This window comes from Miniopterus natalensis, chromosome 1, assembly GCF_054644295.1.
Source record: "Miniopterus natalensis isolate mMinNat1 chromosome 1, mMinNat1.hap1, whole genome shotgun sequence".
Classification (NCBI taxonomy): domain Eukaryota; kingdom Metazoa; phylum Chordata; class Mammalia; order Chiroptera; family Miniopteridae; genus Miniopterus; species Miniopterus natalensis.
The window spans coordinates 9924250-10210590 of NC_142081.1; the positions used below are offsets into that span (position 1 = coordinate 9924250).

A 286341-nucleotide genomic window follows, 5' to 3' on the forward strand; every position below is an offset into this window, starting at 1 on the left:
CCTTAGTTTCATCTCTAAAATGAGTATAACACAATCTCCTCCAAGGGCAGTTACATGGATTCAAGATGTTTAAAAGCCCCTAGCACAACCCAGCATGGTGCACAGCGGGTGTTCAATAAATGGTAGTTATGGTGACCTGGGCTCTGGAAGTAGACCAAGCTGGAGTCTGCCAACAGTGCACATGGAGTTGGCACCCCAGCATGGTGGGAAGGGAACATTTGGGGACACTCCCCCCAGGCAGTCCCATGGTACAGGGAGCTTTCCCTGCAGCCCTCTCCTGTGTGTCGTCTCCTTGGTTGGGTCAGTGAATAAGCCAAGATGGGCATTACTGCAGAAGCACCAGCCTCCGAGCTAGAAGCCAAAAAATGGCCAAAGCAGTGCCATCTCCCAGGGCCTGTAGTTGAGCACATCTCTCCCCTTCTCACCTGCTGCTTCCAGGAGTGGTCCTGCTTGGGACCGACACTGAGAGCTTTGCTCAAGACACTGTGATCTTGAGCTCAACCAGCTAAAACAAAAATTTGAGTGAAGCAAATGTGTCCCTAACTGAGAAGCTTGGGTAGTTATTTGACTCAAGAGTGAAGTTTCATTTGTTTATGGTTGACTTTGGACTCCCTGCCTCTGGGCTGTGTCCAGCACACTGTTTATAATTTGCATTAAGTTTGCAACAGCAGGACATCTTTCTAAAGCTTTGTTGCAAACCGGATGCACAGAAAAGAGCAGATCTTTTATTTGCTGAGGAGGCAGCCTGCTGCCAGTCATCCCCAATTCTGTGGCATAGTTCTTTTTGCCATGTTAGTCCTTCCTTTTACCTTAGAAATTGTAGCTCACCCTCCTGCTTCTGGGCCCTGTTCTCAATCCCTGTCTCCTTCCCCTGTCCCTCCCCGGGCGCTGAAAACTCCTGAGCAAATGGAAGAAGTTTACTTTCGCCACAAAGAATTTCCCAGGAATGGTGGCACCTTCCCCTGGGCTGCGCCAGGGCCTGTGGCTGGAGGGGGCCATCTGGGTGACAGTAACAGCACTGCTTCGTGAGGTCTGCTCTCAGCCTATGCCATTCGGTGGTCAAGCGTCACATCCAGGCACAGACCCAAAACTGGATTTGCATTTTGCATTTTGTGTGTCTTTAACTTCAGTTGCTGTGCGGTGAGAGCTGCCAGCTCAGACTGGGGTGGGCGCGATTCTGAAATCTCAGAGCCAGCCCCGTGGATTAACAGCGAACCCAGGCATGTGTTTGGCTATTTATAAGACAAAGAAGAACTAATCCCCAGTGTAAAACCAGGCGATACCAGAAGCGGGGCTAAGCTGCCGGGAGAGGTGTGGGGTGGAGAAACTAAGGTGCGCTGGTGGCCGGGGAGTGGAGCGCACGGGGCCCTGGGCTGGGCCGCGGTCACGGTCCCTCCCCGTGAAGGGGAGACCGCACTGCGCTCAGCATCCATCCACCGCCCGGATGGGCACCGCCTTGCTGTGATGGGCATTTCTTCCTTCCTCAAACATGGAAGTTAACATCTGACATCTGCTGGGCCTTTTCCCAAACTCCATCTCAGAATAAAACCCTCATTGTTGGATGCAGGGTCTTGACAGTAAATGGCAAAAGTATCCCATTAATCTGCGACACCGCAGGGAATGGCCCAACCCAGAGGGGGTGAAGGTGGGGTGAGCTCCTAGGTGAAGGGGCCTCAAAACACAAAGCCGGCTTGATATACAAGGGCGGGCGAATGTAGGCTTACAGTTGTAATACAAATAAATAATAATACAACAATGAACTGTTTTGCGTTCTCACAGCTGTAGATCTACTTTGCCCACCCTGTGTTCAGTCCTGTCCTCTTGACCTAGAGTACAAACTGCTTTAGCTGCCAGAACGCACTTTGGAAAGACCTGTATTTCCATTTTTCTTTGACTTCACTGAATTAAATTCCTTAAGCAGCCCCTAAGTGTGCAGGATGGTGCTGAGTTCCCTCCCTCCCCGCCCCTCCTGAGGAAACACAAGAGGAAAATGGCCCTGTCCTGCTGGGACCCGCTGGGGAGACTCCCCAGGGAGCCGCAGAGGGGAGCTCAGCGCTAGGAGCCGGCAGAGCCGGCATCCGCCCCGCGGCCTGGTCACTGGCCGCCTGCAGGTGGAGACGGCGTCGCTCTCAAGCCGGGCGGCTGCAGTGGCACCCGTCCGGTGCAGCGGAGGTCCAGCAGGCTCTGAGCGTGCCCCATGGTACAGCCCAGCCGGGGTGCGGGTCGGAGCTCTGAGTTCTCGCTGCCACCAGGGTGGCGGTCCCACTCATCGGTGTCCAGGTGGAGTCCTTATCTGAGAGTCCAGACTTGTGGTTTTGGCCATTCCAGGTCCCTCCTCACGGTGTTCCCGTTACTCCCCATGACCTCAGCATTGACATAGCACTTGACATAACTGTCATGGCTGACAGTGACTCGATACTGGCTTGTCCAAGGTGTCCAAAAAGTCCACTCTGCTCTTGCTCCGTACAGCAGCCCAAACAGCAGGGGAGGGCCCACCTTCTAGCGGCCTTTCCCTCTCCCTTCTCTGCCCTGTCCAAGGCCCAGGAAAGGACTCGATCCCCGGTCCCCACAGCCTCCCCACCGGGAGTGAAGCCCCACTAGAGGGGCCCCAGGCTCAGGCCCATCCTCATCCTCAGAGGGCCCCTCCCTCACTGGAGTTCGTTGCTCACATCAAAGACCAAAATCTAAGAGCTGTGCTGGAGGTGGGGGGGGGGCATCTACCTTTCATTGTAGAAACGAAGCCCACCCCTAGTTAAAACAGTGCTTTAGGTGAAGGGCTTAGCAGCTTTTTGGGCTGGAGGCCGAGGAGCACCCTGAGACTCCCACCCCCACGGGAGAAGCTGACTGTGATGAGGCTGATAGTCGTTTCCCCTCCTAACCCACTTCCCCTTCCATGCGGAAAGCCCAAGGGCCTTGAGTGAAAAGCTCAGGAAGCAGCAAAGGAGAGGCCGCCAGCCCTGCAGGAAACCCTGCGAAGAGCTGGAGGACTTCAGCCGCCCAGTGACTCCCTCCCTCCAACAGCTGGTGACTCTGGGGGCGCTGCAGGGCCTCTCCCTGCCCAAGGGCCACATCCTCTCCACAGCATCTGCACCCTCTTCCTGCCCCGCCTGGCCCCCCATCAGGAAGCCTCCTCCCTCCTCCCCCTCTCCCTACAGGCTGCACAAACCAGCCCTGCTCACTTAGGCAGAAGTGGGTTCATCTCAGGGGTTCACAACCTCCGGGAGGAAGGGGGCCAGGCTGGGAGCTGGGCAGCCAGCGACAGAGGCTGGAAACCCTCCTGGAGGCTGTTCCGGCGGGAAGACAGAGCTCTGCCGCCACTCCTGGGCATGGCACCCACAGGCACCTGCACCAACCTCACCCCCTGCCAGACAATCTCGACCGAAGCGGGACAGAGCTGCCTGGACCCTGAGTGGCGTCTGCCCAGCTGGGCTGAGGTCATCACCCTCATTGTGGCCATAAGGGAGTCTGGACCCTGGGGGCCTGGCATTTTCAGCTTCTCCAGCGGGAGGAAGGTCCTGCCTTCTCAGGTGGGGGATTCTCCAAATACAGGAAAGGAGATAAAGATCCAGGTGGCCACAAAGCGGGACAAAGGGCCATGCTGCCTCCCATGAGCAAGGGCATCTAATTCTACTTTTTCTGCTCCCTGCCTTCCGTGATCAGCACCACCTCTGAGTCTGATAACCGTCACCCAGGTGGTCATGGCTGAGTCTGCCATTTGACACACGTTTGTTGAGGTCCCAGACCAAGTGCAAGGGTCCCATTCCCTTGGGAAAGCTCCTTGGAGGAGAGTTCTGCAGCAGTTAGGACTGTTTCCTTCTGGCCAAAAGGGTTAGCTTGCCTGGACTGCAGCAACGCCGAGGCTGCAACACCAGGCCATCTTCAAGAAGGGGTCCTTTCACATCTTATAAAAACCCTGGGTGGGGCGAGGGCCGGTGTCATAGCTGTCATGCTCCTTCAGCAGCAGGCACGTTCAAACCACCCAGTCCGCTGTAGTTCACCAAACACTAAGAGAACTTCCTAGAATAGACCTTGCTGTCAGCATTGTTCTGCTGACACAGACTATTCCGGGCCGTGTTTTGCAACAGGAGGCACAAAAGTAGATTTGACTGCCTTGCTGTGGGGAGAGGCCTGGGCCGTGACCCAAGGTCAGGAGGGAGAGTCCCCTGGGATGCAGCAGTGAAGGCTTAGTTCTCTCAACCCCACTGTCCCACTGTGTCCCTGGTTGCCACATGACCCTGGGCAAGTCACTTGGTCTCAGCTTCCACATTTGTAAAACAAAGCTGAACACCTCAGGAGTCCTTGGGTGGGTGGAAAATAATAGAAACGCAGCCACTTCAAAATGGAGTTGGGGCTGCCATCCCAGAGGAACTGCCGTGCACATCTCAGACCTCGGGCCTTTGGAATGTTTGAACTGGGCAAAATAACCTTTGAACTGGCCAAAAGCAACATCACATTCCCAACCACCGTGCAGAGTTAACAAGGGGAGCAGACATTCTGACGATCGGACTGAAAATCACAGGCATTCGTTAGAATTAGCATCACCACGTACAGCTAAGTAACTTTGCTTACTTGCACCTTCCCTGACTTAACACCAATAGAAGTTCCTTCCTTCCATTTATGTAATTATTCCCTTTCTCAGAAAGACTTTGCTTCCCTCCTCTAATAGGAACAGGGTTTGGGTTTCTGCCTGAATCAGTGCTTCCCAAATGGCAGTTCATTTAGATCTCAAGTCAATGCCCACTGCCTCTTACTTTGGCCTTTTATTTTTAAGTTAACATTGGTAAATTACAGGAATCCACACCGGTCAGCTAGGAAGGGTGTTTGTTATGAGAGAACACAGCCTGGGGCGTCTCCTGCAACCTGAGGATGGGAAGGCAGCTGGGCCCCGGGAAGGTGGGGAAGCTGATCTTTTCTTCAACTAATGTTTATTGATTTACCACCATAGGGGTCGGGTCATGTCCAAGGCCCTGAGACACAGTGATGAAAGAACCCACAGGATCTCTGCTCTACGGGAGTTTCCGGCAGACCAATAAGCAAATATGTGTGACAGTGCTGAAGGCGGTGCATACTATGCAGACACGGAGGCAGGCTGAGGTGGTTGAGTGCGGCTGGAGGAGGGCTGCACTCGGAGGAAACGACATTTAAGAACATTCCTGCCCGGCCGATGTGGCTCAGTGGTTGAGTATTGACTCGTGAACCTGGAGGTCATGGTTCCATTCCCAGTCAGGGCACGTGCCCCGGTTTTGGGCTCAATCCCCAGTAGGGGGTGTGCAGGAGGCAGCCAATTGATGTCTCTCTCTCATCGATGTTTCTCTATCTCTCTCCCTCTCTCTCTAAAATCAATAAAAAAAATTTTTGTTTGTTTTAAAAAAAATGAACATTCCTAGTTGTCAGGAATGAGGCAGCACGGGAATGACTGGGGGCAAGAGTTCCAGGCAGAAAGAACAGCGGGTGAGAGCCTCCGGTGGGCCTGACCAGCAGAGCGCCAGAGCCCACGACCCGAGTCTGAGAGGGAGCGCACCTTGGAACGGATTCGTCACCCATCTCTGGGCCTGTGTGTCTGCTTCAGTCCTGTTCTTCCTTCCTCAGGCTGCCTTCCTCTGCTCCACAGGCCACAAAAGTTGACTCCTAGGGTCTAGTTGGGTGGGGGTGGGGGGGGTGGGGTGGGGGGGGGGGGTTGCACCTCAGACAATTTGCAGGAAAAGGCTAGTCACAAGCACATCTCTGGTCCAATTGCCTGTAGCCAAAACCATGGTAGCTGCTGGGCGCCGGTGATTCCCAGGGGTTCCAGGGCAAGAACAGGGCGGGCACCCCTAAATTATCTACCCCAGAAGTAGTCTGAAAGGTCGTAAGGAATTGATTTAACTCAGTTCTCAAACCTGAGTGTGTATCAGGATCACCTGGGGGGCTTGTTAAAACCACACATGGTTGGACCCCTGCTCAGTTTCTGGCTGGGGAGGTCTGGGCTGGCGCGGCCTGGGAGCTTGCACTTCTAACAAGTTCGGGTGATGCTTTCGATGCGTTGCTGCCCGAAGCGGGGCCCACACTCCGGGCCCCACACCCCGGGCCCCACACCCCGGGCCCCACACCCCGGGCCCCGCCCGTGCCTGCTGCCTGCAGGCTGCAGAGTCAGGCCCGGGGAGCGGGCCCGGCGCGTGCAACCGGCGTGGCCACCTCCGCGCACCACCCGGGGTTGAGCATCATCAGAAAGGTCCTTGTTCCCAACCTTGGGCGGGGGAGATAAAAGATGAGCAGCCAAGAGACGTTTGCTCAAGGCCCCAAATGGTTAGTGCTCAATCAGGGCGCTTTCCTGGACTAAACCAACCCCCCTTTGCTTCCACCAAGGAAAATGGGCATTTCCTCCGGGCACTGTCGCTTCTCCCTGCAGGAGGAGACCGGGCCCGTCGCCTTGCGCGGCTCGCTCCTCAGGGAGAAAGTTTGGGGAGTCACCTTCGGGGACCCTGACTCCCGGCCCCGGCTGGGACCGACCACCCCGGCCAGCCGCCCGCCGAGGCCTTGCGGATCCACCAATGAACGCCGCGGAGCTCCATGACCTCACCGGCCGGCTCTCTCATTGGCTGCCGCGGCCGCGCCGAGCCCGCCCCTTCCTTTGGAGCGCGAGAGCGGCTCAGGCCCCGCCCCCCGGGCTGGAGGACGCTCGAGCTCCTAGCGCGGTCTGCGAGCTCCGCGGGCTTCTCTTCGAACTGCAGGTCCCTGGGAAGGAGGTCCCGCTCGCCGACCACCGCGCAGTGCTCCTCCCAGCCCACCAAAGCACTGGAGCTGCGCTGGCCCTAACCCCTGTGCTCCTGGGGGCTGCCCCGTGTCCCCCAAAGTACCTAACTTATAGGCTGACCTCCCACGTATTCTAACCATGTACTTGAATGACTGCTGTCTGGCTTCTCAGCGGAGGGATTTCTCAAGCCTGACCTTTCTGTAGAATGCTAGAGATCGTCTCCCCCACTTAATTAACGTGGGAATTAACTGACGCCCAGACAGGGGGGGTATGACTTTCGCAAGGTCACACAGCAGCAGCAGGTTAGTTACAGAGATGAAAATCAGAGCCAGGCCTCCTAATTCCAATTTCAGTGCCCAGTACCTCCTCCCCACCCCCAACCTGCTGCCTGAGAGCTGAGAAGGGAGCTGCAGTCCAGGAACCTTGGCTTGTGGGAGAACCCACATATCCATAAGGGAACCTGGGTCTCCTCACATTCTAGCAGCTGCCAAAGTCTCACTTTGGCAAGGTAGTATCGTGGAGGGGAGCCCAGCAGCCTCTTAGAGCAGTGATCTCATTTTACAAATGAGGAAATCGAAGGGTAGCTGATCATAAGCCAATTGCTGATGGGTAGAGGCAGGACTTGACCCAGGCCTCCTGCTCTTCTCATCCAGCAGTGGCCTCCAAATGCCGAAGGAAGGGAATGCCCACAGCTCCACAGGGAAAGGTCCTGCACGGTTATCATATTGTAAGCATCTGACTTAGAGTAAGAACAAATCAGAAGTGTTTATATGCTTCTCTGGCTGCCCAGCCAGTCAGATGATCTTTCCTTCATTCTTATTTACATGTATAAGTGGATATTTTATCATAAGTCACTCTTTGCCTTTCTGGAGGAAAGTAGGACAGGTGATATATAAGGTAACAGGAAAGTGTCCCCAGAACTCTGAGTGTGAAAGAAATTCCTATCACACACACTTAAACCAAAAACCAACTTGACTGTTGGGGGTCCAAAGCCTATAAAAGGCCAGCATGCATGGAAATGAGAAGTAAAAATTCACAGAGCTGGGCAGGGGGACACAGATTAAGAATGTGTGGACAGTCTCAGCCCTGGAAAGGTGGTCTCAAGAGTGGGACCAAGACAGCCCATGGAGCTTTTCCAGGTGAGGACCTCCTTGAGACTTTCCTCTCCCTAGTTCCAAGTCCATTTTCACCAAACAACCTCCTAACAACATTTCAGCTTTGTATGCATCCTGACACTGGGAACAGGGACTCTGGGTATGGGATGCTGGAGGAATGGCTTCCATCATACATGAAAGTTGGCATGGAGTGTAAACAGTGGTCTCTGAAGGGTTTCATTAGTGGGAGTAGGTGGAGCACCCTGGAGCACCCATGTGTTTCTGGATTGGCAAAGCTGAAGGCCATCCTAGAAACAGACTCAAGGGGCCAGCCAGCCTCCTCCATCTGACTATCCCTCTCAAATGGTAATAGATGGTAAATTAGAAACACCAGCCTCAGTGCCTGCACCGAAGTAGCTCAGCAAGGTCCCCACTGGTTTGTCTTTACAGTGGGAACTATGACTCCAGGCAGTAGCAGGTGACACTTGGGAAGAAAGTCAGGAGATCTTCACGGGGAGAGGGGCACAGAGTCATCTTAAGTCATCCTCCGAAACACTGCTCAAAACACAGGCACTGATGCAGCTTTTATGAACAGCCTTGTTTGAAAAGGCAAACTTGGGCACTGGAGATAGAAACCTGGAAGATGATCATTCAAGTGTGGTAGAGTCACACAGGGAGTATTACACACCAGAGAAAAGGAAGGAACCACAGACAGCTACGTGCAACAAGGACAAATGCCGGATCGTAATGAGCAAAAAAGCAAGTTACAGAACAGGGTGCCATCTTTAGAAAGCGTGATATCAAACAATATCATGTGTAGGGGTACATATTACACTCATATTACAAGGGGTGGCATAAAGTGAGTTTGATGGGTGACAAAACTACCTTTTAAAAAGCAAGGGTATAATAAGCACAGAAATCAAGCTGGTGGTTATCTCTGGGGTAGTCAGTCGGTTCCCTGTGTTCATTTTACTAATTTACTTCATAGGCGCCTCTTGATTACAGGTTTTGTATGTATCAAATGTTTCATAATTAAAAACCATCCAAAAGCACTGCAGCTATTATTACTAAAGCCCCAGGCCTGCAAGCTGGGGCCTGGTTTCCACGTTCCCCATAAGCATTGTTGCAGCGCCTGCCCACAGGGCCAGCTGCTCAAGACTCAGGCAGCCAGATGACAGGGCTGCTGCTTAGCATGGCGAGGCCAAAGGTTAGACGTGACTGTTGTGTTAGTACACTGAGGTCCCTGTCCTTTCCTGCTTTGGGGTTTTTGTCTCCCCCTTAAACCTGACCCATCTACTTCTGTGAGCTGATTCCCACTTCTCTGTGGGCCTGTCTGCTGGGATGCTCAGGCCTGGGGTTCACCCGTCCAACCGGGCCCCACCACCTTCCTTCTACTTATTCACCCATTCGACAAATATTTATTGAGCACCTACTACATGCCAGGTACTGTTCTCAGTGCTAGGATGCAGCAGTGAGCAAAACCACACAAAAATCCCTGCCCTCATGGAGCTTCCATTCTAGTGAGGGGAGATAGAAAAGAAATACTAAAGTAACAAATATAAGTTGGGTGGTACCAAGAAGAAAGCTATAGCAGAGTAAGAGGTGAAGGAGTGAAGGGTTTGTATAGGTTGGGGGGGCGGGGGGGGAGGCTCTCTGAGCAGGTGACCTTGAGCAGAGACCTAATGGAAGGGAAGGAGGACTTGGTGGATATCTGGGGAAGAGCCTTCCAGGCTGAGGGAGGCACAAGGGCAAAGGCCTGGCCTTCCTCTCACGGTGTCTGCTTCCCCTGAGCCCCGCCCCCCCCCAGGCCAGGGCTCTCCCTCAAGCCTCCTCCCCCCCTGCTCACCTCCTTCAACTATCCAGGGAACCTAGGCTTTCAGGGAAAGAGGAATGGGAGGTTTCCAGACCACAGAGGCACCCCCATTTGCACTGACCTTTGCTCTGAGGCTCCACTGTCCCCCACAAGCCAGCTTTTCTCAAGGAATTAGCCTGGAGCCATCTTTCACTTCGCTTCTTTCCTCGAGGCTGGATTCAGCTACAGACTGAGATTTTTCACATCCTTGTCAAACCTGTAATACCAATGCCTGGAAAAAAGATGTTAGCTTAATTACTATTATTAGCATAAATGACTTCCTACTTCTGAATTTCCCCTGGTGCCACCTGCAGGTAAGCTCACCTGGAAAACAATTTGGGGACCTGCTCCTCATGCAGTCACTTGTCTCTGTGGTGGCTGTGGCAGCTGCCACAGCAGCCTGGGCAATGGGTGAGGTGTGGGAATGAGCCCAGAGACTGAAAGTCCCGCTCTCTGGCTCCACACAGTGAAGGCTCAGAAAGTTCTTTCGCTCTGCTGGGTCAGGCTGACAATGTTTGTCAGCCTTTGCTCTCGATCCCTATACCCCAGCAAACTTAGCGCTCAAGCACATGGTATGAAGAGTGCTCGGGTGGGTGTTGGTCACTTCCATGGTGGCCTCCACTGAAGGCAGAAGCCTCAAATGTAGTCATAGTTGTATATTTATTATTGTGCTAATCCTAAAGGAAAACATCTGAAGCATGATTCTAGACCTTGGAGATCTCTGGCTTCATTCATTCATTCATTCATTCATTCATTCATTCATTCATTCTCTCATTCAAGCTCCTACACTGTGGGCGGAAGGGGTACAGAGACACAGGATGACAGCTCACATTTATTGCGCTCTGAAGGTATACCAACACCATTTTATTGCTTTCCCTGTATTTCCTCATTTAATTCTTAACCAGCTCCTGAAAAACGAACAAACCTGAGTTGGAGCGGTGACACCGGCTCCCAGCAGTGGGGCAGACGTTACGGCTGAGGCGCTGCAGGCATGGGAGGCGTGGAGAGGTTAAATGCCACTGCCGGGGCGGCGCAAGCTGAGCCAGGGTGCAAGCTCCACTCTGCCCTCGGGAAGTCACAGGCCTTGTCCTCGAGCTTACCAGCTAGCTGGGCAGAGAGACGGACACCGATAGTTTAGACCGCAGTGTGGCAACTGAGGCAGTATAAACAGTCATTATTATGGCAAAGTTTGCTCTGAGAAAGTCCTATCACAGGGGAGATACCACTGCTGTGGGATCACACATGGTCTGTCAGGTGTTGAGCAAGGCTTCTTGGTGACCTTTAGGCTGGGTCTCCAAGAACGAGCAGGTATTTCCCTCCTGGACCAGAGGGGAGAGAACATTCCAGGCAAACATCTGGAGAGACAGACCTCTGTGCTAGAGTTGAGAGGACAAGATAGGGGCCTGGGGGGAGGAGAAATTTCTCCGGTGGAGATTCCTTCTCCTTCCCTCCCTGTCCCCTGTTGGTGGAACCAAGGGACCAGGGCACCGAAGCATCCCCTGTCGAAGCTTTAGCATTCTCTGTCCCTTTCCTTGGGCTGTCCGCAGTGTCTGCAGTCCATTAGGTCAACCTTTATCACCTCGTTGGTCTTTGCAGGTGCCTGAAGGTTATGTTGGTCACATCAGAAGGCATCTCCTGACCTTCCCTCCTCGAATCTCTGTATCTGAATTTTAGCTTCTTCATTGGGAAACCTGGGGCCACAACATCTGTGCTTCCAAGAACAGTCCCAGGGCTGCTGAGGGGATGAGAGATGACCCTGCAAGTGAGGGCTCTTGGAGGGCTGGAGGGAGGTACCTAGAAGGGACCGTGCTGATGATGACTTGGGTGAGGGCCACTCGTGGTGTTCCAGACTGTCAGCTCCATCCTCAAGTGGATCTACGCTCCACCAACGCAGGCTTAGCCCCCGCACCTAAAACAGTGCCTAGCACATAGTAGGTAATCACAGCATAGTTACCGAATAGCTGAAGGAGGGCACAGCCCCGACAGCTCTGCATCTACAGGGCCAAGGGGAGGAAACCCCCTGGTGACTGCACTCTTCTCAGCGGGCAAGGGTGCTGGCTCAGGGCCCCTCAACAGGCACTTATGGAGCCCCTCCCTGGGCAGGTGCTGTGTCTGCCTGGGATGGGTGACTCTCAGCCCACCTCCAGCTGGGTGGCCGTGGAGGCTGCCAGGGGCAGCAGGGGGCCTCCTGAGGGGCACATGCCAACCGGGCCCAGAGGGAGCTGCTGGAAACCTGAGAGGGCAGGACGAGCTCAGGCAGGCCTGCCCCTCACATCCACCCCACACCGCGTGCCCAGCAGAGCCACCTGCCGGGCCTCCTCCGTGACCTTCCCCGTCGCTGCCCTTTCCAGGCCCTGTTCCTGAGGGTCCCCTCCATGCCCACTTGCCCTCTCTCCTCTCTCCCCTCCTCTGTCCCAGTTCCCCCCTCCCTCGCCTGGACCCCGTGGTGCCCTGACCCCTAGTCCCCGACCCCAGACCTTTCTTACCCCCTCGCCCCCTCTCCTCCCCTCCCCCTCCCCACCCCACCCCTCCCCTCCCCACCCCTCCCCACCCCTCCCCTCCGCCACCCCTCCCCTTCCCCCCACCTCTCCCCTCCCCATCTCCCTCTCCCCCCCTCCCCTCCCCTTCCACCTTGGTGTGGACCCCCGCCCCCTCCCCATCTCTCCCCTCCCCATCTCTCCCCTCCCCTCTCCTCCCCCCTTCTCCTCACCCCTCCCCTTCCCCCACCTCTCCCCTCCTCATCTCCCTCTCCTCTCCCCCCTCCCCTCCCACCTCGGTGTGGACCCCCACCCCCTCCCCATCTCCCCCCTCCCCATCTCCCCCCTCCCCATCTCCCCCCTCCCCATCTCCCCCCTCCCCATCTCCCCCCTCCTCATCTCTCCCCTCCCCTCCCTTCCCCTCCCCACCCCTCCCCTCCCCTCCCCACCCCTCCCCTCCCCTCCCCCTTCTCCCCTCCCCTCCCCCTTCCCCCACCTCTCCCCTTCCCCCACCTCTCCCCTTCCCCCACCTCTCCCCTTCCCCCCACCTCTCCCCTCCCCTCCCCCTTCTCCCCACCCTCCCCTCCCCACCCCTCCCCTCCCCTCCCCCTTCTCCCCTCCCCTCCCCCCTTCTCCCCACCCTCCCCTTCCCCCACCTCTCCCCTTCCCCCCACCTCTCCCCTCCCCATCTCCCTCTCCCCTCCCGCCTCCCCTCCCACCTCGGTGTGGACCCCCGCCCCTTCTCCTCCCCTCCCCCTCCCCCTCCCTTCCCCCTCCCCTCCCCATTTCCCTCTCCCCTCCCCCCTCCCACCTCCGTGTGGACCCCCGCCCCCTCCAGGCCCCACGAACGGGCGCTGCCCCCTGGACCCCCGCGCCGGCCCCTCCCGCCCCGGCCCAGCCCCGCCCGCGGCGCGACCCCCGCCTCGCTGCGGCTCCGGCCCTGGCCGGCAGGGGCCGCTCCCTCGCGCCGCCCGGGGCCCGCCGCCGCCTCCCCGCCCCTCGCCCGGCCGGCGCTCCCGTTACGCCGCGGAGCCGGGAGCCGGGAGCCGGAGCCCGAGCCCCGCGGCGGCGGCGGGAGGCGGCGAGGGGGCGCCCGGGCGGCGGCGGCGGGGCCTGCGGGGCCTGCGGGCGGCGGGCGGCCCGGCCAGGCCGCGATGGCCTCCAGGAAGGCGGGCTCGCGGCTGGAGACGGAGATCGAGCGCTGCCGCTCCGAGGGCCAGTGGGAGCGGATCCCCGAGCTGGTCAAGCAGCTGTCCGCCAAGCTCATCGCCAACGGTAGGCGCCGGGCGCCGCGGGGCTGCGGGGCGCCGCGGCCTCGGCCGGTGGGCCGGGGGGGCGCGGGGCGCGGGGCGCGGGGCGCGGGGCGCGGGCAGGGGCGCGGCGGGGCTGTCCCGGGGCCAGGGCCTTGGGAGCCCGGGCCCTGGGAGTCACGCGTGGGGCGTCCGGCGGGCGCGGGCTCGTGCCTGGCGCCCCGGGGGCGCGCTGCTGTGCAGCCTGGCGGGGGGTCGCGGGGGGCCGGGGCTGCCTGAGAAGTTGGCGGTGGTGGGGGGAGTGTACCCGGGATTCCGGGCGTGTGTGCGGTGCACTCGGGGCGCCAGGATGTATTTATAGCGCCTCTGAACGGAGACCCCTGGGAAACACGGTTTGTAAACATATGGCGTTCGAGGGGCTCCAGGTGGAAGCTCGGGCTGGGGCTGGGGGGGGGAGCAGGCTGAGACGACCGTCCTGGGGTTCAGAGGGCAGCATGTCCAGCTGTGGGCCTAGGCAGGAAGGTAGGGGAAACAGAGTCGGGGGGTCAGGAGGGGAATACTGCAGGGAGGGGTGGGGCTGTGGCTGAAGAATGTTGGGAAGTGGGGCTGGGTGGGTGCGGGGCTTGGGGTCAGGGGTCAGGGGTCAGGGGTCAGCGGGAGTCACTGAGTAGGCACCTGGGGCCTGGAGTTAGTCCATGACCCCATTGACTGAATTGGTGCTTGCACCCAATCGAATCTAAATTGCACCCAAAAAGCCCATTTCAGAGCAGAGGTCCACGCGGCCTTATTTGTTTTGGAAGCAAGTATTGCTGGTATCTGCTTGTCTTTTAGTACCCGCCAAAACCAGGGGCACGGGGGGACTGGTGAGAGGGCAGAGGTGGTGCCTCATTTCCCCTCTGGCTTTCCCAGGCTGGGCGAGCACCTGTTGGCTGAACAAACGAGTGAAAGAATGAATGAAGGGGGGACACTTCTCTAAGGAAGGACACCCGCACTATTTTCAACCTTCTCGCCTCAGGCTACCCAGAAATAGAGGGGGATGTTACATGTCCTCTCCAAGAATGGTTTCTCTGTGCCTTTTATGGTGTTCTTGCCTCGAAATAAGGACTTGGTTTTGCATGTTGTCAACGGTGGTATCATGCTTTGGGCAGGTTCTTCCTGGGCAAATGCAGGTGTCATGGTCGTGCCAGGGGCATGGAGGAGGCACAGACCTATCTGGGCTCAGCATGGTGGAAATGCCAACTTCCCCGAGAACTTAATTCGTCTCAGTTAAGTTAGCAGTTGAGGAAAGGGCCTTCAGTCCCACGGGCGCCATGCAGCTTGACCGGATCCTCCCTGCAAGGCTCACGGGCTTGTCCTTCCTTCTGCTTCTCCTTACCTGCAGCACTTTCTTGTTTCTTCTTGGGACTGGACAGTCCTCCTTGGAGCTGGGTTTCCCAGCTATGTGGGCATATAATACCTTCAGACAGGCCGACGTCAGGATGAAATGGGTTCACTTGTGAGCCCCCTGGGTTTTTCCTTCAGAGCCGCTTGTTTCCTGCTTTACTGACCCATTCAGCCACATCTGCATGCCCACCTGTGCCGGGCACAGACAGTGGTGAACGGCACTGCCAAGCTCCTACCCTCATGCGCTTACCCCCCTCAGAGGGGACAGACAAGGAACAAATATGCAAATTCATCAGATAGTAAGTGATTTAAAGAAAACGGATGGGTGAATGCACCTGAGAATGATGGGCGGGGGGGGGGGGGGGGGGGGACAGCTTAGAGCACAGTGGCCTCTGGAGTGAGGGTAGAGGGGCTTCGGGTGCCCTGCGCCCATCTTACCTTCACGCCCCTAGACTCGTCTCCCTTCCAGGGCCTTGTCCCTGTGGCCTGAGCCGCAGTCAGAAATGGGTCTTGGCGGGGAGCGAGTTGTGTGGGGCCCTGTGATCCGTGGGCCTGTGTGCAAGGTTGGTTTTGGGAAACTCATGAGAGATTCCTGCCCCAGAACCCACATGGTAAGCAGCAGCCATTGATGACAAAAGGTCACCCAGGCTTGAAAAGGTCAAAGAGATTGCTCAGAAAGATTTAAAAAAAAAAGATCAAAGGAAAAGATAAACTAAAAACAGAATTGTTGTGGCTCTCCTTTGGGGTTCAGAGACATGTTTGAAGGAGGGTCCTTCCCTTCCTTTGGCTGATAGGAGCTCCCTTGAACCGGAGGTGGAACTTCCTCCTGGCTTTGGGGGCATCAGCTCCCTCTTAGACCCTCTTGGATAAACTAGACCTCAAGTTCTCGGCAGATTTGGCAAAATTCTTAAGCGAAAGCATTTGCTGCTTAGAGTAAGGAAAGCAAGTTACTGCGTGTGTATCATGCTAAGACAGTTACCGTGGCAGCAGCCACTCTGAGCCTCAGTTTCCCCACCTTAGAATGGGGATTAAAAGCCTAACTTTGCAGGGATTGTTATGAAGATCAAGGGAGCTAATGACTCCCAGGGCTAGCCACAGAGCCTGGCCCCTTAGTAGGCAGGCCATTCATTCATTCATTCATTTCACAAATACTGAGTATTTGCTATGTGCTAGCCACTCTTTTAGGCACTGGGGATGCATCAGTGAACAAAATAGACTAAAATCACAAACATCCCTGCCCTTAGGAAGCCCACATTCTAGTGGAGCTGGAGGAGGGGGCAGGTAAATAAAATAATTAAGTTACATTTACAGGATGTTAGCCTGGCCTATGTGGCTCAGTGATTGAGGTTGGACCTATGAACCAGGAGGTTATAGTTCGATTTCCAGTCAAGGTACATGCCCAGTTGTAGGCTCGATCCCCAGAAGGGGGCGTACAGGAGGCGGCCGATCAATGACTCATCATTGATGTTTCTCTCTCCCTCTCCCATCCTCTCTCTGAAATCAATGAAAACATATTTTTTTTTAAAAAAGAAATTTACAGGATATGGGATGGTGGGAAATACTATCAGGATAAAAAGGGGAAGAGGGAAAGTGCTTTGGGAATGGGGAGGTGGGGGCACATGGACAGTGAGTTTAAAAAGGGTGGCTGGGAAGGCTTCCTTGGGAAGGCAGCATCTGAGGTGAGAGAGAAGCATGCTCCAGGGAGGGGACTTCAAGGGCAGAGGCCTGGTGAGGGCAGAGGGGTGGTGGGGCCAGATCACATGGGGCCTCTTAGGTCATGGTTAAGGCTTTGGCTTTTCTATGCGTGAAATGGGAGCCATGGGAGGGTTCCGAGCTGAAGAATCCCTCACTCTCAGTGCTCCTGCTTGCAGCGGCCCCTGCCCAGCAGCTTAGCTTCTATGGGAAGGGAGCGTGGCGGTCCCTCTCCACTAAGGGCTAAATAGTGGGCACTTTGAGAGCATGGGGCTCCAGCCTGACTCCTTTGAGATAAATTGGTTCAGTTTTGCCTAAAGGTGGCTAAGGAAGAAAGAGGCAAATGCCAAACTGAAAAGAGAGTCCAGAAGTCCGTTTTCTGCCTCATACCCCACCATAGTCACCACTTTCATCTCTCCATCTCAAAACACTAAAGCTTGTGGCAGGGATGTGCCATGGCCCAGTGAGTCCCAGCAAGAGAGTGATCACACAAGTGAAGGGTGGGAGAAAATGCCACTCAAGTCTGGGCTCTTGCTCCCTGAGGTGTGCTCTGGGGATTGGCAGAGTGGGCATCCTCTGAGAGCATGTGAGGAATGCAGACTCTCAGGCCCCACCCCAGACATACAGGGTCAGACTCCATGCCTTAACAAGGCGTCCAGGGAATTCCTGGGCACAGGGTGGTCTGAGGTTCCCTGGCCTGGAGCTGAGGTGGCACCCCGAGAGGGTCAAGGATAAAGATGGAGAACCACACACCAGCTTCTTGCTGGCTCACAGGTACATCCTGGCTCCAGAGGGCAGTCCCCAGCTGTCCCCTCTTCCCAGAATGTCACCCTGCAGCCTCCCAGTGGCTAGGTTCACTGCTGTGTGATGAAGTTCTGTGACTGGCACATGCTCCTCAATTCACACTCTACCTGTAGCTGGCAGGTGACCTTGAGCCAGGACCTCCCAGAGCCCGCATTTCCCCATTGGTAAGATAGGGTAAGATAGCATTAATCATACCCACCCCATTGAAGTGGCTGTGAGGAGGAAATGGGATGACACACATAAACTTGGTGCATGTAAAATGCTGCTCTTCACTCTCCAGCTGACTTAGTAGAACCCTGGGCAAGGCAGGCCACAGCCTGGATTTCATGTGGTTGGGAAAAAAAGAGAGTCAGAGACCTCGAAACGACACACCTGAGCTTGTGCCTGGTCAAGACTCCTGCATATGTCAGTGACAGAAATGCATTTTGGAGGCCTGTGTCAGCCCCAAAGGACAGCCACTCCCTTTCCAAGAGAGTGTCTACTTCTCCTCCCGTCCCCAGTTGTTAATCTTCTTAGGCACAAGCTCAGCTATTGAGCTCACTTAGAACAGTTGGGCCCCAGATGTAGTTTCTCCTTTCAGGGATCATCACCCTTCTGATTAGGTGTGATTTTGAGAAATTTTAATTACCTGTTGGTGATGTAGGTAGGGAAATGGTGCCTGACACAAAGACTATTTCTGGGGCAAAGTTTGGTTACAAAATGTATTCAGACCATCGAGTGGGAGTGAAGTTCTTGCATTATCAATAGCTGGTATTCCCGATGGTATTATTGCCATCAGCCCCCTGGCTTCCCGTTCTGGAGGTGGGCTGGGCTCACTCAGGCCTCTGGAGCCTTCCCAAAGAAGGGGCAGTTAATGGTGGATCAGTCCCAGGGTGTCCTTTGGAAACAAGGCTGAGGTTTAACTGAGGGTCTGCTGTGGGGTGAGAAGGTGGCACTGTTGTTTAGAGTGACTTCTTTAGACATTTCTGGGGTACAGCAGTCTCCAGGGAGTCACACTGCCCTCAGATAGTAGGGAAGGACACCAGGACCTCGGTGACCCATCCTGGCCTTCCTATGCTGCTTTCAGGTCTCTGTCCTGTTGTCCTCTGAAGGACATGCTCTTGTGGCAGACCATATGTCCTAATTTTTGGATTCGAAACATTCACTAATACGACAGTAACACACGGATGGCCCTCAGGCATTGGAGCTCATGGTCACTGCAGTCAGGACAGAAGTACCGTGACCTTGTGGCTACACACAGTGGGGCTGAGACTGCTCAGCGTTTCACCTGGCCTCCTGTTTGGAGGAATTTTAGGCTCTGGATGGGGAGGGAGGATTTCTGACATTCATTCCCTTGATCAGCCAGCCTTTCCAGCACATCCTTTCCAGCATGTCCTCTCTTCACCTTGGCGGGTAGGGCCTCCTGGATCCTCTCTCACCTTGTGTATTGTATTTCCACCTGCGCTCATGCTGTTCGGCTCTGGAGGCCTCTCTGCAGGTCCGAAGCTACCCTTCTGTCAAGGTCTGGTTCAGATCCCTCCCAGCTGTCCTTCCTTCACAGAAAAGGTTGTTTGCCTCAAAGAAGACATCCACACATTGTTAGAACCAGATGGACCAGACAGGTCACATTGCATAGCAGTTTTCAAACTGTGCTGTGGAGGAACCCCTCTGGGAGCATGCTCTTGGGTCCTGGTGGCTGGGGGGACCGGCCACACTCACTGGAACAGTGACACTTTTCCATAAAGTTTCCTTTGAAGGAATGGCTGATGTGCTTAAAAAACACATTGAAAACCCACTGGTCTAGTCCAACCTCCCCATTTTACAGATGAGAAAACAGGCCCAGAGAGGGAGGTGTCTTCCTTAAAGCCACCAGCCGGCAAGTGGTGGAAGCAAACAGAGTGGGTCAGAGCTCTGGCTGCAGCGTTCGCTTGTTTCAGCTTGAAGTGTGGTTCTATGGTTTCCTAACCAGGAGAGTAATTTCACCTTGAGAAACCCCGTTTGTACAGTGGTGACACACATGTAAAATCCCTTTTCTGAAACCCTTGGGGCCACATATGTTTCAGAACGCAGAAATTTTCAGCACTGGCCAGGTGGCTTAGTTAGTTGAGCATCGCCCCACACACCGAAAGGTCCCTGGTTTGATTCCCGATCAAGGCACATGCCCTGGTTGTGGGCTCGATCCCTGGTAGGGGGCATGCAGGAGGCAGCTGATTGATGTTTTGCTTTCACATCGATGTTTCTTTCTCACTCTCCCTCTCCTTCCCTCTCATTCTAAAATTAATTATATATATATGGAATGTAGAAATTTTCAGAATATGGTACATAATCTGGACATTATGTGACACTCCCAGTGGGGTGGGGCAGCCCTTCATAATAAAACACATCAGTATTTCTGCATCAAAACATATGAACAGTCATTGCCAAAGGGATAAATAGCCTATAAGTAGCATCACGTTGGTTCAGTTGAGGTTTTGCTTCCCAGTCAGTTAACTGCAACAAAAACTAGCTTTTGTTTTTTATAGAATTCTGGATTTCAGAAATTATGCGTAAGGATTGTGAACCTGCAATAATAGTGCCAAACTTGTAGGGTGGTTGTAAGCACCAAATGAAAAGCAAAAACAACCCAAACCACCTGAACGTGCTTAGCTGCTGCCGCCTGCACAGAGCAAGCCCCGGTGGACACCAGCTGCGTCTCCTGCGGCGGGCGTTGCCTCCCATTTCCCAGTTCAGGGCTGTTTCCCCTCCCCGGGCATGTGCCTCTCTCCTCACTCGGGGTCAGCCTCTGCAGGCCCGGTTCGTGGCTCTCTTTGATGAACCCTTAGGCGCACGGCCGTTCTTGGCGTGCTGTGTCGAACTGGCCCACAGACTCCCCGGGAGGCGCCGGAGCCGCTGGAACAGGCCTCAGGAAGTCGGGCAGAGGGCCCTGCAAGTGGGGTGAGAGCCAAAGTGCAAGTGATGACTCTGCCCGAGAAGTGGTGTCCCGCGGGGACTGGTGTTTACCTTTGGGGCTGCTGGCCTAAGTGAGTTTCGATCAGCCAGAGGCGCCCCGGTTGTCGGTCCAGCATTCTCCACCTCCAGCCTCCCTCGCTCCCGGTGGGGCTGGAGGTCGTTCAAGGCCCAGCCCGCCACGTGCCATGTGCTTTCTGCTTCACTGGAGGTGGGCCCTGGCCCCAATGGGTCAACCCCCTTGCCAGGGATTGGTTGAGGCATGAGCATGTGACGTAGTTTAGCCAATGAGGCATCAGGGACATTTGCTGTGGGAGGGGCCTCTAGGAAAGATTTTTCTCATGCTCAGGAGTGCCACCTACATGCTTGAGAGGGAAGGAGCCCGGCGGGGCGGGCTCAGCGGTTGAGCGTCCACCTAGGATCCAGGTGATGGGGGCTCGATTCCCGGTCAGGGCACATGCCGGGTTTGCGGGCTCATCCCCAGTCGGGGGTGTGCGGGAGGCAGCTGATCAATGACTCTCATCATTGATGTTTCTCTCTCTCTCCCTCACCCTTCCTTTCTCTGAGATCAATAAAGAAATATTTAAAAAAAAAATGCACATGGCAAGAAAATTCAAACAAAACAAAACAAAAAAAAAAAAGAGGGAAGGAGAATGGCCCCTCTTTTTCCCCTGGAAACTTCGTGGTTTTGAGGCCCGGAGCTGCAGGCATCTTGAAGGCACCCGGCCTGGGGTGAGCGAGGCTGCCCCGCAGAGAGTGGAAGCACAGAGACAAGAGGAGCGTGCCCCCCACTACACGGCTGACCTTCCCTGGATCCCTGGGAGAGAGTAAATTTTTCCTGCTGAAGCCACATCGGTCAGGTCTTCGGCCGTCCCTGGCTGCTGAAGTCACTCTAAGCAGCACCCTCTTTACATACCCGGAGCACCCGCGGCTTCGCCCTGGGCACGCCCTCAGGGACGGCCTTTGCTCTGATTGACCCTGACCGCGTGGGTGGCTGCCTGCCCCTCTGGGTGACGTCAGGCTTGGCAGCCGCTGCAGGGCTGCAGGCCTGCAGGCCTCTGGCTGGTGTGAAAGCCAGTGTTTCCCATCTGAGAAGCCAGAAAGAGGGAAGAGGTTTTTCTGAGACGTCTCAACACCATCCCCATCAGCCACCAGGACAGGAATGAGCAGTGCTTGGCAGATGGCTTAGCCTGGTGCCCCATGAAATAGAAAGAGAAGCCACAGCCACAGGAAGCCTAACGGAGTGGCCACAGCCCCTGCGCCCTCTGGGTGTGTCGGTCCCCGATTGTCAAGTGCGGCATTGGTGGAGGTGCCAGAACTAAACAGGGCAGATAGTTTTGGTCCTTGCAGAGGTCTGCCAGACCTGGAGTCGGAATCCCCAGGCATTTCTCCTCCGAGTGCCCTTGTGCACATCACTTGATCCCCCGAAACCTTAGTTTTCCTGACTTCACAGTGTTAAAATAGTTCAGTCAGAAGAAGAATGAATAAGCATTTCTTGAGCTCCTGCTGTGAGCTGGATTCTGGGCATGAACTTTTACATGGATCCCAGTCACTCATCACAGCAACCGCATGAGGAACGGGGTGGGCTGAGGCTTGGAGATGGTCACTGAGCTGGATTCTCGTCCCCTTCTGCCCCTAGTGCCATCATGCTTTCTATTTCACTGATGTTTTTCTAAACTTGCTAGATCCCAGAATCACCAAGCTGGCTTGTTGAAACCCAGATTGCCCCACTTCTAGATGCAGCAGGTCTGGGGCGGGTGATGCGATGCTGCTGGTCCGTGGACATGCTGTGAGTAGCGCTGGCCTTAGGGAGCCTGGACATTATGGATTCACAGACCTCTCCTCCTGAGTGGTGATTCCCTGGGTCCCAAAGGGGGGCTGGAAAACTGCATTTTTAAATTGAGCCTCGGGTGATTTGTGTGATCAGGCAGGTCTGGGAGCCCCTGCCCTGAACCTCAATCCTTAGCATTTAATGAGCATCTCCTGTGAGAGGGGCCCTGCACCCAAAGAAATAGAATGAACAGGCCACCTGCCATGGGAAGCTTACAGCCCAGGGCAGTCATTCCACCTTTGGGCAGCTGAGTCGCCTGGGGGCTGCTCAGCAACTCAGATTCCCAGGCTAGGCCTGAGCTTCTGCTTAAGGAGGTCTTGGTGGGGTTGAGTTCAGGGAGCAGGATTGTTAACTAGCAACCAGCTCATTATGGTGCCAGGAGTCCCAGGACCATGGGACCATGGGACTCCTGGCACCACCTCTTTGGCCATGATTGTCCGAGGGGTGGGACAGTGTGTCACCCTCAGCTCGAGGGGAACAATGGCAGCATCGCTTACAAGGCTGCAAGGTGCTCCTGGGTTACAGGGGGGCTGAGGGCAGGGTGGGCTTGTGTGGCAATGGGTAAGGCCTGGCAGAGAGCCAGGAGGAGGAACTTGGGCAGAGTGTGGCTTTAGGGTGAGTGACATCCTAGTTGGCCTGAGACTTACCTGGTTTTAACACTGAAAGAAAGTCCTGCATCCCAGGGATGCCCTCAGTCCTGGACAGCAGGACGGTAGCTCACCCTGTTAGGCAGATGCAGGTATTTTAGCAGAGGGGAGAGAAACCCTGATGCGGGAGAAGGCAGTGGACTTGGCCATGTTGGACCCGGTTTGATCCCTGGTCTGCCACTGACTGCTGTCTGGCCTTGGGTGAGTTACTTGTCCTATCTGAGCCCCACTCTATCTCAAAGGCTGTTTTGAGGAGTGAGTGAGATAATGCAGTTTCCAGCACCGGCGTTATCAGAAGTGGCCCTGAATCAGGAGTATTGTGTGTGGACGGCGGGACCAGATACCCAGCTCTTTACAGGGAGAGAGGAAGCGGGCACGATAACAATAAGAAGGGCAGCAATGGTGTATTGGGGTGGGGGTGGGGTTCCTGTCACTGAACTGTGACTGAGGCCTGAAGCTGATGACATGGTATTAGCTGGGTCACAGAACCAGTAAATGCACAACTAGGGCTTCAACCCAGGCCTGACAGACTCCCCTGGCAGCCTCTTCCAGCCATTCATTCAGCTCCTTAGAGAGCCGGCGATAGGGTGTGGGGGTGCGGTGGTGTGTAGTGAGGATACACAGTGACTGAGACCACTGGGCTGTCAGCCCCATGAGGGAGGGATGTTTTCACTCTTCTGTTCATTGTTAAATCTCAAGCACCAGTAACATGTTTGGCACACAGTGGGTACTCAAGTAATTGTTAAATGAACAGCTTGGCCTCTGCCCTTGAGGAGTTGAGTTGGATTCATTCCCTCATCAAACACCTACAAGCACCTACTGTGTGCCAGCCCCATCCTGAGGACTGGGAAGGTACAGATCACTAAGGCCATCCTTGTGCTCAAGTCTAGTACATAGAGACTTGGCATACATGTGGTCAGGGCTGGAGTGGCAGAAGGACAGGGCTATGGAGGCCCATGGGAGGGAGTGCCCATCCAGGGCATGGTCCCACATCTAAGAGTCTAGGTATTGTCCTGAGGGTGATTGTCCATGGCCCTGCCTGCTGGGGCTCTGGGTGAATACTGGCTGATGGATTGCTCTTTGGGCTGATTGACTGCCTGTGACCTTCTTATCCTGTCTCTTGCGCAACTGTAGGGTGGACACTTGCCGAGTGGCCCTTCCCAGGGCGGGGTTCCGGGTCCCCTCCACTGCCTTTCCTTGTCTCTCTTCTCTCCTCAAATATAGCTGGCTCGGCCCTGGCTCACTAGAGGACCTGCTGTCTCTGGCCTTTGCAGGGTCCACGCCTAACAAGAAGCAGTGTTTTCTTGCATGTTAGCCAACTTTGTAGGAGTGCCCAGCCAGTGAGGGGATGCTGGCAGGGGTGCCAAGCCCATGGACCTGCAGTAAATGCCACTTTTCTTTCCCTGGCCCCCCAGTTCAAGGATAGTCAGCTCTCCACTGAGTCTTGGGCCTGGAGGCCTGGGAAAGTAGGTCTCCCAGAGCCTTTTGCCCTGCCCCACTCCCCACGGTAGCCTTCTCCCTGCCCCTGCCCCACCACACACAGCAATTGTGTCCAGTCTCCCTTCTGCCTGGGCTCTCACTTGGAGAAATTCTTCAGGCCCAGCTCAGACCTCATTTTGCTTCTGACATCCTTCTGAGTGCACCTGGTGGGGTCTTTGCACAGGCCTTGGTGGTACCTATCTCCCTCAGACCATTCCTCTGGAGGACAGGGACTGGATTAGGGCTTTGAATTTTCAATAAATGCTTGTTGCCAGTTGGGTGTGCATTTAACTTGTCTGTGTGGAGCTGGCTTCCGGAAGGAGCCGTTTCCAAGCCTCCTGGGTTGGCCTGATAACATGCCCCCTGCCCTGTTAGAGTCACTTCCTGCCTTCTGAGGTTTGGGGACAGGCCAAACCAACTGCAAGCTAATGACTTTCCAGTTACATTTTCTTTTCTTAAGCTAGGTTTCTCCAGGGGAAGTGTGAGTGTGTGTGTGTGTGTGTATGTGTCTGTCGCCAGCGCAGAATTACTGTCTTCTGTCCCATATTTCACTCTCCCGTCCCAGCCTTCCAGCGTCTGCATTATGTATGGACATGGGGAGGAGGCTTTGGCATGAAGCCTGGACTCCAACTACCAAGACTTTCTCAAAATATCATTTCTGCCAACTTGTTTTGAACTCTTTCATCTTTGACTTTTGCCATCTTTGCCTTTCAGTCAAGAAAAAAAAAAAAGAATTCCAAGTGGCCAGGCCAGGCCCTCTGAACTGGGCCACAATTTAAACAAAGATGGTGGAGGGGGAACAATGGGGCCCGAGGCAGAAATGCCGAGGCCTGGGCTTTGGTCAGCAATGAAGCCACCACCATGTGCCAGGAAACCCAGGGAGGGCCTGAGTCTACAAAGGCTAAGGTATTTGGTTGGGTCCTGTCCACGAAGGGGAGACATACCTATTGATTCGTTCCAGAAAGCTGTATGGAACACCTGCCATGTGCTGAGCAGTCGAGGTAGAGCATGAACGTGCGAGCGAGAGGATGGGGGTCAGAGAGCCAGGGTGATCAGTCACAAGGATTTGGCTTTCACTTTCGGTGAGATGGGAGCCACTGGGGGGTTTTAAGGGGAGGGGTCACATGCATGATATGACTTACATTTTAAAACAGGTATGGGGACAACTAATCAATATTTTCTAGTTGTGGTATGTGCCCTTCCCTTCTCTATCCTGCTGCTTGTCGGAGCCAGGACCCCAGTTAAATCCAGTTCTGCCTCCCAGCTGTACGCTGCCCGAGGGAAGCCCTCGGCCTCGCTGGCCACTCGCACGTGGCGACCAATGACCTCAAAGGCACTGCCACTCTTCCAGTCTCTCTGGATACCCACTTTCCAGAATGTCCATTTCAGATGGTCTTCTCTTCGTAGGCCTCTTACATCCTGTGGATGCACCCTCTCCCTCCTCACTCGTGACCCCGCCGCATTCTTTATCGAGGAAATAGAAACAATTAGGAAATGCGCTCGTTTCCGACCAGAGTCGACCGCTTTCCTCCGCTCACTGCCTGGAGGTTTCAGTTCCTTTTGAAGGGCAACAGCCTCTTCTTCACCTTTGCCCAGAATCCCCCCGTTCTCGCCTTGTCAGGACTTCACTGCTGCAGCATCTCTTCTCTCTCCCGGGTCAGGCCTCTGCCTCTGGCTCTCTCCTGGACCTCTCCCTGCAGGATACCAGAGCCCCTGGACTTTCCTGTTAAAACCTTCATTAACCTCACATTGCTCTCTCACCACCCCCCATCTCTCTGGTCGTTTTCAGCAAGGCCCCTTCAGAGACTCGTCATGTCCACAGCCTGTGCTTGTTGGGCTTGTATCCCTCGCACATCCCTGAGACTTCAGATGCCAAGTCCGCCCTCTGATGTTCCTTCAATGTTGCCAAATCTAATGGTTGCTTTTTCCCTTCGCTTCCTTGATATTCCAGTTGCTTTTAACCCATTTGACTCTCCCTCTTTCTGGAAACTTCTTAATCTCTGTTCTGTAATAGACACTGTCCTGGTTGTCTCTTCCTTGGACTTCCCACTCAGTCTCCTCCAGCTTTGATCTGGACGGATCTCCATCCACCGACTTGATTTCTGTACTTGGATATTGAATGTCGTTTAACTTGGTCAAAACAGAATTCCTGGTTCGTTCCTCCTTACCCCGGTAAACGGCAAAATGGCCCCACTGGCCCCCCCATCGTGCACCCTGAAATCTAGACTTCCCTTTCATTCCTCTCCTTTCCCCATCCCTAGTGCATCAGTTTCCTGTTGCCTCTTCACAAATGTATTGGTTTAAGACGATGCAAATTTGTCTTCTTATAGTTCTGAAGGTCAAAGTTGGAAATAGGTCTCACTGGGCTAAAATCAGGTGTGAGCAGGGCTGTGTTCCTCCTGGAGGCCCTGGGAGGACTCTGTCCCGCCCTTTCAGCCCCCACGGGCTGCCCACATTCCTTGGCTCGTGGCCCCTCCTCCGTCTGTAAAGCAGGCAGCGTAGCTTCCTCCAGTCTCCCTCCGTGACTGCTCCTGTGTCCTTTGCCTCGTCTCCTCTCTGACTCTGCCCTCCTACTTCCCTCTTCTAAGGACCCAGTGTGCCCACCCAGATAATCCCCCACCTCAAGATCCTTAACTTAATTATATCTGTAAAGTCCCTTTTGCCATGTAAGGTGACATATTCACAGGTTCTAGCCACTGGGACTTAGATTATCTTTGTGTGTGTGTGTGGGGGGGGTGTCTAATTCTGTGACTGTACCTTCAATCCAGTCCATTAGTAAGTCTTGTTTATTTTACCTCCAAACTGTCCCCACTCAGCCCTTTTCTCCCTTCATACACCATTTCTCACCTCTCACCCCTCTAAGTTCTGTCACCTCTCACCACCACTGCAGTAACCTAACCGCGGCTGCTGTTGCCTCCGTCTGGCTCCAACTCTGAGTTCATTCTCCACACAACAGACAGGGAGCTTTTCAAAACCCAAATCAGATCATTTCATCTCCAAGCTTATCAGCCCCCCCCCCCCCCCGAAAGACTTGCAGTTGCACTTAGAACGATGGCACACTCACCACGGTCTAGGGGAATGTCCCCGTCTGCCCCCACCCACCTCTGACTGCCCCACCCCTCCGGCTCCCTCTGCTCCTTCTTGCTGTTCCTGGAACACACCAGCTGTGTTCCCACCCCAGGGCCCTCCCTGCGCTGAGACAATGCTCTTCCCTCAGCCATTTGCACGGCCAACTCCATCTCGACATCCGTGTCTCCTTGGAGACTCTCCCTGATCGGCCCACCCCATGTCCAGTAGCCACTCAGTCATTCCCTGTCATGTGTTAGTTCCCTGCACATCTCTGACCACTGTCTGCCCTTTTCCTGGTTTGTCTCTTTGTCTCACCTGTCTAGGAATATAAGCTCCATGAGGACAGAGACCTCCTCTGTCTCAGTCACTGCTCCAAGTCCCCGGAGCTCGCAGGTACAAATGAATGCTGGCTGATGCGTGAATGTGCGAAGTGCAGTGAGGAACGCAGTTCGCTCAGGCCAGGAGAGCTGGGCACAGCTCCTCCAAGGTGACCCTGAACTGCATCTCAAAGATGCCTGGGATTCTGGCAGGAGAGGGAGGGCGGTGTAGCACCCCCAGGCAGGCACCCTCGGGTGAGACAGATCGCCCTGGCCTGGGAAGGACGCTGAGGGCCTGGGGGGGTGCGCGTGCGAGGCTGGTGGCCCAGCGACAGCGGGAGATGGGCTGTCAGTAGTAACCACAGACTTAAAACTCCTTCACTTGGTGGACTAGGTCCTGTGCACGACTCCGTGGGTGACCAGCCCAGCTGCTCCGGGGTCAGAGCACACTGCGACACGGCCACCTCTTTCTTTTTAAATCACCTGGTGGTTCTGTGTAGGTGACGAATGTCTGAGGTAGTAATGCTCAAACGCTATAAAAGGTATGCAGTGAAAAGTAACTGCCTCCTGCACTATCTCGGTGTCCTTTCCTCCCTCCCACAGAAACGACCACTCTTAGGACTTTCCTGGGGTCCTTCTAGAAATATGCTGTACACCTGTGCACTTATAAGAAAGTTTGCTGTTGGTTTTGTTTTTTACCCACAATAATGATAAACCGTACGCCCTAGTTTGTGTCTCCTCTTTGAAGTTGTTGTCTACTGCTGTGTAACAAACCGTCCCAAAACTTAGTGCCTCAAAACAGCCACGTGTTGTTATTTTTCACGATTCCGGGCTTGCCAGGGGTTGCTTGTCCGCGGCCAGCTATGGGCCGGCTCAGTAACACTGCCGCCCTTGGCTGGGCTTCTCGCCTGCCCTTTCAGCCCCCCTGCCCCAGGCCAGCCCGAGCGTGTGCTCGTGGCGGCTGCAGACAAGCAAGGGGCAAGCAGAAGCGGGTGAGCCCTTTGCCAAGCACTGTGTGCGTCAGATTTGCCCCGTCCGGTGATCAGAGCAAGTGATGTGGCCGTGCCCAGGATCCATGCGAGGGGCCACAAAGCATGTGGATGCAGGGAAGCCTGAAGACCTGGGGCCATGGGTCCAATCCGGCCACCACGGACTCGTATTTAGATCTGTTCCTTTATTTCATGGACACACTATGTCCCATCGCATGGGGGGCACTGTGTCCATTTAACAGGTCCTGTTATTTCTGTCCTCTGCTGGTACCAGGAGGGCCACGTGTAGTCAACATCCCTATCTGTCCATCTTTGTGCTTCGAAGAGCATGTACCTGTGGGATAAGCTGCTAAAACTGGAATTTCTGGGTAAGATGGTACCGGTACAGTAATCGTTTTGTAAACGTCACTAAGTTGCTCTGTAGAGCAACTAATCTCATACTAATTTATGCTCCTGCCTCCACCACCCGACAGTGTCTGTTTCTGCCAACACTCTCTGATGGGCAGGGGGATAACCAGCACTGCAAATGTTAAGTTACCTGTGACTTACAAGAAGCCAAAAAATGAGGGGATGAAATTCACCGAGGTCACACTGAGACTAAGAAATGGAGAACCTGGCTGTCTTTGCCGGGTAACAAAGGGGACACTGGAGAACCAGTTCCTACTTGAATAGGGTTTTGTCTTTTCCTCTTGGATCGGAGCCCCAGCAGGAATAGTTTGAATAGCCCTAAATGCTTCTCTATTGACATATAAACCGAGTCGTGGAGATTTTTTTGTATTGGTATCAAGTACTCCCTGGAATAAAGTAGAAACCCTAAGTTTTTTCTCCATCATCTGATCAAATCTGTGTGTCAGCTGCTTATCACACCAGGGCGAGGGCTGTGAGGAAGGGGCAGTCACCTCAAGTGGCAATAGACCACAACCCCTCCTTCCCTGGGGTGATCAGGGAGGCTGAGGCCGCCTGGGCACTGAACTGTGCCAGCTACCAGGTGCACGGGATTGGGGATTGTCTGTTGGGAGGTGAACCAGGGGACCAGAGGCCTCCCCTGGGGGCTGAGTCCCATGTTGTTCTCAGGCGTGGTCTCTGTTCAATTTCAGGCTTTACCTCGCTGTAATTCACTGGGGAGCTGGTTTCTGCAGCCTCAGTTAACACCCCAAAATATTCCTGGGAAGGGTGAAACCAGCACTGGGCGCCCCTGAGCCCCTCCTCACTCTGGTCACCCGAGAATCCTAGCAGGTGGAGCAGGAGAGGGTCTTAGAAACTGCCTGTCTGGCCCCACAGCAGAAAGGTTAAGCTGCTTGGCGAAAGCCACATGGCTGGTTGGGAGGGAAACTGGGCTCCCTCCCCTGATAGTTTGTGCCTGGCAGGTGGAGGAGACAGTGCACGAAGGCTGCCCAGGTTCAAATCCCAGCTCCAGCACAGACTGGCTCTGACCTGGGCATGTTGCTGCACCTCTCGTGCCTGGTTCCCTGCCTGTGAGATGGAGATGATGGTATCAACATCCTGGCGTTTGGATGACTGGCAGGATGAGGAAACTGCTGGGCACACTGCGTGGCATTTAGTAAGAGCTCAGTATGGCCTGGCTCGTCATGAATGTAGCACAGCATTCATGTCCCCCTAGGAGGCCTCTTGAGCACAGGGATCGTGTCTGATAGGGCTTTCTCAGCCCACTAGGTCCGACATAATCATTCTAGGAAATAGTAAGTCCTAGATGAATGAAAATAACAGTAATAGAAACTGACCTTTATTCAGCACCTGCTTCGTACTATATGCATTACAGATACTACCTCCAATCTTCAGGTAGCTGGGTGAGGAAACTAAGGCTCAGAAGGGTTAAGTAACTTGCCCAGTGCCACACAGCTAGTAAGCAAAGGAGCTGGGATTCAAGCCTAGGGCTGCTTGAGGCCGGAGCTCTTTCCCCCACATTGTACTACTAGGCTTCTCCATCCCGGAAGGTACATCCTGGCCCCGCTTTGCAGCCCTGCAGCTCTGCCTGCAGCTGTGGGATGCCCAGCTGTGCCCTCCTCTGCCTGGGGAGTGTGAGCAGGAGGAAGAGGAAGATACTGAGATCGAAGGCTTTCATGAGGCCCAGTTCTGCTATAAGTGTCCCGTTGGCCCTGTTGCAGCCAGAACTCTCAAGGCAATCTTAGGGCTGACCCAGTTCTCAGGGATCACTTTCCTCCTTTGCCTGATGTCCAGTGTCTTGAAAATTGTTTTTATTTAAAAATATATTCTGTTATACCTGGCCGGTGTGGCTCAGTGGTTTGGCATCAACCCATGAACCTGGAGGTCATGGTTCAATTCCTGGTCAGGGCACACACTGGGGGTTTGGGCTTCATCTCCAGCAGGGGGCGTGCAGGAGGCAGCCGACCAATGATACTCCCATCATTGATGTTTCTCTCTCTCTCCCTCTTCCTTCCTCTCTCTGAAATCAATCAATAAAAACACATTTTAAAAAATTATTTTAAAAAAATATATATTCTGTTATGTTTTTGTGGTTGTTTCCAGTGGGGGATTAAATTTGATCTGTGGCTGGAAGCAAAAGCCTATTTTTAACATTACGATCCTCTTTTATTTTGTATTTAACTCTTTAATCCATCTGAAATTAATTTTCTTATACGTCCTGAGGTGCCTTTCCCCCTTGTGTCTCACTGTCCTAGCATGTAGCCGGCACACTATTGGGCAATGACAGCTGGTTAGGCGACACCCCTTTCTTTTGTTGCTGGTGGATTCTGCATGGGACGCGTGAGGTCCTTGACCGCTGCAGCCAGTGCCTGTCCAGGCTAACAAGCCTCCTCCAGCGTTAGGACTGAGCCTCGCAGCCTCTGTTGTTGCTCTTGCATGCACCCCTCAAAGTGTTTAAGATTTCCGCCCTCCTGGTTGGGAGACTGAGTGGCAGGGAAGTCACCTTTTTCAGGGGGAACAAAGAAAACACAATTTGCTTGAGAGATTAATTGGAGCCTAGAAATTAAAAAACAACAAAAACCCAACAACTTCAAAAATGGTTTTGTAGCTGCCATGTTGAATTTCAAGTTGGACTGTAAGCTCTTTGCTCGGAGCCTGCAGCTCCTTCCGGAGGAGCTGGTCCTCGCCCACCTGGCAGGGAACTCCCATGACCATCTCTCTTCCTCTCTGTGCCCTTTGTGTTTCAACTCTAACAAACCACTTTGGGTCCCCCAACAACTAGGCTGTGCCATGCCTTTGCATATTCTGTTCCTTCTGCCTGGAATGCCTTTCCCCACATTTCCACCTTTAAACACACCCCTGTCCCATTCTCTGAGGAGGCCTTGTCTCCTTTGCCTGCACCCATCCAGGACCACACGCATCTTCATTAGATCCTGCATGGTGTTCAATGGCTCGGAAGGCCCGGAACCTCCATGAGGAAAGGGACTGTGTCTCCTGATTCTGATGAAAGCCCCTTCCTCTCAGCTGAAGCCTTCCCAGGGTCCTGCGGTTGTTCTGCTAGAGCTGGGCTCTCTCCACACTTCAGCAGCAAGACTCTGGTGCATTCCTGCAGGGCAAGGAGATGAATTAACTAAAAGTATGGAAGTCCCACATAACACAGTGGTAGTGGTTTTTACACTCCTCTTTAACTGTGCAGCCCTTCATTGAAATAAACATGTTTGCAAGCCTGGGATGTAAAACCAATGAAACAGGAGAGGTGAAGAGTGAGAGGTTCTACCAAAGCCCTCAGATGGGTTGTGTGGAGTCTGTTTAGAAACGAATGAACGTGAGGATGGGTGTCAGTAGGTGCGTTCAAATAGTGGTTCTCAACTCACAGCATGTCTTGTGTTTGGAGGATGTAATTAGGACATTCTAGCAGCTCACATCCATGTAGAAGGCCATAGAACACGGAAGGGCTAGGAGATTGCACTACCGATGAGAAAGACTCACGGGCTCGGTGCGTGCTTTGTAAAGACCATACTGAATGAATCACTAGACAACTTTGTGTTTTCCCACTGAACTAGAGCTCTCTCCGTGTTAATATGTATCCATCTTTCTAGATTCAGTAACTATGTGACAAAGGTCAGAGTAATAGTGACTTGAGCAAGAACAAGGTAGAAGTTAATGCTTCTCTCTCATGTAATAATCGACCATAAGCAGCACTCCAGGGCTTGGTGGCAGCTCTGGGTGTTGGAGACCAAGGCTCCTGACGTCGCGCTGCTCTGCCGTCCTCGGCAGCTGGCGTCCGTCTCGGGGTCCAGGCGGGATGCACCATTGTCCATCAGCACAGCCACGTTCCAGCTGGGGTAGGGCGAGGAGGACCTGGAGGCCAAGTCCATTCCCTGTAAGTGCACCGCCTAGAAGCCGCACACATAAAACACCCCTCACGTGCCATCGGCCGTAACTTAGTCATAGGCAGCCGCTGGCTCCCAGGGGGCCTGGGCTTTTCCTGGGGAGCTGTGTGCGCTGATAAAACTTGGGGCTCCTAATACTAAAGGAAGAATGAATATTTAGGAACAACCGGCAGATTCTGACCCAGGCAGGGCCAGGCCACACCCTGGGCAATGTAGCCCAAATGCCTCCGCCTGCCATCAGCTTAATTCACCATTTACTGAGCATGAGCCTGTGCCAGACCTCGTGGGCTGCCAATAAACACAGGCTCTTCTGCAGACCTCTCCGTACATTGTAGAGTGGCAGACAGATGCAGAAACCCCTGGTTTGGGGTGACTGAGTTTCCTGGAGCAAGCTCAGGGTGGCTTGGGTGGGGCACATGGGGGAAGATCAGTGCTGGAAAGACTAGTGGGTATTTAGCAGTAATGGCCAGGGGCGGTCGCCGTGTTCCAGAGCATTCCCAGTGCTCGAGGAGTGAACTGGGCTGGCAAATCAGAAAACTTGGCCAGGACCTGCTTTCCGCATCCTGTGGGGTGGGGCTGAGCAGGGAGGTGGGGGGCATCCATTAAGTCCCCACCTTCTGCTCCCAGCTGACTCCCTTCTGTCTTCTCACTCATCACGCCCTGTTCTCCACCCTTGGTTTCTGTACTTTCCTTGATTCGCACCTTTCTTATGCTGTGCTCTTCCCTCAGCCTGGTTTGCCCTTCCCTCCTGTTTGCCAGCCCAGATCCTGCACATCCTTTAAAGCCCAGGCGAGAGGTGGGGTCACTCCAGAGCACAGCGTTTCCCCCTAGAATTCATTAGCTCTGGTCCACGTTCTCGCTATGGCCGTGGTACTGTTCCCATTTTATAAAGGGGGCACTGATGCGTTAAGAGGTCCCAGGTAGCAGAGGTCCTGATCGATTGTCCTTTCTGCTCGCTGTCCTGGGGATTCTGCTCCGGGCAGCCACGTTCAGAGGCAAGGTCACAGGGGTCTGCAGAGGGTGGCGAGGTGAGGGGCGGGGAACAGTGCGGGACAATGGGGGGAAGTGGGGAATAATGCGGAATAATGAAAATAATGGGGAGAGAGAAATCCTGAGCTCAGGGGGACAGAGGGGCTTTCTTAGAATTGCCCCCAAATGCTGAGGTTAAATCAGAGTGTCAGAGTCACAGAGTGCCAAACTGGAATTTAGAGCTAGGACTCTGACCCATTGTATTTTGTTTTATTTTTTGGAATTTTAAACTACACAGAAAAGAAATTCAGTGTGCACTGTAGCCTTACTAGTCAGAAGTTACCACTGTTGAGGTCCCAGTTTTCTAGGAAGAGTTACAGTTTTTCTAGCAGTAATATAGAATGATTCTCCTCAATAAAAGTAATTCAAACTACAACGGTGAGAAATTAAAAATGATCCTGAATCCTATCACTCGGAAACTCCTGTCTTTGCTCTAGTGATAATCATCCTAGGGATAGGGACAGATGTAAAGATAAACTGACATACTTTTATCAGCAGTGGTCACGCTCCTGTCTAGCACGACAGCCACCAGCCACGTGTAGCTCTTGACCACCTGAACCGTGGCAGGTTCGAAGGGAGCTGTGCTGTGAGCCTACAGTACACAGTGGGCTTGGAAAACTTCACATGAGAAAAGAATGCAAATACCTCAGTAACTTAAAAATATTGATTACTTGTTAAACTGATAATATTTTGGATATATTGAGTTAAATAAAACATGTTATTAAAATGAATTTCAACTGTTTATTGTTTAATATAGCTACTAAAATTTTTAAAGTAACATGCGGTTTGAATATATTTCTATTGAACAGTAGTATTCTATTTAAAAAAATAAGGTGTTAGTAAGTATTCATGGGGAAAAAGAGAATCTGAAGGAATCGTCAAGCTCCAACTAAACATTTCACCACGTGACACCATTTCTTAAACGAGTCCAGTAACGTTTTTAAAATATTGGTGTCGCATAGTGGTTTTTTTTCTTTAAACACGTATTGCAGTGTTTTGAAAGTTGAGCACATGCCCTCCGAAGCGCCTCCCAGTTTTTGATATATTACTGTTTCGATCGTATTGCTTTCCAACAGTCAGATTCTGCCTGTAACATGCTTCTGACAAGCCTGTAGGACCGTGCACGTAAATCCCTGGCACTCCCCGGCGGGCCTGCGCGTCCTTCACGCCCGAGCCCTAGATTTCTCCATTAGCTGGAGTCAGTTCTTCCGGGAGGATGCTGCTTATCACTTTTGTCCCTGACTGGCATTGCACCGGGTCCCGTCCCCTGGGTGACACTTGTGTCCCTGTGCCCTCTGTCTATAGACGTGGCTTCATTGTCTTTTGTGGGGACACTGCTGTGGGCCCTGCCTGATATCCTCGGCGACTTGCTTTTCCTTCTTAGACAACTGGAGAACTCGTGAGTTCAGTAACTGAACTCTGCCCATTTTGGTGACGCTTAGCTTCTCCCAGGACCCTAGGTCTCACCTCTGACAGATTATTTTTGGCTACTCAGTACATAGACGGAAGCACTGCTGAGAACAGTGTTCAGCAGCTTTGGGTCACTGAGGGCTTGGAAAGGCTGTGGGTCCGGCTCTTGGCCTTTTGTGGACCTGCCCCCAGAGTCTCAGTTAATCTTAGATTGCACAATAGTAGACGTACCTGTTGTTTTTCTAGGACCAGAATGTTCAAGATAAAGCTAAAGTCCATTTGGTCACTAACCCCAGCTGAAGTTCTTTTTCCTGCACCCCAGTGGTAACTGCTAGCATGGGTTTGAGGTACATCCCTCCAGACTTTTTAAAGCAGCTTTTATATTTAATACAATTATGTTCTGTCCCATCACAGGAGAAATAGGCTGTGTTCAGGCTGGTTTGCAGATTGTTTGGGTTTTTTCAGAGCAGTTTGGATGTGTGGATTCCGAAGAGCCGCTGCTGGAGTGAGCTTTTTGTACTATTGACAAGCCAGCACAGACAAGAACCAAGTTATAGCTACAAGCATCGCACTCTTAGGGTGGAAGCCTTGTACAGACGTCCCTGTCATCAGTGTCCCTAGTTTTGACTTTCAGGCAAAAGCAGACTGCCTGCGTGCAGGTCACTTTGACCTAAGCTCGCTTTAAGAATCTGACTGTAGAAGACATTCTGCCAGCTCGTATCCATGCAGAAGGCCCTGGAACACGGAGGCTGGGAGATTCCACCGCATCGCTCGTGGGAAAGACGCAGTACTGGGTTTTGTGTGTGTTTTGTAAAGATCATATTGAATACATCACAAGACAGCTTTGTGTTTTTCTACTGAATTAGAGCTCTCTCCGTGTTAATGTACCGTCTTTCTAGATTAGTAATTAGGTGACATGGGATGACAGTGCTTGAGCCACCCCCCGTTTGAGTGCAGGCGACTGGAACATTCTTTACTAATGAACAGACTGCACCATACGATGGCACCCACCTGGACCCCATCCAAGGTTATGAAGCTCCAGAGGGGCCTTGCTGGGGCGTGGAACAAGGGGGGTGTTCCCCCAGGGTTATTCCTCACCCCCACTTAGCCTCTCCCTCTGTCTTCTGTAGATGACATGGCAGAACTTCTCCTCGGGGAGTCGAAGCTGGAGCAGTACCTGAAGGAGCACCCCCTGCGGCAGGGAGCCAGTCCCCGCGGGCCCAGGCCCCAGCTCACCGAGGTCCGCAAGCACCTCACCGCCGCCCTGGACCGAGGGAACCTCAAGGTACCATGTGCCCCTGGGATGAGGGGCACGGTGGGGAGGCGCTGGCGCCAGCCCCTCTGAGCTGTGTGGCTGGGGACAGTGCCCATGGACACCCGGGTGGCGTTCGGAGCGCATCTCACTGCCATGATTCATCTTCTCGGGATCAGGCCAGCTCCCTGTGTGTCAACTCCCAGGCTGGCTGACCACCCCGTGGCAGCTTCTGGCTCAATAAAGTCTCTCCAATGAGAGCTTCAGTGACATATTATTTTGGAAAATGGAACTAATCTTCCCCAGGTACTGGGAGTAAGCTGTCACATGTGACCCAGAGCTCAGCCTGACCCCCTTTCCCATAATAGGAAACAGGGAGGTTAGTCACAGTGCCACTTACTACACAGTTTCCTGCCTAAAGTATGTGTTCATGAATGTCTCAGGCCTCTGTGGCCCAGAGCTGTGTGGGGTTTCCTACTGGTGACATGGGACCCGGTACGTTGGTGTGGGAGAGACCAGGCTGGGAATGTCCCTGTGCCGAGCGACGACCCTAATCCCCATGGCACAGGAAACCTTGCGCCCCGCCCTCCTACTCATCTGCCCATTCTCTGTTCTCTATTTATACTCAGCTTTCCGTCTCCCTCTCCAGCCTTTCCTTTCTTGCTTCCTTTGGATCCCCTTTCACCTCAGCTTCCCTTGCCCTGCCCCCTCCCACCGCCCCCTCCAGCTCTGCCCGTTGTCTCTGCTCCCTTTGGAGAAGTGCCTGGAAGCGACCGCCCTGTGCCCCGGCTGGTTCCCTGTGCCGTCCACCCCGTCGCAGCTGTAGATAGCAGAGCGTGCGTCTGTGAGCTGAAAAACCTAGCCTTGTATAGCTCCGCTTCCAAGGAGAAGGCCTGGCAGGGTGATAAATCTGTTTCCTTATATAGATGGCTGGGTGGCCTCTTCTTTTTCTGCTCTGAGTGGGGGTGGGGGAAGCCAGGAGTCTGAGACCCGTCAGAGCTGCCCTCTGGCCTCTCCTGCCTGGACGGGAAGGTGGACAGGCCCGAGGGTCAGTAACCTTAACAAGATGGACTGGCTCAGCGAGAAAAGTTTGCCCCTGGAAAGAGAGCAAGTCCTGATTTTTGCACCCATTTAGAAAGCCTCTGCCCTTGGTTATTGGGGTTCCACGCCCAGTGCAGTGGGCAGGCCTCCCGGAATGCCCTGAAAGCTTCCCTTTTTTGACACAGGTGCTTATGTGTTTTGTTCATGAGGCATTCCTTTGATTTTTGCCCCAGTCCAGCCCAGCTGCCTGAGAGGAGCCTCAGGGTTTCTGTTTTGTTTTGCAACAGCTTTATGGAAATTTAATTCACACACCCTATAATCTACCCATTTAAAGTGTACAATTCAGTGATTTTTAGAATATTCACAGGGTTGTGTACCCTTTACCTGAATTTTGGAATATTTTTTCATCACCCCCCAAATAAACCCCTAACCATTAACAGGCTCCTCCCATTCCCCCTCCCAGCCCTGAGCAAACACTGATCTACACTCTGCCTCTCTACCTTCGTGTTCAGACCATTTCATATCCATTCAGCAGCCTTTCGGGACTGGCATTCTCACTTGGCATCATGATTTGAGGCCCCTCCGTGTTGTAGCTGCGTCATTGCTTCCTTCTCAATGTGGCTGAGTAACGTTCCACTGTGTGGCTCCACCACATGTCGCTTACCTGTCTCCTGTTGATAGATGTTTGGGTCGTTCCCACTTTGGGGCTGCCATGAGCATCTTGCTGTGAACCTGTGTGTGCGGTTTCTCTGTGGAGAGTCTGGGCTCTGCGGCAGCAGATGGCTGGGCCCCCAGGCAGCATCCCCCATAATATGGTAAGAAAATGTGTTTTCTCTCCTTTCCCTTCTAGTCAGAATTGCTCCAGGAATCCAATCTGATCATGGCCAAGCTGAACTATGTGGAAGGAGATTATAAGGAAGCTCTCAACATTTATGCGAGAGTGGGCCTCGATGACTTGCCCCTGACAGCCGTCCCTCCCTACAGGCTGCGGCTGCTGGCCGAAGCCTACGCTACCAAAGGTGAGACCTGGGAGGGTATCCCCCGGGGTCACGCTGTTTGGAGCCAGCAGAGCCTCCCTGGAGCCTGCATCTTGACCCCTGTGCCCTTGGCTGGTCATCAACTCTGACAACTCCTAGCAGGGTCCCTGGGGTGGGCCCCATGGCTGGCATTGGGTAATTTGCTGCCCAGCAACATGTGGTTTCCTTAGAGCCTCAGGTCTTCAATGATCCCTGGAGGAAATGAAGGAAAAACATTTCAGTAAAGTTACCTGATAATTAATAAGCAACGTAAGCAGGGACTTGTCTTTTTCTTGGTAATTAAGATGCTGCAGAACATTTATAGGGATTCTTATTATATGGCCATTTGGCCGTGTGGCTGACCACACTTTTATTCATTAATGCCACCTCTGTGTTAATTAAGAGCTGAGTGGTTGTTACCTGTGGCTGTCATTGTAACAGTCATTCATCCAGTGTTTAACTGTGTGCCCTCGGGCTTGGGGGACAGAAGGAAGGGTGTCACCCTGGTTGCCTTGAAGGAGTTTGTCATCTGACTTGAGAGAATGCAGTCCCATGGAAAGAGAAATGGTAGGGAGGCAGGGCATACATATCGTTTGACTTTTCCACATGGCCCCTTCCTCACCTGTGGAATGGGTGTAATCACATCCACTTCGTAGACCTGTGAAGCTACCTCAGATAATGTAAGTAAAGCACTTAGCACAGAACCTGGCACATACTAAATGTTACTAAATGATGTTTTAAAGTATCAGCCCCAAACAAGATAGCAAATGGTAAGCTGCACATGGGTAGCAGCTTTTCAGAGGCAGGAGAGGTCACTGTAGGCCAGCAGGGCCAGGAAGGCTTCCTGGAGGAGGAGAGGCACTCTGGACTTCTAAAGGCCATAGTAAGAAGTGGGCCATCTGAAACAGCTCCTCTCCTTCCTGCCACCCACTGTCTAAGCCGCGCATTGTGACTGACTGTGGCTGGCCCAGAGGCCAGGGCCCTGGGTGGGGTGACCCTCGAGCAGCAGTGAGCCAGCCCCTTGTGTGCTGCCAGCTGTCTGACTTGGTGTCCTGTGCAGTGCTGAACAAAGACCCAGCTCGAGGCACACTTAAGAGTTTTGTGATGGGGGCAACATATTCACCATGTTCCCCGGGTTACCTCAAATACTGCCAGGTTCATCCTAATTAATCTTCTGAATGTCCCTGTGGGCTAGGAAAAGACGCTGTCACTCTTGACAGGGCATGCTGGCAGTTTAATGGGCACGGTCCTTTCAGCCTGTCTCGGGGTCCTGAGAGCACCTGGCCTGGGTTTGCATCTGTCTGAGGCACGGGGTATGCGGGGGTCTGTGCCACACAGCTGCCCTCTTCTCTCCGATGCTCACTGAGCCACCTCGTGGGCCTTGAGTTTATGGGAGCTGTGTGTGTGTGTGTGTATGTGTGATTTCAGGCCAGGGATGATATTCTTCAGTGGGCACAAAGCTTCCTCTGGCAGTTTTTAGCCACCTGATTGACATAGGGCCTGGTACATTGTAGCCAGGAGTTGGTTTGCTAGTTAGGGTTGGGGGATGGCTCTAGGGCTGCTTAGCAGCAATAGCTCAGATCTTAGTATTGGCTCTGAGACAGCCTGGCGCTAGCAGACTGTCTATAGGTGGCACTGCCAGCTTAGTCTTGTGGCTGCCATGCAAAGGGAGCAAGGAGGACAGTAGACTTGGTCCCTGAGTCTGGCCCTGGGTGATATATGGTTAGAAGTGGGTCCCTAGCCATGGGGCGGAGGCACCTGGCTCTTGGGAAACATTGGCTGGCTCATAGGAGACCTGGCCTTGGCTAGTTTCTAACATCTGTGGGCACATGCAGAGTCACACGTGTACAGGGAAAGGGAAGGGTCACTTTTGCTTAGAGGGGGCGGCCTGCAGCTGCGGAGGCCCCTGGCCCCGAGAGCCTGGGTTGGCCGGGTGAGAGGCTGCGAGCAGTGATGGTTATGAGCACTCGTGCTGAGCCATCTGCCTGGGCCCAACTCCCACCACTGTTGTGTACTGGCTTTGTGACCTTGTACAGGTTTTTAATGTCTCTGTGCCTCAGTTTCCCCATCTATCAGGCTCTTACTGGGTTGTTGTGAAGATTACATGAGATAGTGTATGTTAAATGCTTAAAACAGTACCTGGCACACAGTGACCATGATGTAAATGTTAGCTTGAAAGATAAGCGTTTGGTGGGGGAACCACTGGAAGTAACGTAGAATAACAGGAAACTGCCCCTCTGGTTCACAGAAATGCCCGGAGACAGGCCAGTTCCCCGAGGAGTTCGAGAGGCTCTTGGCCGAGCTCTGTGTCAGAATATTTTTGGTTTTCCTTTCTTCATCACGTCTTGAGAATTTCTGAGGAGTGATTGTGATCGAGGACTCCATGAGTATAAGTTTATCTTAAATCAGACATCGTGAGCCACTGGCCTGCAGGCGCCTGGGCCAGGGTTGTCTTAGTTCAGTGTTTCCAACACTTGAATTAGTTGCTAACATTTCCAAATTGGAACAATTAATGATTTGGCTTTCCGTCTTGGGAAGGCAGGGAAGCGCTGTCCCCTCACTCCCCCAGGGCAAGCCAGGCTGGAGCTGAGCGCAGCTGCCCCTTGGATGGCACGCGCCCAGCCCACGCCCCTCCCCGGGCCACCTGCACCTGCCGTAGGCAGTGGAAGTGACCTGCGCACGTTCACGGGTTGCCTAAACTTTCCTGTGGTCTCCTGAGGTCTGACTTGACCGGGGCTTTCAGCCAGAGCCTGGGAATGTCAGTGAACTCCCACATCTGTTCTTCCAGCCATGGCTGGAAGCTCTTTCCCCGGCCAGGTAATGTTAGCGGAGTTTATTGGGAATCAGAAACCAACCTCCTTCAGTTACAGGGAACCTCCTATGGGCCAGTGCCATGTTAGGCCTTACTGCCTCTTTTATTGTTCCAATCCCTAATTTATAGACAAAGGAAATGAAACTGGGTAAGGTTACTAGGAATGATGTCAGAGCCTGCTCTGTGCCAGGTGCTGTGCCCTTCATTGGGGCATCTCAGCCAATTTTCACAGCCACCCTGTGAGGTAGGCACTATTCTTCTTTCCATTCTACAGATGAGAACACTGAGTACAGGGAGGTTAGATAAGCTCCGAGGGTGCTATATCCAGAAAGTGGTAGAGGCAGGACCCGACTTCAAAGGCTGGTTCCAGGGCCTATGTTCTCCTACTGAGTGGCAGGCGGGGACTCAGTCTGAAGTGTCCATCTCCAGAGCCCTTGTTCTGATCACTTTGCTCTGTTGGCCTATGGATCAGAGCTCGCTGGGGCCAGGTAAGGTTTCCTCAGGGAGGAAACATTCAGGTCACTAGAGAACATTCTACTTTGGCACCTACCCCCCTCTCCTCAGCCCCAGCCCCCGTCCCTCCACCTAACTCCTTGCCCTCGCCCAGGTTTCTTCCTGGAAGTTCTGTCCCTCAAGCTCCCATGCCCTGTCTTCTCTGAAGCCCTTTGGGACTCACCCATTCAGTCAGTCATGTTCAGTACCGTCGTAGCACAGTGGGTTAGAATGACCTGAAAACTGTCTTAGAATTAGTTGTACCGTTACCAGACGCCCTGCCCATGGGGGAGCTCCCTAAACGCAGAGAGCTCTGCTTTGTTTGTTTGCCCTCCTCGGAGCTTAGCACATCACTGGTGCTCAATTATCGAGTGAAATTTATAAGACTTCCCTTGCTTGGATTTCGACCAAGTTGCTCATCACGTAATTCAGGTGATTCTGGGTATCTCTGCTTCTAGCCCGTCATGGTCAGATGTGGGGTTTTTGTTGTTGTTTTTGCCCGTAGATAACATACTGAGCATATTTTGATGATTCCGAGTCATTTCTGCTAATTATGGGAATACCTGTAAGAACATGCTGACATCCCACCATAACAGCACCTGACGTGGATGTCTTTCCCGAAGGTGGTACACTTCAGTTTAATTCCATTGTCAGATAGCTCCTAAGTGGATCTCAATTCCCCCGACCCCATCGCCCCCCAACTCCTTCCTCATATCTCTTAAACCTAAGTAGAGAAACAGAGAACAGGAATAGAAGAAGCGGAGAAACTCTAGCTTCTGGTAGCACTGGCTCAATCAAGTGAGTAGAGATCTGTGCTCTGGGATGCAGATTGAGATAGCAGAAGGGACCTCCAGGACACCGAGTGGCCACACATGTTCTTTTCCACAGTGGGGATGCCTGGCTTGGGACCAGGGGACACATGGCCACTCTGTTTTGGAACTTAGATCTACTGGACATGGGGTATGTTTCTGCAGCTAGGACAGTGGGAGCTGGAAGTGGCTCACCTTCCTAGAGATGGCCTTTATAAATGCCTTGGTAGACATGCCCTGCTGTAATAAAGAGCCCAGAATGCACCGGCTCCGGTCTGAGGGAAGGCCTGCACCAGCCCTGTGGCAGTCCAGCTGGGCGCGGCTGGTGGGCGCTGTGTTCCCTGAGGTGACCGTCCCTCCCCCATCTGCGAGGGCGCGGGCCACAGCTGGGCGACTGAAGCTGGGCTGCTGGAACGTTGCAGCTCAGGGAAAGGACGAGAGAGGCGTCCAGGGTGAGAGGAAGTGGACACTCGGGTGTGCTGACAGCCCGTGGGTGAGGCAGGACCACAGCCACCAGGAAGCCCCGTTAACACTTTGGCGTATTCCTCTCTACCTGTCGCATGTGTGCACTTCAAAACAAAAACGAGATGATACCGCATACCCTGCCTTGCCCCCTGCTTTTCCCACTTCGCTGCAGGTCATGCACACTTTCCGTGACAAAAGACACATGCGAGCCTCATTTCAGCCGCTGTGCGGTGTTTTGTTGTATGGATCAGCCATAATATACTGACCTCAAAAGCCTCTATTTTTGGACGTGTAGGTTGTTTTCAGCTTTTCACTGGTTCACGTAAGGCTGTGACAAACGCCCTCTGAGCCCCGTCTTTGTGCTTGTTCCTAATGGCTTCCTAGGAGGCCTTCCAGAGGGACAGTTTCTGGGTCAAAAGGGAGGTATTTCCAGACCGCCCTGCAGCCCGGCCGTTCCTGTGCTTTCCCGCCGTGGCGTGTGGGACGCCGCCTCTCATTCTGGCCAACACTGAATAGAATCCCTTTGATCTGAAAGGGAACATTTATTCCTCAGTTTTTTTGTTGCGTATAGGCTATTTGGAAAATAAAGAAAAACAGAAAGCAGGAAATAAAACCAGTCACCACACTGCCATTCGAGTTAGTAGTTAACCACTTTTAAAGATATATATATAGATATAAACACAACATGTCCATATATTTTTATATGAACATCTATATATCTTTATATATATTTAAATATATAAAATTTTAAATATGTAAGATAAATATTTTTTATGCATAGTTGAGATTATTCTACATGTACTATTTTATATTCTACTTTTTCACTCTCTCTATATATGTATGCACAATTATTTTTCCATGTCATTAAATACTTTTGAAAATACTCTTGAATGACTGCACCATGGGGTGCCTTATGGATATTTTGAACCAGTTGCCCGTGGAGCATCCATGGTGTTCAGTTTTTCATATTACAATATGTTCTATAGCTTTTTTAAAAACAGCTTTATTGAGATATCACTCACATCCTATAAAATATAACCTTTTACAGTGTACAGTTCAGTGATTTTTAGTATATTCAGAGCTGTGCAGCCATCACCATAATCAATTTTAGAGCACCTTCCTCACCCCAGAAAGAAGCCTGTACTCATTAACAGTCACTTCTCATTAACTGATTAATTCCCCCCAGCCCTAGGCAACCACTAATCTACTTTCTGTCTCTCTAGATTTGCCTGTTCTAGACATGCTATATAAATGGAATCATATAATATGTGATAATTTCTGTCTGGCTCCTATCACTTAGCATAATGTTCTCAGGCTTCTCACATGTTGCAGCTTGTATCATTCCTTTATATGGCTGAATAATATTCCACTGTATAGATAAACCACATTCTGTATATTTTATTAACGCACACATGCATCAGTTGATGGGCATGGGGTTGTTTCCACTTTTGAGCTATTATCAGTGATGCTGCTATGAACATTTGTGTACAAAATTTGAAGTTGATATATGTTTTCATTTCTCTTGATTATATACTTAGGAGTGGAATTATTGGGTCATGTGATAACTCTGTGTTTAACTTTTTGAGGAACTGCAAATTGTTTTCCAAAGCGGCTGCAGTACTCTGAAAGTTACAGCTTCTCTACGCCCTTGTCAACACTTTATTATTTGTTCTTTTTACTACAGTCCTAGCGTATGTGAAGTGGTATCTCATTGTGGTTTTTATTTAATGATGTTAAATAACTAATGATGTTGAATAGTTTTTCTGTATCTTCCTTGGAGAAATGTCTATTCAGATCTTGGGCCCATTTTTTTAATTGGGTAATTTGTCTTTCTGTTATTGAGTTGTTATAGTTCTTTATAGAATCTGGATACAAGTTCCTCTACAGATATGCTTTTCAAAATATTTTCTCTCATTCTGTGGGCTGTCTTTTTATTTTCCTGATGGTGTCCTTTGAAACACAAAAATTATAAATTTTGATTAAGTTCAGTTTATCTACTTTTTTCTTTTATTGCTTTTTTGCTTTTGGTGTTGTATCTAAGAAACCATTGCCTAATCAAGGTCATAAAGATTTACTCCTGTTTTCTTTGAGTTTTATAGTTTTAACTCTTACATTTAGGTCTATGGTCTACTTTAAGTTAATTGTTGTATTTAGTGTGAGGTAGGAGTCCAACTTCATTCTTTTGCATGTGGATATTTAGTAATTCCTGTGCCATTTGTTGAAAGGACTTTTTTCCCCATTGAATTGTCTTGACATCTTTGTTGACATCAATTGAACATGAATGTGAGGATTTATTTCTGGACTCTCAGTTCTATTCTATTGGTTTATATGTCTATCCTTATGCTAATACACACTGTCTTTATTACTGTAGCTTTGTAGTAAAATTTGAGATTGGGAAGTGTGAGTCCTACAACTTTGTTCTTTTTAAAAAGATTATTTTGGATTTTGTGGGTCCCTTACATTTCCATATAAATTTTAGTATCAAATAGTCAGTTACTGTAAAAATTAAGCTTGCTGGGAATTTGATAAGGATTATGATAAATCTGTAGATCAATTTGAATTATATTGCCATCTAAACAATATTAGGTCTTCCAATCCATGAACATGGGATGTCTTCTTTCATGTCTTTAAATGTTTTGTAGTTTTCCGTGTACAAGTCTTACATTCCTTTTGTTAAAATCACTCCTGAGTATTTATTCTTTTGGATGCTATCAGAGTGAAATCATTTTCTTAATTTCATTTTTAAATTGTTCATTGCTAGTATATAGAAATACAACTGATTTTTGTGCATTGGTCTTTTTTTTAAAATAATCCTCACCTGAGTCACCTGAGGATATTTTTTCTGTTACTTTTCAGAGAGAATGGAAGGAGGAGAGAGAGAGAGAGAGAGAGAGAGAAACATTGATGTGAGAAAGACAAATTGACTGGTTGCCTCCTGAATTCACCCCAACTAGGGCCGGGGATTCAGCCTGCAACCGAGGTACGTGCCCTTGGCTGGAATCGAATCCCGGACCCTTCAGTCTGTGGGCTGACGCTCTAACCACTGAGCCAAACCGGCCAGGGTGTATATTTATCCTATAACTTTGCTGGACTCATTTATTATAGCTCCAATAATTTTTTGTAGGTTCTTAACGGTTTTGTATATATAAGATCATGTCGTCTGTAAATAGGATAGTTTTCCTTCTTCCTTTCCAAGTCTGGATGCGTTTTATTTCTTTTTGTTGCCTAATTGCATTGGCTAGAACCTCCAGCACAGTGTTGAATAGAGGTGACCGGAGCAGAGGTCTTTGTCTTAGGGTGAAAACTTTCAGTCTTTCAAGAGTAAGTACGAAGAAGGTTGAAGAAATTCTTCTATGTTTCTAGGCTTTTTGTTGAGTGTTAGATTTTGTTAAATGCTTTTCCTATTCATAATCATGTAATTTTGTGCTTTATTTTTCTAATATGGTTTATTACATTAACTGATTTTCATACGTTAAACAAGCTTTGCATTCCTGGGATAGATCCCACTTGGTCATGGTACATAATCTTTTTTATATGTTGCCGGGCTTGGTGCACTAATATTTTGTTGAAGGTTTTTACATCTATATTCATAATGGATATTGGTGTATTTTTCTTGTGATGTCTTTGTCTAGTTTGGGTATCGAGGTAATACTGGTATCATAGAGTGAATTGTGAAATGCTCTCTCCTCTTCTACGTTTTGGAAGAGTTTGTGAAGGATTGGTGCTAATTCTTCTTTAAACATTTGGTAGGATTCACCAGTAGGCCATCTGAGCCTGGGATTTTCTTTGTAGGAAGTTTTTTTATTGCTAATTCAATCTCCTGTTACTCCGTTCCTTTAATAGAGTTTACTAGCCTTTACTCTTCTCCAGTTTCTTCTGCACAGCATCTTTTCATTGGCCCCCTGAGCCTCCCAGCCATGGCAAACAGTCCTGGTCAGAAAGGATTTAGGGTGGGTGACTTTGAGGAGGAGTCTCTGTTTTCTTCTACAGCAATACCTCGAGTAACAGCTTATCCCATGGTATAAATTAAGCTCAGTATAGTCAAGGGAAGCAGCATTTCCTCTATTTGCAATTGATCGACAAAGTCAGCCTGCTGGATGAATCCTGTTTTTTCTGCAAGAAACTGCCAGCCACGGCCAGGTTTTAAGCAAGAGAACTAAATTAAGTTTATAAGTGAGAAAGATCTTCCTGGCACAGAGTGGAGAATGGATGAGAAGGAATTAAAGATTATGGGGAAGGAGACTGATTGGGGGATGAGCTGGCTTTGGGCCCTTCCCCTCTGTTCTGCATTTCAGGGGGTCTGACTTGTACAGGCTGTTTCTGAGGTGCCCAAATCAGTTCATTTCTGCCTAGGTTTGGCCAACAGGACACACTGGCAGGAACTCAGAGGGCAAGAGGCGAGGGAATCCAGGCTATCTCTCTTTCTTTGCCTCAGGCAGCACCTTGGGTCTCTTCAGTAGCTCCCCTTCGGCCAGACAAACCCTCCCTCTGTGGTTTCGGCTTCTGCTAGGGAGCTTCTGCTGGGCTCCACTTCCCATTCAGCTTCCGGCTCCTGCAACTCCACCGCCTCCCTTTGTCTTTCCAACCCTAGGGATGCTAGTGGCCTCCTGCTGCCGCAGAATTCTAGGATGTGATACGTCCTGATTGCCTTCCCATCTGTTTCATCCCCCATGTAGACAATTCCACACATTGTCTCCTCTGTTTGAAATAGATTGATCGCTTTGTCCTAGCTGGACCCTGACAAATCCTGCAAAAGCCTGGATTGCAGTAGGTCATGGAGACAGTATGTGCATTGGAGAGTTGGTGTGGGAAGGTGGTTGAGGCAGGGAAGGAGATGACTGTGAGACTTTTAGCTTAGCTCACTGGGCAGGTAGTGATGTGGTTAAACCAGGTGAGGAGTACAGGAGATGCTGGGCTGGAGCTGAACGTGATGTTACCTCTGTGACCACAAGAGGGCGTATCCAGGGAGACATTGTAATTCTGCGGCTGCTGCTCAGCAGAAGGGTTTCTAGGCTATTGATGTTTTGGCTTCAGGATTCAGGAATTGACTGTGTAGATTTGGTTACAACCCAGGAGTGGCTGAAGCTCCCTCAGAGGACCACAGAGAGTGAGGAAGGCAAGAACTGAGGCCCCAGCATGTAACAGGGGACCTCTCCCTGTGGACAGAGAGCCTGGGCTGATGAAGGGGAGGAGGGATGCAGATAACACAGAGCTTTCCGCTGGAGATCACAGGGCCTAAAACACATGAGCATGTGAACATGCGTGGCAGGTTTATATTCTTAAATAGGTTGAAGTTAAAATGTGAAGGCAGTAAGTAGACAGTGGATTGAGTGCCCGAACCAGTCAGTCTGAGGTTTAACGTACCAGGGAAAATCCAGACTGAGGTAATCAAGAGTGGACCCCTCCCCACCCAAATATTATCTTTTCCATAATTGTTGAAGCTCAGGTCCCTGATGAGTCCTCCTGCTAACCATACAAGTCTCAGCACAGCCGAGCATTTTTCCAGATTTTGGAGGCTGTGTCCTGTTCTGTGCCACCCACACTCTGCTCCAGGCTGCCTGCCAGCCTGCCCGCCCACCTACCTGCCCTCACTGCTACCAGCCCATTCCACCTCTGTTTGTCTTCTCCCTCCAACTGGGAGTCTTCTTCTCTTCCCTATGAGGAGGCTACCCTTGGTGACATCTTGGTGACAAGCTCTCCAGCTCTGTTGTCCACTTCAGTCTCTCCTTCCTCTGATCCACCTCTGTTTATAGTCAGTACCATCCAATTTGGCACTCAGCTTTTGTTGAATTATTTCACATCTGCCACTTGCCTCTCTTAAACTAGATCATATAATTGATTCATTAAACCAGCAAATACGTGAGTGCCTGCTCTGGGCTGTGTCTCATCCAAGCTGCTTGCTTTGTGTCCCTGCATTTGCATCAGGGACAGTGCCTGCCCCACAGGGTGCTTGTGTAGTGTTTTCAGTGTATTCTGAAATCCTCTCTATTTTAGATGAAAATAGATTTTGTTTTGGGCCTAATATAAAACAAATGATCTTGTCTCTAATTCCTCTCTACCTACACTCAGCTTCAGGTTGGACCATCCCGATTTGCAGACTTTCAGCTTGTTTGGCCCTGAAGAGCCCATCTCCGGTGGCTCATTTTCTTTGAAAGCCAGTGACTCCTTGGGCCTCTTTAATGTAGTTTTGTCCCCTGCATTTGTGTGCTAGCTGCTGTTTTTCTCACTCTTAGGATTTCAGTCCTTACTTCTAGTATTTCCTTGGGGCCTAGACTCATACAAAGCTGGCCTGGTTATAAAAAAAAATCACCTAATTAGTCCAGACTCCTGTTTAATATTTAAAAACCAGGACTCTGGATTCTGAGTACAGTGCTTATCTGCTACCACCCATAACTTAGCTTCCATCATTTTCAAATCATGTCTGGTGTTCATTTTCTTCCCCCAAATGTTCCTGATGGTTTGGGAATGAAAACGTCTCCACATTTGGAAAGCGCGGCGCTCTCCGGGGGTGGGAGCAGAGCACAGACTGTTCTGTGCAGCAGGAGGGTGTCAGAGCTGGCTCTCCGCTGTCCCCCAGTGGGCTGGGGCTGGTGCGGGGAGCTGGGCTGGGCTGGGCTCGCTGGGCCGCCAGGGCCTTGACCTGAACTGGGGGGACAGGGCCCACTGCAGCCTCCTGGACGGGGGGAACTCGGGTTTGTTGAGCTCCTACTATGTGCCAGGTTCTGGAATAACAGTAGTAAATTATTAATAATTACAGTGTTTTAAAAATTCCTTGCAAACACCCTCTAAGCACTTGCCCCTTAACACCCTTCACCCTCACAGCACCCCCGAGAGGGAAACAGGCAGACGCCCGGGTTCAGAGGAGCGGAGGGCGGCCCGGCTGCAGCCCCGGGGCTTTCTCTCCTTGCTGTCAGGCGCCTGCTCGGCAGACTGAGGCTGGCGTCCTTTGGAGCTCCCAGGACGACCGAGGCCGCGCCACCCGGGAGCCGCGAGGCGCCTCGCTTGTCCGGTGGCCCCCAGAGCCAGCGTGCCTGTCGCCGGAGGCCTTGGGAGGCGTCTTCTCCCTGACGGCGCTCGGGCTTCTTATCTACACAGCAGGGTTCGTTGGTTTTCCGGGCGCGCTGAAAACCGGGGCTCCGCAGAAGGCCGCTGAGCAAGTCCTGTGCTCAGAGCTCGGTCTCGGCCACACCGGGGACGCGCCGCGCTCCGGGGTCACCCCGTGTGCCGGCCACGGCCGCCAGGGGGCGCGCGCGCCGCGGCCTCGCCCCTGCTCGCGCACGCGCGGATCTGGCCGCCGCCTCCAGCCCCGGGCGCCCGTCCCCTGGGGCGGTTCACCTGCTGCACCCAGAGGTGCGCGGGGTCAGGGGTCGGAGAGGAGGGCGGGCCGCCGGCCTCCGTCACTAACCTGGGCTCAGGGAGCCTCCCGGGGAGCCCGCCGTGTCTAGAAAGCGGGGCCTGGGGCCGGCGTTTGCTCGCAGCCCGGCTGCCCCTCGCTCTGGGCGTTTGCTCGGAGCCGTCTGTCTGTCCCCGGGCCCGGCTGCCCCTCGCTGCTGGGCGTTTGCTCGGAGCCGTCTGTCTGTCCCCGGGCCCGGCTGCCCCTCGCTCTGGGCGCTTGCTCGCAGCCATCTGTCTGTCTGTCCCCGGGCCCGGCTGCCCCTCGCTGCTGGGCGTTTGCTCACAGCCGTCTGTCTGTCTGTCCGCAGGCCCGGCTGCTCCTGGCTGCTGGGCACTTGCTCTGCGCCGTCTGTCTGTCCCCGAGCCCGGCTGCCCCTCGCTCTGGGCCCGTCTGTCTGTCTGTCCCCGGGCCGGCTGCCCCTCGCTCTGGGCCCGTCTGTCTGTCTGTCCCCGGGCCGGCTGCCCCTCGCTCTGGGCCCGTCTGTCTGTCTGTCCCCGGGCCGGCTGCCCCTCGCTCTGGGCCCGTCTGTCTGTCTGTCCCCGGGCCGGCTGCCCCTCGCTCTGGGCGCCTGCTCGCTGCGGGACGAGGCAGAGACCCGCAGGCTTGGGCGCCGACCACTTGCAAGCAGGAGGGTCCCCGGGTGTGTGTTTCTGGTAGCAGAGGGTTAGCAGGGAGGAGTTCACCTGCCTCCTTTTTTTTCATAGACCAAAAATTAGTGGTAATAAGGGCGGTAGAAGCCCAAGGAGGGTTTTCCTGGAGGATTTGTTGGTAGATGAGTGTGCAGGTCTCGAAGGGACAGAATCCAGCCCTGACCTTTATGAGTTGGACATGTGCTAATGACCATGACCTGCCAGGGACCCTGGACCGCAGGACAGATAAGTAGCCACCGGCTAGGCTTCCTCCCGGGCAGAAGCGTCGTCCAGTCTGTCCGGCCGTGCCCCAGCCCAGCGGACTTGCTGTCAGCTCCTTGGCTCAGGGCTCAGCGCTGGCCTGCCAGTAACCCCTGTATGACCTGGGGCGCCCCGTGAGCCCCCTCGGAGCTTGAGTTTCCTCCCTCTGCTGAGCGAGAGGAAAAGGGAAGCTAGAGGAGCCAGTTTTTTGCCTCAAGCTGCTTTTCGCTCTTTTTGAAGACTTGAGTTTCCTTCAGGTGCAGTGAAAAAAAGTAGTTTTATTGAAAAGTCCATGATGGAGGGAATGGGTGGTAGAGGTGGGGCCAGGGGAGTCCTTTTGCCTGTGGGCAAAACCCAGAAAAGGGAGCAGGAGTGAGAATGAGCGGAGTTGTGAAGCCCACTGCCTGGGGTGCCGCTGGGTGTCTCCCCCTGGTGACTTCCCCGGGCCTCTGCCCTCTGGGCTGAACAGTTCTGCGAATGGTGGGAGGCAGATGCTGTGTCGCATGTGGCCACTCATCTCAGGTTGCTGGTCCAAGCTTCCTGTTTATATTTAGATGGTTAAGAAGAGGAAGAGCCCTGTTACTGCCATTGACCCATATTCATGCTCCATGTCAGTGGACTGCTCATCGGTTCTCTTTCTGGAGGCAGGCAGAGCTCAGAGAGTCCCAGGAAGGTCTGCGGGCTGTAGGCCTCGCGACGGTCCACTGAGGTGCTTGTGCTTGGTTCTTCTGTGACACCATGTCTGTCTCAGCGATGCACTTTTTACATTGTTTGGAAAATGTCTTTCCCTTCCACCCACCAGAGATGGAGCTTCTCGGGGGAAAGACCACGTCTTGCTCTGGGACGCTCAGCCCTCGCCTTTTCTCCGGCAGCTCTTGTTCCCTGCCGTAGTTTGGTCACCCAGGGGCTACCCGCTGCACTGCCGGGATCCCCTTGGGTAATAAGTCCACTTTTTTTTAGGAAAGAAACTAGAACCAAGACCAAAGTGTACATGGGGTTATGTATTATCAAGGCTGAGGGTCTGAGCTGCAGTGTTAACTGGGCTTAGTTCAGAGTGGGGGGAATGTGGATGATGGTAATTTTCTTCTCCGTGCTCTTTTGTGTTTCTCAGATCCCCCTCAGAGAAACTGAGGATTGTCATTGCCCTCAGGGAATGTCCTTGATAATACAAGTAGTTACTGCTTGTCAAGTACACATTTACATGGCAAGGCACCAAGATGCAGAGCAGCTTGCTGAGAGCGACAGAGCTAGAAAATGGAGAAGCCAGGGTTTGAATCCAGGTCTGTCTAGAGAATAGATGTGATTTTTAGCACAAAGATTAAAAATAGTAAAACATAGGATTACCATATAAGCTACCAATTCTATTCTAGGTATGTATCCAAGAGAACTGAAAATATACGTCCACACAAAAATGAGGACGTGAATATTCATAGCAACAGTCTCCATAATATTCAAAAACTTTAAACAACCCAAATGTTTACCAACTGATGAATGGATAAATAAAATGTTTTATATTCATGCAGTAGAATATTATCCAGCAATAAAAAGCAATGGGGTTGCCCGGCCAGGCGTGGCTCAGCAGTTGAGGGTTGACCTAGGATCCAGGTGATCGGGGTTCGATTCCCGGTAAGGGCACATGCCCGGGTTGCGGGCTTGATCAGTGACTTTCTCATCATTGATGTTTCTATCTCTCTCTCTCCCTCTCCTTTCCTCTCTCTGAAATCAATAAAGATATATTTAAAAAAAAAAAAAAAGCAATGGGGTGTTTGAAGCTAGATAGAGGTGGAGGTTTACAGTATTTGTGAATGTAATAAATGCCACTGAATTGTTCACTTTAAAGTGGCTACATTTATGTTATGTGAATTTCACCTCAACTTTCGAAAAAGGAATGAAGTTCTGGTACTTGCTGCAATAGGTAGGAACCTTGAAAATGTGCTGAGTGAAGGAAGCCAGATACAGACAGTCACATACTGTATGATTCCATTTATCTGAAATAACAGGAATAGGCAAATCCATGGAGAAAGTGGATTAGTGGTTGCCAGGGTGTGGGAGGAGGGCCTGGGAGTAACTGCTGATGGCTATGGTATTTCTCTTCGGGATGATGCAGATTTTCTGGAATTAGCTAGTGGTGATGGTTCCACAACTATGTGAATATACTAGAACCACTGAATCGTGCACTTTAAAGGGTGAATTTTATGGCATATGGAAAATATATCAATGTATCTGTTACTAAAATGTATATAAACATAATGAAACATGAATAAAATGCTCCCACTTAGAGACCCTCCAGCCTGCTGTCACCCAAAGATAACAGTGATGCAAAAGACCATCATGATGGTGACTGTTTTTGAGAGCTCTCTGTGCCAGGTACTGTTCTAAGCACATGGCATTTTACATATAAAGTCAGCTGCAGATTAGGAGCCAGAAAATCTGGCTCCAGAGCCCACACTCTTAGCCACTACCTAGCACAGCTTTGCATGTAGAGACAGACAGACAAATGAGAGGTATAGGAGGGTGTAACGTAAGGGCTCCGAGCAGGAACTCGGGAGTCAGTGTCTGGCTGGAGTCCTCGCTCTGCCACTTACCAGTTGTGTAATCTCGGTGAGTCACCCAGCAGCTCAGAGGCCTGTGGCCTCATCTCGAACGCAGGATGACAGTAAATCCTTCCTCGCTCCTGTGATAAGGTTAGAAGAATCATGCCAGCTCTCAGAGCAGCGTCTGGCATGTCGCACAAGCTATGTGTTGTCACTGTTCCGTGGTCACTAAATAGAGACTTGACGAGCATACGTTCAAATTGCAAACTCACGTTTAGTGAGCGTTTGAGGTTGATTGAGCATCTCATTTGCTCACAGAACTGTGGAAGGGACGCTGAAAGATCATGCGCTGTAGCAGGTGAATGTCTAATTCGGGGCCTGGCATGCTCTTCTTTTATGAGCGGCGTGTGCGTGTGTGTGTGTGTGTGTACACATGCACAAGACGGCGATTTCTAAAAGCACCCAGAAGGGATCAGCTGCGGCTCGCAGCCCAGAGACCGCCAGAGCTGGTAGAAGCTCTGGACTGACAGGACTTCACCGGAGACCTGGGGCAGCTGCCGCGTCCCCACACCCCCGGTCGGCTCCCACCGGCTGTCTTCTCTCCACACCGTGTGCAGGGGCTTGTCCCCTCGTTGAGGTGGGTACATCTGACACCTGTGGGAGTGCGGCCGCTCCAGAGGTGAGAACGCGGGACCAGCAACCTGGCCCCGCCTTTGCCAGGACTGCGCTCTGAGGATATTGAATCTCTTTTCCTGAGTTTCTTTTCAGCCCTGGAAATTGAGATCCCTGGAAATCGTCCTGATGCCTTTGAAGTTCATACCACAGGGCTGGGTTATCAGAGACATGGTATTACAATAAAGTTTTTCTGGCACTTCCAGTTAGAGACTGTCCCGTGGGTCATGTTACAGCAAAGCGACAGGGTGTACCTGTCCTGAGCTAGGCTTCCAGAGATGCGGTTAAGAGACATGAGGAAACAGTGCCGAATGTCTTAGTCCATAGTTCACATAATTATGTTTTATAGTCTTTTATTGTGTTACATAACTTCACAGATTAATTCCATGTTCATTTAATGCGATTAAAACACCCAAATATTTGTTTTGACTGTTAATCTTCTAAAGTTACACAGCTAAGATGGCATCCCTTTAGCTCAACCCTTCATAACACACGCGGAGTGGGTGCCCGCGATTCAGGGCAGTGCCTGGGGTGATGCAGCTCCTGGTGGGAGGAGAAACCACTGCCCTGGGGCTCTGAACTTTGATTCCTGTGCCTTTACAATTTGAAACTCATTTTTATTGTCATGCTGTTATCAGGCACTGAATATGCTGTCAGCGGCTCAGTGGATACAAGATGTTGTAAGCAGGGTTTTGTAGTCAGATAGGCCAGGGGTCAAGACTTGGCTCTATCATTTTACTAGTGGTGGAGCCCTGAGTTGAGTGTTATCTAGAAGGCGCTGTTAACACCCTCCTTGCAGGGTGGCTGTGGGGATTACGAGTGGTGCATGTCAAACCCCAGGCATAGTGCTGGGTGCTGAGGACCTTGACGAATGAAGCTTCCATATTATTGGAACTGTTTGGTCCTGCATACCCAGGTCAGGCTCCCAGCTGAGGGATCCTGAGAGAATTTGGGGTGTTAACCCCTGAGTGACCACTGGATATTTTGGCAAGGAGATTATAGCTCTCCACTTCCTCAGCCAAAGCTCTGGGTGGATAGCCCTTGGGGAAATGAAATGGAGCTCCTTGTCATGGGATGAAACCTCGATGTGGAAGGAAACAGTGTGGAGTCCTGTTTGCTGCACTATGTTCTGTAAGTCACGCCTAAATAGGACACTTGAGGCTGAGCACACTTGAACTTTTAAACTCTCCAGGGTCCTCAGCCTGCTCTTCAGCTGCCTGCTGCCCCTCCCAGCTGTCGCACACCTCCTGCCTGCGGGCGTCTGCACAACACCTTTGCTTTTGACGCTCTGCCCTGCATCCGACTCAGCAGTCCCCGTTTCCTCTCAGAATGCCGCCCAGGGTAGGATACATTTGCCCCAGATTCTGGCCCCTGCTCAGACCTTAGGCAAGTCACTTAACTTCCTGAGAGTCTTTTTCTGCAACTTGGTAAGGAGCCAGTGTCCGAGAAACAGGCCCAAACAGGCTAATGCCCACAGAAGAGCTTCAGAAGCAGTCAGGTGTGATCTGAATGATTTTTTCTTACCATTAATTTATTTAAAATGTGTTACCCTTCCCAGAAAGCACCTTTCAGAAGTCAGTCTGCCTGTGGGAATCCCCTCCTGTGGCAGGGAGATCAGTTTGGGGCCCAGTGGCTACTCAGCCGCCTTCTTCACCCGTGCTTTGAAGCCAGCCTCTAGGATTGGTCAGAGTGCTTTATTTCTACTTTTTCTGCACACAGCTTTGATTCTGGAATGAAGATCTTTTTTTAAAAAAAAAATTGATTTTAGAGGCAGAGAGAGAATTATCAGTTTATTGTTCCACAAATTTATTCATTCATTGGTTGATTGCTACATGTGCCCTGGCCAGAGATCGAACCTGCAACCTTGGTGTATCAGGACGATGCTCTAACCAACTGAGCTTCCCAGCCAAGGCTGGTCATGCAGATCTTATTGAGATGTTCATTACGTGTTGCTGTTACACCAATTATTTATCTAGTCTGGCTTTTGCATTTTTGTCATTCATTTCTCTGGAAAAAAGGTAACTGAAAACATTATTGATAATAGCTCTCCAAACTGACAAGGTGTCATCTGACATTTTAATAAGGGCCAATTTGGGCCATGACCTCAGGACTCCGCTTCTCAGACAGTGTTGATCTGATCCCAGACACTTGAAATGTTATAGTCCAGTCCAGAGGGTATGTAAGCAGCTTTCGACAGAGAACTAAATATTCTGGAACTGAGCTGCATGGCCACGCATTCCCTGTGGTGAATCAAGACTCCACTATTGCTCTGACGTGCCCAGTGGCACATGGGATGAATGTCGTAGCATTTGGGAGAAAGAAAGAAATAATGTTCACCATAAAGAGCCTCCTACCCAAAGATGGACTCCTTGCTGGGGACTCACTTGCTGGCTGAGACCTTGAGTGTCCACATATCTGCGTAATTAGAACACAAACCCACAGAAAATACCAGCCTCTTGTCACAGTGGAGGGTTAAGTTTTATAGCTGGTTTAATATTCTTAGTGACCATGAATGGCCATAGACTACAGCCCTAGATGACTGGGTCTTAATATTTTGGAACTCAAAATACAGATGGTAGTCTAACTGTATTGAATTGGATTTGGCTTTTTTTTTTATTTATTCTGTGGGCATGGCAGGTCCCAGAGGGCCTTGGTCATCCTGGTGAGTTGTAGTGGTCTGAGTCCAGCTGCAGTGGTACAAAGTGCCAAAGAATGGACCTGTTTTCTTCCTGGCCCTTTGACACACTGGGTAATTTGTTTTCTTTGTATTAAATCTCTGATACCAACTTGCACATCCTTTGGTTGCTTCTCATACAGCAGAAGGCAGATTCTGAAACAATTTGTCTCTTTTTGTTGTTTTCTGGTGGTTTCTATTTTGCACAAAGGAGAAGTTAGAGCACACATTGGAGCTTCAGTTGCGTTTGAGTTGTTCTGGAGTTGTGCTACCAAATGGTGCACTTGTTTGGCTTACCTCGCGTTCTTCAAAGAAAATTTCAGGAGGTTGGAACAAAGTTCACACTGGAGAGGCTGCTGAATGATTTTTTTTTTTTTTTTTTGCAACGGCGCAAACGACTTTGGCTCCAAATGAAAAGGGAATTAAGCACCTAGGACTGGAGGGACATTAAAACAGTTAGTACAACTGTATTCCTTGTGTTCAAAAAGTTTAGTAGAGACATGGAAGCTAAATATAGACTAAGATCAAATTTCTAGAGGTGAAAACTACAGTGTGTGAGACGAAAAATACACTGGACATAATTAAAGGAAGATTTGACATCGAAGAAAAGACTAGTGAACTTGAAGATATAGCAGTAGAAACTATCCAAAATGAAACAGAAAGAAAAAATTAAAAAGAAGGTGTAAAGAGCATGAGTGAGCTGTGGGATAACTTCAGGTGGCCTAATATGTGTGTAATTGGAGTTCCCTCAGGAAGGAGGAGAGTTAACAAAAAAAATTTGAAGAAACAGTGACTGACCATTTTTCAAATTTTATGAAAATTATAAACCCTTAGATCCAGAAAGTTCAGTGAAGCCCAAGCACGAGAAACATGGAGAAAACTAAGCCAAAGCACTTTATAATCCAAATTGCTCACACCCAGTGATAAAAGAAAATTGTAAAAGCAGCCAGAAAAAAGGGCACATTACAGGCAGATGAATAAACATGAGGGTGACGGCAGATTTATTGTCAGAAACCATGCAAGTGAGAACACAGTGGATCAGATCTTTAGAGTGGGTGGGGAGGGCGAGGCAGAAGAAGCAAACTGCCAACCAATGAAAATATTTCTCAAAAATGAACGCCAAATAAAACCTTCTTTAGACACACGGTGACTGAAGGAGATCCCCAATGGCTGAACTGCACTGTAAGAAATGTTAAAGGAATTCCTTTAGGAAGAAGGAAAACGATGCCAGAAGGAAATATGAACCTACACAGAGGAATGAAGAGCCCTGGAAGTCATGACTATAATGGTGACTTGAGTTTTTCCTCATTATTTAAATGTCTTTAAAAGATAATTGACTATTTCAACAACAATAATAACCATGTAGGGTGGGATTTATAGCCTCTGTAACAATAAAATGTATATAATAACAGAATAAAGACTGGGAAAAGGGAAATGGAAATATGTGGTTATAAAGGTGTTATACTATATATGAAATTATTCAATAGCATTTGAAGTAGACTGTGTTAAGTGAAACCCTAAAAGCAACCACTGGCAGTTAATTAGGCTCAAGACTTCAATAAATGATAGAAAATGTAGACAGATGGTAAGTAAGTATAGAGGAACCTTGGAACAACACAATTTGTAAATAAAGTGTATTTGTTTAGCTGTTTCTTACAAACATATTCTTACCATACAACCGACCAATTGTGCTTGTTGGTATTTTACTTAACTGAGTTGAAAACTATGTTCACACAAAGACCTGCACATGGATATTTTATAGGAGCTTCATTCATAATTGGCCAGACTTGGAAGCAATGAAGATGCCTTTGAATAGATTAGTGGGTAAATGGATTATTTAGTAACAAAAAGAAATGAGCTAGCAGGGCATTAAAGAGCACGGTGGGACCTTAAATCAGTGTTCTAAGTGAAAGAAGCCAGCCTGGAAAAGGTTACATACTGCATGATTGCAGCTATATGACATTCTGGAAAAGGCAAAACTAGAGACAGTAGAAAAATTAGTGTCACCAGGGGTCTGGGAGGAGGGGATGTGGGGATGAATAGGTGAAGCATGGGGCATTTTTAGGGCCCTATTGTGTACAGCACAGTAATGGTGGACACTTGACATTATTAAAACATTTGTCATAGAACTGCACAACACAAAGAGTGAACCCAAACGTAAACTATGGACTTGAGTTGATAAAATAAAAACAACAAAAATATATTGAAACATTGAAAAAAATGTGTAGTTTGTTACATGCCAATCTTACCCCAGTAAACCTGTTAAAACATATCAAAATCTTTGGCTGAGTTGCACCTTCTGTGACAAAGTGGCAACCTCTGAGCCAGCAGGTGCACTGTCCTGAGTTTTTGGCTCCTTGTGAACAGAAGTGGCTCCTCCTTCCCGGGCAGTGCAACCACCTCCCGTGGCTTTCTGCAGCCCCGAGGACTGTCGCTGTTTAAGAGCAACTTGGATGAGCCATTCTCAAAATGATGCACCTGAGGCTTTGGGTCATTTCCTGATGTCTTTAGTGAAGTCCATCCTGCAAATCAGCCACTAACTTGATGGGTGTTTCTTGGGAGGCCGAAGGCCTGGATTCTGATTCCGGTGGTCCCAAGAACTGCCCTTCAGGTTTGGGGTGAGTCACTGACTTTACCGTGCAGACCTCAGCTCCTTCATCTGTTCGATGACTGGGTGGGTCTTCCAGGGACTCTCCCTGGCCCCTTCCAGTTGCAGCCCTCGTTTCTGTCAGTAGTAATCTTCTCACACTTTTTTGTGGAGCGGGATGTGTGGGACGTGTGTTCACGTGTATCCCAGGGCACTCGGCACAGCAGAAGCCCTGTTGCATGTAGCGGCCCTGAAGACCCTCCGTACAGAGACCCTCTGCCTCCGGCTGTGGGTGGAACCCTGAGTCCGTCTTGCGCCAGGCTGGTTGCCCAGGGCTGTGCAGAGGCTGGTGCTGGATTCAGACTGCAGCTGCTTACCTCAGCATTGTTATTTTTTCAGCCTTTCATACATCCCAGCCCTGAAATATCTCTTAGCTGAGAGTTTATTCTCCATCTGCAAAGAAATGTCCACAAAGCGAAGTTCTGGATGTTTTCTCAGCCCGGAACTGAGAGGTGGTCCATGGTGTGATTTTTGCCCCAAACTCTGAGGCTGGGAGTTGAAAGATTTTCCTAGTAACTGAGCCTTCTGAGAACATCTAAAATCTTTTTATGTTCGATTGGTTAAGTGTGCATTTTGAGATAGAAAATATTCTTTCGCTGGTATTGTTCTGTGAGCCTAACTTTACCTACCTTTAAAATCCTTTAAGGACATCGGGACATGATTGAGAAGCTCTGTTCTGTCTGGATGGGGTGACAGGGGTCAAGTTCTCAAGCTGGGCATCAAAATCAAATGGTGCTTTGTGCATAGTTAGGGCCCTCTCTCCTCTATAACTTACAGGTGCTCTTTTTGATGATCCGTTTGTCCTTAGAGAGAGGACAGAGGATCTGCTTCTCTGACAGTTCGTGATCTCCGGCGACCACTGTCTGGCCCTCTAGAGCAATATTTTAAAAATTAAGCCCCATGAAAAGCAACTCACCCAGTTTTTGTGTTTGATTTTTAATTTTAGGACTTTGTTTAGAGAAGTTGCCTATTTCCTCTTCGACCAATAATCTCCACATGGACCGGGAACAGGATGTGATCACCTGTTATGAGAAAGCAGGGGACATTGCGCTCCTGTACCTCCAAGAGATAGAAAGGGTAAGTGAGGACCATGTGTTTGTCCCAGTGGATAATTCCTTTTTTAATGTCAAATCAAATTGTGGAGAACTGTGGTCAACCTCTGGGAAACCTTCAGCTTGACCGCCTCTGGGCACAAAGCTTTTCTCACCCTCTCTAATGCCAAGGGGAATCTGGTGGTGACTGTGGTGCCTTGGGAAGTAGGCGGGTCAGTGGGAGGCATCTGAACATCCTCTGAGCAGAAGTGACAGTGTACATCTGCTTAAGCCCTAGCACCCCGAAGCTGGCTAATTATTTCCATTCTCCTTCGCAGAGTGGGCTGATCTTCATTTGTACTCGCGTGGACTACATGCCAGCACAGTGTACATCTGGGTTTGGGAGGCTTTACCTCAGTGTTTATGCCAAAGGTCTGCTGGGGACTCTCAGCCGACCTGCTTGGAGCAGGTTGTGTACCCCTGGGACCATCGGGGATGGTTTCTCCCAGCAGTCACTGGTGTGCCTGGGTGTGGGGAATGGAAACCAGCGGCTGGCAGGAGGGCCACCTGACCAGAGAATTAGCGAGCAAGAGACCCCGAGCCCACACCCTCGGGCAGAGGAAGTTGGGGGCAGGATGGGGCCAGGAAGGCGTGCGCCACTTACCTGTTTAGAAGGCCCACTATCTTTTGGCTCTACTCTTTCCTAAGTTCCTTCACGTCTCAGCCTCAATTTCCCCCTCTGTAAAGGGAGCATAATAATAGTTCCTATTTCATGGCGTTCTTGTGGGGATTATAAGTCATGTAAATAAGGCACTTAGCCCAGGGTTCTTGGTAAATGTCACTTATTTTGCTCATAGCAACAGCTCCGAGCCATCTCTGCCCCCAGCCGAGTTTTCTGGAATTCTGACCAAGGCTTGACACTGATATTTCCCCCTTCAGACACAGAGATGATTCCTGTGAGAGATTTTGAAGTTATTAGAAATCCGGTGACTTTGAAAATGACCACAGTCTTGTGTCCCATCAATTTTATAGGTCCTCTGCCTCCGTGAGGATTAGAATAGGGAGGGATACCAAAGCCTGGTCAGTTTTTGTTCTTTTATGAATGTACAGACTGGCGGTCATTTTTTTCATAGGTCTTTTGTATGTTGCTGTGTGTTTTGAGCATCAGAACTGCCTTGTAAGAGGCGGAGAGAGCAGGGTGAGAGGCAGAGAGAGAGGCGGTGGAGACAATGATGGGAGTGGTGTCTGGCCTGGCCTGCGCCAAAATGCATCGTAAACATGGTTTGGCAGGTCTGGGGATTCAGGCAGATATTTGGTCATCTTGCCAAAATGTTCTACCTGAAGGCTGCTGTGAGAAAGGACTTTTTTTGATATTCAGAATTTACAGTTTGATCTTTAGAGAAACAATCATGCAGCTTGCTTTCAAAGTCACATGGTTTTCACTGCCTGCCTCCTTGCCAGCCGGTGCTCGCGGTGGGGAAGCTGCTTCCCCAGCGGAGCCGACCTTGTGTCCCCACCGCCTTGCTCCCCAGCGGTGCCCAGCCTGTCGCCGCCTGGGAGGAAGGCGGTTCATCTGTTACACGTGTCTTTCCCGACATGGGAATTGGCAAACCTGGATGCACTTCCTGTCCCGCTCGCTCACAGCCACCTGTTCACCACTGGTTCTTTAGCCAGACTGTCAAGGAGGCTCCCAGGATATAAAACACAAAGTTTTGGTGGTTTTGGGGAAATAGTGATCATCGTATGTTAGATTTTGAGAAGAAAATGGATGCCCAGAAAGGGAGAGCCCAAGGGCACAGAGGAATTTAGGGCCAAAGCTAGAATTAGAGCTTAGCTTTTTCTTTACCTAGTTCAGCGCTCACTCACTTCACTGTCCCGGCTACTGTAGTTTCCCACACCCTTATATATAGAAAGTGCTCAGTAAGTATTTGACCAGGCCAGCACTAGCTCTTGTTGGCACGGGGAAGGAGCCTCAGCCTAGGGTTCAGTCTTAGGGTATACAGACAACTTTCACGTTTCTGGTTCGATTTTCCAGTCTGAGGTTTCCTTCGTGGGAAACCACTTTGAGCTTCCGCAGATCCAGCAAGTCAAGATATTAGCAATGAGAGAGACTGAATGAGCCAAACATCTGTTTTGACTGTAGTAGGTGCTCAAGAAATGGTCTGTTGATTGAAGAGAAGTCTTGGGGGAAAATGACCTTCCTTAAGTGACTATTGGGCTTGATGAAAGTTCAAGGGTTTTTATGAGACAAGATAATGCAGAGGATACCTGCTTGGACTTAAAAAAATTTTTTTGGAACTTACATGACTTTTGAGAATTATGCTAAACTGAAAACAGAAATTTTAAGGAAATAGAATCTGAAAGAAGTACAAGACTGGGGCAGATGTGGGCAAATAGTGCTTTGATTTTCTGGGTAGGCAGCTCTCTTAAGTAGAAAATCCCACATGCTCTGTTCCTGTATTTGTTCTGCCAGCCGAGGCAGTCAGTCATTCAGTGGTCCCCCCTCATTTCCCAGCTACTCTATAGTGAAGAAACTTCTATTTGCCCGGACCTTTGGGCATTTTATTTATTAGTTTTGGCTCTTAACTTCATGCACTAGCAAGAATGAAACTGGGGGAGAACTTTGAGGACAGTTTGGAATATTGTGGCCAGAGTTTTTTCATCATCTGGGACCACCGAATCATATTTCTGAGGCAGCCCCATTCTCTGAGTTTCCCTAATAGTGGATATGTTCAGGTGTTATGCTTGTTTACTTCCTGAAGGGCGGCGACTTTTGAGAGAGGGGCTGAACTTGGCTTCCCCTAGGGCCAACTTAAGCTGTGAGAGGCAGTAGAGCACAGTGGCCAAGCGATTATTGGTATTGGGATCCTGGCCTTGCCACCTCTTAGCTGTGGAACTTTAGGCAAGTTACTCAACCTCTCTGTGCGGCCTCGGGATCCTCATTAGTAAAGCAGCAATAATAATTGCTAGACTGTGAGGGTGAAACGGGATGACTCATGTTCTTCCCAGTAAGAACATGGTCAGCCCACAGTGAGTGTTGGTTTCATTGTCATTCTCTGTTCCCATGTCACCTGCCAGTGGGATCTTTCCTAACCTTAGGAGATTTCAGATATTTAGGTAAAAATCTGGAATATTATAAATCCACTGTTCTATTTTAAATGTTAAAGAACTTTTAGGGGAATGTTAACAGAGTAATTTTTCCAGGAGAGTTTTGCTTTCTTTCTCCTGTGTGGGAGAGAATGGGACAGCATTCTGCCTGGAGTCCCTATGTGACATCTGGGCTCTGGACTTCTGTTCACCCCTGACTGTTTGACGTTGGTCCAGCTATTGATTTCAGCTTTCTGTTTTCACGGTGGGTCTAACTGCCTGATTGGTCTGGGGCTGGAGAACCAGTGAGTCACCGCGTCTTCAGCCAGGACTCGAGGAGCTTCCCAGGCGTTGTTCTTCCCCCTGGTCCAGGCGTGGAGGCAGCGCTGGGGAAAATGTGGACACATGAAAGCTGTGGGCATTAAATATTTGCTCAGTGTTGTCCTTGTCATATTAGGGTTACAGAGACATCGACTAAAATTCTCTCTGATGATTTGTTCTCTGAAGGGGAATAAAAGATACCTCTAAAACTGTGCATATAATTTAATCAAACAAATCAAATTAGAGCAGATAGAATTAGAAAGGGCACAGGATGGCCTTGACTCGTTTGTGTTCAGGTGGTGGCATTGCGCCAACAGTAAATAACGTTATCTGCCCCGCAAGGAGCCTCTCGTGGCGCAGCGATAGGAATAAAGATGACTTCATCCTTGACTGTCATAGCACGAGCCCTGCTTTTGGCAGATGAATCACGCTGTCCCTGTCCTTTGCAAGCCTCAGCCAGCCAGCTGGTGCTGCTTTCCCGAGCAGAGGCTGTGCCAGGGTGGAACTCTACCTTCTGCTGACAGTTCATTCCTTTGCACCCTCTTTTAGAAAAGAAGTTAATGCTAAATTATGGGACATCCACAGACTTGTCATGGGCTAGAGTTCTGAAAGAAACAAAGAGACCCCAATGTTGTAGGGTCCAGCCCAGATTCCCTGTGTTGGCCGGGGCGTTGCTCGGTGGTCCGGCCGCATGGCCACGCCTGAGTTTATTGCGCCCTCCCAACAGGAAGAACTTGCAGTGACATAGCTGAGGTGTTGGATTCAGAACTGGATTAGAGTAAAGTTACTGTGTGCCTTGAACTCCAACCAGATGTCCTGGGACAAGTACTCAGTGCTGCGGTGAGAAAGGCAGGGTGTGGCGCTGGAGGTCCATGTGGCTGTGCTGTTGGCTTGAAGATGTGAGGCCATGAGGAAAGGACAGAGCCTTCCTCCCCTTCCCCTCTCCAGCCCAGCGGGTCACAGTTCCGAGCTCGGTGCAGAGCGTATGAAGGGACTCTGCTTAAAGTAACGCCCGGAGCCCGGCTGTTGCCCGCAGTGTGCTCGGGCCTTGAGCCTGCCGCCTGAGTAGCTGGACCGGGAGGCTACAACATACTTAAAACTGACTTACAAAAGTCTAGACACTTCTCATTTTCATTTTTGTATATGCTCAGCCGTCTTTGCCCTCGTAATTTTATAGCCTTAAAGTGTTTTCGATCTGTGTTTTCACTCAACATTAAGTCAGAGCCTTGAAGTGTTTTCGGGGCTGTGTCATAGTTCATCAGCGGTGGCCTCTGCAGTGTCATTAACTTACTGTGGGGGATAACCCGCTGTCAGTGATGCCGTGACGCCCACCTCCTTCAGGCACTGTTTTCCTTTGCTCCCCGTTGTTTCTTACGGGCAGCCTCCCAGAAATGGGGAGCCTTTTAACATTCTCACTACAACTGACCCTACACGTCCCGCTGGCCTCCTCTGCCTCTGGCAGTACAGGAGGGTGGTGGGTTTTTGACTGGCTTGCTGTTGTCTAGAAGTTATTTTGCTGATTTGCTAGGCGAAAATGGTACCTTGCAGTGTTAGTTTTTGCATTTCTTTGACTATCAGACAGGTTGAATTATTTTCACCTATTTACTAGTTTTCTTTTTTTCTTACAACATTATAAGATATAATTTATATACCATACAGTTCACCCATTTACAGTGTACATTTCCTTGTGCAATTGTCACCAAAAGCAATATAGGATTATTAGCCACAACATTGAGCTCCTCTATAAAAACAGTTGATTTTTTTCACTTTTCTAAGAATACAGGCATATGGCAGAAGAATGGTTTTTGTTGTTGTTTCTTCCTTGCTGATATATTCCGTCTTCTCTCTCTCATGTCCTATCTCCAGACTTTGTAAAACAATGTAAAAAATAAAAGTGGTGGAAAATACCCTTATTTTGTTCCTAGTTGAAGGTAACTCTTTAATATATCTCCATTAAGGATTATAATGTTTATATTCTCATTGTTTCTCATTTGCAACTCGTAACAGTCACGTGAGGTATATTGTCATTCCCATTATACAGATGAGGACAGTGAAGCTCCGAGAGATCAAAGAAGTTCTCCAAAGTTCACAAGTGGTGAAGAGTGTCAGAGCCAGATCTTGAACCTGGGTCTTTGGACCTAAAATATTTGGCCCCTGCCCCTTGCTATCTTGCTTCCTCAGCCCTGGGTGTACGCTGAGGCCAGAGCAGGCTGCACTTGCTAAGGATGCTTGTCGGCGTCCTCTCACGGGGACGTGTTTATCCGAGGAACAAGTGGTGTTTTCAGCTCCTGCCCAGGCCCACGTGGTGGAGGAAGGGATTAAATCCAGGATGATTGGACTTCAAGTTAAACCCTGAGTTAAGCTATTCCTTCTGCCTCCCCACTTGCATCTTTCCTATTCTTCCCATTTATAACCTAAAGCTTCATCCTGGCAGCCTGACCTCTTATCCATTGGACTTTGTTCTGCAAACAAACATGGCCTGATAAGACAAAAGAGGAGGAGCTAGGCTTGGGAGTCCGGTGGGCCTGAGTTTCAGCACCAGCTCTAACAGTTGCTAGCCATGTGATTTGGGCAACTCACTCAGTGGAGCAAAGTAGGAGCTTCCCTTTCAGTAAAGACAGGATCATAGTGTGTCTCTCAGTGGGTTTTTGTAGAAGAATAAATGAGCTAGCCTATGTTCCTACATAATGCCTCAAGCATAGTAGGTTACTTTCTTGTTGTTGTTTTTTCTGCACTTCTGATTGGCCTCACAAATTCATTCATTCATTTACTGCATAGTTCATTCATTTACTGCATATTTCATTCATTTACTACATATATCGAAGGCCTGCCGTGCACCAGACTTTGCAGTAGACATGAGACATATTAGTAAATGAAATAGATGTGGCCCCTGACTTTGTGGAAGTTGCACCATCGTGAAGGTCAACAGCCAGTAGTCAAGTTGAAAGTCACATAAATAAATGCACTGAAGGAATAGACTAGAACATTCTATTGGGAGGGAAGAGTAGAGGCAGGCCAACTTGATGTTTTGGGGTCAGTGAAGGCCCTTCTGAGAGGGTGACAAACAGGTTGATACCTGAGAGATAAGAGAACATGAGTAACATGATCCAGATTGTGTTATAAAGAATTATTCAGGCTGCTTGTGGAGCATGAAAGGGAAGTAAAGAGCAAGAGCGGACGAGGAGAGTCCATTTAGGAGGCTGTGGTAGAAATCTAACAGGAAGTGACAGTGGCATAGAGGAAGGAATGGTTCTGGAAATGGATAGATACAGACGTATCTGAAAAACAGTATGGAGGCACATGGTGACAGATTAGATGAAAGAGTGTCAGGTGTCAAGGCTCACTCCCAGTGTCTGATTTGGGCATCTGGGTGGATGACCTTATTTATTAAGATGGGGTGATGGTAGAGACTTGCTTTGGGTTCAACCTGGACTGCTAAGAGTGTAATAATTCTCAGAGCTTTCCTGGGGGGTGGGAGTTCGGTGGCTGTTATCTGAGGAATGCATTCTAGGGGCTGGGAGAGAAATGCCCAGAAAGGGGCTCTTGAGGATGAACCCTATCCCTGAAGTACTGAGATTAATACCATAATAAAATGTGTGACAATAACAGCAAAAAGGGTAGGGGTGGAAATTGACATATATTGTCATAAGATATTTATATATGAACTGATATAATATTATTTGAAGATAGACTCTGATAAGCTAAAGAACTGTATTGTAAACCCTAGGATAACCACTAAAAAAAGAGAAAAAAAGAGATAATTAACCATTTGATAGTGGAAATGAATTGGAATCATCAATCAAAAAAAAGGGGGGAGGGTGCAGAATGAGAGAGAAAAAAGGGACAAAGAACATATGGGATAATAAAAAACAACTAGCAAGATGGTCCCAGTCATGTCAGTAATTACCTTAAATGTAAATGATCTAAACACCCCAATTAAAGGGCAGAGATTTTCAGATTGGACAAAAAGGCAAGACTTAACTATATGTTATCTACAAGAAAACCATTTAAATATTAATATATAGGTAGACAAAAACTAAAAGTATATACTGTACAAACTAATCAAAACAAAGTTAGATTCTTAATAAACCCATTTTTGCTGATTAAAAATAAAAGCAAAGTTAGAATGGTATATTATATCAGAATGTAGAATCAGTAACAGGGAATATTACAGGAGATAAAGGGAGATATTAAATAATAGGAGTTAATTCATCAGCAGGACATTATAATCCTAAAAGTGTGTGTACCTAGTAATAGAACTTCAAGATATATAAAACAAAATGTAGAGAAGAATTTATAACATTAAACGTTTATATTAGATAGGAAGAAAATCTCATTTAGTCCATAGGACCATGCTAAGACCATGTTCTATTGCCATCTTCACTTTGCCACTGAGAACACTGACGTCGAGAGAGGCTGAGACTTGCCCAAAGTGGTGGAGCTGGATTGGAACCCAGAGTGGCAGCCCGTCTCCAGCACGTTACTTTATACTACAGACCTGAATTGTAGACTGAGAGTTCATTCTGTGTTCTAAGAAGAACTGACACAGAATGGTGGACAGCAAGACAACTCCCGGTGGATCTTCTAGATTTCAGGGAAGAAAGGACTGCACTTTGCAGATCATCTGCAGGGAGAACCGTAAGGCTGGCTTCCCAGTTCTCCAGAGCAACTTTCAGTGTCAGAAGAGGGAGAGAAAGTGTGAAATCCAAAATGTCATACCCAGTCAGAGTTAGAGAAACAGAAGCAAGAGACAGACATTCTCAAACATGTAAGAATGCAGGGCCCATAGCACCCTGATCTCTTTTGGGCAGTATTTTACCAACCAAGTATTGATTCAAAATAAAGAATTTTAGAAACAGTGAATGCATTTAAAACAATTTTGGGGTAGAACAAAAATAGGCTGAAGAGAAGGCAAAGTGGAATGTAATATGAAGTAGGAATATGTTAATTCCTTCATCTTGACTATGAATCAATAGATACTGCATAAAGTTGAAGTATGTAGGTAAAAAATCACCTTTCTCTCATCTGTCTCTTTTTTCCCCTACACACACACACACACACACACACTCACACATAAAGGTGAGATATTTTAAACTTTAGAGAGACCTATTATGAACTAAGTGGAAAACCCCACATTTTTCTGAAGTTGAGTGATTACTTTGGTCACAGTTTAGTTTCTTCTGTCAAATTTAATTAAAATTAATTGTAATGGTTTAAATTTAAAACTAACACATAGAACACAATGCCAGTTTCTGGAAAATGGTTTTTATCTTTCTCTCCTCTTGATACATATGTATACAGAGATATCTGGACTATTGTTCAATCAGTGCTAACTGGTTATTTCTGTGGTAGAATTTTCAGGTGATTTTTAATTTTCTTTTTGTGCTATACTGAGTTGTTTATGCTTTAAAATAATCATGGCATTCTTTGAAATTAAAAACTATTCTCAAAAGTCCATGAAGGATAATTTTTAAAGGTGTCAGAGTTGGAACTCAGAGTGGACATGCCAAGGAAGTAGTTGGATATACGAGTCTGAAATTCAGAGGGAAAGTCTGGATTAGAGATGATAAATTTGGGAGTTGGCAGCATGTAGATGATTTTCGAAGCTCAGAAGAATGAATGAGATCATCCTGAGAGAGATTCAAGGGAGAAAGGACAAGTGCTCAGGACCCCACTGTGTGATCTCCATCACTAGAGGAAGGATGGGGAGGGGCCTGCATTAGAGCCCAAAACACCCACACTCTTAGGAGGTAGAAGGAACCACCTACCTGTTAGCACTTGCAGAAGTCATGAAGCAGCCAGGCAATTTTGATAAGATGCTGGGATGCAGTTCAGATGCAGGGGTTGGCCACCTGGATTTCATTCCAGAACATACTGTTCATTAAGTGTCTTCTACTTTTCTTTGCTCCGGACCTCACAAGTTCCAGAACTAGCAATTGCTTTACCTCCATTGGAGCAAACTTTCAAGAATATCTGGGGTTTGGCTAATGTCTTGGTCTTTGAAGAGCTGCTGACTTTCAGCAAATGTGGCCAGTGTGTTTGGAGAGCACTTGAATGGTTTTTTAATGGGCCATAAGTAGCTCCTGTTTGATGAGTGCTTTATCTGACTTGTGAGTTTAAAGAGAGCAGCCTCTGTAACAGTCGATATGTGAGTGTACATCACTATAACCCACTCAACTTGCAAGCCTTTCTCCTGAGTAGTTGGGAGTCTTTCTTGCAAGGCTAAAAATTTAAGCTTTTAAAATCTTGTTATCACCCAGCCGGGTGTGGCTCAGCGGTTGAGCATCGACCTAAGATCCAGGAGATTGGGCTTTGATTCTTGGTCAGGGCACATGCCCGGGCTGCAGGCTCGATCCTCAGTTGGGGGCGTGCAGGAGGCAGCCAATCAATGGCTCTCTCATTAATGTTTCTCTCTTTCTCTCCCTCTCCCTTCCTCTCTCTGAAATCAATAAAGATATATTTTTTAAAATTAAAAAAAACACACACCTTGTTATCTGTTGACAAGAGGTCAAGTTTGGGAGACAGGAAGCTTAGGTTGTTTTTCTCAGCTCGCCCCTTGAGGACAGCTGACTGCTGCTCCATCCACAGGCCTCACTTCGGTAGCCTGGAGAGCCCCCCCCAGTTAATTTCAGGCCAGTGCCAATCACAGCACTTCTCAGCTCTTTTTGGAGCTCATCAAGCTCATGTAGGGCTGAAGCTGCAGTCTGCCAGTCAGTGACCTCGGCCTTTGGTGGGTGATGACTGTTTCTGCCCGTTGCTGGGACCTGCCTCTGTGTCACTCAGCCTCTCTGTCAACATCCTGGCATTCAGCAGAGCCACTCGGATCCTCATGCTTCTCCTGGCACCCCCGCACACATCAGCGCCCTTCAATCCTAGCCCCCCTGTGCCAGGAGAGCCACACGTGCCCCTGGGTTGCTTGGCTGCTTCCTGTCTCACAGAAGTCATTCTCTGTGCTTTCCTAATCCTGGCACATCTGCCCCAGGGCCTTTGCACTGACATTTGCATAAGGACATTGAGTTTTCAAGTTGTGCACCGCATTTAGCGCTAGGGTTTGCAGGAAGTAGACTTGGATGTGGAACTGATTAGTTTTCCGATTTTCTCCCCTTCTAGGTAATACTTACTAATATTCAAAACAGAAGCCCTAAGCCTGGCCCTGCTCCCCACGATCAAGAACTAGGTTTTTTCCTAGAAACAGGACTTCAGAGAGCCCATGTCCTCTATTTCAAAAATGGGTAAGCCTTCTTCATTTTTTCTAAAGAAGGAGAATAGGAAGCCTTATAATGCTGTCTTTAGTTTAGTTATTTTAACCAGACAATTTAAAATATGAACTATAATTGGAATTTTTTTTTTAAAAAAGAGTGAACATATAGACTCTTTTTTCTCTCCTCCACCTGGCTCTCTGTTTGCCATGAGATTTGAAGGTGGGAGAAGGGAGGGGGGCTTCTCTGTGAGTCTGAGTCAAAAGTATGGAGCACCAAGACCAGAGTGGGATCTGATGGGAGCTGTGCTGTATGCCGCCCTCCCGCCACGGGAAGGGTGCTGCACAGGCCTCCCCGCTGTGTTGGGGGAAAGGTAATGAACTGGGGACCCTGGCTCACAGGATCATCTTCCTCAGAGTGGCTGATCCGTTCAGAGAATCGGATTTGCCACGTCTCAGATGGTTTTTGTGGAAGTGAGTGTGGCTGTGAGTCCACCCAAGAACATTTGCTACTTGAGCTGCCTTTGAAGAGGGTTTATGAAAGAGCTGAGAGCCTGAATGTAAGGGATAGAGCTCTCTAATGCATTTCATGTTTGTTTGCCTTTCTGTGTTGCTCTTACGAGAAATGCCACGATTCTGTTCCAAATCTCTTCAGCTGTCCCTTGTTTTGACATTGTGCTGCAGGATAGATGTGCATGAAGAACAACAGTAGGTATCCGGGTCCTCCGTAGCTCTTGCGAGGCTGTGCATGGAGGCCCCCGAGGCCTGCTCCCTCCCTCTAGGACCGAGTCCCAGCCTTGGATAAATGGACAATGGAGTCGCTCCCTCTTCATTGTCACGAGCGTCAAACCTTGGGGCGCAGCTCGTGGAAGTGGGATTTCATCTTCCTGGTGGCCCAGAACCACATGTGTCCAATTTCCATTTGCTGGGAGCGAATGCTTATTTCCCAGATCCTATTAAACTTTGGACAAGGCCTGCTTTGCGCTAAGGGCCACTGGTCCAGATTGGCATAGTCCACAACAGACACCCCAAGGTTTGGAATGGCTCGGTGGCTTTGGCACAAAGATGTGCTCAACTTTGATCTCATCTGCCATTGATTGAGATCATCTGAGTGATGGTGCATGTTCCCTAAGCTGAGTTTTGCTGTTTTAAAAAGAGGGGGAAGGGAGGGAATGTGGAATTTTTTTCTAGTGCCCTGTTTCTTCTCCCTTCTCACAATAAATGGTGGTCATTCCAGAGGAACCCCCAACCATTGCTCTCCCTGCCTCTAACCTGTGAGCGTGTGTGGTTGATGCCAAGTCCACAGACAGGAGTGAATTCCCTGGGGCTCTCAGGGAGCCACACCAGTCCCTTCTATTGAAAATGCTGTGTGTTCGATTGATGGGGGGGCTGGATAACACACTTTCATCTTTGAAGACTGTTCACTGAGGAGGGAGAAAGAAGCAGGGCTATTGGGCTCTGACCTCCTGCCATGAAATGGTTGCGCACTGAAATCCAACTAAGAAAAATGGGGATGAGATGTTTGTTATTATCACCAGATGATGGATTACATGCCGGGAATTGCTTACTGGCTCATTACTCATTTTACCCAAGTTCAAGGAGATTCCCATTGATGTAGCCAAAGTCAAGGGACTGCTCAGCTTCGAAGCCTTTGCTCCTGTTTTCTTGGCCTCGCCCTCCTCTCTGTGCTGTAAAGACCAGGGGTGGCACTGGGTCAGCTGCTCGGCAGGGTCCTTGTGAGCTGCGGGGCTCCGAAGGCTGGGATTGTGCAGCAGTAACACGGGATTGCTTTTCAGGGAGATGGTGGAGGCCAGTTTCGAGACCACAAAATATGAATGGGAGGAGAGAAACCTGTGGGAGGTTTTGGATGAGCCAAGTGCCATCAGGGTTATTACTCAGGGGCCAAGGGCCACACCTGGGGGTCATTTGTCAGCGGACGCCTACAGGCAGCGTCCCTGGATCGAGTGGAGGCAGATGGAGGCAGCTGCTGTCCCTGAGCCCAATGCCTCACATAGTTCCATCTTCTGATGCGTTTGCTCCTTGCTTGTCTCACTCCTGTTTTGCTTTAAAAACGTGCACCTGGGAGAGCGTAATGGTCGGGGTCTGACAGGCTCAGGGATGGGGAAATGCACTGGACAAGACTTTTGCAATAAGAGACAGTTGGTAAAGCACACCGTTTTCTTAGAAATGCACACAAAGATACCCAGCTCTTTGGGTGTCGTCCCTAGGGACTTAATGAGTTGTAGTAAATACTTCTATTCTTTTATAATTCTCCATCTTTTTCAAGAGTGAGCACCAGACTGGTGACCTTGCATCTCCTTCAGAGAGAACCTGACCCCCGGACTGGTTCCTGGGTCCCTCCCAACCCTTAGACCCCACGGACACTTTTATGTGCCAAGGACTTTCCCTTCGTCGACCTTGCTCCTCAGGGCAGCACCTTGTCCATGTCCTCTGCGCCTGTGGGGTCGGCAGTGTAAGTAGCATCGCCCCTGTTGTGCACACAGTGACCTGCCTTCAGTCCTTTTAGCACCACACCGCCGCAGTCCTCTGTGTGGAGGGGCTTGGTTGGACCCCCAGACAGTGGCCTTGTCCAGCACCCTGCCCCTCTGAGGGAGCACTGGACCCTGGAGTGAGACCTGGCCAGGGGATGGTCCCAGCCTCCGCTGACTCGCTACATTTTCCCTCATGCCTCACCCACAGTGTGCCACAGATCCTGTTTCTTCTCCCCGCTCCAGCCCCTCTGCTCCCCGCTTTTCCTCCCCCTGCCTTTCCTTCCCCTCACCCCCAGCCCCCTTTCTGGTTGCCGTCCAGCCCCACTGTCAATGGGCGCAGTCTGACTGGGAGCATGCTCACGTTTGCTTCACAGCTATGTCTCTTGTCCCTCCGGGTGGCAGCGGCAGGCCTGTTAGGGATGAAAATCCTGCTCAGGCTCTGCGGAGGGTGAAACCAGAGAGCCGCAGCCTCCGAGGACCAGGCTGCTGCCCCTGAGGGCTCTCGAATCGCCTCACCCATGTCAGGCACTGGGCTGAGGGGCAGCCAGGGCCCTGGAGCCAGAGGGCCCTTCTCCCCGCTGGGTATCAGTTTTCTTTATCTGTAAAATGGGTCTAACCCCACCTACCTCGAGAGCCGTGGTGATGCGCAAATGAAGCACCAGTGGAAACACTGGGAAGTGCCAGGCAGCCGGCAGTGGTAAATGGTAACCTCCCGCGATGGCAGCGCCTGGCTGAGCCTGCAGCGGGACGTGGGCTGCGTGAGGCCAGGCTCCGGCTGAAGTGGGCGTTCGTGAAGCAGGCAGCCGCCACTCAATTGACTGCTGAGCCGCACTCCACCAGGGTTTTCAAGGGGCTGCGCTTACGGTTACGGAGACGGCTGGTTTACGCGAGCCCTGCTGAAGGCACCACAGTTAGCTCGGGCAACACCTGATGACAGCATTCCTGAGGAGGAGGTGGGCTGACTGCGCTGACACAGTAGCATTGACTGTTCTTTGGGCAGAAGAAGAGCCTCAGGGTGGAGAAATGAAATAGGAGAAGAGAAATGTCACACACACACACCCCTTGAGTCCTTGCAGCCAGATTTGCAGAGAAGCTTGGGTCTGGGATGCCACTTATGTCCTGCAAGCCTTGGTCTCAGTGTCACTTCCTCCGGAGGCCTGGTCCAAGCACCCATCTAAGCAGGTGCCCTTTGTTACTTGCTCTCCTGGCACCTACCCATTTCCCAGCACTTATTACGGGTTATAACTATATACACTGGCTTACCGGTTTATGATGTCTCCCTCACCAGGCTGGACCCTCCCTGAGGACCTGGGTCATGTTCCTTAAGCTCGCCAGCAGAAGCTGGGCTGGGGAAAGGGAGGAGCGATGAAACAGGAGGAAGCGGTGGCATTGCATGTCGGTCACTTCCAAGAAATGCTGTTTCCTTTTCCATTTCCTCTTCTAAAGTAGAGTTGCTGCTGGAAAGGTGCTGGAAGACTAAATACCAGGTCAAGGAGGAGAGAACTTATTTTTCAGATGTGGAGAAGCCACTGGAGCACAGGCTGGGTCTCAGGAGGGCAAGAGCAGGGTAGTTCTTTCGGCAGGAGTCCAGTGCCAGCAGGGTCACCTTCACCATTTCAGTTGGACGGGGCTCATTTTGCTTGGTTTTTGGCTGGAGGCGACATTCTGAGCTGAGCATTGACTAAGAGGAAGATGGACGATAGGGGACAGGGAGGGACAAGGAGGGAGGCTGTGTAAGGGGACTCCCTCCTTTACTGCCGCAGCTTCAGAAGGAAGCTTATAGAACAGTGTGAGCCTTGCAGCCTGGCCAGCCTGGGCCACCTTGGTGGTGCCACATGTCACTCATGTTACATGTTTGGAAGACTTTTTTTTTAATAGTTTTTTTTTTAATTGATTTCAGAGAGAGAGATAAAAACATCAATGATGAGAGAGAATCATCAATCAGCTGCCTCCTGCATGCCCCCTACTGGGGACTGAACCCACAACCTGGGCATGTGCCCTGACCTAAAACTGAACCACTGAGCCACACTGGCTGGGCTAGAAGACTTTTGAGCAATGTAGCTTAATGTGCTAAGCACTTCACATGAATCATTTCACTACTAAGGAAAATTTTCGTGATAGCTGAAAATCCTGGAGCTCAGATGTGTGAGCGCACATTTGTACTAGTTACTGCCCTTTATAAATGAGGAATGCGATCCAGAGAAATCAATGTCAGTCCGTAGTCATTCAATAAATTTTTATCAAGAACCTCACTAGGTTACTTCTAGTGCCAAACACTGTTCTAAGTGAACAAGTCCGGCCTAGTCACTGCTTTTGTGGAGTTTACACTTTGGTTGGGGAAACAGTCAGTAAACACGGCAATATGACTTACTCAGGGTCACACAGTGGTCGGTGGCAGAGCTGGGACCTGCATGTCCTCGGACACCCAGTCCAGGTTTCTCACCTCTCGGACCATGTTGCCCACCTGAGCAGCACAGCGCGAAGGAGTACATTACACTTAGAAAATAAGGACTTTTAAAAGCCAGTCTAGATGTAATTATTTATGTAACAAAAAGTGTCAGCCCGTTTCCTCTGTTGTGTTTAAATGTATACTAGGTCTGGCTCACCCCTTAATGCCATCAAACTTTAGTATGGAAACAAAGGGATCTTTGTCAATTTTAATTTCGAAACTCCAAGACCACTTTCGGTGATGGATTGTGGGGCCAGGTCATTGTTTTCAGTATACTTCCTAAGGGCTAGTCCTTAGTGAGTGTTGAATCCTGTGCCATCTGGAAGCTTTGTTCAGCAGGACAGGTGCATCCATGTTGATTTGTCCTTGGCTTCAGCAGAACTGGGAGGTGATTCTAGGCTCCCAAAGTGCAGGGGGTGGGGTGGGGTGGGGATGACATCTGTATGCTCCATTGTGTGCGCCCCACCTGAAGTTTAGTTTCCTTTATTAGCAGATATTTGACCCCCTTTACTCACTTCGCCTGGTCTCTACCCCTCCCCAGGGTCATTTTTAATATAAGCAGTGTTGCCTAGTAACATAATTGACATTTTATCTTTATTAGGTTTCCAGGGAAACAGAATTGGAAAGTTAACCTAAGGTCAAATTCTCAAGCAGAGGAGGAAAGGAATTTGTTAACCCTTTGTCCACATTGTATTTTTTCCTTACCTAACTTGTTTACTGTCTCTCATCCCTGGGATGTCAGTCCCTTTGTGGTGGGAATTTTGTCTGTTGTGCTCGGGGAGGAATCTGTCTTGAGCAGTGTCTGGTATATAGCTGTGAGAATGAATGAACTTCTCATTTCCAGCCGAGGCGGCTGTGGCTCACCGGTGCCTAGCAGTTGTGTTTCTTTAAAGTGAGTTAATGCAATGTACATTTATTGAAAGCTGGGTGTATTTATTGAGCACTGTGCTAGGTAGGCCCTGGGAAATGTAAGGATGGACAGAACCACTGGACCGGCTTCATGGAACCTACTGCTTTGATGACCGTATCTTGGTGGGAAAGAGGGAGATACTCACTGGCCGTCTGGGCCTTCCTGCACGTGACGTCCTGTTAAAAGAGGTGAAGTGGGCCAGGCGTCAAATGATTTCCCCGATCTCAGGACGAAATAACATAGCTCAGTTGGTTGAGCCTCATCCCGTGCACCAAAAGGCTGCTGGTTCGATTCCTGGTCAGGGTACACGCCCAGGTTGTGGGCTCGATCCCCAGTAGCAGGCGTGCAAGAGGCAGCAAATCAGTGTCCCTCCCCCTCCCCCTCCTCTCCCTCTCCCTCCCCCTCCTCTCCCTCTCCCTCTCCTTCCTCCTCTCCCCCTCCCCCTCCCCCTCTCCCTCTCCTTCCCCTTCTCTCTCAAATTATTAAAAATATATTTTAAAAAAAAAGAAATAATACATTTTCTGGGAAGGTCATAGGGACCTCTGTTTTCTGCCCTATCTCTGAGTTTGAGGGGTATTTACAGTGATGGTGGCTTTATTATAAGAAACTCCTTCAGCAGGCCCCGGCAGACTCTCATTTCTGGAAGCTCCTAGCGTGGCAACATTTTGGTGCTGTAGGCTTCCTTACGTCAGCCTACCTTGCATGCACGTCTGGACGGGATTCCAGAGCTCCCACAGCAGGGAAGAGAATTATCGTCTTCTGTGGTTTAGTTGTTTGAGAACATTTGCTCCCAGAGCCTCCTAGACCCACATTTTTATAAAATATGTGGCTCTTCGAGTTGAACCCTCACGGGCTGAGTGAAGCTGGACCCAGAGACACAGGAGTGTTTTAGCTGGCCTCTGTAGGCGACCCCTCAAGGGCAGACCATAGAAGTGATGCATGTGTGTTGGGAAAGAGGAATTCACATCCTGTCTGGCCAGAAGGAAGCCAGATTTCACCCTTTCTGACTGTGGGGAGCTTTCTTGGTAATTCGGTGACGTCTGTGCCGCAGAGCAGGTCCTGCTGTATCTGCTGGGAAGGAGTGTGGGAAAGCACCCCGATCTGGCTTGTGGTTAACCTGCCTCTTCCCTCCCCTGGTTTAGGTGTCAAACGCATTAATATTTTACACGAGGGCAGGGTGGGGGTGGAGGCCCCAGCTCTTTTCAAGGGATACTTCCTACCTATTTCTTTTAAAATCATTGTTTTTCTCTCCATTTTTTCCCCCAGAGGTATTTTTAGTTGACTCTTAGAGAGAGATTGAGCTAAAGCCCAGAAAATGACTGAGACATCTTTGGAGAATTTCTGACTTTTTTTAGGAAACACTAGAACCTTCTGTTGAAAATGAGGGGGGCTGTAACTTTTCCTACAAATACCTGCCATTATATTTGTGTGGCAGTGTCTGCCATAGATCTGCACACCAATAAGGAAATCTACGATAAAATTGTATGTTCTCGTAGGAAAATCCTGCATTAAATGATAAGATTTTTAAAAAATAATGAATTATTTCTTCCGATTGTTGTTTGGTTCCCCACCTTCCCCTCTACCCTAGGCGTGAACCCTGCCGCCTTGTTCTCAGGTGGCTTTGGCGGCCACTTCCTAGGCCCGGCACATGCACACGGTACCTTCCTCCGCCGTCCTCACTCTGCTGCCAGGTGCTTGGCTGGCGGCCGTGGTGGCTGGTCTTCCTTTGAATCGGGCGGGTCAGCAGCAGCAGCAGCCATCTCTGCATGTTGGAGACAAGCAGCTAAAATATCAGGAAGAATCCAGTGTTGTGTTTTTTCCAAAAAATACCCAGAAAATCTCATTAGCCAGACTCGGTAAAATCTCTGAATTACAGATTTTATTTTTTTTAAGATGCAGTTTTATTGCTTCTCAAGTACATTTTGAGCTGGTTAAGAAAAAGAAATACTGCCTAAGAAAAAGAAATACTCGATTCTGTGAATGTTTGTTGAGAGTCTGCTGGGGCCAGTCACTAGGGCAGGCTCCGGAGGTTTGAGATGGATATAGATGTCCTTTGAGCTCCATGAAGGACGGGATGGGGGTGGGGAGGAAGCTACTTGCCTGGGTGAATTCATCAAGGTTTTCAGAAGAATTGACACTTGCCCTTGATCTGTGAGGAGGGTTGAGATCCACCATATGACTGGTCAGATTTCCCCGTGTTAGGGAGGACTGGGGAGGGAACAGGGGAGGCAGTCGTGGTTGAATGCTAGGCCTCCCAGACCAGATACACTTTATAAGCTCTTGAGAGTGTTGTCTAGTGGTCAAAGAGCACGGACTCTGGGGCCAGCTGCCTCGGTTGGAATCCTCCCTCTTATATTTACTGTGACCTCGGCAAGTAATGTAGCCTCTCTGTGTTTCAGTTTTCTCACTTGTAAGCGGGGCATAAGAACAGAACCTACTTCACGGTGTTGTTAGTGGATTAGGTGACTTAGTAACGATAGCGTGTGCGGACTGCATCGGGCACATAGTAAGCACTCTGCATGGGCAAGACAAATAAGTCAGCAAAACCCTACGGAGCAGAGGGCTCGTCGGCTCCTTGGACGGAAGGGTAAGAATTGGCAGCTGACATCTGGGAAGGTGGTAACAGTGGCAGCATAGTTTTGGGTTTTCTCATATATCCACATAGAAAAGACACAGAAACCACATAGGAAAACCAAAGCCCATGGACAACATTTGCGGCAAAACTAGATAACAGTATACTCATGAATCCCCAAGGACACGCTGATGGGGACAGATTACCAACAGCCGCAGAGCAGCATGTAACCTGCATGTGTGTGGGTGAGAGCGGAAGGGAGCAGTGGGCATCTGATGGACCGGGGAGCAGGAGACCCTAACAGCCAGCAGGTATTTATCGGAGTGCTCCTCTGGCCAGTTTGAGAGCAGCAGCTGAAATGGGAGAGTTTTGCCAAGGACGGTCTGTGGGGCGGGAGCAGTCTGGCCCTTCTGACCCAGTAGGGCTCTACTGGGACTGGGCCCCACGATGAGGCAGAACTGCTGAGAGTGGAATGAAAATGGACCAAGAAGTGACAAAAGAACGAATAGGTAGAGCTAAAGGTGGGGAAAAGGAAGACAGCTAGGAATTAGCAGAAAGCAAGCGGCTATATGTATTTTTTAGCAGCTTTATTCGGGTATAATTTGTATATAAAAAAATTCACATGTTGTAAATCTGCAGTTTGTTTTTAATAAATTTGTACAGCAGCACAATCATCTGTACAATTCAGCTTTAGAACATTTCCGTCACCCTAAGGAGTTCTTCAAGCCTGTTTGCAATCTGTCCCCACTCCCACCTCCAGCCCCAGGCAACCACTGATCTGTTATTTGTCTCTGTACATTGGCCTTTTCTAGAAATTTTACATAAGTGGAATCATAGAATATGTAGCCCTTTGTTTCTTGCGTCTTCAACTTAGTATAATGTTTTCGAGGCTCACCCACGTGGTGGCATGTATAGGTCCTTCCTTTTTATCATTGAATAGTGATTCCATTGTGTGGTTGTGCTCTGTTTTCTTTGCCCACTCGCCAATCCACGAACATTTGGATTGTTTCTACTTTTGGGCTATTATGAGTAACTCTGCTATGAACATTTGCATACACATTTTTCCTCAGACATACGCTTTCATTTCTTTTGGATAGCTTCATAGGCATGGAGTGGATGGGTCATATGATAAATTCATGTTTAGCTTTTTAAGAAACTGCCAAACTATGTTTTCCAAAGTGGCTGTGCCACTTTACGTTTTCACCAGCGAGTTCCAGTTCCTTCCATTCTCGTCAACACTTGGTGCTGCCAGCTTTTAAATTAGAGCTGGTCTAGTGGGTTCGTGGCTTTGATTTCCATTTCCCTAATGAGTAATGATGTTCAGCAGCTTTTCCTGTGCCTGTTAGCTATTCTTATGTCTTCTGTGGTGCAACATCTGTTCGGATATTTTGCCCTGTTCTCGGTTGGCTTGTCATAATCAAGATGCAAGTCCTTTATCAGATACAGCATTTGCAGATATTTTCTGCCAGTCTGTGGCTTGTAGTTGTGTTTTAATGATGTCATTTAAAGAGGAAAAGTTAATGAAATCCAATTTTTCAGTTTTTCTTCTATGGATTATCTTTTTGGTGTCATACTAAGACGTTTTTAGCCGATCCAAGACCACCAAGATTTTCTCCTGTGTTCTGTTCCACAAGTTTTATTGTTTTAACTTCTCCATATAGGTCTTTCAGAGTTAATATGTGTGTGCGATATGCGATAAGAATCTGAGTTACTCGTTTTTGCACCTAAATATCCAGCTGTCTAAGCACCCTTTGTTGCAGCGTCTTCTCCTTTCCTATTAAATTGCCTTGGCAAATTAGCAAAAAAACTAATTGAATATAAATGTAAAGGTTTATTCCTGGAGTCTCTGTTTTGTTTCACTGATTTGTATTTCTATCCTTAAGCCACTACCATGCTGTCTTGAATATCTAGCTTTATAGCAGGTTTTAAAATATAGTGTAAGTCTTCCAACTTCATTCTTTTTCAAAATTATTTAGGCTGTTTTCAGTCCTTGACATTTTTATATACGTTTTAGAATCATCTTTCAGTTTCTACCAAAGAAGCTGCAGTGTTTTGGTAAGGACTGCAGTGAGTCTCCCGATCAATTTAGGGAGACTTGCCACATTGACAGTAGTGAATCTTCCGATCCAAGGTCCCTCCATTTATTTAGATCTTTAATTTCTCTAAAAAAGTTCAGTAGTTTTTATTGTACAGGTTTTGAATTTTTTTAAATTTATTACTGAGTATTTTATTTATTTTATACTATTATGAATGAAATTGTCTTCTTAATTCTATTTTCAGATTTTCCTTTGCTATTATATAGAAATACTGTTGATTTTTGTATATGGATGTTGTGACCTGCAACCTTGCTGAACTTAGTAATTGGTTCTTGTAATTTTAAAATAGATTACTTAGGATTTTTACATATGGGATTATGTCATCTGTGAATAAAGACAGTTTTACTTTCTCCTTTCTGAACATATCTTTTACTTCTGTTCATTGCCTCATTGCACTTTCTAGAACCTCTGATACAATATTGAATGCAAGTGGTGAGAGCAGACGTCTTTATCGCGTTCCTGCCCGATCCTAGGGAGAAAGCGTTCGGTCTTTCACCATTAAGCATCATGTTAGCTGTAGGTTTTTATAGATGCCTCTTGTCTCTAGTAATATTTGTTCACTTAAAGTCTCCTCGGATATTAATAGAGCCACTCCAGCTACTTGAGGTTACTGTTTACATAGTGTATCTTTTTTATTCTTTTGCTTTCAACCTCTTTGTGCCTTTGAATTAAAGCATCTCACACCTGTTATAGATAGCAAACAGTTGCATCTTACTTTTATCTATCCAGTAAAAAATGTCTGCCTTTTGATTAGAGTGTTTAATCCATTCACGTTTAATATAACTAATTTGATATTGGATTTGCATCTGTCATTTGCTTTCTTTTCTTTTTCATATGTCTGATGTCTTTTTTGATTCTTTGTCCTTCCCTATTACCCTCTTTTGTGTTAAAAAAAATACTTTTTAGTATTGCATTTTAATTACTGTGTTAATTTTTTACCTGTATTTTTTTGGAAAAATTTTATGGTGATTTCTCTATGAATTACAGTATACATCTTACATTGCCACCATATACTTCAGGTTAATTCTGACTTAATTTCAGTAAAATATACAGCTTGGCTCTAATATAGCTTCATTTCTTCCCTTCCCTGTGTTGTTAATGTCTATATGTTATAAAACACCACAATGCAGTACAATAATTATTCCTTTATACAATCTTATTTTTAATAGAAATTAAAAGAAATGATTTAAAAGTATATTTATACAATATTTTATATTTATCCACATATTTCCACTTCTGGTACACTTACTAATTTATTATTGTGGATTCAAATCACTCTGTTGTCATTTCCATGTAGCCTGAAGGATGTCTTTTAAATCTTTATATTGGGTATGTCTATAGCTATGAAGTCTCTCATTTTTGGTTTAGTTGAGAATGTCTTTATTTTGCCTTCTTTTTGGATGACAGTTTTACCATCTACAGAATCCTTGGTGATAGTTTTCTTTTTATTTCAGCACTTGGAGTACATCTTCCTCTGTGTCCTATTAGGCATCACTGTTAATCTTGTTGTTGTTCCCCTGTATGTGATTGTTTTCCGGTTGTTTCTTTCGAGATGTTTTCTCTGTCTTTCAGCACTTATATAATTTTGTGTCTCTTTTTCTTCAGTCTTTTCTCTCTGTTCTTTGGATTGGATAATTTTTATTCATTTACCTTTAAGTTCAGTGATTTTTCTGCTGTCTCAAAGGCTGCTGTTGAGCCCTTTTAGGGAGTTTTTTATTTGAGTTATACTTTTAACTCTAAAATCCCCATTTGCCTCATTTTTACAGTTTCTATTTCTCTGTTGAAATTCGCTATTTGCTTAGCCATTACCATCTTATTTTAATTTTTAAAGATAGTTTCCCATAATTCTTTGATCAGACTTCTAATAGCTTCTTTGAGGTCCTTGTCTTCTAAATTCAACATGTGGGCCCCTTCAGAGTGAGTTTGTGTTGACTGAATGTAGTCACACTGTCCTATATCTTTGTGTGTTTTATAACAGATACAGCACAGCCGTGAGTTTAAAAATAGAAGAGAATGCTGATGGCATATGCAGAAGATAAGTTTTTTAACTTTTCAGGAATCACAACGATGGCGGCATTATTAGTATTTCTGTTCTGAAATGTTTTATGTTGTATAGAGTAGAGAAAACGAATACTTATAGAATGCTCTGACTCTGTTAGCCCCTGTGTCCTTGAGAACCAAGATGCTTGGTATGGGACAGAGGCAAAATAGACTTAAGATAGGAGAAATCAAGGAAAACCTCTAGTCCTCAGTTTGAATGACTGACTTGGAAATATCAGTGTGAACTCATGAGGTATTTGTGTGTTTGTCTGTATATGTAAGTGTGGGGGCAGGTGTGTCTCTGTACACTTACAGGGTAGGGCAAATGTAGGTTTACAGTTGTGAGTACGCAAAACACAGTTTATTCTTGTATTATTATTTATTTATTATTGTATTATTTTCCTTGTGGACAACTGTAAACCTGCTTTTGCCCCACCCTGTATACACCCGTGTGTATATGTACACTTGTACGTGCGAGCGGGAGGAGCAGGAGGAGGGCGACGGGAGGGGAGGCCTCACCCCGTGACTGACTCTGCAGCAGTGAGCATCCCGAGCGCCTAGATTGTGATCTTGCAACATTTCCCAATAAAAGAAACCTCATTCCAGTTCTGGACAAGGAAATAAATAAGATGAGCCTGGAACATCTTTGCATACCAGACTGCAAGGAAGCTGTCAGAGATTTCTAGGGTCATGTGAAAAGAATTCAGGCCAAATATGGGACAGTTTGAATTTCAAGACGAGTAGAAATTGCAACAGACTCATCAACTGTGTTTCTATTTCGGTATGTAGCAAAGTAAATTAAAAGAACCAAACATTTATCCTGCCTTTACTATATGACTTAGAAAGCTATATATGAGATCAAAGAAAACACTTCCCTATAAGTGTTCAGCTAATAAGTGAAAATGCAGTGAAGAACTAGAATGTCATCGTTTTGTTAACTCCCAGTAAATTAACGTGTCTAACCACTGAGCAATCGGGCTGCTGACATCAAAAGAAGAGTGATACCCAGACTCGACGTGCCTCCTGATAGACGAGTACCCCCTTGGCAAAGTCTCGCAGAGGGACTGACCCCGAACTGGTCACTCCTCGAAATCCAACTGCCAGCTGCAAGAACTCCTGAGAATGGAGGAACGTAGTGAACTGGACCACGATAGTGCAGCTGTGCAGCCAGCGGGACACTCTCCAGATCCAACAGTTCAGATTCTTTAACAGAGAAAATCCAAGGAAAAGAAAGAGCTAGAAAGGGAACCTGTAGATTAGGAGAGATTTTAAAGATTCATCAAGTAAGAAAAAAAAATGTGGGCAAGACTAAACCGCAATGTAGGGATGCATATGGGAGTGACTGAGGCATCTGGAAGTGGAATGAAGCGACTGCTGGAAGCCAGGGTAGCAGTTACTTTTGGACGGAGGGAGGGGCCTGTTCATTGGGAGAGGGGGAGTGACAATGGTCTTCCCCCCCCCCCCCGTGGGTGGTAGTTATAAGGGTGTTTGCCTTATAATAATTCTCTAAGCAATATATTTGTGTGTGTCTTTTTATGGCTTTCCGTATCTGTATTTCATACAATAAAAAGGTTAAAAAAGAATGGAAGGGGGGACAGTAAAAGATGGGATAGAACAATGCCCCCGTGGGCAGGAGGGATCCCTGCACTGGGAATCAGGAGGTCAGGGTTCTGGTCCTGGCTCCTCCCCGCACTCACCGAGCCTTGGGCAGGCCTCTCCCTTCCCCACTCTGGGACTCAGTTTCCCTCTCTTCAGCTGAAGGTAACGAAGCCGAGCATGCTTCACTAGGTTGGTGGGAGAACCATCTGGAGTAATGGGCTGGGACATGGCCTGGAGCGAGAGTGTCGCCTCCGCAGGAGATGGTGATGATGATGGCTGACATGTACTGAGCAGTGGCTGTTACCCCTGTAACCCTCACAGCACCCTGGGAGCGGTGGGTGTGCAGCCGGGCCTTCTCCTTTCCTCACGCATGAGGGCCCCTGAGTCCTGAAGGGGCCAAACGCCTTAGGGCCTCTCTGATGAGAGAGTAAAATAGCTTTTAACTGTCTTGTCAGTGATTTATTAGTAAGTGTCAGCTCTTGGCGATGGCTTAGAGGGGCTTGAAAATAGCTCATTCCCCTGAACAAATTAAATATTCGCCCCCCGGATCACACTGGGCCGCCGATGTGCTCAGCAAAGCTTTGCCTCTGTAGGTGGCGCACGGGTGCCGTGGAGCTGCCGTCCGAGTGATTGCTGTGAATTTTCACTGGGAAGGGCCCCAGTGAATGAGGCAAGGACGAGAGAATTTAATTTAGAAGCTCGTCCTAAGGTCTTGCAGACAGACCCATTTCCGTATTGTCATTTTGTCGGCGTTAGCCCCTTGGTCTGTCTTACTTCCGAGTTCGGTCTCGGCTGCGTCTGTCACCCGCCCCCACTGGAAGGGCCGCGAATCCCGTCCCACGCAGAGGCTCCATCTCGCCCTCCTGCTCCGACTCCTCTTGCTTCTCTCCTGCCTCTGCGGTGCTTTGTTTTTGTCACGGGAGTCAGTCACAGTTTCCAGCTTGTTTGTGGGCTTTTCTGCGTGACAGGGATCAGCGTCAGCTTTCTGGGCCCTGGAACGAGATTGGGCCCGTGGCAGACACCAGCTCTCCTGTTTGCGGGCTGCGTGAAGGTCACGCACGTTACGTAACTCCTCTGAGCCTTTGCTTCCTCACGCATAAAGCTGCAGAAGGTACTAAGTGAATACTTGTTGATTGAGAAGAAAGCCTTGACATAGTATATAACAGAAAACAGTTCTGATTTGCACTATTTCCTGCTAAACCAAAGATACACAAACATACCAGTGGCTGGTTTGGGCTTCTGCCCGATTAGTGTTTATCTGTGGAGCGGAGAGCCAGATGGTAGGTGGTGGGAGGGAGCGATGGCTGGGCAGTGGGGCGTTTGCCGTGATTTTCAGCACGGCCGGGAGCTTTGCAGGTGTCCTGTTAACCAGGCATTGGGCATAGGCATAGTCCCATTTTACAGGTGAGGACACCACGTCCCTGCCCCTCTGTGCGTGCCTGGCACCCGGCGCGGTTTCCCTTCGCCGTGTTTCCACGCCTCATGGTCCACTCTCCCTTCCCCTTCTCATGGTCACGCTCGACCTTTCCCTTTTCTTCCTTTCTACCCCCAACTTGTTAGCCTTCGCCAGGCCCACGCACGTCACCTGGCGCCACTCACGAGAATGGGGAGAATCCCGGTGGCCCTGTGCCGCCGCAGGCCCAGCAGGAGCGCCCTGTTTCCCCCGAGCAACCCGGGCCGCTTTTGTTTGCCAGTTGCCCAGCAAAGCGCCTTCTTTCCTGGTGAGTGGACGTGGCCTGGTTCGGGGCAGGACGCCGTAGGCAGGCCCGGGCCCGAGCACCGCCCGGCGGTGGCTCCACTCCTGTCCCCTCCCGCCTCTCCTCACCCACGCCTGCTGCCTGCTTGGCTCCTGAAGCCATTTGGACCAGTCACCCCTACATTTAAACGTTTGTTTAGTTTTTTTAACTGAGTCCCTCGGGCTTTTTTCGTCAGCCTTTGAAATATTGTCGCCAGAGGTTGTTTGTTCCCGCAGTCCTGTTTTCTGCTGATTAGAGTGGGCGCGAGCATGTGCTCTTACCCTTACTTAGCTGTCAGCTCAGGGGTGGTACGTTTGGAAGGACTGTCCTCCCCTGACATCCCTTGTGCCTTTCTCCATCTCCACAGCCCAGCTGGTGGACGAACAGGAGAGTCAAAAAGTCCTTTTGCGTTTGTGACTGTGCCTCTCAGAGCTGACTAGTGTTTGAAGGCATGTTGGGAGCAGACCATCTCTACCCCCTGGACAGTCTGTCTTCTCTTTGATTATTGACCTGGGAAATGGATACTAAATTGGCCTGGTGTTCATCATTGTCCTGTGCCGTTGACCGTGAGCAGGTTGTACGGAGCCCCAGCCACTCCTGCTGTCCCCCCACCTTCCTCCAGCTCGGCCGCACTTGCAGCCAGCGCTCTCCTCAGTGGAGGTGAATTACGTTGTCAGCTTTGTTTTACGCTCTCATAAAACCCTGGTGGTTCAACCACCCAAACTGCCAATTTGAGCCACTTAAACCACCCTTAGTGGCTCAGCCACTCAAGTGCACATTTTTGAGTTTGGCCTGGCCCTGTTGATGGATTCAGAAGGATCTCCTGTTAGCTGAGATAGGATCTCTAGTGTTAACTGAGATACCAGCACCCTCAGTTCCTCTGCTCATCAGTGCTGCACTGGGCCTGTGGCCTTTGGTGGACACTCTGCACTCCTCCCCATGGACACCGGCACTCTTAGGAGATGTCACCATCATTTCCTGGGAGAGTGACCGCAGAGTCCCAAAGAAGGAGCATTTTTTCTGTCCTCACCTGACATCAGTTGTCGTTTGTTATTGAGGATGTGGTAGGCTTTCCAATAAATAGCAAAAGGAGTGAATGGATCCAACTAGGGAATGCCCTGCAAAATTAAGTGGTTCCAAAGAAATAAAACAGACTTCCATATGCTATAAATTGACTAGAAGGTAGATTCCAGAATTCTAAAACCGTTTGCGCAATGGTGAGTTTGAATAATAGTAGTAATAATGGCAAACACTGCAAAAGCACTTACTACACGTATTAACCCATTTAATCCTTGCAACCAATCTATGAGGGGGGCACATTTGTTATCACCATTTTACAGATGAGGAAACTGAGGCATGGGCACTTTCCTGAGATCAACAGCTAGTGAGTTGCAAAGCCTGGATTTGAGCTCATGCAGCCTGGCTCCAGAGTCCCTGTTCTGTTTTGTCTAAGTTTAAGTATATGGACAAAGATTGGATTTCCTGGTGAACACTTTGGAGAGCAGTCCTATATGTCAGATTCTGTTAAATATTTTATTAGACTGAGGAGTCCAACTGTGTTTAGCTTCTAGGGTTAAGTTGAGCATCATCACAAGTTCATGGGGAAGCATGTTTGTCGGCTGCCTCACTGTTGCCTCCCCTGTGCACAGTAAGCTGAGGTAGTAAAAGTATATATTTATTTATTCTCACCCAAGGAGACGTTTATTAATTTGAGAGAGAGGGGAAGGGGGAAAGAGAGAGAAACAGCGATGTGAGAGAGGAACATTGATCAGTTGCCTCTCAGATGTGCCCTGACAGGGATCGAACCCACCACCTAGGCGTGTGCCCTGACTGGGAATCAAACCCACAGCCTCTTGGTGCACAGGACAGTGCTCCAACCACCTGAACCATCTGGCCTGGGCTCGCATATGTGTTTCGAATGAGGATTGATATCCTTTGCTTCATTGCCAGTAGCTGGAGAGGAAGGACATGGGACTGGGCAAGCCTGGCCCCGTTTCTTTTTCCTTGGAGACTGGGGTTTGGGCGAGTGGGAAGGAATGGCCAGAAGGCTGAGGGTCTTCTGCCTGAGCTCCCGGAGCGGCGTGTCCAGCTTTCATCCGTAGGCCTTCCGCACACCACGTCGGAAGCACCTGTTTGCATGTCCCTGTCGCGACTCCGAGAGGGCTCCCTGGGCCTTTTCTGATTTGTACTTCTGCTGCCTGCTGCCTGGCCAGCTGACCGAAACACCAAATTGACTCTGCTTTTGTCACGAGGGAGCCTCAGTTGCTGAGGTAGTCAAAAAAATGTTGTTAAGCCTAGTACAACTCTCATTAAGTTTGAAAGACTTCCAGAAGCTTCGCCCGCTTGTTCACATCCCAGCGTGGATGGTTGTCACACCCTCCGCCGCTATATCCAGGCTGCAGCTGGCTCGCTCCGTCGGTCAGAGAGAGTCCTTTGCTAACGAGGCCAAGGTTGTGGGTCTGATCCCTGGCCCCCGACTGCAGCGAGCCATCTGTCTTCACAAATGCATGTCATTGGATCCGAGGCGAAGAGTGTGTACAGAGGCCAGGAGCTGGAGCCGGCTCGGGGAAAACAGCTCCCTGACAGCCGGCCAGGAGGCCTCTCGGACTGTGAAGGATGTCTTTCCCGTCTCCCACGCTCCAGAGCTGGGCCTCTGGTTTTGATTTTAGACTTTTACAAATAGATGGCATGAAATGGTTACATAAATGAAAGGGAAGAAGCTCCCAAGCTTGAGAACTAAGAGAAGTGGACCTAGAGATGTGCGACACATTTCTGTTTTTCTGGGGCTTTAAGTGTCGACTGTGTTCAGCATACCCGATGGGCATATCTCGTGACGTAAGAAGTATCTGCTTCATTTGTTCCCTTGGGAATCAAGAAAGCTCTTCTCAGCAAAGGGACTGGGGAAGGGATTTCAGAATATAAGACTGTGCTCACTCTTTTCGGGGGAGGGGCACGCAGGTTACCTAGCGTCGCTGGGTGCCCCGTTGGTTCTGAGGCAGTTGGGATGTGGAGAGGTGGGTACAAGAGGGCCTGTGCTCTCAAGGTGGTCACAGTTTGGTTGAAGGACAGACATAAATGCAAATGAAAATCAGTGTGTCACGTGTCACCCATGTTCAGAATGCGCGCACACCTGTTGGGAGCACCCAGGATCAATGCCTTGCCTTCCGGGAGAAGCTGGGAAAAGGTCCCCAAAGGTAGCCTTTGACCTGGGTCTTGAAGGGTTACTTAAGCTCCTTAGGACAGAGAGGGGAGCATGTGTAAAGGATACGGCAGGAGAGTTTCCCTGAAGTGTCTGGAAGGTGTCTTTTTAAAAAAAATCTCAAAATCCTCATTATCCACATAGCTGCCTAGAAGCTGTCAGGCCAGGCATGCCCGCGATGTCGCTTGGTACAGGCAGGTCCCCGCTCCCCTGGGCACCCGTGTTGCAAAGCCGCCGAGGGCACGAGACACGTTCTGTGTAAGAGAGTGCTGTGCCGAGCTGCCTGCCAGTCATGTGCAGTGCGAACGGGGCAGGAAACAGGTAGAAAATACATCCCCTGTGGCCGGGCTTCATCTGCTCGTAGTAGTTCTGAATTTCATTCGTCCCATGAGTACTTATCAAGAACTTTCTGTATGCCAGGCTCGTCTCAGGGACTTGGGACATGTCAGTGAGCAAAACAAGTATCTTGGTCCTCGAGGTGCTTCCGTTCTTACGGGGATGTGAAGCCTCTAAGCCCCATGAGACGAGGATGGTGGCCTTTACTCGCCAGTGGACCCTCGGGGACAGGCCTGCGGGTCAGTGATGCTCAGTGAATGCGGGAATAACCTGCCACTTAGGATTCCAGAGCGACAGTTGGTAAGAAAGAACATGGAAGGAGCCAAGCGATTTCCCAGCTCTGAGAGATCTGTGGTGTTGCCTTGTTCTGTGGCTGACCTTTAGTTATGAAGCCTCAACCACGGAGAAGGGAGAAGAAATAGTGAACATACTCTAACAGGGTACCTTTTATTACCCAGGCATTTGACATCCAAAACAAAAAGTATTTTATTCACATCAGAGCTTGGTGTTTACATAACAGTGACAGTTGATACTGAATTTAAGTGTATCCATGGCCTGGGCCAAAGTCTGAGGTCAGAAGATAATTTGGAAGGATAAGTTAAGGGGAAGAATTGTATTTTTCCTTCTTACTCCCAAGAAGTGACGAGAGAAAGAACAAAGCCATCTCCGGAGCCTGCTGTTGAGGTAACGCCCTTCACGAGGCAGCCCGGTTCTCAGCCTCTGAGTTTTCCGTTTTGGTTTGGATTTGGGGGCTCTGGCCTCCTTTCTGTATACATCCCCCCCTTGGTAGGATAGCACAGGGGCCCCGGTGACAGCACCGAAGAGCTGAGAATGGGGTTCAGAGTCGTGGACAGAAGCAGGCGCTGCTGCAGCTTGTACGCAAGAGTGTCCATGGGAGAGGCCAGCCTTCGGAGGCGCTGCGGGCCCAGGTCCGACGGCAGGCCACGTGCTGGCTGTGTCCCCCGCACCCGCAGGAGGTCAGGCTTTCCCACTGACCTACGGGCCAGCAGACAAGCCCTGGAAGGGGGAGACTCAGGGGGACGAAACCAGGTAGAAAAGGGAGAAGGAAGATGTGGAGGTAGGTCAGGGAGGAGTAGACTGCGTCCCGAGAGTGGGCTTTCCTGCCAGAGACAGAGCAGCAGGTTGCCTGGGTTTGAACAAGACCAAGGCTGTGGGAAACTGGCCTGAGCTCTCCCTACTGGGTTGGGGACAGCAGTGATGTTGGAAAGTGAGACCGGGGCTGAACAGTCGGTTGGTGCTCAAGGGACTTGCTGGCCTTTTCTTCTTGGTCATAGCTGAGCTGTTTAGGGACCGTTTGACTTGGACAGAAATGCACCCAGCTCAGGAAGCTTGCCAAAGCAAGGTGCAGAAGGTGAACCCCAAGTTCTGACAGCTTGCCAAAGTGCTCGCAGCTCAGAGGTTGGCAAGAGCATTCACTATGAGAATAGTTTACCATAATGAATTCTGACATCATCGCGCTCTCTGTCAAGGGTGTTGAAATGGAATTAATGACCTTGTGTCGAGGGCCTGTGGAGACACAGAAACTGGGGGAACTCCTTGCCACCCGGTGCTTCTCTTCATTTGGGGGAGGAGTTTTTAAGCAACGGTTCCTTCCAGACAGTTAACAGTATCTCAACATTTTAAGGATGAACTAATAGTTCAGAGACATGAAAGCAGTCATGTAGCTTTTGTTTATCTCCCTCAAATTGGGCTATTTCATAGCATTTAGAATGTAATTCTTGCAAGTTAATTTCCTTTTTTGTTCCTTTCTATCGTGATTATCCATCTAGATTTAAAAAAATTATTTTCTGCTGTGAACAGTGAAATTGATTGGTTGAATAAAATGACGTGACTAAAAAATGCATGACTGGTGTAGGCGTCGATGAGAATTGCATGTTTTTGCATTTGGGGTACTTTTTCATTTTCTGATATTTAAAATGGGCCACCTTCCGCCTTCAGCTCCTCCTTCCTGCTGTCAGGTCGCCCTGTGGTTGGACAGCCAGCCTCGCTGTTGTCCTGGTGGTGCCACCGTTCATTTGGGTAGCACGGTCCCAGGCCTGCCGAGACATTCACGATCACTGTGGATGCTTTGTTTGCAAGCACGATGCCTCCCAGTCTGTGGAAGAATTTGATTCTGAATCCTAAGCTCTCTCCAGAAATAAACTAGAAACAGTTTGAGAAAAACTTGTATCTGCTTCCAAGGTAATGTGGGTGCTTTGGGAATCCGCCCTGAGAAGCGGCTGGCTTTCCTCAGGATGTGCGACGTCCCGTTGGTGCTGGGGACTTCCTCCAGTCCTCCACCAGAGGGCCTCGGTCCTGCGCGGCAGAACCGCCTCGCCCCAGAGGCCAGCTGGCTTCATCCATTATTTCTCCTTTGAGCGCCGGAGGCGTTTCCCTCGGACCCTGGACTGCTTCACCTGGGCCAGTGGATTTTTTTTTCCGATTGTGAACCTGTTCCTGGGAGTACTGTTTCTCATTAGCTGTGATCCCTGGAATGCATGAAATTTGTACTGCTGTTTATATGTATTAAGTAATTTGCATATTAATGATACAAAACATAGACCTGAGCTCTTGCATTCGAATTTTGTTCTTTCTCCTTGGGTTGTGCTTCAGTTTGAGAACTTGTATTTCTTTTGCCCAGGAAGGTGACAGAGCTCCCGGCTCCCTCCCTTGCTGGGTCTGTGAACCTGGGCAAGCCATGTCACTTCCATATCATAGCGACTAGATAGTATTGTATCATTTATAGCTAGAATATTGTGCTCTGTGCCTGGACAAGTGACTCATTCTGCAGGGAGGGCACAGGGACATTCCGCATGACCAGCTTCTGTCCTGTAGCCTTCCCCGAGTTACAATATTTAGATTGGATATTGTCTGTTCGAGGCCTAATTTCCATCCTGGTAAATCGCCCTAGAAATTGGGGTCTCCAGTGATGTTGTCTCAGTGCCACCCGTTTCATACAGTTCAAAATGCCACTCCTTTGGTACCTCGTACAGCGTGGGAGCCTCCCTGCGACTCTGGAATAAAACGAGGCTGCTCTGTCCTGCCCGTCCGTGTTTTAGCCGCAGCTATTTCCTTCCCCCGTTACTTACGAGAACTGAGCTTCCGTCCAAAGCCAATGTACTCACTCTGTTGCCTGCAAACACGGATCCCATAAAAACAAATGAAGGGGAAAGCAAAGTAGACTGCATATCCCTGGGCCTGTTACCTAATTTTCATCCATGGCTCTGTTAGATTTCCTTCAGCACTGCTCGGAGTCCTGAGCACAAGCTTCTCATTTTATGCCCCCATAAAACTCCTGATCCGATATCACCTGATCCGCGTGGGTGAGAGGAATATGGGAGCATTTATGTACCTACGCCAATAAACTGTTATCGAAGTTCTGGGGCTGTGCTTGTGAATGAGAGTTCTGGGATGTCACGTAGGTATAAGAGGCGAATTGATAGCCCTTTTGAGTGTTTGTAACATACAGAACCCACATTCAGTTTGATTTAATACCTTTGTGCAATTTAAAATGTCATCCAAGAAGAGAGCCAAATGCCTAGAGCATCTGCCACAGCCTGCGGGCTGGCTGACAGGCTTGCACCGGCTGACCGGCTCGGCGGCGTCTTGGAAAGATGAGCTGTGTTCTAATGAGCAGGTTATAAATATCCCCGAGTTATGTCATAGGTGGTAGCAGCGCTCAATGTAAAGGGACCAGCTGGGAAGTGCTGCCAGCTGAGCAGGCCGGGCACAGCTTTCAGCGAGGACAAGTGGGGCCTGGATATATTGACCAGGATGTTGCTAAAGAATCATTTGTCCCTTAATGAAATGTGTCACCAAACACGTCTCTGTGAGGTGTGTGGGGCAACAGGATGCGATGTGCTCTGAGCGGCCAGGCAGCTCAGGTTCCGTGTTCAGACAGCCGCTCACAGGAGGGGCCTCTGGCCCTTTGCTTTTGTGCGGGGTTGGGGGAGGGGGGGTGGATTTATTGGGTAGTGATTTATGTTCTCAAAGATGCAGCGTGGTTGCTTGGTGGAGCCCCATTTTCCGCACCTTTTCTCTCCGCCTTGCCCATAAAAATGGCAAGTTACAGGAAGCCTTTCGCCACACTGCATGCAGTGCCCTGTGGATACTTCTGTTCCCCATTCGCCACCCACCTTTTAGATGAAAAGACAGATTTCAGCACCTCTTGACAGAGCAGGAAAACCACGGAGCCGTTGTAAGGCTGAGGATAGACTCTTGCAAGATACTTGCTTTTTAGGAAGGGTGGAGCGGTGCCTCAGAATTGATTTTCCAACTTTTGTTTTCTTGAGAAAATCTGGTTGCAGAAGCACAAAAATCCATCAATCCTAGGTCAAATTTTTCAGATTTCAACAAAGATGGACTGACATGTTCAGAATAATTGTTTGCTTAAAATCTAGCCAACAGCTTTTACGTAGACAAAATGCATTGAAGTATGTGCATAAAACATTTGATATTAATACACACCAGATGGAAACCCTGTCAAATTCTGTGCACACAGGAACTTGACAAGAGGAGTCGGGAGGTTTAGAGAGCTCCTCAGAGCAGTGGAAACAAGAACAACCCAAAACCTGCGGATGGTAAGTGTGACTATGACTGAGGCTCGAGGGCACTAAGTGTCCTCCCTCCTCTCCCTCTCCCCCTCCCCCCCATATATGTTATTAGATACAGTTTACGAACCATACAGCTCACCATTTACAGTCCATGGTTTTTAATACACACACAGGATTGTTCAGCCATCACTAATATTTAATTTCAGAACATTTTCATTACTCCAGAAAGAAACTCTGCACCCATTAGTAGTGAACCTCCATTCTCCCCTTTCCCCAGCCCCTGACAATCACTGACTTCCTTTCTGTTTCTATAGATTTGCCCATTTTGGACATTTCATATAAATGGAATTATACAATATGTGGTCTTTTTGTGACTGGCTTCCTTTACTTAAGAGAATATTTTTAAGGCTCATCCATGTTGTAGCTTGTATTAGTATTTCTTTCCTATAATGTTCCATTGCATGGATATGAGAAATTTTATTTATCCATTCATTAGTTGATGGGCATTTGGGTTGTTTCACTTATCAGCTGTTACGAATAATACTGCTGTGAACTTGCTCATGCAAGTTCTTATGTGGCTGTATGTGTTCATTTCTCTTGGGTATGTACCTAGGAGCGGAATTGCTATGTCATACGGTAACTCTATTTTTCACATTTAGAGGACCTGCCAGACTGTTTTTCAAAACGGTCGCAGCGTTTTACATTTCCACCAGAAGTTCTGTTTTCCACATTCTCGACATTTGTTATTGTGTGTCTCTTTAGCCGTAGCCATCCTAGTAGGTATGCAGAGGTGTCTCACTGTGGTTTTGGTTTATGTTTCCCTGATGGCTAATGACGTTGGCATCTTTTCAGCTGCTTATCAGTAGTGCTCTCTCTTGAAACATAAGACATGCATCCCATAAGGCAGGTAGAATGTAAGCTCTCCCAGTGCCAGTGTGGCGACACGATCATCTGTATGCTAATGGTTCATACAAAACCCAGACAGAGCAAAGCAGATCAGATCCTGAGCAGTACCTAGTTGTTTGACTAATTATATTGACTCTAAAACTTAGAAGTTAAGTAAACTGGTTGATCAGCAGCTTGGCTCTCCTTTTGACTTGAGTCCTTTCTTCCTTTTTAACCCTTTCACTTTCCTTTCTGGGGACGTTCCCGAATTATGCCTTTATAGCTTGCCCTTAGGAGCCATAGCCATTGAGTGAGTATTTGGGTAAAGGCCTGGTGCCTACTAGGAGCAAGCAAATGCTACCTGTCACCACTGATGTAGCAACCCCATGTAAGATTGCCGTTTCTTTTGTCTTCTGTCATCCATCCATCCATGGTCCTCTTATTATTAGGAACCCTTTAAATGCAGTGGGAGAGTATGCCATCGGGCAAGGCTATTGGATTCCTGCCATGGGAAATGAGGCTGTATCTTCACTTTGGTCTCCAGAGTTTTAGATGCAGACACAACTCATGGGGCGAGATGGCTAAGCCATAGGCTTTCCTGGAATTATGGGGGGTGAGAAAAGATAGACTTCCTACATATTGATGATATTGATGTGATTTATAGGTGTCGTAGGAAGTTCAGACAAAACATTTTGATTTGTAGAGACAAATCAAATTTCGTATCCACCTTTTACAGTGGTTTTAAAGCTACTGAAAAAGCTGGATAAAACGTGTTGGCCTTCTTCTCATTGATCTACTCCCAACATTCCATAAAGCTTCTCAGCTGGTCAATATGAACAGCTTCTTCCAAGATTTGGAAGCACAATGTAAGTAACTGATTATATTGGCAAATGTTTTAATAATTGTTTTAAAAGTACATTGAAAAATTGCTTAAGTATGGAGCATTTGCTCATATTCTTGACTCTCAAAAATATATATTAATTCATTGAGGAAATGAGTGGTGTTTTCTTAGTAAAAGGAGTGAGTGTATTGAATACACTGTTGGAATCTACCTGCTCTTACTTCAATGTTATTTTTCAGAATTAGAGAACATCTTTCATTATAAGGTTTACGATTTTTAAATCAGTGTATTTGAACTTATAAAAATCCAGTGAGGTAAGATTCCGAATAGATGTATGTTAGGAAGGAAGACAAGTTTCTTTGTTTTGTTTTGTTTTCTTTTTTCTGAGAATTACAGTGAAGAGCCTCTAAAGAAAGTCTGGTTAGACTAGAGCCACCCCTGGACATTCTCGATGGTTAACTGGTCAGTGTTAACATGTCAGGAGTAGACTTTTGATCTTGGTTGATGATCCTCACATGACCTAAGTTAAATTGTTTTTAATTCCTTGAGTGCTTAACCAAAGGTGTGCATCAGAATTTCCAGAGGAACCTTAAACGAGTACATGGTGGGGCAAAAGTAGGTTTATAGTTGTGAGTACGCGAAACACAGAGTTTATTCTTGTATTATTATTTATGAATTATTGTGTTATTTTCCATACGCACAACTGTGAACCTGCTTTTGCCCACCCTGTGCACATCCCTGTGCCTGCCTCAGAAGTGCGCGCTGAGGGGCACTGGGCTGGACCTGAGAGCCTTATTTTCTAGGCTCTGCCGTGACTCTTTGCCCACCCTCCTTGAGCAGCACTTTCTGGGTCTTATTTACTGTGTCTTGGCGCACACTGGCCGTCAGGAAGCTTCTCCAGTTAATGCCATTGGTCACACAGCATTTTCATCAGTCTTAAAAACCATGATTCTTTTTAGATTGGCTGATAATTGCAAATCTGTGATGTTCTTATGAGACGGAAAAGTTGCTTTGTCAAACTCAATCTGGTTTGAGACCGTAGCAAAGAAGGATTTAAAAGGACACTTACAGCAAACCCCACTCCTAGGTAAATACTTTAAAGAATTGAAAGCAGGTGTTCAAACAAAAACTTGTGCAAGAGTGGTCATAGCGATACTATTCACAGCGGCCAAAAGAGGGACACAATCTAAATGTCTGCCAGCCGATGGCTCCACAAGCAAAATGTTTTGCAGCCGTACAATGGAATATCACTCAGCTGTACAGAGGAACGAGGCACTGACACCGCAAAACGTGGGCGAACCTTAATCATCACGCTAAGTGACAAAAGCCAGAAAAAAAGGCTGCACATTGTATGATTCCATTTACAGGAAAACACCCAAACAGACAAATCTATAGGGAGAGGTAGCAGGTTGGTTGGTCCCAGGGTCTGGAAGGGGGAGGAACGGGGAGTCACTACTTAAAACGGTTTGGGGTTTCCATTGGGGGTAATGAGAATGTTCCGGAACTGGACAGTGGTCACGATTGCACAACCTCGGGAATGTACTAAATGCCATTGGAGTACACACTTGACATGGTGAGAAGGGAGAACTTTGTTATGCAACTCTTACTACGCTTTAAAATATGTACAAAAAAATGCATTTCATGACTGTTCGTATGTAAAAGTTCGAGCCTTCTTTCAGCCCCCCTTTCCTCCTTCTTTCCTTTAATTCATTTGATAATTACCAGCAGTTTTTTAAGCATTTAAACTGCAAGCTAAATGAAACCTTAGTATAAAAAATAAAAGGTATATTGGTGATCTTGCTGATAATTTCTCGTATTTAATCTTTCTTTCTGAACTTTGTTTGAGCTTTCAATGAATGCAGGCAGACACCTTTCTAATCGGCAGGGCACCGGTGAGGCGATGCCTTATACTATTATAATATGCACTCACATCAAAACCTCATTTTTAAAGTCTCTCTGGAAGGTTAAGGCCCAGAGGGAAATGAGATCTAGCGCATGCTGTCCAGTAGTGGACAGGCAAACTGTGGAGGGAAGAAATTTTTATAATGTTAAAATCCCTCCATAGCCAGAAAATGAAGGTCCTCGTGTGTTTTTTCCTTTTAACATTTTTTTCTCAGCTATCGGGAGTGCAGGTAATTTTTGCCCGTGGACTCTTCCAGCAGAAGTCATTAGCTTATATGACTGCAGTGAGATCAAAATGAAACTATAGCAGAAGGTTTAAGAAAACAGTTCAGGAATCATTCAGGTCCTGGAAATTGTGTTCTTAGATCTTTACAGATGACTCAGTTGGGGATGATAGGAGTGATTTAATCTCACATTTTTATAGACAGTTAAAGCCAATGAGTCTTACTTGAGAAGAATCAGGAAAATTTGCCTTTACATGGTGATTACAAACCACTAAGCTAGTGATTTGGTTGCATTTAAGTTTCCTTGTGGTGTTTTAAGAGATTTTGCATGGATGAAAGCCTAGCAGGGTTCTCTTCTGTAACATATTTATTTTAAAAAGCTCATTCCCAGGGAAGATCAGCATTCTTTCCATCTTGCAAAGAGTGCTAAAACCTTGTGGAAAACCTGCTGGTTGGTTTTTTGCCACCCCTGGCTGATCACGGGGTAGCCTGTACCACCTGAGGGGCAGAGTTTCTGTTTTCAGAGGGATTTTTTTCTCTCTTGTTTTTGTTTTACCTTTCCTCTTTTTCTTTTTCTTTTTTGCCGCAAGAAATGAGATGCTATGCATCAGTCAACAAAATACTTCTTATTAGAAGCCACACACCCTTCCCCCCACACATCATGCCTAGTGCTGCTCTGGGCAGTGAAGCGAGAGTTTGGAGAAGCCTAATAATCTGCATCTGACTTAGGAGGACAGGGTCCAGGTGTTCCTGGGTTTTCAGGGTGAGGAAAGAGATGCTTAGCCAGCTTTGAAGAAAGGTCTTTCTTGATCAATAGCCATACTCCCCACTGTGCCTTCTCTATTGCACAAGGCCCAGGGTCACCCAGAACAGGGCTCCTTGGAGCTGAGTCCTGGGGTGGGGCCATGTAGGACCAGCCCATGGCACTATAGGAAGAAAGACTTAAAAATCTATGCTGGACATCATCTTATTATCATCGAAGAGGTTTTTTCAGGGATAGCATCATCTAGGTTGAGTACTGGCTTTTTGCCAGGTTTGGGCTTTGAAGACATAGTTTGGGAGGTGATGGAAATATCTGCAGCTCACCTGTTATTTATAAGGGCTTTTGAAAAAGAGCTGAACTAACGGTTTCCATTGTTTCAGATGTAAAACATGTTTTGTGTTCAGAGTGCAACTGAGGCAAGTGGCATTTGAAGGGCATGAACTTGTTTTTAAATATTGTTCAAACATCTTAGTGTATCATGTCTTCCCTTTTGTCATCAACTGATATAATTTCATCCAAAAAATTTAATTATGAGTCTTAGAAGAGTGTGTAACACAAAGTGATGTCTTAAAAATATTTATTAGATGAGTGAATGAATGAATGAATGAATGGTGAATGAGTGAATGATACAAAGCAGATTCATGGCTATGCCTTTGCTCCCTTGTGTGCCCAGACAATAGCGAGGCAGTTGGCGGAGATCTTGTTGCGGGGTATGTGTGAACAGAGCTACTGGAACCCTCTGGAGGACCCGCCATGCCAGTCGCCTCTGGACGATCCTCTCCGGAAAGGAGCCAACACGAAAACCTACACCCTCGCCCGGAAAGCCCGCGTCTACTCAGGAGAGAAGTATGGGAGCTAATGTCCTCGCTTATAGGTCAGGGATGGGAGGGAAGCTCAGAGATGCCTCATTACTTCTCACACTTTCAGCAAATATCTGTGCACCGGTGGGGACGTTTTAAGTAGGAAACTGCTCTCATCTCAGCCATCGCCGTTGGTCTTTGGGGTTCTCAGTCCGTTTGTTAGAACCCCAGCGTGATACCTAGTCAGTGGCAAAGCTAGTAGGATGCCAGAGTTTACCTTTTTTCTTCTCTTCAATTCCTTGATCCTTTTGTTTAAAAAATTGTTCTAAACTGAATTAGCTATATGAAGAATTAAATAATATGCCAGTGATTGGAAGGTGATGCCTCCTTAGAACTTCTTGGCTATTTTAAGTTTTGAATTTGGCACCTGATCACCTGTGAGGGAAATGCGCTGGTGAACTGCTGCGGCCTCTGCGTGGTCTCCCCAGGCCGGGGAAGGAGGGGACACGGGGAGGGCGAGGGGGCAGGGGCCGTGGCCGACCCTCCCTCTTCCCCTCAGAGCCTTTACTGCCACCTCCGCCTGTTTTCTCAAGGACAGGGCACGGTGGCTTTTCAGAATCTCACCGAGAAGGAAAAGAGAATCTCTCCATGAATAAATACAGAAACCCCCTCTGGCTGTTGTCAAGTTGGAAAAATGGCCGAGAGACCGCAGGCCCCAGAGAAAGCACCAACAGATATGGGGGGGACCAGATTCTTACTACACGCGTGACCTCCAGATGTGGTCATCGCATTGTCAAAGGGACAGCGCTTCTCGAAGCGCCTGCCTCTGAGTCCTCAGCTGACCCTGGCATCTCTCTGCCTGATCGTCCCGTTCAGTTTGCGTTTCTCGTGCGGGTTCAGACGAGCGAGCATATTCTTAACGTTTCCCCAGGCTTGCTTTAATTCCCTTTTTCTCCCTCTTTGTCCTGGCCTCGTTGAGCCGTGAGTTTGCCTCACTCACAGCCCGTGTTCACTCCTTAGTCCCTGCCTGGATTCGGAGAGCATCTGTTCTAGCAGTTCCCAAACTCACTTTTAAAATGCTGGCCCCTCTCTGTGAACTATTTAGAAGCGGATTTGGGTTCATGTTGAAAGTGATATTTGTATCTTAAAACAGACCCTAGATTTTTTTTCTGCTTTAAGTGCTTTTAACATACAGGTATATTGAGGAAGTCAGTTCTCGCTCTCTCTCCAGATCAGGCTGGACAGCGGGCGGGAGCTCCGGGTGTGTGGGTGCTGGTCCCGTGTGGCCTCACCCCTGCAGGGCAGAAAGGCTCAGGGTGCTGCCACGTCTTTATTTCCTGAACCACTAAGGCTCTGTCACTCCTCTAACACCAGCTTCCCCACCTGTACAAGGAGGATCGTGGGGGCAACATGCAGACACAGAAAATGCAGTTACTAGGTAAAGGGAGCATTTTCATACCGGGACTGGTTACTGAATCACAACTTTCATTTCACACAGATACACTCAGGGTTTTAATTAACCATTTTATTGAGATGTAATTCACACACTATACAATTCACTTATTTAAAGTGTACAATTCAGTGGTTTTATATAGTCACATAGTTGTGCTTACGTGACCCCAATCAACTTTACATTTTTACTACCCCCCAAATCGGCCCAGAATCCCTTAGCTCTCCTCCCTGTCCCCCATCCTTTGCATTTTCATAGGAATTTTAGGGTCAGTTTGTTCATTTCTGCAAAGAAAAACACAACTGGGATTTTTATAGGAATTGCACTGAATCCGTGTCAGTTTGAAAAGTATTGCCATCTTAACAATATTAAGACTTCTGATCCATGAACATGGAGGTCTTTCCATTTATTTAGGTTTCCTTAATTGCTTTCAAGAATTTATAGTTTATAGGGTATAAAGTTTGTACTTCTTTTGTTAAGCTTATTTCTGAAGTGTTTTGGGGTATTTGTGTGTGTGTGTGCATGTTACTCTTTTTGTGATAGTGGATGGAACTTTTTTCTTAATTTCATTTTTGTTTGTTCACTCCAAGAAATTCTATTGATTTTTTTCCACTACAATCTTGCTGAATGTTCATTAGTTCTAATAGTTTTTAGATTCTTTTTTATGTTTAATATAAAAGATTATATCATCTGCAAATAGAGATTAGTTTTACTTTTTTCTGAATAGAGTCTGCTTTGATACCTGGACGGTGCCCTTGACTTTGGGACAGCCAGCCTGTCATTAATTGTAGGGTAGCTAAAGGTGACAGGAAGAGGAAATGCACTTGGATCACGCTGGGTGAATTTCTTCTGTACTGTTGCTTCTGCCACATACAGTGACATTTCTCCCCTGCCGGGGAAGGTTTTAAGAAAGGGCTGTGATTATCAAAGAACCTTGGCAAGACCATGATTCCTGTTTATAAATGAGGGTTCTCACTCTGTCTTGTGTAGAATCAGATAATAAGTTGGTGAATTCATCCAAAGTACAGAAGGGAGCGACTTGCCTAGAGGTCAGCCTGGGAGTTAGTGACGTGGCCAGGGCTGGACCGCAGGCCCCGCACTGCCTCCTCCGCCAGCCCTGGCCAGCTCAGGGAGCTGGTCCTCACTGCCCGCTGGTCCCCCTCCCCCCCTTTTTATTCCCTACGCTGCCCTCCAGTCAGCTTCCTCTGGGTCTGGGGCCCCAGTTTTCCAACTCCACAAGGCTGAGGTCCGAGCACCCCAGCATCTCCCCTGAGCTCTTGGGCCCCAAGGAGAATGTCACAGAAGGCAAGTCCCCAACAATTTTGACTGAACCTTGAGCTGCACACTTCCCTGAATAGGAAAGAGGGAAGGAATGGCCAGAAGGAAACGGGTCTAGAGAATTTATAATTATGGAGGGGACATTCCAGTGTGCTGTTTTTTCAGGCATGTCTCTCAAAACCACCCTTTCCACTGCTCGCCCCCACTTCTTCTGCCAGCCCTGAGAGCTGTGCAGTGTCTCCATCTTGCCTGGCTCCGAAGGAAGGGCAGAAGAAGTGGAATTAAAATCAATGCGCTACTTGTTAGCAGCTCTGGCAAAAATAACAACCTCGCATTTAAGCGGCCCGGATGGCTCAAGTGGAATTTGGGGATTATCCATGGACTGAACCGGCTGGTGCTAAATCTCAATTAGCATGGGCGCTCTCCGTTTTCAGTGAGTCTGACAATGTAGGGCGGGCTGGCCATGAAAAACGGTTAATGATCCCATGGGAGCACAAGCCAGGGTATCAGGAAATGACCACTGGATGGACGCCTGTGCGTGCACACGCACACACACACGCATGCGCACACACACGCACATGCACACGCACACGCAAGCACTCTCAATTCAGAGCCTGTAGGCCCTATATCTGAGTTTAAGGGAAAGAAGTATTCCATCTTCTCAAATCCCAGATCACCTCAAGCTACCTCTTTGAGGAAGTCACTGCCGATTCCAGAGTCTAGCTCCTTGTTCGCAGGCCAGCCTTTTCCTAGAAGCTGAGCCCCCAAGAGCAGCAGGAACCACTCCCAGCTCTCTGACCGCTGGGGAAGTCAGAGTTGCACCAAGGGTACCAGGCACTGGACTGTCTCTGTCTTGCTTTTCATGGTCATTTGATACAATATAAAAGTTGCCAACACTTCAAAGAGAACAAGTATTTATAATAATTTGGAAAACATTTTTTTTGCCATTTGAGAGAGGGGGGAGTCATTTCATCTCTTAAATGATTGTAATGTTACCCCTGGGGAGATAAATTTAGTCTTTCTTTAATCCTGTCCAGAACATCCGTGAGGTTTTTATTAACCAGGTTCATTTTTATTGCACTCCTCTTCATTCCATGAAAAAGGGTTGCCTTTCGCCCAGTCGGTGGTAACACTCACAATTCCACTCAAAGGCGCTAGAGCTTCAGGACAGGGGGAAAAATGGGGGAAGTGTTTTAAAATGCACAAAGGACAAAAAATAAGATATAGAGAATGGGTATTTAGGTTCTGTTTGGTTTTTATTGATCTCTAATCCTGGGAACATTGAGCTTAAAAGCTTGTGGAATTCCGTAAAATTGATTAGTAAGACAGCTAGCTCTTGCATGCTACCCTGTAATAAGATGAGGTTAAGTCAGATAGCTCACTACATTCTTACAGTATTCTAGAAATTATTCAAATGCTAAGTTGCTTCCAGTCTCTCATTTCATCTAAAAAAACAATGTAAGATATGCCAGTTAGCAAGAAAGAGGTAAGAAAAGTACTGTCACCACAATTACCCCTCCGTAATGGGTTTAGAAGAAAGCTGGCATTATTAAGATATTGTCAGTTTGTAGCAATTCAAAGCATATGTCATTTGGGCTTTGAACTTGGTTTTTACAGCTTTACTTTACCCTGCTGTGTGCTATTAAAATGCATAGTTAGAATGTATGTATTCCATAGATTACCATAGAAATAAGCTAATTAACTCAAGTGTCCATATTGGATACTTTCATGGGTGCCATATAAAAATCTTGAAGCTTTTAGCGTTTCATCCTGCCACAGTCAAGTATTTTGTGTTATCTTGAGATTGCCATATATCAAAGCTGATTTTCTTTATACAGCATTTTTTGTCCTCAAGAAAATACAGAAGAAGCCCTGTTGTTATTGCTGATTAGTGAATCTATGGTAAGTAGAATGTATTTTTACATTTTCCCCTCTGTTCCTATAGTCCCTTTTTTGATATGGCTACTCCATCAGGGTGGTGACTCTTTTCCTTGGGAGAAAGATAGATGGGAAATCTGGGTGGAAAACAGTAGAGGTTAAAGGGAAGGATGTTTCTTACTTCTTGGTCACCCTGGAGCACGGGGCGTCTCTTCCCCCAGCAGTTAGCAGGCATCTGGGTTTATTCCTTTATCCACCAAGTATTGATGGGACACTACCATGAGTACACACTGTAGGTAAACTACAGCTAAATGACCACCAAAGGAACCTTACAAGGGGAAAGACGCCCCCAGAGAGTAACCTTTATGAGCCTTCTCGATTTGCCTCGGTGGGAGGGGGAGTTTGGGGAGAAGCCACTTGTGTGTATGAGCCTCTGGTTTTTATAGTGGAGCCGGATGAAATCGCCTCAGCCTCTTGCACAGGTCCCTTCCCCAAGCTCCACCTGCTCGGCAGACATCACACGGTCCGAGGCCTGGAGAGTTCGCTCCTGTTACCTGGCCCTGCTGCTTGGAGGGTGTTTCTGCCAGACCATTAGATCCCTTTGAAGTGTCTCCTTCGTGTTTAGCCAGGATATCACATTTTAGGTCTGGAATTTCATTGCTCGTCATTTATCGGGTTTCTACTCTGCGTATCATTGGGCGTGACAGCCCTGGCTTGCAACTTTCAGGAGTATTAATGTGTTACAGTGGCTAATACCTTGGCAGGTCAGCGCGTGCGCCGAGCCCTGAGCAGAATGACCAACTCCTGGCACTTGAAAGGACCTAGAGGTCCTCGTGTCCATTCAGTCATTTTGCACATGAGGAACCCGAGGCCCAGGGCAGGCGCGGGTGCACCGGGCAGGGGTCTTCCCAGTAGATGGTACTGTCCCCTCCCACACCTCCCACGGCACCTGGCAGGCAGGAGGACAGGGAGGGAGGAAAAGGAATCAGCTAAAGCAAGAGGCGTTTCCTGCCTGCCCAATGGGAGTCTGACGCACGCTCAGGGGAGAAAGACTTAAACGCGGAGCAGAGCAAGAACGTCCTCCTGCCAAGCGAGGGAGGGATCAGGAGAGTTGGACTTAGCCTGGGAGGACGGCTTTCTTACTTAGCTTAAAGCTTTGGGTTTTCTTGTTCTGTGAGCCGGCCCAGGGATGTTTACAGCAGCGAGACTGCTTGAGTTACCACTTCTTTCTACTTGGAAGCTCTTTGACGTCATTGGCCTTCCTTCCTCCGAAGGAAACAGGTTGCCCCGTTGGCTCGTCTTTCCCTGACTGTCAGCTGGTAACTTAGCACCGTGTCATTTACATTCCCCACTCTGCTTGGCACAGTCGGAAGGCGCGCATGTGGACAGGGTGGCATTGGCCTTCAGGAACGAGACTCGCTGCGCTTTGTCATCAGTTCTCTGACGGGGGCCGGCTCATGGTGGCCTCCTAGCTGACATTCCCGCATTCGAAGCTGGACTCTCCACAGCTTAGCAGTTAACGATTCCTTTGGGCAAACCTGGTTGGTTACATTGTAGAAGTTCTGGAAGCCTGGTGACCACACGTTGTAGATTTCTTGGACAATTCTGATGGAAAATATTGAGTTCCATTGTCAGATCAGTTTGGGATTTGGGAAACATGGCCCCATCTCTAAAATGCTGTGTCTTGGGAATGATGGCTCCATCTCCCCTGCTCCTTCATTGAAGTGGTAGGAACTCACAAGGCTCAAAGTTGAGATCCCTCTGAGACAGTCAGCTTTGGTTCTGTGGTATTTAATTTCCAGAAAAATCTCTTCAGGGGCTGGTGAAATCCGGTGGCATCAATGAATATGAAGAACCAAGTCCCAGCCAAAATGATTATGTTCTCTCTGTAAGTCATCCCGTGACTATGTAGGTAGAAACCTAAGTTATGTTGCCTTTCGAAGCCCTTTTTAAATGCTCCTTGACGCCTTGGTTTTTCAGTTTTTAGACAGAAAAGGAATGTGCTCAATTTCAGAACCAAAGTGAGAATTGCCATGTTTGGGAAAATTGTATTCTTTGTCGGTTCTGACTTTATCTTAGAAGCATAACTTGCCTATAGCCTCTCCACCTACAAGAACTCATTGGGAATTGTACCACTTTCTCGCCTCAAATCAAATTAGCTTTCCCCGGGAGAAAAGAGTCATCGGGACTGTACTGGCACAGCCAACACTGATACAATATTCTGGGATCTTTATTATTTGTGGATCTGTTTGAACTTATGTATTGTACCTTTTTAATCAAAAGATACCCGTAGACTTCTCTAAGAAAGAAAAAAAGAATGCATTTGGCATTACTTGAAAATTCCTCTTCAATAGTATTTTGTTTCATTTGTTCTCTTCCAGGCATTGGTCTCAACATGGAGCGTTTATAGCAAATAATAAAACGAGTCCACTTAAAGCAAGCCTGGTTTCCCTCCGAACTTCTTTTGTTGGCTTAAAAGCCACTCCTAACAAGAAAAATTTAGAATGAAATCTTCAAAAGCAGGCGTATTTCCGTAGGAGATGACTCACTTTGTAGGAAGTGGCCTGTCTTATACATTCTCATTTGTCTTTGACATTTAGGAGCAAGGAGTTTTGAAGTGAGTAAGTACTGATGGGTGACTGAAAGCAAATGCCTCGGACTCAGAAAGAAAGCGCTTTATATATCTCATTAGTGAGACAGGAGGTGTGTGCAGAGCCTTTCTGAATGTCAGGCAGGAAGACAAGCATCGGCTGCCTGGACAAGTGACCCCGGTGCCTCATGTGGCCACTTTCACAGGAAAAACTGGGGGTTGCTTCCCATGCTCCCATGGACGGATAGATCTGGAGACTTCTGGTAGTTAGCAAGGGGAAAAAAAGACAGGAAAATCTAACTTTATTGATTCTGAACTCCCTATAGGGGAGAAAAGGGAAATAAGCTAGTGGTTAAAGTCTCTCCTGCATGGGTTTTGTCTGGAGAAACCTGTAGAGAAATTATATTTCAAAAGTAATGAAAACAGGTTGCTCTAAAGAGCCTTTCATTTCCAGATAGATGAGATTAATAAGCTTGAATGTGCCTGCTGTCTTTCTTGGCTGAGCAGTGGAGATGTGAAATAGGCAAGGTGTTCTCTCGAGTCCTTCTTGGTAATGTCTTTAAAACAAAAATCTGTTTGCTTCTTGCTATCTCTTATGCGTCTGTTTTGTGCTTCCCTAAACAAGATCGAATTAGTCTTTGTACTGTGTTCCAGTGAAGATGTCACATAGGGATTTGAATGTTGCTTTGGTGGTGGAGGAAAAGTATGACATGTCTCTGTAGGACTGATGGAACTTGATGACACCATTTGGTGATGGGAAGGACGGGGCTGGGAGTTTTCTCCCACCTTTTAAGGCAGAACAGAGCAGGATCTGCCAGTGAGGAGCAGCGGGGCCTGGCTGGATGGAGGGTTCTGCTGCCCCAGGGCCCAGTGGTGCCTGCAGCCAGGCTGCCTGTGAACCTGAGCCCAGGAGACATCACCCTGCTTTGTACTCACTGGCTCTTAAACCTTCCTCCACATACCTGCCAACAGGTACACGTGTCTACAGGATCACACCTCCAGGCCTCCACTGTTTGGTGAACACCATGTACCACGTGCTGTGGTGCTCTGGGGATTTTGAACAAACAAGCAGAGGTGGCAGCCCCTTCCTCATTCCCGCCCTTGTCTCCAGACCCTCGGCAAGCTGATAGGGGCAGGAGGGCCTGGATGGCTTCTCCGCACAGTGATGGCCATGGGTGCGGGCTGGCTCACCACCTGTTTCTCTCCTCCCTGCTGTTTCCAGGCCAACCGGGACGCTGTGCTGAGCAGGATACCCGAGCACAGGAGTGACCGCCTCACCAGCCTGCAGAGTGCCTCCGTGGTCTATGACCTGCTGACCATTGCACTTGGGAGAAGAGGCCAGTTTGAGATGCTGTCGGAGGTACAGCCCTCGAGTCCGACGACTTCCAGGCGGTGGGTGGTGCTGGCGATATGAACGCCGGAACGGCCGTGGGACCTGGGCCTGACCCCCTCTGTCACTGCAGCCATGTGACATTGGGTTTAGCTCTGGTTTCCTCCTCTGTGAAAAGGAAATAGGGCTGAATGATTAGGTGGTGGAATTCTTGCTGGTCCTTCCTGCCAGTGGTCCAGACACCCACTGGCTGTGAGTTTGTGTGGGAGAGAAGGCAAGCGTTTCTCTAACAGTTTCCCCTTCAGTGTAATTCCACCGTAACCCCAAATCTCCCATCGGTGATATTAATGTCCTTATAAAACAGGCTGTATTTTATTTAAAGCGTCGGTGTGTGACTCCTGCTGAAAGGGCAGCTGTAGGCGCAGGGTATCGTCCTGCGAGCCGGGACGGGCTTTCACGTAAACCGGGTCTTCGCTCAGGGTCTTTTGCTTGTTCAGAGGGACCCTAGTTGAATACAGATCTCTTGCGAGGTGCTGTCATCTCCTTCCCTCCATTTCTAAGAAACACTTAGGATGGAAGCTTGACTGTTTTATCCTGGCTGTGGTTCTGCATAACTGAGGTGCTGCCAGAATACCAGGTCCCACCATGGTCGAGTCGAAATCGGTGACAAGCTCACTTTATCTTTCCTTTAGTGGAGTAAAAAGAAAGAGAGAGAGAAAGAAAACAACTCACTTTGTCAAAGTGAACTTTTCCGTGTTATTAATCTTTCTTTTTCTAAATTTATACACATTGCAACAGCCCGTGGGCAGGAGGACAGGGAATGAAATACAGCCACGGACTGGCTGAGATCAGATAAGCGCTCGCTGCTCGGCCTCCAGCTGCCCAGCAAGGCCACGCTCGGCGGGGCCCGGGGAGCCCACGAGCCTGCGGGCTTGGGTCCTTTTCAGTCTTTGGTTTGGTGACTGTACAGGGCAGTGGCTACCCATTCTTCCTACAAGCCCCTCACAGCCCCCTAGGTGAGGTGACCGGGCCTGACACCCCAGCGCACCCCGGGCACCCTGCCCAAGCCTGGGATTGGCCTCGATTTGTCACCGCTCCAGGCGCTTGATATCCTGGGACCCTCTCCTTTTGGCCTGCTTAGGTCCTACCTACCGCGTCTGCTGCGGAGCCCGTCTGCGGGGACCCTGCCACCCAGCCCATGGTAGAGCTCTCTGAAGGTGGACTTTTTCCCTCCAGATGAACCACGGGGCATCTCCCTGGGTCCAAGGCTGAGTGTGGTTCACCTGTCTGCTCTTGTCCTGTCCTGTGGCCATGCAGCCTTTCCCCGGCCTGAAATTGGCCTGTGTCTGAAACAGGTGTGAGCAGCTGAGGTGGCCGACTCGGTCACAAGCTGGTGACCCCTGCCCATGGACTTCTTGTCATGCCACGAATGGCTCTAGGGGGACGGCTGTCACCTCAGCAGCATTCCTCCACAAGCCAGCGGCTCCCTGGCATGTTTCCTCCTGGCACGGGTGCTGGGACCTTGTTTTCACCCAGATGACTTTCATCTTGATGTCACATTTAGCTGCCATCTTGTGGTGATGACCTGGCGCCCAAGTCACCGGCTAGTCCTGTTGGTTGTTGGAGCCTTTGCGGTTCAGAATTTCTCTGCGTGAGTCACATTGAAAGCAGTGGCGACACTGCCGGAGGTTGCCTGGAAGGTGCTAGGGTAGAAGGGTGGGGCAAGGGAAGTTTATCACGGTATATCCCTTGGAGTCTTTTGAATTTGTACCATCTCTGTGTTTTATCTATTAGAGCAGTTGATAAAATAGAGGACATTCATGTCTTCAGCACATGTGTTTGCAATCCCCTGTTCTGTGCCAGGGGCTGTGATTCAGGCCTGGACACATGAGCCAGGCGCGGTTGCTGCCCACAGGGCCAGTGATAAAGGATTTGAATACTTTGCTTCAGCCTTTCTTGCTGTTTCTACTTAGTTTTGCAGTTGGAGCTTCCCCAGAAGCAATCGGCGGCCCTGTGGTCTCAGATCTCATGAGTTAAACAGGAGGGGTTGTAGGTGAAAGGCAAACACGGGTGACACCTGGAGACAGTGGTGTCTCTGCTGTGGGTCCTAGTGTGTCTCCTCAACTTCCATCCCCGTCGTTGACGCCTTTGGGTGGGCCGTGCAGTGCTGTGAGACCCAGGCTTCGAGAATTGTGTTTACAGCAGCTGCAGAGCCACTCTCACAAGAACGCCACTCTCCTGCCTCTTTCTCCAGTTGTATTTATTCAGGATGGAAGGCTCCTTCCCATCCCAAGGTTGGCTGAGCCTTTCTTTTCTTCAGGGCGCCGTTTAGCCAGATACTGGGCCAGGAGCATTGTACAAAGGAAACACAAACCCGAGCCCGAGGTTTATTGCACCCTCATTCTGGCAGGTTTCAATATAAGCACAATGTTTACCGTATCTCCAGGGCTATGAGCTTTCGTGTTTTTTTAAAGATTCATTGTGAGCTCTGCTGAAAGGTTTGTGTAGGAAGGAGCACTTCTTCCCCCTTCGATTTAAACAGCAGCACTCGTTGGCATGACAACCCGCACTATTAAAAGTAAAGCAACAAGCCCTGCTTCCTTTTTTTCTAGAATGAACCCAAGCTGCGAAGGGGTTCGTTTCTTACATTTGACTACTGATGGCTCCATTTTGACAGGATGCTACGGGGTCCTTTTTGAAGGGTGCATGTGTCCCCTCTGCACAGACATGGCAGCTTTAAAGACAAACATTGCACTTCTGTCTGGTTGAACCCCTGTTCGTCTGTTCATGATGAGTCTCAGCAACGTTGTAGTTCTGTGGGTAGAGCGTCTGGCCAGGGCCTGGACCCACGGGACCTTTTCACATTCCTAACCCAAACACTCCCTGAACCGGGGGCCACTGTGCGAAACACTTGACCATGGAAGCCAGTCTGCCTGGCAGGCCTGCCATTTGTCAGTGTGCATCAGAGTTTGGGATCTCCTGCAGCCCCGCTCGTACTGCGGAAACCCAGCCTTGACCCCGGTGCCAAGGTCCTTAGAGGGCATCGGTGTGGCCAGACACCCATGGACCACAGTCTCCTGAGCAGTCAAGGCCGGGTGTCTGGCTCACGGTAGGTACTGAATCGCCAGGGCTTCGGGCCGTGTGCACTCTCATCTTTGGTTTTTGAGGTAAGCTAAAGCTCATTTAGCTGGTACTTGGGCAGCGGAGGAAGAGGTGGGTCCCAGGGGACAGAGCGTCTGTGCAAACCTCAGCTCTGGGCCAGCTTCGGGGTCAGCCCAGTAGGGACCAGCTGTGTCATTTTTACATGACAGGTCCACCCTGAAGAATCTCAGCTACTGCCACGGCCACTGGTACCTAGATTCCCACCATAGGAAAGCGGTTTTTGAATTAAGCATCATTGCTTTCTTCTTATGGTCCTCTTTGAAAAAAAAAATTTTTTAACTTAAAAATAATTTTAATATGCCATTTTAACCTTTTTAAAGTATATAATTCAGTGCTATTAATTTCATTCACAATGTGGTGCAACCATCGTGATTATTTCTAAATTTTCCTTCACCCCACATAGAAACTCTTTACCCATTAAGCAATAACTCCCCACCCCCACCCCCCATAACCTGGTAACCTCTGACCATACAATACTTGTTTTCTGTGTCCGGCTTATTTCATCAGCCTAATGTTCTCAGGGCTCTGCCATGTTGTGATAATACAGCTCATAGAATGTACCAGACTTCACTCCTATTTTGACTGAATAATATTCCATTGGATGTCTGTGTCACATTTTATCTGGGTGTTTTGGGGTGGATGGACCTGTGGATTGTTTCCGCCTTTTGGCTGTTGTCAGTAGTGCTGCAGTGAATACTGGCATACACATACCTGAGTTCCAGTCTTCGGTCCTTTTGGATATATATCCAAGAGTGGAATTGCCAGGTCATGTGGTAATTCTAGGTTTCACTTTTTAAAGAACCACCAAACCCTTTTTCACAGCGGCTGCACCGTTTTACATTCCCAGCAGCAAGGCGCAGGGGTCCAGCGTCTCCGTGTTCTCACCAGCACTTGCTATTTTTGTTGTGGTTTTGCCGTGCTGGCCATTCTAGTAGGTGTGGAGTGGTATCGCATTGTGGGTTTGGTTTGCTTTTCCCTAATTGCTGAGGATGAGTATCTTTTCGTGTGCTTATTGGCCATTTCGGTATTATGTTTGGAGAAATGTCTATTCAAGAACACTCTGCCCCATTTTTAAATTGGGTTGTTTATATTTTTGTTGTTGAGTTATAGGAGTTCTTTATTTATTGTAGATAATAAACCCTTATAGGTATTTTCTCCCATTCTGTAGTTTGTCTTTTCTGTTTTTTGATAATGTCATGTGATGCACAAAAGTTTTTAATTCTGTTGAAGTCTAGTAAATCCTTTTTTTTTTCGTTACTTATGCTTTTGGTGTCATATCTAAGAATCTGTTTCCAATTCCGAGGTCATGAAGATTTATTCCTATGTTTTTCTGTAAGAATTTTATGATTTTTGCTCTTATATTTAGTTGTTGATCATTTTGAGTTAATTTTTGTATATGGCGTCAGTAAGGGTCCAAGTTCAGTTTTTTGCATGTGGAAATCAAGTTGTTCTAACATTCTTTGAGACTCTTCTTTCCCCATTGAATGGACTTGGCACCCTTGTTGAAAATCAATTGGCCATAGATGTGTGGGTTTATTTCTGCAGTCTCAATTCTGTTTCACCCCTCTATATTTTTATCCTTATAGCAACACCACACTGTTTTGATTACTGTAGCTTTGCTGTAAGCTTTGAAATCAAGAAGTGTGAGTTCTCTAACTTTGCTCTTTCTCAAGGTTATTTTGCATATCCTGGGCGCCTTGCAATTCCACATAAATTTGAGCATTGGCTTTTTCATTTCTGCAAAAAAGACTTGGAATTTTGATCGAGGTTGCATTGAATCTGTAGATCACTTTGAATTGTATTATCATCTTAATATCTCATGTTTTAATATCAGAACTGAGTTTGAATTCTCAATTCTACTACTTTACATCCCAAGTATGAACTTGAAGAGGTTCCTTTACCTCTCTAAACCTGTGGAAAATACAGGTAATAATAGGACCTACCTCTAAGGGTTATTGTGATGACTAAAGACATAGTGTATGCAAATTGTATGTTTTTGTTCTTATTGGTGGTATTGATAATCTGCTTTCTAGTGTAAAAATCACCTCTGTAATAACCCTGGCAGATGGTCTTTGACCCTTAGTAGTGTCTTTCATTGCACAGTGAAATAACTCGGCATAGCTGGGTTCAAGTTCTGACACTGTCCTTTCCTAGCTTTGTAACTTCGGGAAAGGTATTTAGCCACTCTGGACTTCCACCTCAGAGGCTGAATCATGTGAAGCTCAGCGAGACAATAGGTGTAAAACAGCCAGCACAGCCCTTGGTATATAATGTATATCATTCTATTCTTCTTTGATTGTTAAAAAGGGTTGATCTGAAATTGTCTCCTTGTAGCTTATACCTATTCTATCTTTTCAGAACAATAGGGCAAGTCAGTCCCGCCTCAGCCATATAAAGTGCCCCATAGAGTGAGCCTTAGGGTTGACAAACTTTTCTAAAAAGGGCCAGATACTAAACATTTTTAGGTTTTGAGAACCAAGAAGCAAAATCAAGGATATTGAGTAGGTATAACAAGAGAGAAAACATTTCCATGATATTTTATTGATTAAATTAACATATAATAGTGACTACGACTTTTTGTAATACAGGTGCATTGATGAGAACAGTGGGTAACCTTTCACTTAGTTTGGATTCAAAGTTAGTATCTCCTCTCATCAAGTGGATGACAAGTGCTCACTGTAAACGATTCTTAGCTTTTGGACTCCAGGCAGCAGGTGGGACTTGACCCTCAGGCCACATTTATCTGATGTGGCATCACCTCCAGGTTTTCCCATTTCGCCACACTCCTCCCAGTGCTTTCTTGTTTGTCCCTGGCAGCTGGTAAAGGATATTTGAAAGAATGGATCTAACACTCAATCCACATTTATTCCTTCCTTTGAGCCTTCACTGAGCACCTAGGCTGTACATGGCACACCCCTGGGCTGCTATACCCCTGACTCCTTACTTCCCTCCCTCAGAACGCCCCTGGGTGAGGCGGCAGCCGTGGTTGAAGGGTTGAGAGCTGAAGCCCCAAGCCAGGGGAGACGGCCTGAAAACAGACAAACACCAAAGGTGAGAGGCAGTTGAAGAGGGAGGAGGTAGAGGGATGAAAGGTGCATTTCTTGAATTTAGAGATTCATTTTGCAAGAATAACGAAGAACAGCTATATCGGCAAAACAGCAGGTGGAGTGTGTAGTATGAGAGGACCCTGAGACCCTCTCCTCACCGTGCAGGCTTGATCAGGACGAGTCATCTAGTTGAGCAGAGAGCATGCTGGGGATGGAGACCAGTAGTCAGTTCTGTATCGAATCCGTGACCTCCGGGAAACAACCCACTCTCGCTCCTCCCACCGTGGCCAGAGGCAGTGGTGCACTTTAATTTAAGCGTGTGCCAGAGCAATAAAGCTCTCAGACTTCTCTGCTTGGAGCAGTGTTGCTGTTTCGAAGCAAAAAGAGAAATGGGAGAGGGGCACGGATATGGGGTTTGCTATAGTTTATTTTTAATTTAAGGGGAGAAAATCTGAGCAAGATTTCATGGGCACCATCTGTATTTTCTCAGAAGCGGGGCTGGGAGGGTTTTTCATTTGTAGCCGAGAGCCCCATGAGCATGCTTTTTAGAAGCTTTTCCTGGACTCTAGACTCTCCTGGAATAGATCTCTCAAATTCCACTTTAATTTACCCCCTCTTTTTTTTTTTTTTTTAGTTAATTCAGAAATAAGGGCTCTGAAGTGAGCCTCATGAGACCTTGGTTCTAATCCCAGGTCTGCCACTGGGTGACCCTGGGCAGGTCCTGGCTCCTCCCGTGGTCTCAGTCCCCCCCCCCCATAAAGAAAGGATGGGTCTAGACCATCTCAAAGGTTTCAACATGCTCTCTCATCATGTCATTCTTTGGATCTAAGATGATGGCCCAAAATGTCTGACTTGCTTAGTTTTTCATCGCTAAAAGTAAAGACACAAAATATTATCCATATGCCACATTAGATTAAAAACATTGTAACACAATTGCCAAGAGTTACATCTATTAGCTGACTCATTGAGTACAAAGGACAGAAAAGAAAATCTCCCTGATCAGCTCGGCTGAAGGACCTGTTACGAGGACTCTCAGGGTCGGCCGGCCTGTCCGCAGAGGTGAGTGATGAAGACGGTTCACTCTGTTAGTTGTTCTATTTTAATAGTAATGAATTTTAGACTTAGGCTCCAGGCTAAATTTGAGGCGAAATCTGATTATTTTACTCCGGGCCCCTCCTCTGTGGGTTCTTGGATGCTGAGTCTCACTCTCGAATTCCAAAAATAGGCCTTGGCTCCTCGCCGCCGAGCTGGTGCTCAGCTGTCGCTGCCATGCGCCCGGTTCGGGGAGCTGGGCTTTGTGTCCCAGGAAGGTAATTGCTAAACCCCGTTCTCATGCCAAAGAGCGTCTCAGTCCTCTTGCCCCTCGGAGATGGCTGATTTATGAAAAGCCCAAACAAAAGCCCGAAAAGGACAGGCCTCTGCTACCAAAGGAAACATGTCTGCAAGGGACATTTTGACGACCGCTCCAATCATTAGGGTGCCATTTAGAGTCTAATTCTCATTCTACCAAACATCCGTGGTATTAAATGAATGTTATCCGGGCCTTAGAGAGGCGGCGGTAGCAGGGCGATTACAGCAAATGGGCCCGTCTTTCCCGGTAAAAATACTACTACTGCCAGATCCATCTTCGTTCCTGGTAAGGGACGATTTGAAGATGTCACCTGCTGTTTTGTGCGGGTGACTCAGGGATCTGCAGACCTGGACAGGACCCCGTATCCCTCTCCCCAGGCCCACGCTGCCGGCTCTTCACTGGACACTTGAAGTGAAAAAGGGCCGGCATCTTCCCTCATCTCCCCCTTTCCACTCAGAGGCCCCCGCCCCCCTCTGCCACCCACTGCCCCCTGCCCCCTGCCCCGAGCTCCTCTCTCCCCTGCATTCCCCCTTCAGGTTGGACCCCCAGCCCCACAGGATCTGTTCCTTCTTTGTTTCATAAAAGCATCAGCAGTAACGTGTTTGTAGCATTCATTCTGTGCCAGCCGCCTAAGCATTTCCCACGCATTTAAAACATCACTTCATGTAGGCTCATAGCCACCCTGTGGCTGGTGGGTAAGGAGTTTGGGGTAAGCCTGGGCAGTCTGGCCCCAGCGCCTCGCCACCGCTGTCCTCAGCCCCACGCCAGACTCCGCTGGCCCCTTCCCAGCCACCAGCCATGCTGGGCCGGGGTGACTGAAGCAGCCTCTTAAATGCCCCTAACATGCAAAAATACCCAGTGTCTTCCTTTTTTTTCTTTTCTATTGAATTTATTGGGGTGACATTCACTAATAGAATTATATAGGTTTTAGCACCTGTGTCTTCTTAAAAGTCCATTTCATCAGTATTTCTTTTAGACTTTAATCATTACTAAAATGTGAATGCTTTTATTTTATTTTTATTTTATAGCATATAAAATAAATCTCAGTCTCCTCACTATTAAAACTGGAAATTTTTACTTTATCACATGCATATATGACTAAAGTGCTTAAAAGGGATAGTCAAGCAGAATTGGGGTGAGCAAACACCCCATCCAGGGGGGCACAAGTTGTGGCTAGCACCCCAGTGACAGCCTGAGCTCCTGTTTTTTCGAGGCATTCTGCGGGAGAGGACCTCTGTTCGTGATTGAGGAATGTTGACCTGAGCTGCTTAGGGAGTTACGTAATCTTGATGTCTGCAGGGACATAGGGAAGGACATGTTATACATCGAGCAGTGTGCTTGGCATTGAGATTTCAGGAGCATCTGGAGCTGCCTGGGCGCGTTTTCAGAGGCAGCACGTCACTGTATATAAGATGCCAAGAGCCCACAGGAAGACAGAGCCTCGGCGGTAACGCCGGAGCCCAGACACCTCTGAATTGGGGGGAGGGGCTAATTTGTAATTGTTGACTTGTATTCCTGAACTCCCTGTATGACACCCCTGTGGCTTATTGTAGATGTGGGTTGTTACAGCTACGAGAAAAAGGCCCAGGCGGGGAGGGGACCGTGAAAGATGTGGCAGTGAGTGTGGAGTAAGTGGGTGACTCACGTCACTGGGCACCTTGAGGTGGGCTGGGGACACAGCCTCCCTGCTGGTGGGTACTGTGGGATCTGTGGAGTTTCTTGAAAATTCTGCAAGGCCTCAGTCCTTAGTAGCCTCGGCAGGCGTCCCCAAAAGTCCATGGGAGCAAGGGACCCATTAGCAGTAAAAAATCTTGCTGGGTCTCAGAAATAGTCCCGGGAACCTGTGGCATTTGGGGGGGCCTTTTATTTAGCTGTATTCTGCTCCGTGCAGCATGAGCGGGCCTGGTGTGCGTGGTGCGGTGCTAAGAGCTGCCTGGATTCAGATCTCAGCTCTACCGGAACCTGCTGAGACCTCGCATAGCCACACAACTGTCTGTGCTCCAAGTTCCACATCTGTGAATGGAGGGACAGAATAGTACCTGCTCAGACCCTGTGGGGACAGAAAGGCCAAATGAGGCAGCTCTTGTACAGCAGTGAGAACAGTTCCTGGCTGCATAGCCAGTGTCATCCAAAAGCTGTTGCCTTAGTCCATTCGGGCTGCTATAACAGAATAACATAGACTGTGTGGCTTATAAACAACAAATGCTAATTTCTCACGGTTCTGGAGCTAGAAGCCCAAGGTCATGACTCCAGCAGATTCAATGTCTGGTGAAGGCCCACCTCTGGGTGGCAGGCTGCCAGCTTCTTGCTGTGAACTCGCATGGTGGAGGTGGAAGGGACAAGGGACCTCTCCTCTTTTGTAAGGACACAAATCCTATTCATGGGGGCTCTGCCCTCAGGACTCGATCAGCTCCCAAAGGCCCCACCTCCTAACACCACCTGTGGGGGTTAGGTTTTAACGTATGAATTTAGGGGGGACACAAACATTCCGTCCACACCACTTGTTAAGGAAACAACATATTCTAGTCTGGCTCCGTAAAGTTGTGCACTGTTTTCAAGGGTCTCAGATGGAATCCTTTTCTAAAATGAGCAAACAAATAATTATTTGTAAAACAATTATTTCTGGCATAATGCATTATAAATTTGAATTTTCATATGTTAAAATTCAGGTAAAGTGATAGGTATTTCGCAGTTTTCTTTCTTAATATAAGAATGTTAGGTTTTTAAAAGGAGGTTATAGCTAACCTTTATTTAGCACTTTCTAACCTGTTTCTGAGGTACTGTTCTTACATAAATTAACTAATTATGCTTATATGCATTAACTAATTTAGTCTTCTTGATAACTCTCTACATTAATTACTATTACATTTCCCACTGTACAGTGAGGAATCTAGGTACTGAGCGGTTAATTGGCTTGTCCAAATCCATACACTTCATCTGTAGCAGCCCCCAGATTATTTCTAGCTAATATCCAGGTGGTGAATTCCCTATTCTGGAAGGTTCTCAGGCAGAAACTACTTGTTGGGAGATAAGTAGGGTTGCTAGAAGCAGGGCCTGAAGCATTGGGCTGGGTCTACCTTCAGGGCTTTGGTTGTGAGTAACAGAACTGACGAGTTAGCGCCGCAGAAAGGCACTTATTGAGGCGTACTGCTCACGGGGTCCGCAGAAGGCTGAACAGTGGGCGTGAGCAGAAACTAAGGAGGCCAGGCCCCTGCCCAGTTTGCTCTGGAGGGCCTCGACCTACCCCACTGTTTCTGTGCCCCCCAACCCCCCGCATCCAGGCCTAGCCCCTGGGAGTAACACCCGCTCCTCTGGTCCTCCGCCCGGCCTCACTGGCTCCAGGTGCCGCGTCTGGCAGGAGCACCCGCTTGTCCCTGCTTGGGTCATGTGACACTCCCACGGCTCCCCTCTTCCATTCACCTTGAGGCTTATTACTGGGAAGCAGAGCGACCGCTTCCCTTCTATCTAGGGTTGCCCTACCCCCGAAACAAAGTCAGAAGAGATTTGAGGTGATAGGCAGCCAGAATGACAAACGTCCTGTCCTTTGGGGGCTTCACCCAGATGCTTCCCAAGCTCCCTCGTAGCCCCAGGATTCAGTCGACCCTGTGCGGGCGGTGTTCTCCTGCAGCACCCGGAGTGGAGCTCCGCGCCGGCCAGGGGAGGCTTCTGGACGGCCTTCACTGCGTAGAGCGAGCGCGGTGGCCCGAGGACGCAGCCTGCCTAGAGCTCTGGCTTTTGATCGGGAACAGGCCGTTTCAGCTGCTGCAGTCTTTGTTTATCGGGAGAATAGCTGATGTTTATTAGTCGTCTTATCACAGGGAGGAAGAAAAGCATTTAAATGTCTAGTTGTTTCTGTGCATGTATTTCAGTACCTAGCGGTTACCTCACAGTGAAGAGCTGAGTAGGCCTGTTAGAACGGGCCTCGTTTTTGCCGTCACCGACCCCCTCTCCAGGTACCAGCTCCCTCGCCTACCCCAGCCGCTGCGACCGTCGTTCTCGGTCCCCCCCCCGTTATCCCTTGCCCCCCCCAAGTCCGCTTGCACGTGCTGCCGGCTCTCCTCTGCCTGCTGCTCTCCGCAGCGGCCTCCCCCCACTCCCCGCCCGTGCCTCCCCTCGCTGCCCCACCTGCCTGCTTGATCGTTCCCACCAGCTGCTCTAGTATTTCCCCTTCGTGCTTCTTGGAGGCACAGTCACAGGTTCCTGGTGCTGTCGACGTGGCAGAGCAGTGAAGGGGGCTTTGGGGTCAGGTTCAGATCCCAGGTGCCCCCTTAGTGCCTGGAATCGTGAGAGGCGTATTCAGGTGTAACTGACAAAACAGACTTAGACTGACTGAACCAAACAGGAGTTAATTTTGTCCCCACGACAGAAAGCCTGGCGAGAGGCGGCAGCATCTTACGGCTTCGGGGCCCAGCTCTTTCTTTCTTTCTGCTCAGCCCTTCCAGGGTATGGCCTTTGTCCCCTGGCTTTCCCATTCCTGCTGCCCGGCCTCCAGCATCCAGTCTGTGTCCCAGGCAGAAGGAAGGGCCAGGGCCAAGTGTGCCCCGGCTGAGGGTGCCCCCCCCCGGCAAGAGCTGTCCACAGGCCTCACCCAGCGACTCCTGCTGCCGTCACATTGTCCAGGATGGATCACATGTCCACCCCGAGACTGCAGCGAGCACGTGGCAGTGTGATCAAAAGGGGGGCCACGTGGTCATCTTACTTGGGATCTACAGATACCCACCCATGTCCCCACTGGGCATATAGTGGGTGCTTATTAACTGCTTATTACTTCACTTTGTAGTATATTTTCATTAGGGTGGTTTTTCAGAGTAAACCAGCTAGCCACTCTTCCAGGGTGCCAGTCCTGAGTCCTGTGACTGCTTCCCCACAGCACTTCGTGTTTCCCGCTCTCGGGGTGCTCGTCAGGTTGGCCTTGTGTTGGGGCTGTTGTGCACCTGCCTCTTCTTGTGCTCGATGAGAAACTGCTCGAGGTCAAGGATTGTGTTGTAGCCACCGGTGGGCTGTCCTGGCGTCTGGCCCAGTGCACCCTGCTGTAGGGACTCTGCAGGAAGGTTTGGTGGTGGCAGGTTACGTTTTAAGCCTTCAAAAGAAAGCGGACTTTGTAGGTCCCACCTTGGCGTGCATAGACACAAACTCTCCCTTGGCCGGTGTGACACTGGCCATTCTCAGGCGTCTGCATTTGCTCTTCTTCCCAAACCAGTGCTTGGAAAGAGCCATGAAGTTTGCCTTTGAGGAGTTCCACCTCTGGTACCAGTTTGCTCTGTCGCTCATGGCTGCCGGCAAGGTGAGTCCCCCTTTGTGCGCGTGGTTCTCCGCGCTCGCGCTCAGCGCCTTTGAATCCGGGGCGGTGGCATCCTCGCAGAAGCCTAACCCCGCTCCTGGAGGCTGCCCTATGGTCGTTTATGAATAAAAATCAAGTTTAATTATTTGGGGCCAATGTGGGCACGTCACTGAGAAGAATTTGGAAATATTTGTCTTTTTCTAGCCATTGCCACGTTGTCATGTGAAGGTATGGCTCAGACTAAGCCTCGTTTCTTCACCCTGGCCCTTTGCTCAGTTGGGAGCATAAACTTATTCCCAGAGGGGGAATCTTGTAGTTCTCTTTAGTAATTTATTATATTAGACAGGGGGTGGTGTTAGTTGAAAACATGGGCTTGGGGTCCAGCTGCTGGAGCTGAGGACTGACTGGGCTGTGTGACCCCGGGCAGGTCACTGAGTATCTCAGTTTCCTCTGCAGTAAAATGCAGTAATAATGGGACCTTCTTCACAGAATGGTTATCAGGTACATTGGGTAACCCCCACAAGGTGCTTAGCATAGAACCCGCTCGTAGTACATACTCAATAGAGAGAATGAATTTGGGCCATTTAGTGAATCTGCCATGTAGTGAATTGTTAAGGCTGTGATACGAGATTATTTGGGCTAAGTGGAGAGAGAAATTTAGTATGGTGTGCTATAAATTGGACAGTTTATTTTTTATAATAACATAAGCCTCCTCTGTCTTTTTCTTCTTCTTATTTTTACAATGGCTACACAAGTAGAAAAGAAAATGAGGGTGATTCCAGGGAGGCGTTTCCGCTGGTTTTAGCCACAATTTACGCCCCTGTCACTCAGGAGCCCCAAGCTCTGGTTGTCACCATCCCCAGGCCCCCACGTGGTTGGGCTCCCAGTTGCAAAACCTCATTACGGGGGCAGCTAACTAACAACCCCTGGGGAAGGTTTTAGTGTCTGGTTCTGTCAAACATTTTGAGTTTCACAGAAATAATCTCCTTTTGCCAAGTCTGCCCGTGCCGTGAAGGTGCTGAGAGAGTGCATTCGGCTGAAGCCTGATGATGCCACCATCCCACTCCTGGCCGCCAAGCTGTGCATGGGCTCCCTTCACTGGGTGAGTGCGCGGGGCCTCCGCTCACGGGCAGGGCTGCCTGCCCGTCGCATTTCAGGGCATTGAGAGGAAAGAGCTGTGATTCACAGCTACGCAAACACAAGGCTGTTCAGAGGCCCAGGCCCCTGGCCTCCTTGGGCCTCACCTACCCACCCACAGGACTGTGGGGGTCAGTGTATTTGGGGGACTCCAGGTCTTTCTTTTTCATGGGAATGTGTTTCAAAAGTAGAAATGACAGATCGAATTGGAACTCACGCTCAGAGCTCAGACACACCTGCTGTGTGAAGGTAACGTAGGGCTGAAGAAAGGAAGGGAGAGGGAGAGAGAGAGAAACATCGGTAAGAGAGAAACATCAGTAAGCATCAATCGGCTGCCTTCTGCACGCCCCTACTGGGGACTGAGCCCGAAACCCGGGCTCATGCCCTGACAGGGCATCGAACTGGCAGCCTCCTGGTGTATGGGATGCTGCCCAACCACTGAGCCACATCAGCTGGGCTAAACCCAACTGTCTTCATTCCTCTGCTTTCACATCCATGTTCCTCTTCTGATAGCCTTGTTCAGATTTGAATTTGGGAGTGGCCTGATTTGTAACAGTTTTAGAACCTCCAAAATCTACATCTCAATAGAAAATAGAAAACTCAGACTCATTGCTGAGACGATGGTCTAGATCACTGCCACACACGATGCAGTTTTACTTTCTTTCCTTTGATTCCATATCAAGATTAGTGACAAGGCACCCCAGTCCCCTGGGGAAGTTCTTCTTGCCAAGGGTTTTACCGTTATGGTCCTTGCTGCTCGTTTTTTACTCCCCCCACTTATTCTGGCCCAACAGGACAAAAGTAAGCCTTGCGGAGAAAGTGTTCGACCTTTATTACATTTTGCTTGGTAACATGCAGGAGAAAAAAGACATTTTGAAAGAGCAGGCTCTTGCCGGGAACACAGAGCTGGGAAGGCTTGCGTGGTCTTTACAGGTTTCGACAACGCGGGGCCACAGCCAGGAGCGGCGCTGGGCAGTGGTGGGGTGGGCGGCGGAGTGGGAGCAGGAGTGGGTGGGGGGACAGGCCCAGCCCCTCCGTTTTGAAAATGCCAGATCCCAGCTGTGACCGCTGCACTCCCTGCAGCCGTGGTGCCGCTCATCACTGTGACAGATGCCGCCAACACCTAAAATAAGCCTACTCTTTTTTTAAAGATGAGAGTAACAAATCTTTTCTGTATATATTTTTTCCATTTTTATTATTAAAACTTCCCAACGCCACATGTAGTGTCACCAGCTTCAAGAGTATCACATTGGCCATACTTGGCAGAACACATCTTATTATTTTTGCCTCTAATGAACTGTGCGAAAGATCTTGATGTGGGTGTAGTTTACAGGTGCACATTTTCCCGCTGCGTCTGCTCATGCCAGGTCCATGTGCCAGGCGGTGTAAAATAAATAGATGGAGCTCTGTAATAGCTTGTGGGAAAGAGAATCCAAGCCTCGATAGGTTCATTATGTTGTTAAAAAAAAAAAAAAGTAAGACCCAAACACACAAAACATTTTTTACATATGGGGGTAGACAAAGGTAGGTTCACAGTTATAATGCAAATAAATAATACAATAATTAATAAGTACTAATGCAAGAATAAACTCTGTTTCTCATACTCACAACTGTAAACCTACTTTTGCCCACCCCTTTATATAAAATTCAACTTCCGAGTGCCTAGCACAACCTAATTACAGAACCAGTCAGTAAAAAGTAAAGATGGAAAGGAGAAGAGCCCCCACCCCCACCCCCGCCAAGTATGAAGATGACTTTGGAAAGAAGGCAAAAAAGCAACAGGGAAAACTTTAGAAAGAAGGCAAGGTGGGAATCCTCAGGACGGCTAGAGAGGCTCAGATAAAGAAACAGAATTACCAGAGTGGACTTGGGAGATTTGGGAGATATTTTCACAGTGACTCATCAGAAATCTGTTCTTGGCAGCCGATGCTTGTGGTAACTCGTGTTAGAAATTCTGCAGGTTGTCACCGTTTCTAACTTATCTGGTTTTTCAGTTGGAAGAGGCTGAGAAGTTTGCCAAAACTGTCGTTGATGCGGGAGAGAAAACGTCCGAGTTCAAGGCCAAAGGCTACTTAGCTCTGGGGCTCACATACAGCCTGCAGGCCACTGACGGTGAGAGAATCCCCACCCCCGGGCGCTGTGGACACAGGCACCGAAGGGTTCCCACACCTCCTTCTGTCTTTGGATGGCATACAAGCTGGGCTGTGCTGGTGTGCCGTCCTGTGGGGCCTGCTGCTGCTGTCCTCATTGCCTAGACTGCTTGGAGAATGGGAGGAAGGAACCAAGGTCTTGTGCCAGGGCTCCCAAGCCCTCTGCCAGGGTCATTGGCATGTGCAGGGCATCTGTCATGAGGTGCAAGGTGAGCAGGGGGCCTTGAGATCTGATTCACCCAACCCAGCCTGGGCCTGCCTCTTTCCAGCACTTGGCTGGCTGTCCTCGCGTGAAGGGATGCTGAGTCTAAGGCATAGGAATATAGAAGAGTTCAGGGACGGCCTCTTCCAGGAAGCGTCCCTTGATTGGTCAGGACCCGCCCCTTCTCCACGAACATTCTAATTCACAGATGTGTCCGCGTGCAGTATGCCAGCTCACCGGATACCCCTGCAGCAATGGTATATGTTTGGATGTACTTAGAGTTTTGAAATTCTGCAGGAACCATAGACCGTTTCCTCCAGGACTTTTTTTCTTGCCCCAGTAAAAAGTACCTTTTTAGTTCCCATGACAGACCCATGTCTCACATGCTCTGTACAGGGGGAAGTGTTGGCTCACAGCAGGATGACCTCACACTTTTGAACTGATTTTCCCAGTTTGGTGTTGCGTTGGCCAGGTCAATCCCTTGTGTTCATGTCAAGGTACTAACAGCCCTGGTCATTGCACAGTGTGAATTAAACTAGCCTTTCATGGCATCAAGCTGGTACCCTTAGCTGAGGATCACAGCTGCTCTGTGCCAGAGGACTTCTGACAGCCATTCAATCCAACACCATTGGTGCTTGGTGGTGTTCTGTGCCATTCTGGGAGAGCCAGGCTTCACCCAACAGTTACATGCCTACACTTAAGAAAACAGATGTGCTCCTCTCTGGAGTTCCCAGCTGGTCTTTTAAAGATGGCCCCCTATGCCTGGGGCAACATCCAACTCACACTGTCCCCTCAACATCCTTCCAAGCTATGCCCAATGAGTCCAAGGGCCTTGGGTTGGCCTGGGCTTTGTGTCCTGTCTTCTATAGTGCCTGGGACAGGCCTGAGCACATAGGCACCCAGAACTCATTGCTTATAATCCAATGGATGTGGAGTTTTGGGGATGAGTGTCGAATTTGTCCCAAACTCCCTGGTCTTCCATGCCGCTGACCAATGGAACCCTTTTTCAGCTTCGCTGCGAGGGATGCAGGAGGTCCTGCAGAGAAAGGCGCTCCTTGCATTTCAGAGGTGAGTGGGAGTTCGTCTTTTCACTTGGCTGTACGTAATGACACCGAAGGGTGATGGGTATGAGAGGAAGAGATATTTATAAAGATTATGTAAACACTGTTTCCCCGGGAGTCTTTCCTCCCAAGCACTGAACACACAGTATCTGCATCATGTGTTACATGTAAATCTGCTTCTTAATCTGCTCGTCGCTTGGGCACATTTTATTCTTTCCCAATAAAGCCGTTCAGCTCTAAGAAGACAGATACTTTGTGTGTCTAGGGAGGTGATTCCTTTTATTAAAGACATTTGTCATCTAGGAAAAGGATCATTTTTTCTTAGCTTTTTTTTTTTTTTTTTTTAGCCTGTCAAGCTACAGATTTTTAAGAAATGAAAAAGCCTGATTTCAGGACAGTCTGAAATACTATGTGAAGACCGTGGAGTCAGTCCCCTCCACCCCTGCCAGGCTCCAGAACACCTTGTGCTTGTGTCTATCCCTGCACCTTTCATGAAATTCAGAGAATTTCTTTATAATTAGCAAGCGCTCGAGTGTCACAGTTTCCTCACATCCCCATTTAACCTCACACCAGTAAGGTAGACAGGCCCAGCGGTGTGTTCACTGCGGGTGAGGGACTCGGATGCAGGAGTGAGAAGAGTTACCAGAGCCACATGGCTGTTGAGGTCAGGATAGAGTCAAGGTCTGCTGACTGTCACCCAGCTTTTCTGGCACCTACTCTACCGCACTGCCCTAATTTTATTCTTATTGCAGCTATAATAAATCACTAAAATGAATCGCTGCTTGAAAGTATAGCCGCATGATGTCAAATCTGTAGTGGCTGTCAATCCTTTCACTTTAAATATATCGGAGTTACATTGCTGTCTTGGATCTTGTATTCAAAACTTAGTTACTTACACCAAAATTTTATGAGGACCTCTCAGTACCTAACACCCTCTGTTAGATTTCTCGCCTGGAGCTGGGGCTGCCTGTAGATGTGCTGCAGCGAACGCGCTCCTTTCCTCATGAAATCATCGTCACTTGGCTTCAGTTCGTCTGAAACCCTGCATCTCGGTTCCGTTTGCTGCCAGGCTTGCCGATCGTGCCTTCCCCTGCCGGCCCCAGACTGGTTAATGACAGGAAGTCCCCGTTGACACCTGCAGGTAGCTCTCCTATCCCCGTGCTGAGCTTCTGCTGACATCCCTCAGCACGGGAGAGCGGGAAGCGTTTCCAGTTCAAATGACTTGGAGCCTTAAGTGCTCCGGTCCTAGCTTGTAAAACGCACATTCGTGCCCAAAAAGTGGTCGCCCCGTTCCCCTTCTCTTGGGCCAGCACCTCTTACTGGCCCTGGACACAGCCGCGTGGTGGTCTACTTGAGGGGCACGGCCCCTGACTTCATGTTATGTAACAGCTGTTCCGTGACCCAAATTCCTCGTTGCTCCTTTACTTAGGTTTCAGTTCAGAGAGATTTTTAAAAATATTAGTTCACGTGGGAATAAAGAGTAATAAAATCCTATATGATTTTTTGGAGAGGTCTAACCTAAATTAGTATTTGTGTGAAATAAAGAACATTTTTTCGAAGAAATAAAATTATTTTACTTCAAGTACACATTAACAAGGACTGTTCTAGTACATCGCAGACTTGACAATCTATAAGGAAAGATTTTCAGTAAATACGAGTGATTTGTATTACTTCTGAAATGTAAATGGATATTTAAAAATCACTTTGATGATATGATGAGTAGATGGATGGATAGATAGACAACCTAATAACCCAGCAGTCTAACAGTCCTTTCCTTATGGACAAGAAATTAAATTAATGGGTATGGAGTTGCTTTGACAAGGGAAGTACTTTGTGAGCATCCCTGTGGTGACATTTTTAGGTGCCTGGGTTTCTCTTAGTAGCTCTGCCAGGTGCCTGCTGTATGGGAATGGGGTTTATGGGGCTAAAGTAGTCAGGGTAACTCATTAGCCAAATGATAAAAATAAGATTTTTAAAGTGTGTATGTTTAAGTTGTGCCTCATTAGAAATTCGGCAGTTGGATATCCGTCGTTAGCCAGGTTTGCAGTTCTTCTGATGTTGCCCTAACCCACCCAGAAATGCCGAGGTCTCCAGCACACCTGCTTGTTTTGGTCACAGTGCTTCGGCTAACAGTGAACAGCCATTGGATGAGGCCAGGGTGGGACCCGTGCTCAGAGCTGTCCTCACCCAACACCCTGGTTCTCCAGACTTTTGCCAGCTTCTCGTTTGGTTGGTGTTGGGTGGAGGCAGCCATGCTCCAACTTAGCTTCAGCTGTGAGAAACCTAAACTGAGAAAATGACAACTCTGAGGAATTCTTTTTGAGGGTGGTAGGAACCTAGCTTCTTGTTAAATATGAAGGAAATGAGATAAAATAAAGAATGCTAAATAATTTAGTGTCTCTTCATAACTAATTTCATATTCATTTTCCCTGAATGATCAGTAGAGACAGAAACCATGACATCCTGATCTCATTTCTTATTAACTCCAAAGAAAAAAAATTCTTTGATGTACAAATTCATGGGAAAACCAATACTTATGGAATAATAAAAACTGGAGCATACTGGTCGAAACAAGGCATTTAAAAGAGCAGCACAGGCAGGTAGCCTGAGCCTCTCCTCCTAAGGTGAGAACAGTCCTGAGGCACAGTTGCTGGTGAAGTAAGAGCAGTAAAAGGACAGGGACTCCCCTCGCTCCCCCCAGTGCCCCACATGAGCTACCACGTTCGCCCAAACAATGTCCCGAACTGTTGGACTCAGCATATTTTCTGGATGGCAGACACCTGGAAGACTTTTTAGTCTTTTCCCCACAGCAGAAGGACAATTCCATGAACAGGCCTTATTGCTGCAGAAAGCCATCCTCGGCGTGTTCGCCGCGGTTGACCCCGTAATGGCCTATGGTTTGGCTCTCTTCTTCCTCCTGAATGTGTTCTCTGCTGCTAGAAGACCTTCCTCTAATTACAGAATGTTGACAGAACAGCCTGAAGGTCTGTTTCCCCGGTTTTTGATTAGCCTGCTCCATAGCACCTTTTAAAGAAAGTAAAGGTTGGTTTTCTCTTCCTGCCAGACTGTTCAGCAGAGAGGTGTATCCCATGGACGGTCTCGTTTTGAGTTGCTTATGGTGAAGTATGACTGACTTCCACATTAAAGCAAGAGCAACCACGTTTGCAAACAGTTAGAAGGCCAGCACAGCCTCTCCCCATCCAGTGTCGAAGGCCGGTCATTACACCTAAACCTGGCGTTTAGCCGGAGTCTCACATGTCAGCGTTACGTGGACGAAGTCAGCCGGCAGCGTGGAACTCAGCAGCTTCAGAAGCCTGACTGGGTCTCCTCCTCTCCCTGTAGCTAGTTCATCAAAAACCAAAACCTCATTTTACGAGCAAAGCCGGGTCTTGATTTTCATATGGCTTCTTTGAAATCCAGAAATTTGGATGAAGAAGTGTTAAGGCCAAGCCAAAACTCAACCAAAGAAGCTATCACCTTGCCAAGTACACCCGTGGCCTCACCGTGGCCTCCTGTGGTGGGTGGGCCTCCCCCTCTCAGTGTGCCGGGGAGGTAGGGGCTCAGGGTCTGCGATTCTTCGCCTCCAGGCTCTTCCCTGAAGCCAAGGGTCACCTGCTGCCGCTTCAGAGTCTGGACAAAACACGGAGACAGGCTACTGTGTCGTTCCTATATACAGAGAAGGGAAAATGCGTCACATTTGTTAACGAACAAAGGAGAAAGGTTTAAATGAGACATTCGGTAGTTAAATACGTGCCCTTGGTGTAAAAATGCAAATGGGAATACTCGCTCAGTAGGGAAAGTAGAAATGGCATCTCCCAGGTACTAACAGCCATAAAAACTTTTTTCAGGGCCCACAGTCTGTCACCTACAGATCACCAAGCAGCCTTCTACCTCGCTCTGCAGCTCGCCATCTCCAGACAGGTCAGTTTCTTGCATGTTTCCTAAACTGGGTGCCCGCTCTGTCTTGATGTGGTTCCTTTAGTTCGAGCCAGTAGCTGCTCCTCTGTTCACCCGATGCCCACCTGGAGCCAGGGGCCCTTCTCAGCGGACGGCGGCTCCTCACAGTGAAGACCCTGGTGCTCTGGTCAGTTTGGGCATCAGCTGTGTAGACACAGGTGAGCCAGGCTCTGCTTTTGAATGTTCAGTCCATACATCTGGAGGGCCCATCCTGGGGTCGGGTGGCAACATGGACACAGCACGTGACACATACCCTACACCCAGGGGTCACTGAAGAGCCCGTGTCCCTTGCCAGCAGAGCCCAGCGCTGAGCTCTCAGCAGAATGGAGGTTTAGTCACTGGCTGGGGCCTGGTTGCCATAAGGGTGTCTGTGATTGACAAGAAGACGTCAGCAGGTATAGACAGAGACACCAGTTGCTGTAAAATACGTGGAGGTGTGAACAGTTGCATGTGGTGTCTCCTTGATAGGAGAGTCAACAGTGCTCTTAGCCGAGGGACACACTTCACTGGCCGTCGCCTTCCCTGGAGCAGCCTCCAGAAGCCGCCTTTGCCATTCTTGTCCCTTCTTGTCCCCTCCCAGCTGTTCTGGAGACTCTGGCCACATGTCCGCCTGCCCACCAGGTGCAAGACACTGGTGGTAACCCCAGCACATTCCTGAGAGCTGACTGGAGGGTGAACAGAAGGTCAGCGCCCCAGACGTGCCGTTCCCCTGGCAGGCCTGGGCTGCAGGCATGCATCTGACTCCCAGAGAAGTGGCTCCCATTGGTTATCCGGGGCCTGAGGAAAGCAGGATCCCTCCTCTGGAAAGGTCCTCTCGCTTGGCATGGTGTGTGGCTTACAGCTGGCCTGAGTGCGAGCTGCTGCTGCAGCAGCTGAGCGCTGGTGAGGGCCACCTGGCCGCCCCTCCCCATCAGGACCTTCTCTCCCCTCTTCCGTGGGGCCACCCTCCTGCAGCAGCCTGCACTGCCCCTTCCTTTTGCTCAGCTCTCCTGTTTGGTATCTTTCTCAGCAGACCGGAGGCTCCACGAGGGCGGGAACCCATGTCTGTCATTGTCACTGCTTTACCTTGGCAGCCAGAACGCTGCCTGACAGGTGGTAGGCACTCAGAAGTATATACTCGCTGAAGGAAGGAACCAGCCTTGCATTCCTTCAAGTTAGCCATCCCTTCAGGACTCCATTTGGAACCCTGTGTCAGTTGGTCCCTGATGGCCTTGGTCACACTGCACACGGACAGCACGCTCACACCCTGCCCTTCAGCCCTCCCCACGGTACCAGGCTGGGTGCTGTGCCCACCCTCAGCTCTCACCCGGGGGAATGGTCAAGGGCACAGAGCCTGTGGGTGTCAGCAGCCTTTGTGAGCACCCAGCATGACGACACCAGGCCTCGGTGGCAGTGTTTCCTGCTGACCACGGGCGGGGGCTGTGACCTCTTACCTTTAGAGCCAGTGCCCTTTGAGTAGGAGGAGAGGGCGGGGGAGGAATCGTGAGATCTAGCGCCACTCTTGTCTCAGAAGTTCAGTAGCTGGGTGACCTTGCCTCTGGACTCAGCTTCTTCCTATAAACAAAGGGTTGGGCAGATGGTCTCTTCCAGCCGTAAGAGCTCAGAGCAGAAAGCCTCCATAGCCAGCGTTTAGAATTAAATCCATGAAAAGTGGACTTTCAGAGAAGGAAACTAACAGATTTGGAAAAAACGAAAGTCATGGCTTCCTACTAAGGAGGGAAGTTTCTGAGGGTTTGGGAGGTTTCTGAGAGCTGAGAGGGGTCCAGCCATGGGCCTGAGGTTGGGAGGGGAGCCCAGAGGCAGCCCAGGGTCAGCTGCGGAGGAAGCTTCACTCTCGAGCTCTCTTTCAAAATCCAACTTTGGATTGAATTCTCCCTAGTTACTGCTAAACCCGCATGGAATCTAGAGGGTGTTCAGTATTCACTTGTGTGTGTTTTATCAACCATCGAGCTTGGACGATTTTGAAAAGTCTTGACAGCCGTTGCATTTATAAGGTCAAGGTTGTGCCTGGTCCCACTTGAATGTGGATGTGGCGTGTATGTGGCAGTGCCCCTTGTTTCTTGGATCAGGTATTTGGGCTGTAGTTTGGGAAGATGTGGAGTGTTTGTTTGTTGTGTGTTTGTATGTTTTCCTGACGTCTAATGGAGGACCAGGACAGAGGAACTTGGCAGGAATCACAGGTGTCTGGTGGTTTGGAAAACTCTGTTAAAAGTTTCATAACTCATTAAGCACTTTAATTTCAGCAACACTTTCAAAAATGAGAACAGTTCATCTCAGGCAGTTTAATTCCACTAAAAACCTCTGGCAATTTATATGTGCCTCCATTTAGTGAAATTATCTTAAGCATGATCCCAAGTAGATCATGCTTAAGTTTTGCGGAAAAAGAGCAAGTGTTCACTTAGGGAAAAATAAAAGATTGGGTATTGGCAGTTACACAGGGAAACAGGGTAGTGTGTGTGTGTGCGCATGTGTGCGCGCGCGCGGGTGTTTAAAAATTCTTTTTGGTTTTGTTGTAAACCAGATACCAGAGGCTCTGGGGTATGTCCGCCAGGCTCTTCAGCTTCAAGGCGATGATGTCAACTCCCTGCACCTGCTCGCCCTCCTGCTGTCGGCGCAGAAGCATTACCACGACGCGCTGAACATCGTGGACATGGCCCTGAGCGAGTACCCAGAGAATTTCATGTGAGTGATCCTGGGCTTGTGGTTTTCCTTTCGCAAAGGCTATTAAATTTACTTCTTGCCAACCTCCTCCTCTCTAATCTGAGTTCTTCATGGACATCCCGAGGGTAAATAGTACAAAACTCCCTCTACTCTTTTTTTTTTTTCATGATATTTAGAAACAGGTACATGGTTGACCCTTGAAGAATGCAGGGGTTAGGGGTGCTGGCCCCCTGCACAGTTGTAAGTCTGGATAGAACTTCTGACTCCCCAAATCTTAACTGGAAGCCTTACCAAAAAACATAAACCGTCAATGAACACATTTTGTGTTACATGCATTATATATCCTGCATTCTTACAATAAAGTAAGCTAAGAGAAGAAAATGTTATTAAGAAAATCATAAGAAAGAGAAAATACACTTACAGTATTTATTGAGAAAAATCCACATGTAAGTGGACCCACAAAGTTCAAATCCATATTCAAAGGTCAACGGTAGTCTGTTAGGTCACCCTTACTAAGTTAAAATACTACTTGGTCCATTTTTTCCATTGTGTCCCCTTGGGCCCAAGAGGTGATTTTAGATGGATTGTGGATGAACATTTCTATTTTAAAATTTTTTTACCCTTCACCTGAGGATATGCGTATTGATTTGAGAGAGAGAGAGAGAGGGAGGTGGGGAGAAAGAGAGAGAAACATCGATCGGTTGCCTCCCATACTCACCCCAGCTGGGGAACAAACCTGCAACCTTGTGGTGCATGGGTGGATGCTCCAACCAACCGAGCCACCCAGCCAGGGCAAACACTTTTATTTATTTACTTTTTAAAATATATATTCATTGATTTCAGAAAGAGGAAGGGAAGGGAGAGAGAGAGAGATAGAAACATCAATGATGAAAGAGTCATTGATCGGCTGCCTCCTCCAGGCCCTGAACTGGGAATCAAGCCCGAAAGCCCTGACCGGGAATCGAACTGAGATCTCCTGGATCCCAGGTCAATGCTCAACCACTGAGCCAAGCTGGCCGGGCAAACATTTTTATTTTAATAGTTATTCATTCCTAAGTGTGCATTAGAAAAAATATAACTGCATATCCAAGTATTATTTCATGGAGATTATTGCTCAGAGGGAGACTACAAATTTCTTTAATGGGTTCCTTTAAAGTCAATTTAAAGAAATATATTAAGTAAGTGCTAGTAGGTACACCTGGGTGTGGCAAACAGTGTATTGAAGAAACTCTAGTGTCTGAAACTTGGGGAATGTTGCTGTAGAGCTTGCTTGTCCTGCGATGGTTACCAGGGGCTTCTTCCCAGTAGTTTCAGGTGCTTGCTATATTTTGGCAACTTCGATCAAGACAGCGGACCTCTTTCTGCATTGCTTTTATTCTCTAGGAAACGGAATTCCTTAAATCAGTCCACCAGTATTTGCACATCCCCTAAGAACTGTCACTATTAGTTGCCTTATGCTTGACTTGTCTACTTATCTTCACACGTTTCCTTGGAAGCCCTGAACCAGGCTTGTCGGTTACGCTTTGCTGAGAAGGACTTTGTCTTTGGGCTACTCTGTTCCTATTTTATCCTCAGCGGAGTAGCTTAGTAACCAGTACACAGTGGCCAGAAACAGTAAACAGCCCTGCACTCTGGCAGGTCCTGATTGTCCAAGGGGCAGGGTCAGTAATGGGGCGGGGGGAGCGGGAAGGAATGTAGCCGGTGGCCGGCCAGCTCTCCCCACTCTCAGGAATAAGTGCAGGTTTTAAGTGGATCGCCTTGGCTTGGTTTTTCTGCCTCGTCACCTCGCTGTGTTTTTAATCAGTGAGTTTCAGCAGCTCCCCTTGGAAAAGCAAACCGGTTCACACGTTTCTGTTACAAACATTTCTTTGTCTCTTCTCCCCTTCGAGAACATTCTCATTATAATCCAGGAAACCTCTGACTAGAGATTTCTTTTGTAAGGTTCAGCTCTTTGTGCAGAACGAACTGAAGAGCTTTGCTGCAGTGTTTACTTCTTGCAGATCCCAAACTTGCTCGTTTGCATACCGAGTACGTTTCTGGATCTTATCCCAAGCTGGTCAGCCCACGGGACCTTCAAGTGGTGAAAGCACTTTAAAAACTCTCCAGTCCTTTACCCGCCAGTAAAGCACAACCCGATGCAATTAAATTTGGTTTCTCTCATCCATATTTATAAAGCCTCCCCTGCCTCGCACCCCCAGCACCTTCATTAGATGCTAGACTCCTGCTTGTGGCTCCTGCGTAGACAGCCCGGGGGATCTTCCGAGAGGGCTTATTAAACAAACCAATAGCCACACCGCGCAGGAAGCAGTAAACAGCGGTGGCTAAGACGGCAATGCCTCCAAGGGACAGCAGCTGGCAGCCTCTCAGGCAGTGGAAGGAACAGCAGTAGAGATATTTGAGGAATGCAAGCCTGTTATTTTAATGTTAAGCCATAAGCTCAAAAAAGCAAAGCGTATGTCAGCAGGTCCGAGAGCAGCCGATGACTTGTTTGCTTTTTAAATATTTGTATTTCTTCCTTTCCCGAGGATACTCTACGAAGCGTTGGGCCAGATGTAGTCAGTCGATCCCATGGTTTGTTCCCAACCTGCGTGACACGTTTCAACAGCAACCTAAACAAGATTCCGTGGGCACCTGTCGTGCGCTGTTACCTGTTTGCTTGTCAGCCTTGTCTCCAGCAGGCTGTGGCTTCTCGCAGCGGGACAGCCCCCTGTGTCCTGTTTGCCCCCAGCCATACCTACCACGGACTGAGGTGTAGTTGACGTGTGCTCAGCACCTGCTAGATGGAGGCGAACCCCTTCCCGCTGATCAGCTGTTGAACAGTCAAACTGTTCAACCCAAAAGTGACTTAGCGAGCCTCTTAGCCAGGTGCAGAGAATTACAGAGCTTTCTGGTCCCTGTTAAGCTTGTCCAAGGTACTTAAACACCAGCTTTTATCATTTCATGGTGGCAGTAAGGATGAACACCAGAGAGGCCAGAACTCCAAGGGCATTTAGCTGTTTTAGCTAGTGCACTTAAGGCATTGAATTCAATGCCTTAATTGTAATCAATGCATGGTAATCACTCCATAATTCATAGGAATTCTTATTATTACTAATACAGTGTTTTCAAATACCATATTTTAGACTCTTTTAAAATTGTCATTAAATATTAAGTAGAAGCAAAAGACTATTTAAATATATTTAAAATAATAATACAACTAATATATGTATACCCCTTCTTCGTTCAAGAAAAAGAACATTAACATTGCCCTTGAATTTCCTGTGCACCCCCCATCCTTTCCTTACCTCTCGCCTCACAGGTAAACCATCATCCTGAATTCCACGCTGAGCATTGTCTTGTGGTCCTATACCATATATGTTTGTACTCCTAAATAATAATTTCTAATTTTGTATGTTTAAAAATTTTTTAGTGGAATTGCACTGAATATATCCTTATACTATTTGCTTTCACTGCTAACATTATGTTCCTGAGGTTCATCTGTATTGCATACAGCGGCAATTTATTCATTTATACTATGAATAGCATCCATTGTACAAGTATACCGAGATTTATTTCTCTAGTCTACTGTAAGTGGGTGTGTGGGTTGTTTTCATCTGTGATAAACAGTGCTGCTGTAAACATTGTCGACAGGTTCCCTGGTACCCAGGTGCAAGCATTTCTGTAGGTGTGAAACTGTTGGGTCATCCATAGGCTGTATCTTCAGTTTTACTCGATAATTCCAAACTGTTTCCCCCAGTGGCTGTGTCATTGTACACTCCCACTGGCAGTGCCTGAGGACCCGTGTGGCTCCATACACCAACACTGGGTGTTGTCAGACTTATTCTTTTGGTAATGTGGTTGCTGATTAATGGTATCATGTTGTGAGTTTAAATTTTATGTCCTTCATTATTAATGAAGTTGAACACATTTTTATTTGTTTATTGGTCATTTAGCTCTTCTCCTTTGTGAATGAAGCACATGTAGAAGTCTTTTCTCTGATTGGGTTGTCTTTTTCATACTAATTTGTAAGATTTCGTTATATAGTTTGGTTACAAGTGCTTTCACTGGTTATATGTGCTACAAAAATCTCCCAACCTGTTGTCTTTTGATGAACAGAAGCTACCGATTTTAAAGTAGCTTAATCTGTTATTCATATCCATGGATAGTACTCCTGTGGCTAGTTAAAAACCTTGGCCTCCTCCAGGACCGTGAAGATAGTCTCCTAAGTTATCTCCTGAGAGCTCTGTCATTATCTTTCACACTTAAAGCTGGGAGTTCCTCTGGAATTGTTTTATGGATGTGTGGTGTGAGGGGACTGATGTAATTTTTTCCCATATGGATCCCCAATTGCTCCAGCATCCTGTGTTGAAAAGATTCCTTTCCCTATTGCTCCATAATGCCACTTTTGTCTTAAATGTCCATATGTGTGGGGGCATTTCTGAGCTTCTTGCTTGGTTCCATTGGTCATTGTGCCCATCCATGTGTGATGGCCATTCTTTCATCATTATTTTATTTTACATGAGGTAGGTCCATCCCTGGATCTTGCTATTCTCAGGCCTTTGAGTTCAACAAGTACCACAAACAAACAAAAAAATTGTTCGGATTTTTTATTGGAATTATTTTCAATCTAACAGCTCACTCTGGGGAGAATTATTTATGACAGTGGGTTTTCTAATCCATGGTCATTATAGCTCTAATCGTCTAGACCTTTAAGAAACACTTTTTATATGAAGTTTTATAATTTTCTTCATAAAGATTTTATTCATTTTTAAATTAAATTTATTACTAGTTACCTGTATTTCCATGCTGTTCTATTTAAACCTCTATTTAAGAGGTTAAGGAAACTTCCTTTTTCCTGGTTTGCTAAAAGTTTTATTTTAAATCATTAATTGATATCAAATTTTATCTCATGTTTTTTCTGCATTTATTGAGATGGTTATATCATTTTACTCCTTTAATCTGTGAATATTGTATTAATTGATATTTTAAAATGTTAAATTAAACTTACATTCTTGAAATAAGCCCAGGCTGGTCATAATAGCTTTTTTATGGAATCAGTTTACTAATTTTGAAACAATATTAACATTTATGTTTATGTGTGAAATAGTGTGTAATTTTCCTTTCTCTTCATATCCTTGTCAAGTTTTGGCATCAGGTTAGGGTGAGTTGGAGTAGTTCTTTTTTGTGTTTTGAAATCATTTGGATAAGAGTCATGTGCAGAGTTACTTTGGAGCATGCCCAGTGCCTGAGCAGAAACGAAGAACCCCACTGCTGCTGGCACCACCCACACTGCCTGGGGCAGGCTCCCTGGGAAAGCTCAGCCTCAGGGACAGAGGTCCCGCCTCTGCCTCCCTTGGCACCACTGAAACAAGCCTCCCAGCAGAGTGAGAGCACACAGCAGGTAGAGACAGAGACGGCGGGACGTGCAGAACAGGCCAGGGTTCACAGTGCAGGTTTCCAGTGCGAGGAGGACTCAGGGTCCCTCTCGGCCTCCGATCCCAGAGAGAAGCATCACCCATCCCTGGTCCCGAAGAGCTGGTTCAGCTTCCCAGCCCCTGTGTGTCTCTTCCTTCCCGGTTCCTTCCTGACTTTAGGTGGAGGGAGCCGTTTCTGTCACAGAGCTGTGCAGATTCCCTCGAGTCCATGTCACATCGGGCCCGGGCGCTTTACCTGCTAGGTCTAGGTGAGTGTAGGGGCCCCATCTTTTTGACATCTGCCACTGTCCATTGAAATGAGCCCCAGAGTCTTATTTCTTTTTTTGTTGTTGTTAATCCCCACCCAAGGGTATTTTTTCCATTGATATTTAGAGAGTGGAAGGGAGAGAGGGAGAGAAAGAGGGAGAGAGAAACATTGATGTGAGAGAGACACATGGATTGGTTGCCTCTCGCACGCACCCCAACCAAACTCAGGAACAAACCTGCAACCCAGGTATGTGCCCTTGACCAGGAATTGAACCCACGACCCTTCGGTGCACAGGCTGACACTCTAACAGTATTTCATTTCTTCAGTTGTGCTCCCATCCTCAGACTTGGGAATGTGGGGAAACCGGGCCAGGGAAGCTGAGTCAGAAATGGAGACTGGGACACCCGCCAGAGAGATGGGGACAGGGACACCCGCCAGAAAGATGGCCTTTGGGGAGCGGCAGGGCAGTAGACTTGCATTCAGTTCACTCCCTCCCCCATTTAGAAATGACCCTTCGCTTTGTGGTTTAGGAAGAATCGATTCTTGCTTTTAGAGCCATAGTCTGATGGGAAGACTCCTATCAGCTATCTCCTGTTCACACTTGCCCTCACCAGGTGCCTGTTGACACTTTCTGTGCCGAGGACGCTTGCTCACCAGCTGCTCACTGAACCCCAGGGCGGTTCCCTGCCTGGGACCCACTTTGCGCGCTCAGCCCCCAGCCCCGCGGTCAGACAGCACCCAGGAAGCCAGCCCGCCTGCTGGTGTCGGTGCGCGTGGCGTGTGGACGGTGCTCAGGGAAGCGGCGTCCTTGATAAAGATGCCGCACTTGGCACGGGAGGATGTCGCTGACTCAGGCCGTGTGACTCCAGGGTGTTTTCAGTTTCCTGTCTGGGTCATTTCCAGCATAGTGCTGGCTCTAGGATGTTAATTGGATTAATAGCTGGAGCAGGAGTAAAAAATGAGCCAAACTGGGGTTTCTTGAGGTGACTTATTTTAGCTAAACATGTCAGTTGTTTGTTCTAAAAATATCGCTAGAAGGATGGGGGCGTATTCCAGATTGTTGACACTTTGACTGAAATGAGAAGCAAAATGTAACTGATACGGGATCTAGAAGGATCTCCTGCCTGTCAGAAAGAGGAGGCGGGATCAGACCAGGAGGCACAGGCCTCAGAGACAATGGACCGTCCCCAGCACCTGCCACTCGTGAGCAGCCTCCCCACCAAGGATGAGGGGCTGCTGAGTTCGGTAGAGGCAGGCATCTGCTCCTGGGACTTTCTGTTGCTAAGTGCGTGCAGTGTCGATTTTCCCAGGAGCCAGCAGATCTGGGAGCCTGGGCTGGGATAACAGTCACAGTGACAGCAATGCCACCCTGGAGGAGATGCCGAGTGACCTGCCCAGACTGGCAAGCATACCTTACCATGCATCCTTCTTGAGCAACCACGGGCCTTAGAAGTGGTCAGATTTCTAGAACTTGCTCAGTGGTTAAAAACTCGCGGATGGAAGCTTGCCATGCACCTCCTGGGTCAGTTACTCAACGGAGCTTTACCCAGAGAAGGTGCACGGATGGGAAGAGCCGCTCTCTCCCGGCCCTCCTGCGGTGGTTCTGTTGGCAGATGGGCCAGGAGTCAGCATTTGCTTTGGGGTTTTGGAAAGGGAATCAGGTACTCAGATTAGATCCATCAAAGGCCTATAGACTAGGGGTTCCGCCTGGTCACCTGTGAGCCGACATCTGCTAGTACAGTTGCGTCAGGTCTGCACCCATTTCAAAATGTTTGGATTTGATCCCTTTTAGAGTGCGCTGACTCAACGCAAAACGCTGCTGGTGCCCTGAGCCGGCTCCCATTTACTCGCCTGGCTCCAGGAGACATCGGAGCTTTCACCCCTGAGGGAGACCTGCCACGGAAGTGATTGCTCAGTGCTCTGCAGACTCAGGAGGTGCCCTCTGTGTGGGTGACAGTGCCGGTGGTGCCCCTGGGTCAGTTCAGTGACAATGACTCGGCCCAGAATCAGAGGCTGCTTTTTGCAGAGAACACGCCACCTTCTGCTACAGGCTGTTTGGGAAGCCCAGCAGGAGAGAAGAGGCTCCAGCCAGCACGCGGTAGGCCGTCAGAAATGTTGGTAACAATGAACTGAGATGGATTTCCATCACGAAAGCCGCGCAGGAACCTGAGAGAAACCCTCGCTCCCCTCTGGAGAGGGTTAGAGCATCAGGTAACAGGCCTGTCCCTGCCCAGCAGTGAGCCGCGTCTCCGTATTGTGGACAGTTCCCAGGTGACTCGCCTGGCTTCCAGTTTCCATCTCTCTTCTCCTGGTCACCACATGCTTTGGCACATCCCTTGTCATTTCTCTCACCATTCTGACCTGTGGCTGCCAAACCATCTTCTCAATTTAAAATTTTATTTCGACATGCTTGCCCCGGCCTCCTCCCCCATCTACGATTTCTTCTACGTGCTGAGAGGTGCTCACTTTCCGTTGGGTGTTTGGCAGCCAACTCCATTCCAGCTCTCGAGTCGTCTCCCTGGAATTGAGGGTTGGGGGCGGTATTCAAGGCCCCTGTGGGCAGATGCCACTTGCTTTTCTGCACAGCTGTTTTGCAGCCCTACCTGCATTCAGCAGACAGAGAAAGAGCAAGTCCCTGGCGACCGGAGCCCAAGAGCACACACACAGATCAGCGCAAAATACCAAGTGTTCGAGGTTCCTGTGATTTTATTTCTGAGTCAGCTGCCTGGAATACAGCATTTATAGATCCGCTAATTAGTAAGGGTTTGTGTGTTAATTAATATGCATGTTTCCTCCTGGTTGTACTTAATGAGTGCATTTTTATACTGCCAAATAAGATTGGAGGGAATTGTTACTTTAGTGTTTCTCAACTTTTCTAATTTATTTTCAGGGAGTTCTTCATCAGAAAGCTTTGTGAGACATACTAGATTTCAGAATTTAGAAATATCTACCCTTTTTGCTGTATCTCCGGCCCCAGTCTTATATCCCAGGTTCCAGACACCATTCCTTATGCTCACTGTGGACGCTCCCACCCCTTGCCTGTGCCCTAGGTGCCCCCCTGCCGGCCTGGCAGCCCCACCCCTGCGCCTCTCCCACCCAGCTCTGAAAGCCCCACTTCCTGCTGCTATCTTCATGACCCCCAGGCGGAATCTCTCCTTCCCTTGTGCTGCCAAAGAGCTTTGTCCACACATATTTGTGTTCATCCCACACCACGTGTTTATAACACGAGACTGAGCTTCTGGGGGGAAGATACCATGCCTATTCCCCTTTGGAGCCTCTGTGGTGTAGTAGGAGCTTTAAAAATCTCTGACAGAAGGATGACAAATTCATTGTCAAGCTCTGACGCATAGGTCGTCGCCTGTACAAATACGGGCCAAATAAAATAAGCAGATTACAGAGTTTATACGTGTGAGAGGAGGAAGGAGGTAGATGCTGCCTGAGGATGGGGTCGTGGACGATGTCAGGCAGTGAGGTGCTTACAGGCAGGTGGGAGGGGCGCTGGCCAGGGGACTTCCAGGCAGGCAGATGGGACACCACACGCATAGGCAGGGAGGTGTGAGGGTCTGGGATGAGCTCAGGAATGGTGTCTGGAGTCCAGGACTCAGGATGGGGCCAGGGCAAAGCTAAACTAGAGTAACAGACCAGAGGTGAGCGTGGTCAGGACAGTTTCCAGAGAGTCAGCAAAGTCTTCCTGGGGCTGGTCATTAGATATTAAATCTGGCTCTGATGAGATGCCACTTTGATCCATCCCTCAAAGTGCCCAGTGAAGTCACCAGGAGCATGATATCTTCTCTAACCTCTGCACTAAGCCAGACATGGTGGTTTATTTTTTCAAGAATTATCTGGAGAGTCTAAAAAAAATTCCAAAAATAGGGTAAAATATTATTTCTGTTAGTTTTAATGAAAAGTAAAGTCTTGATTAACTGGACCCTTCAGATGAGAATTCTATATATGCCTGACTTTTAGACAAAAGTGGCAAGTCACCAAAACACAGGCAGTGGGTTATCATTTTAAAGAACCACCTTCACATATCCTAGGAACAGTACCCCACAGCCTGGACTCTGTTCTGCAGCCCCACTCAGGTCTCAGAGCCATCATCTGTCCCCAAGCCAGAAATCCTGCCTAACATTCATGGTCTGGTCTTTTCTTCTGGTTGGACTAAACTCTTGGAGGGCAAGGAACTATAGTTTACACCACGTTTGAGTCCACACAGTAGCTAACACAGATCTTTGCATATTTTGAGGGGTTCACTGTTTGGCAGTGGGGTAGAAAACGCTGGAAGTCTGCTTCAGTGTCGGTGGTGTGGTCAGACCAGTTGAAGTCGTCCTCGGTTTCTTGTTCAGGGCCATGGAGTGCCACAGGTCCGGGTTGGCATGTCTCTTCTACCGGGGGCTGGCAGTGCGAACCTGGACATGTGCTTCAGGCTCAGCCTAACTTGCAGAATTGTTGTAAGAAGCGGTGATTAAATATTTAAAGTGCCTGACAGCTGCTGCCGCCGTTGTTATGCCGCTTGTCTTGAAAGCAGAAGTTCCTTGGCTTGCCGCTTGTCATCCCACAGATGAGGGCTCCTGTCCTTCCTGGAGTCGCATTTGCATTTGGAAGTAGGTTGGAAGTAGGTAGCTCCTATTCCTCAAGGCCGGCTTCATTGAAGGGGTGCTGTTCAACCTGAATCTTGAGAGATGAGTAGATGCTTAAAAGGCAGGAATGGATGGAAAAGGCGTCCCAGGCAGAGCAGCAGCATGTGAAAATCCCCGGGGCCTGGAGGAGGGTGACGCGTGAAGAAGTTGATCTTGGCTAGAATGAGGGACATGCACCATGGGCAAGGGATGGGGGCAGGAGTGGGTCATTTTCGCAACAGCTGACTTCTTAACCATATTTAGAGAAACGCCTCACTTTCTGCAGGGTTGGACTTGGGTGACGTGGCAGCAGATGGTCTCTGGCCGCCGCTCTCCGCGGCCCTCTCTAAAGGTTGACAGTTCCACGTACCGAGATGCCGTCCATGCTGCTTGGTCCCACGTTTTTTCATTTTCTCGTAACTTGGTTTTTGCCTCGGGGTTTCCTCGGTAGATTGAGTCTGTAATATCTTGGGGACGTCACCTGCACCAGTTAATGCTGTCACCTTCGGCGTGCTCTTCACTTCCCCACCCAGGTAACACACACCCAGCCCGACGTCTCCCACGGTCTGCAGTGTGCGAGCAGGGATCGGCAAATATGGTGACACGTCTCCTTTGTCCTGAGGTCGGTGTCATCTCTGCCTCGTGAACGAGCTCAGGGTTGGGGACATGGTGACAAGGAACAGTCTTAGCAGAGGGAGGCTCGTCGGGACGTTGCGCCCATTGTCTTGGAAGCACCCACAGCACCCGACCCTTCGCCTCTCGCCCCACCTGTGCCCTCGGCTCCTTTTCTCTGCCAGCCCCTCCGTGCTGTTCCTCCGCCTCGCCCTCCACCGTTGGTGCTCAGCAGTTCCACTGCTGCTCTTCTTGTCTGGTTCCCTTAAATCCAGCCCACACCTCTTCAACTCCGTGTCCTCAGTCAAGTGTTTGAAAGCTGTTATTTCATGTTAATTAGAAGTTCTTTTTCCAGCCAAGAAGCCTTGCACGGAACTGTTCCGCAGGCTGAGTCTTAGCGACAGGCTCTGGCATTTAGGTACAGTTAAAGGACTCGGGGTGAGTGCTCTTAGAGCCACAGCGCTGCAGGTGCAGGGAAACCGTCCCCACACACTTGAGGCCCTCCCTGGGGCAGGCACCCTCCAAGCTTCCCAGGCCCAAAGAACATCACCATGGCCCTTGGCGGGGTTTCCCCTGGCCAAAATTGCTTGGCAACCAGCCCACATCCAGAAGGGTCTCTGGCCTCCATAGGTCTCCACCAAAAGCTGACACGTGACCCTTTGGCAGCTTCTCCTTCCGTGGTGACACATCTCCCAGTTGACCCCAATTTGATGGGAGATTATGGTGGAAAAGTTCTACCACCTTCTGAGCTCATGAAGACATCAGCAAGCGTCAGCTTCTGGCTCCTTAAAAACCCCTCTGGACACCCCGAGTGGCTGTTGTCCGTTGCAGGTGGTCCTGTCAAGGCCTCAGGGAATTTCCACTTCCTGAGAGGTGTTTGAGCAGAAGCCCAGTCCTGGTCTCATGTCTGGGCTCTCTCTTTATGCCCACCCGCTTGTAGATCAGAGATCACATCCCTCTCATTACCTGGCTTTTCATTCCATCATCAGGCTTCTGCAAACCCAGGCTTGAGCAGGCTGCCCCCCTAACCCCCCTGGGAGCCCCCAGCATGCCCTTGAGTGTCCTCTCTTCCCTTTGGAGAGAGTGGTTGTTGCTGACTCATTCCTGAGCTTGGGCAGTGACTGGTTAGGACCACCCTCCTTCCATCTCGGGACCACGGAGGAAAAAGAGACTTTCCTCCTTCAACATGCCTTCAAATGAGGCCATCACACTATGCGTGGTTGAGGAATTCTCCTTTATGTCTAACTTAAATCACCAGAAACGTATTTCTTTGTATTCTGTGGTTTATCGAGAAAGTAGTTGGTGAGCAGGTGCGATTTAGGGCCCATTGGCCCCTGAACACAGTTCTAGGCACTGTGGAAGTGGGGCCAGAGAGAGGGGTTGGGCTTCTTTGACTGAAGGGAGATAAACACCAGCCACTGAGAAGGGGTGTTACAAAGACGACACTGATCATTGTTAAAGGGCCGAATGCAGGGCCCGGCACACAGGAGGCCTTCACGACGGGAGCTCCTCCCTCTCTGTCCTCTTGTTATTAACAACAAACAGCAGCTAATCTGATGCACACCGAGTAGAGACCATGGAGGTGTGAAGATGGTATCAATGGAAGACTTACTTGATGAACTGGGGCTTTAGGTGAATTTAGGAAGAGTGTGGAGAGATGCGGATGAGTAGAGATTAAGACTGAGCACATGACATATATTCATAGTTATGACAGAACCATGGCCTTTGGCGGGTGAATCTGCTGGCAGGAGTAAAGGGTCCATCTGGCGGGATGCACAGACCGGGATGGTGACATGGGAGTGACCAGTGGGAGCACTGTCTTAAAGGACCCAAGGAGGGCTTTTGACTTATTATTACAGACAGTAAGGAATCATTCATTGTAGTTTCTTGAGCTGGAAATGAAAATTATTTTTGGAGATTTTTTTTTTAATCCTCACCTGAGGATATTTTTTCCATTGATTTTTTTTAGAGAGAGTGGGAGGGAGGGAGGGAGGAGGAGAGAGAGAGGGAGGGAGAGATAGAGAGAAACACTGATGTGAGCGAGATACATATATTGGTTGCCTCCTGCATGCAGCCTGACTGGGGCCGGGGATCCCGCCTGCCACCCAGGTACATGCCCTTGACTGGGAACCAAACCCACAACCCTTTGGTCCAAGGGCCAACACTAACCACCGAGCCACACCAGCCAGGGCTATTTTTGGAGAGCTTTATAATACAGTTTCTTAGAGCCGGGCAGGTCAAGGAATAGAAAAACTATCAGGAAGGTATCTGGGCTTGTGCTGGGGCTTTCACAGGATAGAGCTCAGGACCAAGAGCTGATGTCCACAGAGAGACCTAACTAGAATGTCTGGATGGGAGAACCCTGAGCGGCCAAGAAAGAGAGAAGGGTCTAAGCTTATCGCTCAGAAGGTCTGGATGGAGGGTGAAGCCATTGGTGGTAACCAAAATAGGGAACAGATAGTGGTTAGGAGGGAGTTGGTGAAGTTCTAGCCCCTAAATAGCAGGCATAGGGAAGACCAGAGAGGGGAGGGTGGTGGCCAGATGCCTTTCCTCATGTGCCTTCAGCTCTGGCTTTTCAAAGCTCGTGAGATCTGTCCACCTTCACATGATAAGGATCATTGTGGAAGGTTATTTGCAGATATTTACATCAATTGAGTCCTGTTTTCTGTGTAATTTTGTAGATAAATCAAGATTAGCTTTTAATGAATTTTTGAAGTTTCGCAGATAAATTGGTTTTGTTCTAAAAAAGCATGCTCTTCATGAAATCCCTGTGTTCTGGATAAAATCAGTCACTCTGATGCATTTCACCCTACCACAAACGGTCATGTGGCTGCATTGGCCCTAGTGGTGAGACTCAGGAGAAGTCCCATGCTGAGCTGGGAGCTCTGGAACCCTCAGCCCTGCTGCCATGGCTTCCCTTAGTGGGGTGAGGCCTTTGGACACCCCAGTCTAGAAGGAGAACAGTAGCTTCCAAGTCTAAGCCAGGCCACTGCATCTGGTGTAAGCTGTGTCATCTTCCCTCTTTGTCTCCCACCAGACTGCTGTTTTCCAAAGTGAAGTTGGAGTCACTGTGCCGGGGCCCGGATGAGGCGCTCCTCACTTGCAAGCACATGTTACAGATCTGGAAGTCCTGCTACAACCTAACCAATCCCAGGTATGAGGCCAGCTGTGCCTGTTTTGTGTGGTCTTTGCATGGGTCCCTGCCTTTCAGTGCCCTCTGATTGCACTTAGCAGGCATTAACTCTGTCACCCTTGCGCCCCTCCAGGTCCTCAGACACAGCAGATAATAGCTGGGGAGCCTCCCATACTCCATCTTAGGGGGATTTTCTCCCACTGGCTGGTGATGCCACCAAATCATGGGTTTCTTTTGCTTTTGCTGCCACGATAACCGACTAGGCTCAGCTCACAGTTGATGATGATCTGATGATTTATGGGTAGGCTAGTTGGTTATATATTCCAGATTGGATTCTTGCAGGAGTATTTAAAAGATCTGCACAGAGAACAGGCCACGTCCCACTAAGGAGAGTAGAAGTTGCTATCGGCATGGTAAAGTGTTATTTTCAAAAAGTTAAAATCATGACTCAAACAAAAATTAGGCATGTATAAAGATTTTATTTACCTCAGAAAAGTGTTAAGGTCTGTTCAAAGGAGACACTGAAAAATAGATATGCTGAAATGAATTTACAAATAAATTCAAAAAGAGTGTCCTACAGGACAATAAAACATATTGTTGAGGTTATCTTTTCTAAAAGGTGGAAATCGATTGTATCTCAACCAGATGAAGCTCCTTTGCCTCACTGTCAGTTTGCTGTAGGCTAACTGCCCTGCAGAGCTGTGCAAAAGCCTCGTCGGGAGACAGTCTCAGGGGCCCACCCCACAGAGGCAGATAATCTAGGGACCAGGGCACTGTCCACCCCTGGCGTGCGGCTGAAAGACACCCAGTGACCTGCTGTCGCTATTTTCCAGCCTGGGCAGCTTTTCTGCTGTGTGTTTAGGTTACTAAGCGCGCCCTGCCCTATCAAGGAAGCAACGTAATAAACAGAGATGTAACGATTCCAGTGAATTCAAACAGCTGCTCATACATTCAGAATAGTTTTCCAGCTTGTAAGCAAGATGGATGAATAGCCCACATTATGGTCTTAAAAGTCAGGAGACTAAAAGTGTATAAAATTTAAATGGTAAATGTGTACTAAGGACTTGGCTTGCCCAGCTCGACCTCCCAAGAGGCAGGCATGTGGCTGGTGGCCGTGGTCTGTGGTCCTTAGCTGCTGGCCTGGGGAGAGGAGAGGTGCGATGGGCAGTAGGGAGCAGTAGAGTGCAGTCAGGGTTTCATGTTAGATTTTGGTTTACAAAAGTTTCTGTGGTGAAGAAAAAAAAAAAAGGTCACAGTCAGGGCCCTGTCAAGGGGATGGGTCCTTGCAAATTGACATTAACAGACGTGACCACAGACCCCTGGGCAGTGCAGTGAGGAGGGAAGGGCTTATTCTGGAAGCCACGAGACCCTCGCAGAGTGGGGGTGCAGGAATCCGGCGAGAGTTCCCTTGGCAGCATAGCCAGTGTGCACTGCCACCCTGTCGATGAGAAGATTCTCCCTTTTGTGGGTATGTTCTGAAAATAAAGATCATTTCAGTTTTAAAAAAAATTCCCCTTCTCTTTAAGTCTTTAAGCAGAAATAGAAAATGCTCATTTGTGTTCCCTAAAGCCCCTCTCTCCTGGCCTCAGAAGCAGCAGGTCTGGGGGAGACTCTGCCACCAGCCCAGCTACCAGGAGATACTCCCCAGGCTGGCTGCTTCCTTCCGGACCAGAGCACGTTCCTTTGCCTGCTCCCCCTTTAGAAACGAGAAAATAAATCCACCAGCGTTCACGTTGCCAGTTTTCCCTCGGCTCTCCACACCTCTCCCACCTCCCCACATTCCTCCCACTTAGCAACCAAGAATATTGAATGTGAGGAGAAAAAAAATAACAGAATTGGAAAGCTTTTTAAAAATACTTAACCAAATGCCTGGGCTGTGTCCCTACTTCCTCTGTTTCCTGAAGGATCTTTCAGGGCTGGAGCTGGGAGGAACCCGGGTTCCGGGCGCAGCCTGGATAGGGGGTGCAGGCGGGTGGGTGGGGGGACCCATCACAGAACCGTTCAGTCCAGCTACTCCGAGAGCCTTGAGGGGCGGGGTGGTAATCAGGCAGCCCCTTGTTAAGGAGCTTCCTTTGTGTTTGTTTTTTAAACTGTATTTTCTCTAGGATATAAATAAATGTCTCTCGACATCCTCCCCGAATGGTCAGGGAAGACGTGACCCTGGCAAAAGAATAGAGCATGAGGAGGGGAGGGCTGTGTCCTGTGTCCTGACGGGGACAGCACACTCGCAGTTCTCCAGATAAGGGCAGCTCTGGGTCTAGCAGCCTTGAAGCAACAATCAGGTCACACAGGGGTTTAGAAAATGGTAGGATCGCATGGACGAGTGTGTGAGAAGTATCCCTGCTTTAAAACAAAACAAAACAAAAACTGAGCAGCAGGCATACCTGGAGAAGGTCTACACTGACTTCCCGGCTCAGGGTGCCCTTGTTTTAGAGCCTGACTGGTTGGGGGAGGGGGGGCTCTGCTCCACCTGCCAGGGCTCCCCATGGCTCCCACCCCCTCCCAGCTCCATCCTGAGGCAGGCACAGGGTCCAGAACACAGAGGACGACACGAGCGGTAACGGGCCAGGCTGAGAACAGGCCCAGCTCCGTGTTCTCTGGACTCGTCGTTCTCTTTATTTTTGCTTGAAGGAAGGTCTCTGAGCTGGTCCCTGAACCGCGCCTTAGACACCTGCGGTCTGAGAATGTGTGTCCTGCTGTGAGCAGAATGGTGGTGGCATTCTCTCGAGTGTACACTTGGCAAGGTGTCTGTCATTTCAGAAGCCTGGATTTTTCTCCCTAGGCCTGCAGTTTCGCTCGCAGTTAGGGTAGAAATCTGTCTCGTGTTTTGTCTTCTCTCTCAGTCGTCACTAAGGCCCCCTCTGCTTGTGCATTTTCACGTGGCCACTCAAGACAGTGCGACCTCTGGCCAGAGCCTGGGCGGAGGCCCAGCAGCCTCCCTGGCTGAACGTGACAGCGTTTCAGCTGGGGGGGGGCTCCCTTCTCTGTGCTGCAGTGCTGGCTGTTCATATGTGATCTTTAACCCGTGTTGATAGCCTTGCAGGATAACTACTGTGCTTCCATTTCATAGAAGATAAAATTGAAGCTAAATGAGGCTAAATAACTTGCCCAAGTTTTCCCAGGGAAGTAAGTGGTAGAGCTATGAGTCAAACCCCAGCCTGTCTAACGTTGAAGCTCCTCCACCAGGCATTCTGCCTCTCTCAGTTGACAACCAACTTCCTTTTTTTTTTTTTTTTTAATATGTTTTTATTGATTTTTTAGAGAGCGAGGAAGAGAGAGGGAAAGAGTATGAGCCCCGACTGGAATCAAACTGGTGACCTTTTGGTGCACCGCACGGTGCTCAACCAGCTGAGCCACACCAGCCAAGGCCAACTTCTTTTATTTTTTTAATTTTATTCTTAAACACTTCTTTCCCCTCTTGTCACTGCCACTTGGACCACCTCCATCAAGTAACCATGTGATGGGAAGAAAATTTTTTCTTCCTAATTTTACTTCAATCATTTATTAATAAGTAGCATTTAACGTTTTGTGTTGTATTTTTAAGACAATTGCTTTGCTCTAACCTCACTTGGAATTTGGAGGCCACATATCATGCTAATTCACAACCATTTTAGTGGAACTTTTCCTTTACAAAGCGTGCTCTCATTTCATCTTGAAAGTAGCCCCATAAAGTGGGAATATGCCGGGTTATGTCACACCCATTTTACTGATGAGAAGGGTAGAATCGCAGGGATAAGTGTGTGAGATAACATCTGAAAAACTCCTAAGTGGGGAGCCATCGCAATATTCAGATTTTTTTGTAATATTTTTTATAACGTTTACATTAAAAACACATACACAAATAGACCAGTGCTAGAAATATTTAGTTAGTAATGTGACTGATGAAAATTTGTGTGTACTTTTATGTTATCTTCTACTCAGAGACATTTATTGCTTCTTAGTGGTGGAAATAACTAGCAGAGCAGTTTCCGGAAAACATGTACACAGTGATGTAGTAAGTACAGGCTGCCGAGTCCTCTGCCGAAGCAGGTCTCCTCCTGTTTCCTGTGGATTTCTCTAACTCCATCACCGCATGCGGAAATTGCAGCCTACAAACCATATTAAATTTCATACCAAATCTTGTTTGCACTACTTTTAGCAGCAGCTGCAATGAGGAAGGAAATTGTGTTCCTTTATTGTAGAATTTGAACTTCTTAACAAAAAACATCGCTCTTAGAACCCTCAGATTGATAAAAATAATGGATTCAAAGAAAAGCATTAAAGACTCAAACTTCAAGAGACAGAGGAGCTTCTTTTTGGAGCTTTGATGGACTATGATAGAGGAAAAGAGAAGAATACAATAGTTTTTGCTCACAAGCTTCTCAGAATTTAAAAGAACAAAACAAGAGTCTCTATAATTGACGTCCCTTGGCTGTGTTTCATTCCGGTTACCCCTGATGGGGTGTCCCACGTAGGAGCAAGCTGGAAAGGGGGTCCGTGCAGGAAGCAGGCCCCCAGACCCTCCTGTGCCCCCTCCAAGGCCACTTCTCCAGCCCAGGAGCTCTGGGTGGGGGCTGAAGCTCCAGCTCGGCCGGCGCCCAGCTCACTGTGTGACCTCACACCTCTTCCTCATCTGCTAAACAGGGGTATCAGACACACAATTTATCTTAAAGGCTCGTTCTGGGACCCAAGCGAAGGCCATGGCTGTGACCGTCCTTTGAAGAGTAGGTGGCCAGGGGTTCTCAAATCCAGCTGTACATGAAAACCTTCTGGGGAGCTTTGTAAAATGTGGACTGCCCCAGAAATTCTGATTTTTTGTTCTTCAGTGGGCCCTGGGCACCAGTGGTTTTTGGAAGTGTCCCCAGTGACGTCCCTGTGCAGCGAGGGTGGAGAAGCTGTGGTGTCGAGTGTCCCCAGTTCATGGACACATCGAGGAGGGCGTGTACGGGCATGATGAGCTCTGAGACGTGGCATGCCAGTCGGTTCCCCCATAAGGCGGGTGGGCTCGTAGTGCTCACTTTTATATTTTATAATGTCAGAAAAAGAGGCTACAATGAGCAAGGGCCTGTGGGGGTGGCGTCAGCTGTGTTTGCGATACTGACTGCTGAAAGCGCTCCCAGCCCGAGCCCAGCCGAGCTGGAAAGCAGGGTGCTTTGTAATAGATGGAGAGAACATGAAACAACGCACCCGACATCAAAAACTGCATTTCAGGGCTCGGTATTGGCTGATCCTGTCTCCTCCCGCCCACCCTTCAAACGACTGACATTCCTAGCTGTTGTTTTGCAGTGATTCTGGACGCGGGAGCAGCCTCTTAGATAGAACCATCGCTGACCGACGACAGCTCAATACAATTACTTTGCCAGACTTCAGTGACCCGGAGACAGGTGAGAATCAGGAGCCGGAGGGGACGGAATGGTGTCAACCCAAAGTGTGAGGCCTGTCTCCCGAGTGATGGGGGGGGTGAAGGCCAGGGACTGGAGTTGGGGGAATAACTCACGCAAGTTGGTTAAACTCTCAACCGAGGTGCATTTTCTCCGGTGTCCTTTTCGAGTGTGTGCGTGGTGGGGGAAGGCCTGTTCCATGCCCAACACTACTCTGAGATCGTTCTATTTTCTCCCCTTGCTCTTAGAGCCTAAAATCTGAACTAAAATGAGATTGTCCCCGTCTCCACCCAGCTACCCCCTGCTTCCTGTTTCTCCCTCTCGCTTTAGATTTCAGACCTTGCTGAAACCCAGGTTTTGATGTCTAATCAGTCGCACACAGGAACACGCATACATCCAGCAAAAGACCCCTAGGGAAGCAGATGGGCTCTGAGCGTCCGATTCCACTGTCCCCACATGGAAGCCTGTAGCTCTTACCGCCTCGGAGCAGATGTTTATGCCTCTTTGTCATTAGCCTTTCCACATGTGCCCAAGTACAGAGAAGTAAACGTGTCTCTGTCATTTCCGATACTCCTAACAAGCAATTCTAGTAGTGATACCGACTCTTCAGTGGCAACTTGGAGGACTTGACAGACCCACAAAATATACAGAAATTCCCTCCGCCTTTAATCCTGTCTTGTGAGTGATCCACAGGTTTTAACTCTAACTCAGAAGGTTCACAGGCAAGGCAGGCTCCCACCTCGCCCCTCCACCTTCTCTTTCCCTAACGGTGACCATTTTTATTAGCTTTCCTTTACCCTTCCAGGGTTCCTTCATGTGAGTGAGCGTAGATATCGTTTCCCATGTCCCCTGACATAAAACGCAGCGTGGTGCGTATGCTCTTTGGCACCCGGCATGTCCCACCCCGCAGCACATCTAGGAGACCCGCACCACCCCCCAGAGCCACCCTCTCCTTCCAGGAGGCGCACCCCGTCACCACAACTTCACGCTCCAGACTCACCCAGCTACGCGGCTCGGCCGCTTCCTTCTCGTGCCAGGCGTCAGTTCACGTGGCACTGAAGGAGGCTGGCTAATTTTGAATGCCCGCCGCGGGCCTGCTCACTTAGGGAAGCAATTGGGCTACAGAGAGAAAGAGGAAAGGAACTTATCCGAGGTAAAGATGGTCCCAGATCAAAACAGAAGTGACTGAGATCAGCTGCGGTCTGAGAGAATCCACCTGGCAGGAGTCAGCTTGTCAACAGCATTGGTCCACTCCACACCCAGTGCCTCACTGCTTTTCTAAATTTCCCAATTTAAAGGGCGCAGGCATCCGCTACAAGCAAAGCCGTGCAGTGTTGGCATCGGCAAGGACACGTGGCCAAAGCCACGGTGAACATCCACCGTCGTGATCCTGCCGATTCTGTGTCACCCACTGTGCACATGGACACTGTTGTGAACCACAGGCCCTCGTAAATCCCTCGATTTTCCCTTCCAGAACTAAAATTTATTTCCCATTTTTTGTTTTCTCTTGCGGAAAATATTTAAACACACCAAACTACAGATATAATTTAAAGACTCCCCATGTATTTACCGCCAGCCTTCAACAATTAGTTTCTCTTTTCACCCGTCTCTCCTGTCCTACACTTGGTTTCTGTAGAGTATTTTAAAGGAAGTCCCAGACACATATTGCACTTGTTAAAATTTCAGTATAAATGTCAAACAGATAAGAACCTTTAAAAAAATATGACCATTCTTATACACCTGGGTCGTTACACAGTACAGGCTCAGCGTTCTTGATTTTGGAAGTGGTTAATTACTTAGAGTATGGTTTCCCACCTCTGAAACTGTCCAAACTGTCCCCTAGATAAGGGGAACCCATATCTAGGAGCTGGGGACTGGCCGAGTCCACTGCGGCTAATCGAGTGGACGTTGGTTTTATTAAATGGATGTGACAAACTGATAAAGCCCCAATTAAGGAGCATGATTTCCCTTCTGACTTCACCTCTGGCTGTCCTTCCCCCACCTTGGTCACCAGCCATCGGAAAAGAGGAATCCACTGGGGTGACAGTGGTAACTTGAAGCTGTGAATCACTGCCTTTTCTTTGGAACAAGTTGGTGGTTCCTTATCTAAGAAGATGAAAAACGTGGTTTCTCCCTGTGGCTCCAAACAGGACACGGAGAAGGGGATTTATCTTTCATATAACTGGACACCTATCCAAAGCAAAATAGTTCTTTTCACTGAAAGGGTGGTTTGTTTGGGTAGCTGCTGCTGCAGTTGTCTTCCCACCGCTGTGTCCATCCAGCCGGGAGGCGTGAAGGGGGCGGTCCCCGCTTCCTTGCCCAGTGCCCACCCACACGCCCACCCACAGGCTGGGTTAGAAAGCTTAGCGCTCCCGTCACGACGCTGGGACCGTGACCTGCCACTGCACCCCAGCGTCTGCACCTAGGAAAGCAAAACAGATCTAGCGAAAGCCACGCTCCAGCCCTCTCAGCTGGAAGGCAGGTGGTTTCCTCCAGAACGTCCTGGGTGCCGTAGGTTACAGATGCGCCGTCCTCGGTGCCTCGCGCCGCTGAGCCGGTGCCCAGGTAAACCCGAGTCACGTCCGTCCCGTGCTGTCGCAGCGGACGGTGAAATAACCACGGGAAAACCGCCGCTGGTTTCCCATGGTCGGGTTGAGGGGTGATTGTTACATGACCTCACTTTCTTTGCAGCCCGTGTGAGTATATTAAACGCTGGTTTTTCCTCTTTGTGTTTCTAAAGTCCTTTTGCTTTTACCCTTTCTCTCTCTCACGTTTCTAGTGTCAGACTCCTCCTCCTCCTCCTCTTCTCTTTCAAGAACCGAGTCTCCTCTCCACCTGTTTGTGTCTTCACATCTTCATTCGCATCCCAAACCCGATACCTTTGTGTGGCCCCCAGCGGCTCGTTCATCCCACGGCCCCCGCCAGGAGCCCTCTCTGTGTAAACGTGGTTTATGGCTTTTCCTTTCTCCTCACATCCGCTTCGTTTGCCCGGTGTTTCGTTTTCTGATAACCTTCCTAACTGGTAACCTGGACAGGAAGCGCCATCAGGCTAATCTGGGAGGCAAGGCTGGCTAATGTGAAAATCCAGAGGCCGTTTGGGGTAGAAGGAGCTATTGGTGCCCAAGCCCCAGCTCCTCTGTGAAAAGTGTTGAGCAGAAGAAATCGAAGCTTTTCTAGAATATTGTTTCTAGCTCTCGGGGACTTCTCTGCTTTCCCAGCATTGATATAAAGGCATTAAAGTTCTAGTCGTTAAAAAAGCAAGTTAGGACAATTGGCAAATAATTTATTCTACATATTTTGGGTTTTCAACTTAGAAGTTAATTCAACAAGTGCATAATAATCAAGCTAGTTCTCCAAAGATAATGGTCACAGGCCCTTTAAATATGCGGTTCTCAAACCTCACTGTGCGTTAAGATCACATGAAAAGCTTTGAAAGATCCCCTGGGCTCCACTCCAGAGCTTATAATCCAGTAGGCTTGAAGTGGGGCCCAGGAATCTGCATTTATAAAATACCCCGTTATGATTCCAGGGCCCGTGGGGTATGCACTGCATTTTGAAAAACAACACTATGAATTATTTTCCATTTGCAAGGAGGGAAGATGTAGGGTTTATGTCATGAAACTATGCAGAGAAATTGAGCGTATTTTAATCTAATCTTGCTTTTAAATAGTACGGAAATTTGCGAGTCTGGTTTAGGGTGTCCAGGAAGCTGTCAAAGTATTAAAATGAAATACTGGTTGGTCAAGTCCATAAGTGGGACCTAAATATGGATCTCACCAGGAGAGTCTACCCTTGTTTTCTTAGACTCATTTATTTAATGCTCACTTTACTGGCACTGCCAGAAAATTTAATCTCTATATCCATGATTTATAAGGGCTCATCTTTGTTCCAAATGCGCAGTTATAGGCTGAACAGAAGCTCATAAGGGGAACCATTACCAGGAAAAATTACTTTCTCTAATGTGTTTAACTTTCGGAGGGCTAGCCTGCTGTTACGCGTGTGCACCCACCCACCCACACACACACACCCACACACACACACGCGCGCGCGGGACAGAAATGAGGCTCTACCTGTCTGCATACCTGGAGTTCCGAACCTTGCTTAAATGGCAGTCCCAGCCGTATGAACTGGAAGGTGAAGATAATGCCTGTGTTTGTTTGTTTTCAAATATATCTTTATTGATTTCAGAGAGAAAAAGGGAGAGGGAGAGAGAGAAACATCAATGGTGAGTCATTGATCTGCTGCCTCCTGCACACCCCCTGCTGGGGATCGAGCCCGAAACCTGGGCATGTGCCCTGACCAATGCCTGTGCTGTTTTTAATCCCCTTCTTAAAATGGATTTTTTTCCCCTTAAAACAAGTGCCAACTTCAGTTTCTCCATAAAAATTGTTCTTTACATTGATTTTTGCCCAGCTTTTTGGTCACAGAACAGGATCTTACTGTTCGAGATACCTTATAATGTTCCCACTGCCCCGTTCACTCTTGTTTGCGCAGCAAATCCACCGACCTCCACGCCCTGCCAGTATGTATCCCATTGCATCCCAGGAACCCTGTGTTCCTTTAATCCTGGACAATTGAAGCCCTGGCTGCTCCAGCCAGGCACTTTATAGCAGGTTAATTAGTACGATGTTGGGTGAGGAGCACCCACTGGGCTTCCTGCTGAGCCGTGTCCCAAGCCGTGCTCAGTTCAGCTTTTGTGAGGCTGAGTCACCTTCCCGCTTAGGGAGGACCTAGTCAGTAACCAGGTGTTTTAACTAAGACTGGAGGGCCCAGGAATCTTTCCCCCATAGATCCAACATTTAGTTAGAGAAGGGGAAGACATACCATACGTCAGTGATTAGAGTAGAATTTCCTGATTAAAACTGTTATAAACTTGAACCCCAAGTCTTTTCGTTGGGGCAGATAGCCACGACCTGAAGTTTTATGAATTTCTCCCTCCAATCCCTTAACTTCATAGAAATGAAAACTAGCCCAACCCCACGAGCTCCTGGAACTATGATCGGGGTTAACGTGTGGAAAGACCTGAGAACCGCTTGTTCGATTATTTCCCCCTTCCCTCCGGAATTTCCTGCCCTGGAAACAAAACACATCACGTGAATTGAGCAGCCTTCACATGCTGGGCGAGCACTGAGAGGGGAATGCCCAGTTGGCCTTTCTTTGGCTTGGAAAAAAAAAAAATTGTTAGTGGAAAAATATGTGTCATTCTTGAACTGAAATCTGATTCCAGACAGCCAGACTTACAGTTGGAAGGTTATTAGAACTCTATTTGCTTTTTTCGCCTTAATCTTGATTTTTCAAATGTTTTGTTTCTTGGTTTTAATTTTTGGTTTAATTTGTTGTTCCAAGGCAACTCTCCAGAAGTATACTTTCATGGTTTTCCCTCCCTTTTTTCAGTTAGTAAGTAGTTCACTGATCTATTAACCTTTCCAAGGGTCTCAGAATCACGCTCCCCTCCCTCATGGAATGTGTGTTGCGGTTGCCGGGTTTGATGGCTGAGATGGTGTGGACATTCAGCTGCCACCCGCTTGCCCACTCCGCCACCGGGGTCATCTCTCCCGGGGTTCTAACGCTTCTGCCGCAGCTTGGATTTAAATACTGAGGAGGCAGTACTTGCCTGGGAAGGACTACAGAAGAAGGCATTGCGGGGAAAATGCCCAAGTAAGGGTGCGCAGTGGAACGTCAGCAGCCCCGCTGGTGCTGATAAGACGTGTGAGACAACTGGTGTCCCCAGTGTGGCCATCTGTAAATTTGGGTTAGAGGGAACCAATTGAATCTTGAAATTCCTTTCCAGTTCAGCCATTATTGCTACATAGAAAAGCAGTTCTAATCATTAATTTTCCCAAAATAAGCTAAACAGACATCGTAAAACTTAAACTACATCTGCCGAAATTTAAAGGAGACAAAGCAATTCCCTGGGTATAGGACTGGTGTTTTAGGTGATATTCCTTTAAGGCATTAGTGACTTATCACATTTTCCAAAGACTGTTTCTTAGACCACAGTTCACACTAGCACATTAAAGGTTCTGAGAAGTCCTGCAGTTTAAAAAGTGCAAGGCTCTCTTAGCTTTGACCCAGTGTTCCCAACCTGATTTCATCATTTTTCCCACCCTGTGGAATCACTGTTCCAGGGCCCACATCTGAAAATGCAAATGTATACAGGTGATCCGGTGCATTTGAGATCTGAGCCTTAACTGCCTGTAGCAAACACACCCCTCAGGGCGTTGATTTTTCCTCTGAAATCTAGCTCAGCCTACTTGTGACTTCATTTTTCTTTTAAAAGTCCATAACAGAAAACAATTGTTGGGTATTATCCTTGCATTAGGGTTCAGAAAAGAAAAAAAAAAGGTCCCCACTGCCAGGGGCCCTTCAATGTCAGGCTCCTGCATACATGTAAAAGGTTTGATATTTGGAAAATCAGGTTACATTAAAATCTTCAAGCAGCCCTTATTAAAGTGAGGCTTCTTTTTTTTGAGGGTTTATAATATTAATACAAAGGACTTGTATTTTCTACTTTCCATAGAAACAGCTCAGCTCTCTCAAAGGTCAGGAAACCTGGATCAGCTCTGCAGAGGAACCCAGGCAGCTCATTCAGTCTCCCTGGACCTCAGTTTCCTCTTCTGTAAAGATGGACCTTTTCCTGCTCCGCACATGCCTTTATGGTTTGCTGGAAGCTGGCCCTGGCTGCAAGCCTCAGTCAGGTGCCCTTGTCCCCGAGTTGCAGCCCAGGCAGGCCTGGCTCCGGAGGGAAGCTGCCCAGGGCTGTCTCCACGATGCCCCTGCCCACCCTCCTCCTGGACCCTCGGCACCCCCACTCTGAGTCCTCCAGTAGTCATCATTTGGAGGAAAATACATGTGGGCATTTTATTCTGCTCTCCAAGGTTGTGCTAAAGTCGGGAATGTGCCTTGGTTTCCTGGCTCAGGTTTTCGTGTCACAGATCTTAGTGAACGCGTAGCCAGGAGGAAAGAATAGACAGATTCGTGAAAATACGCACCCCTCCAGTGAAATAATGTTGAGGAATAGATTCAGGGTAGTAGATTTTCCTCTTTCCATTATGGCTGGCATTTTATTATTGACTTTGTATTTTCTGACATTCAAAAATGTATATCATGATCAGGAAGTAACTAGCCAGGTAGTGTATTTCACCCTCTGCTCCTGCCTAATAGAATAAAGTAGCTTTTAAAAAATCTATATATGAAAAACTTCACTCTGGGGCTGACCCCACTGCATTTGAGGGGTGGCCATTTTTTAAAAATTTTTTTTTTAATATATATCTTTATTGATTTCAGAGACAGGAAGGGACAGGGAGAGAGAGAAATAGAAACATCAATGATGAGTCATTGATTGGCTGCCTCCTGCACACCCACAGCTGGGGATCGAGCCCACAACCCAGGCATGTGCCCTGACTGGGAATCGAACCGCGATCTCTCAGTTCCTAGGTCGATGCTCAACCGCTGAGCCATGCCCAGCCAGGCAGAGGGGTGGCCATTTTAAAAGTACAGCCCTAATCATTCAAATGTAAACCCTTCTTGCTAGTTGAACTAAGTTAAAGTCTCCTTCATTAGTTCTGTGGGGTCTTTCTGTAAACAAGATTGAATGGAATTTGGGGAGATTGGCAAGTCAATAATACATGGGTCTCAGGTAGAAGCTGGAGTATGTGTCCAGGAGTTAGACTGTGACCCGAACCTGGGAGGCTGTTCCCATACTCTGCATCCAGAGACAAACACAGCCTCCCCCAGGCAGAGGGCACTTCAGTCCAAGGACACAGCCCCAGCGAACGGGGAGGGTTTCAGTGGAGATGGGAGCATCTGCCCCGTGTGGTCCTCCAGCAGGTACTGTCTCCAGCCCAGGGCCAGGGCACGGCCCCCGACAGCTGGCATCTTCCTGCATGCATGGGAACGGCATCCCTCCACGCTTCCGTGTGACCGCCTAGCCCTGCCAGCACCGCCAGCAGCCTCTGGGCCACCCCCGCATGCCTGCCAGTGACCACCTACCCCAGCCTCTCCCTGCCTTAGTGCGACCCTTCCCTAAAGCGTTCCCTCCCTTTCAGAAGACACGTTTTGTCAGGTGTAAACTGTGCTTGATAATTCTGTTTAAGTCACTGGGAAATTGTGATCTCGTCTGGGGACCGTGGGTTTGGCTGTCCTGATTGGCTTGGCTGTCTTAATCTCTTACCCACTCAGTGAAAAAGGACAGTAGCTACTAGAGTGGTGACCAAGTTACTTGTCAGGGGGACCCACAGCAGGAGGACTCATTGTCAGTGGGTATTGAGGAGGGCCAGGCAGTTGCCCGTAGAGCCTCTACCGCCCCATGTCCCCATCACATTAGTGCACAGGCCACAAAGGGGGGAGGTGGTAGCCTTGGGGATTAGAAACGTGGAAGGGAGGTCTGTGACAGCGCAGCTCCAGGAGGCCACCACCCCAGCACACCTCTCCAGACAGACAGGACTGCCTCCAGCAAACATGGGGATTGTCCTAATGCCCTCAAGCAGTGGGGACAGACCAAATATTTAATGTTTTTAAAAAACGTACAGAGAAAATTTGCCTAATTTGAGGGTTGTAGTGAGTGTGGACTCCATCTCTCCTCCCCTCTCCAAAAATAAGAGAGAACATCACTAGCTACGCAGCCATCACCTCCTTCGGACCCAGGACGTCCTGGTTCTTCGTGTGTAAGTGGCCGGGTGAGAGGGTCACTGCTGCCAGCAGTCTGCAGTATTGGACTAGTTTGCTCCCAAACCCTGTCTTGAGAAACAAATTCTTTTCCTGCTAAAAATGAAAGACTGTAAGCACAGCTCTCTAGCAGAATGCTTAGTCATTCAGACTGCTGCTCAGCAGTTGGGGTCTTTAAGAGGTGAATTGCTGCCTTTCTCCTTCTTATTTTAATAGTTTTGGGGGCACAGCTTCTAAGAACTGGAAGCTGAATAAACTCTATTGACAGATAACATTGAATCACTTCAGGATGAAGGGAAAATAAATACGGAGGTTCGTGAGCAGCGGGTGATTCTCACGCCTGTCACAGAGCAGCTCCGTGTCTCACCAAAGTGGGGGGTGCAGGTTGCTGCTGCAGCATCAGGCAGAGAGCATGGGGGTGACGGGCAGACAGAGGGGACTTAAGGCAGGGCCACGGGCTCCATCATGGCCCCATATTCATGCACATGAGGCTCCGGAGTTCATTCTGGGGCCGGGAGCAAAAAGCAGCCAGAATCCTGAGCACATGTCTACTGAGGTCCCTTTGGTAGAGGATTTTTTTCTACACATATGTAACAGTTGTCCCTTGTTTCTGGACCATGACGCTCACCTGTCACAAGGGGGGCAGGGATTCACCTGAGATCTGGTTTATCTTCTACATGCTGTGAAGATAGGAAGGGAGAGGGAAGGTGGACATCTTTCAGACGACAGCCACTTACTTAATGCCACCAGGACAGGGCCGAGGACAGCTGGAATGTAAGCATACGCCACGTGGTCAGTGACCCTGCTTGGGAAAATACTGGGTTCTCGATTATAACCGAGCCACGTAACTTATCATGCCTTTGGCTGAACAAAATTGTCGGCTCTGAGATCCCTTTGAGTGGTGAAATATAGGGTTTGTGTGCGATTGCCACGTTTGAGGTCTATGTGAAATGGACCACAGGTGTAGTGTGCTTTGGAAAAAGGATTTTTGTAAAGGCTTCAGCCGCAAAGGCAATTTGAGCTGACTGTTCCCAGTGTCCTACTTGTGACTGTTTCTCAACAGGCTTCGGCATATGATAGGAGCATGGGTCAGGAATCCTTGGGAGGGTTCAGAGCTTGACGCACAGCTTCCTGAGGTCAGTGGCCTTGGTTCCTGACCCTCTCCGTCCCGGGGGCAATGCCTCTGCCCCACAGTTCCCCTGTCCTCGCCTTTCCCCTCCCCCGACACCCGTGCACATGGTGGTCCGAGGGGAGCCCAGGTGAAACCCTGGGTGCAGGGATCAGAGCAGTTCTTTAAGTGGCACCCTGCCCCTGTATCGGGTGTCCGAGATAACGTTTCCCCTCGGGCCTCTGGGTAAGGGAGGAAAGCAGTGGGCTTGAGAAGGCGGATCTCAGCTGCCTGGCCTCTTATGCCCCCTGGACACTCGGGCAATTAGGTCACAGGGCCTGGGCCAGGGCTTAGGGCGCGCTCCGCCCGCAGCAGCTCTCAGCTCCCGTGCCCCGCGCTGTCCTGTGACGGAGGGACTCGCCGGAGCACAGCAGCTGCTCAGCCCTCAGGGTTGCCACGGTGATGAGCACTTCCCCAGTGAGATGTGATAAACAAGGCGACAGCAGCGGGGCGGGGCCCTCGCCCTGGCCTACCTGCCGCCTCATCGTTCGGAAGCTTGTTTCTCCAGCCTTAGGTTTCAGTTTAGCAGCAGGTCCTATGTCTTCCCTCCAATTCCTTTCTCAAGCCTCGATCTGTAAATTTCCCTTAGGGTGACAGCCCTGCTCACCGCCACGCACGCTGCAGGAACGCCTCTGCTTGGTGAGAAAGAAGAGGGTTGCTTTAAAGATATGTAGGTTAGACGAGCACTTCTCGTTAACGTACATAAATCAAAATCCAGTATCTATTTTGACATGTACCATTTCAGTCCTTGAAACAGTAAGACACGAGTTGTTTTGATTATATTTTGATTATATTTTTAATCAAATTATTCATTCTGATTCATAATGATGTTTAGCTCTTTTTTCGTCCAAATTCTAATCCAATGGAAGAATGTGATGTATGGTGTCATCGTCAGGAATAGTAGATGTTAGCTATTAAATAATTTTACCATTATTGTAGCCCTCTGCAATTTATTATTAATAACACCTGAATGCTCTAATATCCATCCCTGGCTCAGAACATGAAGGGTCTCTGCCCTCATGACCTGTGTACAAAAAGGGATTGACTAGGAAGGAACAGATTATTTCTGATAAACCTCAGTTAGGCCCCATATTTAAATGGCTTAGCTATACTAGAGATGGGAGAGCCCCTAAACGAGTGCAGTGTGTGATCTGTGTGCCACTGTCATTTTCAGTCCAGTTGTTGGGCGCAGTGACAGCCACACTGAGAAGCCCTCTGAGACAGTGGAGGTCTGGCCTCTGGGCCATTGTTAGGGAAGGAGAGCAGAGCATCGAAAGAGAGGACCAACCACTCTGCCAAGTGTCGTATAGTGATGTGTCTGCTGACAGTCCTCACTCATCCGCACACTCATTCCGCAAGCACCTACCACGAACCTGGCATTGTTAGCCCCTGAAAATACCTGAGTGGAAGGCGTGGTTCCTGTCTCCTGGAGCTGCCCACAGTCTAATAGGAGAGACCATTACATCAACTTTAATGTAAAACGGTGTGATGACCATACCCCCGGGGTGTTACGGGAACACCGAGGACCCAAGGCCTAACTTTTTGCAGGGCAGTGATAGGGAGAAGAGACAGAAGGCTCACAACAGCCTTCCTGGAGGAGGTGTTGTCAGCGCTGGATTTAAAGGCTAGATTTGGAACCAGACTCATGTTTGAGCCCTAGTTTTGCCATCTGTTGGCTGTATGACTTTGGGTAAATTATGTAACCTCATTAAATTTCAACTTTGCCTCAAAGAATTGTTTCACGATTAAATGAGATAATATATGTAAAATGCTAATCACAGTGCCTGAAACATGGAATGTTCTCTAAAACCTATAACCACCACTATCATCATCATCATCATCATCATCATCATCTGTCAGTCCTCATCCACGGTGAAACATACCTTTATGAGAAGAATTAATTTAGTTGTATGTAGCCACCACAAAGGAAGAAACTTTGGCAAAAGTTCTGATCAGTTCATTTGTGGACCGAACAAAACAGCTCATCCAAAAAGCAAAATGAGCCCCTCCCAAAGCCCTTCCTCTGGGAGCCACAGAACCCGGTGGAAAATTTGCAGAACTTTCCTAGAACAGTAGTTTACTGTTATTTTGAAATGAATTAATGGCAGAATATTTTAAACATATCTCAGTTTTTATTTCTAATGTGGTAAATACCAGTAGATATAACCCATGTAAACAAAGTCTCTTGGTCTCAACAACTCTTCAGAGTCTAAAGGAATCAATTGTGAGACTGAGACACTTGCAAAACTCTGTTCCCCGGGTTGTTGAGCTCCAGGGAAGCAGTGGAGCCCAGGGGGGCGGGCGTGTGCAGAACACGCCTTTGAGCTTCTCTCGACCGAGTGGTAGCATCTGCTCCCGTCTCTCCAGGTCAGTGGGTCTCAGTCTCCGCCGCACCTTGGAATCACTTGGGTGGTTAACGGATGCCTGGCCTCGCCCCTGGAGTCAGTGATTCCGTTGGTCTGGGATGTATCTAGGGCATCATGATTTTTTAAAATCCCCAAGTCATTCTGAGGTGAAGCCAAGGCTGAGAACCACTTGTTCAAGATGCCAGTGAGAGGTAAGCCAGCTTTGTCGTATCAGGATATAGCAGCAGCCTCCTTCATTTCACTGATAGTTGCTACTAAAAATCTCAGGGAGACTACATCAAGTCGTTGTTATCAAAGTTAAAATACTATTTTTCCATAAAAAGGTTAGAAACAAAGCAAGACCTGAAAAAAAATCAATAGCAGTTTAATCAAAATTGCTGTTTAGATTTTGTTTAAGTAGTCAGACACTTTGTCTAACAAGGTCGACTTTTGGCCGAACTCCATCTGTTCTCCTGCATCAGACCAGCACCGATCAGTCTTATACCTGGCCCCAAGTTCCTCCTGATGTGGCAGCTTTCACCATGGAGGACTCACCCATCCTTTCCAGGGGGGCTGTCCTCCAGCTTGTCCCCTTGCTGGATATTTGTTCCTTTTCAAATGTCCTCTGAGACATTTGGTTCATACCAAAAGGTCCTTGAAATTTGGAACCCAGGGATGTTTCTAAGCATGGGCATTCTTTAAAAATGGATTTTTAGAGGGGGAGGAAGAGGGACAGAGAGAGAAACATCGATGTGAGAGAGAGACATCAATTGGTTGCCTCCCATACACGCCTTGACCGGGGATCAAACCCACAGCCTAGGTATGTGTCCTGACAGGGAATTGAACCCGTGACCTCCTGGTGCACAGGATGATGCTCCCACCAACTGAGCTACACTGGCCAGGGCTAAGCATGGATAGTTTTGCAAGGACCAAATTTCAAGGACCTTTTGGTATGAACCAATGCCTCCCTGGACGTTTTGGACAAGACCAAATGTCCACTGATTGCTAGTCCTCATGGGCGCTTCTGTGAGCATTACCCACAGAAGGCAGATTTCCAGTCTGGTTTCCATCTACCTCCCATCAACTCACCTGCATTAAACCTGCACGGAAGGATTTGTGTGCAGAGAAATCCATGTTTCCTTCATGTTGGAGCGGTCAAAACACAATATGGATGGCCAGCCTCTTCCTGCAAATACTCTTAAAATGAGTAAATTATGATGCATTTCAAAGCCCCACAGAATTTATGTTTATGCTCACAACTTTGTCCAATCCAGAGTATAACCAACTGGATTTATTTGAGTAGTCATCTGACTTTATACATTATCACTGTTTTAAACATGACAGTGAGTTGATAGTCACCACTAACGATGTTTATTTTCATGTTAAATTTTATGGTGAATTATAAACTAAGACTGTTGCTGGTGAAAATAAATATCAACACTTTTAAATTTGAAATAACTGAAGCTCCTGCTCTGAGTTCTAAAACCATACTGGCCAGAGTGAATGTTGGGAAGAGGTGGGGACAAGCCCCTGCTTAAGGAGGTGGCTTCCGATCATTGGGACCTCTGGAAGGTCCACATGAAGAGACACGAGTCACTCAGTTCACTTGACTTCTGAATGGAAGTTCTTTTACCAAATTCCTTTGACCCGTGAGCATGCTTGTCTGCTTTCCTTACCTTTCAGGACAGCTCAGGCTTACGCAGATGCAGCCTCTGAGCTCCAGGCGTCTTTGCTATAACCTGTCCTCCACTAGTCTAGCACTAGCCTTAATAATAAATATCTGCTTATACACAGGCAAAATTGTGCTTTTTCTACAGTAAAGTCACATTCTAGAGTGTGGTTTCAAATCTAGGGGTGTTGCCCACCTCCCAAAGGCCAGGGAATGGAGCGGGAAGGTGCGAGGTTTGTCCTGAAAATGTTACCCCAGGAGGCAAGCATAGTTCCTTCCCCCGCCCACGTTGTGTCTAGGTGTAGCCCTTACAGGGGTGCTCTGTGAGTTCACTTGGTAGATGTCACTTGTGCCATGTTGGACAGGTGTGTCACAGGTGTGTACCAGCCATGGCCCTCCCTGCCCCAGCACTCCCACTGCACACACAGCTTCTGGGGGAGCACTGGGCTGAGCATGTGCTCTGGTTGTTGACTAAGAGATGAGCTAACGCAGAGGACCGAAAGTAAGGCTCGGGCTGTCATGACTGTATTTCTTTATGCACAGTGAAACTTAGAAACTTCGTGGGGAAGGGGTGTGTGTACGTCTTGAACTCGTGTCTGTATGTGGGAGGGGTGGGCGGGTGGTTGGTTCGATCTGTCCTTTCACTTCTGATGCCATCTTCTCGAAAACCTCTCTCAGGCTCTATCCACGCCACGTCAGTGGCGGCCTCCCGAGTGGAGCAGGCGCTGTCAGAAGTGGCCTCATCTCTGCAGAGCAGCACCCCCAAGCAGGGCCCGCTACACCCCTGGATGACACTGGCACAGATCTGGCTCCACGCAGGTACTGCTCTGCCGCCCTGTGGGCCCCACCCCACCCACAACCTGCCACATCCCAGAGGCTGCAGGATCCCGTGGGCACTGGCCTCTTTAGCCCACAACCACTCAGCAGGAGAAATCTAAGCTTCTGCAGTGGTCCCCCATCCACGGAGGATATGTTCCAGGACCCCCAGTGGATGCCTAAAGCTCTGGATAGTATCAAACCCACCATGTACTATGTTCTCTCCTTTTCACACATGCCTATGATAAAGTTTAATGTATAAATTAGGCACAGGAAGAGATTAGCAATAACTAATACTAAAATAGAAGCGCTTTACAGCTCCCCTTTGGCATATCCAAATTGCCCACGTCACTACTCTTGCGCTTTGGGGCCATTATTAAGGAAAATGAGGGTGACTTGAACACAGGCACCGCGGCACCGCAACGGTCTATTCAATAACCGAGATGCCACTGAGTGACTAACAGGCGGGTCATGTGTATACAGCTTGGCGATACTGAACAAAAGGGTGACCCTTGTCCCAAGCAAGATGGAGCAGAACGTGTGCGATTTCGTCACCCTGCCCGGGATAGATGGCAATTTAAAACTTATGGATTGTTGATTTCTGGAATTTTCTATTTAATATTTTTTGGACCACAATTGACCGTGGGTAACTGAAACCATAGAAGGTAAAACCGCAGATGCGGGGGACCCCTGTACGTCTTTGCAGGAGCCATGAGTTACTCTCTCTCCCATCCCTCCCCTGCCTCAACACCCTGACCTAGGGCCTGGCACAGAGCAGGCACCCAGGATTGCAGGGAGCTTGCTGTGTGGAGTGCAGGGATTGTGCTGCAGCAGCGGCCAGAGAGCTGCGCCCCAGGTTTCTCTGTGGGAGACAGCAGGGCATGGTGTCCCGGACCCAGAAGTCTGGAAGCCCTGCAGACTTGGAGGGGAGTCCCAGCTCTACTATTTAGCAGCTGCATAGACTTAACTTAATAGCTTCCTCTCAGCCTCAGTTTCCTCATCTGTACAGTGGGGTTAATTGCACCTGTCTCCTGAGGTTGATGGGCACAGTGCCTGGCACATCCTGGCAGTGAGGTCTCAGAGACCTAGAAGAGGGGATAGGCATACCAATGACACAGTGTCTTTATCAAAGCCGGGGGGGGGGACAGTGTTTTCAATGTCCCCGCTCCCCTCCCTGATAGCGCTCCTGGTCATGCACAGAGAAGGAGGCGGGTACCACACCTGCTGGACTGGAAACTAGCCTGGGAAGCAGGTACAATGTCCCTCCACAGTTTCATGTGGCTGCTTTTGCGTATCTGGAAATCCCCAAAATAAATCCAGCATGCAGGCCTTTTAGCAACAAGAATCCCACTCTGCAGAGACTCCCAGCAAATAATGGCTGCTGATTTACTTACGTTGTTATATTTCTATGTAAAAGGTAACTTCTGTTCCTCGTGTTTTACCACTTGATCTACAAAGCCTACTGGGCCTTCCCAGGCTTGACTCCAGGCACATGGGAAAAGCCCAGATTTGGCTGGGAAAGTGCTTGTTACCCACCATTGTCCATCTGTGTAATCCTTTTTAGCCAAGGCTAATTGTATGATGTTTGAAACCATTGGCGGATCTTCGTGTATGAAAACACAGTTGGATTTACCTGGCTTTGGTGTATCACTGAGCCGGGCTCAGCCAGCCTCTTCTGCGTTGGTACCTTTAATTGAGCCATGACAACAACCGTAAATTAGCAAATTATATTCTTCTAAGCAGAAGTACAGTGAGGGGTGATTCATGAATGTGCCGATCGCTCTTCCTGCGAGGATGCCTGCCAGCGTCCGGCCTGTCCCGGGTCCTCGGAGGGCAGCACTGCCCCCCTCCACCGCTCTCTCAGAGGAGCCCCCCCGGCCCGGGCTCCTGCCTGTTCAGCGGCCTCTATGAGCAGGGACTGCAGAAAACGGGCCGAAGGAGCAGGGGTTAGTGTCGGGCCGGGAGAGACTGGATGAACCCACAGGGCCCGCGTGGGGACAAGGTTGTCTTTCAGATGGGCCATGAAGTCTAGTTTGGAAGGGACCAATGTCTAAAAAACCAGAGGAGCTGATGGGGAGCCCGCTAGGCTGAAATGAGCTCCGTCAGCCTCCCGGGCATTGCTTCCCTTGCCTGTTTCTTGGAAAAGTTGACGACCTGAGTGAGAGTCACTGAGTTCCAGGACAGCTTCGCCCTGCGGCCTGCTGTCTCTCACTCAGTTATCCAGACTTTCTTCCTCTCTGCGTGGCAGGCCAAGACTCTGGAGGAAATTTTGGAGCTGCTTGTTAGAACATTGCAGAACAGTTTGGAGCTATCGTTGAATTTTTATATAATCATGTAACATCCATTTCTCATTGCCATCTCCTACAGGACCGAACGAAGCTCTCCCTGCTAGTTAGCAGGTGTGGCGTTTAACATTCTCATGTTGGTGAAATTGAACTTATGGGAACTGGACGCCATATCTGCCTTGCTCTGGGCAGAACATGCATTGTGCTTATGTGCATATGTTGAACGTTATTTGTAATATGAACAACTGGAGTAATTTAGAGCCTTTGTAGGTTTCGTGCCATATTGATTCCAAGCAATGACTTTGTTAGAGTCCAGATTTATAAGCATATCATCTGTTCACATAGTGTTTGAAGAGGTCAACTCTAAAGGAATTCACAAAACAGGCTCCACTGAATAGTGAAGCTTTAGCATATGTGGTTTGAGCTCTACCACTCTGAGAGGCAAAATAAAAGTGACCCCCATTTTTGGACAACTGATGGAAACCAGCTAACATCTGTGTCCATCATCAGCTCTAGCAGTACTGCCGGGTTCTGTCAGTTTTGCAAGCTTTAGAAGCGACTGGTTAGATCAGTCTAATGCCCAAGGCCGTGGTGTTTCTGTGGCGCTCGTGGGTCCCCTCTCGTGGTTGTTTTTCCAGTGAGCTTAGTGGAAACAGATGATGGGAGCTCATGGTGGAACTAGCTTCAGATCTGTGGGTTACAGGTAAGGTCACTCTGAGACGATCTCAGATTTCCACGCTATTGTATGAGAGGGTGCCTGGGCCACTTACATATACACAAAGAGATCATGACTAGGACACCTGAGCCTTCATCCGCTCTGTGAGGGGACTTGCCAGAGGCGAGCGGGGAGCACAGACGCAGGTAGACCAGGGATGCTTGGTACAGGGTCCCTCCCTTCCTGGGGGTAGACCCATACCCTGGGCACCCTCGTCCCTCAGCATCTCCTCCCCCTGTCCTGGACACCTCGGACCCCAGTGCCTTGGATTCTGCCAGAATACCTGGTGGCCGACCTGCATGGGTCGTGCATGTTTTTGCCCTGGTTTGTTTGGACCTATGTGACAATTTTATTTAAATTACTTTTGAATAAATAATACACGCATGTGGTACACAATTGAAAAGGTACAAAAGATATCGAGTGAAAGGGCTCCCTCCCATCTCTGAGCCTGTCACCCTCACCCACAGGCACCCAGTGTCAGCAGCCTGCACCTTCTAGAGATGCCACACACTCGGAGGGCACTGCTTATCAGCACTCGAGGGGACACACCTTTCAACAGCTTCAGAGTATGAACCCATTGTATGAACTCACCATCATTGAACCAGGACTCCCTTGGTTAACATTTAGATTATTTCTAGTATTTTGCTGTTATAGACAATGCATCAGTAAGTATCGTTATATATATTGTCCTGTATCTGTAAGGTAAACTCCTATAAGTACCAGTGATGGATCAAAGGGTGTGTCCTCTAATTTTGATAAATTGTATCAGGTTGCCTTCCATAGAATTGTACCAATTCACATTTTCTCACATCCTTGCCAACACAAGGAGTTATCAAAGTTGTAGATCTTTGCCGACCTGATAGGTGAAAGTGGTATTTCAATTGTCTGCTCACAACGTCTGCCCATTTATCTTCTAAGATGCTGAGCTTTTCTTTCGGATTTGTAAGCATTCATTACGTGTCAATGAAATTTGCCTGTGTCTGTGATACGTGCTAGAAATATTTCTCCCCGTTTTTATTTTGTTTGTGTGTTTTGTCTCTTACTTTGCCAGTTTTTAAAAAATACATTTATCAATTTTTTCTTAATAAAACCTTGGCTTAATGTGGTATTTAGAAAGGAGCTACCCATTTTTACAGTCTCTTTTCCTGAATGTTTCCAGTATCTGCCAGTGCTCTTTGTACATTCATTGTCATATAGAGAAGGTCAGAGGGGTTATCCCCCCATTTTGCAGGAGGGAACCCCAGGCCAGACAGAAGTAAGTGCCTCTGATTTTCCTGCAGCAGGAGTCAGGAGGCTGGACAGAGCATTTGATGTTTATTACACCTCAAGTCACATCTCCATCCAACTTTTTTAAAATGCAAACCTCATTGTTGGCCACTGGAGTCATGCATTCGCAGTGACTCAGAGCTGAACCAGAGCCCTCCCAAGCCAAGCAGCTTCTGGTGCCCATCTTTCAATTTCCACATTGGGATGGCAGCTAAAAATGACTTTGCAGTAGGTGGTTAATTTCTGCTTGTTACTTACTAATAATTATAGCTTTCACTTTGGCACCTCTCACAGTCGAAACCAAGGGCTATTCTTAGATGTGCAAGATCAGATTTTCTGATTTCTGCTGGGAATTCAAAGCCATGATACTCTCACAAGTTCTTTGGCCCTGGCCTGGCCTGGCCCCTTCGCCCTTCCCCCTGCCAGGCTCCTCCCAGCCGCCAGAAGGGTCAGAGGATGATCCTGGGGCACGGCCCCCTGGCCAGATGAAGACAGCTCCCAGACAGGTGGCGCGTTGTCACTGCCCAGGGAGCGCCTGGGGGGGAACGCTGGGTGCCCGGGGCCGTGCCTGCCTCATGCAGTGTTGTCATTGATCGTTGGTCGGCCAGCCCCACCAGACCTGCCGCTGCTTCTGCCCGGCGGTGGGTTTTAATGAATGATATACGGCTTGCAGGTAGCTAACGTTTATCAAGCACTGTGCACGTGTCAGACATTATTCCATGAACTTTACGTCTCAACTCGTTCAGTCCTCATGATAGCCTTACGGGGAGCACATACCCTGTTCCTCTCATTTTCCACATGAAGAAACTGAGGCACCGCTGCCGTCCCTTGCCTAAGGTTACATGGCTAATAAGTGGAGAGGCCAGAACCCAGACCCGGCCAGTGTGGCCAGGACCCCAGCTCTCCCCCAGGGCGGGCACTCGGTTGTCGGACGGTGTCCTCGAGCCTCTGCTTTCGTGCCACAGTCGGAGCTCAGCTCTGGCGTGCGGTGGTCATGGAGACAGACCACGTCCCTGCCTTCATACAGCCCACAGATTCAAAACAGAACGAGGGCAGAGACTGCATTCCCACCGTGCCGGGCGCCGCAGGCAGCGGCGTGGGCTCCGGGAGAGCTGGTAGCAGAGGCCTCCCCAGGCGCTGGGGACGGGGCGGTGAACAGCAGTGACGGGCGGCTTACCTTCTAGAGGGACAGTAATGGGACAAGATGACCTGTCAGAACAGGGAAGAAAAGGGCACAGGGAAAGGTGGTGAGCAGCAGGAAGGCCCCTAGGAAGGAGCGATTTTCTGCATGGGGACGACCCGACCAGAGCGCTGGCAGCAGCTGTGTGCGTGCGACAGGTGGCGGAGGCAAGGTGGGAGGTGAGGCCTCGCCTCCAGGACACAGCTCATTAGGTGCACAAGGAAATAGTAAAACTTTTCTATTCCTCTTCACTGTGTTATTCTACTATTTCTATTTTCGCGTGCATTGTATTATACACACTATATTAATATACATACTAGTAACTTGGAGATATGAGGCCAACATGTTTGCCTGCCAGGGGTGGGGGCCAGTGGTCAAGGCCAGATGATGAGGAAGGGGCCGACCTGGAAGCAGAGGGGTCCATGGTCGCGGAGCACAGCAGCCACATGAGTAGGACCCTGGGCAGTGGTCTCCCAGGCACGGCTGAGAAGACAGAGTCCAATGTCCCAGCACTGGGAAGACGATGGTGCCACGGTCACAGGGCCCTCAGGAGAAGAGGGCACTGCGTGTACCTGAGACACAGACAGGTGGCATTGGGCATGCGTGATGGGCTCTCTGGGGAGGCCGGGGCTGCAGAGCATTCGGGACCCTCCAGGTAGAGCTGGGAGAGTGGGGGCTTGCAACTGGAGGAAAAGCTGTTCTCCTGCTTTTTTGAAAGTGACAGCTCGGTTGTTCCAAGGACTTTGTTGATGTTGTAGTTAACCGTCTCCAGGGCGCAGTAACTCCCCCTGGTTGGAGGGCAGGGTCTGTCAGAGCAGCCACTTTATTTCAAGCCCATAGCCATGTAAGCCCCTGCCAGCTGCCCTTGTCACACTGTCTGGCAATAGGAGAGCTGGCCAGAGGGCAGAACCGTTGCCCTGCAAGAGGCCGTGCCCCTCTGGTTTGCTCGTCCATGGGCTCACTCTGTGGTTATCAGAGCTGAGGGCAGGTGTCCCAGATACCAAGGTGTTCCGGGTGGGCCCTGAAGGTGGGTGACCTGGGGTAGGGGGCACCCGTGGAGTCCTCACTGTTGTTGGTGGTGATATGTGTCCCCTTCAAGGCCCCACGGTATGAACGACTCGAGTCCCTGTGTAACAGTGGGCACGAAGGACTGAGCCTGCCACCATTTCCACTCCGGGTGGGGGACTGGCTGACTCTGGGCTCCGCATATTTCAGACAGGCCCCTGCCAGGTTCTTGGGTGGAGGGAATGTAAATGTCCCCAACCAGAGTCACAGCCGTCCATAGGACCTCTGAAGGGTGGCGAACCAGGAAAACATCTCCCGCTGCTCTGTCCCCACAGCTGAAGTCTACATTGGCATTGGGAAGCCTGCCGAAGCCACAGCCTGTACCCAGGAAGCTGCCAACCTCTTCCCAATGTCCCACAACGTCCTGTACATGCGCGGCCAGGTTGCCGAGCTCCGAGGAAACATCGATGAAGCCCGGCGGTGGTACGAAGAGGCCTTATCCATCAGCCCCACGCACGTGAAGAGCATGCAGCGCCTGGTGAGTCTGACAGCCATGGGACCCACTCTTAGAGGGGCTCCCCTTGGAGGCAGCGGGTAGCTCAGGACCCTCAGGCCTACTGTGGTTCCAAAGGCCAGATGCGGTTAGCCTGCCAGGCTGCCACAATGCCAAAGCCAGCGGGCGCCGCTCCTCCTGTGGTTGGTGTAAATGGCGCCCCCAGGAGCTGGCAGTACACAGCCTGTGGTCCTGTGCAGTGCACAGGGTTCGAGTCAGTGATCCCCTGGTCACCCATCCAAGCCACCCTGTGGCTCTGGGTTTGATAGAGACAATCTTGTGGCCCTGGGCACTGTCATTGTCATCTTGGTCTCTGCACTGCTTTTAGCAGCCACCTTAGGGGTTGTCCACCCCCCCAGGGAGACTTCAGTACAAAAGTCAGAGCACTTTACCAACTGGGGGCCCCTTACCTTGTGGGAGCTGGAGACCCCAGCTTGTCCCCAAGGCCACTGGCTGGTAGGGGCTCCCTGTCCAAGGACTGAGACGACCAGGTAAGTTGCTCCAGTGTCCACAGTGTATGGTGGCTGCTCCCCAGAAATGCACACACATCGCTCTTCTGGGTGCCCAGGCCAGAAGCCTGGGGCTGCCCCGCTTCTCCCCCCAGCCCTTGCTGGGGAGCTGGCCGCCCGAACCTCAGTTTCTATTAGGTGGGGAGCAGACTGACCCCTCTGGAGGGTCTGCTCTGTTGAGAACACACACTGGGCGTGGCCGCTGCACAAAGCCGCCCATCTGCTTGTACCTTCCTACAAGAGTGTGAACCGAAACTCAGGGGTCACCAGGTCCGCGGAGCTGGCGGAGAGCGTGCTGCTCTCTCAGGTCTGCCTGCCAGGCTGAGGTTCTGAGCTTTTGTTTCATTCTTAGCAGTAGACCTCTGTGGTTTGATGAACCACAGGACAGGAAAGCCTTGTAATGAAGTGAGGTGCCCTCTGCGTCGGCTGCCTTGGGGGCCAGTGCCCATGATCAGTGGTGTGTAATATGCAACAGCGAGCACCGGACAGGAGTCCGGGGACAGAGTTCTGGCCCCAGCGGTGTCATTTGCTCACCCTTTAACTCTGGGAAGAGCCCACAAGCTCTCTGCACTGTTTCCTTTCTGTGAAATGAAAACAACTATATAGGCTGTGAGTTTCTGTAAGGTGTTAAGAGGATATGATTTCATAACTAATAAGTTAAATGTCTGCAGGATCCCAAAGCCTTCATTCTCTTGCCATTTCTCATAGTAACACTGCAAAATGCAGAGGGAGCTGAGCAGGAGGTCTCAGCAGGAGAATGCCCGATACCGGGCACTGGGCTCCAGGCAAGGGTGTATGCCTCCGAGTCAGATCCGGGTTCGAGCTCAGCCCCAGCCCTTGCTCCTGGGCAGCTGTGGGCTTGTTGCTTGGCCGTCAGGAGCCTCAGTGTTCCTGTGAATTGGGCTGTGACTCACCAGTGCATTTGTGAGACTTGAATGAAATGATTTACATAACAAGCCTAGCAGAGTTCCTGGAACCTAGTAGGTGCTCATTAAATAGGAAACTGACGACAATCATTTTCAGTAAATATAAATCAGACCTTATGATAATTACAGCTACTTAATTTTTTTCAACTTTTCTTTATGAGCATTTTGTAGCTCAATACAGCTTGATAATTTTGCATATTACCCAAACACTACTTTGTTTGATTAAAAATGTTACATGGCTTTTCATTTTTGTCTCACTATTGTAAGAGGCATTCATAAGAGCTTTAGAGACCGCCGTGCTTTTTCTAGAGCATTGCAGGAGAGGTATAATCAATGCCTGTACCTAGCCTTTTTATTAAAAAGAGGCAGCGCGCTTCTACCTAGGGGCCTATGAATTATTCAGAGAAGTATTTCTTGTCCATCCCCAAGGGGAACACATGAGACAAAAGATCAAATAGGAAAATCTCACCAGGTAGGTTTTCTGTTTCACCTTTGGAGCTTGTCAAGACACCTGAGCTCCCTGACAAATGCCAGGCGCTTTCTTCTGTGAAAGGAGCCGCCCATGGTGGGCCCAGCACGGGAGAGCTGGTGAGCAAGGGCCCCAGTGACAGCGTGGCAGCCCCTTGCCTTCTGGATCGTGGGCGCCGACGGGGCCTTCTCTGGCTCGGAGACATGAGCTGCTTTGGAGGTCTCACCAGGAGAAAATAGTAATAATAAACTCTTGAGACTGTTCTCAGTGCATCTGATATATTAAAAATCTATCTAGGCTAGAGGCAGGCAGAGACCAGCAAGCCTACAGATTTTAAGGAGTTTAGATTCTCCAGGTCCAAAATGGGCCAGGGACTGTGATCAGTGCGACTTCCAAAGGGTGGCTTGGAGGGCTCCTTCTTGGGGGCCTTGTAAGCAATGCGCGCTGGCCTGTGTACTCCCAGCCTGCCCGTGGAGGGAGAGCCCCTGGAACTCCAGGCCTCCGGCCCTGACGCATCGCAGCCCTCCCTCTCCGCCTTCCTCCCCGAGCTGCACAGGAAAGCTGCATCTCTGGCTTTGGACAGAGCGGGGAGGAAGGTGGCCTTGCACACACTCCAGAGGCCAAGGAGGGGGCTCCAGGCCAGAGCGGCCTGGGCTGGAATCCCAGTTCTGTCACTCACTAGTGTTGGGACCTTAGGAAGTTACTTTCTTTGTGCCTCAGTTTCCTCAGCTGTATAAGTGGAGATAATATCAGCGCCAGACACAACTTAAGCGTAGGAACTGAAAATCTCTTACTGAGCCACAGAAGATCCTGCCTGCCCCTCATGGGAACCAAACTGGTGTGTCAGCCCCTAAGTGTAGAGAAGGGGCCCAACAGTGGGGTCAGAAGCTGTCTTTTTACCAGGTCAAGGCCCAGGGAAGAGCCAGGGCTCTAGACCTAAGTGGCAAGGGGGCAGGAACGGAAATGAGTGTGGGCACCTGCCTGGCACTCAGGGAGAGGGGTGTGCAAGTGAGGATGGGCCAGGGTGCCTGCCCCGGGCCAGGTCAGGGCTGGGCTCAGAAGGTTGAGGCTAGAAGGAGTTTGAAGGACATGAGCACCGAGACCACCAAAGAACAAACCAAGGAGGTTCCAAGGGAAGGGACCAATTGTGGTTCGTGTGAAGGGAGCCCTGTGTCTGTCACAGGTGGAGACCAGGTGGCTGATGGGGACCCGGAGAGCAGTGAGCAGTCAGGAGCCCTGCCTGTTCCATGAAGGACAATTATTTATTCACTTCAGGGGTGGGGAAGGGGTAAGTGGTCGTGAGCCAGATCGACCGACCCAGCTCCCAGCTTGGAGGAAAGGTGCAATTTGAGCAGAAATGCAAACACAGTAATATTGTTAAAATGCAGTAATGACGTGGAGGCGGATGGTATTCATTAAAGTTAATGGGAGGTCAGGCTTGACAAGAGAAATGTGAATTAAACCCCAATGAAAATTGACAGTTTGCTAACAGTTTTCGCCTTCATATATGTGTTTAAACTCACATATAGAGAGAAGGGAGAAGAGAAATAACGTGCTTAATGTTAATAATGAGTTGGCACAAGACAAGAGCGGCAGAGAGCTGAGTGTGGGCAGAGAAGGGCGCAGTGAGCTGCAGGGATAAGGAATTTCAGAGCAGTGTTGACAAGGGGCGGAATTCATGGGCTGATCAGACTTTTCCTCCAGAAAAATCTAAAGGCATATTTTCATATCATTTTTGCATGTGTATAAATTTACATACATTTGCGTGCTATGCTTAAAAGCCTGTAGCTCCCAGTACCCAAAACGAGTTAATGAAACAGACAGCAAGCGTTTCCCCACCAGTATTTCATGACCTGGAGGAGGGGAGGGGAGGGGAGGGGAGGGGAGGGGAGGGGAGGGGAGGGGAGGGGAGGGGAGGGGAGGGGAGGGGAGGGGAGGGGAGGGGAATGGGGCTGGGGGTGGACTGAGGGCCAAGGAACAGCATCCCTGGGCGATGCTGCCCAGGCCAAGGACAGACACGGAGACTCAGGGTGGCCAAGGACAGAGTTACCAGGACAGAGACAGACTCCACAAACAGGGACATCTGCTTGTCCTCTGATAACGCCGGCCTTGGCTTGGGAGGGCAGCGTGTGAGATGTATGAGGTATGAGGAAGGAACAGGAGCGAGAGGAGCGTGGAAGGGAGCCAGGAATGCTGCAGGGAGGGGAGCGGATGGGGCTGGAAGGGAGAGCGTTGCTGAGAAATGAACGTCTCCTGGAGCACACTAGGAGGATGCCCTGCCTCCCCCATCCCGTTGGCAGATTGAGAATGTGGAACAGAAGCAGATGGTGGGGCCATTGGGGTTTGGCGCCATGGACAACTGTGGAGAGAGGGGGCAGATGTGCCTGCGGCAGGTTTGACGAGAACAGCCCAGAGAAGGAAGGGGGCAGTGGGGGCAACGGAGAGCCAGGGCGCTTGTCCGCCCCCCACCCCGACCCCGCAGCGGGGAAGGAAGAGCACTGATCTGTCAGCATGGTGGGGGGCCTTCAGCTAAGGCGAGCCTGGTACAGCAGACACAGGGGATTTCAGAGCTAATGTGAGAGATGGGAAAGGAGAGATTAACAGCACTACGGGGTCATCCCCTTGAATGTCAGAGTTCCCAAGGCAAGGTGGGACCAGAAAGGGGAAGAGAGCTGTCCGCCATGCACAGGAGGGTAGCTCAAAGACTGGGGCCGCAGAAAGCCCCACCCCATCGGCAGAGATCCCTGAAGAAAGGGGCTGAGGACTGGGATGAGAGAGATTGGAGACGATGGGTTAGGCCCAAGCTATCCGCCCAGGGAGTGTGGCAGAGGCCTTCCTGCCCCAGATGGGGGGCCCCTGGGCATGGGGTGGAGAAGGGAGACCACAGGAAGGTCTCTCTGAGTTACCCTAAGGGGCCAACTAATCACAGAATAAGCTTTCTGTTTGGGGCATGATGGGTCCAGAAGTGCCTGTTTGTCTTCTGTGAATGGCTGGTGGGACATGAAATCCTGAGTTCAGTCAGGATGGCTTCGGGCTAAGGCTTCCCACACAGGCCGTCTTTGAGGGTTTTCTCCATGCTCTTGTGTTTCTGAAACATTAGAAACCCCACCTCATGTGTGAAGACATTGAAGTGGTATTGCAGCTCCATTCTGAGGGAGCACATTAGCAGCAAGGACTGCCAGGGAGAATGGCTGTGCTGTTTGAAAAATGCATTTATTAATGATCACCGAAGGCGCATGTGCAGTGCAGGGGGCTGTTCTATGGATTGTTACTACACTTTAAGTTGTTTTACCATCTCTAGCGTTTGATCCTGAAGCATTCATCACAGCAGCACTGCCCTGAGAAGGCTGAGCATCCTCTAAATGGTCTGCAGGCTCCCGGGCTTGTTTACTGTGGGAAGACACCTCCTCCCAGTGTGTCTGACGAGCCAGGAGCTGGGCAGAGGGCCCTTGAGTGGCGGGAAAGAGGTGAGCCCTGGGTCGCCGAAGGCAGCTTGCACTGCTAAATTACGAAACTTTGGTGTTTTTCTCTCTCTCCCATCTTTTAAAGTTTCCATCTGTTTAATGAGATTTGGGCAAAATTGCTTGTGTCTCATAGTTTGTTAGTTAGCTACATGTTTTCCAATTTGTGCTGCCATTGGAGGAAAGACGCAGCCTGAAGTTGACGAACTTATCAGGGTCACTCCAGAGATGGAGTATCTGTCTGTCTGATTAATCCATCAGTCTAGTAAGGGGGCCTCGGGCCACAGGCAGCCCAGGGCACAGACACACAGGGCAGAGTTACACATTCTCGGGTGGAGAAACCAGCCTTGGAGAGGAGGCCTTTGATCCCTTCTGCTACTCTGGATAAGACCCGGGCACAATTAAGCTAATGAAATAGGATCGAGATACCCTTCCCCTTCCAAATGTGGCTCTGCAGAAGTGGATCTCTTTCATCCAAGGTATCAGTTTTCTTGCCGAGCATGGGAAGAATGATTGGCAGGAAGCAACACTTTACCATAGTCTAGTGAGGAGGCTCTTTCATCTAGTCATTGTATTTTCTTTTCTTTCAGGATGAAAAAGTGCTTTTAAAATTGAGAACAATTCTTTTCTTTGAAGAAAGCCTTATGAAATATTTAGATGCCCACCCTTCCTGTGCACTTGTGTGCTCACTGATAGGACTCTGGAAAGCGCACAGGCCCTAATTCCTCTGACACCTTCACTCACTGTAATTGGGGTTCCGACTGACTGTGAGAAGGAAGCAGCAGTGTGTCCTACTGGACGCCCGGGTCTGTCTTCAGCCCCCTCGCTCCCTCTTCTCATGGCACACACCACATTCTAGCTCCTGTGATAGCTTGAGGGCTCTTTAAGAATTATTAATACTTGGCATGAATATAACTTGAACCTCCACGGAGAAATCAATGTGTTTGTTCTCACTATCTAAGGCGAAATGGAGAATTTCCTTTTTTACTGATGGGAAAACTGCTCCTGGTGACTTGGCCCAGGTTACGTTGCGAGTGAGCAGCAGAACTGGACTGGAAGGTACTGAGGTTGGATGTTGGTGGAGTCGCTGAAGGTTCTGCAGCAGGAGTGATAGGGCAGCACAGAGGCTAAGAGCGTGGCCTTGGAAGCAGCCTGCCTGGGTTCACGTCCCCGCTTTGTCACTTCCTGGCTGTGTGGCTGGGATGAGCTCCTTCATCCTCCTGTACTTGCGTTTTCTCCAGCTGTGAAATGGCGATAATAACTGCCCCCTGATGGGGTTATGGTTCCGTGTAAGCGAGGCCACACGGGCTGCGTGGCACTCCGTGACCCTGGCCGTGAGCAGCACCGTCATTCTCTGTCATTTAGGTCACACCTGCGGTGGAAGCCCACGTGGATCTTTCTGACAGCGAGTGAGACATCTGCTTTCCCAATGGGCTGACCGTGGGTGTGGCTTTCCTTCTGATCTAGCATGACCAAATTTTAGCAATTGGAGGAGCTGAGATAAGAGTATATCATGCATGGCATGAGATGACCAAAGCGCAGTACTTTTGCTTTCAAGTGTTACTCTCCGACTGTTTTTATCCAGCCTGTAGCCCAGGTTGTTAAGGTTGAAAGGAATCTGTGGAGGCCCCAGCGGGCACGACTTGTCAGGTAGAGACCGAAAGCATCCCTTCTGGCAAAGCTCAGAGGGGAGGCCAGTCCGGCCAAACCAGGGCTGCTGTGGCAGACTGAGGATGGGTCCTAGACCCAAAGGGCAGGGGCTGCTCAGGCACCAGAGATAGGCCTGGGTGGCAGGACGGGCAGAGCCTGTCATGGAGCCCAGCTCCGATGTCATCATCTCTCCCACCCCGCCCCACCTGCTCAGCCCTCGACTCCCCTCTCTTGAAGCACTTGTGAACCAATGTGTAGTTGAACCGCTGCTGGAGCCCAGGAAAGGAGGGAGCCTGTCACCCCTGGCCTAGGGCAGCCTGGCTCTCTCACCCCCATGTGCCAGATATCATTAAATATCATTTCCTTAAAAAAAAAAAGACAAAAAACAGACACCTAGACCCCACTCCCTCAGGTCAGGTGAATGCTCTTACAGTAGAGTTTTGGTTAGTCACACCCTGTCCCCCCACCCCCTGTCATCTCTCCTCAAGGACACTCCCTGGTCCCTTGATGGTGACTGAACACGTTCTCAGCCCTCCTTCTGGGGTTCCCGCCATAGACTGTGAGCCTGGTGTCCCACCCAGGGCGTGATCTTCTTCTAATCTTGGGATCTTCTTCTGATCTTCTCCCAGACTAAGGGAGCCTCTTCTTTTGCCCCCACCCCAAACCCAGATTAAAGCAGCTCCCCTGGTTTCCCGGCCTCTTCTTGGCTTTCACATCTAGCCGGGAGGGAGGCCACTCCTCTGGGCGGAAGGAGGGGCCACCACGTTCTGACCGGTTTACATAGTTCCTGCACCGTCTTTGGGGAGGAGAGGACAGCAGTAGCAATGACAATCAGAGAGAGCCTGCCAAAGCTGGGGTCAGAGGTCGATCCCGGTGGAGAGGACATTGAGTAAGGGAAGGTATTGGAAATTATTTGGGGGAGGAACCAGGTAATTGCAAGGTTTCTTATGATGCAAGCCGGATCCTCATATCCTTTTGGAACTGCGTATTTTTAGCTTCAACACTCTGGTTGCTGGGCATTCGTATCCTCCTGGGAACGAACGGAGCGTCACTGGGGAATCCGGTCCACCTGCCGTGTGTCCACAGAACTCCTGCGTGGCTTATGACCCGGGTCTCGCCAGCCCCTCCCCAGCAGCGCCCCACCCCAACAGCGTTGTCTGGTGCAGGGATATTCTCTGCAGACATCTCCTGCCTGATTTTTGGATTCCTCCTCCCCCTGCAGCATTTTTCCATCGCTGGCCAGGGAGACGGCATGAAGCCACCCTGCTCTCCCCGAGGACTGAAATCACAGACCCAGAAGCAGCACAGACCCCGTGCAGGCGGGGAAATGCCAGCCATGACACTGGGTGCTGCTTTGCCGTAGCTTAAGGAAAAAATTAATTCTGTGTTTATTTCTGTTTTCTGTTTGGAGTCTTCGATGACTAATTACAGGCAATGCAGTGCAGTGTCTCATTAGTAATTATGATCTAAAATTATTTGAAATCTGACATACTCTATCTAAACCATGTAGTCTTAGAAATTCAGCCCCATTGTTCCAGTGCAGTTTGACATTTCTCTTCCACTGCCTCTCAGCCTTGCCACAGTTAACGCTCCCGGCTTGGGTCAGGCCCTCTAATCCAGGTTTTCAGTGATCAGGTCTCTGACTCCTGGCAGACCCTGGGCCCAGAGAGCTCCTCCCCTTGCTCTGGGGGGAGCAGTGGAATTTTCCATTGGCTCCGGGGATTGAAGGGATTGGAGGACTCCCACTCTGTGTCTTGAGGTCAAGCAGCATCTACTGAGCTTGTCTCCTTTCTCTTTTGCTCCCAACTGGAGTCAAGGGTTGGTCTCTCCCTGGCTTCTTACCTTGCCTGGAAGTGTCCCACCCACCCCCCTGCTGTGTAGGATCCCTTCTCACAGCGCTCTGAGCCTCAGATATGCCTGGATCCCCGGCTTCAGCCCAGATTTCTGAGCCCAGCTGGGTGCCGGAGAGTTTCCAGGTTAGCCTTTGGCACCCCTCCTGTTACCAAGGGGGTGGGGTGAGGGCTTGCCTAGGAGTAAGCAATGACAAATGTTCCAACGACAAATGTACCCAAATCACCAAGTCTCAAACTCTCAGGCTCTGGGAGGTCCTGACTCAGAGCTGAGGCAGGCCCTCCCCCTGCACAGAGCCGCAGAAGCCTACTCTGGGCCTGTCTTCAGAGACCTCCTGAGCGTGTCTGGGAGTGGTTAGCAAGAACATGCGAGCTGCTGACTAGAGAGTGAGGTGGCCGTATGCAGAGGCTCCAGCAGGGATATTTGGCAAGAGCACTGCCCAGGGTCAGAGGTGGCCTTGCCTCTCATGCGCTTCCCCAAGGCCTCGGCAGCCGCCTGGGGAGAGATCAGAACCAGTCTGAGAGCCCCACCACTGGCTTCCTGACCTGGGCTACAGCATCCAGAGCCTCAAGTCTCTGAGAGCTTTTGGAATGCCCTTTGAGAGCGCCTTGGCTGGACAGTTCCTCTGCCGAGGTCCCCAGGACTCCAGACCACTTGGCCCTGGGAGCACACTCCTCCTCCCCGTGGTCACTTCACCTCTTTTGCTTCCCACCAGGTGCACCAACTGATGCTAACCCCTCCCTTCCTCCCTCCTCCAGTCAGCTCCCTGCCTTTTCTCCTCTGCTTGGTGTTTACAGACACCTGTCTCTGAAATACCTGTGTCGGTGTTGCTTCTTTTCAAGCCTCTCAGAACATCAACTAGCTATTCACCCTAACAGCTTGAGCAGCAGGCGGGGCTTTCCATATGTGACCACCTCTTCTGTATCAGGCCGTGTTCCAGCATTTTCCTTAGCGTTGCATCCGGTCACCACTCGCTCAGCACACAGCCCCTTAGTAACTGTAGTGAGGATTCAATGAGACGATATGTGTAAGATGCGTGGAACCTAGTTTCATGCCAGATACTGGGCTAGATCCTGAGGACACAGACCTGCTGCTCCCCTCCAGTCCTGAGAGTCTAGAAGGAGAGACATAGCATATAGAAGTGAGTATAGAAGAGTCACCGGGACTCTGAGAGGCAGATATGCAGGGCCCGGGTGACCTGTTCACAGGTGGGGAGACAGAAAAGGCTCCACAGAAGGCGTGGCCTGGGGGCCAAGTTTAGGCAGCTGAGTAGAGATGTAGACTCTGCCACAGCTGGGGGACAGATGGAGTTTAAGTATATAATTTTAGAAACCAGCTGTTGGAGGGAAGTGTGAACAATTGGGGAGGTCTGAATGCGGGCAAGGCACTGGATGCTATGAGGCACTGTTGCTTTCGTTAGGCATGATATGGTTGGGTGGTTACATAAGAAAACAGCCTTATCTTTTAGATTCCTGCTGAAGTATTAGGGGTGAAATGTCAAGATGGGGTGACCTGGGTCCATTCAGGATGAGATGCCCCTTGGCATATGGCTGGGTGGGTCTTGAGGTCGGGTATTTCTGGAACTGGAGCCATGGTTGGGGGGCAGTGGCCTGTAGGTGGTAGCCAAAGCTGTGGGAGGGTCTGAGGCTGCCTGGGATGTGACTCACAGAGAGAAAGAAAGAGGCCTGGGGCAGAGCCAAGGAGCACCAATATCTGAGAAGCATGAAGGACATTTTACCAATGAAGAAACTTACGTTCTGATCATTTACACAATTTTTCCACAGCCACCAACTAATCCCAATTATAGCTGGGATATAGGCCTGGAAGTCTTACAGGAACACACACACACACACGCACACACGCACGCACGCACCCTTGGGACCTGGCCTTGCCACGAGGTCAGTCTTGATTAAATCCGTAATTGAAATGCTGGCTGTTGTCCTTCCAAATGAAGCAGAGATGGCTGGCCCACCCCCCACAGAGGAGCCTGGGGGACATGATTCTGCGTCTTCCTTCGTAAATAAAGGAGGGCAGCGTGCGTCCTGCAGGAACAGCCTCTCCTGCAGGCATCCGTGTCCACAGGCTCTCTCACCCCCTGCGTCGGGCAGCGGGCATCTAGACAGATGTGTGGGGCTACAACCAAAGCACACGCAGGCATTCCCTGTGGGGACCTCCCAGAACAAACTAGAAGCAAAATCTGCTTCTTCCTAAGACAACATGCATTTTTTCCAGGCCTTTCAAAGCCAGGCAGGTCAATCCAATTATAATTGGCTCTCTAATTAGAACTCCCACAAGCTGTTAAATTCTTTACCTGCTGCCTGGCATCTTACACGAAGGTGACAGACCTGCTCCTGCCTTTGGAATGATTAAAGAAAGCTGGCTGCAGTGCCTCTTTCTTGCTGTCAGCAGCCCCCTCCAGGCACCCCCTACCACCCCAGAACACCCACGCCCACCAGCGAGTGGGACATGGGACACAGCCCAGTTTACAAGAAAATTGGCTGTAGGGAAATCAGACTCGGAAGGCTGTGCCGCCAAATGGTCTTTTGGAGACTGAATGGGAGAAGACAAGGCCCCAACCCCACCATCCAAGATGTTGGAGGTGTTCGCAGGGTGTTTCAGGGGTGCCTTACGCTCCCCCAAGTGGAGTTGCTGGATGACAGAAGAAAGCATCTCCTCCCTCCCCGTAAGCTCCACCCTCAAGAAAACAGTGTTTGTGTGCTGGCCCCTCAGCCGTCGAGGTCGCAGTGTGCCTTGGCCCAGGATGGGTGTACTGCAGGGCACCGGCACAGTACACGTGCCCGTGTGGTCTCGGCGGTGCCTGGGCCCCTGCAGCGCCCCCCATGACAGGTGCAGGCAGTGCTGGCCAGAGCCCCCAGCCGCCTCTGCTCCTCTCTTCCCAGCTCCTCCTGCAGTGGCGTCATGGGAGCTTGAACGCAGCCCTGGTGGGAGTATTTATACCACAGAAATTGACAAACAACACACATCAGGGCTTTTTTCCCCCCAGATTGCCAGCATACTACTGGACTCACAGATCCAGATGGTTTAACAGGGCGAGGGGAGGCAAAGGAGATGGGGGGGGGCGGAGTGGACATAGACAGAGAAGAACACAAGTGTCCCTGACTCGGGACCTGGGGTGGAGGGTGCTGTGGCACAGGCACATCAGAGCTCCACAGTACAGCGGAGTGGAGGCCCAGGGGAGAAAGAACAGGACTTGGAATTGCCCAGGCCGGTGGGCCAGAGGGGCGTATGGTTGGGACACATTTTAGAGCAAAAAAGATCCATGTCTAAATTCTACCTCTGCCATGATTGTTGGCTGGTATGACCTGGGACGTGTATCATACAGAAGGGAACTTTCCACCCCCACAGAGCCGTCGTGAGGGTTGAGTGCAGTTCTGAGCACCTGCCCGGCACCTAAGCTCAACCTGGTAGCTGTCAGTTTCCTGTGCTTTCCATTCTCCCACGGCAGGCGGCTGCGAGGACCGTGTGTGCCATGTGAGGTTCCCCAGAGGCCGTGCAGGGTGGACATGGGGTGTCCCCTTGGTCCTGCCCTCCCCTATTCTTTGGGAGAAGGAAAGGGCTCGCTTCTCAGCAAAGCATCCCAGTTGGAGAGCAGGGATGCCCGGTGGGTCACAGGGAGGCTGAGACCCGGCCCCTCAGCTCCCAGGGCAGACAGAGCCTCCAGACAGGTCACCGCTGCTACCAGCGGCCACCCCGTGGACGCCTCTGTGGACCGCGGTGAGCGGTGCAGCATTATCTTTCCCAAGCCCACCCAGTGTGCGAGTCACGTGAGCCCAGCCACAGGAGCAGTATTCGTGGCGGCTTTAATTTACTCTTCCCATTTCCTCCTCCCTCCAAGCGGTTGTCTGTGCCCCTCAGGGCCCCACTTTGGAGCTCCCTGCACAGGCGCTTGGCTGGGGGCGGGCTCCATGCTCCCTCTTAGCCGGGCCCGTTACACAGCAGGTGGCCCTGGCACATCAGCTTAGCCCCAAGACCTCTGTTCAGAGGAGGGACACATCCGTGTGCTCCTCCCACTAGAGCTGATGGGGGATGCGTGAGGACATGGCTCTAATCTTGACACTGATTTGTTCCATACTGAAGTGATCAAGGCTAGGAGCTCAGCTGTGCAGGAAAGGAAAGTGCCAGGCTCCGTCCCTGTTCCATTTCCACAGCGGCCATCCGGCTCCCCAGTGGCAGCCGCTCTCCGCGTCACTGGAGGGGGGAGTTTATGACAAAAGCCCAGGAGGGAAAACCCCCATTTCCAAGCCAACGGCCAGTTTTCCCTTTCCTCACTAAGTTGTGGCTTTCCTGCGCTGCGGCACACCAGGAGTGCGTGGGAGTGAGTGAGAAGCACTCGGGCAGAGCGGAGCACTATCCAGCGAGCCCCCGCCCCACCTTCCTGCCCGATTCCATGTGTGAGTTCTCTTGTTATTTGTGGGGGGGAAATTCCCAAGGCTTATCAATTCCAATCCTCCCTCCATCACAAACTATCTTATCATTTCTGTCTGTCCCTGTTTAAAGTGGAAAAATAGTTGGCAGGGATGGCGAAGGTACCTCCCCAGCTGGGCTGTGCGGGCCTGGGGTGGAACACCTCTCTGCACTCCCCCCCCCCCCAGGGCAACGGCAGCCTCCCCAGAGGGTGGGAGGCTGGGCTCAGCGGCCTGGGCTCCAGAGGGTGATTAGCAGCAAACTTTCCACTGCGTGGATGGCTCAGGCTGTGGGGAAGCACTGACCTCCAGGCCGTGCTCTGCTGTTTCCTCTGCCCGACTTGTTGTTGGTGAGGGTGGATAAAAATAAACAAATCAGTCAACCAGGGAGGTGCACAATGAAGTCAGCAGGAGTCTCTTGCCCATTACCAATGGAAAAGTGTTAGCACCCACAGAAAACACAGCTGGGTGAGGCAGGTCCCAGGGCACCAGGGCCAAACTGCTGCTTTCTCTCTGCTAGGAGCTGGTAGCTGAGATTCCTGTTCACGCTGGGCCTCTGGGCGAACACTCATTGTAACAGCAGAGCTTGCACTTTAAATGGCAAAGGGGGCGGGGGGGGCTGGAGGTTCATTGGGGATGTTACCAAGGACAGTCTCAGGCTTCAGAGTAAGGAGGATGCCCAGTGTCCCCACATCTTTCTGGGACCCCAGGGCTTCCTCCTGTCCCCCTTCACCCCGTCCATGCCAGGGCCTCCCGCCCAGCGCATGAGCTGACCTGAGATTCCTTCTTGCCGGCGTCCTTTGGTGTTGTCTGGGACTCGCTTGGTCTGACATTTCTTTGGTTAGGTGATGACCTTGCAGAGCCTGGGAACAGCGGTGCTTCTGGGTGTGTTCTGAGTTCCTAAGTGCCCTGCCTCAGGCTGCAGCCTACAGGGACTCCTCCGACCCTGGGCCCAGGGTCCCATCACCCCATGGGCCTGGCGTGCCAGGACCCTGCCTGCAGCAGCATGGGACACCTGGGCATTGGGACACTGATGAAAGTGACTCAACTGCCAGGGCTGGAGCTGCGGATGGGGGAGGCACTGGGGATGGGAAGATGGAGCGGCTCCCAGTGCCTTGGCTCTGTTTTCCCAGGAGAAGGCAGGCACCGCCTTAGTCTTCTGGTGCTGAGGTCAGAGGAGCTCAGACACCCGTGCTGAGGTGAAGTCATCCTTCCCTCTTTCCTGATTGACCAAATCTTCACACCATTCATTCTGAAGGGGGAATAAAAGGACTCAGGGTTGGGGTGGGGAGACTGCCAAAGGCACAGGGTACCCATCTCTGATTTGGAATGTGACCAGGTACCTAAATGGCCTCATCTCCAGGGAGTTGTCTTAGATTAGCACAGCAGGCGGATGCCGCTGGGAAGTGGGGGTTGCAGGGAAGGGAGCTGGGCTGCCCATCCTATCCTGCTGTGCTTAGCAGCATCCAGACCGTGAAGGGACTGCTGTGTACCTTACCCTCCCAGCCCCCATCAGAGGGCGCTGGGTAGGTAAGCATTCTTCGCATCAGACATCCCTGCTGCAGCCAAGTCCTCCAGTGGTCACCTGGGTCTGGAGAGCCCTGGGTCTAGAGAGCCCTCGGTCTGGTGCTCCGGAGTCTGACAGCCACCATACAGAGCTGGACAGGGAAGTCACGTCCCCAGAGCTTCTCCCTCAAGGAGGATTGTTCCCTGGGTGACCCAGCCATGAACCATGGGGTCCAGAGCCACCTAACCCAGGGAAGCCCCCTGGAATGCGGCTCTGAGGACCCTAAATGCCCAACACCCTCTCTAGAGACCCTGGGAGCCTGGCAGGGAGCACAGAGCCCTGAGCTGGCCCCCAGGGCAACTGGGTTCTGAAGCCCAACTTGGCCCTTCCCTGGCTTGGTAACTGAGCCAGGTGCCTGCCCTCCCAGGTGCGGCTGCCCAAGAGACAGGAGCCTGTCCCCCCCGGTCAGGTATAATCAGGAAGAGGCGTCGCCCCCAGGAGGAACTAGACACGCAGGGCCAGACGCCTGTCCACGGGAAGCTTTCAGAGGCAGAGGCATCAGATCCGACTCGGAGCAGCAGCTCCTCCACGGTAGCTGCGTGGCCATGAGCTGGTCACCCCGACTCTGAGCTTCAGCCTTTTCATTTGTTTAAAAAGAAGGGGGGGAGCATCTAGTTCTCTCTCCTTGAATGTCCTCCTCATTCCCACTTCCACAGGCCTCGCTCTGCTCCAGGCGCTGGGCCTCCCCTGTGAGAGACCCCCCGACCCACAGAGGGGGTCTGTCTGGGGCAGGACCTGCACAGGCCAGAGAGGGCGAGGAGCCTGGCAGAGAGCACCCTGTGCCCAGCACCAAGCTCGGTACATTGGTGCCTGAATGTGCACAGGTGCTTAACAGGAGTTTGTGGAAGGAAGGAAAGAACTAGAAACAGCTTTGGTTGTAGCAGAGTGAAGGAGCCCCCTGGAAACCCGGCTCCCAGGACGCTGTCCGCAGCTCGCTGTGATCTTGGCAGAGTGCTTTTCTGCCTAGGTCCCCATTTTCTGCCTGTAAAATAAGAAAGCTGGCCCTTTGGGAATGTTCGTGTGCCCTTCTCTGCCATCCCATCCCCGACACCTTTGGTGCCTGCTGCAGAGAGGGGACAGGTTGTGGAACTTTGGTACTTGGAAGTTGCTGGCACCCTGGCCACAGCCCTCCCCTCAATGTCCCCCGACCCTCAGCGACTGTTCTCTAAAAGCCACCACGTCCTGTGGATGTTTCAGCAGTGATGCTGAAGTACCTCATTTCAAGGAAAGGAGGCCAGAGGAGATTTGGGACCAAGGGGCCTGAGTCTGCATGAAGTGCGCTTGCGGCCAGACAGGCCCTTTGACTTGTGGTCAGATCTCCCCATCCTCGCTGCTGCTGTTTACTGCCTGACAGCCCATCGCGCTTCTGACTGCAGAATAAAATCCTCCAGAACATTCCAAACCATCCTACAAGAAATCAGCTTTAAAAGATTCTGCAAGTCAGATGCTTTTAAAAAATTTAAAAAGGAAAAGCCACAGTCCCTTTTTCCTGGGCTTAATGGCTTCTTCATTGGAACCCACAGCAAGGCCTCCTGCAGATGCTACGTTAAGCAGCAGAGCTTCCTGAGGCAGGGGGAGTGGGGTGGGGGTCTGATTTGCCATTTCTCTAAGGCCCTGGAGTGAGTGGAGGGGGCTGTGCGGTGCTGCTCTGGAAGCTTCCTTCAGATCCCAAAGGGCTGTCAGGTAGAAAAGGGAGGAGACGTTTCCACCTGACTCCAGAAGACTCAGCAAACATCAGAGAGTGGGAATTAGATAAAAGGGCTAATTAGGGCTCCACATTTTTAACCAACAGTTCAGACTGCCCACTAAAGGTGTGGGCTGCCTGGGGAAGTGGTGAGCTCCCCGTCACTGGAGGGTGCAAGCAAGAGTAGGAGGCTGCCTGTCAGAGACTGCAGCAGGGGTTGTGTGTCATAGGGCAGAGGCCCAAGCCCCCTCCTAACTCCAAGGATTCCGGCTTCCAGAGCTAGTTGGTTGCTGGCTTAGAAAAAGAAGCGGTTTTTGAAAAATTGAGTTTTGTTTCCTTCTGAGTTGAGTTCAATGCTGGAAAGGTCTGGTCCCCAGAAGGCACATTTCTTCAAATAAAACATTTGACCTGGAAAGGGGGCCCCATGAGAGCGCAGCCTCCTGCAGCCGTCAGATACCCTGAGCGAGCAGAGGTGTGGGCAGCCTCTCAGGCTGACTGTGGCCATCCCCTGGCTGGGTGGCGGGACGGAAGGGGCCAGGGTCTTTCCTCCTTCCGCTGGAATACTCAGCACCGATTCCCAGCACACAGTGGTGAGGGAACGCCTCCGAGAGGTGTCTGTTTAGTGCCCAGACTACTGCTCCCTTCCCCAGGCTCGCCTCCTCCCAGCCCTCCGCCCCAGAGCCTCTCCCTTTTTTGGTTGCTTGGGCCACGGGCCTGTCCCTGGGGCACTGCAGCCCCGCGGTTGCCTGAGGATCCTGCAGCATTTGGCTTAGGTGACTTGCAGAAGAGCGAGGGGAGGAACCACCCTGTGTTTAGTTCTGACGCTTGAGCAGGGAGAGTGGGAGACGTGGAGGACAGTGACAACGGCCGCAGGGATGCCGGGAAACTTCCCTGCAGTGTCTCCGGCCCGTCACAGACGAGAAAGGCCAGCTACCTTGGGGCTGCTTCCGCCCGCCGCCACCAGAGCCTTCATCTTTCCCAGCCTTGGCTGGAGCTGCTCCCGATGCACGTCCAGTGTGGCCCTTGGCCAGGGGCCGCTCATTGGCGTTTCCCTCCTCTCCTGTGCCCCCCACGCTCTTCCGTCCAGGTCCCCAGAACAGGACGCCTGCAGCCCTTTGGTGCTCTGAAGATCATGAGTGTTCCGTTTCCCCACCCTCCAGGGCCAAGGGTAGGGTGGATGGGACCTGGAGACCAGCAAGCGCGGGCCATGATGGACCAGGACACCCTCCTGTGTACGCCGCTTAGATGAGGGCGAGGTTGTCAGGAATGGTGAGCTGGGCCTTTGGGGAAACTGTGTCAAATTGAATATAACGTCCAAAGTGAAAAGACCAGCCCCACACCAATCCCTACCCCAAGCTTCTGACATGCTGAGAGGAAAACGGAGTCACACCGATTCCCGAGGGGCGGGGGGTGGGGGGGGAGCGTCTTCTCCAGGACGCCCTTGGCTCGTTCTTGCTGACCCAGTGAGAGGCTGAGTCCCAGCGTGTGGACCCGCCGCACTCTGGAGCTCCAGTGGGCACAGGTGTAGGGCTCAGCTGCCCTCAGCCTCAGCAGGACACCGAGGGTCTGGCTCCTTTGCAGCTCCTGGCCCGGTTAGGCAGGTCCCCCATGGCAGGCATAGCTGGCAGGGACACACTCAGCCCCTGGCAAGCCAGTGCGATTTCTAAACACTCAACACAAACAGAGTGAGACACAAAACAGAGACCAGGCCTCACCCGGAGCTGCTGGCACCCAGGTGGAGGAGCTGGGCGCTGCCCCCTCCCCACCTGTGTGTTTCCAGTTCCTTCTCAAGGCATTGCTGGAGAGGAGGGCGGGGCTCAGGGCTGCCCCCTCAGCTGCGCCCACCAAATGCTCCTGCTGGTGCCTGTGGTGCTTGTAAAGAAGAACTAGGTGCCCCGGGAGCAAGGGAGGTGGGGGCTGCCCTAGGCTCCGCATTCCTGCAGCTGCTCCAAGGAGATCCTTTCAAAGCCGTGTCTCCTGTGGTCTCCTCAGAGTGGCACAGGTTGCAGTCTATTTTTATCCTGAGAACACCACCACCACCAGCACCCTGCTTCTCTCTGACCCACTGCATCCTCGAAAAGGAAAATGCAAAGAAGTGGTGGCCCGAGTGTGCTGGTTTTTCTCATCTGATGCTTGTATTTCAGCCAATGCAGATTTCCAGACCAGCCAACCAGCCTACAGCTTCTGGGAGGGGGCAGGAGCTCGTGGGCAGTCTCCGTTCCCTCTTGGGTTCTGGAAGCCACTCTTGGGGGTCTGGTAATCTTCCAGAAAGTCTCACTCTGTCACGCATGTCGCCTCTGGCAGGATGAGCAGAGAGCAGCTGGGTTGAGCCCTGTGCTCACAGTCTAAACCTTGGGGCACCTGCTGCATGCCAGGCCCTCTCCCCCTGACACCTCCAGGGGTCTAGCTTCATTCTGTTGAGCAGGGTCAAGGCCTTGAGCAGTGCTCTTTTCCTCCCTGGCCCTCTGTTTCCTCATCTGTAAAAGAGTGCAGGCCAGAGTCTCAGGTGGATTTTGGAGTGTTCCTGGGGAGCCGTGTCAGGTCTGTGGCGCATGAGCAAATAGCTTGAGGGGCAGCCATGGCAATGCATTGGGCTCCTGTGGGAACAGAGAACTGTCTCCCATGGGGCTGCTCTCTGGTGACCGCCTATCTGCTCAGCATCAGGCCCGGTGGTGCAGAGATGACCACAGCTCACCCACGCCCCACCCTCCAGGCACGTGCAGCAAAGCCTCATGGGGGAGCAGAGGTGGAGATGAGCCACCTGGTTCAATGTAGTACCAGTCACACAGCACAGTTGTGGAAGCACTTTCGAATCAGTGAAACGTAGGATACATTGGTTATAATCCCTTGCACACTAAGGATTAATAGGCTCCGTGTATTTGTCCTCCAGGTTTATTTGTATTTTTGAAGGAGCTTCCTGACAGCCCTGCCCTAATTCCTCACTCCCATCCCTGCAGTGGTGTGGTGGTGTAGTTTCCAACCCAGGATAGGACAGAAAGATCTGTAAGTGCTCCAGTCCCACCCCTGGCACCAGACTTGCTTCCCTGCCTTGACCTTGATGGGGCCCCTCAGCCTCTGCAAAACACAGGCCAGCTCAGATGTGGCAAGAGCAGCCTGCTGCTCTCGGCTCAATAAGCCAAGCTGAGCCCAGCCGGCGTGGCATTGACCTATGAACCAGGAGGTCACAGTTCAATTCCTTGTCAGGGCACATGCCTGGGTTGCAGGCTGGATCACCAGCAGGGGGTGTGCAGGAGGCAGCTGATCAATGACTCCCATCATTGATGTTTCTATCTCTCTCTCCCTCTCCCTTCCTCTCTCTGAAATCAATACAAACATATTTTTTTAAAAAACCAAGCCGAGAGCAGGGTCCACGTTGTGGAGTCTGCAGCAGCAGCCAGGCCCAGCAAGGAAAGCACAAGGGAGCTATTCATCTCCATGCTGCAGCTGAATGTTTGATTTCCAGAGCATCGTGCCTGGGAAAAAAGCAGCAGCCACAGAGAGAGAGACCGCTTGCTTGACCCCCAATCAGAGCTGAGCTGAGTGGCTTCTATTTAGCGGTGGCTTGGCTTTGGAAAGGATGCCTCTTGCATGGATGTCATCTCCCTATCCCCTAGAGGAACAAGCAGTGGTCCATGATGTGCCCTTGAGCCCAGAAGGGCTGACTTGGCACTTGGGCAGAGCACCATCAGGGCATTTAAAATCTCCCAAAAGGGCTTTTGTCCTGCAGCCCCGCTGTTGGCCTGAGCCAGAGCTGCAGCAGGAGGCCTGGTGGCAATGTGCTTAGTCCTTGGGCGTCAATTATCACACATACACACACACACACAAAAAGATGGGAGTGGGGAAGATGCTAATTGTCCTCAAACTAGCCAAGTTCGTTTTGTCTCATTTGAAATAATGGGTTTAATTTAATCCCTTATTTCCTATTTGGTGCAGCAGCAAGATCTTAATGTACAAAACACCTGATTATAATAATTACAAGCTAAGCTTGGGAGGCCATGTTCATTTGTGTCTGAAGAAAGGAGCTATTAAGTTACCTCCTCGGTGACTCCCCTTCTCGGGAGGCCGGCCCCAGCTGGCTCCTCACCCTCTGTGGCTCCGGAAACCAGGGTTGGGACAGGTGGGAGCTTGTTTGCACGCCCTCTCCAAGAGAAGAAAGGAAGGCCTCGTGCACGAGTTCACATCTCAGGCCTCAGAGGTCGAGGCCGAGCGCTGCCTCCCTGCGGCACAGCCCAGCGCCTGGCACATGGCAATCTCTTGGTTGCATTAGGATATTCATTGGGCCCCGAGCTTTGAGAGCAGGCCTGCTTCTTGCCCTGCCTCGTGTCCCCAGCACATGACTAAAATCTGGGCAATCATTCAGTTGGTTTGGGGATGTTGATATGGGGGAGGGGGGTTATTGTGGTGATGAAATGTCAGTCATCAAAATCTCTGTCTCCTGCCAGCCTGGAGGGCCGGGAGTGGAGCCGTGTGCCTCTGGGTAGCGCTGCCTAAGGGGCCAGTGGGACCTGGGCTGCTGGGTGAATGGGCATCGTCAGGCTCTGGGCAGATAGACTAGAACAGGTGGCCCTCCAGTGGGGGGCCCAGGCTGGGACTGACTAAGGTTGGGGAGGTGGAAGGGGGCTGGGGGCTGCATCCTGCAGATAATTCCTGGGCTGTCAGACCAGCTGGGGTGAACCAAGGAGTTCACACTGGGGGAAGTTGGAGAGAGCTGGTGGTGAGAATAGTTAAATGCCAGCCTCAGGAGTTGGGCCTTTGATCTCTGGAGAAGAGAGGAAACAGGGCCTGTGGAATTGAAAAACAATGTTAGGGTTCTAGGACCTAAGAGCACATCAAAGCCAGGAAGGCCCCTCCTACAGGAGAGGGGCTTGGGTGGTGAGTCTGTCCAGACAGCCAACACGTCTAGGTCCCAGCCCACCTCTGACCAACCCGCCAGCATCACTGGCACCAAACAGTGGCCCAGACCCCAGCCAGAGCTTGTTCTGGTTGATCTCGTTGTATGACTGATTTCTGAGCTGCTCTTGGCTCACCGGGGCACTGGAGAGGGGCTTATTTTTCATTCCTTCGCCTGGCCTGAGTTGGCAACCCCTGGTGAGTCTGTGATGTCTCCCTAAGCAGCTCCAGCCTTCAGAATTAATTCCACTAAATAGATTGCTCAGGAAACTTCAAAGTCGTCTGGAAATGGCAGCCTGCTCCCACACTCGGCATGTAGTTCAGGTATGGGTGGGAAATTTCCAAGCCCACAAGAGCCCTGGAACACTAGAGAACCACAAAGACTCCTAGGTGCCCAGTGCTGGGGGTGATGGGTCAGATTAGCCCTTCGGCTGGTTCCCTGCAAGCTTGTAGGGGGCAAGCTGCACCCACATCCAGCTGCCTGCCCCCTTTCAAGTAAAATTCCCAGCGCAAGGACTGGTGTCCTTGTCTCCAGTCGAGCAGGGTGGGGGCAGGTTGTTACTGCTGAGAGTGGTGGCCTCTGGGTCTCACGGGGCCAAGGTCCCCTCTTCCTGGGTCCACGTCTCGTTGGTCCACTTGCTGGCTAACAGGACCCCTGGTCCTTTGGCACCTGTAGCCTCATGATCACAGCCAGCCTGTGGGTACTAAAGGGAGGCAAGGAGCCCTCCTAGTTCTTGAACGAATCTATAGGATGCTCCCAAAAAGCAGATCTGAGCCCGAGAAAAGCTACGCCCTGGAAAGGAGCAATTTCTCAGTCACGACCAGGAGGAGTAACAGAGTCAGCGTTGAAGAAATGAAAGGGAAGACACAGCAGGGCAGCTGCCCATTTGCTGTTGCTCAGTTGTAACTGGGTTAGTGCCTGAGGGGCTCAGGGCTCGTCTCTTAAAGCAACAGAGGGAGCAGTGAGCTGGTGGGAAGATGTGGTCGGGAGAAGTGGTGAGAACAGGGACTTTGGCCTCGGGCAGACCTGGGCTGGCCTGCAGCTCCTCACTCCTGGCCCTGTGACCTTGAGCAAGACACTTGGCCTTTCTGAACCTTGTCTCCTTGAATCTAAAGTTATGGTCATAGGAAATGAGCCAAGAACAAGTGCGCAGCGGTAGTGTGACCTAAATTACAGTCTCTACCTGCAGCCAAGTAACCAAGAGGCCTCTTTCTATCTTACCAAGTGGCTTGTCCCCCCTCACCCATTTGCCAGACATATGCAGCGTGTGTCTCCCTGCCTCGTAGAGCAACAAAAAAGGTTATGTGTATTCCGTACTTTTGATGCCCCGAGAAAGTCATGCCATCTAGGGATATGATGGGGCTTCTTTTGTAATATTTGTGCTGCTGCTGGCTGCCACCATCCAGAACCCCTCCCACCCTCGCTTCTCTGCTGGGTAAGTCAGAATGTTCTAGAGTAAGCTCCAGCTGATAACCTCCCCCAAAGAAAGAAGGCAGGAAATCAGTCCTCACATCCTGTCGATTGCAGACTGGGAAGGTGGCCTCCCATTCCTCCTGCCTGACCTTTGAGGCTGGGAAGTGAGGGTGTGAAGCTCTCAGATGTTCTCTAAAGGACCAGAGTGGGAAGAGCACCACCAAGGAGATGGGTGCGATTCCTTACCACCCCCGCCCCCGGGCTCCTCCCAAGTGGATTTCAGGCAGGCCCTCCAGTTCTAAAGCTTCAGGGAAGGACCCACCCTCTGCCTGGCCCTGGCTGCCCTCTGAGCCCTCAGCTCTGGAAGATGCCATCTGGGGCCTGGTCCTCACCACCCAGGGAGCTAGCATGGGCATCGTTAAAGCAAATCTAGATGTCAATGAGAAAGGAAACGTGTGATGTTTTCTTTCTTATTGACATCTAGGGCCTCCCTGATATTCTCAGTAAGATTCCATTTAACCAAAGGTTTCCAGGGCTGTAAAAAGGTTTGAAATCTGCTGATCAAAAAGTGTGAAGAGGCACTACCTGAAAAGATGTTCACTGAAAGCTGTTTATAATAGCAAAGAGACTGGAAACAACTTAAATGCCACACACACACACACACACACACACCTGCCAGGGAGAGATTGAGTCCAGAGTACACCCATTCCCTGAAAAAGTACAGACACGTCAGTTGTGGAAATGTGCAACTTAGAAACATGGTTATGATAAAATATTTGGGGACCAAGACATGCCCCTGATTAAAATTAAAAATTGACAGCTGTGCTGAGGCTGAGCTCAGGGGCTTGGTTAGGATAGGGGACTGTGAGCTAATTTTTAAAATTCTGTTCTAATTGTTATGAAAATAATGCCACAAATGACATTTCTTTAAGTTAAAAAGCACGACACCCCTCTATGCAGGCAGGTGTCAGCTGGTACATGTGGGACAGCCCACTGGGTCAGCACAGACCACGCTTGTCCCGTTCACTCCTGGGTATTAACTATTCAGATGAAGTGTGTGAAATTGCTGTATTTCTCATTCAAAAATTGCTGGATGTCAGCACCTTCATTTGGCTCAAGTGACTGCTTTGACTGTTGCCCCTCAATGGCAGAAAGAACTGGAACTCATTGTGTGCCCAGCCTAAAGGAGATGCATGCCTACCTCCAAGGAACTTGCTGAGACTCAAGGACAGATGGAAGCCCAGAGCTGTAGGGTCTCTCTGACTGTCTGTCTGTCTCTCTCTCTCTCTGATGCCCACAGGCCCTGATCCTTCATCAGCTGGGCCGCTACAGCCTAGCGGAGAAGATTCTTCGAGATGCGGTGCAGGTGAACTCCACGGCCCACGAGGTCTGGAACGGGCTGGGCGAGGTCCTCCAAGCTCAGGGCAACGACACGGCCGCCACCGAGTGCTTCCTGATGGCCTTGGAGCTGGAAGCCAGCAGTCCCGCAGTGCCCTTTACGATCATCCCCCGTGTGCTCTGAGCAGGCCCTGGCTGGGGCACCCCAAGGGGACAAGTCTGCCACACCGAGGCCCCGGATGAATGTGTGACTGACCACAATGATCTAACCAAACGAACCCCGGATCATCGCTCTCCTCGTGCGCATTCTGTTGTTCCGCCAGCCCAATGATCGATTCTGAATCTACTGACCTTGTCCAACATGGATTACGTGCCATATTCTGTTAGTTGACATCTGAGTTTTAAGTAACATGGTAACGGAATTAATCCTCAAATGTAGAAGAATATATTCAAAGTTAAAATTCAGTGGCAGAACAGATTATTTTTATCAGAGCTGTAAAGAAAGCTGTTCTCTCCTCCTCGCCACTCCTGCCCCACCCTCAGCCCAGAAACCAAATGTGAATCTTCTTTTTCCCACCTCAGTGCTCGTCCAAGCCAGGACACCAGCCGACAATTCCTCGGTTTTGTTGTCGATAATTGTACCATGTGATGAATTACTGTCCTCACTTAGAACAAAGCCTGAGTCCAAGAATATTTATATTTTACCAATATATGCCTGTTACAAGAGAAGGAAATATGAGTTATTTAAGTTTAACTTTTTTATGTGAATTCAGAGTTTATTTATCAATGGAAATATGTACAAAGAAGCTTCAAATGGAATATTTACCGACATTCCTTATACATGACAGACACTTGGCTAAATGGGAAGATGATGTTAATAATAAAATGATTTTTAAATGGACCCATGGCCTGTGTTGTCAGTGAAAGCACACAGACCCGAGAGGCCTGAAGGCTCAGTTCCTGGGGTGGGCAGGAAGCTGTCTGCACCGGGGGCTGCTCTGAATGGGCCAGCCCTTGGCACTAAGAGGCCCTGCCCTGGTTTTAGTGTGAGAATTCACCTTTCCCAGCTCTCCCACCTTACCTGGAATTGGAGCATGTGCCTCAGGCCTGGCCAATCAATATCTGGCATTCACTGGCCACCCAGGATCAGGAATGAGCATGTGACCTGAAGTGGTCCAGTCAGAGAGGGAGCTGCAAGTAAAGGCTCTCACTCTTCTACTGGACTTAAAATTAAACCTGAGCGATGGGGCTAGAATTGCAGTAGCCCTCCAGCTACCGTGGGGGGAGAAGGGTAGACGTGTTGGGGTCAAGTGTGAAACCAGAGACTGAATCCAACAGAGTGGATAGCAAAGACCAAGGACCAGAAACGTGAGCGGACCTCTCCAATCCCTTGGAGTTTCTCGGCTGAGCAGCTGTGAGTGGCCCTACCTTGCCAGGACCTGGGAAAATGTGGAGGGTGCACGAGATCTGATCTTAAGCACCCTAAAGTCTTAAAGACCCCACCCAAGCTGGGTACAACCTCCCCAACTCACTGGGCAGGCAGGCAAGGGGGCAGCTGAGGTTGGGAGAGAACACAGGCAGGAACCCGCTGTGTTCAGAGCAGACAGGCACCCCAACCTCAGCACTGACCTGCCAGGAGACATCTGGGTCTCCGAGTGGTCATAAATCATGGAATTTGCAACTTGAGACAAGAAATAGCAGGTGCTCAGTGGGGCAGCCGCTTACCGACTGGAGGGTCAGGGCCCAGCCCTGCCACCCTGTGCTGAGGTTCTGGGAGAGGCCCTCCCCGGCAAGGACCTGAAAGCAGGATCCCAGGTGGTTCTTGTGGGTAGAGCCAGTGAACCTCAGGGGTTCTCCTTTCAAGGCTCCCATTTCTTAGTCATCTAGAGAACAAGCTGAGGGTGAGGGTAGAGAGTTAGAGGAGAAAGGGAGGATGGGTGGACTAGGGAGGGAGGGAGGAGGCCCTTCTTTAAAGGATGCCAGCCCCTCCCAGCAGACAAGGATCTTGGGCACAGGGCCAGGTTGGGGCTAGAGGGAGAAGGGCACAGCTCCTTCACTCACTTTCAGGGTTGGGAGGGATGTGAGCTCAGGATCCCCCCAGGTGAGACCAAGGCCTCCATCTCTTGTGCCCCTTATCTGTCTTCATGGTCTAGGAAGGCATGCGTGTGTCCATCTCTGACCACATGGAACAGCCCCCAGACTCCTCCAGATGGTCATTCAGATCTCCTCTGTGGTCATGCAGTCATCCTCAGATGCCCCGTCCCATCTGCCCACAGGAAGCCCAGCCCTGAGCCTGGCACCTTCCCCACATTCTCTATACGTCGGCCCTCCACCCTGTCCTTGTGGGGCACCTCAGGTAGCCTTCCACCCCCACCCCAGCCAAGGCCACAGCACTGTGGCCTTTCCCCAGCTCCCCCAGCATAGCCAGTACTGGCTAGGATGGGCAGTGCGGCTCAGCTGAAGGCTGCTCCATGCCCCTGGCTCCCTCTTCCATACCTCCCTGCCTCCCCCAGGCCCCAGGGAGTCCTCGCTCTGCCCAGCTCCCTCTTTCCTTATCTCTACCTGTCTCCCTCGGCTCTTCTCTCCCCACACCTCTCATGGGCATTGTGCAATTCCGGGCACCAGTCGAGTTGGGGAATTGCGATGGTTGCATGGTGGCCAGGCAGCTCTTATCGCTCCCTGCACCTCTTCCTCCCTCCCCGCCCCTCTCTCTGGTTCCTCTCCCTGTCCTTACTCTGAAAGCACCCCCACACCTGACCGAAAGCTCCTGAGACCTTGCTCGGGTCCTGTCTTGGGGATTCAGGCAGTGGGCAGGCCGTACTAAACCAGGAGGACTCCACATGCACCCCCACCCACCCACGAACAAGCAGACAGGCCGGTCCTCAGGGGGCTGACCCTCACCGCTCCTGCTCTGCCACCAGCCTTCCTCTCCCACAATCCCGGTCACTCATTTCCCGCTGCCCCGCCCACGCTGCAGCCAGATGGGACCAGAAAAAGGACATCCTGTGAACTCAGACAGGCAGAGACCTCCTCCAGAAGACCTTTGGGGGCCAGGCTGAGGCCCCCTCCTCAAGGCCACACCCAGGGGGACCCATTCCAGCTTTGCACCTGCCTAGGGGCGACCCTGATTGAGTCACTGCCCCTCTCTGGGCCTCAGGGTCCGATGAGGACAGGCATCCCTGCCCAGCCTGCCTTCTGGGCTGAGACGTGAGTCAGCAGGCAGCTGTAGGGGTCATGGGATGCCAAGAGAGGGACACCACCCTGCAGGGCCACCACATGGGGCCTCAGAGCCAGGCTGCAGTAGGACCTCTCTGGGGGGCTCAGGCCCCAAGTGGGGCTCCCTGTGGGGAGATGGCAGGCAGGTTGTCAGGCACCTGCTGCAGGTCTGCCTGGAGCCAGGAGCTCCAGATGACAATCTGGGCTGCCCACAGGCTCCAGAGCCCTGCCTGCCTCCCCCATCTTCTGCTGGGTGACCTCTGACCCCTGAGGACAATAGGGCTTCCTGGTGACCACTGCGTTGTGGGTCACACGGGTCTGGCTGGAATCCCAGCTCTCCTTGGTCACGTCACCTCCAATGAAAGAGGGCCTCCAGCTTCTGTCTCACAGTGGGGGTGACACTTCCCCTCACAGGACTGTTGTGCATGTTAATATAATGAAGCATGGTGCCTGGGCAGGCATCTTTCTTCCCTGCCCAGCACAAGGTGAGGGGCGAGTAGCCCAGGGACACACCAAGGAGCTCTGGCGCAGGGCAGGAGGGGACATGCTGGCTCTCTTCTCCCTCTTCCCACACAGAGCTATTCGCAGCCGAGCTGGGAGCCATGCAGTGACTCCCACTGCACTCCATTCATTCGCTCCTCCATCGAGGAGGCGGCGCGGGCTCTGGGCCGGGGTCCTGCCCTGCCCACAGTGCCAGGCCGCAGGGGTGCAGCTGGTGGCCTCTCATCACCTTTGCCTTCTGGGCCTCAGAGGGTTGTCCTCAGGGCCGGGGTCCAGCCATGAGGAAGGAGGTGAGACTCAGCCCCGCCCCCATGCTCTGTGGGCGGCTCACGTCTGCAGCTGGGCTCAGGCTGTGGGGCCAGCTGGCTGGAGTTTGCACCTGGGCCCCGACGCCCACTCTCTAAGGAACTTTAGGGGCCTCACTAGTTCTGAGTCTCAGTTTCCTCTTCTGTCAAATGGGCAAACCAAGGTGGCTACAAAGATTTCGAGCATGTAAGACAAACAGTGCTTGGCAGCCTGTGCTCTGTGGGGGGGCTGCGGGGGGGCCTGTTCTGCATTATTTGTCTCCCATTGTGTTTGTAATCACTCTCAGGCCAGAGCCCAGCCCCCGGGAAAGTACACCCCAGGAAGGTGGCTGCCCCTCCCAAATTCCCCGGAGGCTTCCTGGGCGCCCAGCCTGGTGTGGGACCCCGCAGTGACGGGGCCTTCCTTCTTTTGTCAAGCACCTCGGGTGGCCAGACACAGGGTCCCTGGCCTTGGAAGCTGTGGTCCAGACCGGGACTGGGGAGACAGACAGCAAAGGTATAAATAAATAATGGCCACACGGATGGAGGCCCTGGGGCAAGTTTTAGGTGGCGGTGGGGGCGCCACTTTAAGTCGGAAGAGCGTTCTCTAAGCTGAAAATACTAACCAACGTTAAGTCCTCTCAAGGTTGTTGGTTTTTTTGTTGTTAGTATAGTTGTTCAAAGGTAACTAAGTCAATTTTTACAAATATTTTTATTTAGCCAATAGCAGCCTTAAAAACAATAAAATTAAATAAGAAAAAATTAAATAAGAAAAAATTAAATAGCCCCTGTGTGGAAATGAAGCTAGTTTACCCACAATGCTGCCTTTAATAAAAATAACAAGCAGCTTTTTCTTTTCTTTTGTGATTGTAAAATACATACCCACTGTGTTAGTTTCCTGTGGCTGCTGTAACAAAACGCCACAATCTTAGTGGCTTAAAACAACATACTTTTATTATCTTGAGTTCTGGAGTCAGGATTCTGACAGGGCCTCACGGGGCAAAAAATCAAGGTGTCAGAAGGCCTGTGTTCCTTCTGGGGGGTATAAGGGAGAACCTGTCCCTGGCCTTTTCCAGTGTGAGGTGCCTGGCACAAAGATTCTCAAATAAAAGTGAGGCTGGGGAGCTTGAACACTTGAGTGTGGGCTGGACTTAGTGACTCCCATTCAAAGAGTAGAGTTAAGAATGTGGGGAAACAGTAACGTTACCATAGAGGAACCTGGTCTCCTTAACCAATGACCAAGGTCAGCCTCGGCAGTGGTACATCATGAGAGCATCATGGACCCCTGAGAAGGTTCCTCACCCAAATGGTCTCCTTCCCCAAAACCCAGAACCCCCATCCTATGGTGGGAAAACAGAAAAACCAAAATTGAGGAACTTTCTGCAAAATATCTGACCAATACTCCTCAAAATTGTCAAGAGCGTGAAAAACAAGGAAAGCCTGAGAAACAGACAGTTGCCGAGGAACCTATGGAGACACGACAACCAAATAGAACTAGTTCAGGTTCCAAGGTAGGGTCCCGGAACAAGAAAGGGACATTAGTTTTATAAAAGGTGACATCCGAATAAAGTCGAGAGCTTAATAGTAATGTACTAACGCTGGTTCCTTCGTTGTGACAAATGTATCAGGGAATATAAAGGATTAATATAAGGAGTAACTGAATAAGGGGTATGTTGGTATCTGTATTATCTTTCAACTTTTCAGTAAATCCATAATTATTCCAAAATTAAAAGTTTATGTTTTTTTAAAGTGACATCTCGACCAACAAGCACATGAGAGGATGTTCACCATCATTAGTCAAGAGAGAAATGCAAACCAAAACCACCCATCATTAGTCAAGAGAGAAATGCAGACCAAAACCACAGGAGATGACCCACTAGGACGGCTGTAATAAAAAAGATGGGCAATAATAAGTGTTGGCAAGGACGTGGAGACACTGGACTCCTTAATATTGCCAGTGGGAAGGCGCAGTGGTGCAGCCACTTTGGAAAACAGTTTGGCAGTTTCTTAAAAAGTTGAACATAGAGTTAGTTACCCTAAATCTAGGAATTCCTCTCCTAGGTGTTTACCCCAAAGAAAAGGAAACATCTGTCCACACAAGGAGTTGCTCATGAATGTCTAGAGCTGACTATTCGTAACAGCCAACAACTGGCAACAGCTCACCGTCCATCAGCAAGCGAATGGATAAACAAATCGCAGTGTGTTCACATATGGGGTACCGCTGGCCATAAAAAGGAATGAACTTTTGCTAAGTACAACAAGGTGGATGGATTTCACAATAAGGGTCATGAAATAAGAAGCCAGTCAAAAAAAAAAAAGAAGATACTGTAGGATTCCATTTACAGAAAACTCTAGAAAATGCAACTAATGTACAGTGACAGAAAGCAGACTAGTGGTTGCCCAGGGCAGGGAGGGACTATGGAGGGTGGAGGGGAGAGGGAAGGGTTGCAAACAGGATAAGGAAACTTTTGGGGGTGATGGGGTGCTCTCTCTCTTTTTTTTTAAAATATATCTTTATTGACTTCAGAAAGAGGAAGGGAGAGGGAGAGAGAGATAGAAACATCAATAATGAGAGTCCTCCTTGATCGGCTGCCTCCTGCAGGCCCCCGACTGGGGATCAAGCCCGCAACCCGGGCATGTGCCCTGACCGGGAATCGAACCGCGATCTCCTGGATCCTAGGTCGACATTCAACCACTGAGCCACGCCGGGCTGGGCGGTGCTCGCTCTCTTAATTGTGGTGATGGCTGCATGGATGTCTACATATGTCAAAACATATCAGATTGTGCACGTTAAATATATGCAGTTTAGGAATGTGCCAGTTATACCTCAATAGAGATGTTTTTAAAGGGTGAGGACGAGGACAGCATGGCCTCAGTCTTCCCAGCTGTAATGTGGGGTGATTGTGTGTGCCCTGCACCCCTGAAAGCCCAAGCTGAGACGGAGGCCGAGGTGAGCCCACCCCAAAGCCCTGAGCTCCTAGACCCAGGGCCAGCCAGCTGTAGGGCCCTGGCCACGGCCCGTCCAGGGAGGAGACAATGGAGGGACCTTCCCATGGTGGGGGATCCACTTACTCCGTCCCTTTTTTGCTTCCGGAAGAAAAAGAAACGCATGATGCTACATGTACTTTGGGGATTTTTCAACACAATTGTCTAAAAATAGCCGGGGCCACCACAGCCTGATTCCTTTTTAGGAAGGGTTTCGGCAGCCCAGCCTGTCCCAGCAGCCAGCTCAGGAAGCGGAGGCTTGGCCGAGCGGGCCTGAGGCAAGGGCCATGGACTGGGCGACAGGGACCCTTCCCTTGCGCAGGCCAGGCTCCCCTGCTGTCTCCACCTCAGGTGAGCCTCGATTCCCCCTGGGCAACACCCCTCCCTGGGCTGGGCCCACAGCCCCGATGCATTTCAGCCCCTTGCTATAGTGCCCTGCATGGCTTTTCTGTGCCTCAGTTTCCCCATCTGAGAAATGGAGTGCTCCACTATCTTTCCCCATCCCCTCTGGAGCTGGACTGTGGCCCCTGGTCTGAGGGTGTGGCCAGGCCTTGGAAACTGTGCACCTGCCCTTCCCTGTGGAAGAGTGGACAGCTCAGGCCTGAGAAGGCCAATTCCCGACCGAGGGCCCACCCTTCATCTCCTGGGATGCAGGCCTGTGACACCCTGTGCTGGGAGGGTTATCAATATATCAATCCCCGGACAGGCGGCAGGGCCCAGGCTTTCTAGCTGCATTTCATGATGAGCATTCTCACACCAAACCCATGAGGCTGGTACTCCTATTACACCCTGTAAGGATTGAATCGGCGTCCCCAAAATTTGTATGCTGAAGCCCTGACCCCCAGTAAGCAGCTCAGCATGTGACTGTATTTGGAGATAGGGCTTTAAAAAGAGGATAAGTTATATGAGGTCATGTGGCTGGGCCCTGATCCAATATGACTGGTGGATCGGGGAAGCAGGAAGAGGAAACAGTGACACACACAGAGGAAGACCATGTGAGGACACAGCGAGAAGGTGGCCGTCTACTCCAACCCGCCAGCACCTTGATCTCAGACTCCAGCCTCCAGAACTGTAGGGAAATAAATGTCTGTTGTTCAAGTGCCCCCCCCCGCCCCCCCGCCCCCCAGTCTGTGGCGCTTTGTCACAGTGGCCAAAGCAGATGGGTCCGTGCCTTGTGACAGAGGAAAGGCCGAGGTTTGGAGATACAAGAAACATATTCAGGGTCACATAGCTGATGAGGCACTGGGGCAGGCCTTGAAGCCAGGCCTGTCTGTCCCCCAGGCTATTTCCACCAAGTTCTCTGGGAAGAAGAGCAGTGCCCTCTCCCAACTCAGCACCGACCTCTCCCGCAGCCTGGGCAGGAGGGGCAGTGGGATGAATGCCGGAGACCGGCCTCCACCTGCCGCCGGGGCTCAGCTGACCGGGGTGGGTCAGGCCCGGCACCCAGGGCCTTTCCTCTGCCCTTCCCCGGGCTGCCCAGTCCTCAGCCCCGTGGAATCCACGCTCTGCGCCTGCACAGCTGTCCCAAGTTGCCCCAGGAGGACAGATTGCAGGGGGGCAGGAGATCTGAGGGACAGACCAGCACAAAGTCCATTAGGACCCAGAAAAATATGTCATTCAGGCCCCTCACCCACAGCCAGGAGAGACAAAGGGGAGCAGGGAAGAGCCTGGGCTTCGAGCCAGCAGGTCTAGGGGGCTCCACCTCACTGTTACGCCATGGACAAAACACGTAATATACTCCCATTTCTCCATCTATAAACTGGAGACAATGTCCCTGACTCAAAGGACTGTTGGGAGTATTAACCAAGGCACTCTAGCCCTCCCCCCTTCCTCTCCTCCCCCCTTCCTCTCCCCCTCACCTTCTCTCCCTTCTGTCCCTTCCCCTGCCCTTCCCTCTCCTCCCCTCCCCTGCAGAACTGAGGGCTAGATGCTCATAGGTCTCAGGTTCATGTGTACACATAGCAACACACACCGAGACACACATACCCTGCTTGCACACCCAGGCACGTACCAGACACACGTACTTCCCTGACAGCCCAGAGGGATAAAAGGGGGCTGGGCTGTGATTCCCCAACACCCAGATTCCAGTCTCCTCTTAGCTGTCAGGCCTGCCTCCCTGAGGGCTGCTGTTGCCCTGGCAACCAACACAGGCTCAGGGTCTGGAGCCAAAGACCAGCTCCCCCGCCACCCGATGCAAGGAGGGGGTCTCTCTTGGAGTGCCCTGGCCACCTCTGGTTTTACAGCGAGGCTGGGAGGGCAGAGGGTGGTGTGGAGTCCAACTATGGCTGCGAGAAAGGACAGGATTGGGCTGCTCGAGGAAAAGTCCCACCCTGCCCTAACTCCCCCTCCAAAAACATGCAGCTGCCTCCTGGGACAGGTGATGGGGGCAGGCTCTCATAGCAGAAATTCCAGACGCCAGGAAAGCCCTGTCGGGGGCCAGGAGAGAGCAGAAGGCGTGGCAAGAGCTTAGGCCATCTCTGGTCACCATCGGGCCCAGCCAGGACCAGACACCTGGAGGAAGCCGCTCTGGACCTCAGCTCCAGCCAATGGCTCCTCCTCCCACTGCCCTGCCCAGTTTTCCCTGAGAGCACCTTCCCTGCACTCTCTGCTCCCCTGGTCCTTTCAAATTGTCCCAACTCCTCTCTGCCTCCTCACAGATGCCCCACCTGTCCTCCCACTCCGAGGGGCTCCAAACTGTGGGTGCTGTTCTTTCCATAACAATAACAGTAGACGTTAACAGTTTGCCCTGAAACTGCATCTGCCACACTCCTTCACTGTTCTAAGTGCTGTGCATATATTACCCCAGCCCCTTCCATTTCTCCTATGGGGAGGGGCGGGGGTCTCAGCCTGCCGGGGTCTCAGCCTGCCTGCGTCTCAGTTCAGCCCCAGGTACACAGCAGAAAGAGCTCTGCAACCTTCCCCCCAGCCCAGGGGCTGGGAGGGCAGGGAATGCAGGACTGTGTCAGTTTCTCTCGGCCCTCAGCAGAGGCCATGGCCATGGACACTAGAATCAGATGCCCTGGGTTTGAGTCCTGCCTCCACTGAATATCAGCTGTGTACCCTTGGGTGTGACCCATGCCCTCCCAGCTGACTCATCTATAAATGACAGGGCACTTAATTTATCAGTTTGTTATAAAAACCAAATTCAATCATGTATTGAAAGCTCAGAGCACTAGGCCCCACACACAGTAAATACCAATGAATGAATATCAGCTATTTCTGTTAGTGGGGGATAATGCCGGGAGAACCAGATTTGTGTTCTAGCCCTGTTGTGTTCTAGCCCCGTCAGAGCTCCTGCTCTGGGCCTCTGTTTCTCCTCCTGGGGGCTGAGAAGTTGAGGCTCTTGAAGGGCACTATCTTTATGATACCAGACAGCAATGGGTCAGGGCTGTCACTACTTGAGCTGGTTAAGCAAAGAGGGTTGAATCGTATATGAGTGTTTATTCCAATACTGCAGGCAAAGTGGGAGAGAAGTAAGGTCATCCTGAGAAAATCTGCTCTAACCTGCCCCCCATAAACCAGCTGCTTGCATTGGGTAGAAGGACAAAGTTTACATGAGGAAGTAGGCAAAGGAATTCCAGGCCTGGGGAAGTAGGAAACTGAATGAGAATAATGTTTCGATGCGGGCAGGTGCCTCTGGGACTCCATGTTTTCGGGAACAAGGATGTTATCTTTCCATGATAAAGGAATGGGTAGCATTCGGAATGTCAACTCCCACATCCCGGGGCGTACAACTCCCAGCCAGGTTAGAAAGTGTCTTTTCTAATTGGAACAGAGCAATCAGTTAACAGAACATGATTAACATTTCTTAAAACCATGGCTAACAATCACGGTCAACAGAGCATGATCAACATCTCTACCCTCAACATTTACTGCTGTTATTTCTCATATAGGCCAGGTGTAGGATGGGCATGGGGACCACGGGGGATTCGGAAACAGCTCAGGGCATCCCAACTATTCTATGATGTCCACGGGTCACCCTCCCAGCCCTCAGTCCTATGAGAGGCTCAGACTGGGACTGTCCCCTCTCAAACACCTGTGTGAGCTGTGGGAAACAGCAGAGGCCTCGGGAGGCCCTTCTCACGAGGCCTGCTCTGTGCCAGGCCCCCAAGGCTCCCAAACCTGCAAGGTGGCCGCCCCAAAGAGGCTGGATTGCAAGGCCCTGGCCATAACCACCCCTCTTCTGCCTCCCTCCCTGCCCCCATCTCTGCCCCCAGAAGTTCTCTGGAGTTCCTGGGAGAGGGCCAGTGGCCCTGGCGGGTGACAGTGTTTGGCTTTATTCTGTCAGAAGGGCAATTTTTTCCTCTCCTTGTCTGTACTTTCTTTTAATGACTTTTTGGATGGGAGCCCAAGCTGGATCAAAGACTCCCTGGGGGTAGGACAGCAGGTTAGCGTGTTTGTTGGGAGAAAATCTGGGAGGTGAAACTTGTGGGTCTGTCCCTTGCCCTCAGGTGCTGAAGGGGGCGGGTGGGCCCAGGGGGTGGCACTGCCCTGAGCTCTGGATAGGGGTGGGTGGAAGGCCAGCACCCCCTACCAGAGATGCAGAAGAGGTGAGGGCAGGGAGATAGGGGAGGAGAAAGGTGAGAACTGCAGGGGCTCTCAGCATGCTTGCCATGACTGAGCTACCTCTGGGCTAGAATTTGGGGTCCCAGTGGACCCCTGCCTTCAGGACAACCTGAAAATCTGCTCCAACAGGAAGAGGGTGAGGAGCCTGAGACTGTATCTCCAGGCTTCTAGCTTCCTTCACCTTCCTTCTCTCTCACGTAGGCCCCTACACCTGTCCCCCAGGCTGGCCCAGCTGGAGAAGCCTGGGGGGGGGGGCACCTCTTTTTTTTGGAGTCTCAGCATCAAAAGAAAGGGAAGCGCTCCTTAGGAGCAGCTGCACCAAAGGTGCCAGGAGAGGAAAGGGTGGGGGCCTGGGAAACATGCCTGCTGGTGGCAGCCTGGAACAGCCCGTGGATGAGGCCCCAGCAGGTGGTAAACAGGAGGGAGGTGGCTCGCCTCTGGGAGCTGTTGCCAATGCTGCTGTTGATGTTTTGGTGAAGGGAGCCTGAGGCAGCCGCTGCAAAGGCCCCAGGGCCCCCAAGCCGCAGGGAACTGTCACACAGGGGCAGCCCCACTGGAGCCCTGGAGTCTGCAAGAGCCTGTGACTGGCCTGTGTGATTGTACACACACAGACCCCAGACACACCCCAGCACACACCTCTGCACACACCTCTGCACACACCCTGCACACACCCTGCACACACACCCCTGTACACACACATCCAATACTCAGAACACTGTGAGGCCACAGTGTGGTGGAGCAGAAAATCCAATTCCCGTCCCAGTTTCATCATGTCTTGGCTCATGACTTTGGCATTACACCCAACCCCTCTGAGCCTTGGTTTCCCCATCTTCCAGGTGGAGCCAGGACTCGTGCCTCACCTCTGGGTTATCTTGAGACTTGACATATTGTCAATTGAGTTAGTTGTCAGTGCTCTCCCCATTTAGTTAAGGAAACTGCCTCTCGGTGAGGTTAGGGAAATGCCCCAGGGGCCCGAGCCAGGTCCTAGGACCTGGACTTGAATCACACTCTGACCCCAGAGGTCACATGTACATATACCTTGCATATCCAGCCACGCGTGCCCATGTGTGTAAGCAACTGCAAGTATGTGTACCACAAGCACACACGCTTGCACATGAGATGGTGATAATGGCCACTGTGCTAAGTGCTCTACAGGCTCCCACTCTGAGCAAGTCCCACCTCACTGCCTTCCTAATGTGTTTGGCTACACGTATCAGAATCCAGCTCAACCACAAGTACTGTAATTGCTTATTGAACAAGGACCCTGGGCATAGCAGTGTGGTGAGGCCACCCAGGTTCTTTCCATCTCTCTGCCCACCATCCTCAGTGTTAACCTGATGCCACATAGTTACAGGATGGCTGCTGTAGCTCTGGACATCATGTCTGCATTCCAGCATGAAAGAAGAACAGTGGCCTAAAAAAACTCTCCTTTCACACCTGTCCCTTATATGAAGAAGCAAAAGCTCTCCCAAATGTCCCTCCTCTCCCTCCCCCCACAGACTTTCCCTTATATTTTATTGCTTGGAAATGGGTCAGAGGCCTCCTAGAGCTGCAAGGGAGGCCAGGAAGAAAGAATCTGGCAAAGGGGCCATTGATCAATGAGGCAAAATGTATGCCCCTGGCCTGGCTCTCTGCTATTTTGAATGAAGCTGGGATTCTGATGGCCAGGAAGAGGGGCTGGAGGGCCAGGTAAAATGTCTGGCACTTGTGCCATGTGGCCCTGAGCTCCATCTTCCATCTGTCCTCCAGGGGGCAATGTGAGGACAGGGGACCAGGAGGCACAGGGGTTTGAACTGCATGAGAGGGAAGATAGGGACCCCATGTCCTAGTGCAGCTGTGCCCACGAGGGCAGCAAACCCAGAAGAAGCAGGCCTGTGCAGACAGCCTACTGGAAGCTGGAGAGGGGCACTTACCTGGTCGTGCCACCCCAGGCACCAGAAACTTGGTCATAATGTCCTGTGTCCCCCCCAAACTCAGACATCTCCTGCTGCAGTTCTCAACCCGTTTCTTCCCACCAAATCACATCTGATGGCAGCGTCCCCGCGGGGTCCCAGTCCTCACTAGCCCTCACCCAAACATCACCTGCCTGCACACGATGTCACCAGGCCCCCTGGAATCCCTCTAACTTCAGAAAAACACAGGGATGTTCGAGTGCGGCCCCTCTGCGTGGACTCCATGGCCCTGGGGACCACTCAGAGCGAAGCTGCAAGGTGGTAGCGCTACACGAAGATGATTTGCTGAGGCCGGCTGGCTGGCAGGCGCCTCCTGGAATGAAAGAGACTACGTTTGCCCTTCGGTTAACAAAACCTGAGGATGAAGAGCCATAGCTGAGCTCTGGGGCCTGGACGTCAGGGCCTGGGCTTTCCTCTCCGGGCACCTGTGACAATCCTTTACTTAGACAGGTCCCTGTCCTGGTTTTGTCCGAAAGCCTCCTCTTCAGGGTTCTGCTGACTCCTGATGTGCCTCTTAAGCTCTCACCCAGGCCATGGGTTCTGGGAAGGGGCCCTAAGGTGAGGCCTTTGTCGCTGTGCGCACAATCTGTGGGGTCCCTGAACCAGCGACTACTCTGAGCTCCCTGTGTGGCCAGCCCCAACTGGGCAGCTGTCATGTGTTTCCCTCCTTCGAGGCACTCTGTACTATGCTGGCCACCTGCCCAACCGGACAACTTCTTGATTTATGTTTGGCCCTGCAGCTCCCCGCCCATCAGCAGCTGTCTTTGTCCCAAGCACTGGCAGAGGGATGTGGTAGAATCCCTTCCAGACTAGAGTCTGACACGTGCAGGTCGTGGCCCCAGGACACTTGCACAGGACCCCTCCTGGCTGTTTCCTCCCTGCAGATCAAGAGCTACATCACCTCCAGCACCCTTCCCGCTACCATTCTGCGAATTTAACTCCCACAAATGGGTGTGAAGGGATGTGGCACTACATCTGTCTGGGTGGCCCTTCCGTTTGAGGGAGCAGGTGACAGGGGAGGCTAGATGTGAAGGATGTGTGAGCCGTGACCCAAGCAGAGGGAGTCCCCACCACAGCACTGTGCAGGGAGGGGTGGGAGCAGTTGTCTGAAAAGGGACTCAAGTTTGTTTCACTCATAGGATCTGGTTCTTTTCATCATGGTGACTCGGAGACCAGAGCTGAGGAGGTGTGAGGACACAGTGGGGCTTTCAGCTCCCTGGGCAGGGGCCAGGATGGAGGGGAAGGGGCTGGGGAGCAGGCGGGGTTCCCCACGTGGTGCAGCTCACCTGAGCCGGGCTGTGGAGACTCAGCCACATAGGTCATTGTAGTGCGTTGGTTCCCAACTGGGGGCCGCTGTGCCACCCAGGGCTCCATTTGGCAACCTCTGGAGACTTTGGGAGTTGTTATAACTGGCAGAGGGTGTTGCTGGTATCTGGGGGTAGGGGCCAAGGATGCTGCTAAACATCCCACAGTGCACAGGACAGCCCCCCACATGGAATGGTCCAGACCAAAATGCCAGTAGTGCATCTCTGGACAACCAGAGGAGTGGCTGGAGCACAGAGAGCGGAGCATGGAACCTTCTGGAATTATATGATGCCACCTGGCAAAATCTCTGTGGTTCCCATTGAGTTGCCAGCAGGCGGCTCTTGAGAGGGGCACTGGTAGCCACAGGATGATCCAGCCCTTTCCTCGGGCTCTCTGAGTCCCAGCAGGAGTGTGGGGACCAGCTCTCATGGCAGGTCATGGAGTGGCCCAGGCTCTTCTGGACCGAAGAGATGAGGCCACAGCTGCAGCCCTGGCCGGCCTCCAGCAGGGAGGACATGCTCAGGACGTGCTCCTGGGTGAGGGCCCAGCTGCCTCCTTGGGCCTGTCCCCGCCTTCCAAGGCTTTCCTGCCCAAACGTGGGGAATGAAAAGGGAGCAGAGGCACCAGGTCAGGGCCTGAGCCTCACTCCCCGGACCTTCCAGATAAAATCACTCTGCACCTGGCCTGCCAGTCCCGGTGACCTGGTCTCGGCCTACTTTTCCAGCTGCCTCCACCGTTGTCGCTCACCCCCCTGGCCTCCTCCTGGGCCTGACTGCACAGGGGGCCCTCCTGCACTGACCTCGCGCCCTTCCCGCCCTCAGTGCCCGCCCTCCGCGGAGCCCTCCCAGCCCCACGGAGAATCTCCAAGCCCTCATCCATCTCCAGACAGGGGAAGCGAGGCGTCCGTGTTTCCATTCAGCGCTTATTGCCTTTGAACTTGAAAGAAAATAGTTTTGATAAGCTTTTTAAAAACAACGTCATACATGTTTTGTTTGTATTTTACTTTAAATGATACAAAAAAGTGTGAAGAAGAAAATAAAAGCTATCTTAAGAGAAAACAGCTGCTGGCACTCTGGCGAGCATCCTTACACACATCTTTCAATGCACATGCACACCTACAGCCCATGTTTACAGTTTCACGTAAGTGGAATCTCTTTGTAGCAGCTGTCACGTGACCTGCTCTTTCATCCATCAATGTGACCTGTGGAACTTTCCAAGTCACTACAAACATTTCCACCCTTGTAATCGAATTGCTGGGCGGTTCTCCACAAATAGACGGATTATAATCTAGCCATCCTGTTCCCTATGAATGGACATTTCGATTATTTCCAGTTTCTTTGCTTTTACAAACAATACTCTGATGACTATCCATGTATAGAGCTCTTTGCCCACTTGTCTGATTATTTCTTTAGATCTGGAGTTGGTGAGCACATTTAAAACTGGGGCACCTTTTTCCAAATTGGCCTTTGGAAAAACTGTACCAATTTATACTTTGAACCAACTGTAATGATAAAAATAAATAATAGCTACAACGTATGAAGCACTTTTTCCTTGCCTGGCACTGCTCTCAGCACTTTATACCTAATAACTCATTTAATTCTCCCACAAACCATAAGGCGAGTGTGATCACCCATTTCATAGACGAGGAAGGTGAGGCACGGGAAGCTCATGTCAGCGGTGGGGTCAGTAAGCGGCAGAGTATTTGTTTTTGAAGGCGGCCATTTCCCCACACTGCTGCCAACGCCAGGAAAGCATTTCTAACCTTTTGAGACTCTAATGGGAGGAAAAAAGAAAATCTCATTGTTGCTTTTATTTTCATTTTTGTTACTGGTAAGGTTGATTTCTTCCCAAGTGTTTATCAGTCATCCTTTTATGAATCCTATGATGAATTACTTTTTCATGTCTTTTTCTCATTTTTCAACCAGGCCATTCATCTTTTTATTGAGTCGTAGTGACACTTCACATACTACAGAAATCAGCCCTTTGTCATTACCTGCCTTATCCACCCCTTCACACAGTGAGGGCCTGTGGGGACAGAAGGGCCCAGCTCAATGCCAGTTTCCAGTGGTGGGACTTTTCACCGTCCAAAGGGGCCTCTGGGAGCTCCTAGCACTGGGTAGGGGCACAATTCATTTATCCTGGGCTCCGGGGCTGCTCCTCAGCCTGAAATGGCAATTCCCTCTGTCTGCACAGGGGTAGGGTTTATAGAATGAACAACGTCTTGTTTGCTATCCAGGCGGCCAGGTGAGGCAGATGGGGTGTAGCAGCCTCTTATTACAAATGGGGAAGCTGAAGTTCAAAGCAGCTTCATAATGCACCTGAGGTTTCACGGCCAAGACCGACATTGAACCCCTTGGTCCAAGGCTCAGCCTGCTCTGTCTCTAACGGATAAGCCTGATGGGAAGAACAGGGCAGAATTTTCTGCCTATAGAGGAAGGGGTCCTCGAGGGGGGGCCTGGCTCCCAACATGCAGCAGGTCTTGCACCCACCCGGCACCTGCCAGGCATGCCTTCTGGAGCCTCTCAGCTGGGCCGAGCTTGGGGAGGGGAGGGAGAGCAGGCGGGCCCATGGCACAAGGGCCCCTTTGTGCCTGTTGCTAGGGCCTGGCTGTATTTACTCAGCCTCGGTAAACAGGAGGTGCCTGGAGGCCCGCTCTGTTATGACAACTTAAAAGAGCATTTTCTTTCCTTCCTGAGGTTGTTCAAGCTGCTGGAGGTGACTCCCCACCTCGGAGGGGCTTCCCCCGGGGCTGGGCTGAGGTGTCCTCACCACAGGGGAAGGGCTGGAGGACATCAGAGAGGTCACTCAGCTCAGCCCCTCCCTCAGGGCTCAGAGCTGAGATGGAGGCATTGAGGCCTGGGAGGGGGCATTGCTGAAGCCCAAGGTCACAGAGGAGGGGCCAGCCGGGCAGCTGAGGTTCTGTCTCCGTGCAGAGCTGAGCTGGGGGGTACCCACCTGTCCCTCACACACTGGCGTCAGCACTGGGCTCAGTCCCGACCCCTCACACCACCTTCCCACTGTCAGCCAAAGAACGTCCAGACCTATAGAAAAGCTTTATAAGAGTTTATTTAAGCCAAATTTTTGAGGACAAGCCCAGAAGCAAGATCTCAACATGCTGAGAAAATGCTCTGGAGAAAGGCAGTTTTGCAGCTTATTTTATACATTAGAATCCAGGGAGGGGAACTGAGAAAGAAACATGAAACCCGCGGGTGGTCGGCTCCGGGGCAGGAGAAGGCAAGCGGGGAAATCTCCGGGGCCGATACAAAGCAAAAGGAAAAACACACGCTTCTTTTGCATTGGTGGCTACAGGATAGTTAACAATTAACATTTACAGCACATGGAGATGGTGTGCGGGGAACGGGGAACAATGCGGGGCTCTGTGGGCTCTACTCTGAGGCTGGTGGTTGTGCCCTGAGGGGTCTGGAAAAGAAAATGACTCTGACATTTCAAAGGTATGTAACCCTAGATGCATAAAGACAATAGGCAGGCTCACTTAAGGTGAAGATTGACCTTTGCTGAGGAAGCTATAGGTCTAAGGCCATGGCTTGCCCAGGTAGGAATTTGTGATCAGATCATCCCGCGTGGTTACTTTTGGTCACCGAGGTTGTCAGTCCTGTCACGTGGGCCCTGAACTTGTCAGGTTCACTTTTTCACTCACATAGCTGTCCCTGGGGTGCATGGGGGGAGGCGTGCCAGTCCACTTGCCCCACAGTCCATGGGCCAGGCCCCTGGAGGTGGAGGACAATCTAAAGCACGGTCACTTTTAAGGCTCTAATGTCTTAGCAAACCAAGACACATCAAGATGGGGTTATGAGAATCATGGTGTTAGTTTAATGCTTACAATTAATAAATTACCCCTTTTAGGCACCCTCCCAGGTTTCTATCGCAGTGGCAGCTACATACTAGTTATAGAGTTTATTGGGAATTTATATAGGATTAAAATGAACTCCCTTCAACCCTGCAGACAGCTCAGCTATGCCTAAGGCTGTCACCTCCTTCAGGGAAAAAGTCAAAGGGTTACCACTGAGGCTTCCCGTGACAGGCCCAGCCCAAGGTGGCCGGTTGCCAGGGCTCCTGTGTGACCTTCAGCCAGCGCCACCCTCCCTGGCTCCCTTTCTCTGTGGGAGGGGCAGATTGTGCTCTGGGCTCTGCCTCTCTGGCCTGAGGTCCCTGCTCAGCCTCACCTCATCAGGGGACCAGGGACTATTGGGAGGGAGAGATTTTGGAGTTAGAAGCTGATGTCCGGGGACATCCATGGCCCTTGAGCAGGTGCCTGATGAGCTTCCCCCAGGCCTGGAGTTCCTCCTGGCCCCGGCCCTACCCTGCCCGCCCTGCACACACCCGTGCTCCACAAACAAAGGCCCTGCGTACCTTGGCTGGCAGGACTCACACAGGGAATCCTTTGAGGAACAGAGTGGACTTACTCAAAGGTGGAGGCGGGCTGTCCTGGAGAGGTCTCCTGACCCTGGCAAACAGCCCACAGCTCAGGGCCAGGCCCTGGGATTTCTGTGAGCCCGGCCCAGAGCTCTTTAAAGGAGCCTGCCCAAGCTCCCAGCCTGGCAGGGAAGGTCAGGAACCAGAGGGCACTGGAAGGAGAGAGAAGTGGAGTCGATGGTCACGGAAGATAGTACTGAATAGCCCAGACTTTTGGGAAAATACCAGTGCCCAGCTCTTCAGAGAGCATGGTGCTGGGACCATGATGCTGAACCACATCCTGGGTGGGCCCTGGGGGGCTGTTTCAGGTGAAATCTGAATGGAATGGGTGCTGTCAGTCATCTTGGAAAAAGCATCCATGAAAGGAAAGTATCTTGGGGGGCAAGGAGTGGGTGAGGATTTTCTCCTCTCCCCAGACTCATATTTTTAGCTCCAGGGCCTGAAGTGGTCCCGGTGGTGGGTGAGCTTTGCCAGGTCGCATGCAGGTGGCAGGAAGTCAAAGACAAGCTTGACCTTAGTGTCTCGCTGCTGCTGGTGGAGGCAGCAGCAGGAGGCCAGAGCAGTGGACAGTTTCTGGGACAATCAGGGTCAAGGACAATGACCGAGGAGCCCTCAGCCTCGGGGCAGGGGCATCTCTTTTGTCACTCTCGGGAGGGGAGTAGCTTGAAATGAGCCATGTCCCCACACCTCTCAAGGCCTGGAGAGAATCAGCGCTGACCACAGCAGAGAACCATGCCCAGAAGACTACACTGCCCGCCCAAGGGAAATTTCCAGAGAGCATGTGAGGAAGGCAATACCCAAGGAAACAGACTGAAAAACTCGAAGTAGGGTTGGTTTTCAGCAAGGGGTCAGTGCCAAGTGGTGTCCCAGATTAGTGAAGTAGAAAACACTGAAGTTACAGACAATACCTCAGCATCTACTCATTCAATGCTCTTTAGACCATACATAGCCTCCAACACCTAGTGGATTAAAACAGCATTTCATTAGTATATTCCACACCTCTGAGAGTTGACTGGGTCTCACTTGGTGCCTCTCATAAGGACAGTGGCTGGGCCTGGTGTCATGTGGTGAGGCTGGCTATCAGCTGGGACCTCAGCTGTGGCCTCTATGTGGCTTGGGCTTCCTCACACCATGGCAACTGGTTTCCCAGGGTGAACATCCCAAGAGAATTGGACAGAGCTTTGTCACCTTTGCTGATCCAGATTGGATGTCACATAATGTCACTTCCAATATAGTCAAAGACCTGCCAAGGTTCAGGGGAAAAGAGCACAGACTCCATACTCAAAGGGAGATGTATTGGCACCATGCTGTAAGAAAAGCAAGCGAGGTGGGAGGATTGGTGGCCGCTGTCTTTGAAAAATGCAACCTGCCATCTCTAGTAACTATTAACACCTACTAGGAACCAGGCACTATACTGAACACTGAGGACACAGCAGTGACCCAGAGACCCAAGTTCCTGCTTCACAGAGCTAATAGTCTAGTTAGAGAAGACAGACCATTAACCAAATAAATAGGGAAACTAAAAGGCATAGGAAGCGGGAGTAAGTGCTAAGGAGGGGCAGTAACATAGAATTGAGGGCAAGGGTGTGCTGGGGTGGGGGAGGGGTGGTATGAGTGTTGACCATGGGGAGGCCTGAGATGGATCTGAGAAGAGGCATTGGAGTAGGAGTGTGTTGGGGAGGACTCAGGAAGCAGCCTGGAGGCCTTCAAGGCAGGAGTCCAGAGAGAGGGAGAGGAGTGGGAGGCAGCAGGACCAGCATGCACAGGGTTGTCAGTCTTTATGGGGACTTTGGCTGCTGCTCTGAGCCACAGAGGGGCCATGGAAAGTTTTGAGCAGAAACAGAGGACCTCTCCCTCCAAGAGCAGGACTAGGAATTAAAGAGCACCCAGCCAATCCCCCCACACCCCAGCCTCTGCTTGCATAACTCTAATGATGGGAAATTCACCCCTATATTGTATATAGGGTTTGTCTTGTCATGAATGAAAGTAAACCTCCTTGTAGCTCCCCCTCATTATAGCCTGCTTCTGGGACCACTGAGAGGGTCCCTCCTCTACCCTTGATGTTTTAAGGGAGGGACATCTAACTCTCTGAGTCTTCTCCACACTAACCACCCCCCTACACACACACACACACACACACACACACACACACACACTAATCCACATATACCTCAACCTCCTGAATGCTCACCATACTGGTCATTAATGTCTGTTCTTTTTTTAAATTGGGATTAGCAAAATACAACCCAAGGGCCAAATCTGGCCCCTAGCCTGTTTTTTTAAATAAAGTTTTATTGGAACACACCCACACCTATGTGTCAACTATTGTGTAGGTGCTTTGTGCAGAGCTGAGTTGCTGCCCTGAAGACTGTATGAGCCACAAAGCTTAAAATATTTGCTGTCTGGGCCTTTACACAAGAGGTTTTCTGACCCATGTCCTAACTGCATGCCTTAGGTTTCGCTCTGGCTGAGATTCTGAAACAGTGAGGGGCAAGACTAGAGGCAAAGAGACCCATTAGGAGACGAGACTGTAAAGACACACAGTAATAAAATCCCAAAGGACAGGATTATCGCATTTTTCCTATATGTTCGTAAAAGTCAAACATTAATTGACACAAGCACACATTCTAAAATTAGGCTTTATCTCTAGATCTTTGCAAAGGTTTCCAGCACTCGTCTCCGGTTGCGTAAATACAGATTCCTGTGTGTTTCATGAATTATCGGCGTGACAGAGCTTCAGACCTTACCTGGCCCGAGTCCCTCTGTTCAGCCTGTAAGGAGAACAGCGGCTGAAACAGAGCCAGGTGGTGTCCTGAGGTACAATTAAAAAGCCACAGATTCTTAACTCTGCCAAATAACAACATTAAAAACCGCAGCAGGCGTGAGGCCCACAGAGGACCGAGTGTCTGAGGCTGGCCTCGGGGATTGGCCGTCGTCAGCCCCAGAGAAAACGAGAGAGCCCGCACCCCGCAGGCCGGGCTGGCCTCCCGAGGAAACTTGGACTCTCCCCGGACTTTCCACAGCAGACTTTTTTTCAGTCGCTGTGGTCATGAAGCATGAAAAGAAAGCACTGACTTGTTTTCCAGGAAGAAAGGGAGAAAAAGAAAACACTAAAAACATTGCTGTTTCAAAAATACATGCTTTGTCCTTAAGCTGCCTTAAAAAAAAAAAAAAAAAAAAGGCAGCAGGACTTACAAAATTAAACAGAGAGGCTAAAAAGAAGTGAAGGATTGCCCTGCCAGTGTGGCTCAGTGGTTGGAGCATCGGCCTGCGCACCAGAGGATCATGGGTTAGATTCCAGGGGAAGAGCATGTGCCTGGGCTGCAGGTTCAATCCCGGCCCTGGTGGGGACACGTGCGGGAGGCAACCAATCAATGTGTCTCTCTCACATTGATCTCTCTCTCTCTCTCTCTCTAGCCGCCCCCTCCCTTCCACTCTCTCTAAAAATCAATGTGAAAAATACCCTCAGTGAGGATTAAAAAAAACAAACAAAAGAAGTAAAGCATTTACCTCTCCTAGGTACCTTCCAGAATCCATGCCCCTCAGTAACTAAACTGTGTGACCTCTCTGACCCCTTCTGCACTGTGTGGTAGGGACCCCAAGCCCCTCCCCTTAGGGGCCTTCCAGAAGTCCAGATGAAGGTGAAGGTGGAGGTTACAGGGGAGGTAACGGCCAGGTGTCCCACAGTGAGGCTGAGTGGAAGGAGGAAGGAGCGATGACATCCTGGGCACAGCTCTCCTGGGTCACCACCACCCACACTGGAAATCAAGGATGCAGAGCGGTGTGTGGGAGCCACAGGTGTCCAAGTATCCGCTGGACACTTCATAATGAAGTCCGTGATGGACTAAGAAAAAGAGCAGTGAATGCCACCAGGGGGACAAGGCTGGAGACACAGGTAGAGGTGCAGCCTTTGGGCCTTGACCACAGAGGGCCATGGGGGCGGGGGGGGGCACGGATTCCTCCTCCCGGACCTCCAGCTCACCTCCCCGAGGGTTCCCTGGACACCCAGACTCTCTAATGCCGCCTGAGCCTTTTCTGAGTCATGGCCCTGGCAAGGCGCCTAGAAGCTGGCACTGCACCACACTCTCCTTCCTGCTCAGGAATGTGCCAGGGTCACGTTTGGTGTGGAAAGGCAGCTGCCCCTGCTCAGGCCCCTCAGCCTCAACCCTCCATTCAGGTGCTTCCTTTTCTCATTTGTTCCATGAAAATACTCTCCCCAGGTGAGTGGGCGGGCTGGCCCTGCGCAGAATGAGCCTCCAGGGAGGAGATTTGAGCACATTGAAGTGTAGACTACAGAGCCCTGGAGGGAGCTGGAAGAGCTGGATTCAAGGCAGACTACCTCAGAAGGGGTGTGACCTAGGCAGGCTGCTTACGCCCTCCAAGCCCCATTTCCTCTGACGCTTCCTTGAATCTACTGAACTAACTGACCTCTAGCATTCTAGTTTTTCTTAATAACCACAAATGGATGATCAGTTTATTGTCTAAGGTTCAATGTACCAGATCAGGCAGCTGGGACCAGCTTCAGGGACTACCTGGGATCCCCAGGCTGCCTTGTGAGAAAGCTGACCAGCTCAAGTGGCATGAAAACTGTCATATCTGCTATGAATCACATCTAAACACTTGTCCATTCACTCAACCACCCCCCCGTTCTCCCTCTCATCTTCCTTTACACGCTTCTGTCCCTTTTCACCCTCCATCCCTCTAGAAAACCATCCATCATCCATCATCCATCATTGTACCTTTTCCTGTTTTCTTTCTTCCTTCCATTTCTCCATTCCACCCAACTATTCTTTTATCCATTCATCCTTTCTTTCCCTTCCTTCCATCCACACTTGAATCTTTCCATCCATCTACCCAACCAACCAACCATTCAACCAACCATCCACGCCCCCCTATCCACCCCCCATCTATCTACCCATCCATCATCCACCCACCCACCCATCATCCACCCACCCATCCATCCATCCATACCTACCTTCTTTATCCTTACACCCTCCCATTCAATATCTTTTCTTCTTTTTTTCCATTCAGCTGTCCTTCCTTCCTTCCATCTTCATTCCTCTGGTATATCTATCCATTCATTTTTTTCCTTACTTCCATCCATTCATTTATCAAATCATTCTTTCATCCTTCTATTTGTTCACCCATCTTTTCTATCAATCAATACATTCATTGATTACATATTTATGAACATCTACTTGAGCTAGATACTGATTCTGTTTAAATTCACATTTATAGTCATGTCCAATCTGTATATGCCATGAGCCTATTCTAGAAATATCTCATAAAGGAGACATCCAGATACCTAAGGTACAGCATGAGATACGTGTTTACAAGTAGTTGTGCAGGTCTGAGGGGAAATTGTCCATTCTGGGGTGGTTAGGACCGGTTTCCCTGGATGTTCTTGAGAGATTTGAGGGACAGATGTTTATCATGCAGACAAGGGAGGTTCTTGCACATTCCAGGCCAAAGGAATGGAATGTACAAAGGCACAAAGGCATGGAAAGAGTATGGCAGTTCCTGGACCATAAGGGGAATGTTGTATAGCAGGAAATGGGGAGTATGGAGAGGGAGGAGGCAGGGATTCAGATTCCAAGGGCCATGCAGGCCCTGTTGAGAAATTTGGACGCTGTCCTGAGGACAATGAGGAGCCCTGGAAAAGAAAGAGTCATCTGACTGCAGTGCGGGGAAATGGAACGGTGTGGGTGGTGGAAGTGTGTGACTGGAGACAGACCAGTTGGGAGGTCAGTCTAGTAGGTGGGAGGGGAGAGAAGGTGTGGTCTGGATAAAGTGATGGAGTTCATTCAGCTGGAGAGAGTTATTTAGCAGGTAGAGGTAGCAGGTGATGGACAGATGAGGATGGTGATGCTGAGGGGACTCCTAGCAGGTGGTCAGGGGCGATGATACTGGAGCTGGGAATGTGTGAGCAGAAGGAAGGGTGGGAGGGCAGGCGATGAGTTTTGGTCCAGTTGTGGAGAACCTGAATATGCATCCTGAAGGGGGGGGGGGGCTGCCAGTGTATGCACAGATCAAAGCACAGACCAAGTTGGCCTTTGCTGCCTATTAGCTCATCTGGTCTCCACTGTTGCCCTCAGGCCGAGGCTGGCACTCATTCATTCATTTATTCATTCACTTACTTGTAGGCTCTAGGAAACACAGCTAACTGGCCATCAAAGTCCCTGGCTTCCTAGGGGCAGCATTCTGGTGATAGCAACTGCCGTTGGACAGTTTAGGAGTCTAAGAGGTGAAGCAACCTGCCGGAGGCTACACAATCAGCAGGTGTCCAGGCCAGAGCTGTAGCTGAGACGCCAAGTTGCTGCTGGGCAGGGGGGTGGAATCGAGTGAGGGCTGCTGACTCAGCTCTACAGGAACACTGAGGAAGCTCCAGGACTGTCCCAGCTGCTGGGTGACTCAGCAAATGGCTTTTCTGATGTGGCCCAGAGCGGAGGGGGGACCCAATGAGACAGCCAGGTGTCTGAGGCCAGAGCTCCCACTGCCTGTCCGGAGACGGCTCCATTTCCCCTTCCTCTTCCTACTGGAAACTGCCTCCCCCACCCCTCAACCCATCTTGTCTCTGCTGCTTCCTGCTCCCAACCCAAAGCTCCCACGGCACCCTAACTTGGTCCCTTGGCGACGTACTCTTTCCTTAGCCAGACCCTGGGCTTCCGGCTGCGTTTGCCCTGGACTATCCATAGGGTCTGAGAAATGTCATTTGGCCACTGAGTTGCCTGCATCACCTTTTCTGTAAAATAGGGCCACCTGAGTGTGTGGATTGGAGCAGACATTGTGAACCACAGCAGACCCATCAGGATTTGCTTGGTTGAGCAGAAGCTGAGGCCAGTACAGAGTCAGACGCCAACGATGGTAATAGATGCTCTCATTTCTTGAGCCCTCACTATGTCTAAACTCTTCCCAGGTATTATCCCACTTTATCTTCACAACAAGTCTGCAAAATAAGTCCTGTTACTATCCTCCTTGTCTGTAGGTGAGGAAACTGAAGCACAGAGAGGTTAAGTAACTTTTCCAAGGTCACACAGCTGTTAAGTATGGGGCCTGGAGCCTAATCCAGACTATCTGCCTCTAGTCTTCACATGCTCGTACACTGGTATGTTCCCTCTTAAGGTTCTGTCTTGGGAACTGCCTTTTAAATAAGAAGCAAGACCACACTAGCCATGGGTGAGGGGTTGGGGGCAGGAGCTAGGCATGATCAATATAGAGTAGAAATGGCCTGGGGCCACAGACTGGTGGGCATTCTTGGAGTCCCTTTTCCCCTCTCTATCTGGTTGACTCCTGCCCACCTCTTAAGACTTAACTCGAGGATCTCCATCCTGGATCGGCACCCCCACACTTCTGGAGATGATTCTCTCTCTCAGAACCTTCTGTGCGTCAGGCACTGGGCTATGTATTTCATATGTTCTCTCTTTGAATCCTCACAACCCTTCAGTATTCGGCTTGGCTGGGCAGGGGCCTCTGGGGACAGGAGCAGAGTCCCCTGGAACCAGCTTGAGAGAAAGAGAGCATCTGTGGGAAGCCCTGGGCTGTCTATGTGACACTGGTCTCACAGAAGATTACAGTCAGACACCAGGAAGATGCAAGAGCCCATATATCTCCTCTACGTCTCTCTTACACTCAGAGGCCGTAGTGTCTCGTCAGTATTTCTCTCTATGATCCTGAGACCCCTGGGAGGAAATCTGCTCGGTGTAGGAAGAACAGCTCTCGGTCAGGACTGTTCATACAGGGGCTGCTGGGCAGGCGGTGGTGGAAACGTGCAGAGTGAGTGCTCTGATGAGCCTGGGCCCCTTTAAGTGCCCATCCCATTCGAGCCGCTCAGCTCTGATACCCTGATTCATATTTCCAAATGTCTCCCCTGGGGTGGCCAATGGGCATCTCTAGAAGGACACATCTGAAACTGAGCTCGTGTCTGTCCCCGAAACCTGCTCCTCCCACAGCTGTCCCATCTTAGCTGATGGCAGTTCCATCCTTCCAGTTGCGCAGGCCAAAACCTGTCATCCTTCACTACTTTTTCTTCCACCCCCATTTGATTCTCCTGCAGATCCTGTTGGTTCCACCTGCAGAATCTGTCCAGAATCTGACCTGTTTCCTCCATTGCTCTGGCTACCAACCTGGTGCAGCTACCATCATCTCTCATCTGGGTAGCTGCAGGGGTCCCCTAGCCGATCCCCCTGCCTCTACAGCCCCTTCTAAACATAAGTCAGAGCATTTTCTTCCTCTGCTCAAAAGTCTATCTTGGCTCCCACTCACTCAGAGTAGAAATTGATCATTACAATGGCTCCCCATGATCTGGCCCCCCCTCACCTCCTTCCAGACTATTCCTTGCTATTCCTCCAGCACACCAGGTATAGACCCCTTTCTCATGGCCTCTGCACTAGCTGGTCGCTCAGCCTAGAGCCTCTCCTCCCACGTCTGCTAGGCCAAGTCCCTCATCCCCTTCAAGTCTTTGCTGGGGGTCACGTTCTCAGTGAACCCCACTCTGACCTCAATATTTAAAAGTGCAGCTGCCCCCTACTCCTCAGCACATCCTGGGTGCTCTCACTCCTTCTTACCCTGCCAGGTGTTTTTTGTCTTTTTTTTCCCCCATAGCACTTACCACTTTTAATGTACAATATAATATCAATTATTTTATTATTTATTATGTGCCTCCATCCACTAAACTGGAAGTCCCTGGGAGCATTGTCTTTGCTTTTTTGCTCACTGTTGTATCCTAAACACCTAGAACTGTGATGCTTCCACACTGGTGCGCAAGTAATCGCTATGCTGACGGAGTAAGATGCGAGTGAATTGGGAGGGGCAACGGTACCCTGGGCCTCAGCCAGCCCGCCCAGGCTCTCCTTCCTTTGTTCCCCACCTGGTGGTTCCCAAACCCCCACGGCCTCCCTCTTCCTCCCCTCAGGTCTTGGCCTGAGCCATGACTCTCAGGGTTAAGAGCAAAATGGTGGCTGGAGGGGCTCTGTGGCGCTCTCCGTGGTCCTGAACCACCTCACTGGTTCCTCTCATGGGTGAGGTGGTTCCCTTGAGACGGAGAGGGGAGGAAAGGGGAATTGTATGGCCCTAGAGGGCCCTTCCCCCTCCAGATTACACTCATCTTTCCTAGCGCTCAGTTTCTGCTCCTTTTGCTTATATTAAACCTTCTTATCTTTAAAAGTCTTGGCTGAGTTGTCACCTCCTCAGGGAAGTCTTCTTGGGCTCTGCAAAACTGAGGGTGGTCTCCTCCTCTGTGTTCACATGGTGTCCTGTACTCCCCACACCCCAGTGTGTGGGCACCACCTATCCAACCCCATCATTCTATTGTAAGCTCCTAGTCTGTCCCCCACACCGGTGTGTCCCTAACATATAAGCAATGAGAATAAATTTTGGTTGGATAAATGAATGAACTAATGGATAAAATGAATGCACAGTAGGTGATCTGGAGAAGAAATGCCCTCATTGTTTGTTCTTACCTTTTGATTAAGCCAGGACTACTATGCCAGGCTCTCTGTTCTAGGACCATAGGAGAGAAAGAAGAGGTTGGCATGGTCCTTTCCCTAAGGAACACATGACAGGTGGAGGAATTAACAGGGCTGACAAGCTAAGCTCCATTTTACAGATAGGAAGACTGAGGCTCAGAGAAGTGATGCAATTCTATGGTCACAGTTCTGGAGTGACAGAGGTGAAACTAAACCCCCACCTCTTGGCCCTGCCTATGCCATCACTTCCCCTCTAGATTGCAGGTTATGTCCCTGTGTAATGAAGACATTGGGCTAAAATCTCTCTAAAGGAATTTTCCAACTCCAAGATTTCATGAAAAATTAAGACCATGGGCTTAGTCTCTATTCTTTGGGGCCACTAAGATTGCACAAGGAAATCCCTTTGCTTCCAATGAGTGGTTTTGTCGTCCAAGTCGTATGGTTGGAACACAGGGTGGGAGGCCCCTTCTTCCCAAGAGCTGGATGCTCGGCTCCAAGAGACACCAAAATACCTGAACAGTCAAGGCCCTTGGGAGAGGGGAGAGGTATGATATGGCCTAGCTTTCCTCAGTCTGGTCAATGTCCAGAGCTCCCAAGACAGCTCACATCCCACTTGATGGGCTATATGATCAAGGGGAAATTCTGTTGTCACCAACCTGGGGACCTTTACTTGCAGGGTTCTGAGGGGTGGGGACTATAAGACCTGAGCTAATGTCAGTTTCATTTCTTGGAACTACCCTATACACCCACCCACCACACAGCCACACAAGATCATGTCTCTGCTTCTGGGACAGTCGGAGCCTGGGTTCTATGGGCTTTAAAACTGGGCTATGATGAGCAGAGTTACTCAATAAAGGCTGTCTGCTGAAGGGACAAAGGTGTTGAAAACATGGAGTCCATGAGAAAAGAAGGAGCTGGGTAGGTCAAAGGTAGGAAACTCCTGGTTAAGCCAGGACCTACCAACTCCTGAAAGGGGTCTTTGGCTTCCTGCAGTGGGACCCTGTCAGGGAAGGCTAGAGGGTGGCTGCTAATGGCTGGCTTTGTGGCCTTCTCGCTTTGGCTGAAAATTGGAGCATTGGGAAGGGAACAGGCACAACACCCCAACAAACCCCTTCTACCACTGTGTCTCTGGCTCTCAGCACCCAGCCTGTTCCCTGGGGCTGGTCTTCCATGTAGCTAGTCCCGTCTGTGATGTCCTCAGGTTCAGGGTGCCTGCTGGACTCATAGCTGAACCCAGGAAAGAGAACCCCGAGGGAAGTCAGGAGGCCTGTGCGACATTGGACCAGTTACCTCTCTGGCCCAGTGTCCCATCAGTGAAATGGAACAGACTAGATATTCTCTGAGGGCCCTTGGTACCAGTCATGCCAGAGCCCCCATCCTAGATTCAGTGCGGGGAGGGCTGGGTCTCCTCGGAGAAGCCACGCTGGCCCCAAATCCTGGCAGCAGCCGTAGCTGGCCGCCCACGCACAGGCAGACTGGCGGGAGGCAGGGTGCTGCAGCCTCGTTGCCAAGCAGAGAACTTTCCACTGGGTCCAGGTTTCCATCACCATGGCAACTGCTGGGGGGTGGAAGCAGAATGCCTCAGAATTCCAGGGAGATTGCATGGGGGAGGAAGAAACAAGAAAGCGAGCCCCTGCTGACCCTGAGTGGACAAGGCCCCGCCCAAGTGCTCCCACATTTTATCGCTGCCCCCTTCACTCCCTTTCTTTTGCAGTTTCTCTCTGTATTTTCTCCTTTCTCTAGGTCTCTCTTTCCCTGCTCCCCTCCCTGAGCCCTTGCTTATCTTAGGAACAGTGGCTAATGCTTACTTAGCACATACAATATATCAGACACTGTTCCATGTGTTTTACACATGTGAACACATTTAATCTCCCCACCCCTGTGTGGTAGATACTATGACCATCCCATTTTACAGATGGGGAAGTGGAGGCCCAGGGAGGTTGGGTGACTTGCCCAGCTCACATAGTAAATGATGGATTCAGGAGTTTGGTTGGACTTCAGTGACTGCATCTTCAGCCACTATGGTGTTTGGAGGATTTCCTTTGAGAAATGCCAGGAGCTGCTAATAAACTGAGGATGGTAGGGGCGGGGAGTACAGATAGGAGACACAGGTGGCACATGTCCATGCTCTGGAGACCCCACAGAGCCTTCCCCACCTTCCTCTCCCCTCTATCTGTACTTTATACCGAGCTTCCTGATTGAGACCAGGGCCTAGGGCAGTGCCAGCTGCCCACACCTCCCGGGCACTACTGTTGGCTGAGTTCCCCAGCCATGGTTGACCAGTGCTTGCTCTCTCAGACCCAGGGAAGGCGCTTGGCCTACAGATGGCATTAAGAGATCTGGGAGGCCAGAAACCCAGATGCCATTCCAGGCACCAACTCATTCCTCCTGGAAGAGAGAATCTGACCAGGAAGCCTGGCCTATGCCACCTTATGATCCTACAAGAGAATTACTCAGAATTCCCAGGGGGGTTCACTACTTTCCTCGAAAGCTCCCAGATAATAATGAAGGGCCAGGGAGATAATATATAAAGATATTGTGAAAGCAGCAAAGATAGCAGCCCAGCCAGTCAAGTGGCATGACCTCCATGGTGAGCAACTCAGCCAAGGTTTATAAAGACCAGAACAAACTGGGGACTGGGAAAGAATTGCTTCAGCTCTGGAGAGAGAGAATCCCCTCTTCGTAAATTTAAAGAGGGTCAATTTCTTTCAAAGATGGTCGACTTCTTTCCAGACTGGCTTTGCCTGTTCCTCGCTCCCTCCTGGCTTCAGCATCCTTGAGGCTCATGGTCCTCTACTCACTACCCTCAGTGTGATTTTTGTCTTCTGATGTCTCTACCCATTGTCCCACACTCTCTCCAAATCTCTTGCTTAAATTCCCAAGAGAGACATCGGGCCTGGACCTCTGGGACCCTGATTGGGCAGAGCTCTCCCTCTAGACCATCCCATTGGCTGCTGGCCGGGCTATTGATTGGCTGCTCTAAGTCTGGTGCTTCCTCTGTTCCAATCACCTGTGGCCAGCGAGGCCAGGTCCCATGTTACTAAATATTGTTACTGAAATAGTGGATGCACCGCCTCATTGTTTAAGCCATTTAGAATTGAGAATCCTTTTATATGAGCAGCCGCCTCACTGACTTGGAGTTGGGCCTCATGACATTGGTGATGAGTCATCTGCGTCTCAGCTTCAGAATGGCCAGTTGAGTTGGGGTTTCTGTTACTTGCAGCCAAAAACCTTCTGGCTGGCACCTTATTTTATAGGTTTATTGCACGATTGAATGAGTCAGACTTGTTCAAGGTCAGTCATGACTTTACTGAAGTGAGGTGGGGGATCCATAATGTTGCCCCAAGAAATCTGGAGGTCCCACTTCTATTCATGAGCTTCCTTCCAGTGGCGAGCCAAAAGTGACATGGGAGGCCTGCATTTCAATCCGCAGTCATTGGTGGCTGTGCCCTGTCCCCAAGATGCCTATGCTGCAGAGGACCAGAGAAATTAACTTGTCCAATCTCCTCCCACCATGTGGCCACAGGAGGGCACAAACCAGGCTCTAAATGCTCAGTCCTGGACCATGGTCCCCATTTGAGGAACCAGATTTCCCTCACCCATATGGCTGGTGTATATCTCTGCAGCCAGAGGCCTCCCCAGACCCCACAGGCTTCACTACAAGTTCCAATTGAGCCAGCCCTATGAATGTCTCCCTGACTCCTGGAGCTTCGTGATCAAAGGGACTATGGCTGCATCTTCAATGTATTATTTATGCCTCACTATGTGGGTGGATGTACTAGCTCAGTCCTGGGTACCAGGAAGGGTGGGAAGATAGGGCCATCACGGGAGACAGAGAACTTCCAGAGCAACACTGAGCTTTACAGAACACCCAGCCCAACTCCCCCATCTTTCAGCCTCTGCCGGCGCACCTCTGATGACACAGAATCATTATTTTGTTGTTTTATGGTGTCTTCTTTGGCATGAATGAAAATAGGCTCTTTGTAACTTCCGTCATTGTGGTTATCCCTCTGGGACCACTGAGTGAGCATGCCTCACTCTCCACACTTTATTCCACCCAGTTCTTTAACCAATCCATATATGCTCCCAACCTCCAGAACCCTCACCGTACCAGACATTTGATGTCTGTCTTTTTTCTGCAGTAAGCGTTGTCAAACTAGAGTCCAAGGGCCAAAGCTGGCCCACTAATTGTTTTTATAAATAAAGTTTTATTAGGACACTGTCCCACTTATTTGTTTACTATTGGCAATGGCTGCTGTTGTGTTGCAAAGGCCAAGTTGAATGGTTGAAACAGAAACTTAAAACATTTACTACCTGGCCCTTTACAGAAAGAGTTTTCTGACCCCTCTTCTGAAGCATTAGTGGTCCCCTAAATAGCACAGGAGACACCAGATGTGGCCTGACCTTCAGGATGGACACCTCTTTTCCCCCTCCTTGGACTCTGTGTGACCGCTTGGTGCAGCTTCAGATGCTGTAGGGTTCCAGCAGCCAGGGCTCCAAGAGAACCCGTGTCAACAAAAATGCCCAGGTCATTTTTTTGTTGCCTGTTGCTGAGACTTGTTGCCAAAACAAGCTCCCTCCACCCTTGAGTTTTGCAGGACTTGAATTTATCTTCGTTCATTTCCCTTTGTTGCCTTTGTCCTAACCTCTTGCTTTATAGAGACTATTTTGAAACATAAGTCTCTCATTCATCTATAAGCAAGCCTTCCAGGTTTGTTTTCCACATCTTTGTTCAGCTTCCTTTCTGTGTGTTTATCCAAATTGTTGATTTTAAAAGAGCCCTGTAGTATGTCACTATAGGCCTCCTTTCTGGGTTGTTATTGATCTACCACTAATCAATGTTCCTTAAGCATCAACCTGCTGTGACCCACCTATAATTTGTAAGTTTCCATTTTACCATATTATCAGTAAAGTAAGAATATTTGGGGTATTTTGTCAAATACTTGATGGATTTCTATTCTCAAGGACTGCTGCCCACATTTCAGAAAATAGAAGGGACTTTGAAAATCACCTAACTGATCCTCTTTTCTCACAGATGGTGGAATTGAGATCCAGAAGAGTGACTGGTCCATGATGACAGAGTAAATTGGTGCTAGAACCAGGAGTAGGGTGCTTTTTGTGTGACACCTTGATTATTCAGACTTTATATTAGTTAGTGTAGGCTAACTGCTATACCAAATAGGCCCCAACATGTAATAGATCACTGCAACTGAAGTTATTTCTGCTCACACTAGCCCTTGGTAGGTATTCAGGGTGGCTGGTCAGCTGACTTCCTCACTGTCCTTCAGAGACCCAGGGCCCTTCCATCTTGTGGCTCAGCTATCCTGTAGGGCCTCACCATAGTCCACAGAAGGAACAGAGCCCTGGCCCAGTCAGAAAAATTCTACTTCTACTTTGTTGAAATCCCAAACGACTTTTTTCTGGCTTTCACTGGTCCCCTCATCCTGCTCTTGAGCCACTCCTCCAGACCTCAGCCTTCTCTTGGCCCTTTGAGTCACATGTTCAGCCCCTCTGCCCATCCAGGAAGGGCCTGGTATGGAATCAGGACTGGCCAGCTGGGGGACTCCCAGGCAAAGGGAGGCTGGGTTCATTGAGCAGCTGGTATGCGTCCAGTCATCATCCATTCTGCAAAGAGGAAAGGGGGGGCCTGTTTCCTCCATCCTGTGGCAGGAGAGAACAGGAAGCAGCAGCTGGCAAGTTCACAATTAGAGTCTGCCCACACAGAATCACAAATCCTTCTCTCCCAATTTAAATGTGCCTGGTGCCATGGCGTGAGAAGCAGTTCCTACCCTGAGGAGAACCAATCAGGCTAAGGGGTCTGCCAAATGGGTCCTCCGAGAGATGGCCTCTTTTGTCACCTCCGCTGTTGTGGCTGAATAACATTGTGAACCCCTGGCCCCAATTTTCAACATTCTACATCCACCAGGCCCTTTCCTTGCTAGTAGTTTTCTGGGAACTTATGTTGGTAAAGTCTGGGCTCTTATCCTAGCATTCGAGGTCTTTCTCTTCCGGCCTGCCCCCACCTCATCTCTCCCTACATCTTCTCGAGCCGTGGTCTTTCCTGAGGCAGCGTAGCATCGCAGGTCTCTGGGCTCATGAAATTCCTGGTTCTGCCACTTACCAGTGGTGTGGGCAATCTCTCTGTGACTCAGTTTCCTTATCTGTAAAATATAACTAATATTAAGCAGTTAGGGCTGTTGTGTGGATTAAGTGAAATAAAAGTATGTAAAAGCACTTACTACAATGCTTCATAAATGTCCACCTTCTCTGGGCCTTCCCAGTTTCTCACCTAGGTTCCCAAGACTTCCTCTCCCTCCAGTTAGCTACATCTTGAGCTCTTTCAGTGACTCTTGGAGGCAGGCTTCCTCTGACCAACCCAGTCCTCAGTCCCCTCTTTGCTAATTGGTGGGAGTGGTTACATAGCTGTAACCTGAGTAAAACACAGGGCTCCCTGCACCTCAGTCTCTGCCTGAAGCTGCGCTCAAAGGCAGTCCAGCAACCGAAAGTAACTTTGAAATGCATTCGATCCTTATTCTTGATTCTTGTAAAACAATCAAATTCACGACCATAGCGGGCTTCTCCGACGTTCCTTTGTGACCCCCAAGTTCTCACACACCCCTAAGCTGCAGCTCCCTCAAGCCCTCCCCAGCCCCCCCATGCGGTTTTGCTTCCAGGCTCTGCCCCTCTAGTTATTCACTGTGCACACAGCTGGGTGGGAAGGGGAGCACGGACACCCGCAGGTTAAGGCATCTCGCCCTCTGCAGATGCATTTGGGTCTCCAGTGGGTATCTCCCTCAGCTAACTGTAAACTCCAAGAGAAAAAGCAGTTTGGGGTGGTTGGCTTTATATTTTAGATCATTTCAAACAGAAAAATTTCAAGAATAATACAAGGTTCTCCCTTAAATCTTCCTTGACCCAAATATCTCTCCCTCTCTCCCTCTCTCTCTCTCTCTCTCTATATATATATATATATATATGTGTGTGTGTGTGTGTGTGTGTATGTATATACATCCATATATATATAAAATTTTTCTGAAATCACTTGCAAGTCGGTCAGAGATATCATGCGCCTTTATCCCTAATACCTCACTGTGAATTTCCTAAAAATGAAAAAAGTTCTAAAAATCAGGAAGTTAAGCATTTTAGCAATATACTATTATTTATCCCATAGTCCACATTAGAATTTCACCAGTTGTCTCAATAACATCCTTTATAGTTCTTTCAGTTTCCCAGTCAAGAGCCAACTCCGGATCTTGAATTGTTTTCAGTTGTCGTATTTCTTTAGGGAAAAATGCTATCTGTGTCTTCCTGAACACTGACCCCTACCCAGCAGTGCTTAGCACAATGCTGTGAACTTAATAGCAATTCAGTAACTACTTTGAATTGAATTAGAAACAAAAGGTTTAATAGTAATAACTGTGGCTTCTCACACCCTTTGGCAAAAGCTGTTATATACCCAACAGTCATTCCCCAGAGCTGATGGGTGTGGTGCTGGGTGGGTGGAAAGATGGGTGAGTGAATAGTTGGTTGATGGATAGGATGGTGGGTAAAGGGTGGATAGGGAATAGTTGGATAGAGGGATGGATGGATGCATGGATGAATGATGGGGGGGTGGATAGGGAATAGTTGGATAGAGGGATGGATGGATGGATGGATGCATGGGTGAATGATGGGGGGGGTGGATAGGGAATAGTTGGGTAGAGGGATGGATGGAGGCATGGATGAATGATGGGGGGGTGGATAGGGTATAGTTGGGTAGAGGGATGGATGGATGCATGGATGAATGATGGGTTGGTGGGGGGGTGGATGAGGCATATGGATAGGTAAGATGAGGAGTCAGTGAATTTGTGGATGGCTGAATGGTTAAATGGGGGTAATTGGTGGGTGTCTGCCATTTGTACCTAAATTCTCTGTATATAATGAATGGAGTACTCAGACAGGAATCAGAAGTCCTTGGTTCAGGCTCCAACTCACCTGTTACTAGCTGGGACTCTTAGAGAGTTGTCCCACCCAGGACCTCGGCAGCATCCTCTGTAAAACAAGGTTCCTGGACTAGTTGGTTTTTTTTATTTATTCCAATTTGGGCCAATTCCTGTCTCGCAAACATTAAGTAATGTACCCAAGGTCATGGAGCCATTGCATGATGGAGCCCAGATTTGAATCCAGGCAATCTGGCTCTAAACACAGTGCTTTTTCACTATTCTGCTTCACTGCCACTATTGGGACATCAGAAGGAAAGCTGGAATGCCAGCCAGGGGCTCCTTGTCCTCCAGTACCCAGCCTCCAGCCCCTTGTCCCATGAAGCCAGTTGCTCTGAGGCTCTACCCCAGGACGCACCTGGCTTGTTCCACACATTCTGCCTCACCCAGAATCCAAGGGATGACGCAGGTGGCATTTCCCACAGGCCCCTCCCTGTTGGCTTTCTTCCCAGCTCAGCCTCTCCATTCCCAGTCCCCAGCGCCCTTTGTCACACCCACACCACCACACTCTGCAGCTTGCAAGACTTCCTGCCTCCTCTAAGCGCCACAAGAACCCAGGAGAGGTGATGCAGCTCCAAGACTTGGCTCCTTTCCAGCCACGTGTAAGGGGAAGTGTGGCACCTACCCACGTGGGCAGGAATGGGGTTCTGCCCCCACGGATCCCAGGGATACACAATTTTCAAGGTGCTTTTGGATAAGCATCACTTGCCTCCTGGGTCCCACAGCAGGAAGCTCAGCAGGTGCTGAAGATGACAGCAAACGGGCACCAAAAATAAATGTGGAAAAACAAAACATTTAGAAAGATTTTGATATGTCACACAGTAAGAGCACTATCAAAGAAATAGTCATGAAAAAAAATCAGAACTCAGCTCGACTGCGATATTTCCAGTATTGTTTTAATTTTGTCTGACTGATGGGGTGGCCCACATATAGTGCCTCAGAAAGTCTTAATGTGGCCCTGCCTTTGGGAAGCTTGGAACAGTGAGACTGACTGGGCTGAGCTGGCCAAGGCAGGGAGAGCTGAGGCCTGCGTCCCTGATTCGGGCATTTTAGGAATCTGCTGACGTGAATGCCACATGGAATACCTCAGAGAAGCCAAAGGGCTGCCTCCCCAGCCTCAGGTCCCTGCAGCTCAGCTTGCCTAGGCCCACCTTCAGATCAGGAGTGGTCTTTCCCACTCCTAGATACAGTTGTTTGAGCCAGAGCAAAGGTGGGGGACAGAGCAAAGGTGGGGGACAGGGACGGGGAGGGGTGTGAGTGACATGTCCAAGGCCACATAGCCAGTCCCAGACACAGCCAAAGCTTGAACCTTATGTGGTAGGAAATGAAGGGCCGTTGTAACTTACGTTATTTATACCAGTGCAAAAACAGGAGCCTTTACTGAGAGCCGTCCCTGGCAATGATCCAAAGCTGTAACTAGGCCAAGAGTTTGCTCTGAGACTTGAAGTTGGACGAAAGGTTAATGTGCTATTGCCACTCCCTTTTGCAGATATTAGCCAGCCTTGCATCTCTATTAGAACATGTATGTGACGCATCTGCCTACTAGGCTCTCATTTTTCACTCAAGCTAGTAACCCTTGCCGAGCACCAGCTCTGGGCAAGAAGAAGGGTAAACAAAGAATTCACAACCCAGCTTGTGACTGGGACAGGGTTTACGCTAAGTGCGCTGGGAGCACAGAGAAAGAATGACTCATAAATTTTGCCTGAGGAGGTTGGAGAAAGTCTTAGCAGAAAGCTGGTATTTTGAGCTGGGTCATGAGGAAAGAAAAGTGAGAGGGAAAAGCCATGATTATTGAGCATGGTATTAATTAGGAGAAGGCTAGTTGCTGTAATAAGCAAACCCTAAAGTGGACAGTGAGCCAAACATGATAAAAGTTTATTATTTATTCAGGTAGTCCCAAACTGTGTTTCCAATTAGCAGGTGACTCTCCTCCACATGGTGACTCAGAGACCCGGCCTCCTTCCACATTGCAGCTCCACCATCTAACTAGCTTATCTGCATCAAACTAGCAGGAAGAAGAAGAACATGGACAATTGCATGTGAGAAATTTGCTATGGGCCTTACCTGGAAGTGGCACACATCATTTTGATCACATGTCATCAGCTAATACACAGGCAGATTGCCATACCTAACTGCAAGGAAGAGTGGAACAGGTTATCTAAGTCTATTCCCAAAAAAAAGGAATGGGCTTGGTGAGGAGTTATAACAAACATTTGTTAATTGTGTTATCTCTTTAATTGTGTTACTTTTATCAATAATCTTATGAGGGAAGACATGGTTATCATTCCAGATAAGAAAGCTTCTGAAAGATTCTGAAATGAACCCCAAATCACAGAACTGGTAAATGGCTGAGCTGTGATTCAATACCAGGTTGGTCTGCGTGTGTCTAAGTCCTGTTCACTTTCCTAATACCATCAAACTTCATTTATTCCCAAGAAGCAAACATGAGGGTGAATGAAGGAGACTGAAAAACCAATGGAGGATGAGGCAAAGGAAGCAAAGAGGGGGCGTACTTTGAAGATAAAACCAGTGTGGTGAAGGAAGAGAAGAAAGATGCAAAGTGAAGTTCATGAGAATCTGTCGTTGATGCTCTCATGCATGTATAGGTGAAGGCTACCTCAGTAGGATTTGAATACAGGCTCTACTAATCTCACGTATGACACAGATAGGAAAACCTTAAATAAAATATTAGCAAACAAACAAAAATATTAGCAAACAAGAACCAACAGCACATTAAAAATACCACATTGTGCCTATTTAACATGTGTTAGGAATATTTTGTTACACAGCATTATTGTGGCAATAGCTGCCTAATGCACCAAAGACTAAAAGAGTTTGCTTGGTATGCTGCAGCAGCTATTAAAAGATCTGGCTTTTAATCCAGCTCCACCATTCACTATCTATGGGACCGTTTATTTCTCCAAGATTCAGGTGCTTGCCCTATGAAATCTCTCTGCTTATTGGGGAAGTGCAAGTCCAGTTGGGCCCACTATTCTCATGATCATTCCAGCCAATGACCACCTAAGACCCGTGCCTGTTACTCTGTAAATGTTGACCCAACAGGTGACAGGTAGTAGGGTCCGTTTAGAAGAATTGTAAGCCCTTCAGAGCATTTGTTTATTTGATCTCGTAAAATCAAGCTTAGAATTTCTACCATGTGTAATACTAAATACACCACCTATTTTGAACTTATCCCACATGAAGTGTTTTTGAGAACTGTTTGTGTTTCTGAGCACGTATTTATTTAATCAAATAATTATCTGTGGATATTTTTAAATGTTTATTTGGTTTAATCTGCGTAAAAATGACTGAATCATGTGTAAGAACTCTGGGAAACCATAAAAGAAATGCTAACGTCAGAGAAACAAATAAATAAAACTATTATTGGTGTGAAAGCTAATTTGTTTGAGTGCAGAAAGACAATAATAGAATTTTTATCAAGATCTTATGGAAAAGTTAGGAAAGAAATGAAGCTCTATGAATGTTTCATTTACATATTAATGTCTAGGTTGGCCAGGTCAGGTGGCCACCGTGTAGAAAGGTTAATGGCAGTACCTCTCTCAGGCAACTGAGTTTGCAAACTCTCTGTTTTTTCATTAAATCAACTCTCACCAAGTGGACAGATGGTTTTCAAAGACTCCTGCAAAGAACCTATGGGCTGAAGAGAGTACTAAACATGTACGCTCAGGAGAAAAACAAGAACATAAAGATGCTGACCCTCTTCTCTCCTGAGGACAACTCTTACTTTCAGCTGCACTGAGATAAAACCGGTGACAAATCTGACAAGCAGCTACTCCCTTGTCCCCAATTTGAAATTCTCAAGGAGACTATTTGAAGAGTGATGTCTATTTCCATCATTGTAAATGAAGGCCCTGCACTCAGTCTATATTGGGCCTTAAGATTTTCATTCCTGATAGCAGTGCTTGAACATAATTTACAGGCACTCCAATGTACGTATTTGGAGGGACGTATGTTCAGAAGTTTGAGCTGGTGGGAGCATTATCAGAAAGTTTGGAAGCTACCTTATGATGGTCTAGGCAGGCATACAACATCAGAGAATGAGAAGAATGGTTGGAACTGAGACCAGGAGAGACTGCTTAGCTGAGGGTCACTTCCTAGCAGCTTTACTTAACCTCTTCATGCTTCAGGTTTCTGTAAAATGTGGGTTATCATCGTATCTACTTCATAGGGCTATTAGGAGGACTTAATGAGTTCATAACACCTAGAACAGTGTTGCTCATAGTAAATGTTCCCTAGGAGCCTGTTGTATAAGTTGCAAAGTCCCATAGGATTTTAAGTGGAAACACTGACTATGAGTAAACAATATGCCAGAGCATTACCTAGCATGTCACCTATGTGAGCTATTGGGAACAAGAGTCAGACACAAGTGGCAAATGAAGGCAGATGCCAGGCTGGGTCCAGCTACTGGAATCATAATCCTTGGGCCCTACCCCCTCCCATGGGAGGCACGTGACATCATCTATCTGTCAAGCCCCACACTGGCTCCTGGGATGAGAGATGAATAAAATTCAGATGCTGCTGGAGCTCCCAGCCTGACGGTGGAGGCAATGATGCCATCAGACATGACAACCCAGTGAGACAGCGGCTGGGACAAGGCAGGGCCTGGCCTTGGGCAGGCCTTTCCTTGGCCTGCCTGCTTCCCTCCCTCTGGCATGAATAACTCTCCTGCTGACCTGGGCTCCTTTCTCTCTCCTCCACCTGGAGTTCAGGGCATCAGCCTCCTTAGCTACCAGGGCCCCTGAGGCAGAGCACTGATCTCAGCAACTGAAGCCACCAGATGGGGTAGCCAGCCCATGAGAGCCCACCTGAAGTCAGATAAAGGTGGTCGGTCCCCAGGAGCAAGGGACACAAGGAACAAAGGCGCCCCCGTGCACCCGCCTGGGCTTTCCAACATGGGGATATATTATTTATCTGAGTGGTGTGGGCTGGAAGTCAATTGTTTTACAGGAGCCCAGAGGGTGGGTGCCCTGTTCTATCCATCTAAATAATAACTGGGCAAATACAGTATAATTGACCGGAATTGAATTTGTATATTGCAGGCGGGTTTACGTGGCCTGTGGGCTGGAACAGGCACCAGGCCCAAAGAGAACTGAGCGCCTGAGAAGCTGGGATGGGAGAAGGGGTTGTGAACAGAGAGGGAGAGGGCCCCAGGCTGCTCTGCCTGCCTCCTGTCCACAGTCTTGTGGGTGGTTCCCTCCGCCTAGCCCGTCACAACCTCAGTGTGGGACCACATGTTAGGATCTGCTCATCCACATGGGTCTTGTAGGAGGGGCTGGGGTTCCCTGTGGGGTGGCCAGACAGGCCTGGGGACAATTCAACCACAAAGCCCTCTATGTGCATCTTCAGGGCCTGTCTTTGGGCTCTGTGCTGGGCAGTGACACCCTTGTGTTCCCAGTGCCCAACCTGAGCCTGGCTCATAGCAGGGGATCATCAAATATTTGGTGAGATGGGCAAATAACTGAATATGTGCTGGCTCGGAAATAAGGGAGGCAATGCCCACGCATCCTCCATGACAGCTCTCAGGTATAACCCACGTCCCCACCCTTACTACCTTCCCTCGCCCCTCACCCCTCCTTTCTGACCTGCAGGTCTCCGGGCCACCTCCTTCTACCTCAGTGGTGTTGAATGCCAGGCCAGGAATGGGAGAGATCACCTAAGTCCCTTCCACTCAAACCGTGGTCCAGGGACCAGCCACCCCTTCTGACTGGGAGGAGTGTCAAGGTCACACGGCAGAAGTTCACGTGGGATGGGAGGCACTGTCGAGCCATCTCTGGAAACCACAGCCTGGCACAGGAGGCGCCCTTTCTCTTCAGCACCTGTCTTGTTAAGAATCCCTTCAGGGTGGCTGCATCTCTTCCATAGCGGTTTTGGCCTGTTCAGAAATATCAGAGGCTCTCACTGTCTTGTAATTGGGATACGCAGTGTGCACCCAAATTATTTATGGAAGTCAACTATGTCTTTGATGGAAAATGTCCAAGAAAAAGCTTAAGCATTGAACTAATTAGCTAATGTAATTGAAATGAAGTGAATAGTTCAGACTGAAAGTATGACTCAAAAATGAGGAGAAATGGATTTGTCAGTGGGAGGTGATACAGTCCACATCACTACCCCAAATTACTGGTTTCTAAGCCATTCACTTAGCAAAAGTTCCTGAGCGTCTCCTAGGTGCCAGGTATGGCACTAGGTCCAGGTTGAAGATGCAGGTGACCCAGCTCCTACCTGCAGGCATTAAACTTAGACGCCGAGATGACAAAAAAAAAAAAGACAAAGAAAATGTGGACAGTGATGTGCTAAGCACTCCAACGGAGCAACACCAAAGGCCCTGGGAGCGCAGTGGCTGGGCTCAAAGGCCATCCTTGAGCTGGGTTTTAAAGGAGCATGAGTGTACCTAGAGCCCAGGGACAAAGCAAGGCAAGGACCTTCCAGGTAACCCTGGAAGCTTGTTGCAGCTGGATCTTCTGAATTATTGCTGAACATTGGTCTGCCTCATAGGCCAAAGGGTAAAATATACATATATATATGTGTGTGTGTGTATGTGTGTGTGTATAAAATATATATGTGTGTAGACAGATGATAGATAGATGATAGATAGATAGATAGATAGATAGATAGATAGATAGATAGATATAGATAGATAGATAGATAGATAGATAGATAGATAGATAGATAGATAGATAATGATGATAGATAGATAGATAGATAGATAGATAGATAGATAGATGATAGATAGAAAGAAAGAAAGATAGATAGATAGATAGATAGATAGATAGATAGATAGATAGATAGATAATGATGATAGATAGATGATGATAGATAGATAGATGATAGATAGATAGATAGATAGATAGATAGATAGATAGATGATAGATAGATAGATGATAGATAGATAGATAGATAGATAGATAGATAGATAGATAGATAGATAGATAATAGATAGATATAGACAGATAGTTTCCTGTCTCTCACTATAGCCTTAAAATGAATGATAGCAAATCAGAAACGCATCAGAGACCAATTATACAGCAACATGGAAGAAACCCAAGTGTCCACTGACAGATGAATGGATTAAAGAGATGTGATATATACATACATATGACGGAATATTAGTCAGCCTTACAAAGGGAGGAAATCCTGATATATGTTATAGCATGGATGAACCTTGAAGACATTATGCAGAGTAAAGTAAGCCAGTCACAAAAAGACAAGTACTGTATGATTCTACTTAGATGAGGCACCAGAATAGTCAAAATCGGAGACAGGGAGTAGGATGGTGGCTGCTAGGGGCTGAGGGAAATGGAGAGCTCTCATTTAATGGGTCCAACAGTTCAGTCTTACAAGGTGAAAGGAGCTCTGGAGACGGAGGGTGGTGGTGGTTGCACACCATTGTAAATGTATCCATTACTACTGAACTGTAAACTTAAAAATAATTAGGATAGTAAATGTTATGTTACATGTATTTTACCACAATAAAAATGGGGGGAGGGAGAGAACATTTCCATCAAGCCCCTTGGATCTACAGGTCTCACCATTTATAACTCACCGCGCCTCCCTCGCCCCCTTACCCTCCACTCAAGCTGTGCCCGTGGCCTGAAGCCTTCTCCATGGCTTTTCAGCCGTTCTCAGCCCTTATTCATTCATCAGCTAAGATTAGGCAGGGCTGCTCTTCAGCTGTTTTTCAGCTGCTATGCATTGAGATGGCTGGACTGGTGGTTAAAACCTTAAAATCCTTCCAGACTGGTTGGTAAATATCTGCTATCCCCGAATCCTTCCTCCGCTGCTAACACTATGGCCAGAGTCTCTTCTGACCGGCCAGGGCTCATGCCATTCTGGTTGTCAAATATTTTCAATATCACCCCTGGAATTAGATTCAGCTGCATATAACAGAAAAATAGGGAGGATTTAAGATAGTCTTTTGTGTTATAGTCTCTCACACACAAAAAGTAAAGAGACAGGCAGCCCAGGGACGTTATAGTGGCTCCGCTAGGTCATCAGCAACCCAGGCTCCTGTCATTCTCAAAGCACATTTTCTATCTGTAAGGTCGACTCACATTCCATAATGGATGCTGGAGCTCCAACCATCACATCAGCACTGCAGAAGAAAAAAACAGGGATAAAGGGTCTCTCCTCCTAGCTGAGTGAGATCCTTTTAAGCAGCCTTTCCAAAAGTCTACAGAACACTGTGCTTTCACTTCTTTGGCCAGAACTTAGTCGCATGGCCATATCTAGCAGCCAAGAAGGCTGGGTAATGTAGTCTCAGCTTTGTTATTAGGAGAAAGGGGAGAATGACTCTTGAGGGGTCGTTAGCAGTTTCTGGTTCTCTTGTCCTTCAAGGTTTAGTACCAGATTTCTCTGTGACACCAGCCCCATAGGATCTCTTATATCACACATCATGAGAACCACATAGTTTATATTCACTGTTAAACACTCAGGGGGTTAAGTAAAAATAATCAGAGTAGCAGTTATCATTTATTGAGCCCTACAATGTGCCAGCCACTAAGAAGTTGACCTGCCTTATCTTACTTAATCCTTACAAAACCCCTGTGAAGCAGGTATTAACTGTCATTACCCCCAGTTTGCAAGTAAGGAAACTGAGGCCCACGTGGACGTTAAATACTTGCCTAAGGCCATAAAGCTCCATTAAGAAATGGAGTCAGGATTTGATCCACGAGCTAAGATAAGAAGCCATGTCACCTAAAGCGCCCCAGCAGTGGTCACCAAAGAGAAGACATTAAAAACAAACAAACAAAACCTGTTAGTTGGTCGAGTGATTAATTCAACATTGAGATAGAAACAGGAACTAGAAAGGGACCTAGTGAAATGACCTGGGTCTCCTCAGGTATGGGAAACCACAAATCCCAGAAACAGGCAGGGGTGGAAGGCTGGGGCTCCGAAAGGTGGGCGATTTGCAGAGGCCACGGGATGAAGCGGTGCTGAGGTCCCGGGCCTGCCTCTGTGCCCAGTGTGGGCTCTCCTGGCCGGTGTTCCTCGAGGATCGTTTATGCTTCAGGAATGACTAGGGGGAGGGGGTGACTTCTTCAGCAAGAAGAATTTCCATTCGATGCCCAGTCTACTGTTTGTTTGGATTCCTTTAATTTTTGTGCTACTTATTGAGCAATTAAAACATCAGTGACGCCATCTTCTGCATTTCAAACAGGCCCAGGCAACCTGCTGAGCATTTGCTATCGGTGACCAGTAAATTATGATTATTACTATTATTAGTTCAACAGAAATCATTCGCACAGGTTACCACTGCCTCTGAGAGCTGTTTTCAGCTTTTTTCATGACAATCCTACAGATCCTGATACCCGCCTAGGATACTACTTTCCTAGGCAGAGACTCCTAAACAGCAGGCTTGGACCACTCCTTTTACTAAAAATAAATAAATTTTATTATGGAAAATGTCAGATACCAAAGGATTTGTTTGCACCATATGAGACTGCCATGTTGAAGCTCAAACATGGTCAAAAATCAGCAATTTCAAATGACTCCAACTTAACAGTATAATGATCCCATGTGCCCATCGTAACCCAGCTACACCCATCAGCTCAGGGCCAGTCTCGTTTCATCTAAATCTCCGCTTCCTCCTCTCTACCATGGATCATTTTAAGGCACACTCCAGACATCTTATTATTTCACCCATGAATATTTTAGGATGAATTCCTCAACAATTAGGATCTTCTTAAGCACAATCCCAATACCATTCTAACACCTCTCAAAAATTAAAAATCATTCATTGGCATCACCAGGCAGGGCTCAAATTTCCCTACTGGTCTCACGAATGTCTCAGTTATTATCATGGCTGTTTTCTAGTTTGTTGGTGAGAATCAGGATCCAGATAAAGTCCATATGTTATCACCGGCTGATATTTCTCTTGAGCGTCCCTGTTAATCTGTAAGTTCCCTTTTCCGTCTCATTTATTGTTTTTTCCTTCTATCCCTTTTTCCTTGCAGTCTTTTGTTGGTGAAACCTGTAGTATTTTCCCCACAGACGAAATCTGGCAGCACCCCTCTAACGGGGAGTTGCTTCTAGAGGCTCGATCGGATTCGTTTGATTTTGGCAAGAATACTTCATAGCTGGTGCCTGGTCTTCCGTGAGAAAGAACATCATTTCCAGCTGTGTATCACTTTGCCGCTGTGAGCTGTCACTGATGACCACGGCCTAGATTCACTGTATTCTAAATGGCTGTAAATTGACCTTGGTGACAGGCGGGTCGCAGATTCAGTTAAAGGACTCCCCTTGCCCCCCCCCCCCCCGTTTTTGCCTGTGTTGTTTGAGAGTGATGGAGCTGGATGCTGCACTTCCAGCCCACCTGTTTTTCTCTCCTCCCCGCCCCCCATCCCCGTGGGAGGCGCACCTTTCATGGGAGGCAGGAGAATTAGAAGGAGACTTGAGTCTGGGCCCAGCCCTGCAGATGCCAGCCACGGAGGTTGCTAGGATACCCGGCTCCCAGCCTCCTCAGTCACATCCTTCTAGAGCAGCGCAGACACTGGATAGGCTGGCGTGCAGTGGCGAGGGGAAAGGAAGGGTGGCACCCAACAGACAAACCTGCCAAGAAGGGGGAGGCCAGGCCCCTCCTGGAGCTCCATGAAACTGGGGAAATGTGCCCCCAGAAGCATCTCTACCTGGAGGTGAATTCTTACCACCCATGGTGAAAGCCAAGCTGCATTTTAAAAGTCCCCAGTTTTGTTTTGTTCTTTACAACATGCCTTACCATAATAATTCAGAAAATATGACTTGGATGGATGGATGGATGGATGGATGGATGGATGGATGGATGGATGGATGGATGGATGCTGGTCTTCTCATCAGCCCCTGTCTGCCTGGCAAACTTCTGGTCCTTCTTAAGGCTTAACAAAGGGCTGCATCTCCCTATGCTCAAAGCAGCCTTCAGATTCCCAGGCAGACTCAGACTCAGACGCTCCCTGTGCTCACACTCACAGACAGTGTTGCAGTTATCTGTTAAAGTGCTGTTTCCCCACCGGGCCTCATTCTTCCCTGTACGCCCAGCCCTTAGCACAGCACGTTGCATAGGTCAGTTTGGATGCATGAGTGAAAGTGCTTACATGCCTCTGGAGACAGGGAGCTCACTATCACAAGACAGTTCATCCTGGGCAGCTTCAAAGCTCTTTATGCATAGCTGAAATCTGTCTACTAGGAACCTCTCCCTGGGACCCTGGCAGTGTCACATTGAGCAAGCCAGCTGCCTCTTTCTCAAGACCACCCTTCATAGTTGGATTTCTCTCCATTCCCCTATGTAGCACATAGCAAGAAATAGTGGGAAATGGGTCAGAAATTCATGTTCTAAGTCACTAAATGCTTGACTCTTCAGAAGCTTCCCTAAGGTTAGAGGTGTTGGTCCTATTGAGTGCCCTCTCCCTGGTTCCACTGGCACAGCACCCCCACCACCACCACCTGGGGCATGGGCATGGATGCCAGAGAGCTCAAGAGGAGGGCACAGGTTGGGCCCACAGGTTTCCTGGGTGTGAGAGTATCTCCCATCTTTTCTTGGTGCAGGTTAGGACTTCAAGGCCTAGAGAGGAGGTACAGGCTTCTTGCAATCAATCATAGAGTCTGTGCAAACCTCAAATTAGAGCCAAGAGTAATGGGGGAGGGGGGAGGCAAAGAGAAGAGGCAGTGATGTGCCAGCATCAAATGCTACAGTAGACCTGGCATGAGCCAGCCTATAGGTGCCACCATCCCTGGGGTGGCAGAAGAGCTGAAATCCCTTCTGACATCTCAGAACCAAACTCAAATCCCACAACAGCTTTTCCCCATCACCATGCAGGCCTGCTGACAACAGTTCAGTGGAACAGCCTGGCCCTGGCAAGTCAGTCCAGGGAAGGCTCCTACCAAAGACTGCCCATCAGGCAGGCCAGCTTGAACCAGATACAGCAGTGAGGGCTGGCTGTTCATTCCAGGGGCACTGGCATTCAGGGCTCAGAGCCCGGCTGCCTGAGTGTGAATCCTGGCTTTCCTTCTCACCAGCTCTATGGCCTTGGGCAATCCTCACCCAGCCTCAATGTCAGTGGGGAGTTAATGTCTACAATATGAAGACAATAATACTTAAGGCTTAGCTCAGTGTCTGCTCTTTTGAAAAAAGCTACCCATTCATGTCCACATCCTGCCAGGTGCTGTGGATGAAAAGGTGAGCAAACCAGACAAGACCCCTGTCCCCTCAGGGGTCACATGGGTGATGTGTGGTGCTGGAGGAACCTGGTTCCCTGCAGTTCTGTAAAGTGGGGGCAATGGGGGAGAACCTAGAGCAGGAACTCTCCTGGCACGTGAGGCAGCTGACGCCTGGGGACACCCTCCTCTCCTCTAGTTAGTGGCAGAGCCTGGACCTCCGTCTCCGTCCGGCCCAGCACTCTGCCCCCCAGGTGCCTTTTTTGCAAACCTCGCCCCAGAGCTTCAGGAGCCCCAGCGCAGAGAGGCCCATTCCAAGGCAGGGATGCGGAGCCAGGGGGATGGTTTTCCCAACCAACCAATAGGAGTCCACGGTGATGATGTAATGCTCTAACTCCACGGTCATTGGCTGACCTTCCTGTCACTCCAGAGCCTGTTCTGGGACTGTGCCTTTTCGCCGCAGGAGGGTTTTCCGCAGAAGGGCTCACAGGTGGGGGGTTGGGAGGGAATTGGGGGACTGAAGACTGAGCCTGGAGCCCCGGTCCCACCCTGAGCAGACCGGGGGACCGGCAGCTGCTGACTACTACCGTTAATGAGCTAAAAGCTCCTGGGGCAGCACGGGGAGTGGGTTCTAAACACCCCACTCCAACATCACCTCCTGGGGCAGCGAGGGGTTTTGCATCTGCGACCTGCGAATCCGGGGAGAGTTAGGAGGAGACTTGGGTACCAGCCCAGCCAGCCCCAGGGACAGCTGGGTGCCCGGAGGGAGGAGGGCCTGGGCTCCGCAGAAATAAAGCATGAGATTCCGATACCTAGGACCTGCTCTAGACATACGGTGAATTACAGGTCTGAGTCCAAAATGTGGGACCTGCTGTTCAGGACTTGGCTTTGCCTTGGAAATGGCTTGCTTTATGTAAAAAGATCATTCAAACGGCCTGAGGGAAAGGGACTGAGGAAGTTGGAGGTGGGGACCAAAGCAGGTTTTACTTCTCGGTAGAGGGGATAAGACTTTGGTACCAGGAGAACCTGTGGGGAGTCCCCAGAGCCCCCCTCCCTTCTTGTCCTCTGCCCCATAAATCCATACCACAGGCAGGGCACACAAAGGCCCTGCTCCTCCCCAGCACTGTAAGGTAATCACTCTCCTTATCCCCATTTTATAGAAGAGGAAACTGAGGCACAGGGAAGTGAAGTGGCAGAAATCCAGGACCTGAGTCAGGGCTGCCTGACTGCAACTCCAGTGCTCTTTAGCTCACACAGGTGGCCCCCAGAGTGACCCTGACTGAGGGGGGGGTTCCAGCCTGGGCATGGGGAGCAGCAGTGGGACTCCTGGGACAAGGGGACTGCTGAGTGGGGAAAGGTGGGGAAGGGAGAGCCTGCCTTGTAAACCCATTTCCAGCCGGAGCCGCAGAGTCAGGATAGAAGGAGCATATCTTCATCTTCCTCAGTGGCCAGGCAGAGGCCCAGGACCACCCGTTTCTCCCGCCCAACGTGCTTCCTGTGCTTCCTGGTGCAGAGAGGCCCTCCCCTCTCAGAACCCGGCCGTGGCCCTGCAGCTTGGGTCTGAACTAGCCCACTTTCTACTTGTGCTTTTGCCAGAGGTGGATGTGCACAGAGCATCCTCACAGGGCCTAAGACTTGAGTTCTGATCCAGCCTTGTCCACTGGGGAACGTGTGCATGGCCTTGGAGCCTCCTTGGGCCTCCCTCAAGCTCCTGGGGATCACACCCACACAAGCAAGGGCCTCCTGGCATGGGGAGGGACCTTACGCAGTAGCTCCCTTCCCTTTTCAAATGCACATCTTCATGGGGTGACGCACCAAAACTGCAGGCAAAGGACCAGGACAGGGTCACAGAGTTCCCTTGGACTCCCTACTGCTCACTTGACAAATGAGGACACTGACCCTGAGCAGGAAGTTCTCGCCTGAGGTCAGCAGTTGTTGAGGCAGCGCCAGGGCTGGGCTGGCTCTCCAGTCTCCCAGCTTCAGCTCCTTCCATGCCCGCAGTTCTCCCCCATCACTGTAACTGTGGCGTGGACTCACTGACCAGGGACTCCTTAACAAAGAGTCAGGGAAGTGCCAGGACAGGCTGGGAGGGGAGAAGGGTGGAGGTGGACCGCTTATCTGGAGGTCAGAGTGGGGAGGGAGGAGGGACTCTCTCTCTCTTTAAGGGCTTCTCTTTCTTCTCTGAGGATTGGGCTGCCCTGCCCCAGGCCTTTGAGCAGCTTTGAGATAGAAGTGGGGATTGGTGAGGAGAGACCTCATACAGAGAAAGGAAGAGAAAGACTGGTGACTGCAGTTACGGGGAAGGGAGGTTGGGGGTCCTGAGATGGCATGGAGGAGCTCACCATCCTCCCAGTCACAATGCCAGACTGCCTTCTGCGTGGCCCCACTCCCTTCACCCTCAGAAAGCAGCAGAAAATGGGAAGGAGGAGCTTCGCTCTGGCAGTGGAGGGGAGACTTAGCGGGGAGACAAGGCGATGCTGGGCAGTGTGATGGGGCCACTGGCCTGGGGTTCCACTCTGAGTCCAGCCAGCTGTGAACCTTTGTTTGCCCCTTCTGGGCTCCAGGCTCCATATTCCCACAGTAAGGGAATAGACTAAAAAGTTTCAAGGCCCTATTTCAGCTCCAACACTGGTGACCCTAGCAGAGGAGGGGGCACACCTAAGACCCCCAACCTTACTTGTCCTGACTCTGCCTTTCCATGTCACTGAAGTCACCTGTAAGACCTCACTGCCCAACAACTACAATGGTAGACATGACCAACCTCATATGGCGGTGGTTACAATGACCACACAGAAAGTATCTTAGTCCACTTGGGCTGTTGTAAGAGAATACCAGGACTGGGTGGCTTACAAACAAAAGACATTCATTTCTCAGTCCTGGAGGCTGAAAGTCTGCGATCTGAGTGCCAGCATGGTCGGATCCTGGTGAGGGTTGCAGATGGCTTTTATCTCATTGTAATCTCATAAGGCAGAGAGGGTGAGAGAGCTCTGTCCGGTGGTGTCTTTTGTAAGGGCACTAATTTCATTCGTTAGGACCCCACCCTCATGAGGTAATCACCTCCCAAAGGCTCTACCTCCTTACACCATCACATGGGGGTTTAGGATTCCAACATATGAATTTAGGAGGGACACAACCCTTCAGTCCATAGCAGAGGGCATGAGTGAGGTGCCTAAAGTCACCAGCGGGCAGAGCCAAGGTGCAGGTTCCAGGAATTTCTGGGAGTTGGTGCTCAACATCAGGAACATACCATCCTATGAGAGAACCATCTTCCACCAGGCTCCACCGGGAATGTGGAAGCAGCCTTTTGATAGAACTTTCAAAAGCCTGGTCACTGGCAAATATGAAAAAACAGGTGGAGGAAACATCTCACCAGGCAGGCTTGTTTGTCAGTGAACCTGGCAGATGTCCACCCATCAGCTCATCAGAGAGCTGTCAGGCTGGTGGGCAGTCAACCGGGTGATCCAACACTGGCTTAATCCGTCAGTCACCAGCTGTCCAGGCCAGCCTGCCCTGGAGGCTTCAGGGCCACTGACTGGAAGGCACCTTGAGTCCTCCTTTCAAACTGGAAGGTCTGGGCTGCTTCCCATCCCCAAGCACCCCCACTGAGTCTTTGTCTTTTCATTCCCTCTGCCTTTATTGAGCACTGTATCGGTTCTCTAATGCTGCATGACAAACCATAAAGCCCAGAGACTTAAGAGTATGCATTTCTTTAGCCTCTGAGTCTGTGGGTCAGCAGGGCAGTTCTGATCGTGGCTGGTCTCACTCAGGTGTCTGTGTCTGCAGTCAGCTGGCAAATAAGCTGTGGGCTGGGCTCTATCACATGCCAGGGCCTTGGCTGAGACAACCAGGTGACTCGCCTCTGCTCCACATGGTGTCTCATCCTCCAAGAGGCTAACGCAGGCTATTCACACTGCAGAGGCCAGGGTCCGAGAGGGTGAGTGGCAGCATGGAAGGCCTCTCAGGGCTTGGGCTGAGGGCTAGCACACTTCTGTTGCATTCTATCGGCCAAAGCGAGTACCAAGGGCAACCCCAATTCAGGAGTGGAAGGAGCTACAAAGTCTCATTGCAAAGGGCATGGGCACAGGAAGGCCACTCACTGGGGCTGTCCATGCAATCAGCGGCAAACATCCTCTCTGCACCTCTTCCCCCACCTATGGGCCTATACCCCCTTCTTCCAGGCCCTTCTCAGCTTAGTTTTTTGAAGCTTTGCCTGAATGTCCCCCTCCCCACCCACCGCAGACTAAATGAAGTGTTGACTTCTCTTTGCCTCCTAACATTTTTTTTTTTGGTGCCTGTGTTAAAGCCCCCAAGTCGGTCCCCAAGGTTGTAGGGTGACCTACCTACCTGCCATCACTGCTAGGCTGCACTCCAGAGCCCATGAGCTGCACTAGAGTCCCCTCCGCACCTCAGAGCCAGGAATGACAGCAGGCGGGGCTGCAAGCTGGGAGGCCAGCCTGGTGCAGAAGCTCTGTGAGTCCCGAGCAGCCCGCCCTCCTCACGTGGAGCAGGATACTCTCTGAGACACCTCCATCTCCCAGTTGTACCTGTGTGACCTTGGGTAAATTGGTTCATTTCTCTGAGCCTCTGTAATCCCTCCCTCCCAGGGTGACTAGAAGAGAGGGTGGCAGCCAGTGGATGTCAGCCTCAGGGCGGCAGCAGACATGATACATGGCAGCTTCCTGCCTTCTGCCCTATTTTTCCTAGCGTGATGCAGACCAATGCAGTGACTTCCTCTCCGCACTGTCCTGCTGGGCTCCACACAGGCTCAGTGCCCGCTCACACGTATCTGTCCCCATTTGAACACAGCCTGGCTAACAATAACACATGCCCGCGTTCCTCCAGTCTGCCCAGCTCCCCCTTGTGCTGTCTGCTTCCCTCCCACCTTCTTACCTCTCCCCAGCCGAGGCCTCTGCAGAAATGCCCAGCCTGGCCATCAGGGCCTTCTCTGGGGATGTCTCCAGAACCCAGAGGCAGTGGGAGACTCCCGGAAAGTGGTCTCTGGCAGCACTGCCATATGTGCCCACCATGGTGCTTGGCTCCCAGAGCGTCGCCAGCACTGGGCACTCAGCCAGGGCTTCCAGGCTGTGCTGTGACTTGGAGAGGAGGGTCTCAGTCTGAGCCAGACGATGCTCTGGGGCCCACCCTATCTCTGGGTTTCTATTTCTGCTTCTATTTCTCCTATCCTGATCTATTTCTGCCTCTATTTCTCCCATTTCTGAGGCAGCACTGTGTCCCCCAACACCCTCCCCAAGTATGTGCGATCCCTCAAACCCAGAGCCTATGAAATCTTGACTACAAAAATGATGAGTGCACAGTGGTGTGGGGAGCCTTGCCGAAGGGTGTGGTGGCTGAAGTCAGACGGTCTGAATTCAAAGCGTCTGTCACTTTCCAGCTTTTGTGGCCTTACCCTCCCTGTGCCTCACCTGTAAAACAGCGATAATGATAGTACCGACCTCAAAGGGCATTGTGAAGAGTAAGTGAATTAAAACAAAAAGCTTTTATTAGCTGGCAGAGTTCATGTAAAGTGCTTAGAACCATGCCTGGTACCTGCTGCTGCAACTGTTACTTATTAACAGGGCTGGTGCAGAGAAAGGCAGTGGCAACCAGAGGAGGAACTGATGGCTTGGGTTTAAGATGCGCTCAGGGGTCTGGGCCCGTATCCTGGCTTCCTTACTTCCTTGCTGTACGACTTTCAGTCAGTTGCTCAGGCACGAGGAGCCTCAGTTTCCTTATCTGTAAAATGGGGGTGAAAACAATGACCATCCTGCAAGTTACTGGGAGGGTCAATGAGGCCTGTTCACATTTTGAACAATCTCTAGGTCTTCTGGTATGCGGCCTGGAAATCTTTGTCCGAGTCCAAGAGGTCATGAGATAAACTTTTATTTCCCAAGTTACTACAGGCAACAGTTTTACCAAACAATTCAGCCCTACAGAATGGAGTTGCCATTTTTCCAGCCTCCAGCAGCAATTTCCTTACTATTTTTCCAGGCTTCCCTAATAGTTTATTCACCCCCACCAACCAATCTCAAAAACCAATGCTACGTATTTTAAGTTTTGTTATGGCAACATCCCACTTCTGGGTACCAGCTTATGCATCAGTTAGTTATTGCAACCTAACAAAACATCCCAAATCTCAGTGCCTTAAGATGACAATCGTTTATTATTTCTCACAGGTCTGTGCATCAGGAGGGGGTTGGCTGATCCAGGCTGAACTTGATTGGCTGGGTGGGTCTCAGCTGAGCTACCTCATGAGTCTGCAGTTGGCTGGGGCTCAGCTGATTTAGGCGGGGCCCAGTTGGGGATAGCTCTGCTCCATGTGTCTCTCCTCCTCCTGGGACCTGTGGGCTAGCCTGGGTATGTCCATCTGAAGGCAATGGTGGTAACATATGAGAGCAAACTCAGCTCTGCAAACCCTTTTCAAATGTCTGCTTGAGCCAGATCTGCTATCATCCTGCTGTCCAAAGCACGGGGCTGAGCTCAGAGTGAAGAGGAAGGAAGTGCCTTCCACCCACAATAAGAAGGGCCCTGCAAAGTCACATGGCAAAGAGCCTGGACATGGGCGGGGGGGGGGGGGGGCGTGATGAATTGGGGGCATTGATGCAATCTGTAACTGTGGCCGAAGACAAACACTTTCTCACCTCCAAGTCTTTGCACCTGCTTTTTCCTCGCCCTGAAACATCACCCTTGCAATTGCAGGACCAGGTAATAGCCTCATTTTTCAGGTGAGAGGGTGAGGATCGGCTCAGAGAAGTAACACCACTTCCTCAGGGTCACAACAGCTTAATAAGTAGCAGAGCCCACATTTAATCCAGGTCTGTGTGTGCACATGTTTGGTGCCTATTAAATGTATATGAAGTGAAAAGAAAATCATTTCTGCGATGGTTGTATCCTGGGGTCCTTGAATTGTAGCACCTAATTCTGGCTAACAAGCGGAGGGGGGCGGGGGGGGGGAGCCTTCATTGGGAAGAAACTGGACAGCTCACAGAGGTGAGAGAAAAGCTGAAACAAAGGTCGTTCCAGAGACCTCAGTGAGAAAGGGGCTTTGAGGGGGCACCACTGTGATGATGACTGAGGGCCTCTTGGTCAATCAGCCTAAAAGTCAAAAGCCAGAGAGTCTGATTGGCCCAGCCTGAGCTCAGCACCAGCCCATTGCTCAGGGCACAGTGACCAACAGGCCTGGACCACATGGAATGGGGCAGGGGGGCTTCTTAACAGAAATGCTGAATGAAATTACCAGGGAAAGGGAAAGAAGGAAGGGGTGGCCCGGGTGCGTGGACCTGGGAGCCAGGCTGGCTGGGTTTGTAGTCCTAGCTTTCCCACTTACTAGCTCTACTTAACTAGTACAGGAAGGGTACTTACCCTTGCTATGCCTCAGTTTCCTCACTGGTAAAATGCTATAATGCAATAATGTATCAACCTCATTGGGTTGTGTGGGGTGTAAATGGGCTGTCATATGCAGCGAGTGTTGCCTGGTTGTATTGTGGTGCCAGGGACCTGGGAGAGAGAGCAGAGCTCTCCCGAGGAGACAAGCTGAGGCCCAGGATTGGCTGTGACCCTCCTGGCCTGGAGACACTCAGGGTGCTGCCCACCTCCTATTCCTTGGCTCTGTGTTTCTGGATAGAGGAGCTCCGAGAACTCAGAGAAAGTGGGTGCTGTTGAAAGTGGGAGGTTCCCTTAGAGAACGGGACGAGCTCGTTTTCATGTTTTTGAGTCTCAGGTTTGCTGGCATTGCACTGGGGCCTGCTGGGTGCTGAGACCATGTTCGCAGACATATGGCTTCCTGAGCTGGTACCAGGAGAAGGGAGCAAGGTTAAGGGGGCCAATGCCTGGACTGGGCCTGCAGAGACCCCGTTGGAATCTTATCTCCACCATCACTTGCTGTATGAACTTGGACATGTCACTCCATGTCTAGGTTTCATCATCTGTCCAGGGACGTGGGGTTGGGGGGCGTGAGGGGTGGGGGAGGGTTAGAGGGCTCCAAATGCCATGGCAACTCTCTGACTCTGCCACTCAGAGCTCCAGCCCGGAGCCCCAGCCGCTTTCCCCTCTGACCACAGGGCCTTGTTTATTTCCAGCTCTGATCGGGCAGCTCGGAAGTGCCATCCTGTGTGGCTTATCTTTGCTATTTAGGCCAGTGAAAGCATTGGCTTCCCATCTCTGCAGAGGTGGACCCCCCTTTATGACAACCCAGTGATGCCCCACGGAGCAAAGATGAGAGACCCGTCTTCACTCTCCTCTGAGGGGGGTCGGACAAGTCGGGCACTTGCCGGGGTAGCAGCAGATGGGGCGGTGGGAGGAGGTAAGGCAGCAGCTGAGCGTGATCAGTCCAGAGAGACACCAAGTGCAGCGGAGCTTCGAGGGTCCCCTGGCTGGCGGCCGCTCTCCACAAACCACAGGGCAGGACGTGCCCCCGCCTGGCTGTTCCCTCCTAATCTCATCATCTCGAGGAAGGAAATCAGGTTAGCCTGACAGGCCCATCTTTTACAAAGCCGCTTGTTTTCCGTAGGTTTGTTCTGTGGCCCTGTGTGACCCAGACTCTGCGATACAGTCAGCAGGGAAGATCACCCACTCTTCTGACGGCAGAAGGGGAGAGGGCCATAGAGGCCGCCCAGTCCCACTCCTCATTTTTGCCAACTTAAAAAAAGTTAAGTCAGACACCAGGGTTCAAATTCTGGTTCCACCACTGGAAGGCTTTAAACACATTATTTAACCTCACTGTGCCTCAGTTTCCCCATCTGTCGAAAGGAGACTGAGATGTTCCCTTTTAAGATAGAGTAATGGGATGCCAATAAAATGGGTAGGGTCCTGTGAGTCTCAGATGAGTTAACACAGGGCGTGGTTAGAGCAGTGTCCAGCACATCAGAGGGCTCCCCGAGTCACAAGCACCCCAGAGGACCTGCCTCGGGCCAGGGGCTGTGACAGACCCTCATCCTCACCACGCTACCCCCTCCCCAAGCACTGTGACCCCTGTGGTGTGTTTTTTAAAATTTATTTTTAATTTCAGTTGATGTACAATATTATATTAGTTCCAGGGGTATCATATAGTGATCCAACATTTATACATCTTACGAAGTGATCACCGTAATAAGTCTAGTAATCCTGCGTCACCATCCACAGTCACTACGACATTCTTGGCTAAATTCCCGAGGCTGTGCTTTACATCCGTGACTTATGTCACAACTGGAAGTTTGCCCTGCGGTTTCTAAGCTGCCCTGTGGGGCCCTGACCTCACTCCCCTGCCCCGGGTCTCCTCCAGCCCCATTTCCTCAGCTGTTCCTTTCTCCCCCCTCACCATCTCCCCTCTCCAGGCAGCGACCCTCCCTTCCCTGAGGTCTCGCCCCAGGCACTACTGTCCTTGAAAACCCAGAGCCTGTCTGCATGCTGGGACATAACCGACTCGCCAGAGCCCACTTAAGATGACATGAGGAAACCATTTCATGCCACTGTTGGACACTGTTTGAGGGTGTTCTCAAGACTTTAGGGATCTCTAGCATGAAGTTGAGGGGCCCAGGGAAAGGTGGGGGTAACAGGAAAGCACAATTCCCCGGGCAGGGGCTGGAAAAGTTAGTCCTTCAGGCATCAGCTGCCATAAAATGCTGTGACTTTATGTCAAGTTTGTCAGTCTCAGCAGCAAGAGCCTATGAGCAGAACATTCTAGGCTTTCTTGAAGAAGAAATTCAGAAAAACAAGGTTTCTATCAGCTTAGCTGGCTCCCTGCTAAACGGAGAGATGAGAATGGACCACTGGTACCTAGGGGTTTATTCTGACACCTCGTTCTCACTTGTATATTAAGAGACGGAGCAGCCGTAAGAGCCATCTCTCCTGTCCCCTTGGTCACCGACTCTGCCACACTGCTGGAAATGGAAGTCACCAGCTCCAGCGGATCGCTCTGGGTAGTGGAGTAAGCAGGAGGTGTGACTTCAGGCCCATGTCTAGTTACGTGACCTATGGTGTGTCACTTAACTTCTCTGAGGCTCCATTTTTTTATGTGGAAAAATGGACAAATGTCACAGTTATGATTTTGAGTAAAAGAAACTGACACAAACAGCACATACTGCATGAGCCCATTTGTATACAGTTCAAAACCAGGCAAGGCGACACTTTGTCATGTAGGGATGCATACATGGCCGGAAAAACTAAACCCAAAACGGAAACGGTCTTCATAAAAGCACATCAATGAGTGCTGTAGGGGAGGGGAGGGGGCGCGAGTGGGAAAGGCCCCCCCGGGGTGCTGCGCATCCTCTCATTCATTCTATCTTGATCTGGGTTGTTTCTTACACAGACATTTACTTTACAATTATTACAATTATGCATGACACTGTACATTTGCTTACGGCCTTTCCTGTATGACTGCTGTGATGACAAAGAGGAAGAAGTGGACAGTGTTTTCAGAGGCTTATAAACTGAGAAGTGTGTGCACACATTAGGGCTCATGAATAACCTCTCCCTGCCTGCTCCTTTCTCCAGGTTCATGACCCAGAATGTTCAAGCTAGAAGGGACATTCTAGTCCAACCGCCCAGATCCCATGTTACGGATGGGCAAACTGAGGCCCAGGAAGGGACAAACGTTATTATCTCCTCTCCTATCTCTCCTACCCTCACAGGCTTCCCAGCCCTGGGACCCACGCTCACCTGGAACCTGAGGCTCTCTCCTTACCTTGAGCTGCTGGAGTGATGTGTGTGAATCCAGGCACCACAGAATTAAGAACCACAGGGCATTTCCTCTCCTTCCAAACAGTTCCCACACCCCTCCAACTCAGGCTGAAAAAAAACACATTTGCAATTTCCTCCCGCCCACGACTTCCCTCAGATGTGCTCAGCCTCCAGAGTAGTAGGGGACTTGACCATCTAAAGAACCCATACATACCATGTAGAGCTCATATAAACCCTTAGAGCACCCTTCTGCAGAGGAATAAAAACCTAGCTGGAGAGAGCAAGGATCCACTGCAGGTGCATCTGAGATTCTGGCTCAAACGTGACAAGCTTGCAAGAGGCTTCCTAGTCTCCCCATCGCCTCTGCAGATGTGGCCTGCATTTCCCTCTGAATAATTTGCCTCCAGCTTGGAGCAGCCAGGGACTTGACACGCAGTCCTGCTCCCAAGGCCAGTCATTGGCCAGCGACTAAGATACATGGGCCTCCCTTGGTTGTAGGTGGTGGGTACGAGCTTGTCCTGCAGTTTAATTTTCAGCATTGGTCAGAAAGCTGTGGACACAGCCATCCAGAGGCCCAGGCCTGGGGTGGGGGCTGCTCTTTTCGAACACCTGCCTGTGTCCTTGCCTCGTCCAGGCTGATCAAGAAGTGTAATTGACTTTCCATGACATTTGTCCGTCTTCTTAGTTTCTCCCCCATTTCTCTGTCACTCATCTTCCAGAATAGGAAAGAAGCAGAGTGGGTGGACTAAAGGCCATTTTCACTGCTTTGTCAAAAACGGGAAGCTTTTCCAAGGGCTGGAGAGACACTCCAAGTCCCTGCCCTCCAAGAGCTGGAAGAAAAGGCCACTCAACTGTCTATGGCCAGGCTGTCCACAGCACAGGGCCACCACCCTAGTGCAATGGACTCCCTTTCATGGAGATCCATGCCAGGGCCTGTGCTCTGAACTTACAGACACAAAATGACTTTGTGCAAGTCATTTTGCCTCTGCATGCCTCAGTTTATGCATCTGTAGATTAGGTATGACCAAGTGAAATAAGTATGTTCCACAGGGTGATATGAACATGCAGTACTGACCACACAATTTACAACTGGCAAAAATCAAAACTGCAGGGTCCCTTGCTCAAAAATTATGAAATTTCAAGAGGGCAGCAGCAGATAATGAAACCAAGTGGGGTGCCCTGTGGAACTGCCCAGGTTGCATGCTGTGAAGCTGGCCCTGGGAGGTGGCATTCATTCAGCAAACGAGGGATGTTGTGTCAGGTGCAAGCTGTATGGGCTGACAGAAGTCAAGGGCTCCACAGATCTGGCCCATGGCGGGCACTCAATAAACATGCCTTTTGTTTCATGTAAACCTCACACTATAATACAGCATGTATTATAATCTTCATTTCACATGTAAAAAAACCGAGACAGAAGGCATGAATCCAGATCCATAGCTTGTAAGCAAGAAAGGGATGAGTTGAACCCAGGTCTGTTGCCAAGGCCTCTGTCCCCTCCAGTTCCACAGGCAACTCCAGCAGGCAACCCCAGAACCTGCTGCTGGAAAACCTCCCATATTCCCTGACCTTTCCTTACCTGGACGGGAGCCAAATGCCCAGGGACTCTTTGAGTGACTTCTTGGAAGCCTGTGGGTCACTAGGGTGAGAAGGGACATCAACAGGGCCCCAGAGAAGCTCTTGGGTACCAACCAGAACATCCCAACCATTCTTAAAGGTATAATAGCAGGTTACATTGCAAGCCGGACAACTATAAAGCTGACTTTTAAATTTTGAAAATGAACCATTTGCCATTGAGAACATAAATGTGGTCATTCCATCAATAAAGCAAGTCAGTTTCTTCCAATTCAAAATGTAGTAGAGGTTGCCCAGGGAGATGGAGAGGTTTGAATGAGAAAAAATTACCTACTATGAGCTCAGTACTATACTGAGCTCCTATTATGTGCCAAGCTCATAGTAGGTCATTTTCACAGTAATTTTCACTAGCACAGTTCAATATGAAACTGAGATGGTCACTACAGTGGACCAAGGCCAGCCTTCAGTTCCCGGTGCCAGGATCTGTTGCCTTGAACTCAGGTGCAGCTCCTTCCCAAACCAGCTGCCACGCTCAGGAGCGCAGGTACGTACTGCCCGACGGGAAAGGTGCCCCAGAGTTGTGGTGCGCATCCTGCCAGGGAGGCCAGGTGAGGTGGACCTGCTTCCCTCGACCACTGGTAGACCCCAGAATGGATGGCAACGGAGTAGCACCTGCACCCCCACCCCATAAACCACTGAGCCCTCCAGCGTCAGCTCCGCAAATGAAATTTCACCCTGACCCTTCAAAGCTAACAATAGCGAGTCTCCGTGTGGGGATGGTGTGTCCAATCGTTGGGGGCCTCTCTGACCCTGAGGGCCTCACTCATCACTGTGCTACCCCAGGCTCTGGGGTGGGGTGCTGCCCCCCTTTACCATCCCTCTTCAGTTCTCCTAACTCCCCTTTGCTGACCCAAGAGCAGACTGAAACCCTTAACCAAGACTTTGTCAGAAGCCCTGGGATGACAAAGGAGGGTACATGAACAGCTGTGTGCAGCTGGGTGGTCTGGCTGGCTCTTGAGCCCCAGCCCTCTCCAGAGCCCTCAGGCCCTGTCCCAGCCCAGCGGGTCCTGTGGGTTCCGAGACGGGTCCTGTGGGTCCTGCTCCCCACCGCCTGCTTCAGGAACCTGCGCCACGCAGGAGGAGGAGCCTCCAGGAAGCAATACAACTTCTCTTCATGAGCGGATTTGCTCACTGTAGCCCAGAGAAACAGAGGAGGGAACAGGCAGTCAAAATTCAAAGCAACCCGCACCCTGTTCCTCCTCTTCTTTCTCCACCAACATGTTCCTGAAGCTTCCATCTCAACAGGCCTCGGGGGAGGAACAAGAGTTCCTTGGATTTGAGCCTTGACTCTGCTCTGAGCCAGCTTTGTGGCTCCTGGCGAGTCACTTCACTTACTGCTCTGGCCCTCAGTTTCCCCATCCATAAAACGGGGCAATATTGGCCTCCCTCATAGAGCTGCTGGGAAGATCCTGCGAATGCCAAGGGGAAGTTGTTTTGTGTGTCAGTGTCAAGGTCACAGTGAGACCGTGCCCAGTCCAGTGGGAATATTTTAATTCTGTCTGAAATTGGATGGTGTCCCAGAGCAGGCAATTTGAGGCTCAAAAGGCCACCGTTGGATGCCAGTACCTTGTTAACGCTTCCCATGGAGAAGCAGGGCCCTGGTGGCTGTGCTCCTGTTCCCATGGAGAAGGGAAAGGAGCATGGGGCTGACCAGGCCTTGACCTGAAACTATACAAGAAAGCCCCTTCCCTGTGATTATTGGGCTGTTGGGCCTGCTGGTGCAATTAGTAAGCGGGTAGCCACTGTGAATTCAGAGCCGCAAGCCCTGTTCCTGTTCATAAAAAAACAAAGGAAGAACATCAGAGATGGAAAGGAAGAGACGGTGACCCAGAGAGACACAGAGGGAGAGAAAGAGAGACGTCCATAAGGACTGGGACACACACAGACAAAAAGAGACGCAGAGAAAGACTGGAACATTTAGACTAGATAATATGTCTAGAAAATTAATACTAAAATCAAAATTTGCTTTGCACCAGGCGTACTGCCTTGCACTTGGGTGACTCAGGCAGGATCACTTATGAGGTGACATTTGCAGGGGGCTAAGGTGCTATTGAATATCAGTATAAAAGGGGTTCAAGGTTGTCCCCCCAATAGGTTCGCCCTCACTTGCCTTCCCTAAGGTTTCCGGAGTAGGACGAAGATTGCCTGGAGCAGCAGGTGTGCGACCCCCAGCTGCAGCCTGGGGACCCCAGCCTTCCCACCCACGCCGTGGAATTTCCCTTCCTCCGGCCTCAGCCCACTCACTGCTTGCCCGGCACCATCATCAGGCAGGCCAAGTGCAGCGTCCCTTCTTTCATGGTCTGCCACCCCCCCCCCCAACCTTGAGCTGCCAACAAACCCTCCTCGCTCGCCCTGGGACATGCAGGCGCATGGGCCACATCCTGGGTCTGCGTAGGGCTCTGCCTTCCCGCCCGTGTGCCCTGGAGGCTTATTGTCCCTGTGCCCCAGGTTCCTCATCTCTCAGTGGGGATACTAATCTTACTATTAGCATTACCACCCTGGCTGGTGGGGATGAAATGACTTCTCTAAAGCACTGAGTGTGGCTCGGGGCAGCCAGTGAGCACTCCCTCAGTAGCTGTTCACTGGTCCATCCTGTGGCTCTGTTTCCCCAAATGTGAAACAAAAGCATTGAAGTGAATGGCAGATGCCTTCCAACATGTTGATGCCAACTCACAGTGAGGAATAGGTTTTTACATTCCAGTCCAGTAAATACACAGGTGCTTACAAACCAACACTCACCCTGACTGTGTGCAAAGCGTTCAGTTATTGATTCCATGACAACTAGAGGGTCCCAACAACAATTTGAGAAGCATTGGGCTACAGTCCTCAGAGACACTGAGAATCCCCCACTCTGGGGAGGAGAGACTCCATCAGGCAGGACTTTGGGCCTTGCACCACCTACTCCTTCAGGCTCATCCAAAACAACCCCGCTCTTCTGTGTTTTCGTCACTGGTCTTCCCCATAAGGTTTAGCTAGGAAAAGGTTTTCTCTGGTTAGACTGCCCCAAAAACAAGAGTAAAATCAACTGGACTGGCAGACATTGAATGATTCGAGCTTTGATGGTCTATGATTCTGTGGTTTGAACTGAATTGAGTAATTATGAAAACAGAATTAAAAGTTTTGGAAAAAGATGGAGTTAGAATTATTTTATCTGGAGAGAAGGGCTTTAACTTATTTCAAAGAAGTACATGATTAATATGCACTAAACAGAATGATGACCTTTCTCAAGACTCTTCCATATCCCAGACATTTACATTACTCAGTGTGATCCTCACTTTCTTTATAGGAATGATGGGAAAATTACATAAGAATATATATAAAGAGCTGAGCTTGATACCTGGAACCTAGAAAATGCTTAATAAATATTATTCTTATTAATTTTTGTTATTATTTGTGTTCCCATCACCATATTACAATGACTGGTAAAAACATAAATGCTCAGTATAGCTGTAGGAAGTAAACATGCCAGAGAGATGATGCCATATATTAATCACCTATTATCTACAGAATTTCTACTAAGTACTTGTATCAGTCAGCTATTGCCTTGAAATGCTGTGTAACAAACCACCCCAAAACTCAAGAGAATTACAGCAGCTATCATTTTTCGCTCAGGGGTCTCCAAGTCAACAGGGACAACTCTGCCCCCCCATGTGTTCTCTCTGGGGCCCAGGATAAAGGGGCAGCAGCAACCAGAAGAAACTTTCCTCGTAGGGATAGCAGAAGTGCAGAAGGACAAGGGGAAGTATGCACAGTTTCTTATGGCCTTGGCTGAGAATTGGTACAGTTATTTCTGTCACTTCTATCCACTTGCCATTGGTCAAATCCAGTCACATGGTCAGCCTCAAGCTCTGTAGGATGGGGAAATCTACTCTGCCTCTCTGAGGTTCTTGCAAGGGTGTGGGTGTGTTATACCAGCACAGGGGAGTGAAGAATTGCAACCAATAACAACAACAATAAATACACACACACACACAAAGAATTGCAACCAATAATTCCACCTGCCACAGTGCTGAACCATCAGGTCAGTCTCTAACTTAAAGGTGGCTGAGGGCAGGTCACTCTACCACCCTTTGTCCCCAATCTATACCCAGGAATCACTAGAAGGGTACACCCCCACCAGGATCTTGGGGAGAAAATGTAATGTATTTTGAAGCATTTTGCAAGTATAAAATGTAAAGCATAAACAAACAGTAATTCCTCTCATTTTGCCCCCTGCAGTTAGGGAGGTTTGTACAAAACATTCTTAACAACGTGTATAATTTCAAGAAGCTGAAAATCAAGCTGACAATGTGTTGTTTATGAGCAAATTCCCGGGTTTGGAAGTAAGAAGAAAGCATAGTTTGAGTCCACGGATTTTTTTTTCCCCATTAGGATTGAGCCTCCATTTTTAACCTAACAGCACCTCTCCTTTCAGGTACATCCCCACTTCTGCTTCTTGGAGGGCATTGGGTCAGTCTGATGGGAATGGGGAGACTCCAGAGGGAGGAGGCCAAGTGTACTCACTGAGAGGGAGACAGAAGCATCTGGAACTTCAGGTGTCCCAGCAGCTTGTCTCTCCATCCTTGGAGCCTGGTCCTCCCTGGGGGACTCTAGATGGTGCTGGAAGGAAGGAAGCAGGACTGTCAGGACCAGGGATATAGAAGGAAGTCTGAATTTGCTCCCTCGCAGCAGCCAAGATTGTTTACCTTCAAGTCTGTGTTTTTCAAGGAAGTGGAGCCCAGCAGAGGAAAAACGCCCATGTGAAAACATTTCCATGAATTTATGTCATTCATCTGGGGGGACGCAACCCCTTGGCGCGGCCTCTAGGACTTGACCTGCTCAGGGTGAGGCTGGCCTGCCTCTGGCTGCTCAGAATCCACAACCACCTGGTAACCAGCCTGCTGGGTCCTCGATGAACAACACTGGCCAGGCTGTAAGGGTGCAGGTGGCACCCTGGGCTCTGTGGCCAGGCAGGCCTTCTTCCTGGAACTGGGGGTGGGACTAGTTCTACACAAACCACATGCCTGAGACTCCAGGATGGTGGTCTCCTATGGATATTCAAAGAACATTTCCCAGAAGGAGAGATCAACGAGTATGTGCCACAAATTCATCCAGCCAGCAGTGGGGAGCTGCTGCAAGGGGCCACCAGGGCAGCATCCCTAGGGCCAGCGTGACACATGGGGAGGCAAGACTTGTACTCACAGGAGTGGACCCAGCATTTAGGTAGAGTTCCATGGCCTCCATTAAATAGATAATTAGCTCAATCCCTGCTTACCCAGCCCAGCCCCATGCAATACTGGGGATGCCTTGATTTGGGGCCTTACTTCTCAGGCCTTGCAGTGGTGTTGGTGGGGGGCAGGGATTGGATAAGGTGAGGCTGGAGTGACGGCCAAGCCCATAGGAGAGATGCGGTCCAGGGCCCAGTTGGCTACATCAGCCCCCCTCCCCCACTCGCATATCCTCTCCCTTTTAATTCAGCAAAAAGCTCTTACCTTTTATCATCTGCAGTGAAGCCTGAGGATTTAGATCTTTTGCATTTCAAATGTTTAGTCGTGTTTTAATTTAAAACCCTAAAACTAATCCTGGGGACTCCGCGCAGACCCTGAATCCTTTCTCATCCTGGTCCCCTACCTCATCAGACTAATGTGGTACAATAGGATTTGTATGGGAGTGTGTGTGTTTTTAAGAGAGAGAGAAAAAAACAACAACAAAAGGGTTTTTGAGATATTAAACTGTTGTTTTAGTCTTTTAAATTTTGGATGGTTTCCATGGTAACTGGTAAGTTTGCTGCTTTGTTCTCTCCAATTTTCTAAAGAGGCCACGACAGTTCTGGGTAGCTTCCCAAGTAGGTTTGGATCAAAGTCCCAGAGTCCTCCTTGTGTGGGAGGGTCAAGCTGCCCCAGTGGTAAGGAGCTGCCCCCTGAGATTTCATCACTGATTATAGGAAGGCTGGGGCCAGAACAAGCCCCACGTTGACCCCATTGCCCTTCCCAAATCTCCCCAAGGCTCAGGTCCCATCGAGGTCCAAGAAGGCTGCGTGCAAGCTAGAATCCCAGGGCAACCTCCTGCAGGCTACAGGAGGCATGGGAGTGGGGGGACACAGGCACGGGGATCAGCCTGCCTCAGCCTTCCCAGCTCCCCTGGGGGCCTTCCAAGGGTGCCAGCCCCCCACTGCCTGGGCTTCAGGACTGCCACCTTGGGCCCTTCCCCCTGGGAGCGAGGCCTCCCTGTGTCTGTGGGCTCAGCTAGTTCTCTGACCTCAGCCCCGGGGCCCTCCGTTGAGTCTGGGCTACTGCAGTGCTCAGAAGTCCAGCTCCCCACTGGAGCCTATTGGGGGGGGGGACCCCTTCTCGCTCATCATGTCCCAGCCTGATTGTCAGCTGGCCAATCAGGTGGACCCACCTGACTCCTGAACCTGGGAGACCAGGCCACAGGATGGCTGAGTTCTGATGGGAGCTGCTGGAAGCAGGCCTCCAGAGCTGCCATGGGGCAGAGCTTGAAGACAGCACTGGGCCAGGTGGGCTATCTCTCCTATGGGGACCCTGCCCAGGAGGTAATCTGAGTGGGGGGATCCTGTCACTTGTGACTTGCTGGGGCAGAAGGTGCTGCCCAGGCATCAGGGGGCCCGGCTTCTGCCCTGGTCTTACCACCCTCTCCATCTGCGATTTTGGTTGTCTTCCTCCCGTTTGGGACCAGATTCTCCACCTGTTATGTGCAGAGCCTGGACAGTTACTCTGAGCGCCTTCCCAGCTCCAAGCGTTAGGAACACCAGCCTGAGCCCCTCCCACGGCCTGTTGCCAAGAAGGGCCCTGGAGAAACCCTGCCTGCGCCTGGGTGCCTTTTTGCCCCTGCAAACATGTTTGGCAGGAGGAGGGGAGCAGGGCAGAAACTCGGCCACCTGCCATGACACCTGGGCCAGGAGGCCTGTGGGCTGGCCCAGGGCGAGTGAGAGTTCAGGATGTGAGTGGATTTTTTCCCAGAAGTTTCTCAGGCGGGAGCTGAGGGAAAGCGTGGCAAGCTGGTGGTGTGCCACCTGAGTCAGCCCAGCTCTGGCAGGAGGTCAGGAAGTCTGGTACCAGGCAGGGTTTGTGTGTGTGCACATGTGTGTCCGCGTGCTCATGCGCCCTTGTATGTGCCCATGGATAAGTGAGTGTTCACAGGTATGCAACGGGGACATTCATCTGATGCCTGATGCATGCCTGATACATACCGTCAGGACTAGAGGGAACAACCTGAGCCAAGAAGGGTGCCACGAAATATAAGACACACTCCTCATCATCAAAGATGACAAAATCAGAAAGAGAGAGAGGCCACTGGGGAGGCCATGTTGGGATGTAGAAAGAGCGTCAGAAATGGGACTTCAAATTCTGGACTGGACACGGACCCTTCCCCAGCTCTGAGTCACTGACTCGGAAATCCTCACAGTGCTACTTCATCTGCTGCCCTAAATAAATACTGTCTCCCCCACGCTGTACATGTGCAGGTGCCCTCTGGAACTGCAGCGTAAGATGTTACATAAATGCCTCTGAAGGTCCTGGGAGCCCACCTCGCCAGCCTGAATTTTCCACATCCTGATTATGTCATGCAGGGTGTTATGTCTTCAGCGGAGCCAAGAAGGAACCTAGACCAGGACAGAGCCCAGTGGCAATCCACCAGCGACCTCCTGCCGTGTGGAAGTTGATCCCTAACACATTTTTTGAGTATGTATCTACATGCCAGGCCCCGTGGATTCAGACATGAGTAAGAAAGTCTCTGGTCTCACCCCATTCAGGGGGCGGTGGGAGGTGCTGTATGTAAGGGGACCCATGAGCAAGTTGGTTTTGCCAGAGCAGAAAGTGGCAGGGAAAGCAGCTGCAGAGGTGGGCAGAGCAGCTCATGGAAGGCCTTGGGGAGCGTGTTAATGAGGCTGGACTTCCCCCTGGACCATAGGAAAGGAACCCTCAATTCAGGGTTTTAAGCAGTAGTGACAGATTTGCATTTTATGTAGATTAGTGTAGCAAGTGTGTGATAGATGGATTTGAGGGGAATGAGCCAGAGGCAAAAGTCCAGTTAGATGGCAGAAGGTGACAGGATTGGGGAAATGGATCAGGATCAGGGCGATGTTAACCAGGTGAATTGTCTGGACCGTCTTCAATCACAGTCATCTCGAGGATTAGATAAAATGGTGCAGGGAAGAAATGCGGCGTTTAGTAAACGCTCAACTGGCAAAAGAAGGAAAGAGATTGAGTGGCTTTGCAGGGTGGTTAAGAGCATCGCCTCTGGAGCCAGTTTTCCTGGGTTCAGACCCTCGCTCTCAGCTTCCCAGCTGTGGGACCTTGGGCAAGTGCTGGAGTGTCTCTGTGCCGCAGGATCCCTTCTGGAAAACGGAGCTGATAACTATCTCATGGGGCTGTCACAAAGATTCTATGGCCATGTAGCAAGGGTTTACACCAATGCTTGACACAGACTAAGTGCTGCCTAAGTGTTGGTTAAACGAATATAATGGTATTGCAGGAGGGGGAAGGGACTATGAATGAGTCCCACTTTTCCAGTTTGGGTGCTGAGTGGATGACAATGCCACTGAGGTGGAAACCTTGCATCCCCTGTGCCGCATCCGGGTTTAAGAACTCCCCCTTCCCTGTGGCATCTGCGGGAGTTGCCCTGACCACAGAGCCCAGCTCCCTATCGGTAGCCGGTCCAGAGGTGAATACCTCATCCAAGCTAAGCCAGCACAGGCTGGGAATAATGGCCCCCAAAGATGTCCAAGGCCTCATTCCCGGAACGTGTGAATATGTTCCCTTGAATATGGCAGAAAGAGGTTTTGCAAATGTGATTAAGGTAAAGCTCTTAAGGTCTAAACTGTGTCCTGGATTATCCAGATGGGCCCAATACAGTCTAGATGGGTCCTCATAAGAGGGAGGCAAGAGGCTCGCAGTCAGGAGAATCAATGGGCGGAAGCTAAAAGGAAGCAGGTGTCACCTATTAAGAATGTTTTCACACTTAGAACCGCTCCAAACGGAATGTGCCAAATGGCCTTTATTAGAGGATTAACTAAATTATGCCACATTGATACAGCCAGGTCCTAAAAATGATATCCAAGGATTTAAGTTTATGAAGATGTTCCGCATAAAAAAAAGGGGGGGGGGAGAGATGGAATAAAAAATTATGGATACACAATTCTATTTATATATGTCCAGAACAGGCAAATCCATAGATGTAAAAGAGGTTAGTGGGTGCCAGGGCGGAGGAAGGGGAGGACGGGGAGTGGCTGCTAACCCACACAGGGTTTCTTATGGGGTGACGGAACTCTTCTGGAATTAGGCTGCGCTGCCCTTGTCACTGTGGCTCCGTTGACTTGAGTGTTTTCAGGTGCACCAAAGGTTTCGGGATTGATCCGAGGTGGGGGTGAGAACCGGAGGCAACCAATCGATGTTTCTCTCTCACTCTCTCTCTCCCTTCCTCTCTCTCTAAAAGTCTGTGAACATGTATTAAAAACATAAATTAGATAGTGTTAATAGTTACGCAACCTTGTGAATATCAAAAACCATGAATGGTATATCTGGGTGAATTTCATAGTACGTGAATTGTATCAAGAAAAACAGTATAAGGAATAAAAAGACTGTAATACCTATGGGTACATACAATATGTAATTGTATATAATAAGGAATATTATGCTTAATTTTTAGAAACCATACACACACAACCCAATTTGTAAACTGTATCTCTGCATCCATATGGTGCAGAAAAATTCTGAAAAGAAATACAAAGTGTTAGCTATATTTTATAGGGTAGTGGGGTGATTTGCTATCACAAATTTTACATAATAAACAGTATTTCTATTAGAATCAGAAAAACTTTTATAAAAATGGGACTGGGCTACCTGTTGAGGTGACAAGCTTCTTTTCATGATAAATATTTCCAAAAGTTTGAGAATCACCAGATGTGAATATTTGCACTAGGAGTTTGACCTATAATGTATGGCCCTGTCCTTTTAACTGAGATATTATAATTTTATAATTACCTTTTCATTTCTTTATTTTAATAATCCATTATCTCAAATCTTGACTCTGGTACAGTCTGTGGGGGGGAAAAATTCATCTTTTACAGTAACTAAAGAGGAAAAAAAAGGGTCACAACTCGAAGGGTATATTAAGACTCAAAAAGGGAAAGGAAATTAGTTTAAAAGCAAAGTGTACATGCTTATAAGCAGCCGGAATAAAAAGATCATGTTGCACCGTACGATTTAAGAAATGATCTGACTAGAGAAGATTTGAATTTTCCCTTTCATTTTTGTAACTGTGAAAATAAAACTTTAAAATGTGACATTTTAAATAGCCTCTGAATGTGTAAATACACTCACTCCAAAGGTTGTTGACACACAGGCAGAACATAAGTCTTATGAGGAAAACTGCCACCTTTTTTAAGCCCAAGTTCAGGAACTGGCAGCCACGAGATGGGAAAGCCAGCCAGCTCCGCGGCCTAGTCAGCCTCCGGTGGGTGCTGGAGTGTGAGCAACTCCTCCCTCTCCCTGGCAGAGGGCTGAGGGCAGTGGGAGAGATGCACCAGGCTATAAAAAACTTCTGTTTTATTTCCTTCTAAGGCATCCTGAGTCACTGGGTGCTCCAGCCCCCAGGGCCCAGAGAAGTTCAGCTCAAATCGGAAATGTGTGCATGTGTCTTTTTCCTGAGCCAGAGCTGCTGAAAAGCCAGATGATGTCACTTGAACTGATTCTCTTACAGGCTGAGTTGTAGCTTCCTATTTCCGTCCTGAGAGGACGGTGAAAGTCACTTAATGATCAGTTTCTCTGACCCACGTTCCAATATTACATCAGTCTCAATAGCAAGCTTACCCTCCACTCCACCCCCACAACACAGAGCTGCTGAGACTTTTTTTAAAATCCCACTTGTCATCTCAAAGCATTTGGCACTCCTACACTATTTTGCCTCCCACCCTTTAGGCTGCAGTTTCCATTTAAACACCAAGTGATGCCAACCTGAGTTGGTCAGAATCCTAGAAAGCCACAGGTAGAAGGTGCCTAGTCCAGTAACCTTATTTTACCAAGGCAGGAAACTGAGGCCCAGAGAAGGTGAGAGACCATGGCTACGGAGGGACAGAACCAAAAGAAGCCAGGCTGTCCCCAGTGGCATCCCCATCCTTCTAGTCCCAGATCCTGTATCTGAGAGGGCCTATTTAAACGCTCTCTGGAGATGTGTCTCAAGCTTTGTGGCCAAAGCACGGCTTACCCTGTGATCACTCCCTTTCTTTACAGCCCTCTCCCTGCTTCTGTGCAGAGCGAGAAAGGACACGGGCCAGGTGGCTGGGAAAAGACCCTTCTGGAAACAGGTGGCAGCCAGAAGGCCTTTCCTGTTAGAGGAGCTTGTCTGGGACAGCACTGATGAATGGGGAGGTGCCAACTCCACGGTTGTAGAGTTGTAGCCACTCCATTTTCCTCGGCTACCCTGCTCTTGACATGGCAAAGCTACGTGTTTAGGTCATTTAAAATTCCCTTGTTTTTTTGTCAGTCATCACCCAAAGATATTTTTCCATTTATTTTCAGAGTAGGAGGGAGGAGAGGAGCACACGAGAGAAACATTGATGTGAGATAGATCAACTGGTTGCCTCCCACAAGTGCAGTGACCGAGGCGGGGCTGGAACCTGCAACCCAGGTACATGTCCTTTACCAGGAATCGAACCGGAGACCCTTTGGTGTACGGGCACTCTAACCACTGAGTCACACCAGCCAGGGCCCCATCTTACTCTTAAAAGTGTACTCCTTTCTACAATTCCTGAAGACTTGGATTAACACTGAGGTTAAAGGGAAATCAACCGTTTTATGGTGTACGTGTTCTGCACAAGGCAAGCCTGGATACAGAGTAGGCCAAGAGATTGTGTTAAAACGTCGGTTAACATCCAAACTACTTAAAATTAGAATAAGGCTGCACTAGGCTGTGTATTTCTGGGCCCTTGCCTACCAAGCTAGAGCCTAGGTGGAATTACACCCGTGGGCAGGTACATCTTGTTCACTGAGTGAAGGGATTGGAAGCTACGCAAACTAAAAACCTACACAGTTCGCAGTTAGAGATGAAAGGCTGCAGAAATGTTTATTGAATACAGTGCCAGGTTTATAAATAAAACTTATTTACAATTTCCATAGAGTTGGTCCCCCATCAGAGAGGTGGTAAAATCTCCAAACAGTTTATCTTAAGATTTACAGAAACGTTCAAGTACATCTCCTTTGCAAATCGCCACGGTGAAGGGAAACTTCAGTAACAAAAGAACTACCACCATCTTTGCTACAGACGTGTTGAATGAACATTGTAATAGATCTGGAGAAAGAACACGCGCCCCACCCATGCCACTACCTTCTCACTCCAAGGGATACAGACAGCAAAGTGTCTCCTACAGGACAACTTCAAGGGATAAAAAAAGAAAATAGTCATTGTTAGCTGAAGGGATAGATTAAGACACATTCGTGGAATCTAGTCACTGCCGAAAGGATAAATTTAGGATATACAATAAAAGGATTATTTGAGATATACAGTAATTAGTTCGAATATTTAAAATAATTGAATGAACAAAGAGCAGACTGACCAAATTTACATTCTTTGTTTAGGAAGACGTTCCCAGTATGCTGAGAGGCCAATAATATGCTGCTACTCTGACAGGCCACAGCAGTGCAGGGCCTACTGGACAGCCACTCATTACAATATGGTTACAAGTACAGTCAGACATGCATTTATAAAGAGAATATAAAAATATGTACAGTAGCTAATTTTCAATGTGTTTAAGTTGCTGAAAGACACCAATTAAAGTGTGCAAAAATTCATTTGTCAAAAAATCAGAAAAAGCCTTCCTTGGCAACAGTGCATTAAAAGCCCATCTGAAATATCAAGATACATTTGCCTTGCTCAACACCTACCCCAAACAGATGGAGAACGAAACTATGAAAGTGCCAAGTACTCAGCAGTTTTTTATGGCAAGTCTCAGGCTCAAGCGGGATGCCAGTTAAACTAGTCACTTTATATATATAAATATATATATGTATATTTATAGAGCAGTTAGAAGTAGGGGCAAGAGTTTACAGGAAGGTGCTAACCAACTTAAAAAATACTGCCACAACATCCAGCTATTTCCTCTCTCAAATTCACACAGACTGCGAACACCTAACCCCTGGCTGGTCGTCCCCTCAAATGCCAGAGGAAAAAGGCTACAGTGGACTCAGCCGCACCTCTGCGCCAAAAACCGCCGCAACACGGCAGTCCCTTGGGGAAGAGCTTCTGGTTCCCACACAGGATCCTGGCCCTATCAGAATCTGGTTTCAAAGGCAGCCTTTTAGGAAAGACCGTGGGACCACTGAAATGGAGTCCACCCAGCTTTTAGAAAAAGACTTGGTTGAAAGGGTAAGATAGAAGACAAAGTTTTCAACAAGTGACCCCCAGCCCTCTTTGAAACTACCCAGAAGTCATCTGCCACAGGCCTGAGACTGTGTCAACAGTCAGGCTATTGGACCTCCCTGCAAGAAACAACCAGGTCAATACTTTACTCAAACCAGGAGCCCTCGGTACTCCTATCTCACCAGAATCCCCAAGGTATTCTTAGGTGATCCTTCCAGAGTCAGGAAAGCATGAAAGCCAAGCCTAGCTCATGACATGAACCTGCCTTTTACCAGAGTCTAAGGACCAGCCGCAGAGGCAGGTGGGCAGGCTCCTCTCCACTGCTCTGACCCACCCCTCTGGCAGGAAACCTAACAAGCTGCAAAATGCCAGAAAGACGGGGAGTAGGAGAGGGAGAAGCCAAAGGGTCTCTATAAATCAGCCCTGAATGCACCCATTTGGCTGCCAAGAGCTTCTCGCTGCCTCGCAAGCAGCCTGCCACTGTTCCCTGGCAAATTAAAACCTCCCACACAAACACTCAAAACCCAAACCTCCTTGCTAATAAGATACAACCAGTTAACACCCTGAAAAATGCACATCCAGCCTTCATTTCAAAGAGTTCTGCAAAATTCAACATGCCTTCAAAGGGGCTTTTTAAGCAGACCAATCCCACTGCAAAGACCAGTACCAGCATCTTCGTTTTGGTTACAGGTTTATAATTAGACACAAGATTCCCTCCTGGGTGGTTTTTTACTTTTAAGCTGAGGGCTACCATTAGTTCTACATGGGGGAAAAAAGCAAAGTCAAGTCAAGTTTTTTAAAAAAGTAAAAGGCGGCTAAGGTGGATATAATCATAACTTAAAAATTGTGAATCAAAAGGTGACTGGTAGTGTCTTTTAGACATGAAGAGACTGGCTTAGAAAAGTGACTACTGCTTCTACCACACACAGCGAGGATTGAATTACAGACACACTAAATCATGTCTCTTGCACAGATGGTCTCAAGTAGTTACATAAAACAGGTAATCAGCAGCACAACTGAGACGAACCCCTAAATACATGCTTGAGAGAAAGTGGTTTTTTTTTCCTTCATTAAGAGCTCCACTGCCTGAATAATCATTAAGTTACCATGATTCACTGTTCCCCCTCCCCCCGGTGAAAACACAATAGACCTACATGTCCATAAACATGATGAAGCAGCCAGTATTTGCTTAGTTTTAGGCAAGGTCTCAGCTCAGAGGTTGGTGCTGGGATGCTGGGAGGGAGGGAGGGAAACCCAATGCTGGGTTGGGGCAGTTAAAGGTGCACTGGCCTCCCCTCCAACTGCCTTGTCCCCGTTTAGATCTCAGCTTTACAACGCATTTAACACCACTTTAAGTTAATGGTCTTTTTATTGGAAAAAAAAATAAAAAGACTAGCATTTACAACTTGGAATGGACATAAATTGTAGTTTCTTGAACAGCAATGTTGATGGTTGTGCTGAAGTCCACAGCCACAGCCTACCTCTGCTGGCTCCAAGTCATGGTTCAGAAGGTTTTAAAAACGGAGAGTCCAAAGATGCTCCCTTGGTAAAAGTTTCGTTTTAAAAATTTGTGTGAATGGTGACAGCCTGACACCCATTTCACTCTAAGTACAATGCAGACAACGCTAAACCAACCAACACACGTGGGGCATGCCACCAGGATGTGTCACCGTCACCATGGGTCGGGGCACAAGAGGGACCATCCTGTTAGTGGGTCTACGTCTAGACAGTTTATTCTTCAACCATTTTTCTACACACATCCTGAGGTAAACCAATTTTAAATGTCTGCTTTCAGCAAACCAGCTATGACAATTTATACTAACAAACTGAACTAGAACCCATTTGAATAGGTTTTGAATGTTTTTTCATTTTTCGTTTTTAATACAAATGCCTGACTGTGCTCAATTGTCAAGCTGCATGCATGAAAAACTGGCCAGCCCAAACAGTGTCTTAATCATTAGCAAATGGAGCTGCAAGGAGTCCACTGAGTGCTTCCTTATCATTAAGGTAGTACAAGGATTTATATTGTAAAACTGATGTGTAGCTTGATCTTTAGGGGACAGGACCACCAACCAATACATGCAGATTTTTTGTGTGTGTGGACAGAAGGTACTTTTGACATTCAGTTTTGCTATATAGAAACAGAATGAGGAAATGATTTTTTTTTTTTTTTTTGCAAGAGGTAAGTAAAAGATTCAATTTGATTCTTCTAGAGGGGGGGGAAGGTTGAAAGTAGGTCTTCATTTTGCAGTCATCATCTGTACGAATTCTGAAAAGACAAATGATCATAACTTTCAGTTATCTTCAAAAGCTTTATGAACACATCTTTACTCTGCATTAAAAAAACCAGTGAGTGTCTAGTGAAGCAGTTAACTTGTTTATAGATTCCGAAGGGAAGACCACTGAAAACTAAGCTGAAGAAACGCAGTGTTTACCTTCATAGTTGACTTGTCCGTCTCCGTCAATGTCTGCTTCTCTGATCATTTCATCTACTTCTTCATCTGTTAGTTTTTCCCCTAAGTTTGTCATGACATGACGCAGTTCTGCCGCACTGATGTAACCATTTCCGTCCTGTGAACATTCAGCAATTGTTACTAATGGGGGATGATAGTGGTTCGTGTGGGCAAGTAGGTCTTTTGACCTCTCAAGTTACTGCCAACTCTGCTCTAGTCGACAATTCTCCGATCTCCAGTTCCCACCTCTACCCACTACATACACGCAGTCGGCAAAGGCAGACACACAGGGGCTTTTCAAAAGCTATGAGAAATTGAAAGTAACGATCAAGAAACTAGGTTCAAATTTTCTCAGCTATTTCTTCTGCTTGCTCTTACTCGATAAGGTTACTGCAATAAGTCGGGATACTTGAAAGTGAGATTTCAGAGGCTCGGGCAGTTAGGTAAGTTTTTCTAACTAGGACAGATTGTTGAAGCTTTTAGAAACGATAGCAGAAAAGCAGTACTTAAGTACCGTCTGCAATGCAGACGCAGGATTACCTTGTCAAAGACTCGGAATGCCTCACGGATTTCTTCTTCACTGTCTGTATCTTTCATTTTTCTAGCCATCATAGTCAAAAATTCTGGGAAGTCAATGGTGCCATTGCCTCAAATTAAAAAACAAAAAGCTCACGTAAAATAAGTGCTCCAACAATGCTCCGCTGCAGTAATGATTTTAGAACCACTTTATAGAATGGCAAGCGCTTGCTAGGACAAACGGGTAAATTATTTTATTAGGTTGAACCACTTATAGGTCTAAACTTTTGAAATGCTTCACAGGGCAATTGCACATGAGTCACATAATTCAAACTAATAATCAGTGCCCTGGGTAGCATTTAAGGATGCAAAGAAAAACAGCATATACAGAACCTTTACCACAGAAGGGGGATGTACAATTCAGGACAAAAAAGCTTACAGCACTGCAGGCTGACTTTTCCACCCCCAAGGGAAGCATTCCAGATTGTCTCCGCCCCGCCCCTCCGCTCCCCTCCAAGCTAGGGCGATCAATGGGATCCAACTCTGCCTTGGCTAGTGATGCTGGTCAAGGCCTAGATTTGGGCCCCCAGAGATGACAAGGATCATGAGGGGAAAACTGACTTTATTATGCCACGGACCATAAAGCTTTAGAAAGTCTTCTCCAGGGGGCATTTCTCAGCCACGTTATGATAAGTCACCTAATCGTTTTCTCCCCACTCAGTATCTTTATTTCCCATTAAGCACAAAACTCAGAAGTGTTTTCACAGCTCAGATCATTAACATTAGAAAACTGTGTCAAAGCAATCTGTCCTATGGCCAGTATTACAAACAACTCCTCTAAAACCAATAGTTAGATGAACAGGCCAAAGACAAACCACCTGATTAACAATGTAACTTGAATTAAATGGAAACAAAGTTAAATTAGAAGAAAAAAGCCTTAGGTCAAGTTACTAATTTTCACCAGTACGTTTAAATCAAAACAGTAATTCAGAGATCCCTTCAAGTTCTTTTGGCCTCCAAAATTTAAAGCATTATTAATATGCACACAAGTCCATATTAATTATTTAGTGTGCTCACAGCCAAGTGGAGATGTATGTCCTTAGGCATCATCATATTTATTCACTGCGAATACTAGATTCTGTCACAAGGACCTAACCCCCCTTGTTTCATACAATCTCAGAGAGCCCAATATACTCTGCTAATCCCGAAGCCCAGTTTCACAGGGTTTACACAAAATAGGAGACACACCCCATGTTCCCAGAAAGCTGATCACTTTAGCAAACTAGAGAGAACTATGTACAATCTCTTTTTCCAAAACAATATTAAGGCTGAAAACAGTCTTTAGAAGTAGTTTGAATGGGCTAAAACCATTGTTAAAGAACTTAACCAAAATCCCTGCTTCTAAATGCATGTTACCAGACAAGTGTAACTCAACTGCATCACCTTTTGAAACTCTACTTTTTTAATGACTACTATCAAGTCCATCATCTAGAAAGTAGTCTAGATCCAAACTGTTTGTTCTTAGGTCACCTTTTAAAAATGTACTATGTTCTACAATGTTACATAGTATATTTACTAGTAATATATATGGTTTCAGGAGGGGGTGAGCTCAAAAACTATTTACTGATGGAAGTGAGCAATAAAAGGTCTACTGTCCACTGTTCTAGAGTCCAGAAGATGACTAATTGGTGACCAACTGCTATAGGGGTTACTGCTTGTTCCTTCCTGCTCCATGCCTCACACATCTCCTCCTGTTAGGTTCTGTATATCTATTCCCTACAGTTATCATGTACCCCCACCTCCAAGCCTCACAAGAGCTTCAAAATTCTCCTCAACAAACACATCTACAGCTCACACTGTACCCAATTCTGTGTTAATGTCTAAGAATGCTCTTCACCCACTTCACTTAAGGGTCTTTCTCCTCCTCTTAGAGACAATAAGCTTTTTTAAAAAGGTCTACGGCTATTTTTTACTTCCCCACAGAATTCAGTGCAGACTTACGGGCCAGTTGATAAGAGACTGAGCTGTAGGTCACGGCAGGTAGAAAAGAACAATACAGTGATCTGATCCAGGAAACGTTCTAGTCAGTGAAAGGGGCAAAAGGCAGGCCCATAATCTCCTATTTTAATTGCCAGTGGCCGTAAGGCAACCACAGAAAGGATCTTGGCACATTTATTTTGCTCTGGGGACCTGAAAGGCAATCTCATAACATGTCTGAACTTGAATTACACAACACTGGTACTCATTCATAGTTCTAAAGCTCTTACCGTCAGCATCCACTTCATTGATCATATCCTGCAATTCGGCTTCTGTTGGGTTCTGACCCAGTGACCTCATGACAGTGCCAAGTTCCTTTGTTGTGATGGTGCCATCGCCATCTTTGTCAAATAGGGAGAAAGCTTCCTTGAATTCTAAAAACAAAAGTTTACCTTTTAGAATGAATGTCTTTACCCAACCCAGCCACAATACACTTCTCTGGGGCTTGCCAAAGCAAGCTGTCCAAGGTGTGCAAGCTAACAGAAACTGCCTAGTCTTTATCTACTGAAATAAAGACTACAATAGTCCTATTGGACTGGCCTACAGCAGTCCATAGAGCAAACACTGCTCCTGTTAACCAGCTCCATAAAACCACAATATTCTCACATTTTTAAAGAAGGCTAAGCTTGGCCCAGCCGGGCGTAGCTCAGCAGTTGAGTGTCGACCTAGGATCCAGGCGATCGGGGTTCGATTACCGGTCAGGGCACATGCCTGGGTTGCAGGCTCGATCCCCAGTCGGGGGGCATGCAGGAGGCAGCCGATCAATGACTCTCATCACTGATGTTTCTCTCTCCCTCTCCGAAATCAATAAAGATATATTTAAAAAAAAAAAAAAAGGCTAAGCTTGAACACGTTTAAATTAGTCCCATATGACAAGTGAAGACTGGTCCATGTGTTCCCTTAAGGTCCCTTCCTGTTAAATTTCTATAGCCATAGAACACATCATTTCATAGCAACATGACGGTTACTAAGATGTACATTCCCAGGTAACCAGTGTGTTCTCTCTACATGGCATTCAGAATATTCCAAAGGCATTCCTGACTTCCTAAGGAGAAACTATCTCAAAAAAGTCCTCCAGGGAACATTAAAATCTGAACACAACTCCCTTCCCAATTATTATAATGGTCCTAATACTTATTTTCACTCATTCCCACAGATTTTAGAGTATCAAACACAGGTTTCACGGCAGATTTCTAAAAGACCTGGGGCATACAAATTCTGAACTACATTTCTGAGTAGTAAACTCATTGCAGCCTCATTATATGCAAAACCTCGCACACCATGAAAACATAGTTGGCTACTCCAGAGTGTAACAAATGGATATTCTTAGTTCCACTAACTTTCATGTGTCTCCAAAATGCTGGCAAGGAGTAACATCTGACCTAAATATTTCTGCTTTTTTCACTTATACAGATTCTTAGAAAACTGTTCAGATTATAGGGGAGAGGGGACAGAGGAGTCACCAAAACTGACTGGTGCCTAGTTCTGGCCTAGTGGGGACGACTCCCTGAAGTCATCAACTTACCAGCAATCTGCTCTTCAGTCAGCTGATCAGCCTACACAGAGAAAGAAAAGGTCATAATTCAGTCTACAGCACTGAGATCAACGCTGTTGCTCCAGTTATACTTTTAATAGGGACCTTTGGTCAATATTTATAATATAACAACTGTTTGAAAACTTTGAGCACTGTCATTTAACGGAAACAACTAAAATAAAAAACTCTTTATGCTATTTTAAAAATAAAGAATGACAAGGAAGTGACAGCTCCCTCTGGGTTTTCTTTCTGGGCCTAGGGTTGTGTGCAGCGAGGTCTAACTAGGAAGGGTCAAGTCATGATTTGAAAAATGGCACCTCTAGTGGCAAAGGGTCCCCAGCAGAGGCTGCAGCAGCAGACGCTGAGAAAGAAGAGCGCCATCTACTGCACCAGGACTGCTGCAGTCCCTGCTTCCACCCAAGAAGCCACCCAGCCTGACGCTGCTGTCACCGCAGCCAGGATCTTGTCCAGGGGCAGGCTTTTAGCGCACCTTGCGCATTGCTGCGGGCGCTCCAAATCTCCAAACTGGTGTTACATAATGGCACTGGTTGGATTACCAGGCTTTTACATCCATTTTATGAGATATAATTAAGAAGAAAAAAATAAATACACCACAAAGGGTTAGCCTACTAACTTCATTTCCATGTAATAAATGCTTTCAATCGTTTAAATTAGGCAGTTATTTGTTAAAAGTCCACCATTTACAATGGCTAATGCCCTCTGTTAAATTATCCTGACTCAAAAGCCAGGGGGAAAAAATGGAACCTTCTGTAACTGAGCTGTTACAAAACTGCAAATGCTAAGCACACCGAAAACTACACAATTATGAGACTATACCTTCTCTTTTTGGGAGAGGAGGAACTTTGCTGGATAGTCACCTACCTTCAAAATGACATAAGAGCTGCTCATAATGAACACTTTAAGGGGGTGATAGTGGGCACGGAGATAACTCTCACTGCAATACTGAACCTGTCTCCAGCCAGGGGAATTCGAGATCTCAAGGAGAGCTAATACGTATTTTTATTTTAATGAAGGACACCTAATGAAGCGAGCTACAAAAGAAGTCCTAACAGAAGGCTGACGGTGTTAAGTTTATTCTAACTCTTAAATGAAAACTTTCACAAATAGGAACAGTGTTCCAATATATTGAAAAACTTTTGTTATATTAGAACTGGGTCTTCCTTCCTTTCTACCCTTGTGCCTGTCAAATAGGTTTCCTTTATGTCAAAGGAGGGAGACACGATGATTTATGTAACGCCAGCGCTACGTCTGTCTTGTACAACAGGAAGCACTGCCACACCTTGAAAGAGAAGCTGTCACCCTTACCCGGGAGCACAGTCCCACCGCGCGGCAGAGCTATCGTGTTAGCGAGGTTATTGGGAGCAGCAGCCTTCCTCGACCAAGAAATATCGCCCAATCGCGCTGGCCTAAGGGACAAGGGTGCTCTGAAACTGCAAGGGGGCCATCTCCCTAGCCAGCCAAGCCAGAAAACGCAGTGGGTGATGTCAGCCTCAGGGAGGAAGGGGGCCGTGGAGAACACACCCAGCAAGGCGCACAGGCGCATCTGGCAATCTAGAAGCTGCAGAGAAAGCGGAAACGTGGAGGGCATCTCCCTGCGGACTGGGAAGTGGCGCGGAGTGCGGAAACGCCGAGGCGGGGGCCGGGCAGGGGAGCGCGCCCCAAGGGCAGGCGAGGTGCACGGGGGTGGCCCGCGCGGGGGTGGGAGCCGCCCCTCACCAGCCAGGGCGACCTCCCACTCCCAATCCGGGGCCGCGGCGGGCGAGCACAAAGCCCGCCCTGCACCTCCCACCCCCTCCAGCTCCCCCAGGCGGCGAGCCCGCCACGCCGCCTCCTCCCGGAGCAGAAACTTTGCGTCTCTAATGGAAACCGAGCCGCGCGCCAGCTCCCTCCTCCCCCGCCCCCCCGCCCCCCCCCGCCCCAATTAGCGCCAACCCAGCGCCTCCCGCGGGAAGGGGCCTCCGGGTATACAGCGGCTCCAGCACCCCCGGTCTGCGCCCGGGGGTGAGGGGGCTGCAGGGGTGCGAAACTGGGAGACACGAGTCCCGGCCCCACCGCAGGGCCCCACCCGGGCGCAGGGCGGCCTGCCCGCCGCTTCCGCCCTCCGCCCCCCACCCCTCGCCTTCCTGCCCCCACCCCACCCTTCCCCGGTTCCTTCCTTCCCAGCCCACGCCCGCGCCGCGCCCCCCGGGAGGTAGGAGGGGACGGCGGCTGAGAAACAGTGCCCGGCGGGGTCGGCGGGGAGGGGGGGGCAACACTGACGGCGCCCCCCACGCCGGGCTGGAGCTCTGTGCGCCACCCTCTCGCCCCGGCCCATTCATTCGCCCCGGCCCGCTGGACGGGCAGCCTCCAGCCTGGGGAAGAGGCGGTTGGGTGGAGGGGGCTGGTGCCCCGCACCGCCCGGCTCCCCCGCCCCCCCGGGTCCCGGCCGAGGCGCCGCGCTGCGGACAGCCCGGGTGCGGCGCGCTGGATGCAGTGGTGCGGGGCTGGGGGAGGGGGTGGATGCGGAAGCCCCGGTGCCGCTGCAGCCAGAGCCCCTGGAGGACCAAAATTTAAGCGAGCATCGTTGGCCGAGGAAACCGAGATGCAAATCCGAAATGTATCCTTTTTAACCGCAACTGCTCCGTAATGCCCGGGAAGAAAGGGGAAATCCCACCCAAAAAAAGCAAAAAAGGAAAAAAACTCGAACTAAAAATTTGTAAAGAAACCACGGGCAGGCAGCTGCTACGCCGGCATTTGCCTTCCCCGACCTACCATGGTGCGCAGGAAGGAGGAGAAGGACCGAGGGTGGCCGCACCAGCGCGGGGCTGTGACGGCGGGGTGCCTCCGCTGCTGCTAAGGCGCGCTGTGCGCTGAGCGCTGTGCCGCTGCCGCCGCCGCCCGACTGCGAGTAACGGCGCCGCCGCGAGACTCCCAGCACAAATGCCGAAGCGCGCCCCTGCGCGCCCTGCAATATATACGGCGCCCGGTATCCCTCCGCCGCGGCCGCGGCCGCCTCGCCGCGAGCGGCGGTCTCGCACACGGCGCCGCCGCGAAGGCCGGGCCTCGCCGCGTGGCCCCGCCCTCGGCGCGCCCGGCCTCTCGCCGCCCTCTGCGCGCCCGCCGCCGCGGGCCTCGGCTCCCGGAGACGCGCGGGGCCGCGGGGCCGGCCCGTCCCGGCTGCGGCGGGGACCGAGCGCCTGCCTGGCCCGCACCAGAGGCGGCCCTGGGCTTCAGAAGCCGCCCGCCGCTCACCCCGCCCGAGACCCCCCAGCCGCCCACGCTCCGTCCCCATCTCCTGCCCCGCCGCTGGGGCGCCGGGTCCTGGGCCAGGGGCGGCCGCGGGAAGCTGGGGGCAGGACAGAGGCGTTGACCGCACACCTTCAGCTTCCCGGGGAGAGGGGTCTCGAAGGGGCAGAGCAGTTTATCTCGGGCAAAAAATTTGTTGGACGTTTTCCTTCTCAAAATTTGAAGCAGTATCTGAGACAAATTATATGTGCTCAGTTGCCATATCTACCATGCTCATGTGCTTAGCCACTCTTAATGTTTTTACGTTTCCACTGATTTTTTTTGGATCCCTGAATAACATCTCTCCCCTACTGTTCTGTTCTCTTTTTCTGATGGAAAATACTATTATTCATCCTGACTGCAGTCTCACTAAAATTAATGTACCTGTACATCTTCTATAGACCTTAAAACCCATGCTTTGATTATTTTTCTTAATTTTCCTGATCCTGAGAGGGATCAGCTCTTTATTCATAAATCCAGAGACACAAACAACGAAAAAATACTTGGAATCCCTCAGAGTACAACTGGAACACACAGCTACTTGATTCTACTGTGGAGCTAAACTATATGTTAACCTACAATCTAGATTATATTCATTTTTAAATAGTATTTTAATCTTTAAATTTACTAATGTTTTCAATTTTTCTGTAAATTAGAAAAAAGGACAATTCCAGCTATTGATTTGAAGCCTCAAACTTGTAAAAAGAAGGAAAAAAAGAAATCTTGTCCAAACGAAAGGAATCGCTGCAGCTTCCCTTCTCCCCAAGGCAGAACACATTGGACCTTTTGTTTACAGGGCCTGGGCAACAGTTGCAGTTACCATTTGCTTACACACAGCAAAGTGTGGACTGACAAGCTCCGCTCCAAAGGGCTTGGCTTGGTTATGTTTGTTTCTGGCTTTGGCAAAATCTGCACAAAGATGTTTTAAAAGAATGGGAAATGTTCAGGCACATTGCAGATGCCACAGGACTTCTGGGGTAACCTCAGGCAATCATCTGCGGAGCTGTTCTGACTTTTATGTTCCTTCTAGAATGCCGCAGAGAGGGTGAACCTGCTGTTCAGCAGAAAGGCTGGAAAAAGAAAAAAGAAAGGGGAAAAGCCAGTGAACCTTCCCTCTGCAGATTAGAAAGACATTACTTCACAAATCATCATCATCGTCATCACCATTCTGTGCTCACAGAGGGAAACTTGAATGGGAATAAAGTGTATATTTTAATGGGAGAGTTGGAAATAGGGAGAGAGAGGAAAGGGGACTAATACAAAGTCAATTTAAAGGATATTCAATAATCCAGTGCGTTACAGTGTAAATAGCCAAACATCATTGAAACTGCTTCATTCCTAAAGGAGTTTGTATTCTTCTACCAGGTTCCTCACATAGTAGTTAATTAAATACATTTTAAAACATGAAATATATTGTATAAGTAGGAAATAATGGCCTAGAAATGAAATGTATTTAATTATTAAGGATTCATTATCTTACAATATTCTTTCATTCCTTATCATTATTTTGGTTAAATTACTACCGTCTATGGTTTTGAAAACCAGGCATTCTCTAAAACAGTATTTCTCCCTCTGTCATTTAACCTGTTTCACTCAAAATAATTTCCATGACTTTACTTGCTAAAAACAGAATCATTTTACTTATTACAGTAAAATTCGTTATTCTGATTCTTCATATTTACCATCTAGAGTTATCTTCTGGTAATTTTTAAATGTATCAAATCACATCTTGGCTTTCAAGTCTATTGGGTTTATAATGAGGTCATACTTTATTCAGTTTTATGGTTAGTTTGCCACACTGAAATATAAGAAGGTCAAGTGACTTGCCCAAGATCTTACCATGAGTCAGGATGGAGCATAAAATAGAGCATGAGCCCTTATTCAGGCCTCTAATCTTAGATATTACTAAAATCAATATTTCACATTTTTTAACATACAATGTGAAGGATTTCCCTACTTCATGAAGCAGATTCTTCTAACAACTTAGATGATCACAGGGTTTTCATTAAAGTCAAATACAGCTGACCCTTGACCAACACAAAGGTCACAGTTTGAACTGCGAGGGTTCAATAAATGCCTATACTGTTGTGAGTCCACTGATGCAGAGGGCTGACTATATGCATTGATCTGCGTCATTTTTATATTGATGACTTGATTTGGGTTTCTGCAGGATGCCCTGGAACCAATCCCCCATGAATACCAAGGGACAACTTAAGTTTTGGGTGCATCAAAAGTTACACTCAGATTTTCAACTCCCCATGAGGCCGGCACCCCTAACCTCCATGTTTATCAAGGGCCAACTGTACAGTAGGCCCCCCTTATCCACACTTTCACTTTCTGAACTTTTAGTTACCCACAGTCTCCTGCAGCCCAAAAATATTAAACGGAAAATTCCAGAAATAAACAATTCATAAGGTTTAAATTGCATGCTGCTTTGAGTAGCATGATGAAATCTTCAGAGTTCCACTTCATCCTGCCTGGGACACGGCTCAGCCCTTTGTCCAGCGTATCTACGCTGTATAAGCTCCCCACCTGTTAGTCACTTAGTGGTTGTCCGGGTTATCAGATAGACTTGCAGTACCACAGTGCTTGTGTTCAAGTAGCCCTTATGTTACTTAACAATGGCCCAAAGAGCAAGAGTAGTGATGCTGGCAATTTGGATGTGCCAAAGAGAAGCTGTCAAGTGCCTCCTTGCCCTGGCTGGTGTGCTCAGCTGGTTGGAGCACTGACCCCTGCACTGAAGGGTCAAGGGTTAAATTCCCAGTCAGGGCACATACCCGGGTTGTGGGTTCGATCCCCAGTTGGGATGGGTGCAAGAGGCAACCAATCAATGTTTCTCTCTCACATCAATTTCTCTCTCTCTCTTTCTCCCTTACGCTCTAGTATCAGTAGAAACATATCCTTGGGTGAGGATTAAGAAATAAATAAAAGTTAAATGTGCCTCCTTTAAGTGAAAAGATATATATATATATAGGTGAAAGCATAGTATATATAGGGTTCGGTACTACCTGCAGTTTCATGCACCCACTGGGGGCCTTGGAACATAATGCCCACAGATAAGGGGGGACTACTGTAGCCTCCTATAAGTGAATCAACTTCCTAATTTATGGAGAGATCAGCAATCAAGAAAATAAGCCACATTATTATATATCATAACTTACTGAGAACCAAGTCTATGGAATGTGTCATGATATTGAGAGAAAATGATTATTATTTATTTAAATAAAATAATGTTAAATAGGACAAGAGTAGGAAGAATGTAGCCC

The 286341-nt window shown here is 49.7% G+C and overlaps 2 protein-coding genes across 3 annotated transcripts; one reads left to right on the forward strand and one right to left on the reverse strand.

The window, feature by feature from the left end:
* Nucleotides 1-13310: 13310 nt before the first annotated feature.
* Nucleotides 13311-199683, forward strand: TTC7B (tetratricopeptide repeat domain 7B). Of its 2 annotated transcripts, XM_087818586.1 has the most exons (22): nt 13311-13431; nt 36410-36564; nt 38423-38591; nt 60926-61056; nt 71529-71650; nt 95547-95625; nt 100887-101059; nt 105580-105643; nt 109432-109569; nt 122300-122383; nt 123378-123482; nt 125512-125629; nt 126880-126937; nt 130779-130851; nt 133409-133569; nt 147475-147591; nt 152836-152933; nt 155710-155877; nt 158277-158327; nt 167458-167598; nt 174382-174584; nt 198745-199683. In XM_087818586.1, the coding sequence occupies exons 1-22, from the start codon at nt 13311-13313 to the stop codon at nt 198964-198966; spliced, it is 2751 nt and encodes a 916-aa protein (XP_087674712.1). In that variant the 3' UTR covers nt 198967-199683. The 2 variants fall into 2 exon arrangements, with proteins under 2 accessions (XP_087674712.1, XP_087674710.1); XM_087818584.1 differs by lacking the exons at nt 155710-155877; nt 158277-158327.
* A 72248-nt stretch (nt 199684-271931) lies between these two features.
* On the reverse strand, nt 271932-282711 carry CALM1 (calmodulin 1). Its single transcript, XM_087818592.1, has 6 exons — nt 282563-282711; nt 279782-279812; nt 278487-278630; nt 276244-276350; nt 275686-275821; nt 271932-275519 (listed from the first exon to the last, which is right to left on the reverse strand). Exons 1-6 carry the CDS (start codon nt 282563-282565, stop codon nt 275491-275493), a joined length of 450 nt encoding a protein of 149 aa, XP_087674718.1. The 5' UTR covers nt 282566-282711; the 3' UTR covers nt 271932-275490.
* Nucleotides 282712-286341: the final 3630 nt, after the last annotated feature.

Excerpts from the sequence above, each read along its gene's own strand:
- TTC7B (XM_087818586.1), top strand. The coding sequence starts at position 13,311 with ATGGCCTCCAGGAAGGCGGGCTCGCGGCTGGAGACGGAGATCGAGCGC. Across the intron at positions 71,651-95,546 it reads GTCCTCTATTTCAAAAATGG|GAACTTGACAAGAGGAGTCG; the intron begins GTAAGCCTTCTT and ends CTGTGCACACAG. Across the intron at positions 101,060-105,579 it reads CGCGTCTACTCAGGAGAGAA|CATTTTTTGTCCTCAAGAAA; the intron begins GTATGGGAGCTA and ends TTCTTTATACAG.
- CALM1 (XM_087818592.1), bottom strand. Across the intron at positions 276,351-278,486 it reads CAATGAAGTGGATGCTGACG|GCAATGGCACCATTGACTTC; the intron begins GTAAGAGCTTTA and ends TTTTAATTTGAG. Across the intron at positions 275,520-275,685 it reads CGGACAAGTCAACTATGAAG|AATTCGTACAGATGATGACT; the intron begins GTAAACACTGCG and ends TTGTCTTTTCAG.